General features: G+C 35.9%; 9 protein-coding genes across 16 annotated transcripts; 5 read left to right on the top strand and 4 right to left on the bottom strand.

The window, feature by feature from the left end:
* Positions 1-721: 721 nt before the first annotated feature.
* Positions 722-5,655, top strand: f3a (coagulation factor IIIa). Its single transcript, XM_067377869.1, has 6 exons — positions 722-944; positions 1,077-1,185; positions 2,028-2,221; positions 2,311-2,495; positions 4,036-4,207; positions 4,636-5,655. Exons 1-6 carry the CDS (start codon positions 866-868, stop codon positions 4,779-4,781), a joined length of 885 nt encoding a protein of 294 aa, XP_067233970.1. The 5' UTR covers positions 722-865; the 3' UTR covers positions 4,782-5,655.
* A 1,577-nt stretch (positions 5,656-7,232) lies between these two features.
* On the bottom strand, positions 7,233-14,623 carry acp5b (acid phosphatase 5b, tartrate resistant). Its single transcript, XM_067377972.1, has 6 exons — positions 14,403-14,623; positions 14,028-14,218; positions 12,021-12,148; positions 11,747-11,938; positions 8,567-8,714; positions 7,233-8,142 (listed from the first exon to the last, which is right to left on the bottom strand). The coding sequence occupies exons 1-6, from the start codon at positions 14,473-14,475 to the stop codon at positions 7,903-7,905; spliced, it is 972 nt and encodes a 323-aa protein (XP_067234073.1). The 5' UTR covers positions 14,476-14,623; the 3' UTR covers positions 7,233-7,902.
* A 2,711-nt stretch (positions 14,624-17,334) lies between these two features.
* Positions 17,335-33,518, bottom strand: abcd3a (ATP-binding cassette, sub-family D (ALD), member 3a). Of its 2 annotated transcripts, none has more exons than XM_067377342.1 (23): positions 33,317-33,518; positions 32,790-32,823; positions 32,426-32,527; positions 31,662-31,750; positions 31,458-31,527; positions 30,775-30,872; positions 28,784-28,907; positions 28,621-28,677; positions 28,396-28,538; positions 28,227-28,296; positions 27,226-27,295; positions 27,040-27,137; positions 26,862-26,953; positions 26,641-26,732; positions 26,483-26,549; positions 26,333-26,396; positions 25,335-25,412; positions 25,163-25,228; positions 24,958-25,047; positions 24,708-24,827; positions 24,113-24,217; positions 23,929-23,985; positions 17,335-18,166 (listed from the first exon to the last, which is right to left on the bottom strand). In XM_067377342.1, exons 1-23 carry the CDS (start codon positions 33,514-33,516, stop codon positions 18,089-18,091), a joined length of 2,064 nt encoding a protein of 687 aa, XP_067233443.1. In that variant the 5' UTR covers positions 33,517-33,518; the 3' UTR covers positions 17,335-18,088. The 2 variants fall into 2 exon arrangements, with proteins under 2 accessions (XP_067233443.1, XP_067233441.1); XM_067377340.1 differs by lacking the exon at positions 31,458-31,527 and adding an exon at positions 31,091-31,160 and having other exon boundaries at positions 33,317-33,514.
* Positions 33,519-35,397: 1,879 nt separating this feature from the next.
* fam168b (family with sequence similarity 168 member B) lies at positions 35,398-44,860 on the top strand. 5 transcript variants are annotated; one of them, XM_067377496.1, is made up of 7 exons: positions 35,398-35,526; positions 37,914-38,002; positions 38,160-38,243; positions 39,412-39,554; positions 39,943-40,123; positions 40,211-40,330; positions 43,676-44,860. In XM_067377496.1, the coding sequence occupies exons 2-6, from the start codon at positions 37,933-37,935 to the stop codon at positions 40,318-40,320; spliced, it is 588 nt and encodes a 195-aa protein (XP_067233597.1). In that variant the 5' UTR covers positions 35,398-35,526; positions 37,914-37,932; the 3' UTR covers positions 40,321-40,330; positions 43,676-44,860. The 5 variants fall into 5 exon arrangements, with proteins under 5 accessions (XP_067233597.1, XP_067233599.1, XP_067233600.1 ...); XM_067377498.1 differs by having other exon boundaries at positions 39,946-40,123; XM_067377499.1 differs by having other exon boundaries at positions 38,163-38,243.
* Positions 44,861-52,425: 7,565 nt separating this feature from the next.
* cremb (cAMP responsive element modulator b) lies at positions 52,426-56,699 on the top strand. 2 transcript variants are annotated; one of them, XM_067377383.1, is made up of 3 exons: positions 52,426-52,540; positions 54,524-54,674; positions 55,754-56,699. In XM_067377383.1, the coding sequence occupies exons 1-3, from the start codon at positions 52,465-52,467 to the stop codon at positions 55,902-55,904; spliced, it is 378 nt and encodes a 125-aa protein (XP_067233484.1). In that variant the 5' UTR covers positions 52,426-52,464; the 3' UTR covers positions 55,905-56,699. The 2 variants fall into 2 exon arrangements, with proteins under 2 accessions (XP_067233484.1, XP_067233485.1); XM_067377384.1 differs by having other exon boundaries at positions 55,361-56,675.
* A 354-nt stretch (positions 56,700-57,053) lies between these two features.
* Positions 57,054-77,619, top strand: cpne3 (copine III). Of its 2 annotated transcripts, XM_067378582.1 has the most exons (17): positions 57,054-57,723; positions 64,633-64,790; positions 64,874-65,053; positions 65,139-65,213; positions 65,694-65,765; positions 65,845-65,925; positions 66,306-66,395; positions 68,151-68,249; positions 68,339-68,425; positions 68,525-68,584; positions 69,875-70,008; positions 70,101-70,155; positions 70,234-70,285; positions 70,535-70,668; positions 70,748-70,984; positions 74,172-74,286; positions 76,455-76,594. In XM_067378582.1, the coding sequence occupies exons 2-16, from the start codon at positions 64,638-64,640 to the stop codon at positions 74,280-74,282; spliced, it is 1,620 nt and encodes a 539-aa protein (XP_067234683.1). In that variant the 5' UTR covers positions 57,054-57,723; positions 64,633-64,637; the 3' UTR covers positions 74,283-74,286; positions 76,455-76,594. The 2 variants fall into 2 exon arrangements, with proteins under 2 accessions (XP_067234683.1, XP_067234682.1); XM_067378581.1 differs by lacking the exon at positions 74,172-74,286 and having other exon boundaries at positions 57,239-57,723; positions 76,455-77,619.
* Positions 77,620-81,834: 4,215 nt separating this feature from the next.
* cngb3.1 (cyclic nucleotide gated channel subunit beta 3, tandem duplicate 1) lies at positions 81,835-92,965 on the bottom strand. The gene is made up of 18 exons (XM_067378772.1): positions 92,849-92,965; positions 91,904-91,973; positions 91,332-91,467; positions 88,581-88,744; positions 87,742-88,041; positions 87,446-87,654; positions 87,312-87,362; positions 87,140-87,226; positions 85,947-86,011; positions 85,034-85,156; positions 84,656-84,797; positions 83,242-83,401; positions 83,027-83,124; positions 82,743-82,826; positions 82,534-82,652; positions 82,288-82,440; positions 82,049-82,202; positions 81,835-81,858 (listed from the first exon to the last, which is right to left on the bottom strand). The coding sequence occupies exons 1-18, from the start codon at positions 92,963-92,965 to the stop codon at positions 81,835-81,837; spliced, it is 2,256 nt and encodes a 751-aa protein (XP_067234873.1).
* Positions 92,966-93,897: 932 nt separating this feature from the next.
* Positions 93,898-106,754, bottom strand: LOC137014452 (cyclic nucleotide-gated channel beta-3). Its single transcript, XM_067378774.1, has 18 exons — positions 106,637-106,754; positions 105,385-105,435; positions 104,971-105,130; positions 102,212-102,372; positions 101,717-102,055; positions 100,560-100,768; positions 100,121-100,171; positions 99,955-100,041; positions 99,751-99,815; positions 99,238-99,360; positions 98,322-98,463; positions 97,113-97,272; positions 96,927-97,024; positions 96,757-96,840; positions 96,565-96,683; positions 96,326-96,478; positions 94,517-94,676; positions 93,898-93,924 (listed from the first exon to the last, which is right to left on the bottom strand). Exons 1-18 carry the CDS (start codon positions 106,752-106,754, stop codon positions 93,898-93,900), a joined length of 2,307 nt encoding a protein of 768 aa, XP_067234875.1.
* A 4,401-nt stretch (positions 106,755-111,155) lies between these two features.
* cnbd1 (cyclic nucleotide binding domain containing 1) lies at positions 111,156-171,558 on the top strand. The gene is made up of 13 exons (XM_067377160.1): positions 111,156-111,177; positions 111,709-111,772; positions 111,911-112,015; positions 119,045-119,164; positions 139,778-139,923; positions 141,919-142,010; positions 144,576-144,707; positions 145,061-145,193; positions 159,056-159,162; positions 159,340-159,490; positions 160,269-160,336; positions 161,017-161,076; positions 171,445-171,558. The coding sequence occupies exons 1-13, from the start codon at positions 111,156-111,158 to the stop codon at positions 171,556-171,558; spliced, it is 1,314 nt and encodes a 437-aa protein (XP_067233261.1).
* Positions 171,559-208,136: the final 36,578 nt, after the last annotated feature.

The raw sequence follows: 208,136 nt of genomic DNA on the forward strand, positions 1-208,136 counted from the left end.
TAACACTTCAAACTGGGACAGAACTGGAGTCATACTTCCCGAAATACAAATCATGAGCATGGCATGAGTATTTTCTTGTGTTGTCATGGTGGTCACCGGAGGGTTTTATGCCCATAATGAGTTAAAAAGCCTGTTTACGTGACATAATGCATGATTACATCACCGGTGTCTGTGTCTCATCCCTTCAAATAATGCTTCAAATCACATTTGGAATTCAAATGCAATAATCTCATAACTGTTTATTTGCTGAATGTATTCCTGATCTCAGATCAGGAAGGTTGAAGCTCTCAGATGTAACATTTGAAATGATGCCACCTAATGATTGTCATTTTTACGTAATCTCTACTTTTTGACTATTTTAGATTGAGACATCTATTTTTACTTGCATATTTCAGTGCACATACATGTAAAGAGTGACTGAACATCAAATGATGTACTGGTCTATTCAAAATATCAACCTGCTGTGTTTGATGAAAATTGTGTCAGAAATGTTCAATATTTATTTATTTATTTACAAGACTTTATCTGTGTCTATATAGAAATTGACTTTCAAAAATAAACCAAATTCATTTCCTTTTAAACTGTTTTTGGTTGTGTAATGGGCTACTATGTTAAGGGGGAAATCCATAAATGGTAATATGCATAAGTAGAGACACCCACTTGTTCTAGAGGGCGGGGCTTAATTAGTCTCGCTAGAATCACAACTGGAGTCTGACTGGGTTTCTTCGATCATTCACACAGTGAGGAGGACTTTATAAACCACTTGGGAGGAGGATACACTACCTTATTTTTATCCTACCTGGTTAAAGGAGTTTTATTTGTTCTTCATATTGTAGTTGGATTAGTATTGTCGCCTTGGGACAACATGGAAAGCAACAGGCAAATGAAATTTCGCATTCTTGTATTGGTTCTGGTTTCATTTTTCATGAAGGATTGCGCCTCAGGTGAGTCTCGTACCTGTGACATATAATGGGTGTTATTGCAGCTTTCTATCGGTGTAAATCATTTCTATCGTTTAATTTAAAACATGCTATTCAAAACAATCTTATTGATTCACTTGCTTTGCTCTTTTATAGACACCTTTCCAAAAGCACAGAGAGTAGCCTGGTCCTCCATCAATTTTAAATCTATGTTAACATGGAGTCCAAAACCAACGAATTATTCCTACACTGTTGAATTTTCAGAGTAAGTCATTTTTTTGTTATTACATTTAGTAGTTGGTTGTTTATTATTACATCCATTGTTCTGAATGCAGTATGATAGCTATTAAAAATGTGCTATAATTAGCAAATACACCCATCCAGGATACATTTAAAAATTTAAACTATTAAATCACATCAAAAGGTTTGCACACAATATTGAAAATGGTCTAAATCTTTTACAGTTACCTCAAGTTCAATATAAATGTACACATATAGAGCTTTATATATTAGCATATAATGTTTATTTCAACACAGTAGTACTAATGTTATTGCAGTTATCTAATATTACTTAGATCATATTGATTCTGACCAATCAAGTCATAATTCATCGATTATCTCAAAAGGTTTCTCACTGTGTAATCTCAGCATGGCCATAAACTGATAAAAGTGTATGGTGTATAGGCAATAAAAGTGTATATTATGGATTTTCTTATTTGATACCATCTATTTAACATGTCAAAATGTCATTTATACTCAATTTTCGATCAATGTTCATCAGTAATTTAATTAAAAGTGGTAAAAAAAAAATGCATTGGATTTAACGCTTCAAGTTATAAGTTTGGAACCACCTTTTAAGGCAGCAATTAAACTTATGATTTCAATTTTAGATGCTTTTTTTATTAATGTGCAATGCATAAAAAACCTTTATGAATAAAAATGCTCTGTATTAAACTCTCACATGGTGTAGATTTGGAAATTCTAGCATAGTTCCACACCCATGACTTGTTACAGCAGGCACCAACCTGTCACTTATTCTCATGTAATGTAATTTATTATTTCCAAATGTTTTTTTTACAAACTAAATGTCTGTGTGAATGATTGTAGACTGGGCCAGGACAGACAACGGACACCGCACTGTATCAAGTCGATGGACACTGAATGCGACCTGACTGCAGAGCTAAAAAACCTGAAGGCCTATTACAGCGCCGACATCCTGTCTGAACCCATGCGGGGCGTCTCCTCGGATCTGGTCGAATTCCCTCATGTCAGATCTGAGAAATTCTCCCCTTATCATGACAGTCAGTATTCTTGACAACCAACTTTACATTCTGTTGAATGACATGATTTTGAGACATTCTAAAGATCTTCTGCTTTGATTCTCTTTCAGCTGTCATTGGCAGACCAGAGTTTACAATAGAAGTAAGCGATGACAAAAGGAAGATGACGCTGCGTGTAACAGATGTCCCCACGGCTCTCTTTAATGATCGTAATAAGAGACTGAATATTCGGGATGTTTTTGGGGATGACCTGCTTTATAAGGTTTACTACAGGAAAGCCAAGAGCACAGGAAAGGTTAGTGTTGACTGTAAAGCGGATTATCTTTCGTCATTCTTTCTTCTCTGAGCTCTTGCGCCACTTTGCAAATTACGATCATAAATTATACCATGTGAACTAAATAATAAGTCATTTAATCATTTTAGCTCCTTGCACTTAAATGAAAATGAACCATCCACATTTTCTTCAGGTAGAGACTAAAAGGTTTTTCTTCCATAAATATTTTTTTTAAACTTGGAGGGCAATAATATTCCTTATTAAAAAACTGACAATTATTAAAATATTTATTTTACTCACCATGATATCATAGGGCACAATAAAGATGACAGTTACAAAAATACACTATAGTTACTCTATATAACTATAGTTTATGCCAAATAATCTACACTACCATTCAAAATTTTGCAAGATTTTTAAAAAACAAATTTATATTTTTATTCCGCAAGGATGCATTAAATTGATCAAAAGTGAGAGTAAAGACATTTATAATGTTACAAATGATTTATATCTTAAATAAATGTTGTTCTTTTGAACTCTACACTGTAAAATGTTATTTTCATGATTTGTTATCACATTTTCTCTTTTGTCAAATCAACCTAAATAATTAATGTGGTTCAGATAACATAATATTTTGAGTTTCTGTTGATTAAATCAATCGTCTTCATTGTATTAACTCAAAAATTTAAATTCATTGAACTCAAAATTTTAAGGCAACCAGGTAACTTTAAGTTAAAGCAACACTTTTTTACAGTGTATATTAATCAAAGAATCCTGAAAAGATTTCAAAGTTTCCAAAAAAAAAAAATATATATATATATATATTAAGAAGCACAACCGTTTTCAACATGAATAATAATAAGAAACAACTGCTTTTTGACTAGCAAATGATTTCTGAAGGATCATGTGACACTGAAGATTGGAGTAATGATGCTGAAAATTCAGTTATGCATCACAGGAATAAATTACATTTTAAAATATGTTCAAATATATATGTATTCAGACATTTATGATATTTTTTATATATTTTTACTAGTGAGTGCAGGACACTATAGTTAATTTATGTAAGTGAGGATAGCAAAATAAAGTAAACTGTGACATATTATACCCAAAAATTCTTCGTACAGTGGAATAACAGTAAAATTTGGAACCAAAATTATTCAGAAACTTTGAGCCGACCATGTTTTGCTTAAGTGTTATCTGACATAATTAAGATTAATTTATTCTGACTAGGGCTGGGCGATATATCGCATGCAATTTCACGAAATGCGCGTGAAAATCGCATGCGATATATCGCCCAGCCCTAATTCTGACACAGTTTAACTTGTCATATTTTATTACCATTTTTAAACTATAGTGAATAAACTGTATTAATGAATGAAATGTTCAAGGTGTCTGAATTAATTTTGGTTTGACTAATATATATATCAAACTAATGGGACTTTACTGCAAACTGGGTTACACTTTATTTTAAGGTGACCACTGTAAAATAAAGTGTTACCATAAACCTATATGATACATTACACATATTATACATCATTTTATGTGTTGGCTTCATCAGAAAGAGATGACCAATAAAAGCAGCATCATTGAGCTGATGGATCTGGACAAAGGAGAGAGTTACTGTTTTAACATTCAGGCGTACCTACCCTTCCGCGCTCCGCAAGACAAACAACTCGGGGAGCTCAGCAACATCCAGTGCTCTCCAGAAGGAGAAACATCTTTCTTTGAAGGTAATTCTTTCACTCTTTAAAAAACAAGACTTAAACTTGATCTGTCAGGGATTTTCAGCACAACAGTCCCAGGAAAAGCAAACGTTGGGAATTTGGTCTTGATAGGAAGTGAATAATTTTCCCAAAATAGACTCACTCCCCTGATCTGGATTCTAGCTGTAACGCATCCATTTATGAAGTGTCGGATAGCTGATATAGTATCATATCAGAGGATAATATGGACTCTATGAATGTGTGATTCATAGCGCTGACTGAGACATTTAATGCAGCTCATAATTGATAAGAAATGTGTCTGTTGGGCGGATTGCGATTGTGATTGAATCATATCAGCGTCTAGGGACCAATAGGATTCCTGTGGCGTCCATCAAACTCATCGCTGAATCGAGTGTTTGTGTGACCATAATGATGATGATGTAATGTTTTTGCAGAGTACGGCATGGGTGTCATCGTTGGAGCCATTCTTATCATCATTTTGATAATAATAGCAATCATTATTGTCATCGTGATGTGCTGCAGACGAAGAAAGCAAGCGAAAAACACAGGAAAAGAGGGATTACCATTGAACGGTGTGTGAGGAGTGTGGACGTTTAATTTGGACTCTCCCTTATGAAGGGAGGATGGCATCCGGTTCCTCCATAAAACAGTGGAAAAATAGTGTTTCTGTGAAACCTCAAAACGTAGATATGTTAGACATATATTTTAGCAAGACCTTTGTACTGTCAGGTGGTGGGTTCTTTAGTCTGACACTGAAGTGTACTGTATAGACGTTTTTATAAGCACTACCTAATTTCATCTACTTGCTAACAAATGGAAATACTGTATGATTTAACATAGGGTTTTTTGTACACACTTGGGAGAATCAAAATCTGCTCATATTTTATTAAATGAAAGAAGTAATTTATTTTTTAAGCTTAATACTGTAAACTGTATTCGTTTTTTGTATATTTGTGTTGTAACAGTGAAACGCTCTTCTAATTTAATTTTTATTACATTGAAACTCTACATGGTTAAACATTAATCAAAAAAAAAAAAGTTAAATCTGGTGTTTTGTTCCATTTTGGTATACAAAATGAATCATTATACTACAGACCTGTGAATTCAGTGGGAATGGTACTTATGTGGATTTTAAACAAATATACAATAATGCACATGGACTAATCAGCATGCTGATCTTTGCCTTTTTTATTTCCTAACTTCAAAGAACATGTTATATATTATGCCTTATATGCATATTCAGTTAGAAAGATCAAACTCAGATACAGTATAAGGTTGTTTAACTTAACAATTAGTTAAATAGCTCAATGGCGCCCTCAGTTGTAAGTTAGTAGACTTCCATTAAATGTGACAACTGTCAAATATTTGGTCCAAGTTGTTTTACATTTAAAGAATATATATGTGTGTGTATATATATATATATATATATATATATATATATATATATATATATATATATATATATATATCTTTAAATGTAATATACACATTTAAAGAATTATGCGTACATATGTAATGTTTTATTAATATATATAAAACGACTTTATTTATTTGTTTTGTTTTTGTGCTTGTCTTCATAAAATTAAAGCTGCAGTCCGCGATTTTTCCTCTTTGTCGCCATCTCTTGTTTGAAACCTGCAATTGCAGTCGTATGCGGAACAGTTATCTGTACCTGCGTTGTGCATTGGCACAGCTCGTCAGCGCGGATGAATCTAATGTTTGCTGTCAGACACCGCACCGGTGTGGATACTGTACTTAAGAATCACAGATTCTACGTCTTGAAAGTATGACCAATATAAGAATTTTCACTGGAAAATATCATCTGAAAAAGTAAGTAACGTGTTATACTTTGCTCTCAAATTGTTATTGTTAACAACATCAGCATTGCATGACTATGTGTATTTAGTGTATATTAGCGTTACCTGTAGATTTCAATTTCTGTAGCCACTCCACAGTCCAAAGTCTTTTGCTTTTTGACTATGGGTAAATCTCCAGTTGTCACTGATGATTGTCATTTGGACCTTTCTGGATTACAATCCGCCATCAAAATGATAAGTTTAAAGGTGCCCTCGAATGAAAAATTGAATTTATATTGGCATAGTTGAATAACAAGAGTTCAGTACATGGAAAAGACATACAGTGAGTCTCAAACTCCATTGCTTCCTCCTTCTTATATAAATCTCATTTGTTTAAAAGACCTCCGAAGAACAGGCGAATCTCAACATAACACCGACGTAACAGTCGGGGTGTACGCCCCAATATTTGCATATGCCCATGATGTTCCCAACATTATGAAAGGCATTAGACAAGGGCAGCCAGTAACGTCTGGATGTGCACAGCTGAATCATCAGACAAGGTAAGCAAGCAAGAACAACAGCGAAAAATGGCAGATGGAGCAATAATAACTGACATGATCCATGATAACATGATATTTTTAGTGATATTTGTGAACTGTCTTTCTAAATGTTTCGTTAGCATGTTGCTAATGTACTGTTAAATGTGGTTAAAGTTACCATCGTTTCTTACTGTATTCACAGAGACAAGAGAGCCGTCGCTATTTTCATTTTAAAACACTTGCAGTCTGTATAATTCATAAACACAACTTCATTCTTTATAAATCTCTCCAACAGTGTAGCATTAGCCGTTAGCCACAGAGCACAGCCTCAAACTCATTCAGAATCAAATGTAAACAATATAACGGTATACAATACTCACATAATCCGACGCATGCATGCCGAACACTTTGTAAAGATCCATTTGAGGGTTATATTAGCTGTGTGAACTTTGTTTATGCACTGTTCAAGGCAAGCGCGAGCTCCGTGGGCGTGGAGCAGGAGAATTAAAGGGCCAGTAGCCCTGAATCGGCTCATTTATAATTATGCCCCAAAATAGGCTGTTAAAAAAATGAATTAAAAAAAATCTATGGGGTATTTTGAGCTGAAACTTCACAGACACATTCAGGGGACACCTTAGACTTATATTACATCTTTTTAAAAAAGTTCTAGGGCACCTTTAATTATTTCAGCTGCTGTGAGAAAAGGCTATAAATGATCCGCTACCAGCAGTGTCCTCAAGTGATAAAACTGACTAGCCTGGACGGGACTTCTTCCTTTCTGTTTACGGACGTGACGTGAAGTAACCCTTTAAAAGGTAACTATTAAAAGGATATACTTAGTCCTTTTGAATCATACTACACTGGACGTATGTTTTTGATTTACAAAAAGGAACCAGTTCATTAATCAGAGTCAATTAATTCAGAGTCATTAATCAGACTACACTGGTTGTGCTGCATGCTTTTGATTCACCAAACCAAACTGGCTTATGAGAGTTATTTGCTAGTGAATCAAATAACATTGGTTGCATTGTATGTACACCCTGATAGGACAACTCATTAAAAACTTTTTAGCCAAGACCTGGTAACTGGTCTTTTGCACAACATCCAATACACTGCAAACTCACATTCGCAGCTCAGATGAAATACGATTTTGCACATATAAGTAAGACTGTATTTTTGCAGTAATCAAATCACTACTTTTTATGAAATATAAATGTTTTATTTTGTTCATCGCAAACTAAACATGAATTTAACTACAAAAAAACTAAATTAAAATAAAATATACAACAGAATTATTAGTGCAATTAGAACTTTCGCCAAAGTGACTGTTGTGTTTATTAAAAGCAGACTAGGAGAAACGTCAAAGTCAGACTTTGCGTTTAGAGACGGATGTCTGGTACACACACTTCCCGTCTGGCTGCATGTAATTTATCAACATCTCATTTGTATTGACCTCAAAGTACACAAATGCTCCTGTCGTCTTATTGACCATGTTGGAGAACAGCTGCCAAGATGACGGGAAGCTGTTCTTGTGATCAGTGTGAATATCCTCTGCAATTCCTGTTCCGCTGACAACGTATGAACTTCCATCGTCTTCTCTGATAAACTGATGAAACAGAGAACATTTTTACATCATATTAAGTCATATTTATAGTTCCATTGCTTAAAGGGATAGTTCACCCAAAAATGAAAATTCTGCCATCATTTACAAACCATCATGTTGTTCCAAACCCGTATGAATTTTTTTTTTTCTGCTGAACACAAAAGGAGATATTTTGAAGAATTTGGGTAACCAAAGAGTTGATGGACCCCACTGACTTCCATAGTATAGAAAAAAAAAAAATACAGAGCAACTTGAGGGTGAGTAAATGTTGACAGAAGTTTAATTTTGGGGTGAACTATCCCTTTAATGCTGTTTGGTCACTTTAACACCCATAGAAATTACTTTAAAACATTTGCTCAAAACAATGTTATATTAAGAAGTTGCTTGATTTTCTGTTACACAATAATGTGATGTTCAAGATACTGACCTGTAGACTGTGGTCATGACCACACAGATATAAGGAGACATTGTACTTCTTCAGGAGGGGTCTGAGTTTTGATACCAGGCACTTGGTCGGACCATGATGGCCAATGGACCAGACTGGATAATGACCGGCCACAATGACAAAATCTGACCTGAGGATAAGTAACCACAAGATGCATTTATTATAAAAGCAGTTGATGAATTTCAACGTTGTTTCACTTCTGATGTGGAAAACAGCTGTCAGTGTTTTACTCTCAGTGGGATATTTACTGTACTTTCCCCTGCACATGTGAGGGCATGTGCTGTTTGAGTTTAGTTTTATCTGTCTGCTAATAGTTTGTACATTAAACACAGTCCTCTCAGGCGCTTAACCTTTCGCCCTTTTTTAAGATTAGTTAACAAACATTCACTTGCAAGAATTGACTGAAAAAACAACAACAACAAAAAAACCTTGGCATTTAAAAAAAGAAAAAAATTACCCAAAAATGCAAATTTATAACTTAAATTGAGGTCTGTTCCTCACACAAAGTTATTGCATGGCTTCAGAAGACTTGAAATGTAGCAGCAGAAATCAGTGTTGCCATGTCTACAGTTTTCCTGTGGAACTGGTGCCCTAGAACTTTTTTTACAAGATGTAATATAAGTCTAAGGTGTCCCCTGAATGTGTCTGTGAAGTTTCAGCTCAAAATACTCCATAGATTTTTTTTTAATTCATTTTTTTAACTGCCTATTTTGGGGCATAATTAGAAATGAGCCAATTCAGGGTGTGTGGCCCTTTAATTCTCGTGCTCCACGCCCCAAGAGCTCGTAAAAAAAGTTCACACAGCTAATATAACCCTCAAAATGGATCTTTACAAAGTGTTCGTCATGCAGCATGTCTAATCGCATAAGTATGGTATTTATTTGGATGTTTACATTGATTCTGAATGAGTTTGAGGCTGTGATCCATGGCTAACGGCTAATGCTACACTGTTGGAGAGATTTATAAAGAATGAAGTTGTGTTTATGAATTATACAGACTTCAAGTGTTTAAAAATGAAAATAGCGACGGCTCTCTTGTCTCCATGAATACAGTAAGAAACGATGGTAACTTTAACCACATTTAACAGTACATTAGCAACATGCTAACGAAACATTTAGAAAGACAATTTACAAATATCACTAAAAATATCATGTTATCATGGATCATGTCAGTTATTATTGCTCCATCTGCCATTTTTTGCTATTGTTCTTGCTTGCTTATCTAGTCTGATGATTCAGCTGTGCACAGATCCAGACGTTAATACTGCCTGCCCTTGTCTAATGCCTCGATCATGGGCTGGCATATGCAAATTTTGGGGGCGTACACCCCGACTGTTACGTAATGTTGAGATTCGCCTGTTCTTCTGAGGTCTTTTAAACAAATGAGATTTATATAAGAAGGAGGAAACGATGGAGACTCACTGTATGTCATTTCCATGTACTGAACTCTTGTTATTTAACTATGCCAAGATAAATTAAATTTTTGAATGTAGGGCACCTTTAACACTGTTGCCGTGGGTTGTTTTCATATACACGGGTTGAAGTGACCCCAAATACCATGATATTTAGCCCCTGGAATACAAATTTTACCCCTGAACCAGACTGGGCTAGTTTTGGGCTAGTTTTGAGTAGCAATTGGATGGGTTTTGTTGTGAAAACCTGGCAGCCCTGAAAGGAATTGATCCTTCACAGGGAGTTTGACTGACATGTTATCTAACCAATCATAACGCCGAAACCACCATTTTGTCCGACAAAGCAGTCAGGGGAGTTAGTAGATTAACGTTGGTGGATTTTGAACTTGAAAAATAAATTGGTGTGTATTGACGTCTTTCAGAGGTTGAAACAACATTCCTTATGATGTTCATTCATGTTTATTTGATGCTATAAATGAACTAGTAGGAAGAGATGATCGGTTCATGAGCCGCTTGAACTGAGGCGCTACAGCCACAAAACGTTTTTTATTGTTTAAATTTCTTTAAAACTTATCAAATTTGACATTTGAGACATTGTTTCATATTAAAGGTAACCTGCTCTGTCTTGTCTTTGCGAATGGTCTGTCATTTAATGGAAAAGAGCAAAGAAAATGAAAACGTTTGCATTTTTTATAACAGTATAAAAGACTACTTGCATAAAATGCATATACTGTAAACACCAGCTGTCAAACTGTATTTTCCAATAATATGTCTTAGTGAGATGATATTTAAATGTATCATTGTATTGTAAATATTGTAATATTTGTAAAAAAATTTATCAATTTTGTATCGAAATCTAGTAAACCTACTGCAAGTTGCTTCAGTCCAGTAAATGGTTGTCTTGAAATATTAATAACAATATAAAAGTTATTCTCACGTTTATTTTTTATATTAATATTACTTTAAATATGAAATATTTCACAGCAAAAACACGTGTAGCAAGGAATTTTTAGAAATTTAAAAAGGTCTTTTATTTGCAAAAAATGTAGATTGTGTACAGGAGTATTTTTTCTGTAAAGAAAATTATGATCATGTTGTTAATTTTGAGGCCTTAGAAATGAATGTATTAAATATGACACAGTAGGCTTTATAGGGTTAAACATTTCTTCTTTGGGTTCCACACAAAACATAACAGCATTTATGTTTGCAATAATGATAAAATTAATTGTTGGTCATATTTTTAGTAAGGAATGCCAGGGGTGTATTCCAGGTCCTATCTGAGATTTAAGAGAATGCGAGGGTGGATCTGAGGCGGTGAAGGAGTGAGAGACAATAAGTGAAGGAGGAGACAATGGAGGAGTGGAAGGAGTGTGGCAGGTCAAGGCCTTTAAAACATGCCCTAAAATTCCCATTACAGGACTAATGTTTGCTCAGTAAAAAGCAAAACATTGGATGTTGGATTTCATTGTTGTTTGTTCATCTATTATACACTGTGACTCAATTCCGATTTTTTCCTCCCATGTGGCAGAGATTGGATATGACCCATGAACATGTAAGCAGGAAAAAGATGCACGGATTCTGATATTCTCAGATCGGTTTCAGGCCTCATTCATATGTGGTAATAAATCTGATATGAATCAGATACGTGCATTTGCGCCTGCTGTGTAAGCAGACAGATTGTACGTCATTGAAAAAAATATTGGGCAGTATTTATGGGTTAACTAACTACTGTTGTTATACTAATATCTCACCTGGTATTTTGAAGTTTCTGCTCGATCCACTTCAGCTGTTTGTTAGCAGCAACGTAGTCCTCCGGACCAGCAGGGTAAAGCCCGTCATAGGTGTTGCCACACAAAACCACAGTGTCGATCATCAGAACCGTGATGGACGTGTTGCTGCGAGGAACCTTGAAGTTAAGCTCATAGTAGAGGTCGGGGTAGATCCTGCCAAACATTAACAGCAGCCATGAATGCTCTTGTTTACATTCTTTAATGCACAGATGTTGAACTTTGACCTCTGACTCACCATCTTTCAGATCTGTTTGAGTAGGCGATCTGGGCTGATATGTTTCCTCTGTGATCGTGATTTCCTGCTACCAGGTACCACGGCACGGGCATCAGCGCGGGATGAGAGAACACACTCTCATAGGTAGACTGAAGAATTTATTAGAGCTTCATTAGATTCATAATTTAAAAGAAAAAAAAATATTATACATTATATGCTGTATATATAATATATTATGTATATAATTGTATATATAAATATAAAGTATTATATTTTATTATACATATATTTATATATAATGTATTAGTAAAATAATAATGCATAATAATTAATAAAATTACATTATGTAATTGAAAAAAAATTTAATCACTTTTATTATTAATTATTATTAATAGAAGATAATTTTATTTATAAAAGTAGATTATGCTATTTAAGTAAATTTAAGTACTTTTTAATTTTTGTAAGAGATGTAAATGGTTTGTGCATATGGTATCATTCAGTACCATGATAGAGAATATATCAAAGCACCTCACTGTACCATGGTACTTTTATTTTATTTTATTTTATTTTATTTTATTTTATTTTATTTTATTTTATTTTATTTTATTTTATTTTATTTTATTTTATTATGTGCTGTCGAAACAATTAATCAAGATTAAAAACATCTAGCATAAAAGAATATATATATATATATATATATATATATATATATATATATATATATATATATATATATATATATATATATATATATATATATATATATACACATATATACATTTATATATACTATATACACTACATATACACGTTATGTTAGATGCGAATAATTGCGATTTATTTTATTTAGTGCTGTTGAAGTGATTAATCATTATTAATCACATCTACCATATATATATATATATATATATATATATATATATATATATATATATATTATTTAGTGCTGTCGAAACGATTAATCACGATTAATCACATCTAGCATATATATATATATATATATATATATATATATATATATATATATATATATATATATATATATATATATATATATATAAATATATCTACACACACAAACACATATATACATTTATATATACTATATGTTATGATAGTTGCAATTAATTGATTTGACAGCACTAATTTATTGTATAGTTTCTAAATTTGTTTTGGCTTCTAATAACAATTACTGTATTTAAACTGATGTAAATATGGTGATGAGGAACCATCAAGTTTTACGTGTGCTTACTGTGGTCTTACTACAAATACAAGTAAACCATATAAAATACCATAAAACAAAACACCATAATTCAGTACTATAGTACATATCAAAGCACTATGGCCATCTGAAATTTCTTACCATCCGAAACCTCACTGTACCCTAGTACTATTTTGCAATATTTTTATTTAATTTTATAGTTTTCTAAATGTGTTTAGGCAACTAATAACAATTTACCATAGTTACATCTATCTAAATATGGTGATGAGGCGCTAACCAGTTTTACTTGTGGTAAAATTATTATGACTATGCACAAACTATGGTAATTAAGGGAAAAGCTTGACTGCGTTCGGTTCCTCTACCACTAGAGGGACCTAATTGTCTTTCACACTAACTCTATCACATGTCCTGATGGTGTAAAGACAGTTCACTGCGCTAAAGTACCCTGGACACAGTCCCACCGTCTGCTCTTCAACCTGTCTGATGCAAGTTACATCAACACCAGAAATCAAACCTTGAAACTAGACTGCCCGTTGAACATGATAACCTGAGAAAACCTTATATTTTACATGGTGGATATCTCAAAAGGTTTGAGGTCATTTCACAAGCACTTAAAGTCACCATGAAATCAAAATTGAAAATTTGTGTTTTTTTAATGTTTAAAAAAAATGTTTAACTTCCCCTTCCTCTTGCAGCAACATCTCTTCTTATCTCTGATGATGTTTACTGCCGCAAGGGCAGGATAACCTGTCACTCACAAGAGATTGACCAATAGCAAACCATATCCATCCAATCAGTTTACCAACCTTAAAGCGGGTGTCATCTACGTCCCTGACCCCACTGTAGTAGAAATGATCTCCAAGACTGAGGACGAAATCCAGACCTGAGCTCATAGCAATTCTGCCCAGTTCATTTGCTGTATCATACTCATGTGGCGTGTAGTAGGGGTATAAAGGAAGTCCACCCCAATCTCCAATCCCAACAAACCTTAGAAAAGCTGGAGAGAAATATGACTTCATATCAATGCACATTCAACAGACCCACTTCATGTTCAATCACATGGAAAATTCTCACTGAACCGGTTTGTCTGCACTAATAATCATGTGGCCACATTTGATTACACTTCCTGACATTTTAAAGTTTGTAATCATACAGAAGAAAATACATCAGAAATACTCTACCTTGTTCATTTGCCTGACATGGTGGGCTGATTGTCTGAAGGCAGAAGATAAGAAGGAAGGCCAACCACGCCATATAATGCCTTCAGATGGCTGATCTAATCCTGGAAACGGTCACAGTGTAAGTGAAGTTACGTGTTTGAGAGTCACACAGACACTGACAAGCCACAAACAGCTTAACATTCTATTCTCTGCACCTAAAGGGAAACAAGATGTGGTTTATGACAAGCTTCCTGTATTGAGCTGAGAATGAGTGAAGCACATGATGCAGTGGCCAATGTTCACCAGTTTACACTGTAAACAAATGCATGCTATTATCAGCTATCAGAATAAAAGTGCTTAGAAATACAATAACAAAACTAGGACAACTATTAATAATATATTAACTGTTGCTGGTAATAAAAATAATTTTATAAGAATTGTTGGTAACACGTTAGTATAGGGAACACATATAAACTACGACTTTTCCCTCAATAAACTCCTAATTTACTTCTTATTAATAGTAAGTAAGGTAGTTTAGGTATTGGGTAGGATTAAGAATGTAGAATAAGGTCATGCAAAATAAGGCATTAATAAGTACTAATATATAGCTAATATTCTACAAACCAGAGTCCAGAAATGTTTTTTTTTTTTTTTATTTGAATAAAATGAAAACTAAAAGACTTTCAAATCACATGAGCCAATATTTCATTCACAATAGGACATAGATAACATAACAAATGTTTAAATGGAGAAATTTGACACTTTTATCCACTAAATGAGCTTATTTCATATTTGATGCCTGCTACAGGTCTCAAAAAAGTTGGCACGGGGGCAACAAATGGCCGAAAAAGCAAAAATATTTTAAAAGATTCAGCTGGGAGAACATCTAGCAACTAATAAGTTAATTAATACCAGGTCTGTAAGATGATTAGCTATAAAAGGGATGTCTTAGAGAGGCAGAGTCTCTCAGAAGTAAGATGTGCAGAGCTGTGAAAGAGTGCGAAAAAAATTGTGGAGTACTTTAAAAAACAATGTTTCTCAACGTTAAATTGCAAAGGCTTTGCACATCGCATCATCTACAGTGCATAACATCATTAAAAGATTCAGAAACTGGAGAAATCTCTGTGTGTAAGGGACAAGGCCGAAGACTTTTATTGGATGCCCGTGGTCTTCATCGGCATGATTGCATCAATGACATTATTAAATGGGCCCAGGAATACTTCCAGAAACCACTGTCGGTAAACATAATCCGCCGTGCCATCTGCAGATGCCAACTAAAGCTGTATCATGCAAAAAGGAAGCCATGTGTGAACATGGTTTAGAAGTGCCGTCGTGTCCTGTGGGCCAAGGCACATTTAAAATGGACTGTAATATGTTATTATAATATATATTATAATATATTTAAAAATAATTTAAAATATAAAAATTATTAAAATATAAAAATTATTTTATTTTATTTATTTTATATTAATTATTTATAACTGTAAAATGATATTATAATATAATAACTTAATATAATATATTTAAAAATAATTTAAAATATAAAAATTATTAAAATATAAAAAAAATATTTTATTTATTTTATATTAATTATTTATAACTGTAAAATTATATTAATTATATATAATAACTTAATTATATTATAATTTATAATTATTTTAATATTCTAATGAACTTTTTCTTTCTTTCCTTTCTTAATGCCATGCCAGCTTCTATGGTTATATTCATGGCGAGAGAGGTTTAGTAAAAAAAAAAAAATAAGAATACTGAATATTTAAGATTCTTTTTTTCTAAAAACTTTAAAATGAACTTTTTCAGTTACAACTGAAGTGCTTAATAATAATAATTACTACTGTTGGTATTACTATATATTAAATCATATCAAAATGTATTTGTCTTTATTGTTAATTATAATTATTGTATGTGTGTGTATATATATATATATATATATATATATATATATATATATATATATATATATATATATATATATAATTCTTAAAATAGAATGTTAACAGCATAAGTGTGCGTATAAAATAATAGTAATAGTAATGCGAAATAATATATTTTGCTTGTTAATAATTGTATATTTTGAACAGTTTAATTATATTTATAATATTCTTATTAACAGTTACAAACAAGAGTGCTTAATAAAAATACATTAAAAATATTTTCTACATTGAAATTATAATTTTAAAGAAATAATAATAAACAATATTAAACACATACATATTTTTACTTTTTTTCCCAAATAAAATTCTCTATGAAATAAAATGTTTTTCAGTGTGTTACTATGACAACCACAGTTGATCTTTAGAGTAACAGAATTTGAAATTCTGTGTAGTAATCCATTGGTAACATACCACACTTTTTTATCATATCAAGCAGATATGTGTTTTGTGAGGCTCTGGTTAAGAGTTTACAGTGGAAGCTATCCAGTAGATCTCATCAATCATTAACACACCCTGAATAGCAAGTCATGCACAGCCTACACTACAGAAACAATGCAGTCTTCCATGCGGTAACATGGTAAAGTGATGGTACCAGTTGGTAATACCATGATACTAAAAACATTATAATGCCATAGTACTTATTTGTTAAAAACAAAAACTTTAAAAACAATAAAATGAGATGGATTTTAGTTTAAAACATCAATCAGCACCATTTCTTAATATTACTTTTGGCCAACAGGATGTTTGAGTTTGTGTTTTACCACCTTTGGCCAAGAACAGGCGACTATATGTAAAAACACATGTGGAGGGTGAAAGGTCAAAGGAGTGTCTAATCTGAATGACCTTTCACTTACATTTGATGTGTGTTAAAAGTCAACATTCATCTTTTCAAAGATTTCCTAAAGTAACTAGCTTCGTAATGTGCAATCAACCAGTCCAACTGAATTGACACTCCCTCTCCAAATCATCAACACAATCTACAACAGTTTCTTCAAGACAAAAAAGTAGCAGACTTCATAGTATCAATCTCTTTTTTTAATGAAAACATACAGCAAAGGGGTTCATTGTGTGAAGTGCTACGACAATGACGTTTCTTACAGTTCTTACGTACAACAACCGTTCTGCAGAGAAAGATTCCTTCCACATCAAGACATCAATGCCAAAATACCTGGAGTAAACAAGTGCATAGGCAACCTTTCATCGAACAGTTGTACTTTACAAGGATCCCTGGTTTTTCTAATCACCATACCAGGTAAAGTGCAACAAAAAGCAACTCTCACACATCCAAACCACCCAACCATGCTGCAGTGAGCACTAAGGCCACTTAGTAGCTTAAAAGGATTCATAATGAAAGTTTAGCTGATGAGAAAAAGGCAACAATAGTTCATTATCGTGTGTCTGTCTAACATATTAAACGATCAGTTCAGTCCAGTGGCATCGATTTGTGTGAACCTATACAGACAAATTTCATTTATTAAACAATTTAGTGCACAGACACAAGATGTATTTCCTTGCTGTACGCTCCCACGCGTACTTAACGGATGTCCTATAAATTGGACTGCTTAAATTACAAAATTATATACAATCATTGAGGACAAAAGTAGTGTTAATACATTTCTAAACACATCTTCATCCCTAAAGGTTATTGATGATTAAAAACAAACTCCTAGATTAGTTTGGCAGGCGACTCCTTAAGAAGTGAATAGTTAGGGCCCCTAACAAGGGCCGCTGATAGCATAGTGCTGTCGTTCCTCTTTAAGAGCCGAACTCCACAGTTTCAGGGGTGATGATTTTGAATTCATAGTTTCCTCTGCCGTCCATGTGGAGGTAGTACTGTAAAGAAAAAAGAACAATTTGTACTTAAAAGTGTAAGCTTGGTGATTTTCAACTCGCTTTTTATTGTTACAATTAGGGGTGTGACGAGATCTCGTGTCACGAGATCTCCCGAGACTAAAGTGTGACGAGATTTCTCATCGAGGCGAAAAGTAGTCTCGTGATGTTGCCATGACAGAGTGGTTAGGGTGATTAGGAAAGAATATGCCACCGCTACGTTTACATTACGCCTCCACTGTCCTTTTGCTTTGTGTTTCAATAAAAAACATTTAATTAAGTTGGATAACGGACGCCGCCGCTCCATATTTACAGAGTTACGCGCGATCGCTGAAAGGGTAAAGTAAACGCACGCGCGCGCATTCAAACCATAGACTGTAAAAAAATATGGACGTAGCGTCCGTGACGTCACCCATAGAGTTCTGAACAGCAGTTTTGAAGCGAAAATGAGGACGCGGCCATCTTAGCTGCGCGTCACCGCACGTCACTCCCGGAAAACTGAAAATGGGCAAAGATACGGTGGCCGAGAGAGCTCAACGCGCTGCAAATAAAGAAAACATCTTCATCAGTTTGACAACACATGCGCTGCAAACTCCACAACACTTACAAATAGTGAAACGCGCTGCAAATAAAGAAAACATCTTCATCAGTTTGACAACACACGCGCTGCAAACTCCACAACACTTACAAAAAGAAAAACGCGCTGCAAATAAAGAAAACATCTTCATCAGTTTGACAACACACGCGCTGCAAACTCCACACGTTTTCTTTATTTGCAGCGCGTTTTTCTTTTTGTAAGTGTTGTGGAGTTTGCAGCGCGTGTGTTGTCAAACTGATGAAGATGTTTTCTTTATTTGCAGCGCGTTTCACTATTTGTAAGTGTTGTGGAGTTTGCAGCGCATGTGTTGTCAAACTGATGAAGATGTTTTCTCATTTGCAGCGCGTTTCACTATTTGTAAGTGTTGTGGAGTTTGCAGCGCATGTGTTGTCAAACTGATGAAGATGTTTTCTCATTTGCAGCGCGTTTCACTATTTGTAAGTGTTGTGGAGTTTGCAGCGCATGTGTTGTCAAACTGATCAAGATGTTTTCTTTATTTGCAGCGCGTTTTTCTTTTTGTAAGTGTTGTGGAGTTTGCAGCGCGTGTGTTGTCAAACTGATGAAGATGTTTTCTTTATTTGCAGCGCGTTTCACTATTTGTAAGTGTTGTGGAGTTTGCAGCGCATGTGTTGTCAAACTGATGAAGATGTTTTCTCATTTGCAGCGCGTTTCACTATTTGTAAGTGTTGTGGAGTTTGCAGCGCATGTGTTGTCAAACTGATCAAGATGTTTTCTCATTTGCAGCGCGTTTCACTATTTGTAAGTGTTGTGGAGTTTGCAGCGCATGTGTTGTCAAACTGATCAAGATGTTTTCTCATTTGCAGCGCGTTTCACTATTTGTAAGTGTTGTGGAGTTTGCAGCGCGTGTGTTGTCAAACTGATCAAGATGTTTTCTCATTTGCAGCGCGTTTCACTATTTGTAAGTGTTGTGGAGTTTGCAGCGCGTGTGTTGTCAAACTGATCAAGATGTTTTCTCATTTGCAGCGCGTTTCACTATTTGTAAGTGTTGTGGAGTTTGCAGCGCGTGTGTTGTCAAACTGATGAAAATGTTTTCTTTATTTGCAGCGCGTTTCACTATTTGTAAGTGTTGTGGAGTTTGCAGCGCATGTGTTGTCAAACTGATCAAGATGTTTTCTCATTTGCAGCGCGTTGAGCTCTCTCGGCCACCGTACAAAGAGGCGGGGAGGTGGTTTGAGCTGATGTGATTGGTTGCTGAAACCACGCCCGCCTAGCTCGACCTGACCACGTTAGCAAGCAAAGGAGCTATCTATCTAGATACTATCTAAATTATTAATAAAGATAAGTTTTAACATCAGAAAGTTATAAAGGTTTACTGTCAATTTACGGTGTTTTTTTTAAGATATAGATGCTCCAACACCAGTAATTTGTGTTGGGTGTGCAAATAACATGGAAAATCAAATGGGACTTCATACCTTTATAATAGAGATCGCGAGATGAATCCAATCTGTGGCACTTGGGTAAAATATAAATGTCCATTGCAAAACAAAAAAAATAAACATTTCACATTTCTTCTGAATGATCTGCTCTCTGTCATCGTTCTTCAAGAAAGGATGCAATCTGAACAGCGATCGTATCTAACAAACAAATGAGCCTGTGTCCAAAGTATATTTTTTTCAAAATAGTGCAGCAGTTTTAGTTATAATATCCAAGCAGTGCTGTCAGAGTTGTATATCCTCCTGGTTTTGTCATTGTAGTAACTTAAATCTCGCAATCAAAACTTTCAGCCAATGCCACGATCCAACAACGTGTGTTCTGTCTCTTCTTCATGCATGCACATCTACACAGACACACATCAGTCTCGAATATTATGCAGCAAGCCATATTTTATAATTGTATAAAATAATCGAGAAAAAAAAGCACAAAAACGGCTGAGATGCCAAATTCAGCGGCAGCTGAGGTAAAGTGACAGCTCACAGCCAGCAGCAATCTACCTGTCACTCAAGTGACCACGCCCTTAATTATGCAGAACTTTTAAGGCTTAATATAATTTAAACGGATAAGTTATAAAAAAATTCACCCCCCTCAGAGTTGTCATGAAGGGCAAAAATAGCAGTATAGACCAAAACCACAATTTGTACCAACTTGTTAACATGTTTTTTTCTGCTATAAACTTGGCCAATTTAACATGGGACTCTATGGGATTCTGCTCTTTTTTGGAGCCTGTCCCTAGCGGCCAGTCGATGAATCGCAGTTTAAGTTACTTCCGTATTGGCTTCACGAGAGAAAGGGGGAGGTTGCCGCTTGATTCAAACGCGATTTCAGTACCCCGCATTTTGAAAGCGGCTCCCTGATGAATGCAAATATCTCTCAATATGAAATTTAGGCTGGGCAGTGTAGTAACCATCTCTTAGCTCTGTATCAAAGAAAAAGTTGGTCTTATTTGCACTTTGAATATTGAGAGTGTGATTATGGTTTCAACTTGTAAAGTGTTACCATAAAAACGAATAACAGTTTTCTCTTAATAAGCACAAACAAAAAGATTTCATTTGTTAACATTAGTTAATGCACTGTGAACTATCATGAACTAACACTGAATGACTATTTTTATTAACAAGCCTAACATAAACAAAGATTAATAAATACTGTAGCATATTGCTCATTGTTAGTTGATGTTGGTTAATATGTTAATGTTAATAAATTAGACATTATTGTAAAGTGTTACCATTTTTATTTATACTGTTTTTATTTCTATGATCAGTTTGTGGAAAGGAGTTCAGTTAGGAGGTCAAAGGTTGTAGAAGCTCATAAATCATGTACAGTAAGGTCTGAAGAGACTGAAATCATACAGAAGAGAAGTCAGTCAGTTGAGTTAGTGGCAAAACCTTTTACAGTACTCGAGTATTGTTGTCTTTTACTGCATATGATAATTCATACTCAGAAAGTTGAACTGAAATGACATTCATTACAAGATTATTAGTTAAAACATTTCAAATACACCTGAGGAATATTTTTTCTAGTCATGTATTTTGCCATTGAGGATTTCTTAAAAATAGTGTAATAATCTTGTCTTGTCTCGTCTCGTGAGATACCCGTCTCGTCACACCCCTAGTTACAATGTCTGTATTATATGAAAATGAACAATGTTTACAAGAAATTCATGTTTATTTGTGAGCAAAAGTCCGCTGGATGACGTAAAACGCGCTCCAGGGCTTTCCTGAAAATTACAGATTATACTTCCACATTTTTGTATCCCTGCCCACAGTAGGTTTATCAATGAAAATTGTTTCATACTTTGTCTACTATTTAACAACAGCTTTCTTGTACGCGGCGGTGTTTTGATTTAGGGGGTTGGAAATTCCAACTCCCAACTTGGAATGAAGGTGCTTCCCATTCATCTTATTCCATCTTTGTCCCCCTTTGTTGGCCTGAAGCACTGTGTCATCCAATTTGAAATGAGACTACAACTACAGATAAAAATTGACTCTGAATTCTTGCACCCGTAACAATACAAGTCGACACCATTGTGACTAAAAGTTTGCTAAGAAGTATTTCCTACTCAAACAAGGTGCTATCTGACTCTGGGAGTGGCTTTGGTCGGCAACATGCCTAGTGCATTATGGGTGTTGAAGTTTTTCTTACTATTTTGGTGAAAGGGAAAACAACAGCCCTTTTTATCTGTTTTCCCTAGTCAGGAAGCACAAACTTAAGGGGGTCATGAATTGAGAAACCAAATTTTCCTTGAACTTTTGATATATAAGAGGTCAATATCCTATGAGTTTCAGAACTGAAAACTTCCTTGTTAGTCCAATAAAAGCTTTTATTGACACCAGGCCCGGCGACTCGTCCCAAAATGTGCCTATATAGGTGAAACCCTGCCTCTGCAGAAGAAATCACGCCTACTTCATAATTGCAACGTTAGCCCTGCCCACTGGCGTGTTAGTGAGATGACGAGGAGAGAAGAGCGATACAGGACAAAAATAACATTACATTTCAAAGGATCCTAATTCTAGGAAGATATTTATTTATTTTCAACAATGTGAATGTAAATTTTGTATTCGGTACATTTCACTGTGGATTCTTTGGTAAATCAATCGCATTTTGGTGCAGGCTTTGCGAACAGACTTTAATGATATGAACTTGACAGTAATGCAGCAACAAGTAAGTAACTGTTAATTCTAATGCCTGATATGTAAAGATTAATGTACAGTCAGATGTTCTTCATCTATGTTTCAGTAAATTAAACCAGTGACTAAATGGTCAACTTCACGTCGCTTCTCTTAGTAGGATGAAAATAATTAGAATTTATTTAAACTGTGATTAAATTATATATGAAGACTTCAGATGCAAAAGCCTCTAAGTGCCATCTGAAATTTTCTGATTTTTTTTTATCAAGTTCTTATGTTTAGGTCCAGTAATTTCACTTTATTGGCAATTAATAGGTCAGTTTCATAGCCATTAAAGTGAAATAACTGAACATAAACAAACAAGCTTAATAAAAATGCTCATTTTAGAAGAAAATTTCAGACGGCACTTAGAGGCTTTTGCATCTGAAGTCTTCATATAGAAAGCGATCAAAGAACGCTCCCTTTACAATCACTAGAGCTGTCAATCAATCATGCGTCAAGTTTACCAGTGACCGACTTCTGGACTAGTGCCAAAACTTGTTGCAATGACGAGATCACTGCTTTCATGTGCTCAACAACATGTCTGTGATCAGCTACAATGTTCATGCCACGATCTAAATATAATGCCACAGATCTGAATGTAATGCTAATCAACACTTTTCACAATTGGTTAACCTTGAGAGCTAATAGTAATAGTAATTAAAGTAGATAAAGAGTAATAGTAAAAATGTGCTAAAAGTTTGAGAGAGACTAATATTTAGCTGTTTCATAGGCAGCCAATCATAGCAGTGGGCGTTTACACTGAAGTCTCACAGCAGACACGCCCCTTAAAATGTCTTTTATTTCTAAATTATGAAAATTTTTGGTGTAAAAACGCATACTAACATTATAAGTGCACCCCAGGAAACATAAAATAATAAAACAACGCAGTTCATGACCCCTTTAAAATATTTTTTCACCCATCTACTGCACAGACAGCCAAGTTGAATTGAAAGCCCATTTTGCCAGCGGTGAAGTACCCCTTTTAAGCATACAGTGAACGTCAATAAATATTGATCATGGGGCAGCACCACTGATCTTACCTCATGATGCTTCCACAGGGACTTTCTGTGCGAGACTGTGAATAGGGTGATGCCAACCTGCCAAACGAAAAATAAATAAATAAACCATACATGCAGGGAAATTTCAGCAAAATGTACTGAGATATGATGGGAAAATTTCTTTAGGATAGAGAAATTTCTTCAGGGCACACGTGATCTTAGGTACCTTTCTGCAGTGACTGTAGATGTAATCCTCCACGTCTACACTAACGGCACTGGTGCACTCATCCAGGATTGCAAACTGGGGTTTATGGTAGAAGAGCCTGGCCATCTATGGAAAAACCATCATTTTAAAAACCTTAAAAACATCTCTAAATTCTCATTTATAAACATACAAATACTTTGGACCAACTAGATTTCAGTGTGGATGGGGCAACACATTGGAAAATTACAAGTTGATAACTCTATACATGTTATAAAAACTGCCTTTAATTTAAACATACTCATGTGAAATTAATTAAATAGATATTTTCTGAATCCATGGATGAGTACATCTTAGTGTATAATCTCTAATTCATTACCTCATATCTACAGCAATTCTGACATGATGTGCTGAGTCTAAGGGCGGTAGAGTAATAGTAATGTAAAAGATCTGGGCTTTAATGCAAATTCTTGTCAAGTGGTTCAAAAACAGGATGTTAATGAGGAGACAAAGTCAGGACACAATATCAGTATTGTTCCTTTGACTTCTGTCCTTGCAGTTGCTATAAGTCACTTTGCCTTACTGTTTGTCAGACTTTGTCGAAAATGTCTTTGTTTACCGCCATTCTCTGCTTCTCTCCTCCACTGAGTACATCCATCCAGTCCTGAACCATGTCCCACGATCCCTCTCTCTCCAAAATGTGTCCTAACTGGACATTATCCAGGTACTCTTTCAGCACCTGCCACAAAAAAAAAAAAAAACAGGATGATGGAATGAAAATGTTAAAAACTAGACATGGATCATTATAAACTGACCTGCATGTTAGAGTTTTTAGAGCATTTTGCATTGTAAAATCTAGTTTAGAGTACCAGGTCAGAGATGCCTTTCTTCTTTTGGTCCTCATGGGTGTCTGGGTAGATCACCTGATCCCTCAGAGAGCCGAGGGTCATGTAAGGCCTCTGAAAGCAGACAAAAAAGGGAAGTTATTCAGCTGTTGTGGGCCATTCAGATGTTCTACTATGGTAAAAAAAAAAAAGTAGGTTGTGTTCTGCAGAAATCTGTTTTAAGTTTCACCTGAGGGACGTAGAAGAGCTTCCCCCTCTCTGGTTTCGTCAAACTCCCACCAAACAGTGGCCACAACTAGAGAGACAGACAACCCAACATTTAGCAAACAAAATGGAAGAGTTTCCACAGAGAGCAAAGAACAAGAGCAGAATTCCAGTCTGACTATCACAGAAGTGCTCACCTCTCCAAGAACCCGGAAAAGTGAACTCTTTCCACAGCCATTGGGACCACACACCAAAACATTGGCTCCGGATTTCACCTTTAAAGAGCAATACGCAATAAGATTGACATTAACTCTACAAACATCACTCTGACAGGCATGGAAGCCTGTTTCCACCCAGACTAAAAAGTAAAAAAGGTAATTGTTAAACAAAAAGTTGACAAAAATGTTGCAACAAAGTCGCAATTGCAAGATATACAGTCACAATTAGAAGAAAAATTATGAAAATTATTCGCAATTATGAAAAAAACGTTGCAAATGAGAAAAACAATCACAATTGCGAGACAGTAATAATTAAAGTTGGAATTAAGAAAAAAAGTTGCAAATGCGAGATATGAAATCGCACAGCGAGAAAAAAAGTTGCAATAATGAAGTCACAATTACAAGGAAAAGTTGCAATAAGAAGAAAAGAAAAAAAATCGCAAATGTAAGTTGCAATAATGAAAAACAGGTCGCAATTACAAGAAACAATTGCAAGTGTAAGATGTGAAATCACACTGCAAGAAACAAAGTCAAAGTAATGAAAAAGTCACAATAACAAGAACAAATTGCAAATGTGAGATCAAGTCATACTGCGAGAAACAAACTTTCGATAGGGAAAACTGTCACAATGGCAAGAATCTAAGTAGTAATTACAAGAAACAGTCGCAATTGCGAGATGAAAAGAGATGTAAAATAAGACAAAGTTGCAACAGAAAGAAATACAGTTTCTATTCAGAAAAAAATTTAAAATATAAAGATATAAAATGTGAACATATATAAGGGTCAAAATTGAGAGAGAGAAAAGTCAAGAGCTGACAAAAATCAACTAAACTATAAAATCAAGCCATGTAATCAGTAAAGTAGAACTTTAGATACAAATACAATTTATGATTTTTTTTTATATGAATATATAAAAATGTATTACATTGATTGTCTCTGTACTGACAAAGGATTTGTAGAAATCATGTGGAACGCACCTCAAAAGTTAGATCTCTGATCAGAATGTCTCCATTAGGAGTAGCCAGGGGCGTGTGATCGAACCTGATGAGAAATCATATATATCACATAGCTGGTTCTCCAGACAGTGAAACACCGAAATTGAAAGGACTGAGGGAAGCTGCTCTTACTTGATGATATGGTCTACATTGATGATTCTTCCACTTCCAGGGATCAAGGTGAGCTTTTCAGAAGTGTCTGTTTATGAAAATCATGAACAAATAGTTAAAAATCAACTACGTATCTTTTTTAAAGTTCGTTTTGGAGCTTGAGAGTCTCAGAAGCTCACCTTTCTCTGACTGAGACACCATGGTGCGTTCGTATTTCCCAGAATTCAGCTCTTTCAGTACCCTCATGAGCTCAGTGATGCGAGCTGTGAAGCTGAAGGGAAAGACAAACTCATTTTATTGCATCAAATGTGTTGTACCACACAATGTCAACTTTTTAATTAAATGGCAAGCAATCAAATAACTTGATTAAATATGCTGATGGGGATGTGTGAACTTTTACCCTGACAGACGTGTCATTTCTCTGCCTGCAAGCACGATTCTGCCCAACGCTTGTGACATACGGAGCAGCATACGGCCGCTCTGGTAGTAGTCCTGCAAGAGAACACATCAAGATGGATATAATCAAGCCCCACCCCTTTTTGCCCGGAAATAAAAGATTGTCAGGAGTGAAGTTTTACCTCCAGCAGTTCAGCATGGGAGCTGTTCAGGTGTCGAGGGTGAGACAAATCAAGGAATGGACGACTCACCACTAAATACCCAACAACAGTAGCAAAATCTGGAACAGAAGAGAACAATTTATTCATCTTTTACTGTCATTGTTCATGTATATGTTAACTTGGCAAGATAATAAAACTTCCTCTTACACTTGGCGATAATGCTATCCACCATACCCATGGAGAAACGGAAGAAGATGAAATTGTGCAGATGATCGACCTGCAAACAAACTCAGTTCAGCTAACAAATTCAAATAATAAAAGATTAACCATGCCATGCAAACCTTAATTATAGGCTTTTATATCAGTACCATACAGGTTATCGGTCGATATTAGAGTATTATATTTTAATTGTGGATGCTCATTCTATTCTATTTTTACATTCAGATTACCTTTGCATGGTCACAAAGTGAATCTTTAAAAAAAAACGCTAATACTTTAATGTAAAAGGGACCTATTATGCCCCTTTTCACAAGATGTAATATAAGTCTCTGGTGTCCCCAGAATGTGTTTGTGAAGTTTCAGCTCAAAATACCCCACAGATCATTTATTTTAGCTTGTCAAATTTGCCCCTATTTGGGTGTGAGCAAAAACATGCCATTTTTATGTGTGTCCCTTTAAATGCAAATGAGCTGCTGCTCCTGGCCTGCTTTCCAGAAGAGCTTTAACAGCTTACGCTTTGCTCAACAACAACAAAGATGGAGAATCTCACGCAGCCTGTGCATCTGGACGTTTCTGAATGGTTAGTGGATAAATTTATGTAGTTGCTGTGGAGTTGATTCAACTCATCGACTAGCATGTGCCGTCATGTTAATCTTTTGTGCAAAACCCATATAGACGTCCACTATACATAGCGTACCTGTTTGCCAAACAAACCCATACACACCAGGCTAATGTTTATGATTGCAATCAAATGCTGTGAATGGTCTAATGTTTTTTTCCAAAATATCGCTCAGACAGAAACGCTCCTTTTTAGCAATTGAGCTTGCCAGGGTCAACTTGCAGGCTATCCAAGATAACGAGACAGAACAGTTAGCATGCTTTGCTCAAACTTTTGCGATGGCGTTAGGACTGGTACACCGTTTTCATTGCGAAAACAAAATGACAGCGCCGTGGGTGGAAACGTGCAGATTAAGTTACTTAATACTCACCAGTTTCTTGAAGGTTGAATAAATTGTCTGTTTCTCCCTTAAGTTTCCATTGTAGAAGGCAATCTCCTCACTGAGAGGGAAATAAAAGCATTTAAGTATGCATCAAAATTTGAGAAAAGCATTTGTAGTAGATAAAACTATACTGTTAGGTACAAGTAGGAAAGATCACCTGTTTGTGATGAGACGAGAGTTGACGTATCGGTATTCTCCTTCGTACTTCTGTTCGGTCACTGTCATCTTACCGATCGGCCTGCGCAGACGGGTCAGGAAGAGGCCGGAGATAAGCAGGTAAGTCATCATAGTCGCGGGACCCTGTGCAAAGAGACCAACAGATCATTAAAAATGTCCAGCGGCATTTATCCACAGAAGAATTTCACGTCTTTCCTAAACTCACCTGAGCTCCAATCGCTGTTGTCAATTTGAATATGTACAAGCCGATATCCAGCAGTGGCTGATAAAAAAATAAATAATACAGCAAATACAGTTCATCCAAAGAAAAGAAACATTGCTCTTATTGGGAAAGTAAAACTGGTATTTCAGACTAAAGTGTGTTGTACCTTGCTGAGGTTGGAGTAAAGATCCACAACACTGTTACAGAACTTTTCCACATCCTGCGTCAGCAGCTGATCAGCATTAGCAATGCGATTATCCAGGTTTCCCATTTTGTAGTACGTATATCCCCTATGAACCCAAAGATAGTGACATTAGTAATTAGATTTTACTTTTCTTCAGAGAATCATCAGTCCTGTCACTCAGAGATAAAAGTCAACTCTTTTCAACAATCTAATGTTCTTATATTGGCACAATATCGGTTTTTGGCAGATATTAGATTTGTTACTTATATTTTTTGTTTTAAAAAAAATACAAAATTACCTTTTTGCATAGATCTCAGTTAATATTTTTAAGACTAATTTAAAATTAATCTTCAGCAGATCTCAAAATGAAAGTTTTATAGCATTTAGAAATTATGCAAAAAATTTAAAATATATAATATATATATATATATATTTTTTTTTTTTAGGTAACAGTGTTTAGTTACCTAAAATTCTAAAGTATTTTGTGTAAAAAAAACAACAACTAATAAATATAAATATAAAAAAAAAAAAAAAAAAATTTATATTATTTATATAAATATAATTTTTTTTTTTTTTTTTTTATATTTATATTTATTAGTTGTTGTTTTTTTTACACAAAATACTTTAGAATTTTAGGTAACATTAGTTTAGGGTCCAATTCTCAATATCAACTAGTTGCGTATTAACTTTCATATTACTAGGATATTGGCTGTTTATTAGTACTTATAAAGCACATATTAATGCCTTACTCTGCACGACCATATTCTACATCCCATAATCCTACCTAAACATAACATAAACATACCTTACTAACTATTAATAAGCAGTAATTAGGAGTTTATTGAGACAAAAAGTCATAGTAGTTAGTTAATAGTGAGAATTGGACCCTAAACAAAAGCGTGACCGAATTTTAATATCAGTCATTTATTGGTTACTTTTATTGTTTATCGAAATTTTAATGTCAAGCATCCTGTTTAATAAATCACAATTTATTATAACAAACTCCTAATCCAGTATGAGCAAATATAATAGTAATGCATGCCTTGCGAAAATAGCATTATACATTTTTGCATTTTTGTAAAAAATATTTAAGTTGGAACGTTAGCCCCGTTCACACATACAGTCTTTACTGGTAAATTACTGTTAAGAGATCATGTGTGAACAACAGGACCTTTTCAAAAATACCGGTAAATCAGTTCTGCCAACTTCCCAGTGTGAAAAGTTGTAACAATACCAGTAAATTACTGGTATGAGGTCCGAACGTGCTGAAGTTTGCTTTGGGCAATCATAAAGCTCTGTCTGAGCTGTTTACAATAAGTTCCACTGCTTTTAATTGTTTTTCTATGTAGACATGCACTAGACAAACATCTGACTATTGCACCGTGTCTCGCGCTCGAGACCCTGCCTCCTTTTCCATTCATCAGTGCTACCAGTAATTTATTTCATTATTTTATCACCATTTACAAGTAAATACGTCACAATTACAGCCTTACTGAGCAATGTTACAAACCATCCCTTTGCGCCACCTGGTGGTGATTTCGCAATCGAGCTTCACATGTGACTGGTCTGTATTTAATGCCACGGTCTCACGGTGGTGGTACACATAGCAGTAATGGGCATTTTGGTTGAGTACCTACTGTAACTGCATTACTATAGTAGCTATTATGTATTTTGTCTTTTTAAGAGCAAAACCTCATTCTGTGTGATCATCCCCTTACGCCTTAACAAAAACTAAAATAATACTAAAGGGCTTCTCCTCATCCATGTGGATGAAGAAAACAGCTCAGAGTTTACTGGTATTTTTGGTACTGATGTGTGAATGATATCTTACTGGTAAAAACACAAAATGCTGTCGCATGTGTGAACAGCACGTTTGTGTATTTACAGAAAAAGTTGTTCTGGTAATTTTATGGTAATTTACCAGGATTACTGTGTGAAAGGGGCTAATGTCACGGCAGTGATGGCAGCCTTACTTCAGGTACTCATCGTAGAGATGCTTAGTAAGTCTCACACGAAAGCAGAGCTTCAGTTCATTCAAGCCCAACTTCAGGAAGTTGTTCACCAAGGCAATCTGAATGATTGAGATGCAACAATTTACAAGATGCAACCATTTACTCCATATTTCCATACCAACAAATTCTCCAACAAAATGTCAACAGGAAGTACATATTAAGGCTATTATGGGGAAGCGGTTTTAGTGTTAATTTCATAAATTAGACTGTTAAAATTCTCAGAACTCCTCTGACTATAAACAATTACTACCGACTTTGATAAAAAGCAGAAACTTACAATTGGCATGGCCGTGATAAAGTTGAATAAGTACTTCTTGAAACCTTTAGTGGATCGACCAATGATCGCACTGCAAACCACAACATGCACACAAACGCAAACATGGTTAGAGTTAATACAGAAGGGAATAAACACACATCCTGCAATTCTGTCCTTCATGTGCATGAAAAAAACAAGGATGCAAATTATCTTTGAGGAAGCAAACATTCATCATGACTACATTTAAATTGCAGACCAGAGGAGATCTGAGAGGTGAGCATGTGAGCGAACACAATGGACAGGTTCAGTGATGTAAATTACATGACTCCTCCACCACATCTGTAACAGTATATTAGTTTTCACAGCACATGAAGATTCTGTAAATTACCCCAGGAATGACAGTCAGGTAGGAATAAAAGTGCCTCTTGAATAATTTGATATCTCTGCTAATGATTCCACTGTCAAAGATTTAAAAAAATACAATCAAATCACATTAAATCAACATTTAACTGGGTGCCTGGCCTCTTTACAAAGTATAATAGTGTTATATTTCACAGCACTAACAAATTTGAAGTCTAGATCAACCCAGTACCTTTCAATCATAGTGCCGTTCTGAATCATCCAGACATCACAATAGGTCCGAGTCACAAGCATCACTGCGATCAGGAACAGGTACCATGTCTGTGACACACAAAAAATAAATACATACATAAAGTGAAAACCAATAATGAGCTGAAATCTTTGACTTCTATTTAGCAGATATACACACAATATTGTTCAAAAGTTTGGAGTTGGTAATTTATTTTAATTTTATTTGGGAAAGAAGTCTCTTATGCTCACCAAGTCTACATTTATTTGATTAAAAAAAATACAATAAGAACAGTAATATTATGAAATATTATTAATATTTAAAAAACTTGAATATTTCAGAATTTTTAGCATCATTACTGCAGTCTTCAGTGTCACATGATCCTTTAGAAATCATTCTGATATGCTGATTTGATGCTAAAAACATTTCTTATTATTTTTGATGATATAAATAGTTGTGTTGTTTAATATTTTGTGAAAACCATTTACTTTTGCATTCTTTGATCAATATAAAGTCATAAAGAACAGCATTTATTTGAAAAACTTTTTTTGTAACAATATAAAAATTATTTACTGTCACTTTTGATCAATTTAATGCATCCTTGCTAAATAAAAAATATTAATTGATTTTTAAAAATTATTTCCCCTTAAATCACTTGCCTGACTAGCAAAAAAAGAGAAAAAACTTCAATATTTGCCAACTTTCAGTTTTAGTAACAACTCTCATCAAGCCATTGCATGGGGACATTAAAAAGTTACAACTCTCACCTCTTTACACAAGAATCTTGGCACCATAATCCTGATGATCCGTGAGATCCGGATGAAAAACAGCTTGTCCACTGCGGCTCTCTCTTTCTTGCCATCTTTCAGCTGGTTTTAAAACACAACAAGTGTTGAAAGTCAAAGGAAACTCATGGAATATAGTCTCACACAGTCAGACCTTGAACTTAAGATACTGATTGCCACTTTTTAAGTTATAATAGATATTAATAGCAAAAATGTGTAGAGACTGCTGAAAAAAGTACAGAATATTTCACAGACAGTTCTGTTCAAGGACATTCAGTACCTCAATCAGAACTCTCATTAACAGATTTTATGTCATTACCCTCAAACAACATGATATTTCTCTTACCTCACTGTTCAGTTCATGTGAAGAACCCTTCTTCCTGTTGAGAATGATGAAATAGATTAAAAAGTAATAATATCAGCAGTAAACTATATTGTTTAATCACATATATTGCATTAATTTATTTTTTTGACAAAAGTACGCTTAATGTTTAAAAATCAAGCAAGTTCAAGGTGCAATTAACTATTTCAACCACTAAAACCTACTGTAGATTTTTTATTGTTCAAACTGTGGCAACATTTGTCCAACCAACACTGTCCTTAATGAAAGAGTCTTTTGTTGGACAGTGAGACTGCAACAAGCCTTTACATCTATATTCTAATGATTGTATTTCATGATATAGGATCCGTCTCAAATCCCAGTGAGGTGCCTACCTAGACAGCACATTTGGAGCATCGCAGCTCTTTAGGTTTTGACACATGGCCATAAAACTGGTCTCAATTTGCTGTAGTTAAACTGGGGTCACTCTGACACTAACCTCCGGTTCTTATCTGAATTCATGCATTAGACACTTTATGTGTGTTTTTACATACCTGTTCAGTCCCGCGGATCTTCGTCTCTGCTTTAGGAGGTATAAAACGAGTAGGACACCACCAGCTACAGCGGAGTTCTTCGCTGTCAAGTACTTACTGACGGCCGCCATGTTTCCTACTGAGACGGTGCGGAGAACAGCGGCGCACACAAGCCCGGAAGAGAGAGAAGATTCCGGCCCTCCACCGGCTGCCGTACTCATGATGACCTCATCATCACACCATCATCGTGAACCTGCTCTGTGTTTATTAACCCTTTAGAAACAGAACATACAGTTACATACACGGGAGATAAAGCCCAGTGAAGTGGTCTTATTCGGAAATGACAGATTCTCATTTACTTAGATTACCTTTTTTTCTTTCTTTTTTTTTTTACAGCATTTTTTCCCTTTTACAACTTTCCCCATTTTTTCCCCATTTTTAAATAGTAACCACGTATGATGGAGATATTTTTTATGCTAACAACATTACAACACTATATATATATATATATATATATATATATATATATATATATATATATATATATAAGTAAATAAAAAAAATATTTAAATTAGGCAATCCACAAATAAACATGACATTAAACAGAACACCTTAAAGGGTTAGTTCACGCAAAAATGAAAATTCTGTCATTTATTACTCACCCTTATGTCGTTCTACACCCGTAAGACCTTCGTTCATCTTCGGAACACAAATTAAGATATTTTTGTTGAAATCCGATGGTTCAGTGAGCCTTTATTGAGAACAAATTTGCAAATTAAGCCGTTCAAACTCTCAAGATCCATAAAGGTACTAAAAACATATTTAAATCAGTTCATGTTAGTACAGTGGTTCAATATTAGTATTATAAAGCGACAAGAATATTTTTGGTGTGCCAAAAAACAAAATAACGACTTATATAGTGATGGCTGATTTCAAAACACTGCTTCATGAAGCTTCGGAGCATAAATGAATCAGCGTGTCGAATCATGATTCGGATCGCGTGTCAAACTGCCACGGCTGAAATCACCTGACTTTGGCGCTCCGAACAGCTCATTCGACACAGATTCATTGTGCTCCGATGCTTCCTGAAGCAGTGTTTTGAAATCAGCCATCACTATATAAGTCGTTATTTTGTTTTTTGGCACACCAAAAATATTCTCGTCACTTTATAATATTAATATTGAACCACTGTACTAACATGAACTGATTTAAATATGTTTTAGTACCTTTATGGATCTTGAGAGTTTCATTGTTATTGCTGGCTATGCAGGCCTCACTGAGCCATCAGATTTTATCAAAAATATCTTAATTTGTGTTCCGAAGACGACTGAAAGTCTAACTGGTGTGGAACGACACGAGAGTGAGTAATAAATGACATTATTTTCATTTTGGGGGTGAATTAACCCTTTAAAAAGACTATTAACAAGATCTATATGGCATTCCTGCTAAATTATTTCCTACTATTAATTTGTACTAAATTGAAAAACTTAGCTTTACAATTTTCTGAAAGCTATGCAAAGGAAATTTTTATTTTGTTGGAAAATTTACATATGTGCCTAATTTTTAATACCATTATCATGCTTTAAAGAACTAAATATAACATTTTCAAAAAAAAAAAAAAAAAAAAACTTATGAAGATAATCAAACGTTTTTTTTTGCACACATAAATCAAATTCCTTTTTATTTTGACATTATCTTATTATATGCATTAACTTGAAAATATTATATATTTGTCAGCCTAATATAAATGCTGTTGTTACCTAAATATCATCAAAATAAAATTTTTTTTTTTTTAAATGGCAGTTGATTTATTGGTAGAATACGTTGATTTTAATATATTAAAAACAAAAAATCATGTATAGGACTGTTTTGTATGCAAAATAATTTGAGTGTGAATCAAAACCTATCCACTTTTATTTCAAATATCTTATACATATGACGTTACATGCATATACAACAAAGCAAATCTGGAGTAAATTCGACCAACAACACAAACCTAAATACACAATTACACATTTTAAACATACAGTGCCTGCTTTATGCGATTTTATTTAATAATAGCGATTTGAATACGTCCTTCCGCTTCTTACCAGAGGCGGAAGTGACGCACGGTGCTGCCAGGGCTCGCTGTGCGTAGCGTTCGCATCCGACGCAAGAGCGCGAGACAGACAACATCATCAGACCAGAGCGAATACTGGATTAATTCGCCAGCTTCAAAAACACCAGCGACCGTACGTACCCACAGTCACTCTCTCATTGAGATGCATCGCTTTAGCTGCCCACTTGAACGGGATTTTGTTTGGGAATAATAAGCGGATGGATGGAGGAGTGGGACATGTAACGTTAGTGAATTGGGATAAAGTGGGATGCGAGATGCTGCTGTTGGCCTGTAACACCGAGCCACTGCGCTGCATCCTGCGTGCACAATGTCACGGCTATTATTATGATGTGTTTGAGCATCAGAGCACGATCGTCGTATGCAGTTATGCTAACAGATGCTAACCTTTTATCCATGCATGTAAAATATTAATTGGTCGACCGGTAGAGTCAGTTTACAATCGGGACTTCAGGCGAATTGAAAACCACACTTGAGCAGATGCATTCAATGCAATGCGTTATGCGCATTTTCTAATTTTTATTTTTTTCATTGGCATTGCATTGTGCTTTGATGCGTGTTTTGAATCTCATATCTCGGATGCACTCAACCAATACGAGCAGAAACACGTTGCATCTGATCTGACATCAGCACGCGATTTAACACATTATTTATTTTTTTATAAACTCGACAGTTTCTTGATAGGTCTTTGAATAACACAGCATCTATCTTTTTACAAGTTACTGAACTCATGCAAAATCTGTAAAAATGTGCTATGTGATTCCAGACATCAAATTTGATTGACAGGTCCAGTAGAGTGTGAGGTGAGGTTATATAGAGGGACTGCGTTTATTATAAAGTACCTGTTACACGTGACTGATGAAACTGAACCTTGGCAACACTGTCTCTAAGTTTTCTTTGTCCTTACCGATACGGAAATGGATTATTTTGAGTGCCCAATAGCCAGAATGGAGAACACTATAAAAAATAACTAAAAAAACGAAATAAATGTACACAGTAAAATACCGTTTTCCACTGAAACAGTATTATACCATAAAAATAATGCATTCTGGGTAATATTATTAGTCGTTTTCGAGGAAGTAACCTATATTACCCAGAATGCACTGTTTTTACAGTATATTCTGTATATTCCAATGCATTCTGTATATTATGCATTCTGGGTAATATTACTTTCCTATAGGCCTCTTTTCATAAAATGACAAAATATTACCCAGAATGCATTGTTTTTATGGTATATGTTTCAATGGAAAATGGAAATTTTTAATTTTTTAGTGTCAAATATTGATTCTATTTACTTTCAGAATATTAATATATATATATATATATATATATATATATATATATATATATATATATATATATATATATATATATTATATACATACAGTACAGTACAGTCCAGTCCAAAAGTTTGGAACCACTAAGATTTTTAATGTTTTTAAAAGAAGTTTCATCTGCTCACCAAGGCTACATTTATTTAATTAAAAATACAGTAAAAAACAGTAATATTGTGAAATATTATTACAATTTAAAATAACTGTGTACTATTTAAATATATTTGACAAAGTAATCTATTCCTGTGATGCAAAGCTGAATTTTCAGCATTGTTACTCCAGTCTTCAGTGTCACATGATCCTTCAGAAATCATTTTAATATGATGATTTGCTGCTCAAGAAACATTTATGATTATTTTCAATGTTGAAAACAGTCGTGTACTTGTTTTTTTCAGGATTCCTTGATGAATAGAAAGTTCAAAAGAACAGCATTTATCTGAAATACAAAGCTTCTGTAGCATTATACACTACTGTTCAAAAGTTTGGGGTCAGTAAGAATTTTTATTTCTATGTTTTTGAAAAGAAATTAAAGAAATGAATACTTTTATTCAGCAAGGATGCATTAAAATCAATCAAAAGTGTCAGTAAAGACATTTATAATGTTACAAAAGATTAGATTTCAGATAAACACTGTTCTTTTGAACTTTCTATTCATCAAATAATCCTGAAAAAAAATATTGTACACAAATATTTTGTAAAATTGTACACATTAAATGTTTCTTGAGCAGCAGATCAGCATATTAGAATGATTTCTGAAGGATCATGTGACACTGAAGACTGGAGTAATGATGCTGAAAATTCAGCTTTGCGTCACAGGAATAAATTACTTTGTCAAATATATTTAAATAGTACACAGTTATTTTAAATTGTAATAATATTTCACAATATTACTGTTTTTACTGTATTTTTAATTAAATAAATGTAGCCTTGGTGAGCAGACGAAACGTCTTTTAAAAACATTAAAAATCTTAGTGGTTCCAAACTTTTGGACTAATATATATATATATATATATATAATTTGTATGTATGTATGTATGTGTGTGTGTAATATATACATATATATAAAATAACATGAATAACAACTGTAATTTTTTTAAGAAAAGTTGTCTAGTAATAGGTCATTGTTTAGTTGTGTATATAATGTCTTCTGCTGTCTTCCTCTTCCAAGGTGCTGAAAGATAAACATCATGAACCCTGTTTATAGCCCTGCGTCATCAGGGGTTCCTTATGCTAACCCTAAAGGAATAGGATACCCAGGTAACCAGAGATCAGCTCTGTCTCCCTTGCATGCAATGGATAGGAAGTGTCTGGAGTTTTCACACTATGTAATTAAGTTCTAGCAGTTTTTTGTTATTGTTTATTGCTGTGATTTTTTTTTTTACATTTTTTTAATTTTCTCCTGGACTTGTTGCAGCAGGATTTCCTGTGGGTTATGCAGCAGCAGCTCCAGCATACTCCCCCAGCATGTACCCTGGTGCAAATCCAGCCTTTCCAACAGGTAAGAGAAGTCCAAACTCCCTCTACCCAAAACCCAGTTGTTCACGGTGCAGTGAGTTGTCATGGGCTCTCATTTGCTCAGCCAAGAAATACTGAGGTTTTGAATTTTTGTTTTAAGAAGCTAGAAAGTGCAGTTCTTGGAGCTTATTTGTTTTTAATTTTATTTTTTTTCAGTATTTTTCATTAATGTTTTGTCTTACCTCAACAGTACAGCTTTAAGTCAGTCAACTTGAAATGACATTCACTAACCATTTTGATTTTGTAATCTTTAGTAGCACCAAAATGAATTTGTTTTACTGAAACACTGAAAATTAAATTAAAGTTTTCATTTAGACGACAACCCAAACCGAAAATAAAGTTTATTTAATAATCAATGAATTAATAACATTTATTTAATAAACAACAGTCAAATAAAAAGTAGGTTGTATTATATGTACACATTTAAATTGCATGTAAGGCAGTTTTACTTCAACTTTTTAATGATCCAATTCATTGTTGTAATATAGACATTTAAATGGTGGCTGTAATAAATTCTTGTTTTCATGACAAATTTGTCCAAACTTACATTAAATAATAAGGGCAACAGATTAAGTATGAAAAAAATGAATATGTAAGATTAATAAGTAGCATCAAAACAACATTTATTTTTTGAATTTCATTATAAAATTGACAGAATCAAGCTCAGACTTTATTAATTTCAAAAGTAACATCATATTATTGGATAGTAGGCATGCTAAAGTTTTGTTCACACATCAACTGAAAACAGCATATACTAAAAGATCCCAGTTCATCAAAATAAAGATTGATTAAAAACGACAAATCGATATTGTCAATCCAGCCCTAGTGTCCACACAGCTGGTTACTACCTGTTGTAGCTTATCCATAATTTTACCATTTCGGTCGCTGATTTTGGTTCTCTAAAACTGCTTTAGCCTAAACTGAAAATTATTTTTTGGAGGAATATTTTTGTTTGTGGCGCATCACTATTAAGTTTGCATATTTCCAGTTGAAACTGGATGTTCGAGAAGAAACAGTGGTACTTAATTTTTTAAAACTATTTTTATCCATAGGGTCAATTTTAATGTGATGCTTACTTTTTAAAAACAGTGTTGATGTTAGCAAATTGCTTTATTTTCTTTACCTCTACAAATGTATTGTCATCCCTACAGGTTATGCTCCCGGGACCCCTTTCAAAATGTCCTGCTCCCCAACAACAGGTGCCGTACCCCCCTATTCCTCATCACCCAACCCCTACCCTGCTGCCGTCTACCCCGTGAGAAGTCACTACCCTCAACAGAACCCCTATGCACAGGTAAGGCCATGAAAAAACAGAGCAGTTTTTATTGTTTATGGAATTTTGTACTATTAATTATAGATGATTTATCAATGCATATCAGTATTTAAAAAAAATTAAGAATTATAATCTCTAATCAGAATAACTTCCCCTCCCTCTTGCAACAATTTCTCTTCTCTGATTACTTGTTTACTGGTGTGAGAGCGGGACATGACATCACAGAATATCAAATAACAAGCATCCAATCAAGTCCCGCCCTACATTTTTTTTTCGTTCGAGAAGCCGTTTCACTCAGATATACGTCACAATAAGAAAGAAAAGACTATTGCAACGTATGCTTAATGTCAACTTTAAGCATAAGTAATGTCAAAACTGTATTTTAAGACATTGGATGTTTTTTCCACAGCAGCAAGGCACTTACTACACACAGCCCCTTTACGCAGCGCCGCCCCATGTCATTCATCATACAACGGTGGTCCAGCCAAACGGCATGCCGGCAGCTATGTATGCCCCTCCCATTCCCCCGCCCCGTCCTAATGGAGTCGCCATGGGAATGGTTGGAGGCACCACCATGGCGATGTCAGCTGGTGAGTCTTATGGAAATAAATAATCAATGGAAATTCATGCAATTGGACAAAAATGGTGAAAATGCATCTTATTTTTTTCCTCCTCAGGGACGTTATTAACTACTCACTCTCCAACCCCGGTTGCGCCCCACCCCTCAATGCCTACGTATCGCCCACCCGCCACTCCTACCTACAGTTACGTGCCCCCGCAGTGGTGAACACGACACTGTGAGTGCAAATCCCACATGTTTGGCAGCTCTTAAAGGGATAGTTCACCCAGAAATGAAAATTCTGTCATTAATTACTCGCCCTTATATCGTTCCAAACCAATAAGACTTTCGTTCATCTTCGGAACACAAAGATCTTTTTGATGAAATCTGAGAGCTTTCTGTCCCTCCATAGACAGCTACGCAACTACCACTTTGACACTTCTAAAAGTTCATAAAGAGATTGTAAAACTAATCCATATGAATTGATTTCATCAAAAAGATAATAATTTGTGTTCCAAAGGTGGACGAAAGTCTTACAGGTGTGGAATGACATGATGGTGAGTAATTAATGACAGAATTTTCATTTTTAGGTGAACTAACCCTTTAAGGTGCGGTCACTTTTACCGTTGTTATGCAAATTTTCACAGGTGAAATCCAGGATTCTACACAATTGGGAATTTCGTGAGGGGATGATTTCCCCATGCAGATTTCGCGTTGGGTTCAGTTGGTCACGTGAATTCACCACGTTGACTGACAGACAGCTGCTTAGCTTGAAAGTGATTTCTGTGTGAAGTGTGCTTCATACATTTCTACACTATTTATAATTTTGTCCATAAAATTTCGCCAAATTTTGCTAATGTGATCGCACCTTTACTGTGTATGTTCTTAACTCTGGCCCTTGAGATCCACTTGACTCCTGAGTTTATTTCCAACCTTGATTAAACTCACCTTCCTGTAACTTTCTAGTATCCTGAAGACCTTGATTAGCTTGTTCAGATATGTTTGTTTAGGATTGGAGCTAAACTCTGCAGGAAAAAGTTTGAGAATCCCTGGTGTTAGTGTTGTCAAAAGTACCGACTTCGATACCAAGTCGGTACTGAAATTTAAAAAATGTGAAGCTTTGAGCGCTGTTCAGCGGATTCGTAAACAACACCGATTGGCCATTGTGTTCACACGCTCATCAGATATGTCTGTGATCAGCTACAATGATCAATGCATGGAAGCGTTTGAAAGCACACGGAATTGTTTGAATTTGAAAGCGTTTTGAAAGCAGGCGTCTGTGTAAGGTAGACGTGCCAATATTTGGTAATGCTATATATCGCGATAATGAATATGCACGATATTGTTATCGTGGGCACTTTAAAATACGGTTGTTCCGATTCCGATACTAGTATCGGAAATACCACCGATACCACAAAAATTTCTGGCATCGGTATCGGCGAGTATTTAAACTCACGTACCGATCCGATACCATTTTCTTAAACAATACCTAGTTGTGCCCGCTATCTTTGCTTAACGCAGCAAATCGGAAATCAATTCTTCTTCGCGGCTCAGAATGCAAACACAGGAAGTTGTGCTGTGTTGCCACAAGCAACCACTGTTTAGAGCAGTGGAGAAGTGAAAACGCGCTAGCAGTATGTCTGCTGTTTGGCAGTATTTCAGACCAGTAAAACGGCGACATGTCTCATATGCAATGCTGCAATTTCGAGTGGCACAAGTAACTTAAACACAAATAACTTAATAAAGCATTTGAAGACGCGTCACCCCGCGCAACACGATGGTTACATAAAGGCTAATGCTGCGTTCACACCAGACGCGAATGAAGCGATAAGCGCGAGTGATTTACATGTTAAGTCAATGCAAAGACGCAAACTGACTCTCTGCGGCGCGATTCGCGTGAATGACGCGGTGCGAATTGAGCGATTCGGGCGTTTGGCGCGCTTACGATGGAGAAGGATGAGGCGTGCCAGCTTCATTCAAACAAAGAGAAACATTTTCAAAAGACAAATAAAGATAACCGACAAAATTGTCGGGTTTATTGTTCTGGATGACCAGCTGCTGTCAGTCGTCAAAAACGTGAGATTTTTATTTAACAAAATTGTTTCTGGACTTCAAGTTTTAAAGAGATTATTTTCTTATATAATTATATTCCTAGATTTATTTGTTGCACTGTTTTTATAGTTATATTGTAAAACTAATATACCTTTTTCAGTTTACAGTGTTAGATTTGTGGCTGCATTTGAAGTTCTTTTTCACTTAAAATAAATAAATAATATAACTGACAAATGTATGTCAGATAATAAAAATACTCTAGTTCACTACTCTAGTACTTGGTATCGGCCGATACCCTGAGCTCAGGTATCGGAATCGGAAATGGAAAAGGGGTATCGGAACATCTCTACTTTAAAATACCATAAATAATAATTTATTACCAATTATTAAAATTTTTATAATGCATTTAAGACTACTTTCCACATCGACCGTATAAAATGCACAACACCGCTGTATTCTGCGTAAAAGAGACACGTGCATGTACTGTAAACAAGCCCAACGTGCACGAGAAGCACATGGCGGAACGCTGAATTAAAGTTTTTAAAAGGCGTCAAACAGCAATCCATTGTTTTTTTGTAATATCAATGTTGTTCATCACAGTACCGAATACTTACTTAAAGGCTTAATAGGCTATTTATTTTCAAACTTACACATTTTTATATTTTAATCTGGATTACAACATGCCATAATGATTAGAAATGTTCTGATTGTTGTTGTTCAGTAAAACTTTGAGGCATACAGCTTCAATAGTTAACATGTTAATTCATTATTACCAAACTCACAATGAAAATACTTATAAAGCATTAATTATTCTTAGTTAATGTTAATTTCTTAGTTACTGTTTAATAACATTACTAAAATCAAAAGAACTTATTTAATGGACCTGAGATAAAACTAACAATGATCAGTTTTATTTTTTAAACTAACATTAACAAAAATTAATACTTTCTATGTAACTATTGCTCAGTCTTAGTTAATGCATTAAATAATGAGAGCTTATTGTAAAGTGTTACCTTTTGTTCTTTATAATTCTTTTGCACTTTAATATTTGAAAATGTTACTTTATATATTTTTGTGTATTGTATTATTGTATTTAAAGTTATTTTTGTTATAAGAAAGAGTTCTTAAACCTGTTATAGTATGACAACACTTTTTTTGCAAATTATTTCAATATTGTGATAATACCGTATACCATGATAAAAGCTTCAGCAATTAATCACAACATGAAAATTTGATACCGTCACATGTCTAGTGTAAGCGATTGGTGAAGAGCGTCATTGATGTCTATTTACAACATATTTTTGAAGTGTTGATCATTGTAACCAATCACGGACATATCTGATGAGTGCCTGAACACAATGGCCAATCAGAGGTGTTTACGAATCCGCTCAAAGTGTCACATTTTTATAATTTCAGTACCAACTTGATATCGAAGTCTGTACTTTTGGCAAAAATACCTATTGTATATACTATGTAAATAATATGCTTTTGTCATCCCTATTTGAAATAATTGTCTTTTTGTCATCTTTAGGTCAAAAGATGGTAGATATGCATTCTCACTGTCCAGTATTTTACAATTGGAGCTGACACTACAAGTGTTATCAGCCAGTTGCTCTTCCTTCCAAACATAATGTGAATCCGACTCCAGTTGGCAGACGAAAGGAAAGAGTATCTTCCCAGTCCGGCTCCATTACTCTACTTCCCATCCTTTACTCATCCTACGACATATCTCACGGCCGAAGACCAGACAAGCTCTTCATGCTGAATTGTGTTGTGTGGACTGTCTTGCAGTTTTTAGCTAACTCTTTAATTGGTGAAACCGGAAGGGAGTTGGAATTAGTTTTATTGGAATACCTATTGAATGCATGTATATATTTAAAAATAAACGAGACAAAAAAAAAAAGTCCCAACAGCGCTAGCTCATAATACCAGCTATGACTGATGCAGTTATCTCAAGCAAAAATCCAAAGGGATGGGGAGAAAAACAATTGTACATTAAATGCAATGTCTTAACTGTTATTTCATACAAGATATTAATAACGTTAGCATTTAAAAAAAACAAAACAAAAAAAACCACTTTTTGTTATTTTTCCTGGTTTTAATTTGGGTATTTGTAGCTGCAGGCATGGTTCGTCTTCTTGGGTGACGGTGTGTTTGTTGCTGCTCCTGCCCTGCTGGAAGACGAACCTTTAGGGTTTGTGCCTCTGCTTCATATGCCTGTTTTTAGTTGATACGTTTTATCACTCTACATGCTCTCGCTGCAGTTAATTGTTGCACTAATTGCCTGTGTGTGTACATAAATTGGTTGATTGAGCTGTATTGGTGCTGAGAGCATGCTTACTCATTTGTGTACCTTTGGCTTGGTTTTCTTAACTTTTAAAAGTCTGACCGAAAGATTAACATTGGAATCGCATTGAGTTGCGACATTTTAAATGGTAACTTGTTTATGTGCTTAATTAAAGAAAAAAGAAAACTCAATTAAGTTGATTTGATAACACTACTGGTTACCTTTTGAGGAGGTGAATTTGAGTTTAGTTATTATTGACCCAAAACTCTACATCGCTTGTTACCTCAAAATTACACAGTAACTGAAATTCATTGTCTTTTTACTTTATACATTGCCTATGTCACTTCGGTTAAAGAATGTTTTGTAATGTTTAATGTGTTTTTGTTTTGTATTTTCAAGAAAGACCAAAAAATAAATACAATAATAAATTATGAGTTTTCTAGTTTTATTTTTGATGTGTTAGATTAAAGAACAGAGTCTTACCTTAAGGTTCTAGTAATGGAAAACCATTTTCAAATGTCTTTTTTTGAATGGTGATTTATCAAATCTGTCTGAAATTGTATTAATTTTAAAAATCATCTAGTAATCATTAAACGTGAGATAAATTCTATTCCAACTTCAATCACTGGATGTCGCCATTAATCCAGGTCAATTTTTAGGAGTTCTAACTAACCAACCATAGATGAATTGTACAATTATAATACAAGAAAACGTTCATAAAGACGACATATAATTTTAAAAGTTTCCCAGATCTCTTCTAGTGGCTTATTCAGTTGGTTTTGGCATTAAATACCGGAGTTACTTGATTAAAATCCTATAATCTTAGTACTGCGCGCGAGTCCGTTTGCTTTGAAACACTAGAGCTCGTGTCTGTTAGTAAATTGACCGTTACAAACCTAACCGCTCGCCTCACACTGTACTCGACGACTGTACTCGGTCGCTTTACAATTTAAACTTTCTCTTAAAAAAAAGGTAAGAAATTACAATATTAGATGACATTCGACAAATAATTTGCTGTCCCTTGTCTTTTTAAAAGCATTTAGGACCTCTCGTACTTTTTTTTTGAAAAATGTCTTTAACAAAATTTATTGCGGAACCTAGTCAGTTTAAATATCGATACTCCTGACACCTTAAAATGTATTCATTATTTAATTATTTATAGCCTTACTGATTGATATCCGAATTTAGGCAAAATCTTGACTCAAACTTTTATTATATTATGTTTTATTGTTATTATTATTTGATTTGATTATTATTATTTTTAGCTGAGCCATGTCTTTTTTTTTAAATCTCTTTAGTTTAAAGCAGAATGGATGCAGGTGGTGCAAGTCAACCAATCACTCAATCTGCAGAAGATGCACAGGTAAAGTTGTTTACTGAATGCTACAACTTAAAAGTCACTTGCTGCATCCGAAATCAACGTACTGTCTCAGTAGGTAACGTTAGCCTACTAACTTACATTTGAAATTCATTATACTTCACGAACGTTAAAAATAAGTTCTATATAATATGAATATGTAAGGTTATAGTATAAATACAATCCGGTAGTACTACTTCGCCATGTTGTCCCATGACCTACCAGAGTCAGTTTAGCGGCTTCACCAAAGCCACTGGAAGGCAAGCCTGCAGCCTTTAGCCAAAAAGGCGTAAAGCCGCCTTTCCACTGCACACGACAAACGACAGCCGTTGGACCGGAAGTCATTCGTTTCCAATGGAGAGTAGTACGGGGGCTGCGTGGAGTTCCGATCATATGCGAATGCGGAAATTTCGGATCCGATTTGAGCTTCAGATGCGTTGAAATATTTGAACTTCTGCGGCTAGACCGTATGCGACCGGCCGACCGGATATGATGTACTCTAGTCAAAACGATGAGCACGAAGTTAGAATTACCAATATTTTAACACTTTAACGTTATTATATAAACACTATTTCTTTAAAATGGTGGTTATCAATAATTATGTAAAACAAAAAAATATATTTTATGATTATTAAATAAATTTTTACGTTGAAGCTCTATAAAATCTACTAGTATGTTTTTATTTCAAATGTATTGAGGGTCATTTGCTTTGTATGGATATATTCATACATGCATTAACGTTACATTCATTAAAATCGTTAACGGCTAAAGCTAACGCTCCGCCCCCCACGGTACGCTAGGAACGAGACCAGAGGCTGTTTTTTGAATGGAAGTCAATGGATCAGAGGCTTCACTATGCTGATTAAACAGCTTTTGTGGGGAAATATCTAATCATTTAATTAATCCACTGCCTGTTTACCAATCTTTATAATGTTTTACACTAAACAATACGTTCGTTGGGGACTATATGTAGATTTTAGCTTGATAAAAATGTATTTTTTTAAGAGAAGTCAGACGGGAATGTTGCGACTGACTTCACTGCCATTACAGGATAGGCTGAGAGGTGCCACACGTGATTAAGTCAGCCGTTATGCTTTCTTCAATAGTAAGAGATCTTATCTCCCCATTATATACAATATCTGGCTTCACCTCCATTCATAAATCCTCTCACGGGCCCTCATGGGATAGTAAAGTGTTCATCGACTGGGTACTTCAGAATGTCGGCGGAAGTAGTAGGTCATTCGGGGACTTTTCGTCTACTGTTCTACTGTTTTTTGAATAGCTGCGTCTCATTTCAAAGGCTACGTCCTCCAGTCCAGAGGCCGCGTTTAAAGGCTGCATAGTACGTCATCGAGGCCGTCTCATTTGAAAAAAGTAACCGTTAGATTACAAGGTAAAATGAAATTACAGTATTTTACACCTTACAATTTTATTACGGTTACTTTAAAAAAATAAATAAAAATAAGACGTCCTTGATTACATATGCAGCTTTCAAATGCGATTTTTGGGGACGCAACCTCCAAAATGAGACGCAGATTATGTTTTCGGTCATACTACTCTTTCGGCATACTACTTTTTTGCATACAATATAGTAGGGAAGTAACATTATTTGATTTCAGACGCAGCTACTGTTTACACTGCTGATATTTATGAGATTCCAGTTCAAATAAATAGGTAATTCGGCATCAGAAACATTTCGTCCTTATATTCCCCCTGAAATCAAAATTTACACTGCCCTCCAAAAGTTGACAAGTGGGGTTTTGGACAATATTGGCATGAATCCTTTTTAATTTGTGATAATTTTGCACTGATAAGGGACAACACAAACTTCAAAAACATATTTTATTACATAAACAGTTTATACATAGAAAAAAATTAAATTTTCGATTCATCAAAATATCCACCATTAGCAGCTATCTGACCTAAACTGGGTTCTAATTGGTTCATTGTATTCTAAACTTAATTGGCAATCAATTGTTGAATCTATTAAGGTGTGCTGACCCAAAAATCTTTTACAAACCTGGGCCAAGTTTAAACCAGTAACTAGGCATCACAGCTGGCAAAGGGGCATGTCTGACTTTGACATATATATATATTGGAATTATTATGTAATCAAAATGAAAATTATTATTGCTGGTCTTCAATGATAATGTCAAGTTACATTAATGTATTTTATTATACATTAACATTTTGTATGCACCAAAAATGATTAGGATTTATGCTGATATCGTCCAAAACCACACTTTGCCAGGGGCGTTTCCAAACTTTTGGAGAGCAGTGTAAGTTTTTTAGCTTTTAGTATGAATATGTTAGCCTTAATGTTATGAATAAGCTGGTGTGTTCCAAAACAATGAAAAAATTTGCATTTAGGAGCAGTGCTTCCCACACATAGACTTTACTTGGGCGGGCCGCCCAGATATAATAACGGCCACCCAAGTATATTTAGAGACACATTTTTGCTTTTATTATTTGTATCCTCTTATACTTTTATATCCGCGCAAGATAATGAAACCATTCGTGATCGATTAACTAATCGTTTTGTACCTGCTCTTTATGTGTGCGTCAGAACAGTTGACTCCCGCTAACATTCCCATGTGCACTGCATGTTGCAAAGTCACAAGGGGGTGCTGTTGCACGCTCTACAAGCTCGCGCAAAACTGCTGATTCTCAATCAATGATAAGCGCAGATTTATGCCAAGCGATTGATAATGAACTCAAGTTAATGAATTATTACAATGTCTTCTTTATGGCCTTTATATAAAATGTTTTATACGGTTGTAAGAATCTGAAGGATCAGCCTGCAATAGTACAGACATTTCAAAATAAGAGTCCCAGTATATTTCGGGCTTTTTTATAATTAAAAGTTATACGTTATATGTTTCTTTTTCTTTTGGGCATTATTGGTATTTTGGTTACACAATAAATTGTATTTAATTTGATTTCCATTTAATTCATAGTAAATTATTGTAGTCTCCCCCACAAGAAGAAAAGACTAAGAACATTATTTGACACATATATTATTCATTATATAAATTTTATTATTAAAATCTGTGTCCCATTCACTGCGAGAGACACTATATAACAGCAAGGAGAACATAGGAAAAGGTGAATCATTTAAATGCTGTAATTTTGCATAATTTACAATGCATAATAATGCATAATATTAGTATGTAATTAAATGTAATAGTATGCTATGTAATTAAGATTAATTTAAATAAATAAAAATACTGTTCAAAATCACACTTTATTTGTTTGTCACATGTAGTAGACCATTTTTGTGCCGTGGGTAATAGGAGAATTTTTACCCGGCTACTACCACAAGTATATTTCAAACCTGTGGGAAGCACTGAGGAGATATAAGCATTCAAAACTTACAGTCTCTCACTTCCGCTTTAATTTTTTCATGACATCACATCGCACTTCAGTATCTCATCAAATCTTCTGTCCAATCAAATGCTCTCTAGAATCTGAAGTCCCGCCCCCTCCTACACTATCAACAGACACTGAAGCTGCCTGAAATCGGTCATTTGTTCACACATTTACTAGTCTCTACATGGTGAATAGCACGTAGTGCACTATATAGAGAATAGGGAAAGAAGTCCTTCTTTGCGTTAGTGTCACATGAACCGCCGCAGCGCGAGCACAGTCTGCTCTGGCCCAGGGACACGAGAGCACAGAGCGGATCATATGCGTGAGTCGGCTCAGACCATGAAAGGTATCGGGCCCATTTAAATTCTGCACAGGATGCTATATTTTAAAGTGATATAGAGGAGATTAGGAGGAAAAACGGTTAGATATTAAAAAGAAACGGAGGTTTTACTGAGTTTATCGGCTCTGGCCGAGCTGTGATATAAACAAAACGCTATTGGCTATTTTTAAAAAGGGGCGGGGCTGTTCAATATATCGTCCTGTCTTCCTGTTTCAGTTGAAATTACGTCAACATAACGAATAATGCAGTGCGTTCCAAGACACTTCAGCGGGCCTTTAATGACACACTGTACAACAGGCTATGCATGCACTTATACACTATGTAGCCTACTTATGCACTACTTAACCGTGTTGTCAGTATATGAATGTTATAAGGTTATTTTGTCATTCGACATCTGATAACAATCTAGACATGTGTGAATTTATTGTGGAAAAATATAAATTCTCTCAACCCCAAGTGGATTTACACAAAATGAGAAAAAAGTGTTAGTTTGTGCCCCGCTCTTCCTCACAGAGGTTCCCATTAAAAATTTAATGTCTCCTCTGAACAGCTTCAGTGTTTCCAGCAATTATGTGGTTCTTCTGAGTGACTGAGTAAGACAGTGTGGGTTCAGACATGTGTGCCTGTGATCTGATCACACATGTAGGTGGCAGGTGGAAAAAAGCGTAGGAATGACCTTCTGAAAATCATATGTGTGTGTGATCTAAACCTCACAGATTACTGTAGGAAGTCATCACAAGATCACCATAAGGTCTTCCTTGTATATGTAACCCTACTGTATGTAGGTAGAAATCAGGGATTCAGAAAATAGGTTTTTAAGGAATAGTTAATCCAAAAATAAAGTAATTTGTAGTATGTTTTTTATCTTAGTAATCAAAATCTATTTCTACCCAGGCATTATCAGTAATTTGTAAAGAGGAAACCAATAGCAGGGATTTGCCAGACTCTTCTACCAGTGCACATCTGGGTGACTGTCCAAAAGATGAAGATGCAGAAAAGAAGTTTGACACTGAGGCATCCTCAAGAAATCTTTTCAGCAACACCAATGCAGGCCCTTTCAGTGAGGCATTTCAAAGACATATTTCACATGTACAGTGGCCTCAAAATCTAGTAATCCTCAAAAACACACTCTTGGTGTGTCCAAGTCACACTTCAAAACATATGAATGCCATTGCATTATATAATAAAATATCAAACCAAATGTGATCGCCAAACAGCTAACTTTACTTTTCTGAGCCGTTTTCCAGTAACGTTTGACAACCAGAAAGTATTCAAATGCTTTTTTGTTATTTAGAATATATTGTATCCCCCTTAGCAAATCTCTTTTGTGAAATGTTGTGAAAAATACTTTTTGAGGCCACTGTAGGTGATTTCTTAAACATTATTGTGCTTATACACAGACTTGTCCTCATGTGACTTTTGTTTTATTATTCTGAAGTCTCTGTCAGCCAGAGTGGCAGTGTCCAGTTTATCCCCTCCCAGCAGAGATATGAAACCTTCTCTTCCTGGCCTGGGTCTCCCATAATGCAGTATGCTATCCACTCCAGGAATGGCACTTACATTGTGTCTGACAATAAGGGCCAAGGTAATGATGTTGTCGTTTGATTCATTTATTTGGATTATACTCTCATTTGTTATTATACCATATAAATAAAACATTCGTAGGGCTCGTTCACACAGGTTTTTGCTTTGAAAAACGCATGACGCGGGCAGTGGAATGGGAAAATAAGGTCTCGAGACGCATTTTTAAAAGTTGAACTGATTTGAACTTAGAACGCCATGTCAAGCACAAGATGCTGCAAAAGACACAAGACACGAGCGCAATGGTTTTACACGTCCATCTAGTGCGTGTTTACATAGAAAAACAATGAAAAAGTAGCGCACTGGAATGGAAAAAAGCGTTCTGAACAAGCCCTTAGATGGTTTAGGTGGCTAAAGTATTATATAGTCCAAGTGTTAAATGAAGATTAAACACATAGATGTTAAGTAAACACATGGGTGATTCTTATGAGAACATGCTCTGATCACTTTTTACCCCAAAATAAGAAATTATATTCTGCATAATGACAATGATACCTCTTTTTAGGATCATTAAGATTATTTTTGTTTGCCTTTGACATTATTTCCATGACAAATAAGTAATGAGAATGTATTTTGTTCATTACAGAAATACAAAAATGGGTTTCATTATTTTTTATACACACTACAGTTCAAAAGATTGGAGTTTTTTAATGTTTTAGAAAGAAGCCTCTTGCTTCTCAAAAAATGTATCCTGAAATAAAATAATGTTTTCTATTGTTATATACAGTACTGTATTTTAAAATGTAATTTATTCCTTTGATGGCAAATTCCAGCAGCCATTACTTCAGTCTTCTGTCACATGATCCTTCAGAAATCATTCTAATATGATTTTTTGTCAGGATTCTTTGAATGATGAACTCTGATGAATATGGAGTTAAATGCATCCTTGCTGAATGAAAAAGTATTAATTTCTTTCAAAACATCTTAATGCCCCAACATTTTAAAATGGTACTATAATTACTTCTATTTATTTTTGGGTAAAATGTGATCTGTAAATGTTCCTAACTGGTTTTATGCAATTCACAGCCTCCCAAAGAACATTTGTGCATAAATTCATGTCAGCACTGCTTGCTTGAAATAAAAAGCAGGCTTTCCAAAACAATAGCAAATGTCATTGTACATAATGCATATTATTTTTGTTTAAACCGTAATAGAAAACAAAATCCAAAGACAGTCCTATACATAAAAAAACTGTCTTTGCTTCTATAGTCTGCTTTGGTCCGGTTCACTGTCAAATGTGTGAATGACGGCAGAGGGGGGTGGGGGAAGGAAGGGCTGGCTCCGCTAGCCACTGCGTTACTGACATCAGGAGGCTAATGATGTCATAGTGATGTCAATGGCCCTGACAGTGATTGCACACTTAGCTTGTGGTTTGGGCATCATTGCATGCTGACAGCAGAGAGAGACACACTAGCTTTCAGCTCACTATATATGGCTGTGACCGGAGATGAGACAGAATCAGGTACGTCTGCTGTTTTTTGTGGATATTATGTGCTCTTCACCTTGCTTAACATTGAAAATTGCTTTAAATACCTCTTTTAAATCTTCAAAAACCTCCTCTGTATTTGGTTGGGTAATTTTAAATTTGATTTGAATGTTCAGAGAATATGAACAGACAAACAACATTTCAAATGTCCAAACAAAACTTTAAAGTTTTGGTAGAGACACAGAGATGGTGCTGAGAATATAATGTACGATTTTCTTGGGTATTGAATCTGTTCTCTTATTATATTCTTGCCGTGAGTCATCTCTACAGCATGCAACAGGCTAAAAAATGAAATTTTCACATAAGTGAATTTTTAGCTTCCTGTTGAGTTTCTCTGTTACCCTCACTCGTTTCTTTCAGCACCTCTGTCGCTCTCTCTCTCTCTGAAATGCATGAATGCGCTGCCCACTCACAGTGCAGCTGACGTCATCTTGTTTCCTGGAATTGAACACCAGCAGGGAAATGTAAATGCTGAACAGCAAATAAGATGTACGTTGACGTCAGTTCAGAGTCATGCTGTGATTACAAGTAGCTCCTTTTGCGAGAACAAGGCTTCCAGATTAATCATCTTTTAGACTGTGGCACAGACTCCACGGAGACAACGAGAATCAGAGACATTTAAAGAAATGTTCTTATTTTGCTGTTTTTCATTGTTAATAAGCTTGGTAAAATGATTGTATTTCAGTGAATAAAGATCAAAAAGTATCATGCGAATCCTCCATGTGACCTGCTGCTTGGTGTAATATGTGACTGTGACCACGTAGTTTGCGGTTGTTTGTGGAAATTGAATCACTCCGCTTTGAAAAGAGCAGGATGGTTGCATGTTGCACGCTGCGCAAATATGTTGGAGCCTTTATTGGTGTGTAATCTTGTTTAAAACCACACCATGAGTAGATCTGTGTATAATCTACCACTGTGACACATCAGCAGCACAATGTGCTTGCTGATCTGTAGTGGGTATGAGTTCAACGCCTGTGGACCTTGCATACATTTGATTCTTTTGATCTTTAGGGCTGTTTAGTAACATGGTGATATTCATGGACTTCAGAATGAACTCTATGTCAGTATAATCTTATTTAAAAAAATAATTTATATCTTTTTATATTTAAAGTTATGCGTATAAGAATATGGAGATGTATTTGCATACATTCTATTTTAAAGACAAGTACCATGACAAATATGTCATTTCAGATTAACCACTGATTATGTGTTTGCTGATGGAAATTAGCAATCGCAACAATCAACCACACTGACGTCTAAATGTCACCACTGCTATGCTTGTAAAATTTGTAATTGAATTGATTTTAACAAACAGACCAGCTAATTTAAGTCTCAGATTTTAGGCAGCTGAAAACGACGGCGCAGTATTTTTATTTATTTTTTGTTATTTAAAGGGCACGTTAGTAATATGCGGCAACATGTGTTCACTCTTATTTGCTACACACACAGGGACACGCAGTGGCACATAAACATGCCAAATATTAAAAATAAAAGGATCACAATGTTTTGAAAAAAGCTTTTGATCATTTTTTTTTTTGTGAAATGTTTTGTTGGAAATCTTGCTTTAAAATAATTGCCACTTGGTTTAATATTTTGCCTTATAAGCAGTGTTCATAGTGTGAATAAACAAAGTACTGTTATTGCTTAAATATTGCTGGTGCAGGGCTCAACAATAAAGAAAGGGATTTGAGTCATTTGTAAATAGTTTTTTTTCCAATTGTAAAGAAAACTTAGTTTATTGAAAATTATAAATATATAAATTAAATATTATTTTGGTATTTTGTGGCCCATAAAATATTAGCAGGGCCAAACACTCAATTACTTGCCTGGCTGTGCAAGTAGTTGAGTGTTTGGCCCTGCTAATATTTTTATTGGCCACAAAATACAAAAATAATATTGTTGGGAACATAAAATGTCTGGTAAATGTTCTCCAATGGATGTATGTGTGTGTTTTTGCAGCCACCCCTGGAGGTATGTCTGCATATCAGATTTCCTCTCCTGCATCTGGCCTTTCCCAGGTGATGGATAGCTCACCCAGCTCTCTGCCCAGCCCTCAGAAGCTGGCTGAGGAGGCGTCACGGAAGAGGGAACTCCGACTCATGAAAAACAGGTAATGCCCAGACAGCCTTCCCCATTCCAGAACTACCACTGTACACTGTAGCCTAAAGGAGATGATACACAGAGCAACTTTTTGAGCAATGTTGCCATGCAGTGTTGCGGAGCGATGTTGCTTGGGCACTTTTCCATTGACAAATAGGCAATAAATTTCGATCTGGATTCTTTAGATCGAAATTTGTTACCCATTCTCAGTGGGAAAGTGCCCAAGCAACATTGCACAGCAACATTGCTCAAAGAGTTTCCCCGTGTATCATCACCCTAACAGCTCTATCTTTTTGCATGATATTATAAGCAGCTTGTCTGTCTTGGTTGGACTTTCCATCAGCTCTTTCCACACCTGAGGCCTTGCATGTTCTTCTGTTGCATCCATTGACCTGCTTTCAACTTTCATACTTGTTTCATTTTGAGTTTGAAAATGATGTCTTGTGTGTGGAGCATGCATGTGCTAAAAGCTTTCTTTGTTCATGACAATGCTAAGAATGGAAAAACACAGCTTGTGGAATGATTTGCGCTGTGCCTGCAACTAAACAAGTACTCACACCTCAAGCTTTTCCCGACTTGATTTTTGCCTTTTCATGCTTGCCACGAATGATGTTCTGCAGTTCTGACTTGCATGAAGTGGGACCTGTAAGATTTGCAGGACTCATGCTCACAGAGCCCCTCTGTTGTTACTTCCAGGGAAGCTGCCCGGGAATGCCGCCGGAAGAAGAAAGAATATGTCAAATGTCTCGAGAACCGAGTTGCCGTGCTTGAAAAACAAAACAAGATGCTCATTGAAGAACTCAAGGCTCTTAAAGACCTATACTGTCACAAAACCGAATAGCAATGCTCCATTACGAGCCAAACACTAAATAAAGACTATATCGTTTACAGAGCTGCCACAAATTGGCAAACGTGCTTTTCACGCAATGTCTAGCCACCGCTCGTAATATTCGATATGATGACAGCTGCATGGTTGTGTTGTCCCACGTGTGAAAGATGGTGACGTGTGCATGTGTGTTCGCTGGAGGCCCGAGTGCTCCAGAGCCAGTCAGTGTGGTGTGTTGCCCGTGTTGCTTGTGCTTTTTGCAGGACGGCGGCTAAAGAGTACAGACGCAGACAGAAGGACTACGTGCGGAGCTTAGAGACTCGCATCGCCATGATGGAGAACCAGAAGCGGAAGATGACAGAAGAGCTGGACAGTCTAAAGGAATTGTGCACTGGAAAATCCCATTCATTTTAGTGGTACAATAGACTGCTGCTATCTGATTGATTCTGTTCCTGTTTTACTGTCTAATACAGTTGCCATATGTGTGTTTTATATCTTTTGTGCAAATTGAACAGTAGACCAGCACTGCCTATGCTCATTAGGCATTTTTTTAAATTTTATACTCTCCTCTCTTGCTCTGGGACCCTGATAAAATATTTTTAAAAGTTGACAAAAAAATTGGATAAAATATATTTCAAAGGTATCTACTTTAAGATAAATTTTTAATGTCATTTTAAAGGACCTCTTAAATGAGTCATTCACAAATACACCAGCTCCAAAATGAATCTAGCAAGTGTATATACTTACTGTAATAAATATAAGCTGAACAGATATGTTGCTTAGATGAACTGATGAGTTTTTGTGTTTATGGCTGTTTATGGTATATTAATATAGTTCAGTCACTCTTAAAAAATGTAAATACATCAAAAACTTGTAATAAATATATTCTTGAATACTTCCTGGTGGCACAGTTCTTCAGAGTTTCCATGGAGACTGTCAGCATAGTTTTATCTGTTTACTGTCTGAAATATTTACATAGCTGTTTTTTAAAATATATCTAGTTCTCAATTTGATTAATTAAGTTGTTCCTTTTTTAAGTTAAGAGGTGTTTTGTGTTTAGAAATGTTTCACAGTACCGTGATTTGTCCCTGAATTTGTCCCTTCTTCTTTTTTTTTTTTTTTTTCCAATACTGAATTGCTTTTAAATGCTCTCTGTATTTCCTGCTCACTTTCAGGATATTTCAAGGTATCAAGATATATGGAATAGTTGTGATATTGTCTTAAAGGCATAGTTCACCCAAAAATGAAAATTCTGTCATCATTTACTCACCCTCAAGTTGTTCCAAACCTGTATGACTTTCTTTGTTCTGTTGAACACAAAGGAACATATTTGAAGAATGTGGTAAACTGAACAGTTCTGGGATACCATTGACTTCCATACTATGTCTTTCCCTATGGAAGTCAGTGGTGCCCCAAAGCGGCCTGGTTACAAACCTTTTTCAATATCTTCCTTTGTGTTCAGCAGAACAAAGACATTTATACAAGTTTGGAACTAATTGAGGGTGAGTAAATGATGACAGAATTTTCATTTTTTGGTGCACTATCCCTTTAAGTCACATAACCTACCTACTGCTCAGACATATACATTTGTCTGATTTGAAAAAGGTAGATCGGTCTAATTTGCATTGGAAAACCGATTAGGCCTTGGTTAAACTACTAGCTGGCCAAACCATTGCTGAATTCGCAATACTAGCATACTACTTTTGCTATTTTTTGCTATAGAAAGGGGCGTAGTATGCAAGTAGTATGCAACTGCCTGTGTGGCCAAGTCTGCGGTTTTCCCGCGGAATTAGGCTATTGCCACGGTTTGTTTTTCATGTCCGCGAGGTAAAGCAACCCAAAATAACATGATATTTAGATATTCAGGAATGCGAATTTTACCAGGGGAACCCCCCGAAACGCGATCGAGCTAGTTTTGAGTGGCAATTAGGCGGGTTTTGTTGTGAAAACCTGGCAACCCTGCGAGAGACACTCCCACTGACTGGCTGTCACAGTCACTCGTTTCTTAATCTACTGCGCATGCGTGGTGTTGCCAGCGGTGCGACGCAACGGTCCCACTCCCTAAAGTACGAATCAAAACAGTCGCTGTACATTAGGGTCTGGGGACTCGGTTGTTTTTATACTTAAAACAGCCAGCCTCACAACATCGAGGAGGTTGAGACACAACGAAAAAGAAACCAGACTAAACCGAAACTATTAACACAGCTACACAGTCAACTACTAGCAACTCAAGGTAAGTTACTCAGACTAATTTCATGGCTAAAAATCGAAATCTTCACGTTAAAGTATTGTAGTGAACGCAATTCTTTCCGTAGCTATACGAGTATTGCATAACAGACAGAGAGAGCCCCCGCCCTTTTTCACAATTAATCATTGCATATAAAGTCTATAGTAAGATTATGACGTCATTGTAAATAAAAATGTGGCACGCTGAAATTTAGGGGAAGTTTCATATACCATGTTTCATAAAAGCAAAACAGCGTTAATAATATATAACGTTACATGAATTGTGTTAGTATTGATCACTATAACGCTGAACCTTTTTTGTTTTGTTATCTTTTTTATTTATACATGCACTCATTTTATTGTGAATGTTTATGCATAACTTTTATTTTATTATTTTTTTCAAATGTCTAATAAGTTATTATTTTGTTTTAGTTATTTTAGTACATAACTAAATAAAAATAGGCAACTAGCTGAAATAAAATAAGTAAGTTTTTTTTATATTTTTACTTAAGTTAACGTTTGTTTTATTTCAAGTAACGATAATGTTTTTTTTTATTGTTTTGGTTTCATTTTCATTTTGGGGGAAGTATCTTGGAGTTCATGTACCATGGTACACAAACCATTTAGTAAGAAACATTGTGGTATATTGCCATCTGATACCCTAGTTTACTGTAACAACATTTATCACTTAATGAGTATCTATAAGACATCTATGATCTTGGCGAGATCTGACATGACTGCTCTAATATTAAGTCAAATTTTCCATTCAAGAGCTTCCATTGTTCCTCCCACACTCACAGTGACTCCTCACACACCTCTTCTCTTGCTCAAGGTTTCTGTATAAATTACTCTAGCCTAGAGTTCAGTCTGCTCAACCACACACACACCCTTCTGCATGGAAACAACACCTGGCAATCGCTGCAGAAGCCTAAATTACTCAAACTACTATATAATTCACACTTAAATAAGATGATACACTAAAATATTACTCTGATTATATACATTATACAATGTACAATTGCTTAACCAGATAAATAAACTTTGGTTTTATTATTATATAACTACATGTATTTACTTGAATTCATTCATGGGGATGTGAAATTGCAAAGTTAGCAGCAACAAATACTGTTAAAATTGTAATATATATGTAATATAGAGAAAGTAACAACATGAAAACAGTAAATAAATTTGGCATGAGCAACATGGTGTATTAGTACAACAAATCCAGTTCCTACAAGTTGAAGGGTGTGTGTGTATATGTATACACACACACAGTAGTGGCCCAAAGTGATGTTCGGTTAAGATATGTTTTTAACGAGCCTACACAATTGGTTAAACCATCAAAATATGAGGAAACTATTTTTTATTTTTAAATATTGTAAATATGAGAGAAGAAAAAAACACTAAACCTGGCTAATGTATTTATCTGGTATTTATGCACACAAAAAAAGAAGGTAAATTACATCTTCAGACATATATACTGTATAAGCGCTAATTTAAATGAATTGAAATGAAAGTAAACGCCAGTGTGGTTATGTCATGTGTGACTAGTAATGCTACTTTATAGTATAGACTAGAGTATAAATGAGATGTTATGACCTGAATCAGAGTCTGCTATAAATAATTAAGCAGGGTGAATGCTAACCAACATTATCAGTTCAAATTAGACAACTATTTACAATGAAACAGCAACACTGAGTAAATCCTTTATTGATTCTAAACTAAACTGTATATATACATTCATCTCATTCTTTAGCTACAGAACCGGTAGGAGTCAATCAGAATGTGTTCTGGCAAGTTAGGCCATTTAAACAAATAAGTAGCGTGGGAAACTAAAACTTACTCTGTCAAAAGTATTTTCAAATGCTAAAGGGGTTGAACAATGAAACTGAACCACCTGGTTTTAGACCACAATAATTTATTAGTATGATGTAGGGCCTCTTTTTGCTGCCAATATAGCATTAATTAGTCTTGGGAATATATGACAGATACAAGTATTTCACAGTGGCCAGATGGATTTTGAGCCATTCCTCTTCCAGAATAGTGACCAGGTGATCACTATGTGATGCTGGTGAAGGAAAACGTTTTCTGAATTGTTCCTCCAAAATATTTAGAGGTGGTGACTGTGCAGGTCATGGGAGATGTTCAGCTTCACTTTCATGTTCATCAAACCATTCTGTCACAAGTCTTGCTGTGCTTATCATTATCAGTGCATTATCATGCTGTTATATGACACCCCCTTCAGGGTACAATGTTTGGTCCATTAGGTGCACATGGTCCTCCAGAATGGTTCTTGGCAGTGATGCCCCATTAAGCACAGTATGGAATAGCATGATGCAGGATTAGTTCACTTCAGAATTCAAATTTCCTGATAATTTACTCACCACCATGCCATCCAAGATGTTCGTGTTTCTTCTTCAGTCGAAAAGAAATTAAGGTTTTTGTGGAAAACATTCCAGGATTTTTCTCCATATAGTGGACTTTACTGGGGTACAACAGGTTGAAGGTCTAAATTCTTTCAGTGCAGCTTCAAAGGGTTCTACATGATCCCAGTCGAGCAATAAGGTTCTTATCTAGCGAAACAATCCATAATTTTCTAAAAAAAAAAAAAAAAATGCGCCACGTATTATGTAATCATGTGATGTAGGTGGAAGTAACAAGCAAGTGTTTACAAAGAGAATGTACAAAGACTAAGTCAGACAGCTTTTACAAAAAAAGGTAAAACAACAATGTTGGACAATTTTGAAGTCGAAGGAGAGTTTTTTGCCTACCGCAGTACTTCTCCCTACGTCACGTGTGACCTTTCCAAAGTGATTACATAATGCGAGGCGCATTGCAGAGCTAGTGCAAGATTAGCATTTGTGGTTAAAAATACTTTAAAAATACTTCTTAAAGTATATTAAAAAGTATACTGACACTGATGAAGGCGAAGAGCCGAAACGTTTGTTGATTTATCTCCTGGGAGCTTCTATTAAAGTCTCTCTTAGAGTGCATACCTCCTTTGTATTCTTGGTTAAAAAGTATATAAATAATTTTTTTTAGAAAATGAACGATCGTTTCGCTAGATAAGACCCTTATTCCTCAGTTGGGATCATGTAGAGCCCTTTGAAGCTGCATTTAAAGGTGGGGTAAGCCATATTTCAAAAACACGGTTTGGAAGTTAGTCAGACTGACACCAACAACAAACGTGTAGCCAATCAGCATTAGGAGGTGTATGACAGTCAAGGAAAGAGAACGAGCAAGAGGGAGATTTGAAGAAAGACTGCAGAAAGAGAGATAAGACACAATACAAAAGAGCTCAAAAGAATATCACTGGAATAAAGGTTTGTGACTGGGCAAGCGCTTTAGGATAGAGGTCTGCAAAATTTAATCCCGCGCAGCAAGAAATCTTATCGAGTCCCGCGGTTCCCACGGGAGAGCCTCGGGACCCGATAAGATTTCTTGCTGCGCGGGATTAAATTTTGAATGAAAGGCGGATTGCGATCGGTAACTATTGTGTACTTTAGGCGGGAGCGGGCAGTCTGACAATAACCCGGTCGCTCCCGATATGCTTTGACATCAGCGCCATTCTGTTCTTGAACTTGAAGTGAACAAAACTTTCTGCAGTGGTGGCGTTCTTGACAGTCCCCAGTTCCTTGTCCTGTGAAACCTGGCAAGATATGTTCTTTGCATTAGAGGTTTAAGTGCACCTTCAGAGAACATTCAACATTTTTGAGGAGAGACGTTCTGAAACGTCGTCAGTCAGCGTCATTCTGTTCTTGCGTGGATGTTAAAAAAAGATTTCATTTTGGAGTATAGTATGCCAACAGTTTTCGTTTATAGCCTATGTATTTTTGGCCTAGCCTATAGTTTTGAGGGACATGTTGTAGGCTAGTTAATTTAGCCTATTCTTCTCTGCGATATTTAGCCTATTATTCTTTGTGACATTTTTTCTCTGACATTTTTTGAGGGAAAAAATGTTGACAGCATAACAAATAACAATCTATGCAACATTTTATATTTGTTATCCCCAATCACGCCCTTTCTTTAGGGGAATTTTAAATGCGAGATCTAAATTTAGCGGGACACGTCGGGTCGGGAAGAAAATCGCTATATGCGGTTAGCGGGTGTGATGGAAATATTTTACGTCAACATGAAATGTACAGAAACTGCAGACTAAAGCCAGGCACACATTTAACGACTAGCTAAAACATTCTAAGACTGAGCTCAACATACAAGCAATTGATTCTTGTGACTGAAGCAGATTTAAATACTTACACATGGAATTTGAACACCGACTGTAATCGCAGACTGAACGCAACTGGCTCTGACTGGACGCGTTTGAGCGCGATCAGTCATAAGTGTCAATTTACATTCATGATCGGCTTTACAATCGTTAAGTGTGTGCGCAGCTTAAGGATGCTCAGGTCAAAGACCAGTCACATGATTAGCTTGTATCATTACAAACCAATCACCAGAACAAATCACAGTGATGAAGACATTGATTTTTACTCAACTGTAAAGGTGATGATACACGGGGCAACTTTTTGAGCAATGTTGCTGGGCAATGTTGCCGTCAACGGGCAACCTGATGAGACACAGGGCAACTAATTAGGGCAACAGACAGTTGGCAGCAACTAATCAGAGAGGAGCAAATCTATTGCTAACTCAATAAATACTTTATTATAAACACTTGTTAGGCACTTTATTTCAACTTTTCAAATATTTTCTTCATTTTTATTAAAAATAAATGCCTTTCCGAATTGATTTGTGACAGGAAAAGGGAGAAGAGCGAGTTCGGCAAAAGGCGGATTCGAACCCGCGTCGATCGAATCAAAAACTATTCAAATGTCAAACGCCCTACAGCCTACGCTACTAGAGACTTTAGAAATACTTCCGTCTTTTTAGTATTATATCAATAGCTTCATTACAGCATACACACATTACTTTCGGACAGTTGTTGGTATTTTAAGCAATATATGAGGTAAATTCCCTGTTTTGGGTTGACGCATGACAACTTACTAGCGTAAAAAGATAAAGGTTCACACTCCTTTTCTCCGCTCCACTGCCGCTGAGAGGCCGCCATCTTGTTTGAATTTTTTTCTGAAATCTCCGAACCGGTCATGTGATCGGCTGCTAACATTCTGATTGGAGGATCTCAAAAAATTGCCCACGACCGATCTAACGTATCCAGATATACATTTGTTGCTCATTCTCAGTGGGAAAGTGCCCAAGCAACGTTGCTCGGCAACATTGCCTGGCAACATTGCTCAAAAAGTTGCCCCGTGTATCATCACCTTAAGACTTAAATGTGCATGTATCTTTCTATTCATGAAGACTCACTCTGTTGTTGTGACGAGTGACCTCCTGGCCGTAAATAAAACTTCATTTCTACAAAGAGCAACTTGGAAGTCGTGTCAGGTATATGCTGCACAGCTAAATAGAAGATCCTACGCTCAAAAGACAACAAAAGTAACAGTAAAGTGTGATTGAGGTGGTGAGGAATAGAAGTACTAAAGATTCTACACTCAAAAGACAACAAAAATAACAGCCAAGTGTGATTGAGGTAGTGATAGTAGCTTCTTGACGGGACGTCGTCACCATACTTCAGGGAAGTATTGGATTGTGTTGTAAGTATTCAGGAATTCAGGGAATTACCTAGAGATACTGTAGTATTATATTAACAACTAGGAGTTGTTTAAATTGAAGTGGTGAAGTCAGATTTGTATTGAGAATTTCCACGACACGGGTGAACACAGAGTGAATTTTAGGCGGGAGTGGTTGTGTGTGGAATATAACCTTGCGGGAGCAGGCAGGAGCAGGATGAAAAAAACAGTCCCGCACAGACCTCTACTTTAGGACTCGCGTTAATATTAGAAAAGCTTTCCAGCACTGGAGAGAGCTAAGCGGGAAAGCCTGAAAACAGGCTGGCTTTGATTCCGCTCCACACGTGAGTAACACTGGGTTTGAGTGTCATTGATTGTCTGGACCCTTTGGTTCCCGTTGAAGTCCAATATATGGAGAAAAATCCTGGAACGTTTTCCTCAAAAACCATAATTTCTTTTCGACTGAAGAAAGAAAGACATAAACATCTTGGATGACATGGAGGTGAGTAAATCAGGAAATTTGAATTCCGAAGTGAACTAATCCTTTAAGCCTCTTTGGGGCTACACCGTAGCTCCCACTAATGTGGGAAAGATAGTGAAGGTGGACTCATCAGACAACAATATATGTTTCACATTGTCCACAGCCCAAGATTTACACTGTTGGCACCGATGAACCCGACATTTGGCATTGGCACGAGTGACCAAAGGTTTGGCTATAGCAGCCCAACCATGAATTTTTACTCTTTTTGAATTTTGGTGGAAACAGGAGAGTCAAAGTGCGCATTTAATTCTGCAGTCGGGCAGCTGTGGTTTTATGTTTTTTTGGATACAATCCGGGCTAGTACTTGGACATCCCTTTCAGACAGCTTCCACTTGCATCGCCAGTTACTCCTTTTGGATGTGGTTCATCGTACATGGTGGGATGCTGACATTACCCTGGATACCATAGCTCTCGATACACCACAAAGACTGGCTGTTGTGTGAATTGAAATATTTTATGTGCAGATGGCTATTGCTCTGCTAATTCAACCTTCACACTCTACTCTACATATGAAATGTAAAATCAGTGAATATTGGCCACCAGGCATGAAACCTTTAACACTATATTGGCCAGTGTTTCAGTTTTATTGTCCAATCTCTGTTCATGTCTAGCTGCTAAACACTAGCCATAAGAAAATTATATATGAACATATTATATATACATACATATTGCTGTTTGGCCTATTTAAGTTGCTTATAGAGTCCACATCATGCAATGTTATTAAGCATGAAGGGAAATACAGAAACCACTGGATTGTTCCTAATATGACTATTTGCCTAAATGCTTTCAGTTCCCATGGCAAATTCAGCCAGTCCAGTGGCCACTCCGTGTGTGTCCAAAGTGGAGCTGACGGTCTCCTGTGAAAACCTGCTGGACATGGATGTGGGGTCCAAATCCGACCCGCTGTGTGTTCTGCTTATGAATACATCTGGAAACCAGTGGTTTGAAGTCAGTTGACTTTTTGTGCAAACTGTTCAAATGTCTATGTGAAAATGAATATTTGAAAATAGAACGTGTTTTTTTCTTTGTAGGTCGATCGAACTGAGAGGATTAAGAACTGCCTTAACCCAAAATTTGCCAAGAAATTTGTTGTTGATTACTACTTTGAGCTCGTTCAGAAGCTCAGATTTGGCGTTTATGATATTGACAATAAAACCGTCGATTTAAGCGATGACGACTTCCTGGGCGAGTTGGAGTGCTCGCTGGGACAGGTAAGACAGTTGGGCAAGTAACAAAACATCCATGTTTTGAAGTAATTTTTGACATTATCTGATGTGTTTTTTCAAATTTCTTTAGATTGTTTCCAGTTGCAAGCTGACAAGACCTTTGGTACTGAAGAACAAAAGACCTGCTGGAAAGGGAACAATTACGGTGAATATTCAACATCATATACACTCATATTGACATCATCTCATGGTGAATATATAAGGAATAATTGTTGATAGGCATGCATAAGCTGTTGTTAAAATTTTGAGGTTGGTATGATTGATTGGTAAGTCTCTTCTACTTGCCAAGTCTGCATTTATTTGATCAAAAATACAGCAAAAACTGTGAAATGTTATTACAATTTAAAATAATATTTTCTATTTTAATATATTTCAAAATTAACTGTTATTCCTGTGATGCAAAGCTGAATTTTCAGCATCTTCAGTGTCACATGATCCTTCAGAAATTATTGTAATATGATGATTTGGTGCTCAAGAAATTTTTTTTAACATTGACAAAGTCACTTTTGATAAATTGAAATTGAACAAAAGTATTCATTTCTTTTGAATGGCAGTGTGTATATTCAGTATTTGTCCATATGATCACCATTTCCATGTTATAACAGCAAATATTTCATCACATTAGATCAGTGCAGAGGAAATCAAGGACAACAGAGTTGTGAATTTTGAGGTGGAGGCCAGAAAATTGGACAAAAAGGTAATACGTGAGTTTGTTAATTTGCTTTACTTTTAAATGGTAAAATGCATTCAATGTCTAAATGTGGGATTTGTTGCAGGATTTCTTTGGAAAATCAGACCCCTACCTGGAATTTTACAGGCAGACGGAAACAGGCTGGCAGCTTGCTCACAGAACTGAGGTGCATTGTGTGTTGTGTGTAAACTTTTTATTTTAAAATTTTCACGAAATTTCAAAAAAATGTTGCTGTTTGTCGCTTAGTCTGCAAAGTTAAAGAGCAGTACTCCAAAGGGAGTTATTCTCTATATCAGCGTGCACTGTTTCTGAACTCCCTGAAACTGCTCTATTGTAGTCTTGAGTTTTCTTCCAGGAACATACACAGCATGTTACAATTTGAGTTGAGTTAGTAGTGTGAAAAATATGTTTTTGAACATTCAAGCATGAAAAACTATTCTAGAAGACCCCAAAAACATAATAGGTCACGTTTAAGGGCATAATAGGTCACTTTCTGAATTGTTGTTAATGTTTATTGTGAAAGTTAATGGTTATCTTTCATACCAGGTGGTGAAGAATAACTTGAATCCTTGCTGGAGGCCTTTTAAAATCCCTCTACGGTCTCTCTGTGCAGGGGACATGGACAAACCAATCAAGGTAGAGTCTGTTTATTGGTCGTTATGAAAGGTATTTTATAACGTTAAAAGGCTCCCTTTTGCTAACATATGAAATGCTGGCATCTTGAATTAATAATCTGTAATTGTTCTGGCTTAATTGTACAGGCTGTAAATTTCTGGCTTTGCTTTGGCTTGTCAGACAGAGGGCTTTTTGGTGGCTTACAATCAGTGTTCTTGACTTTGTGATTTTTCTTACAAAAGCATCTTAAAGGGAAAGTCACTGTCAGGAAACGATCAGGTATTTTTCATCAGAATGTCTGTTTCATAAATGTGTGCGTCACTGAATAGCTGCTGGTGTGTCCTTCTTAGATCAGTAGAAGGGGGCTATTCTGTCAAACTGTTGTTTCCTGAATGAGGTCATTATCAGCCGTTTCATTTGTGAACTCTTCAACAACTAAAGTCATTCTCTGGAAACAATTGCACTTGTAACTGCAAATTTGAAATCCTCAAATTTTTTAGTTGAAAGGTTAACTTCTGCTATGGAATAAAAAATGAAAAATGTAAAATAAATGTAAAATGTAATGAATAAATGTAAAATAATTGGGTTGAACAGAAATTGGAGGGACAAAGACAATTTGTTCTGGATTGTCAGTTAAACAGTAAAAGCATTTTAATATAATTTTGGTAAAATTCAATTATTTAAATTAAAATGTAATGGTGATGAATGGGATCTGCAAATATACTAATAGAAAAACAAAACTAATTAAATAGAATACATAAATATATAAAATAAATAAATTAAAAGTATACAATTATATTATTAAAATAATAAGTATAATACATTTTTAAATTGTATACAATTATACTTATTTAAATGTTTTATTTGACTTGTTTTTGAGTTACTGTAAATCAAATAATATAACTGCGTTTAGAATACTGTTAATTACTGTACAAATGATGCAGTTTCCTCAGAAAGACTCGCTGTCCTATGTAAAGGATTCAGAGAAAACTGCTGCTAGAATGTTTTTTGATTGAGAAAAAGTTTTTTCTTTTTTCTAATCTTGTGTGGACATTGGAGATGGCAGATCTAGAACATCTATTCATTCGCTTAAATTTACCCTGTTTGGTGGTGTCTATCTAACTACTTTTTGAATGAAGAGAGTGACCCATAGAGCTGTGCTTATCTATGGTTCTACCAGAAAGACTCAGAAGGCAGGTGAACATGGTATTTATTCGATTAACCTACGATAGACTGTGATATGTGAAGAAACCACAATAGGCCATGTAATGCGATGGCAACGATAACCCTATTATGTGAATTAAAATTATAAAAAGCCATGATAGGCCAATTATTTTTGAAGGGAAGTATTCAAAGATATTGTAAAAAAGCAAAACCACCATCAGTAGCTAGCGAAGGGAAACCTACCTTGATTATTTCTTGAAAGTGCCTGCTGAGCATTTGAGTTATTTCTTGAGTCAGATCTCTAATGCTGAGGATGACACACGTTCAAATGCATTCTATGTAGAGATGAGTTGAAAAAACTGCAGTTCTCTATATCTGCAGTTAGGAGAATTCGAGACCACTGCATTGTGATGGGAAAGCAGATAGGTTAGGTAAATAAAGAGCATGAATGACCTGGCATTAGAGTCTTCCTGATAGAACCTTTGCTGACGCTTTCATTTCTTCATTTAGCTGACTTTTTTTGCATGACCCCTCTCAGTTCCCTTCTCTTTCATTCTCCAATATCATTCACTTAAGATCACTTCATGCTGTATTTTTTCAACCCCTTTTTAGGTTGATTGTTACGATTATGACAACGATGGATCTCATGATTTGATTGGGATCTTTGAGACCACTATGAAGCGTCTTCAAGAGGCCTCCCGCAGCGCTCCAGTGAGATTATCCTTAACACACTTTTGATTTCAGTACCTGATGAATATGTGAAGGTTTCTGAACTAAGAAAGCTGATTTGTCTTCTGCAGGCCGAGTTTGACTGTGTAAACAGTAAGAAGAAACAGAAGAAAAAAAATTATAAGAACTCTGGAGTAGTGAGTGTGAAAGTTTGTCAGGTACTGTGACATAAATGTATTCGTTTGACTTCATTTTCAACATTCCTTATGTTAAACCCAATGCAAAACGCTTCTGGACATGGTTGTTTCCTGTTTCAGATTACCAGGGAATACACCTTTCTAGACTATATAATGGGAGGCTGCCAGATAAATTTCACTGTAAGTTCTACATTCAGCTTCAGTTCTACATAAAGTCTAACTTTAGCTATTAACATCTGTGTTGCTTTTTTACGTGAACTGTTTAATTTATTTTCACATGTGATAAATTTGTCTAATTCAAATTTGATTATAATATATAAATATATATATATATATATATATATATATATATATATATATATATATATATATATATAATATTTATATATATATGTATATATATATGTGTGTGTGTGTGTAAAATGTAAAATTGATACATTTATATATTTATGCAAATGCAAATTAACAATTGATTTTATATATATATATATATATATATATATATATATATATATATATATATATATATATATATATATATATATATATATATATATATATATATATATATATATATATATATATATATATATATATATATATATATATATATATATATATATATATATATATATATATAGGGCTGTCAAATGATTAATCGCGATTAATCGCATACAAAATAAAAGTTTGAGTTTGCCTAATATTTGTGGGTGTACTGTGTGTAATTGCTATGTATATATAAATCCAAACACGTTCAAGTATATATTTGAGAAATATTTACAAGAATATTTATTTTTTTTTTTATATAATTTATATCATATATAAATAAAAATATTTTGTACATAAATAACATATTTCTCTTAAATATATACATTAATTTGTGTGTATTTCTATATACATAATAATTACACACAGTACACCCACATATATTTGGCAAACTCAAACTTTTATTTTGTATGCGATTAATCATTTATGTGTATATATATATATATATATATATATATATATATATATATATATATATATATATATATATATAATATATATATATATATATAATATATATATATATATATTATATATTTATTTGTATTATTATCAATAAATTATTACTTAATTTGCACAGTTTATAAATATTATTAAATAATATTTATTTATGTAAATATTTATTTGTATTTTATTTTATTTGCATAAAATCTATTTGTATTTATTAAATCTCTGTGAATTGTATTCTTTCATGCTGGAGCTATATTTTATAATATAATAAAAACAATATAAATGTATTTATTATTTATTATAAAAAGAGTAATAATACTAAATTAAATGAAATAAATATTATATATTTTAATATAAATAGATTTTTATTTGTTATTTATTTTATTTATGATATATAAAAAAACAAACATGTTAGATGTACCTTCATGTTAGAGCGAGGTCACTCATGTCACACCCATCTTCCATTTCTTCCAGGTGGGCGTGGACTTCACAGGGTCAAATGGTGACCCCAGGTTACCTGAATCTTTACATTACATCAGTCCTCAAGGTGTGAATGAATATCTCTCAGCCATCTGGTCAGTTGGTCTTGTGGTCCAGGACTATGACAGGTACAAGGGCACCAGGAACATTTTTTAATTCAATTAAAATAAAAAAATAAATAAAAAACCGTGTGCATCATGCTTTTTTTCATATCCTGTAGTGACAAAATGTTTCCTGCTTTTGGATTTGGTGCCCAGATTCCTCCTACATGGCAGGTAAATGAAAGTACATCTGTTGTTGTTACTGTGACAAACTCCCAGAAGCCTCAGTTTAGTGTTGTTGTTTTTTTCTAGGTGTCCCACGAGTTTCCTCTCAACTTCAATCCTGCAAATCCATTCTGTGCAGGTAGGTTACAGTAACAATATTAGTTTTCCAGGTCCCACTTTATATAAAGTGGCCTTAACTACTATGCACTTACATATAAATTAATAATTTGATACAATGCACTTATTGTGTACATACATGTTTTTACATTGTACTTATATTTTAAATGTACGTACATAGTAGTTAAGACCACTTAATATAAAGTGGGACCGTTTTCCACACTCTGCAGCACCAAGAAAGTGATGTGTAGCTGTATTTCTGTTCCCGTAGGCGTGGAGGGAGTGGTGGAGGCCTACCGGATGTGCCTACCTCAGGTCAAACTTTACGGCCCTACGAATTTCGCTCCTATTATTAACCACGTGGCTCAATTCGCACAGCAGGCTTTACAGCAGAAGACAGCGTCGGTGAGGTTCAACCCAAACTCAAACATGTTATCCACTGGTGCTTTGATGTCTCTCTGACTCAGCCCCCTATCTGTTTCAGCAATACTACGTCCTGCTAATCATCACAGATGGAGTGATCACGGACATGGATCAGACACGTGGGGCCATAGTCGCCGCCTCACGCTTGCCCATGTCGATCATCATCGTGGGCGTAGGCAGAGCCGACTTCACTGACATGGAGATTCTGGACGGAGATGATGGACGTCTGACGACTATCACGGGAGAACCGGCTGTACGTGACATCGTGCAGTTTGTGCCTTACAGGAAGTTCCACAATGTGAGTCTAAAGAGTTTTATACTCAAACTATTTTGGGCTAGCGCTTGCTTTGGCTTTTTCTCTTTTTGGGTCAATCTCCTGCAGCTTTTGATGTTATTCTTTTTTAGATCTACACTACTGTTCAAAGGTTTGGGGTTGGTAAAATGTTTTTTATATTTTTAAAAGAAGTCGCTTATGCTTATTAAGACTGCATTTATTTGAAGTAAAATAAAACAGTAATATTGTGAAATTTAAAATAACATTTCTATTTGATTATATTTTAAAATTTAATTTATTCTTGTGATGCAAAGTTGAATTTTCAGAATCATTACTTCAGTCTTCTGTGTCACATGATCCTTCAGAAATAATTTTAATGTGCTGATTTGATGCTCAGTAAACATTATCAGTGTTGAAACAGTTGTGTTTTTTGTAACATAAATGTCTTTTTTTTTTTTACATTTGATTTAATTAATTTATGCATCAGTGCTGAAAAAAAGTATTATTATTATTATTATTATTTTTTTTTTTAATCGTTCTGGCTCCAAACTTTTGAATGGTAGTGTACATTATTGTGTTTTGGCTGCATAGGCATTTTTGAGGGAAATTAAGAATTAATTGGAGTATAGTTTCATTTTTAGCAGTGAAACTCCAGTTGTAAACATGCTTACTTATATGTTCATTTTTATATGATATAAACATATGCTAGGGATATGTTTATTTTGAACATTTTATTTGCCAATTCATGGTGGTCATAATCAGTGTTGGGGAAAGTTACTTTTAAAAGTAATGCATTACAATATTGCGTTACTCCCTAAAAAAGTAACTAATTGTGTTAGTTACTTTTTATGGAAAGTAATCAGTTATATTACTTTTGGATTACTTTTTCTCACCTGGGCTGGGCTTGTTTGTTTGTTTTTTAATAACAACAAAAAAAGTTCTATTTTTGGTAGAGTTGTCAAAAGTACTGACTTCAGTACCAAGTGGGTACTAACATTTTTAAAATGTGATGCTTTGAGCACTGTTACGCAGATTCATAAACACCTCTGATTGGCCATTGTGTTGACTTGCTCCTCAATGTCAGTACTGAAGTCAGTACTTTTGACAACTCTAATTTTTGGCAAATTCACCAAAAGTGAAATTAAGCCTGATTTATATTTTCACCTGGCTGTTCTATTGTTCTATTCTTTGAAATGTCGGGGGCAACTCTAAGAAATTGTTCTCTAAATCAGCAGGAAGCAGCGGTGAGAAGTAAGGTACACGTGACGATGTTTATTCTAGTAACTTAAACTTCACCAAAACCACACTGCAAAAAGAATCGTGTAAAACCTTGAGATTATTACTTGTATCCAAAATATATGGATATGAGAATATGTATACAACTAAATTAACGATCTCTTAAATAGTTTCATGAACATTTTTATTAAACAAGGACCTTTATTTTCATTAAAAGGGATTATTTCTGGTATTGTTGCCACATTTTGTAAATGTAAGCAACTAATTTAGACGCGCAAACTGGGTGCCGATGTGGTGAGACGTACATGCTCAGCCAGATTCGACTCACATTCATGCATCTTTGGAAGTGGAGCTGCGCAGAAAGTTATAAAGTTTACCGTACGCACCGCCACACTAAATGAGTTTGCTCCCACTCGATGCGCACTTCCGTCAACGCCTCTATGACATCATTTTTGTTGTGTGCACTTGCGGCAAACTTGCGGACACGTCAAGTATAAATCAGGCTGCCATAGTAGGGAAAAAATACTATGGAAGTCAATGGTGCCAACTGTTCAGTTTTCCACATTCTTCAAAATATCTTTCTTTGTGCTCAACAGAACAAATCAATTTATACAGGTTTGGAACAACCTGAGGGCGAATAAATGATGACAGAATTTTCATTTTTGGGTGAACTAAGCAAAATTAGCCTCAGGCTGAAGGAAATGCATATTTATGCTTCTGTACAGTAGAGGGCACAGCTCAAACAAACCTTTCAGCTGTGCTGCCATTCTGGATTAAAGAAGAATAGGATCCAGGAGAAGGAAGTTCAAACTCTTTATTTCTAAATCTAATTTAAAATATTTTTTGCTTATTAGTATTGTTGAATTAGATCATTGAAAGTCAGCAGCCAAGACATTGGTTAATAAAGTGAGATTAAATACATAAAGTATATTTGTGTCATTTTAATATAGTTCTGAATATAAAATTCTGAGATTGCATTTCACAGTTTTTATTTTATTTTTTTATTCCGTTTGAGGAATACTGAATGTTGTTGTGCAAGTGAGATGAGTAAATCTGTCTTCACATTCAGTCTAGAACTACAATTAGCATCATGTACACAATGTTTCTAAACTGTATTTCTCTCAACATGGGGACAGGAGAGATATCAGTCAATAAATGTCAAAAAGTACCTTGCCGATATTTATTTGAAAAAGTAACTCAGATATTTTGTTGTAAATTGAAAAAGTAATGCGTTACTTTACTAGTTACTTGAGAAAGTAAACTCAAGTTACTTGTAATGCATTACCCCCAACACTGATCTTAATTAGGGATGGGAATCGCAAGGAATGCATCAATTCAGGTTCTAGCTCAATTCCTTAATTCAACAATTATGGGTTCTTAACGATTGATTTAATCTTTCAGTACTTTTGAGGAAGCAATATTTGGGGAAAAAAATTGCAATTCAATTGCCAATTGCCATGATTTGATAATGTCAACAAAATAATTATAAAACTGTTCTTACAAAAGGTATGTAGTTTAGAGGTAGCATAAATGCATTGTATATTAAATAACAGCAGAAGCAAACAAAACATATCGTAACATTTCATGTATTTATTTATATTTATTTTTATAAAATACTACTGTATTTTTTATATAAAAGATATGAACAAGCACTCAGAACAAGCAAAAGTGTTGCGCTGCATGTCTTCGATTCATTAACAATAAATCTTTAATTGAAGAATTGGAATGCATTAATTGGCGTTCTGTCCGAATCGGCAGATCATGCATGTGCAAAAACCATTAATGGAACCAACCGTCTTTCAACCGCCATTCCGGAAATGGTTCCCAACCCTATTCATAATTCTTTATGCCAGTAGACACTGAGCAGAGCAGAACACAACATTAACTTTATTTATAGTGTTTTAGTCCCTTAATACCTATAGCATGTCATGGCTTGTAGCATCTCACCTGTAACTTTGTGTCCATTTCATTTCAGGCCCCAAGGGAAATGCTTGCCCAATGTGTACTGGCAGAATTACCACAACAAGTCACATCCTACTTCAGCTATATTAACCTGCCGCCACCACACGAGCCAAAAAACCCATAGACATGTAGGGCTCTCTTCTTTATCTGCACCTGTTTAATGTTTTTAGTGCACATTAGCACTTCTCAAAGTACGCGGCTGTCAGAAGCCCCTTTCACACAGCGCGTTGATCCCAGAAAATTGCCATAAAAAGTGCCTTCTGTGTGTGAAGGCAAACACATCCTGGGGATGGGGATTATATTAAATAATGTCCTGGCTCTTCCAAGCTTTATAATGGCAGTGAAAAGAAGGATTGAGATTTTGAAGCCCAAAAAGTACATCCATCCATCATAAAAGATCTTCAGTCAGTTTCGGTGGGTTGATAAAGGCCTTCTGAAGTGAAGCGATGTGTTTGAGTAAGAAAAATATCAATATTCAAAACTTTAAAAACTAAAATAACTAGCTTCTGGCAGATGGCTGTACACACATTGACTTACGCCAAAAGAGTAACTCCTGACACAATGTAGGAGTAGCATAAGCTTTGACTCCTCTCGCGGTTCAAACAAATAGGGCTGGCCAACAAACTCAAGCTGTTCTTCTCGAAATCCTCCAACATTTCTCTTTAAAAATTCTTGCTTTAGACTTCTAGTTTGTGACCGGTGTTTTGTTTAGCTCTATCCTCTGCATCAGAGGTTACTCTTTCACCATAAATCAATGTGTATGGCTGTCTGTCGGTTATTTTATGTTAAGTTATTGTCACGATCACCATCAGTTCCTGTCAGTTCCCGGACTACATTTCCCACAATCCTCCCTGCCAGTCACATGTTCACTCTACACCAATCACCTGTTGCCACATACAGCTTAGCACACTACCTGGACTATAAAAGACTCACACACACTACCTAGGCGCGAAGTCTTGATTACCTTGCCGTTGCCGGTAGCAACGTACTGAAGTTCGCCGGTAGCAACGTACTCAAGTAATGCCGGTTGCAACGCACTCAAGCTCTCGGGATGCGTTGGACAAGATGGCCGTTTCACCAGTGCCCATGGGCAAGATGGCCGCCACCTTCAGTATCAGTGAACAAAGGGGTTGTTCTAGCCGTTGAGTCCACTCCAGAGCCCACCCAAGCGTCTTGCCCTGCCAACGCCACCCAAGCGCCATGCCCTGCCAACGCCACCCGAGCTCCTTGCTTACGAACCCGCCATGGACTCCGTTGAATTCCCAAATAACTTTTTTTGGGGGGGGGTCAACAAGTATGAGCTGAAGAAAGTGCATTCATCCACATCCATCCATCATAAACGTACTCCACACGGCTCCGGGGGGTTAATAAAAGCGATGCGTTTGTGTAAAAAAAAATTCCATATTTTACAAGTTATAAAGTAAAATATCTAGCTTCCACCAGAGTGCCTACTGTATTCATCTTACGAAAAAAGTGAAATACTCTCACATTTCAAAAAGCTTACACTACTACGTCATGCGAATTCCCTATTGAACTTTTTAAAAAAGCTTAACTGACGCGACCTAAGTTCCGTTTTCTTTGTAAGTTCAATACGGAAGGTGGCCTGGTGGAAGCTAGATATTTTACTTCATAACTTAAATATGGATTTTTTTTTTTACAAACGCATCACTTCACTTCAGAAGCCCTTTATTAACCCTCCGGATCCGTGTGGAGTACGTTTATGATGGATGGATGTGGATGGAGGCACTTGGTTCACTGCCATTATAGAGCTTGGATGTGTCAGGATATTTATGAATATAACTCAGATTGTGTTCATCAGAAAGAAGAAAGTCATATACACCTTGGATGGCTTGAGAGTGAGTAAAGCTTGGGGGAAATTTCAAATGAAAGTGAACTAATCCTTTAACCCTTTAAACTCAATCATTCTCTAAAGGGCACAGCTGATTGGTTCCTGCTGTATCAGTAGCCAATGAGCTCGCTGCTCAACCTTCCAATACTTGGTCAGCGTTTGCTGTAGCAGTTTGCAGTGCGCTTTCAGAACCCTCCACCTTCCCCAGCTCCACCTGTGTAGATCTGGTATTGATAATTCATGTATGCTATATTGTACAGCAGCAGCATGTTTGTGCATGTAGTGGCAGTAACAGCAGCAGCATAGTAGATAAATTCCACCAAGACCATACATATCAACATTGTAATATGCATTACCATGCCAAACACTCCGAGAGTTATGACAGAAATGTATAGTTGCTCATAGTGAAAAATACGATGTCTAACGTTTTCTCCTCTCTCTCTGTAGTCTCCCAAAGAAGAGCTCGCTAAGTGTGTTCTGGCGGAGGTTCCTGGTCAGGTCGTCACCTTCTTTAACATGATGAAGCTTACACCTCCGAAGTCAAACACTCCAGTGGACGCTTCAAATGGGCCGACACAGAACTGAAGGACCTGTTTCCTTCCTTCTCACTGCATACAATTCAACAACTGAACATCACCAACCCGCTAACCTAACTCTAGGCTTTCTTAAAGAGGCGTTTTGTTTTAAATTAGGTTACTTGTAAATAAATATAATTTTATTTTTTATGTTTTCATGTGCCAAATGATCTTGAAATGGTCTATTATGGATCTTGTTTACAAGTCTAATCTAAGTATCTTAGTGTAAATGAAGATAAACTCTGTTATTGGAAAACAAACTTTTTTTTTTGTCATTCCCGCTTACTCCATACAAAATTGTTTACAGTCTTTATATTTTCATCTCATTATCATAACACTTTTCTGTACATGATGTTTTTTTTAATCTGTATATGATTTTTTAATCAGTGTTTTGCAAAGCCATTTTGTCATATATCTTCTGCATAATGTTATATTGATCATGTTAATGTGCCTGAATGATTAAGTTACAGTTCCTATACAAAACAAAATGTGCCTTTATGTTTGATTTCATTTTATTGAGATCATGTAGCAAGTTTGACCAGAATGCACTTAAAGCTATACACACTGAGAAATGGTGCTCAGATCTCAATCTGCATGTATAGAAGAAAGTCATATATGGGTCTCAGTGGTCTAGTCATGTGCCTGAATTCACCATGCATGAATACAATAATAATAATAACAACAACATGAAAAGATAATCAGCTTTTCGGATCAGTATAAGATGCATGTTCATTTTACATTTAATCAAAATGTCTGTACCAGCCCATTGTGTGCAATTAGTGCAGAAAGAAATATATTACATAATAATAATATTTTAATTAAAGCTATTGCCACACATGTTTTTGTGTCTGTATTCATTGCTTTGTTTTCCATGACTTAGTTTCTGTCTGTCAGTTAATTAGTTGTTTCCAGCTGTGTTCCATTAATTTACTTATTAGTTCCCTCGTTTAGTTCTAGTACAAGTATTTCCTGTTTTGTTCAGTTCCTTGTCCTGTCTCGTCTGTTACTTCATGTAAAGTGGTTGGTTCCCTGTGTTTGTTTTGCTTTATAATAAAGTGTTTCTTTGGACTATCGTGCGCTTTATATATCGCAACCAACAGTGATAAAAGGCAGGACCCTCAGATTGAATATTTTTTAAATAAAAAGGCACAATGGATTTACCAGCTTTGCACCTTCTACTCCCTGAACAATGGCCGTTGCTGGAATATTTGGGCTGGCCAGCACGGAGTTTCACTTGCAGCCCGTGACCCAGAGTTCAGCCATCCACCACCAGCGGGTGAACCAACAGGGGATTTTGCTAGAGCCCACCGCAGAGCAAGGATGAGGTCGGACGGACCCATCACCCCGGAGCCCATCCCACAGAGGGCTTGGAGGAGAGCCCCAACCACAACCCCACTTCTGTGGATAAGATTATGTTGGACTCTGGCAAATAATATAATGAACTATATATAAGGACATTTTTGAGGGAGGATTTAAAAGACTTTTGGTGAAATTACTCCCAGTTCCCCTGTATCTCCAGAGTTCCTGGAGATACAGGGGAGATCACGTAAATTGTTTTGACAACTTCGAAAAATAAAGAATTGGATTTCTAGTTCCCAGCATGCTTTGCATAGGACTGCATAAGGAGAATAAATGATGAAATTAAGTGTTATTTTGTGTTTAAGTGAAGGGAAAGACCTGTAAGTGTTTAATGTTATAACTTATGTTTGACATTTAAAAGAGTTTCTGTAATGTTGAATTTTTTTGTGGTTACCATTGTGCTGAAGAATAGATTCATGAAGGTAAGCACTACATTGACTCTATAAGCAATGACTGCGCTAATGCCAGTGACGAGTAATATCTCACTTGTTCATTAAATGTATGTTAAATAAGTTATGATAGCATTTGCTGTGATAGCTGTGGGATTGAAATAGATCAAATTAATTGGTTCCAGGTCTACAACTCTGGTAATTGGAGTGACTTAATTTTTTGGAGTAATCAACTTAAAAATTTGTGTTTATGCTACAAATTATTAAGTTCCACCAACTCAATGTAGCTTATTGGTTGAATGTAAATTTGCTCAAAGTTGTCATAACTCAAATAAATTGATTCAAACTGTTGCGTTAATTTATTTATTTTTTTGAGCCAACAATTTTAGGGAGTAAATAAAACTCTGAAAAGCAACAATTTTTTGCACGGAATAAAGATGACAGAATGAAATGGTATATATTAAATATTTTGATAAAACTTTACATTAAGGTTCCCTTTGTAAAGGGTTTATAAAGGTGTTTGTTAATGACTTATAAATTATTTACAAATACGTCATTAATAAGCAGTTATAACTGCATGAATAAAAAGAGTGACTTTAATGTAATATATGTGCCAAATAGTGAGCCATTTTAACTCACATGTTATAAATGCTTAATAAATGTATTCACACCTATTTTACTCAGAACCAGACTCCAGGTAATTTCATGATGCAGCAAAAATATACTGTTATGGTGAGACTGAAGGGTGATTTAAAGAAATGTTTCATTTATAAAGCTCTCAAAATGTTACTGACTGGTGTTTTAGTACATTTCCTGCAAATATGGAAACAATTTAATATGTGCAGTTTCACATGGTTAGTGCAAATTGGCACATGACCAGAGCAGGGAACCTTAATTACCAATATTTTAATTTTTTTATGAAAAACATTATGTATTTACAGTATATAAAGGCCCATCTAACATGACACGGCTTAAAGTGTTGATCTGGTTTAGTAATATGTCCAAAATTACAGTTGAAAAGAGTCTGTCACTAAAACCAACTTTCAAAATCAAAACATACAGTGATTTTATCATATTTATGTATTTCTGAATCCAATCACAACCAACAGTGAAACAACAGAGGAAGGAGATAAGTGAGAGATGGATGGATGATTGATAAAGTAAAGAATGAATGGATGAATGAATGATGAAATTGTCAGATGAATTGATGGATGTTATAGATAGATTAAGTAATGAATGGATTGATGCATTGAAGAAATGAACAAATGGATGGCATGGATGATGAAATGGAAGAATGAATGATGAAATGCCGTTGATGTAATGGATGGATGGATGATGAAATGGATTGATGGATGTTATAGATGGATGATGTAATGGATGGATGGATGATGTAAGGGATGGATTGATGGATGGATGAAATGGATTGATGGATAGATAGATTGATGGATGTTATAGATGGATGATTTATATAATGGGTGGATAGATGGATGAATGATGGATGGATGGATGGATGATGGATGGATGGATGATGAAATTGTGGATGCACTGATGATGTTATAGATGGATGATGTAATGGATGGATAGATAGATGGATGGATGGATGAATGATGTAAGGGATGGATGGATAGATGGATGGATGGATGGATGATGAAATGGTGGATGGATTGACGGATGTTATAGATGGATGATGTAATGGATGGATACATGGATGGATGAATGATGAAATGGATGGATGGATGAATGATGAAATGGATGGATGGATGGATAGATGGATGGACGGATGAATTATATTCATTCATTCAACTTTATTTCCGAAGTCAAGGACCATTAGAAAAGAAACATACAACATACAAAAAAAAAAAAAATGGATGGATGATGTAAGGGATGGATGATTAATTACATAATGGATGGATGGATGAATTATATAATGATGGATGGATGGATGAATTATGAAATGGAAGAATGAATGATGAAATGCCGATGATGTAATGGATGGATGGATGATGAAATGGTGGATGGATTGATGGATGTTATAGATGGATGATGTAATGGATGGATAGATAGATGGATGAATGATGTAAGGGATGGATGGATGGATGGATGGATGAATGATGAAATGGCGATGATTTGATGGATGGATGTATGATGAAATAATGGATGGATTGATGAATGTTATAGATGGATGATGTAATGGATGGATAGATGGATGGATGGATGATGTAAGGGATGGATTGATGGATGGATGAAATGGATTGATGGATAGATAGATTGGATTGATGGATGATTTATATAATGGGTGGATAGATGGATGAATGATGGATGGATGGATGGATGATGGATGGATGGATGATGAAATTGTGGATGCACTGATGATGTTATAGATGGATGATGTAATGGATGGATAGATGGATGAATGATGAAATGTATGGATGGATGGATGGATGATGAAATGGTGGATGGATTGACGGATGTTATAGATGGATGATGTAATGGATGGATACATGGATGGATGAATGATGTAAGGGATGGATGGATGGATGGATGAAATGGATGGATGGATGGATAGATAGATGGATGGACGGATGAATTATATTAATTCATTCACCTTTATTTCAGGACTCAAAGTCCATTAGAAAAGAAACATACAACATACAAAAAAAAAATGGATGGATGGATGGATGATGTAAGGGATGGATGATTAATTACATAATGGATGGATGGATGAATTATATAATAATGGATGGATGGATGAATTATATTATGATGGATGGATGGATGAATGATGTAATTGACAAATGGATGGATTAATTATGAAATGGAAGAATGAATGATGAAATGCCGATGATGTAATGGATGGATGGATGATGAAATGGTGGATGGATTGATGGATGTTATAGATGGATGATGTAATGGATAGATAGATAGATGGATGAATGATGTAAGGGATGGATTGATTGATGGATGAAATGGACTGATGGATAGATGGATAAATAGATGGATTGATGGATGTTATAGATGGATGATTTATATAATGGGTGGATAGATGGATGGATGGATGGATGCATGGATGGATTAATGATGGATGGATGGATGGATGGATGGATGATGAAATTGTGGATGCACTGATGATGTTATAGATGGATGATGTAATGGATGGATAGATAGATGGATGGATGAATGATGTAAGGGATGGATAGATAGATGGATGGATGAATGATGTAAGGGATGGATAGATAGATGGATGGATGAATGATGTAAGGGATGGATAGATAGATGGATGGATGGATGATGAAATGGATAGATGGATGGATGGACAAATTATATTCATTCAACTTTATTTCAGGACTCAAGGTCCATTAGAAAAGAAACATACAACATACAAAAAAAAAAAAAAATTGGATGGATGGATGGATGAATGATGTAAGGAATGGATGATTTATATAATGGATGGATGGATGGATGGATGGATGGAGAGATGGAGAGATGGATAGATGAATTTCCTAATTATGTTTTTTCTGCTGCTTGAGCCTGCAGGAAAGAGAAATGTTATTATATCAGATCTCTTAATTATTAGCATGAAAACTGAGAATTTGTTGCTTTTATAATCTTTACAATTTCATATGCTAAATCCAAACCTGTAGCCAATCCTCTGACAAACACATACTGCGTTATCTATGTGTGTTTGCACCATTATAACACTGATCAGATCCTCACACACCCTGAGTTTCTCCAGTAAACCTCCTTTCCCAAAGCCTCCAAAAGCACGCAACATTTTCGGAGTGGGAGGTCTTTGTCCGAACATAGCCAATCCTTTCTTCTTCTCTCCTTCATCTTTGACAGGAGCAGCTTTACCTTTGGCCTTCATCAGTTTCCTGAGCAAAGAATGAATCAGCCCCTATTATATCTATAGCATTTCAAATCTGTTCTTGAAGAAAAGGCTCATGCAGCTTCACTCACCGTCCCTTCTTGGCCAGCACTTTCTGAGATTCGGGGTAGTGGACCAGGATGTCATTGAGATCCTTCTTATCCAGTACAAAGAGGTTAGCAAATCCATGAGCCGCTACATTTGCTGTTCTTCTGTTGCCTCCATCTTTTGCTGACTGTAAGAGACTGAAAAAAATGAATTTCCGTTTCAGACACTTGTTTTTAGACAAGTGTATCATCATTGTATCACTTAATCATTGTACACTAGCATAGAAGCACCTGATCTCCCCGAACACACAGCCTGCTTTCAACGTCACGAACACAATCTTATTGTCCGGCCCACCGATGACCTGCACCTCTCCGGCCTTAATAATGTACATTTCTCTCCCAATGTCACCCTGCATGAAGCAATGGAGGACATTTGCCTATGATAACATAATTTCAGATACATGAATGATAAATGATTACAGTTTATCTGATGTTCTCACCTTCTTGCAAACAAAGTCTCCTGGCAGGTACACAATGGATTTCAGACGTAATAACATGTCCACCAGCATCTGGTTGTCACAGCCCTAGAAAAATATGTTTAAAACAGCAAAAACATGAAACAAAACCAATCCCCCACTTGTTTTCTCTTTCTTTCATACTTTTTAATCCTTCTAATATGGATTTACTTCATCAAAATGCAGCAGTAGGAAGCAAATTTTCACAAATCTTCAGTATAGAACCTCAAAAGATGATTGCAGTCATTACTGACAATGATGAGTCTTACCTTGAAGAGGTCGATCTTCTGGAAGGTGGCGAGGTTGACATCCACAGCGATGGCTGTTCTCATCACCAGAGGCATCTGTTCCAGTAGCTCAGACTCATCTGTGGAAATATTTGAGATTTTTGCAGCTGATCCAGAAACATTAGTATCTATTTAGATGAATGGTAATTGTATGAACTATCAGTCCTCTGCTATTAAGATGTACAGTAAGCTCTTACCCAGCATGCCCTGGGAGTCCCAGGTGTAGTTGTACCAGGTGCGCACTCTGTTCTGCACCAGCTTTGGAATGGTGTAGGTGTTCATATACGCCACACAGGAATCCATCGAGGCGCGGAAGTAGGTCTGACCCGCTGTAGCTGCTCCAATGACATCTCTCATCTGAGCTTAAACACATTTAGAGCAATGTAACCAACTTCTAATAGAGTGAAGATATTAATCCGGGTCATCTCCGCTAACAAAAATAAGTTCTAAGAACGTTTGGTTTCCCTTTGGAACGTAAAGGTTCCCATTAACGTCTTTAAAATGTTTTAAAAACTTTTTTTCTTGGTTATGTGAACGTTAAGGAAATATTGCATTTTATAATTTTGCAAACATTATGAGAATGTTACTTTTCAATGTAATCTGAACATTTTAAAACAATTAGACAAACTTCTATGTTTTGAGAACATTATTGAAGACCAGGTAACTTTGAACGAATGTTCTATTAACGTTCCTGGAAGATTGGTTAGTTCACCCAAAAATGCAAATTCTGTCATTAATTACTCACCCTCATGTCGTTTCACACCTGTAAGACCTTCATTCATCTTCAGAACACAAATTAAGATGTTTTTGATAAAATCCAATGGCTCAGTGAGGCCTGCATTGACAGCAAGATAATTAACACTTTCAGATGTCCAAAAAGCTACTGAAAAACATATTTAAAACAGTTCATGTGACTACAGTGGTTCAACCTTAATGTTATGAAGCAACGAGAATATAATATCTAGTGATGAACCATTTCAAAACACTGCTTCATGAAGCTTCGAAGCTTTACAAATCTTTTGTTTTGAATCAGTGGTTCGGATCGCGTATCAAACTGCCAAAGTCACATGATTTCAGTAAACGAGGCTTCATTACATCATAAGTGTTTCAAAATTTCAGTGGTTCACCACTGGGGGCGTGACTTTAGCAGTTTGATACAAGCTCCGAACCACTGATTCAAAACAAAAGATAGTAAACCTTTGAAGCTTCATGAAGCAGTGTTTTGAAATCACCCATCACTAGATATTGTTGAATAAAGTCTTTATTTTGTTTTGTTTTTTGGCGCAAAAAAAGTATTCTTGTCACTTTATAACATTAAGCTTGAACCACTGTAGTCACATGAACTGTTTTAAATATGTCTTTAGTACCTTTCAGGGCATCTGAAAGTGTTAATTATCTTGCTGTCAATGGAGGCCTCACTGAGCCATCAGATTTTATCAAAAATATCTTAATTTGTGTTCTGAAGATGAATGAGGTCTTACAGGTTTGGAATGACATGAGGGTGAGTAATTAATGACAGAATTTGCATTTTTGGGTGAACTAACCCTTTAAGGGAAGTTCTAAGAATGTTCCCTGTTAACTGAAATGTTCTATGCAATATTTTTTGTTCACCTGTCCAATCAAGCTAGAGAAGACAAAGACTCCTGTGAAGAAGTTCACCAGCTGGAAGACGATCTCGAAGAGTGTATGAGGCTCAGGGAGACCTCCAATAGTGATGAGCGTACGGGTAGCAAAATAATAACAGCGGAGATACCTTGGCATAGAAAAATGACAAAATGATCAGAACAATATATATATATATATATATATATATATATATATATATATATATATATATATATATATATATATGAATTAATTTCAATTGTAATTATATATTATAATAATATATCAAAATGAATATAAATCTATTTTAATTGTAAATAACTTATAAATACTTATAATATTTATAAATACTTATTTTAAAACAATGAAAAAGAGAGGACATACGCATTTCCCTTTCCATTATATGTCCATCTAGTGCTGCCCAGCCCCTCATATGTTGATGCTACATAGTAAAGGCAGGAGTTGATATGGAGACAGAAGAGCAGATATCCAGTAGTGCGTCCAACTCTGAAAAAAAGGCCAGCTATTATTATTGTTCATACATACAGATATGGATTTGATTTTGAACACATTAACCCTTGGCATTTGCTCAATACTGTTTTGGTCAACAATGATGCTTCAAATCGTCCAGCTTGTTGACACGTGAGACTATTACCTTTCTTGGTCAGACTTTTCACCTGGTGGGTGACAAAACTGGGGAGAAAATCCCTTGAACATATTGAAGGCGGGATCTGACCTGACCCGTATCTACCAATGTAAGGTGGCGTTCTCATGACCTTGCGTAATGTTCCCTAAGAGTTCCCTAAATATGAAAATTCCTAACCTTTACAGAACATTAGGGACGTTCCAAAAAGGTAGTTCCTTTTGGTAATGAAAGTGCTGCAGTTCAAGGTTCCTTGTATGACTTTAGGGGGACGTTCTAATTTGGTTATTTTATGGTCGCGTGAGAACGTTACAAAGAGGACATTTGGGAAGTTAACAGAACGTCCTATAGTAATAGTCCCCTAAACATTCCCAGAACATCCTGAATGTTCCCTGAAGGTCCACCAAAATACGTCCCACAACCCTTAAAAGAACTCCAGACCATGACCGTCTCTGAGCATTCTTGGAATGTTACTAGGCAACGTCCTTAACACCAGCGGGGACGTTCTGAGTACGTTCTGGGAGCGTAAAATTTCTAGTGGGGTATACCCGAATATCACGGACACATGGGACAGGCTAGTAAGCAACAACATCGCAACACAAACACTAAAAAAAATCTGAATTGCATATAGAAATCACACATTTTCAAACATACCTCCAGATATACGCCTTATTCATGATGCTTTCCAGACGATCACTGAACTCAAAAAATGATTGATACTGAAAAAAGAGGGAATACACACATGAAACAGAGATCATTACACACCACACCAGAAACAACTCCACAGCTGATCGGAAAAATTAGCTGTACAAAATTATTGTTAACTAAAACTTAAACTATTAAAAATCTCATTCATTAATTGAAATAAAGCTGAAATAAAAGAAAAAATATGCAGTTTATATCAAAAACTTATAAAATTAGAAATGAAAATAAGAACAGAAAATATGAAATTAAAAGTATATAATAGTATATAAGTAATACTAAAATAACAACCCATATTACAATGTAAACCCAAATAAGTTGGCAAAACTCAAAAAAATTCAAAGTGTACGTAAACAGAACTGGCAGATTTTAATTTTGTACTCAGACATTTTAATTACTCTTAACTTGAAATTTCTGAGTATTTTAAATATTAACACTTAATTTTAGTACTTATTCTCTTAAAATCTAGTGTCATGGCAAAGCATGCTGGGAAATAGAAATCCCAGCCCAGTTTCGGGTAAATTTAAGTTTGTCTAAATTAAAAGAAACAAGTTCATAAAACTCAAAACAATGAAACAATTCAGATGACTTAAAAAGTGTCAGTTTCGTGAATTCATGAGGAATTTATCGAGGCACATTCGTGAGGAATGTGCAACGATAAATCGTGATTAATTGTTTGCAAAATAAAAGTCTGTGTTTACGTAATATATGTGTGTGTTCTGTTTTTAATAGTTATGTATATATAAATACAGGCACATACATGTATATATTTAAGAAAAATTTTAATTTATATATAAAATATTTATATTTACATGTACTATTAAATATATATAAATATATATATGTATTTAAACATGCATATATTTCCAACATTTATACATGTATGTGTGTGTATTTATATATACATAACTATTATAAACAGAACACACACATATATTACGTAAACACAGACTTTTATTTTGCTAACGATTAATCGCGATTAATCGTTGCACATCCCTACTCTAAATAAAAAGAAAGTTCTAAATACTCAAAGTTAATTTGATTGAACTAATTTGTTTAATTTGAGTTTGCCCTACTCAAACCAATTAATTATTTTGAGCGTTAGGTTTTAAAACAGTTTTGGCTGGAGAAGTTGAGTAACTGACCCGTATAAACCGGTTTATCCTAAAGACTGATGTGAACCCAAAGTGGAAACACAGCAAGTCAAACGGTATGATGCTTATCAGGTCTGTCTGTTGAGAGAAAATAAAATAAAATCATTTTTAATTATAATAATATAATTATATTTATTTTATTACAGATTTCATTTTTACTCACCTGAAATTTGGCAGATTCTCTGTAATTCTGTTTTGTCATGATTCTGTCTTTCTGAGGAAACAAATTTGTAGGTTTTTGAGTTGAAATCCTAATGTCACAATTTCATAGGTGCAAGTGTCGATAAAAAGACTTACTATGATGTCTCCTCCTTTCACAAACTGTAAGCGTGGCTGAAACATGGTGATGTCTATGATGTTCACCAGGTCTGCCAGGATATCAAAAAAGATCCAGAAGGGGATGGCTGCAGGCGTGTGGTACGGGAAACATAACCGTGCCGTGGCGAGCCAAACATTATAGTTAAATGCGACTGTGACGACACTTAACCATTTAATATACCGCCGATCTGATGAGAGAAAATGAGGGAAAACCAACATGTCTAGACCAATGTTTTATACTTTAGAAGGCATCTTCAGTTCTCATAGTGTCCTACCTGTGAAAGGGTCGATGGTTGTCCCCAAATATGTGTCCATCTTGTTTTCTAAAGGTTTGAGAAGTGTGTCTATGCATGTGCATTTGATTTTAGGGCAGATGGCTTCGGCCGCCTCCTTATCGGCCTTCTCCTTCTCGGCCTTCAGCTTTTCCTCTTTCTCCTTCTTTTCTTTCTCCTCTTTTTCTTTCTTTGCAGCTGCTTTCTTAGCATCATCCTCTTTTTTCTTCTGCTCTGCCTCTTCTCGTTTTATTCTCTCTGTTTCTTGCTTTCTGTTCCAGTCTTCCTTTCGATAAACCGGTGCTGGGAATCAACAGTAGACCAGAGTTCAGAACTGGATAGATTCCCTGCTGGAAAATCCAGCTAAAACCAGATAGGAGCTAGTTTTTCATGTTTTTGCTGGACAAAATTGGTCATTTATGGTTATTTAGCTGGTCTAGATGGTTGATCAGAGGAATACCATTTACTAGGTAGACAATTTTGTTCCAAAAACCAGCTTGACCACCTTAAGCTAGAATGACCTGGTTTTTCCAGCAGGCTGAATAAGTGACTGGCGTGAGGGCGGGGCAACCCATCAATAACATGAGATTGACCAATAGCAAACCACAACCATCCAACCAATTTCCGATGCACAAAATCAAGTCCCGCCCTACATTTTTTCTCATTTCATTTGAATATATGTCACAATTGGGAAGAAAAGACTATCGTAACTTCTGTTTCATGCTGACTTTAAAAACTACAAGCCCTTGAGAAACAGAGAAACACCTGCTAGATCATTCATTAATTTATCTTGCATTATTAATTGTCCGTCAAACAGCAGGATTCAGAGACTCTGTACTCACTGACGGGTGGGCTGTGCTCTGGGGACGAGGCATAGGGGTCTACAACTTTCTCTTTATAAAGCTCTGTCCTCTCCCGTAGTTTCTTCACGATGTCTCGCAGCTGGTCATCAGAGTATCTGTTGATGACGATGGGTGGAGAAGGTGGTGGTGGAGCTCCATCCTCACTACATGAAAAAAGAGACATAGGAATGTAGGCTTTATTAGGTAAAAAAATTATATATATATATATATATATATATATATATATATATATATATATATATATATATATATATATATATATATATATATATATATATACACTGAATGTTACTTTTGGTTCCCAGAATGTTATTTTTTATGGTTTGTTTTTGGTTAGCCAGGAAAGTTTTCTTCACGTTCCCAGAAAGATAGTTTTTTTGTTCCTATAATATAATTCTAACGTTAATCTAATGTCCCCAAAATGTTATTTTTTTTGGTTTGTATTATGTTATTATAACATTAATCTAACATTCTCATAACGTTACAATAACGTTTCCATAGTGTTCGTTTTTGGCTCCCAGAACGTTATACTAACATTACTATAACGTTTCCAGAACGTTATTCTAACATTCCCAGAACATAAATTTTGGGTTTCTATAACGTTATTCTAATGTTCTCATAATGTTCTCATAATGTTACTATAACATTTCCAGAACGTTACTTTTTGGTTTGTATAACGTTATTATAATGGTAATCTAATGTTCTCATAATGTTACTATAATGTTTCTAGAACAGTATTCTAATATTCCCAGAACGTTAGTTTTTTGTTTGTATAACGTTATCATAACGTTAATATAATGTTCTCATAACGTTACTATAATATTTCTAGAATGTTAGTTTTTGGTTCCCAGAAGGTTATCATGTTAAGGTTTGTTTTTGGTTAGCCAACTAAGTTTTTTTCACGCTTTCAGAACATTAGTCTTTTGGTTACCAGAACATTATTATAACGTTAATCTAACGTTCCTAGAACATTAGTTTTATGTTATATTATGTATTAGTTTTATGTATAACTTTATTATAACATTTACAGAATGTTTTTTTAACGTTCCGAGAACATTAGTTTTTGGTTTGTATTCTTACATTAATCTAATATTCTCATAAGTTTACTTTATAAGTTATAAGTTTAACTTCATAAGTTTAAATAGTTTTTGGTTCCCAGAAGGTTATTTTGTCAAGGTTTGTTTTTAGTTAGCCAGGAAAGTTTTCTTCACGTCCCCAGAACATTAGTTTTTTGGTTTGTATAACATTATTCTAACGTTAATCTAACGTTCTCAGAATGTTAGTTTTTGGTTTGTATAACATTATTCTAACGTTAATCTAACGTTCTCATAACTTTACCATCAAGTTTCCAGAACATTAGTTTTTTGGTTCCCAGAACGTTATTCTACCGTTAATGTAACGTTTCAAGAAGGAACCAAAAACATTAGGGAAATATTATGTATTTGCTGGGTGTAAGCAGGTAAAGTAGGATGTACTAAATATACACTGTATATCCAGGTTAAGTTAGATATACTTACTGTACAGTAATTGTACCTGCAATTTGTTATTAATTATTCATTTGTTAATTAAGTTTAGTTAATTAAAAAATTATGAAACTTTATGAGATTTTGGTTCATTTATAATAATATTGACAATAATTATGTCAAGGTTTGTGGAAGATATTTGAACGTAAAGAACTTAAATGTTTGCAGATATTACACAGCCACAGCCACCAACAAATCTTTTCTGAGCAGTTCCACTATTCACAGCCTAGCAGCTGAACTTCGACGACACATCATACATTCATTATATGCTCAGGAATAGACAGTGTACACCTGCACCTCGTCTATTTATATTCATTTTAATCAGTGCAACTCCTTTGCATTTGTCAAATCATGGGCTTAAATGGCTATATGACTGCTGAGTTAAGATTAGGAATGTCCAGATACACTCACATTTGTTCACTTTTCCAATTGCACGCCATTAATTCTGAAGACATGTCAGTTCTGATTGTTCCCGATGAGCTGATGCTGTCCTGTTTATTGCAGTCAGCTAAAATGGGCCCATGTGGTAAATTTAGTACTATATTTAGTCTTACACCAGACGTAAGCAGCATCATTACATACAGCATTGTGACTGGAAAATGATGACTGCTTAGAATGGTTTTGCTGAAATCAATAAACCATCAGCTATGTACTGATTCAAAGAACAATATAATAGTAGAAAACAGAATCTCCTGTTTACACACGAGGACATTCCCATGATCTTCTTAAGTAAAATCCCCTAATCTTCTTTCAGCTACTTTTGGAGTCACACGCTGCACATCACTGAGATAGCAGCAAAGATCTGCTCCATATAAGTCAACAATAACATGATAAAGGGGCAAAAGTCGCATGTTTTAATTGACCTATTCAAACCCTATGCTCTAAAGTCTCAAAGTAATACACTACATATAATGAGATCATAGTCATTTTGTTGACCCTGGAACAACATTTCTGTCTGAAAATTTAGTCCAAACCCTATCCCTATCCCTAAACCTAACCCTACCTTAATCCCTAAAATCAGAGGGAAATGATAGGTGAATAACACTGATGTAGAAGCACCTAACCTTGGTTGTAAGCCTAAACTTGACATAAACTGTAAACTTTTCCCTCAAATCTGATTGGTTAATTGGAATGTTGTTCCAGGATCAACAAAGATGTTGATCCAGGAGCATGTTGTACTTGATTTACAGGTTGTTTAAACTCTTACCCCTCTGCAGCTTTTGCTTCAGGATTGGATGGATCTGCTGATTTGACCTCTGGTTTAGGGGCCTCTGGAGCAGGAGCTGGAGCCGGAGCAGAAGCTGGCGCAGGAGCCGGAGCAGTAGCCGGAGCAGGAGCTGGTTCTTTAAAAGCACAGGGCAGAATTAGATATTTTGAGATACTGTATATTTGATATTCCTAATGTCGAATAGCTGCTCATTTCTGTATATGCAAATAATTAAAGACACAAAAAAATCTGTGATTATTAACAGTACATGTGCATGTGTTTGCTCATTCATTGCCACTGCACATTAATTCATAGTGTCCAAAGTGCTTTAAAAATATGTTTTCATGGGTTAAGCCTCAGCTTTTCCTGATATGCTAGTTAATTAATAAAGTATTTGAACACTTTTTTTATGATGTGATACATTATGCATTTTCATTCAGACCTCCGGGGTTTAAGAGGAAAACATCAATCATACCTATAAAACAGTCACTCTTAAACAAAAATTTACACAGTGAATTATGTTTCCCTTAATGGAACATCATCTCATGAAGTGAAGATGGATGAAGACTCACCAGCAGGCTTTTCCTCCTCCTTTTTCTCATCTTTTCTTTCTTCATCTTTCTTTGCTTCTGACTTTTCCTCCTATGAACATTTTTTTCCCCCCACAACACATTTTCAGTTTATAGAAATTATATAGATATGAAACTTCAGTAGCCTGATGTTCACATAGAGTAGCGGTTTTATTTATTAATTAATTATATGATAGTTGACAAATATTAAATATAAGTAAATATCCATTAGTTTTAGTTTTTATTTTAGATAAAAAAAAATTTTTTTTTCACAGTTCACTTCAAATAGTTTTCTGGTATGGCAAATAATTGAAGAAATGTAATATTCTAAAAATTATTGTGAGGTCAAAATCACTAGATGCATAATAATTAGAGAAAAAAAATTATATTAAGTATAGCATATCAACTATCATTATTTGTGTATATGTATGAAAATATACATGTATCCGAGTCCACTATATCATTTACCTCATATTCTCCATCAACTGATGTCCTAAATAAATATGAAATATATTATAGTATATGGCATTTGAGTAATGAAACTTATACTGTGTTATACATGTATTTATGCTCTAAATATTTTTGATTTGTCTGTCAGACTAGTTGTTTGTCCTCGGTTGTGTAAAAATGAAACACAGAACTGTCGAGACAACATCACAAAACAAGCACCGGCAACGATTTCGCTTTTAAAGTGTAATTATGCCACAATTTCCAAAAGATTTCTTGCTCTTTTACATACAATAAATGGCTTTGGATCCTCCCATTCACATGAATGTAAAAAAAAAACATTGATAAGTAAATATTAGCTATTTAAATCCACATGTATTCACTTCACAACTATACAGTAAAGTCAAGCTGAGATGTATAATTTTTAGCATATTAGTAAAATTGAGTTGAGCGTGAAGGATGATGTTGGTGCTGTGTTGTGCTAAAGTCAGGTGGTCATACCTTTGTCGGAGGGGCAGATGTTGGGGTTGAAGCTGAAGCTGGAGCCGGTGGTCCAGGGCTCTGAGTTGCTGCTACCGCAGTTCTGGGCCAAAAAAGCCTTTTCAAAGTGCTGAACATGGCTGCACTGGCTACAGCGGGCACGCAATCCCGTCCAGATTTATCTCTTGACTCTCCTTATCCAACTGTTGCTGATTTGTGAACTCCAACCTGCTTCAATTAATTCTTAGAGCCCTATTAATTCCTTCTTAGGAACAGCCTTTTTCCCATGGTTCACCACAATTTGACTAACCTATCACAGCCCTTCTCAGGCCTTTTAGTCAACCAGTCACAATCCTTCTCTTAAAAATACACTGTAGAGGGTGCTGCAAAGGGGCATTTCTTTTTGTAAAGCCAACAAATATGCAATGATTTTGATTGATATGGGAGATATTTGCCATTTTCTTGGCTCACACTGGATAGTAAGATGCGGTAGGAGATATTTATTGGCTATTATGGAACTGCGAGCTATTCCTGGTCTGTTTGTACTGTATATTTGGCCTGGTTTCACATTTAGAAAGATCACTTGGTTAATTAAAACTCTTAATGTCCCTGCCAGACTAAAGAGATTAACTGTGAGATCCTACGGCTGACTGACTCAACCAATCCTTGGTTAAATGAAAGCATATGTGAACTCAACTATAAATACTTGATATATTTATACTTAGTGTTATATTAATTTTTGTGCATTGAATTATCTCAATATGTTTCAGAGATTAGGTCCACTGCACTATGCGTTTAAAAAATCTGTTTTTTATTCAGGTTTCAGTACAAAATAGATATACAAACATACTGTTTTGGAAGGACGGTAACAAACTGTAATCACATGATGCAGGTATCGCTATTAATACAACTTGATGACTGGCAAGTACTTCAGTTGGCAGGGAAAGGAGCTCATTTTCAAAATGTTTAGATCCATACTGTATAAAGATTTATTTTTTATATACATGACAGTAGATGATTACAAAATGAACTAAATATTCGAAGAGAAATATTGGATGTATTTCATGTGATTATTGATGTTCTGATGAAGCCGCAGCCTAGAAAAGAAAAAAGATAAAGAAATTTACTGTTAAACTGTCTTTTTTTTTGTATCATATTGTTTTATATATCAAATATTTTTACAATTTATTCAATATACACCACTCAAAATATACCACTCAAAAGTTTGGGGTCAGTAAGATGTTACTGAAAAAATCTCATAGTAAAAGCAATATATTATTACAGTTTAAAATAACTGTTTTTTCTATTATTTTAATACAATTTTAAATGTAATTTATTTCCATGATGGCAAAGCTGAATTTTCAGCATCATTACTCCTGTCTTCAGTGTCACATGATCCTTCAAAATCATTCTAATATGCTGATTTGCTGCTCTCATTTCTTATTATTATCATCAGTGTTGAATACAGTTGTACTGTCTAATATTTTTTTGTGAAAACGATGATAAATTTTCTCAGAAACAACATTTATTTTAAATATATTTTGTAACATTATAAATGTCTTTACTATTTCTTTTGATCAGTTTAATAAATCCAAGCAGAATAAAAGCATTCAATACCTAAAAAAAAAAAAAAAAAAAAAAATTACCAACTCCAATTTTTTACTTAATATATATCTAAGAATTTCATACCTTAATTCTGTCCATAAAGCCTTTTTTGGTGAATGGTCCTCCTGCAAAGGCACGCAAAAGTTTGGGAGTGGGAGGTTTTTGTCCGTAATTAGACAGACCTTTCTTCTTTTCCTCATCTGCTTTAGCAGCAGGAGGTGGACCCTTCGCTTTCAGCAGTTTCCTGTGAACAGTGTTAACCAATATTTTAGATTTCATTGTTGGAAGCACATGTAGGCCATCAATGTACAACAGAACCCTCTCTAGTCTTGCCTAGATCCTAACAACAAGACATCTGCTGGATGGAATGGCCCTCAAATAGAGAAATTTCAACCAAACTGAGAGAGAAGAGAGGATTAAGTTGAGGTCTCAGGGCAAAGTTCTACAATGCGCAAATTAAAGAACACAGACGCAGTCAGATCATATCCATAATGACCAATGCAATCTACCAAGAGCTGTGCAAATTTGCATCTGGTTTCATCTGCCGTTAAATAATGGTGCAAATACCAGTAAATTGACTAGCGCAAACCTTAGTAAATCACCTTGCGAGATTCATTTAAATACTCTCCTCCCATAAATTTTGCTTCTGAAAGGAAAACTCCTACAAATGCATATGCAATAAGGTCAGTCGCAAAAATAACCCTGTCCATGCCTTTTCTGCGCTATTTTTTCACTGCGTGTCTTTAGTAAATACTGACAGTATTTTTTTAACAGCAAAAGAGGGTTTGCGCTGGTGCAAACTGTTATCTAAAATCTGGCCTTTAATGTCTTGAGGAACTACATTTAAAATGTATGTTTTAAAAAGTTTATTTTTCCTGTTTTAAGGATCTTCAGACAACATTGATTAAAGGTGCCATCGAATGTTTTTTTTACAAGATGTAATATAAGTCTAAGGTGTCCCCTGAATGTGTCTGTGAAGTTTCAGCTCAAAATACCCCATAGATTTTTTTAATTCATATTTTTAACTGCCTATTTTGAGGCATAATTAGAAATGCGCCGATTCAGGCTGCGGTCCCTTTAAATTGCGCGCTCTCCGGCCGCTCCCGAGCTCTCGACTGCATAAACAAAGTTCACACAGCTAATATAACCCTCAAAATGGATCTTTACAAAGTGTTCATCATGCATGCTGCATGCATACATTGGATTATGTGAGTATTGTATTTATTTGGATGTATATATTTGATGCTGAATGAGTTTGATGGTGCTCTGTGGCTAACAGCTAATGCTACACTGTTGGAGAGATTTATAAAAAATGAAGTTGTGTGAATTATACAGACTGCAAGTGTTTAAAAATGAAAATAGCGACGGCTCTTGTCTCCGTGAATACAGTAATAAATGATGGTAACTTTAACATCATTTAACAGTACATTAGCAACATGCTAACGAAACATGATCATGTCAGTTATTATTGCTCCATCTGCCATTTTTCGCTATTGTTCTTGCTTGCTTACCTAGTCTGATGATTCAGCTGTGCACAGATCCAGACGTTAATACTGGCTGCCCTTGTGTAATGCCTTGAACATAAGCTGGCATATGCAAATATTGGGGTCATACATATTAATGATCCCGACTGTTACATAACAGTCTGTGTTATGCTGAGATTCGCCTGTGCTTCTGAGGTCTTTTAAACAAATGAGATTTATATAAGAAGAAGGAAACAATGAAGTTTGACACTCACTGTATGTCATTTACATGTACTGAACTCTTGTTGTTCAACTGCAGAGGTAAATTCAATTTTCAATTCGATTGCACCTTTAAGAAAAGTATTCAGTTTCTCACTGCAGCTACATCTACATAAACATCTGGTTGAAAGAATAATGTGACATGACTCACCGTCCTTTCCTAGCCAGCACTTTCTGAGACTCAGGGTAGTGAATCAAGATGTCATTGAGATCTTTCTTGTCCAGTACAAAGAGGTTGGCAAATCCATGTGCCGCTACGTTAGCGGTTCTTCTGTTTCCTCCATTGGCTGAAGACTGTAGCAGACTGGGGAAAATTATAATACGTGACTGTGCTTATGTCACATTCATGATTTGTAGCTGTAAAGGCAGATTCTCATTTCAATACCTCACCTGATCTCCCCGAACACACAGCCTGCCTTTAGAGTCACAAACACAATCTTATTGTCCGGCCCACCGATGACCTGTACCTCTCCGGCCTTAATAATGTACATTTCCTTTCCAATGTCACCCTGTGGAGAAGCAGGTGTGTGAAGACTTCATGTGTTTGGTGTCAATGCATAAATAAAGGGCAATATAACCAACCTTCTTGCACACAAAGTCTCCAGGCAAGTACACAATGGACTTCAGCCTCAATAACATGTCCACCAGCATCTGGTTGTCACAGCCCTAGGAGAAAAAAACCTGCAGAAACATCAACCAACTGACCATGTGCAGCAGATCACTGTCTGTTTCCTTCTTTAAATCAAGCCCACCTTGAAGAGGTCAATCTTTTGGAAAGTAGCAAGGTTGATGTCCACAGCGATGGCTGTTCTCATCACCAGAGGCATCTGTTCCAGTAGCTCAGACTCATCTGAGGAAAAGACAAACCTCAATCAGAAGGAACCTGCTGATATTGCTGCTCATTTCAGATCATTTTTACACGTAAACTTAGATTTTACCCAGCATGCCCTGGGAGTCCCAGGTGTAGTTGTACCAGGTGCGCACTCTGGTTTGAACCAGCTTGGGGATGCGGTTTGTCACCATGTACGCCACACAAGCATCCATAGATGCACGGAAATAGGTCTGGCCGGCAGTAGCTGCTCCAATGACATCTCTCATCTGCAATATCACAGATTAAAGGGATAGTTCACCCAAAAATGAACATTTTGTCATCAATTACTCAACCTAAAGTTGTTCCAAACCTGCACGAATTTCTTTCTTCTGCTGAACTCAAAAGAAGATATTTTGAAGGATATTCACAACTTCCATAGTGTGTTCAGCAGAAGAAAGAAATTTAAGGATGAGCAATTGACCCTTCGCGGGAGTTTGATTGACAAGCGATCAAACCAGTTATAACGCCAAATCCACATTTTGTCCGACAAAGCAGTCAGGAGTTAGAAGATTAATCTCGGTGGACTTGAACTTGAAAAATAGTGTGTACTGATGTCTTTCCGCATTTAAAACGACATTCCTTCTGATGTTCATTCATGTTTATTTGATGCAATAAATTAACTAGTAAAGAGATGATCGGTTCACGAGCCGCTTGAGCTGAGGCGCTACAACAATCTGTCAATACACATTAAAGAGCCACAAAACGGTTTTTATTGTTCAAATTTCTTTAAAAAAAATACACAATTTGAAAGCTAGGACTTTGTTTAATATCATAAGTAACCTGCTCTGTCATGTCTGTCAACGTGTTGTCAGTGTCCTCTTTGCTTCGCGATGTATTTTTCACTCTGTGTGGCATGACAGAGCCATAGCTTGTCGGACAAAGCAGCAGTAACTTTTGCGAAGGGTCAATTGATGACAGAATTTTCATTTTTGGGTGAACTATCCTTTTAACGTCTATACATCTGATAGGGATGCACTAAAGTTAACATTTTGACTGATACCGATAAAGAAAAGACTATCACACTATTTCATGCTGATAAACAATTAAATATCCAATATTGGCTGATATATAAACAAACAAACAAACAATATTGTGTGCATCCCTAACATATGTTAAAGATGTGGCACAGCCTATTTACTTAAACAACAGGAACACTATAACGATAAATCAACATGGTTTCTGACAGAGGAACTGGCAGAGCTGAATACTATGATATGATTGGCTGCCTGGGATTAAGGGGAGGAGCTCATGATGTTTACATCATCACATCATGTACCTGTCCAATCAAACTTGAGAAGACAAAGACACCAATGAAAAAGTTTGTTAACTGAAAGGAAATCTCAAAGACTGTGTGAGGCTCAGGCAAGCCGCCAATGTTGATCAGAGTCCGCACTGCAAAATAGTAACTGCGCAAGTACCTGTGAAAGAGAAAAGGAGATATACATTTAGAATTCAGTCTGTAAAGTATAAAAACATCTTGCATTCGTATCTGAATCCTTATTGAAATTCAAACATATTGCAACGTCAAAACACCACACATCAAACATTGAGCAAAGCCAATGCCAAGCAAGAAAGCCAAGCGCAAAAAAAAAAAAGCCTCAAAATTGAGCAAAAAATGACGAAGCACTTCAGGAGCATAAGCTTTAGAGACAAAAGCTTTGGAGACAAAATGTCTACCTGGCCAAGAATGATGGACAAAAATAGGGCACCAAAAAAATAGTTGGTCATCTGAAAGATCTGACCGAACATGGTCTCAGGGAAAGGAAGTTCTGCGATCATCAGGAGGGATTTCTCCGCATAGAAGAAACAGCTCAGGTAGCTACGAGAATATGAAAAAACCCCAAAACCGGCAATTACTGCAAACTACTTTTGGACTTTTATTGCTTAAACTTGAACTGTGAATGAAATACAGGTCCAAAAAATACATTAAATTGTCATTTCAAGTTCAATTAAAGGTAATGCATGTATCTGTCCCAGTTTAATATGCTGAAACTATAAAAAAGGAATTCATAGGCTGATTTGTAGGAGGGTGTTATCAACCAATGGCAGATGGAGAGAGTATTTGGGAAACTTTTTTGAATTGATCAAATGTTTGGTGCTGCCAGTGGTGCAAAAATTACACACTTTACTTTTAAAAAATAGACAAATCTGCATATTCTGACTGAATCTGAAGGGTATATGGAATTACATACGCGCTGCCATTTCCACTGTAGACCCATTTGGTCTTGCCGATCCCCTGGTAGTCAGATGCCACGTAGTAAAGACAAGCGTTGAGGTGGAGAATAAACATCAGGTATCCAATAGTGCGGATTACTCTTAAAAAAGAGCACAAGAGAATTATTGTTACAATGATTTATAACAATATGTTTGTAGCAACCAAGGTTCTGTAGAATTCAGGGTTGAATTAAGAATATCTTTTAAATTTCACTTCAGTTCCTGAATTTGAATTGAGGTAGCAAACAGGATGTAGACTTCTAATTAGAATTTGAGGAGGTAGAATTGTAATTGAATCAAGATAAAAACTTACAAAATTAACTTTTTTGGACAATGGTGAAATAAAATTCAATGCTCTAATTTTCCCCAAAGTCTTCAAAAAGGAGCAAAACAACATTCCAGTTTTCTTTTGAAATGTAGTCATTTTGCAAATGTACATTTTTCCCCATCCCTGGGATCAACTCTTAACTAGTAAAGACTTGGTTACGCACCTCCAGATGTACGCTTTGGTCATTATACCTTCAAGACGGTCACTGAACTCAAAAAATGCTTCAGACTTAAGAAGAAAACATAAACAAAACAAGGTTAGTGCATATTAAAAACTATAATCAACTCAAGAATAAATATGCATCTCATAGCCAATCACGGCTCCTGCCAAAAACACAGGCATTTATAGAAAGTGCAGTGTTCATTACCTTAATCAAACGATTGATCCTGAAGACGGACTTGTATCCAAATGGGAAACATAACATGTCCGAAGGCAGGACGGATAGTACATCATTCTGAAATGATGGGAAATAAAGAATAAGTACTTCATAGCTTTCTATTGGGGGATAAAATATTATGAAATATCTGCAATACCTGAAATCTTGCCGATTCCCGATATTTCTTTTTAATCACAACTCGGTCATACTGAATATTATGAAATAAAAAAGTTAGTGCACTTATAGTCTATTGGGGCAAGACATACTGTATTAAAGGGATCGTTCACCCAAAAATGAAACTTCTGTCAGAATTGACCAGACAGTTGATGGTTGCCATTGACTTCCATAGTAGGAAAAAACACCTACTATGAAAACAATATTGGTTACCAACATTCTTCAAAAGATCTTTCTATTGTGAGAAACTCATACAGGTTTGGAACAACTTGATGGTGAGTAAAAATTTAATTTTTAAATTTTTGGGTGAACTATCCCTTTAAATATTGCTTATTTAAAATAATTACTTTAGCATACATAGATATTTTCCAGATAAGACTGCAAACATCAATAAATTGTGTTAAAAATAAATGTTTTCTTACAATGATGTCTCCGCCCTTACAGAACTGCAGGCGTGGCTGGAAAACGATTATGTCGATGATATAGATGATGTCAGCAATGATGTCCAAGGTGAACCACAATGGAATGACCTCCGGGTCATGATATGGGAAGGCCATACGGACTGGTATGAACCACAGGTTATAGTTAAAGGCAATGGTCACCACGCTTAGCCAAGCGATATACCTGCGGTCTAATGAAAATCACAGGAAAAGAGCAGAAGAAAAACATGATGGTTGTTTTGTATGGCTCTTTCTCTGTCCAAGTTGATTTGAAAAATGTAGACTAAGTTTGACCATTAGAAATGGTCCCAATACTTTGGTATTAAAGGGATAGTTTACCCAAAAATGAAAATTTGATGTTTATCTGCTTACCCCCAGCGCATCCAAGATGTAGGTGACTTTTTTTCTTCAGTCGAACACAAATGATGATTTTTAACTGCAACCGCTGCCGTCTGTCAGTGGTATAATGCAAATCAGCGGGAACTTGGACTATAAGAGTAAATAAAACACGACAGACAAATCCAAATGAAACCCTGCGGCTCGTGACGACACATTGATGTCTTAAGACACGAAACGATCGGTTTGTGTGAGAAACCGAACAGTATTTATATCATTTTTTACCTCTAATACACCACTATGTCCAACGGCATTCATCACACGATTCGTTTGGTCTGAGCGCACTCTGACAACAGCAGTGATGTCTCGCGCATATCAGACCAAACGAATCGAGTGATGAATGCTGTTGGACATAGTGGTGTATTAGAGGTAAAAAATGATATAAATACTGTTTGGTTTCTCGCACAAACCGATCGTTTCGTGTCTTAAGACATCAATGTGTCGTCATGAGCTGCAGGGTTTAATTTGGACTTGTCTAAGCAAGTTTTATTTACTGTTATTGTAGAAGTTCCCATCCACTAGCATTATTTGACTGACAGACAGCAACAGTTGGAGTTAAAAATCATAATTTGTGTTCTACTGAAGAAAGAAAGACACCTACATCTTGGATGCGCTGGGGGTAAGCAGATAAACATCAAAATTTCATTTTTAGGTGAACTATCCCTTTAATTTTAGTCAGTACTTAAAATATAAACAGCATTTTCTATTCATATTCAGATGTTGGCATATTTGTGAGGTTTAACCTGTGAAAGGATCGATGGAGTTGCCCAGTCTTTTGTCGAGTCTGTTCTCGATGGGGTTCAGAAAGAAATCTATACAGGTGTAGTTCATTTTAGGGCAGATGGACTTGGCCTCTTTTGCTGCCTCCTCTTTCTTCTCCTCCTTTTCCACAGGCTTCTCCGCTTTCTCTTTTTTCTTTTCCTCCTCCTCTTTCTTCTTCTTTTCCTCCGCCTCTTTCTTTTTTCTCTCCTCCTCCTCTTTCTTTTTCTTCTCCTCCTCCTCTTTTCTTTTCTTGTCCTCCTCCTCTTTTCGTTTCCTCTCCTCCACTATCCTCAGGTAGTCGTCTTTTCTCAGGACGGGTGCTAGAACAAAATAACTTGTGTTACTTATTCACTTGGTGAATCTCATATCATGTTATGTGGTGTTATGTGGTGATTATTTAATATATGTAACATTTGTGCATCATTTCAGCTGTAGTAGTCATTAAATGAAGAGGCATAGGATTGATTTGTACTCACTGACAGGTGGACTGCGCTCTGGGGAGGATGCATAGGGGTCAATGACCTTTTCTTTATACTCTACAGTCCGTTGCCGGTACCGGTGAACTATCTCGATGAGTTGAGCATCAAAATGCTTGTTTATTACAATGGGCCGGGATTCAGGGGGAGGGGCCTCCTCACTATAACAATTACACAGAGAATGACAATTAAAATTTGTCAAAATGACTTGTTACTTTTTAAAAAATGCATACCTACACTTATTTAAAAATAATCAATACTTTTAAAAATGAATCACTACATTTATTTAAAACGAATCGCTACTTATAAAAATCACTGGCTTCATTTTTCAGAATGAATCGCTACTTTTAAAAATGAATCACTACATTTATTTAAAACGAATCGCTATTTCTAAAAATCACTGTCTACATTTTTCTAAATGAATCGCTACTTTTAAAAATTAATCAATACATTTATTCAAAATGACTCACTTCATTTATTTAAAATGAATGGCTACTTTAAATATCACTCGCTACATTTTTCAAAAAGAATCGCTACTTTTAAAAATTAATCGATACATTTAATCAAAATGACTCACTACATTTATTTAAAACAAATCGCTACTTCTAAAAATCACTGTCTACATTTTCAAAATGAATCGCTACTTTTAAAAGTGAATCAATATTTATTCAAAATGACTCACTTCATTTATTTAAAACGAATGGCTGCTTCTAAAAATCACTTGCTACATTTATTCAAACTGAATCACTACATTTATTTCAAATGAAATGCTACTTTTAAAAGTAAAACACTATATTTACTAAAAATGAATTGCTACATTTAACCAAAACGAATTAATACTTTCATTAAAACGGAATTGTTACTTTTAAAAACGAACCATTGCATTTATTAAAATGAATCATTACATTTATGTAAAACGAACCGATACTTTAATTTAAAACAAATTGCTTTATTAACAAAATGAATCACATTGTGTTTAGCAATGTGCAAAAACATGATAGCAGCATGCTAATTCATGCTAAATCATGTTAGTAACATGTTAAATCATGCTAACAACATGCTAAACATGTTAACAACATGCTAAATCACACTAACAACATGCTAAAACATAAATGGTAATCAACATGCTAACAATTTGATAAATCATGCCAGAAACATGTGTTCAATTCAAACTTTTAAAAAAACTAACTTTAAGATTTTTAAAGTTGTTTCACTGATTCGATTCGTAAAGCTCCAAAGAAGTGTTTTGAAATCGGCCCATCAATATATTGTTGAAAAGTCGTTATTTCGTTTTTTGGTGTACAAAAAGTATTCGCTTTATAATATTAAGGTAGAACTACTGAACTCGCATGAACTGTTTTAAATATGTTTTTAGCACCTTTATGGATCTTTAGACAGGAAATGTCATTGACCTCACTGAGCCATCAGATTTAATCAACAATATCTTAATTTGTGTTCTGAAGATGAATAAAGGTCTTACGGGTGTAGAACGACATGAGGGTGAGTAATTAATTATATTATTTTCATTTTTGGGTGAACTAACGTTAACCCCTTTAAACAGGGTTGTTCTGCATCACAAAACTAGCCTAATGGCCAATCCAAAATAAATAACCCACAAGTATCCAAGTGACCACATTCCCAAATATCAAAAATCAAAATATGCCATTTCCATAACTAATATAGGCTACATAATTTGCGGTCAATGATATATAAAATGAAAAACACTATCGTAGTGATCATAAACCAGTGGCCCTCCTTCACAAACCTTAGCACAGTTTTATCACTACTTGGTAGAATATAAAATATTTCAATACAAGCATTTCAGTCAAATATAATTTATGCAATATGTCAAACCTTTAAACCCCGCAACAACTGTTTAGATGTAACCCTGCTGCTAAACACTGAACAACACGATTATTACAGCAGCTGCATTTTGATTGTATATGCTGACCTCTACTGGTCACGAAGGAGCATTACAATATGCGAGGTGAAGAGCCAGTGCCTTGTATTAATTATTAGTGCACAATACAACTTCACTTCATACATTAATGTCTTTCAAAGAACAGATTTGTCTTGTCAAAATAAATAAATAAATAAATAAATAATAATAATAATAATATAAAACCAGTCTCATTAAATTCAGCTCCAGTGAATTTGAATATTTTTTGAGGATCATATCCATCATAAAATCACTGTGGCATTTTCCTACTTTGGTGTTGGCATTATTTTTGTACTCAAACTTAAGTAGCTCCAGAGATCTTCTTATATCACACATGCAGTAGCCTAAATCTTGTAATCTCCTCTCAGCTCATGGTCTCATAATCTTCCGTTGGACAGTCTTGGATCTTATGTACAGTGTTTGCACTGATGACTTACTCTCATACTGTTTTGTCACTTACTTTTGGTCCTTTCCAAAAGAATGAGAGCCTAGTTAATTAGCCTTGATTGTTTAAAACTTATCAATGGCACTCAGGACATCAACACTGTCTCTTGGCACTTGCGAAGCAAAAACAATGATTTAAGGTCAACATGAAATCAAAATCTACCCTTGTAACTCTTGCTTTTAATTTGCTCTTGTTACAGTGTAATTATACATTTAAATACTGAGTAATAAAAATTAACAACATGTACTTTGTATATAATTAGGGTTTGGTTTGGTTTAGGGTTAGTTGCATGTAATCATATATCATGTTATTAATACATGTAAGATGTAACAAGGACACAGTAAAATAAAGTGTTACTAAATGTATTTATTTTACCCTTCAGCAGGTGGCTGGACGTTGGCTGGGTCTGCAGGTGTCTCCTCTGGTTTGGGGGCTGGTTGTGGTGCTGCAGTCGGGGCCGTCGGTTCTGTAGCTGAGGCTGGGGCTGCTGGTTTTTGTTCTGTGGCCGGTGCTGGTGCCGGTGCTGGTGCTGGGCCTATAAGTTATTTAGAAGCAATTTTTTTCTGCATGATTCCCGACTGGAGGAAGACTTGGGGCACAGGTGGAGGAGTGACCCCTGAAGAAGCTTACTCACTATCATATATGCTTCTGAATTACAAACTTTACTGCAAAGCAACCTGTGACATTTATTTCAAATACCTCTCATCTGGAACATATCTTCTGCAGGTGCTCACACAATGAATGAAGAGCTAATTTAGAGGATAATTACAATGATAACAGATGACTTACCAGTGCCGTCATCATCTTTCTTGTCTTCATTTTCCTTGTCTGCAGGTTTTCCTTCCTGCTGGGCACAGAGATTGATCATTATCCCAGAGCGGTTTTGCAGTTATAAAAACATTCTCCTAAATGACATATGATGGCTACCATTATTTATAGATTGTTGAGCAAAATTGTCAAGCACCTTCAGCTATAACTTTTACATTTTTAAATTATGTTAGATCACTGTTGGTCCTTTACATGGTGTTTGACATAATAGCAAAACACTATCAAAATGTTTAGCAAAGTATATAAAAATATACATTAATTGTATATAATATTCAAATATTGTAAATATATATATATATATATATATATATATATATATATATATATATATATATATATATATATATATATATATTCATTTTTCATAATAACAGTTGTTTTAAAAACTACAATTTTTTACACACACAGAGAAAAAATATTTCTATTTTCATATGATATATTTATATATATATATATATTACACATATATATGTATACATAAATATATAATATAAAAATATATAATACTTGTAAATTATATATTGTAATTCATGTATAGACTATATATATATATATATATATATATATATATATATATATATATATATATATGTAATATTCAGATATTGTAAAATTTTATTATGTATAATCATATTTCATAATAAAGGTTCACACACACACATTTATATACAGTATATATATATATATATATATATATATATATATATATATATATATATATGTATATATACAGTTTTGAAAAGAAAAATAATTCATTAAAATAATTCACAAAAATAATACATTATATATACATTACACATATACATGTATGCATAAATTAAAATATAATCTAATTAAAATAAAATAGAATAAAACAATACTTGTAAATTCCATATTTGTGTGTGTGTGTGTGCCTGTACACACATATATATATAAAACAATTATTATACATCTATTCAATATAAAATATAATGTACTATATGTTATGCATGATTACATATAATACTTAATATATATTAAATGCTTAATAAAACTATAAGCATTACACAGTAATGTGCTATATTGCATTTAATAATGTAAGCATTTATCATTATCTGTGAGCAAAATTGTCAAACACATTTTAATTAATAGGACGTTTACTACATTTTTGTAGTACTACAATGTCAGCAAGTTGATTGGTATGTGATTGAGATAAAAAGCAACAAAAATGTCAATAAAGTCAATTACGAGCCACTTGTATTTACCTTGGAGGGGGCCGGGGCAGGAGCCGGTGCAGGGTCCGACTTAGAGGCTGAGGCCGGGGTGGGACCCACAGTTGGACCCCCGAAGATTTTCTTCAGCTTGCTGAACATGGCAGGCAGCGTCTGAGGAGATCTCTGTTGTGTTTATCCTTCTTGTGACCACGGCTCCAGTCCTCCTTGCTGCCTGATTCAATTAGCACTTTTAGACCACTAATACCCATCAGCAAACAGACCTCAGAAGTGAGTTAAGGCCACAATTCATCAGAGTGTCTGTCATCTGCAGACCACGTTCCAAACCATGCTTACAGCCACAAATTTGATACACATTTTAATATTTCATTGTTTTAAGGTGTACAACTATTATACTGTTTTATAACAAGACATAAAAAAGAAGTAAAAGTGCTTGTTTCTGGTCAATATAAACCATTTTTGAGTTTGAGTCACAGTATGTTTCTATAGTGTTAGCAGCCTTTCTAAATCTCCGAACATTTCAGAGAATATCAGCAAATTGTCACAGAGCTTTGAGCAGATTTGACTGGTGGACCTGTGAGCTGTTCTGCTGGATTAGTTCGGCTCATATGGAGCGGTGGACCACTTACTTAATTAAACCTTATAAGCTTTTAGTTCAGCTGAGGGGATTTACTGTTGTGGTTTCACAGGGAACAGACAAGGCTAACAAGAAGTAGAAAATACGTCTTTGATCTTACAGGCCTTCCATCTCTTTATTCTTTCCCTTTTTAAAATTCAGAATAGAGACATGTTAATTTTATATTTCTGTCTCAGCTGGCATACAGAAGAATAGAACAGTTCCTCGTCTTCTATTATTTACAGATATGTTCATGAGTTGTTGGTCATCCTTATTTGTAATCTAGTTTAAAATGCAAATGTGTGTCAGTGTTGTTTCAGTATTATTTATATAGCCTACTATTATAGTCTTTATTAATATTTAGGACTAACTTTTATTTTCATATTCTCAGTTTTTGTTTTAATTTTAGTTTAATCAATTGGTTAGTAATTTTGAAATATGCTTTTGTCATTTTTATTAGTTTTTGTTTCTTTTAAATATTACAATTTGTGTTTTATCGTTATTTGCTTCTACTTAAACATAATTGTCAAAGCAACATTTTCATTTAGTTTAATATTTGTATCTAATATTTTTATTTTATTTTAGCATTCTTTCAATTAACAAAAATGTTTTTAATAGTTTTAGTTTTAATTAAAGCTGCTTCTGCTGTCTGCTGATTTTTTTGTGTTCAAAATTGACAAAAATTATATAATGAGTGAGTACATCATGAATCCATTTTCCAAACCGCGTTTTTGTCTTATCCAGAATCACTACAGTACACCTATAATAAGTGCTTATATTCGGACTATTTTAGACAGGTTCGGGTCGTACCACTGCGGAGTATCACAGTACCTCCGTGACTCGTCATAGACATAAACAGAGAGAAGTAGATCCGGCTACAATGTTCTTCCGCAAGACGCATGCAGTTTTGTTTATTAAAGGATTAGTTTAGCCAAAAATGAAAATTCTGTCATTAATCAGGCTACTCACCCTCATGCCATTCCACACCTGTAAGACCTTCATTCATATTCAGAACACAAATTAAGATATTTTAGTTGAAATCCGATGGCTCGGTGAGGCCTGCATAGGGAGCAATGACATTTCCTCTCTCAAGATCCATCTACTAAAAACATATTTAAATCGGTTCATGTGAGTACAGTGGTTCAATATTAATATTATAAAGCAACGAGAATATTTTTGCTGCACCAAAAAAAACAAAAAACAAAAACGAATTATTTAGTGATGGCCGATTTCAAAACACTGTTTCATGAAGCTTTGGAGCATAAATGAATCAGTGTATCGAATCAATATTCGACTCTCGCGTGTCAAACCGCCAAACTGCTGAAATCACGTGACTTTGGCGCTCCGAACAGCTGATTCGACACGCTGATTCATAACGCTCCTAAGCTTTCTGAAGAAGTGTTTTGAAATCGGCCATCATCACTATGAGTACTCATTTAGTTTTTTTGGCACACCAAAAATATTCTCGTCACTGTATAATAATAATATTGAACCACTGTACTCACATCAACTGATTTTAGATGTGTTTTTAGTAGCCTAACGTTACATTAAAGGTACAATATGTAAAATTTGTGCAGTAAAATATCCAAAAACCACTAGGCTAGTGTTATATATTTTGTCCAGCTGATTACAAACAATATCTCTAATGTTTTCAACTACTTGTAAATCATGAGAAAATTCCCATTCTAAACAGTGACACGGGGCAGTGCAGTCGCCTGTCAATGACGTCAGTTACCTTTGTTACCGCCTTTACTGACGTACAAACCACATGACAACAGTGCCATGGACAAATGCGGAAGTAGTGTCTAGCGTCCAGCAAACCACTAGCTTGCTTCAAGCAGTTCCTTATTTACTTCTTGCATGTTTTATGGTGGATTGTGTTACTTATTTATTGGAACATAATTACTGTTTACCATCTGCCGCTGGTTCTGTCAACAAGGACAGCTCCTGTAAACTCATGACCGGAAAAGCGGAAGCGGCGCCGGTGACTGTGTCATAATAAAAGTCCCGCTGCTCGTGAGGCGTGTGTTGATCAATCGCTCCAGCTCCTCGTTCAGCTCCCGCAACACTCGTTCCTGCTCTGCTTCATACTACAGTAAAGTTAATAATCGTATCCACGAACATGAGTTCTTCCAGACTCCAATCCCTATTCTTTTGCACCGTCCATTGAGATGGAGACCACATGTCCCAAGTTTCCGCTCTAAAACTTGGCGTTATCAAACTACGCCTTTGTTTTGAATAGGCTTCTAGCGACCTCTAGCGGAAAAAAATATCACAAATTGTACCTTTAATGGATGAGGAAATGTCATTGCTCCCTATGCAGGCCTCACTGAGCCATCAGATTTCAACTAAAATATCTTAATTTGTGTTCTGAAGATTAACGAAGGTCTTATGGGTGTGGAACGGCATGAGGGTGAGTGAAAGAATTTTCATTTTTGGCTGAACTAACCCATAACTGCCAGAGCGGCAGAATAACCCTGATGTGTATTTGAAGAGTTTATTTGCAAAAACAGATAACTCCATTTTTATGAATTCTCACAAATCATGTTTTTTTTATTGTGCATTCCAAGTAATAACAATCAAACTGCAGTTGGGCTGTTTTGATTAAGTAAAGATAACTCTAAAAAATACAGGTAAATTAAAAAATTAAAATTCAGTGAAAGTATGTTTTATATATATATTAAAAGTTTGTTTTTTAGCAAAAGCAGATAACTCCAACAGTCGTTTTTTGGCAAAAGCAGATAACTCCACATTTCATGTTACATAGTTAAACAAAACCCAAGTAATTGCATTTAAAACACTCTCAAACACACATGTGCACACAAACGCACACACACACCCACCCACCCACGCGCGCGCGCGCACACACACACACACACACACACACACACAGATCGGCACACACACACGCACGCCCTCTCTCTCGCTCTCTCGCTCTCTCTCTCTCTCTCTCTCTCTCTCAAACACACACACACAGATCGGCACACAAGTACACACACACGCACTCATCCACACACGCATGTGCGCGCGCACACACACACACACACACACACACACACACACACACACACACACACACACACACACACACACACACACACACACACACAAAAGGACAACCAATTTTTCAGCATGTAAGTCGTGTATGGTGTACAAGGACTTACAGGAGTCGAAATCATAAATCCTCGATCACTTTTAGTGAGCTTTGATAAAACTTCCCTCAGCTAGCACGTCTTTTTGAAGTGACTAGAAGCCTTGTCACCTGACCTGAATACTGCGCGCTGATTCGCTAAAACGGACTTATCGGTTTCTGTACACAAACAACAAGGGCGCTTGTCGGCTTCTGCTGTAAAACGTGAACTTGCGATGCCTGAAAGTGGACAAAACCGGCTCTTCTGACAAAATGGATTTAGGGTACAGAACGTGCTATATATGGAGAATAATGCACAACACTTAGTTCATTTTTTTAAAAAATGGCGTTTATCGGTTTTTGCAAATGAACTCTTCATTTATTTATGTGTTTGAATTTAATTTTCTTCATTGACTGTTTCCCACGTCGTGGTTGGCGACAAATGACCGCCTTTATGAGTGCGTCGATGAATTTATGAATGAGTGAATTCAACCGAATTGTTCAAAAAACACCGATTCATTTGGGAGTCAAATCAACTGATTTGTTCAAAAACATTTGATTCGGAGACACTCGACGCTTGGCTTCGGTTGGAAGTAGTTTTATGGCCAAACAAATATAAAGCGTGCCATCTCAACAAGAGACTAATATCACACGTTTTATTAATGATTTAACGCGATACCCTTGTTCTGTAATATGAGTATGTGGTTGTTGCCATGACGCACAGCAACAGGCCAAACATTTCTCACTGTTTACATGAGTCTTGTTATCATTTGCTGCAATGACACTTCAAACAGTCATGCGCCGAAACCGACATTCAGGTACAGAGAAATTTCGAATCAACATGTTTAATAATGTAAGAAGTCAGTTATATTGTACATATCATCGACTACTTCATATTATGGTCTTGGATTGGGATCCAATCCCTTTTGTAAATGACAACAAGGCTATTCTGCATAGTCCAGACAGAGGGGATCGACTGGAGCTGGTTGTCACACAGTCTACTGAATCTTTTAATTCGGTAAAATAAGCTTTAGATTTGATCTTTGAAGTCTTATATACATAACACTACGCCATAAAGTCTTGCCTGTGAATCTCTATTGAGCATTTCAGCCTTTAGAAGAGGGAAGTTGGACATTTGGGAGTCCTTCTCCCTTTGATGGAATAGAAAGTCCAAAAGAACAGCGTTTATTTTAATTTTTTTTGTCTTTAGAGATTTTCACACATTTGTGTAATTGTAACAATTAGATATAACCCTTGTGACAGCTAGCCCTAATCCTCCCAAAAATTGTACAAAGATTTTTGTTGCTTGTTACTGATCTGCCAAATGTGGCTTCCTACTTTTATTACAGCTGAGCAAAGACTTGCAGACATTGACTACACACAGCTGACACAACTAACCCAGCTAAATGAAAGGTAGAAATGGTCATTAATGTGGTAAATTAATTTTTGTCATTTTGTCTGAATGTTTTACTTGCTTTTGAACTTGTTAAACTAGTTTCAATATTCCATTAAAAAAATAAAAATGTGTAACATTCTCACTTTTCTTCACAGTATTAGTTCTTCTGAAGAGGCCCATAAAAAATTCATGAAACTTTATCAAGGAATATTCCTGCGCCCTCAGACATCTTTACCCACAATACAGCCCGAAAGTAAGATGTGAGTAACTATTTCTTTAATATTTAAAAAATTATACAAATTAGTAATCACAGTACGTATCATGAGATCATACTACTAAAACTAGTTGAAACTTTCACTAAGTAAGGAAAAAGTAAGTTTTGCATAAAAGTCTATGGGGCAGACATTATGAAGTCAGTTATTTACAATGCAAGAACACCATATTCCTAGAGAAAGTGCAGCTCATGTCTGCTTAGTTTCAGCAAGCTGTTCAAGATCAGTTTCAGGTAATGCTGTAATCTTCTTACCTGGAGAAGTAGTTTATTCAGCTGCAAAACTTAGAACTTAGTAAACACCATAGCAAAGTAAAGCTCAGAATTAGATTAGATTACCTTATAAATCAAACAAGGTGATCCAAATGTAATCAAATTAGAATATACTTTACAAACACATTAAAGTAAGCTTCGATTAGAGACCTGTTTTGTTTGTAATGTCCCTTAAGCTATTAAAATTTTTTTATTGAGTATACTAGAATAGGTTAACATGCTTTAAAGGTGCCCTAGAACCTATTTTCAAAAGATGTAATATAAGTCTAAGGTGTCCCCTGAACGTGTCTGTGAAGTTTCAGCTCAAAATACACCATAGATTTTTTTTAATTCATTTTTTTAACTGCCTATTTTGAGCCATAATTACATATGCAACGATTAAGCGCGCGGCCCCTTTAAATCTCCCGCTCCCCGCCCCCGGGTGCTCTCGACATGTTAAACAGCAAACACAAAGTTCACACAGCTAATATAACTCTCAAAATGGATCTTTACAAAGTGTTCATCATGCATACAATACATCGTTTCCTGTGAGTATAGTATTTATTTGGATGTTTACATTTGATTCTGAATGAGTTTGAGGTTTTGCTCCGTGGCTAAAGCTAACATTACACACTGTTGGAGAGATTTATAAAGAATGAAGTTGTGTTTATGCATTTTACAGACTGCAAGTGTTTAAAAATGAAAATAGCGACGGCTCTTGTCTCTGTGAATACAGTAAGAAACTATGGTAACTTTAACCACATTTAACAGTACATTAGCAACATGTTAATGAAACATTTAGAAAGACAATTTACAAATATCACAAAAAATATCATGATATCATGGATCATGTCAGTTATTATTGCTCCATCTGCCATTTTCCGCTATTATCCTTGCTTGATTACCTAGTCTGATGATACAGCTGTGCACAGATCCAGATGTCCTGCCCTTGTCTAATGCCTTGAACATGAGCTGGCATATGCAAATATTGGGGGCGTACATATTAATGATCCCGACTGTTACGTAACAGTCTGTGTTATGTTGAGATTCGCCTGTTCTTCTGAGGTCTTTTAAACAAATGAGATTTATATAAGAAGGAGGAAACAATGGAGTTTGAGACTCACTGTATGTCTTTTCCATGTACTGAACTCTTGTTATTCAACTATGCCGAGATAAAGTAAATTTTTCATTCGATGGCACCTTTAAGGGATAGTTCACCCAAAAATGAAAATTATCCCATGATTTACTCACCCTCAAGCTATCCAAGACTATCTTCTTTCAGACAAACACAATCAAAGATATATTTAAAAATATCCTGGCTCCTCCCAGCTTTATAATGGGATTTTGAAGCAAAAAATGGGTCTTTGTATAAAAAATATGACGAACACGGAAGCACAGATGATTAAGCAAAACAAAACACAGGTCACGAATTAGAAGTCTAAAATGAAAAATTTTAAATAGAAATGGTGGAGGAGAAGAGGAGCTTGAATTTGTTGCCCAGCCCTGTTTGTTTAAACCACGAGAGATCTAAGGCTTACGCTACTCCTACATCCCTACAGACGTGTGGATTACTTTATTGATGGATGGATTCACTTTTTTTTGGCTTCAAAATCGGGCCCCCCATTCACTGCCAGCTTGGAAGAGCCAGGATATTTTTAAATATATCTCTGATTGTGTTTGTCTGAAAGAAGAAAGTCATGTACAACTTGGATGGCTTGAGTGTGAGTAAATTATGGGAAAAATTTTCATTTTTGGGTGAACTAACCCTTTAATGTTCAAAAAACACATTATTTTTCACATACTGTACATTATTGCTGCACCTCTATTCCCAGTCTGTCTGAAACGCTGAAACGTGTGTTTCCAAAAGCCAACTATGGTCTTAATTTCCATCATTACCAATAGAGTTTAATGAAACTTGGGACCATAGTTGGCTAACGATGCTTTTGGGAAACGCACCCCTGGTTTCTACAAAGCCTGTTCTTCTTAAAAGCCCAGAGTGCTATGATTGGCCAGCTGACCCAGTGCATTGTGATTGGCCAAACACCTCAAGCATGTATCAGAAATGTAACACCTATTACCATAGTCATGAGTTTTAGCTTTCAAGGCTTCTAAAGCAACTGTAAACACACAGTTAATAATTGTTGTTAGTTTTACTGCATCAGTTCGAGCCTGAGTCGAATTTTGAAAATACGGATGATCAAGCAGATCAATCTGAACCAACTTTGCAAGCGCAACACATTTTCACAGTGGTAAATAGCCTTTGTGTATAGTTGGCACTAGGGCTGTCAAACGATTAATTGCGATTAATCGCATCCAAAATAAAAGTTTGTGTTTACATAATATATGTGTGTATACTATGTTTAATTATTATGTGCATGTAAATGCACACACATACATGTATATATTTAAGAAGTATTTGCTTGTATATACTGTATATATATTTATGTAATTTATATTATATATAAAAATAAAAATATTACATGTATAAATATAACAAATTTTCTGTAAATATATACATGCATGTGTGTGTATTTATATATACATAATAATTATACATAGTATTCACACACATATTATGTAAACACAGACTTTTATTATGAATGCATTTAATTGCGATTAATCGTTTGACAGCCCTAGTTGGCACAAACGGATACATTACACACTAAAGAAAAAGGAAAACATTAAAAAAGCAACAAATGACCCCTTTAACCCTAAATCAGGCAACGTGACTCACAAGTCACATTTTTTTATTAAATCCTTTTATCATTTATCAATGCCTGGTCTGTCTCAAGTATGCTGGTCACATGATTTGCTTCAAGTTTTCAGTGATCTATTAATAAGCCTGATCTAAATCCAACATGGCTGCCAGTGGTGGAAAACATTTAGATTTTGAAGTAGATAATTATATATTAAACTTACTAATTATATTACTGCTAACATTAATTCTGAACATTGTCTTTGGGTGCTGTAGAAAAAAAATTTGTCATATGTTGTTTATGTTGTTATTTAGCACGTTTTGAAATGTATGTGACTCCTGAGTCACGTTGCCTGTTTAGGGTATAAAAAAGGGATTAACCCTAAGAGTGGAAAAGTCTAAGGTAACCATATTAAAAAAACTGTTGCTCCCTTTTTTGAGAATATACGTAACACTACACTAAATTTAAATGGTTGTAATTTAAGAATGTTTTAGACATAAGTTTGGTCTTGTTTTTTTTTTTTTTAAAGAAAAAGTAACTTCAAAAAATGATTATATTTACTGTAAATCAAATGTACTCTACAGTCCAGTCCAAAAGTTTGGAACCACTAAGATTTTTAATGTTTTTAAAAGAAGTTTCGTCTGCTCACCAAGGCTACATTTATTTAATTAAAAATACAGTAAAAAACAGTAATATTGTGAAATATTATCACAATTTAAAATAACTGTTTTCTATTTGAATATATTTGACAAAGTAATTTATTCCTGTGATGCAAAGCTGAATTTTCAGCATCATTACTCCAGTCTTCAGTGTCACATGATCCTTCAAAAAACATTCTAATATGCTGATTTGCTGCTCAAGAAACATTTAATGTGTACAATTGTACAAAATATTTGTGTACAATATTTTTTTTCAGGATTATTTGATGAATAGAAAGTTGAAAAGAACAGTGTTTATCTGAAATCTAATCTTTTGTAACATTATAAATGTCTTTACTGCCACTTTTGATTGATTTTAATGCATCCTTGCTGAATAAAAGTATTCATTTCTTTAATTTCTTTTCAAAAAATAAAAATAAAAATTCTTACTGACCCCAAACTTTTGAACAGTAGTGTATAAGGCTACAGAAGCTTTGTATTTCAGATAAATGCTGTTCTTTTGAACTTTCTATTCATCAAGGAATCCTGAAAAAAAAAAGTACACAACTGTTTTCAACATTGAAAATAATCATAAATGTTTATTGAGCAGCAGATCAGCATATTAGAATGATTTCTGAAGGATCATGTGACACTGAAGACTGGAGTAATGATGCTGAAAATTCAGCTTTGCATCACAGGAATAAATTACTTTGTCAAATATATTTAAATAGTACACAGTTATTTTAAATTGTAATAATATTTCACAATATTACTGTTTTTACTGTATTTTTAATTAAATAAATGTAGCCTTGGTGAGCAGATGAAACTTCTTTTAAAAACATAGTGGTTCCAAACTTTTGGACTGTACTGTAAATGTTTTATATAAAATGTATATTTTACAAAATAAGTTTTACTCTAAAATTACTATCAAATCAAAGTCATATGTCTAACCAATTTGTGTTCTAAATTTTAATTTAATATCACAAAATGTAACTTCCCATGAGATTTTTAGGTGTTGTACCAAAAATAGCCACTGGGTGTTTTTTTAATGCATTCTCCTGTATCAAATTTATACATTTCAGTCTCAATATCAAAAAACAGTTGGCAGATGGGACCGTGAGACTCAGAACTTTCCAATGATATGTGTTTTGTCAAGATTAGAATTTTTTTTATTTTTATAAAGTAGTTCAAATAAATTGTGTAATGATATATAATTTGTCAACATTACATCAGGTAAAGCATAGGATATAATTGTTTTAAGCATGCAGTGGCAAGTAGGCCAGTAACAGTTAACAGATTAATGACTTGGTCCTTTTTTTATACCCTAATCAGGCAACGTGACCTGGGAGTCACAACTCCAAAATATATCAAATATTTCAAAAATTCTTTTGGATATGTTTTACTTAAGCTCAGATGATATAAAAAATATCATGAAAATATTTTTTGCTTATCATTTTCCACTCTTGCCTGTTTAAGGGTTAAACAATGTCCCATTTAAATTTAGTGCACTTAAAGTATTAGTTCTCACTTCAAGGCTGAATGAACAGCATTTATTTGAAATAGAAATCTTTTGAAACATTATAAATGTCTTTACTGTCACTTTTGATCAGTGTAATGCATCCTTGCTGAATAAAAGGAATATGTTGAGCACTACTGTTCAAACCTTTGAACAGAAGTGTTTTTGTTTTATTTATTTTTCAGCACTCCTCTGCATTCAGTTGTAATATTACTATTTTTTGCATCTTGCTGATAAGAGTGCGCAGGAGCAGTTTTAGGCCTTACGTCAAACTTGCGTCAATATTCTAAATATCGCCCTTGTGTTTTTTTGGAAAGTCGCATCTTGTAGAGTGAAAGTCACAAACAGGAAGTGTTTATAAAAGACAAGTGGGCCGCGCCCCTGCAGAGGCGTGACGCAGAAACTGAGGACCTGTCTGTCATTTCAGTCCCACTGTAGTCCCACTCAGAGATGTTCTGAGTAATGTTTACAGTCTTCTCAACAGCCTGCTGGAGCAGCAAAAATGAATGTTCTTGTGGGTAGTGACATATGAGTCATGGCTCTAATTGGCTGGAATATAGATCTGCTCCCAGTTGGAATCGACGTCTTGAATAGCGTTCACAAAAAAAGGTTATTTAAGGATTGGCATAAATGAAAAATGGCAAGTGATTATCTTGTAAATCAACTTTAGGACTGTGGTTAAGGTAATTCTGATTGAATGCACTGCTTAATGTGGCTGCGCTTTTTAGTTATGCTGTTGAGCAAAAGTTTGGGCACACCTACGATTCTTTATTATTTCTTTTACCAAAATATAGAATAATATAAAGTCGTCATTAAAACTATAAAATCAGTAATATAAAGGGACCATTTTGGATCAAGTCATGCGGTCAATATCATGTGACAGGGTGTGATATCATTCAGACACCTGCAAAGGACCACATGAAGCATGAAGCAAAGTACCCGAAACATCAGGTCATTTGGTACAACTGCTATTAAACTTTGAAAATGTTGTAATATTTAAAAAAAACTTGTACTAAATATAAAGTAAAAAAAAAATTAAAAAAATTATTTTTCTTTTGCTAGCTAACTAGCTAGCTAGATATCAGCTTGTTAGCATTGTTTGAAAATATCATCATTCGGTATAACCAAAAGTGTCATTCGGTAAAACTGAAATTTTGGTTAAACCGAATGACTTTTTGGTGACAAATTTTGTCCATCTTGGAAAAAAAAAAGAAAAAACAGTCTTAATTAATTATACAAACCACATAATCTCATTGTTAACACTTAATACAATTTCAAAATTAATTATATCTCCATTATGTTTTTTTACACTTTTAAAAACCTTATTCGTCAATGACCCAACTATTCATCGAACACACCATTAGAAAGTATAATGCATTAAAACATGACAAACAACCGATTTCAGATGTAACAAGGAATCTGCTAATATTATAATGCATTTTGACTTTTGTAACAATTCTTTATGAAAAGACATAATGCATTGTAACATAATTGTGAAATACTTTTATAATGCATTATACATAATAAAGGCTTTAAGTTGAGTGTTTACTGTAATATATTTGCGCTTTTCAGGTTATATTTAACCGAAATAAAATAAAAATAATGAATAAAATTTATTCATCGGCACAATTTATAAGCATTTAGGCAGAACATTTTAAAAAACACAGAATGTTTTTATGATCAGTAAAAGTCACTTGACTAAATTCAGTTCAGATATGAAGTCTGAAGTCATTTGAAGTCTTGTCATGCAATCACTTAAAGTATAACTCTTTTTTATTTCTTGCAGCCCAAACTGCACTTCATCATAAATATCCTCATTTATTATATTCCGATTCAAAAGCACAAACTGTGGAATTGGCAAATGATGGATATAAACTTTATGAGAATCATCTGATCTTCTCTATTGCTCTTGGCAGCAAACCTCCAGTGAAGCTGAGACTATACGAGTCCATCCAGGAGGTCAGCAGACATCAGCCACATGGAAAACTGGCTCAGGATTCATTCATGAATCATGTGATTAAAGCCCTTAAGAAATTGTGAGTATGACTAATGGTTCTTTGTTGGTAGTTTAAAGGCCCTCTGGACATGTTGATGATCCTAATGACTGATATAAAATACAAGTTTATATGGTTTGTTAGGCCTGATTTGAAGCTGCTGGGGTGAATCTCATGAAGTCTAAGTCAAAAGTCACAGTTAACCCAAAAAATAAAAAGCGCAGTTAAATAAGCACATATTCTCTTGCAGTTCTCATTACTCTACTGCAAATTTTCAAAATGCAAAACAAAATAATAATTGTTTTATTATAATATATTGTTAAATATATCTTAAGTAGTATAGTATCATGCTAGTATTTGTAGTACTGCATTTAATTTATGCTGATTTTAATAATAAAAACAATATTGTGTCCAAACAGGACAACTCTCATTACTGCATTACAGTAATGAGAAGAATCAACAGATGAGAATTAGAAACATCCATATGCATTACGCTTATGAGAATTTCACAACCAGTTTATTATTATTAGACCGACACTGTTTTATCTGTTTATATTTTATAACAATGGTGATAAAATTGACATCTGACTGTCCAACATCCAGTGCTTCCATCTACCAACAGAGGGCAGTGTAGCACCTTTTCAACATGCCAAACCATCATGGCTTAATTCTGCTCAGGGCCACATGTATCCTAGCATTTCTTTGGTTAATATTTAAGCGACAGTTTTAATTAGTTTTATCCATATGAAAACTTTGGCAAATTAAAATCGTAGCTTTCATAAAAAATGAGGAAGACATTTTGAGAATTCACTGTTGAATGACATCTGGTAACACTTCATTAAGAGCATAATAGAGGATGGGACTAATCTCCTGCCCTCTCTGCCATTATCTTACAGCGTTATCTTAATTCATATTGATAGGCCCTGTTTTACTTTCCTGCTTACACAGTTCATTTCTGAGAATATCTCAGAGAGGGAGAAAAAAATATAGCTTTCTTTTGTTGAGCAGTGCAGGACTGTGGGATTGGGGTCTCCAAATAGTATTTCGTCCTCTTTTTATATGTTGCTTTTGGGTGTTTGGATATCGTTCCTTGCGATATAATCTCCCTCATTCATCCACTGAACTTCCCAGCGATAATGGATCTGTTTTTTTATAGGTTGTTCTTGAGCTTTGTAGGACAGTTAGACAACAGAGACACAGGAAAGAGGAAATGGAGATCTTTCAGTGGAAGATCAGAGCATGGTTGGTGTGAAAAATTAATATGAACTAGATTTTTATATGTTCTGTAGAGAAAGCCCACCCCCAGGTATCTATGATAATTTGCTCCCCATATATAGGGCCCTATGAATTTTATTCATAGTACATAGTAAGCATAGTAAGTGTATGCTTACAGTAAGCTATATTCTTAACTATCTTTGGAAAGTGATGGACTGTTGAATCAACCTTTAAAATAAAATAAAATAAAATATTTTTTTTTTTCCAAAATCTGTTTTTTTTTTTTTTTTTTTTTTTTTCCTGGATTCCGTTACTTTTCTGTTTTTACTTTTTTGGACACCATTTTACTGGTTAAATTAAATTTTTGTAAACAAAAAGCATGACTAATTAAATAAAATCATAAAAATTATACAATTTAACATCAATTTATTATAGTTTAACAAAAATTAAATTTTAGGGCCCTATGAAAATGTTTTTTATTCCCTCAGTTTTTATTTTTAATTATATTTTTATTTTATTTTATTTTATTTTATTTTATTTTATTTTATTTTATTTTATTTTATTTTATTTTATTTTATTTTATATCATTTAAATGTTATGTATTTTTTCAGAAATTCTGTTGTGTATTTAAATTTTTCTGCCAATCAAATAAATGCATAATTTATCTTTAAATCTTATGAAATTAAACAAACTTTTTTGTCAATCAAAGCGCTGCACAACCGATCTTAAATGTTAAAATTAAAACATGGAAGAAAAATGTATTATTCCTTAAAAAATAAAGTTATTATTATTAGAGTTATTATTACATCTAGACGTAGCTAAATTCTACTGTACAACAGTAATATATTTCTGTCACTATTTCATCAAGTTAAACTGAACTTTTATTTTGACAGGTTGCCGTGAGTGTTTATGATATGATGGTAGTTTTTCTGAAAACAGTAAAATGCTCATGAAGTGATTCTCAGAGCAGCTCTGTAGATGAAGTTTATGCATTCATGTCCTCATATAGTGAGGCGGCAGAGTGCTTCAGTGTGTGTGTGTGTGTGTGTGGTAAATGAACCCGTGCATCTATGCAAAGTCCCTTTAAGACAAGTCATTTCACTCGGCGGCCATCTTTGAAACGCCTCTCGGGCATCCTAGGCATCATGCAATCTCTTTGAATGGGGAAACATCAAATTCTCCAAAACTGTTCGCCAACCTTACGATTAAATTTCATATTTGAAATCACCAATGAAATCTAACAACAACCGGCTCATAAATTTAGTTTCTAAATGCTCGAATCATTACAAAAAAAAAAAAAAAAAATTCAGGCTGGATCAAGCTAATGCGCAGACCTAAATGCAAAGAGTCTGACTGTTTCTATAGGAACCGGTGATTCTAACGGCCGCTGAAGTGACGCGATAACTTTACCAGTCGGCGATTGGCTTTTATTTAGAAGGCGGGACTTATTCCGCCATATTGCGCGTTACACTTTCTCCCATTCAAAACAATACGAGTGACACATCTTGTGCTATTCTATAGTCTTTGGTCTGTTCCATTCATTCACACACTTTTTTTGCTGTTTAATATTCACAGACACAAAAATTTGACAAATTCCGTGATAAACAGTAAATTCAGTTTTTATGACTGGATTCCGTGATTCCGTCTGCATTTCTACGTCACGGAAATCATAGGGCCCTACATATGTGGTAACACATTACAAGTAACGTGAGTTATGTAATCAGATTCCTTTTTTTTAAGTAACTAAAGCAACCCTTTCCTTATTTACAAAATATCTGAGTTAATTTTTCAAATAAGTAATGCAAATTACTTTGCTTTCCCATTTATCAACTGACAGCTCTCTTCACCCCATGTTGAGAGAAATAAAATGCAGAGCTGTTATGTGCGCTCTGTGAACATGATGGTTATTGTAGTTCTAGACTAAATGTAAGTAGGCATTTACTCATCTCACTTGCACAAAATAGATTCAGTATTCCTCAAAATAATTAAAAACAGTGAAATGCAAACCTGCAATTAATTATGTTAAATTACACAAATATACTTTATGTATTTAATCTCACTTTATTAGCCAATGTCTTTGCTGCTGACCTTCGATGCTGAAAGCTTTGAGCTGCGCCCTCTACTGTACAGGCATGAATTTGCATTGTCTTCGGCCTGAGCCTTATTCATTTCACTTTTGGTGTGAAAGGGCCTTTACATTTGCCAAAAATAGAACTTTTTTTGTTATTTAAAAAAACAAGCAAGCCCAGCCCAGATGAGAAAAAGTAATGCAAAAGTAACACAATACATTACTTTCCATAAAAAGTAACTTAAAGCAATTAGTTACTTTTTTAAGGGAGTAATGCAATATTGCAATGCATTAATTTTGAAGGTAACTTTCCCCAACACTGGTTATTATTATCAGTGTTGAAAACAGTTGTTTGGCTTTATATTGTTGTGGAAATAATTTTTTAAGTTCAAAAGAACAGCATTTATTTGAAGTAGAAATCTTTTGTAATATTATAAATGACTTTTCTGTTACTTTTTATCAATATAATGCACCAAAACTTAATACATAACATACAGGTTTTTTTTTTTTTTTTTTTTTATAGAACTAAGCATTAGCTAGCACCACCATCTCATAGGAGAAGCTTGTTCCAGTGCACCATGGTAAAACATAATCAGCGTGCATACTGAGCACTCAGAATGTGATAGATGGACTGTGCCTTAGGCGGAGTTAATGGAGGCAGATGGCAAAGCATTTCTCCTGGATTGCTTCACTACTTTGATGTGCTTTGCATGCTTAGTTATAACAAGGGAACATTTGTGCTTTAATGTGCCACATTACAACTGAGTATCTTGTATCACATACAGAGAGCTTCATGCATGAGCAGCTGGAGGCAGAACTTCCTGTGATGCCCGTTATGCATTTGTAGTGACATTACCTATGGGGTTTTGAGATGCCCTTGTAGACGGTTCCTAATGCTTTTTCATGTCTTCACGTTTTTTTCCCCTTCCAGCTCAGTGTCTAGATATCTGGGTCGTGTATGCCAATTGCCACCGGGGGAATATGTTTGAAAGATGTGAGCTGGATAAGAGAAATAGGTCACGATTTTATTCGATTTGGGAGACGGAATCGTCTCATCCCTGTGAGGTTCCGTCTTGTGACATTCAGCGAAACTGTATTGTGAAAGAATCTCAGCCATGTGGAAATGAGATTAGAAAGGGTAAAAAATCACAAGCCCACAGCGATAGACACTCAACGGTGCCACAGGAATCACTATCAAATGACGAATGAGGGCTCAAGGGTTTGTTTTAAAGGTAAACAAAATAACTGATTTGGTTTAGAGCAAACAAGACTTTTTAAAAGCACATTGCTGGTCTCACTGTTTCTAAAAAGAAAAAAGCTTGTATTTCTACCAAAATACAATAACTTGCTTTGATTTTGAATGATGTACTCTTACATTTCAACACTCCCATTTCCTAACGACATCCCAATCCATTCCAGATAGATAAAATTAAAGACCCAGCCTATGGTATTCTCATTGAGTTTTGGTAAATGTGTTTCCAATGTAGTTTATGCGCATGCCTTCTTATTGGATAAAAAATTATCTGCCTCAAATTTATGCGCATCTTGGCGTTTCCCTCCAGCGTTTTTTTTTTAATGCAATATCCCAAAATGCGCATAAAAAAAGGTGGATGGAAACATAGTTATTGTTAGTCCATGCTGTTAGATTTCATAACTACACTTTTTGTCCCAAACAGCCATTTTTTCCCCAAGAAAGCAACATATAAATTGCAAATAATTTATTAAATGTGTTTTGCAAATATTACATTATGATATTTTGTTTTGTTGGTGGCTTTTATTTTATTTTATTTTATTTTTAGGACTTGTCTTAGTCTGCAGCATAACAATTCATCTAATCATACATTACAAACATTTGATCTTAGTACATGTTTAGCCAGTGGCAGCTTTATTTACTTAGTTTTGATTAATGTTTTGTAATTAATGATAATAATAATAATAATCATTAATATATATATATATATATATATATATATATATATATATATATATATATATATATATATATATATATATATATATATATATATATATATTATTCACAATAGAATATAGATAACATATCAAATGTTGAAAGTGAGACATTTTGAAATGTCATGCCAAATATTGGCTCATTTTGGATTTCATGAGAGCTACACTTTTCAAAAAAGTTGGGACAGGTAGCAATAAGAAGCTGGAAAAGTTAAATGTACATATAAGGAACAGCTGGAGGACCAATTTGCAACTTATTAGGTCAATTGACAACATGATTGGGTATAAAAAGAGCCTCTCAGAGTGGCAGTGTCTCTCAGAAGTCAAGATGGGCAGAGGATCACCAATTCCCCCAATGCTGCGGCCAAAAATAGTATCGCAATATCAGAAAGGAGTTTCTCAGAGAAAAATTGCAAAGAGTTTGAAGTTATCATCATCTACAGTGCATAATATCATCCAAAGATTCAGAGAATCTGGAACAATCTCTGTGCGTAAGGGTCAAGGCCAGAAAACCATACATAACCATGCATCACATTCAGAAATGCTACTGTAATGGAAATCACAACCTGGGATCAGGAATACTTCCAGAAAACATTGTCGGTGAACACAATCCACCGTGCCATTCGCCGTTGCCGGCTAAAACTCTATTGGTCAAAAAAGAAGCCATATCTAAACATGATCCAGAAGCGCAGGCGTTTTCTCTGGGCCAAAGCTCATTTAAAATGGACTGTGGCAAAGTGGAAAACTGTTCTGTAGTCAGACGAATCAAAATTTGAAGTTCTTTTTGGAAAACTGGGACGCCATGTCATCCGGACTAAAGAGGACAAGGACAACCCAAGTTGTTATCAGCGCTCAGTTCAGAAGCCTGCATCTCTGATGGTATGGGGTTGCATGAGTGCGTGTGGCATGATCAGCTTACACATCTGGAAAGGCACCATCAATGCTGAAAGGTATATCCAAGTTCTAGAACAACATATGCTCCCATCCAGATGTCGTCTCTTTCAGGGAAGACCTTGCATTTTCCAACATGACAATGCCAGACCACATACTGCATCAATTACAACATCATGGCTGCGTAGAAGAAGGATCCGGGTACTGAAATGGCCAGCCTGCAGTCCAGATCTTTCACCCCTAGAAAACATTTGGCGCATCATAAAGAGGAAGATGCGACAAAGAAGACCTAAGACAGTTGAGCAACTAGAAGCCTGTATTAGACAAGAATAGGACAACATTCCTATTCCTAAACTTGAGCAACTTGTCTCCTCAGTCCCCAGGCGTTTGCAGACTGTTATAAAAAGAAGAGGGGATGCCACACAGTGGTAAACATGGCCTTGTCCCAACTTTATTGAGATGTGTTGATGTCATGAAATTTAAAATCAACTTATTTTTCCCTTAAAATGATAAATTTTCTCAGTTTAAACATTTGATATGTCATCTATGTTGTATTTTGAATAAAATATTGAAATTTGAAACTTCCACATCATTGCATTCTCTTTTTATTCACAATTTGTACAGTGTCCCAACTTTTTTGGAATCGGGTTTGTATAATATACATAAAAGCTTGAAAATGTGCATATTTTTCCTTGTTTGCTGCCGTTGTCACATCTTGGGATAGTGAAGGGTTTGGGACTGTACTTATTCATTGTGGTGCCATGAGCCAATCAAGCCTTGCTATGATGTAATTTTCTGGAGGTCCTAGAGTGATTAATCACTTGACATTTGTGGCTCTAAAAAGCTTGGATGTGGAACTGAGCGCCCGTGAGAAAAGATGGCAGATTTTAGATTGCATCATTTCATGGTGTGAATGTAAATACTAATGGTAGTTTTATTATAAAGTTTCTTTAATGTTGAATATCCTCTTTGACTCAGAAATTTGTCATATTACAGAAGTAAAATGGGTTGCGAACTGTGCTTTGTTTTGACTTTAATGTTTACAATGTAATGGACTTGAATTTGTAAGAATCATTTGCACCACACTGTAAATGCTCAGCTCTTTTAAGAACATTTAAACACATCCAAAGGTCAGTTGGTGATCTGAAGGTCATCCGGTGACCTGGTGTGTGTGCATACACTATCTTATATGGGTTTGTTGACTAGTATGTCTTTACATCTGCTCTTGTCATAGAGCCAGTTTTCCCCATCCAGGTCTCATGGGGAGCTGGACCAACTGTGCTGGCAACATACACACACATACACACACACACACTTCCTGCTCTTGCACACTGTTCCCGTGAGAGCTTGTCTCTCTGCCAGCTCTGGAGGCAGGAAGTGCTTGGCTTCCCCCCATGCTGGCTTTGCCCATGTAGCTCCACGTCCAGGAGGCCATTGTAACAGTCAGAGCAGGGCAGTGATGGGGGGAGGGCTGCTCCAGGAACCAGCGGAAGACGTTCAGCTTATTTAATGAAGGAAGCCAGCCAGCATAACCTGCTTTGTGTGCACTTTCTGACTGTATTTTTTTTTATAGTTCGTGTATTTATTTTGCTCTGTGTTTCAGGGCTCTGACCCCTCCTCAAGACTTCACCCTTTCCCACAATCCTCCTCCTGTGTTTCCTGGGGATGTGTGCTGGACAGAGAAACACACTTTGACCCAGAAAAGTTTTCTGCGTAACCTGAAACTCTAATCAGTGCAAATATGAGGCATATATATATATATATATATATATATATATATATATATATATATATATATATATATATATATATATATATATATATATATATATATATATATTAGTACAGTCCAGTCCAAAAGTTTGGAACCACTATGTTTTTAAAAGAAGTTTCGTCTGCTCACCAAGGCTACATTTATTTAATTAAAAATACAGTAAAAAACAGTAATATTGTCAAATATTATTAAAATTTAAAATAACTGTGTGCTATTTAAATATATTTGACAAAGTAATTTATTCCTGTGATGCAAAGCTGAATTTTCAGCATCGTTACTCCAGTCTTCAGTGTCACATGATCCTTCAGAAATCATTCTAATATGCTGATTTGCTGCTCAAGAAACATTTATGATTATTTTGAATGTTGAAAACAGTTGTGTACTTTTTTTTCAGGATTCCTTGATAAATAGAAAGTTCAAAAGAACTGCATTTATCTGAAATACAAAGCTTCTGTAGCATTATACACTACTGTTCAAAAGTTTGGGGTCAGTAAGAATTTTTATTTTTATTTTTTTGAAAAGAAATGAAAGAAATGAATACTTTTATTCAGCAAGGATGCATTAAATCAATCAAAAGTGGCAGTAAAGACATTTATAATGTTACAAAAGATTAGATTTCAGATAAACACTGTTCTTTTCAACTTTCTATTCATCAAATAATCCTGAAAAAAAAAAAAAATATTGTACACAAATATTTTGTACAATTGTACACATTAAATGTTTCTTGAGCAGCAAATCAGCATATTAGAATGATTTCTGAAGGATCATGTGACACTGAAGACTGGAGTAATGATGCTGAAAATTCAGCTTTGCCATCGCAGGAATAAATTACTTTGTGAAATATATTCAAATAGAAAACAGTTATTTAAAATTGTAATAATATTTCACAATATTACTGTTTTTACTGTATTTTTAATTAAATAAATAGCCTTGGTGAGCAGACGAAACTTCTTTTAAAAACATAAAAAATCTTAGTGGTTCCAAACTTTTGGACTGTACTGATATATATATATATATATATATATATATATATATATATATATATATATATATATATATATATATATATATATATATATATATATATAAAGAGAAGACTAAGTCAAACTGCCTTTAAAAAAAAGGTAAAACAATGATGTCGGATGATTTTGAAGTTGGAGGAGAAAATTAGATTAAGTTTTTCGCTCTACCGCGGTACTTCCACCTACGTGACGTAGGACCTTTCCAACGTGATTGCGTAATGTGTAGCGCATCGCAGAGCTAGTGCAAGATGAGCATTTGTGGTTAAAAAGTACTTAATTAATTAATTTTTAGAAAATGACTGATCGTTTCTCTAGATAAGACCCTTATTCCTCGTCTGGTATCATTTAAAGCCCTTTGAAGCTGCACTGAAACTGCAACTTGGACCTTCAACCTGTTGGTAACTGTTGCACTGTCCACTATATAAAGAAAAATCCTGGAATGTTTTTCTCAAAAACCTCAATTTCTTTTCGATTGAAGAAAAAAATACATAAACATCTTGGATGACATGGGGGTGAGTAAAATATCAGGAAATTTTAATCCTGAAGTGAACTAATCCTTTAATGTCTGTCATCATCTATATATTCAGCCAACAGGCATGATTATCATCTAGTGCAGTTCAGATGTGTATATCATGTGAAATGTTTAGTTTCTTAAATTTTAGATCATTTGGAAAGCTCTGGGGCTTATGTGTGTGGAGAACGATTGGCCGGGTTCCCTATCAGCCTACAGTTCTAAACCACCATTGTATTTGCTGTTTAAGATGTTGTTATGGAAACGGCTGATGAGGGCTGTTGTGTATGTGAGGATGCCAAAGGAAAGCAGGGAAAGAATCCTCCTAAACTTTTGTACCTCTTTTGTATCTAATTCTCAGTCGATGGTGATATTTGAATGTACTTCTTTCTTGATAATTGGTGGTCATTTGTGGTCTGTATATTAAATGGCAAGTTCAAGGCTTAAGTGCTCAATGGACATTCACAGATATTTGGGATTTATTCAACATGACTTATTTCAGCCCAGTAGTGCCCGGTGCAGCCTAGAGGTGGTAAAACTGATGTGTGCAACATGGTAGATGGTTTGCTGCTGGTCCAAACTGGTCTAACCTGCCTCTACCAGGTCAAAACCAAGTCTGATGTATTGTAGTACTGCCAATAAACCATCTCTCCTGGTGCTCTGGAGGTTGGAAGTTGCATAGTTTCTCTTTGTTTGCCAGAAAATCCTTTCTTCTCACTTTGCTGTGGATCAGTTTGTTTTTTCAGAAGACATTCATGATCAGATATTTAATATTTTGGCATATTAAGAAACTCAGAAACACCCAGGATTACATTACTCTTCACAGTGGGAAAGGAGAACCAGAGAGAAATTAACCAGACTGTATTTTAATGGTATCGCTGACGGTTCTGAGTGATGGAGTCAGGGGATAAGTGCACTGGTAAATCTCTTTACTGGAGGAGTGAGGTTTCTTACAAGAGAAACTCTGAGTATAACAACAGCTGCAGTGGAAACATCATCATCTTTGGAGAGGTCGAAAGGGATTGGGAAGAAGGGAAAGTCCGGTTCTGGGCAGGTCAATCAAGGCTTGGTGCTTTGGACCAGATTCCCTTGTCAGATTTTAGAGCAACACTAACACCTAAAGGATTTATTTGTCCCAAAGCCGAATAAATGAACTCATTGACTTAACTAGCTTTAATATAAACTGAGTATTCAAAATGTCTTTTTCCAGACTGTAACTTAGTAGTCTGGCCTGATTCTGTTGTTTTCATGTCAACTCTACAGCTTGCAGGAAAGAAAAATCACATAAAACAATGTCTTTTGCTTCTCATGTTTTTCTACTGAGAAACAGATGATTATGGCTTTTGTTTCCTCTAGAGTTTTAGAAAAGATCTCAGCAATGTCTCTCACTGTCCTCACATTTGAGCCCAAGATACCAAAGTCTGCAATTAAAGGTCAGAGATTTAAATATGATCTCAGACCTTTTCTTATGTTTTCATATTCAAAATCAAATTATGTGGGCTTACTATTTACGTCTTTATACACTGTAAAAATGTTTGGTTAAAAACAACCCAAGTTGGGTTGAAAATGGACAAACCCTGCAATTGGGTTGTTTTAACCCAGTGGTTGGGTTAAATGTTTGCCCAACCTGCTGGGTAGTTTTTATTTAACCCAACTACTGATTAAAAATGACTATATGGCTGGCTTAAAATGAATCCAAAATAGGTGAGAAATTAAAAATCAGACACATAATTACTAGAGGCAACAATAATAATCAAAAGGTGTACATTTATTAATAAGCAATTTAATAAATGTTTATTGTTTATTATTCATTATCTTATTAATGAATGCTTATTTATTAAACATATTAATAAATGTTAATTTCCAGCATATTTTGGGTTCATTTTAAGCAAGCAATACAGTAATTTTTATACAACGGTTGAGTTAAATAAAAACAACCAAGCACGTTGGACAAACATTTAACCCAACCACTGGGTTAAAATAACCCAATTGCTGGGTTTGTCCATTTTCAACCCAACTTGGGTTGTTTTTAACCCAGCATTTTTTAGAGTGTAGCTCAAAATTTGTTTAATTTGTTTCCATTTTTATTAAAACATTTTTTATATAAATCTTCCGAGGGAAAGTTTACCCCTTTTGTGGGTCAGAGCCTTAACCTTTTTTGGAGTAACCTTATGTGTTCAGATTTTTTCAATCATATTAAATTATGTTTGACTTGGAACAGTGTAGTTAATGTTAACAAATTAAAACTATAAAAAATGTTTTTTGGTAAAAGGAGCAATAATTGATGGAAAACATTAATTAAAAATATTTCCTTGACAACAAACGGGAAAAGATACTTTTATGTTTAACTAACCACAACAAATTAAAATATAACTGCAAGCAGCCTTTAAGGGGCCAAGCATGAAGCAAGAAGTAAAATCATCAGAAAAATATAGCATTTTATTTCATATACTTTATTGTAGGTAGTGGCAATTTCATATTTTGTTCAGTTATAGTGTCACCAACAGGTGCAATATCACAAATTTTTTTATGTGTCCTTAGAGTGTGCCCATAAAAAAGTGTGTCAAAATTCGTTTAGGAGTTATCGACATGAATATGTATAAAAATGACCCATGCATGACTTTGATTGCTTTTTTTTTGCCAACTTGCTATTAAAATTTTGGCATTTGGGCTTAAACGTATAGCCAACAACCTATGTTACCGAATTTCCTATGGTGGTTTTGTCTCGATCGGACTAACAGTTTCAAAGATATTCACAGACGTTGTTTTAAACCTACCATGTTAGGTATCGTTGGACTCGGCAAGGATTCAGGAATCTAAGGAGATGACTCCCATGAAAACCACACCAAAAGTTATGAGCATATGAATAATTGATTTCACCACTAGGTGGTGCTGTCTCAAAACTTCTAAGGCTCTTTCAGGGCATCGTGCTGATGACCCATACCAAGTTTCGTAATGATACGCTAATGTGGGCAAAACGTACAGCATTTTGCTAAAAAATACAAAATGTCCGATGCCCAAAATGGCCGATATGGTAAAATTGAATATCATTCATATCATTCAAATAGCATGCTGCCTTGAATCTAACAAGTTCTATCCTTTTTGGCCAAACTGTTCAGAAGGTATAAGCAAAAATAGCCATTTTTGCAATCTCTGAACCAGTAGGTGGCGCTGTGCCGAAATGCACGGAAAAGTTTCATGACAGAAAATGACGTAAAAGGCAATCAAATCATACTGAGCCATGGAATCAGAGGAACAAAAAAATTTGTTTCTAACTTTTTATGGTTAAAAAGTTATTAGCGTAAACTTGAGTGAAAGTTTGGACAAGTGGTGACACTAGAGAGTTTGATCTAGAGACACCAAATTTGCTGTAGTTAATGTTGGGACTGTCCTCTATCAGTGTGCCAAATTTCATAACTTTCCCGCAAGCGGTTCTGCCATAGACTCCCAGAGCGGAAGAACGGCAACAAATACAATAGGTGCCATCGCACCTTTGGTGCTTGGCCCCTAAATGTGTGTGTGTGTTTAATAAATATGGCAAAAGTACACAACAATGAATAACAAAATGAGTAAAAGTTAATTCAAAATATTAATAAATGCTATAATAGTATGTAAATAATACTAAAATAACACTGCACCTGAACCAAACAGTTAATTTAGGAGCATGATAAATGATACATGATAAATGTTTTTTTTTTTTTTTGGTTATCTGACAAAAGTTTTTTTCTTTTTTTTACAGGGCAAGTGAAGTCGATTAAGTCTTCTGAGCTATGAAATAGCAACTTTTAAGCAATAAATTTAAGTGTTTGGCCCAAACAAATGCAAAGCAGAAAGCTGTGCACTGATCTCAATGTCTTTGCTTTATAATAGGATTTTATGGCAGAAATTTTGAAGAATGATTGATCCCTACAGGGTGCTGCTGACAAACCTCCTCACTGTGCCCAAAATGTTTATGAGATGCAATATCAAGTTTGAAAATGTGTTTTGTGTGTTGTTGTTTTTTTTTTAAACAATGACTTTAGTTTTTCCATTTAACAGAATCTCCTGCTAGGCGTGTGAAAGGGTTTTGTTTTCACAGAGTTGTGTTTTGGTCCAAAAAAACGTTCCCAGTTTTGATGACATACACACATGTTGGCTGCGGAGTCTTATTTAACAGTTCTGACAGTTATAATTTGTGCTTGAGCTTTGTTTTGTCAGGATTCTGGACTCTTTGGCTGTTAGCAGGAGAACCTTAGAACCAGCTGTGAAACTGAGACTTCTGACAGCTGCTACATGTGAGGAAACACATCACTTCTTCTCTGTCTCTCTCACACATCCATAGCAGCCAAGCTCTGGTTGGTGGATTTCAATTAAGCAGAATCACAGAAGACCAACTAACTGTTATAAATGCTTGTTTAGTTCTCTCAAACTTAAAGTGAGCCTTTAATGGTGCTCCTGTTTTGTTTAACTAGGATTTAACTAACCAGTAAGGGTGCAAGGGTCAATCAATGATGCTCTCTTTTTTTGTCCATACAATTAAAGTCAATGGGATCCAATGTTGTTACCAATATCTCCGTTTAAGACTAGCACTACATTGGCACTAACCAGAATAAACCAACCGGGACCTCCACGGGACTTTTTCAGCAGGGATATTAGACTGTAATAATATATCTAATACTGATATTAGACATGGTGGATACAGTAATGGATGTTTCCACTAAGGCAGCTATGGTCTTGTCTGTTCTGTCTTTCTTGGTGGTATAAAAGGGATGAAAAGAAATACGAAACCTCTTTCTTTTTCTTTTTTTGAAGACTGCCTTGACTTTTTTCCCTTCTATTTTACTTGAGCTCTAGAAAAGTGCTGCAGACAATTTAAGGAAAGACAGTGGAGGTTATCAGCGATGAGATTTGCACGTTCAGATTGAATTGATTACCCGGAGAAGGTTTCCTTTTTATCTTCAAAGTAAAGTGGCACTTAGAATTTGAATTAAGTTTGCTGGCCATTCTGACCCCAAAACAGCTTTGTGGCTTTAACTTTGAGATAGCTCTTATCGATGTACCTCTTTCTCGGTGATTTATGTCAGTGGCTGCTCTCGGTTTAGTGGCAATTTTCCCGGTGCATTCTCTGGAGATTGTTCGCAGGAAAGTATTTGGTGGCTGATAAGATAGTGTTGTAAAGGCGGCCTGCTCCTCAGATAAGGACTATTACAGTTGTTTGTTGAAAGACAAAGCCTCTCGCTGTCCGACAGACCTGTGAAAGCTGCTCAGAGAAAGCGGCTGGCCACTGAAACCCCTCTGATGCTGCTGTAATTGTCTCCTGAGTTGAGCAGCACAAACATGGAGAACTGTCCTTAACCATTCTCATGGGAGGTGAAATGAGATTGTCTTTGCTTTAGACTCTTCATGACACTACTTTTCTCTTTGTTTTGTTGAGGTTATTGTTTTTCACTCTTTGCTTTTATAAAAAAAGGTAATTTTATGAAACTCATGCTGTTTACAGTTTGATAAGGCTATTTTAAAGTGCTTTTTGTAAGATTTTGAAACACTGTTTTAAATAATAATCAAAAGGGATAGGTCACCCAAAAATGAAACTTCTTTCATCATTTACTGTTGTTCCAAACCTGTAAGACTTTCGTTCATCTTCGGATCGCAACTGAAAATATTTTAAATGAAATCTGAAAGATTTCCGTCCCTCCACTGACAACTACGCAACTACCATTTGATGCTTCAAAAAGTTCATAAAGAGATTGTAAAACAAATGTATATATGAATTGAGTGTTTTAGTCCGAATTTTCTGAAGAGACATGATTGCATTATATGATGAACAGATTGAATTTAAGCTTTTATTTAGGCTTTTTCATCATTTTACTAACTTTAGAAAGTGACTTTACATTGTAAAAGTTAGCATCAACTACTATTTGTGTAGGTCATTTTTTATGCATATATGAAGAATACAAATGGCACTTGCTTTGTAGAATGGGACTCTACTGGGAATTCAGAAGTTGTTCTTCATTATCTCAGCCACCTCCTCTTGCCTCATTTTTTCATTCCCTCTCTCTCCTTCACTTCTGCTGTTTTTATTCAGCACCACAGGCTTTGTATGTACTGCAATCAGCAGATATTCTCACAAAAAAAAGTTATAATTCAGTTTTTTCTCTATTCATTCAGTGATAAGTTCCCTCCAGTTAATTAGAATCTTATGGAGGGATTAAAGCTTGCAATTATTATTATTATTATCTACAGAGAATTCATAATTAATGGAAGTATATGGAAATGTCAACGAGAATCCTGGAATTAAGCCAGAGATCATTTCCTAGTCAGCTTCTGTTATTCATCGGCCAGCAAAATCTCAACACAAAAAAAGAGTTTTCAGGTTTAATTTGGGCTTTGACGTGAAATGCTGTTGTTTCGTAACAATGCACTTTTGTTAAAGTAGCATTTTAGTCAGGTTTTAAGAAAAGAGGATGAATGAAAAGCTGGTAAGATGCATATCTGATTGGTTGGACTTCAATGCCGTTTTCTTAGACTCCGAATCAAAGAGATATCTGATCTAACTTACAAAGGCTATGGCTTTAGTTTCATACATAAGGAAGTTCACCTTATGAAGCCATTCTCTATATCTAAACTGCTTTTATTGCTGCTGTTGCTATTGGTTATTGTTGCTGCTGCAGAGCAAGTATGGGACTTGCTACAGCCAATACATACACAACACACTGCTGTGAAGTAAAGTTATAAAGCTTATAAAGTTCATATTTGTCAACCAAACAAACCTGATTGTTTTGAGCTAAAAATGCAAAAAAAAAAAGAGCTTTACTTCCATGAATTATCTGCATTACCAATATGGCCTGTAATTAGAAAAAAAAAAAGTATAAATAATTAATTTTCTAAAAAATGTACCACTGTACATTGAAGCGGTTTGTTCATAGACATTTCTTTGTAATTCTCATTAAATAAAAATTAATTTAGTACAGTCTTTTGAATCGACTTGTTCTGTAGAAACCAGGAATATCTAAACTTTCCATAATGTCTCTTAATGACCTTAAATGTTAAACTCAGGGCTTGATCAGGTGACCTGACATGAACATTGCCTCATTCCCATCCATGGATAGATGATGTTACTGCTAATTGTATCTTTTAAAAGCCAGTTCTGCTCTCACTCCAGAAATGACCCACAGTGTAAAGATGATATCCCATTATCTTAACTGCATAATGTGTTTCTTTTTATCCACGTAGCGCTTTGGCAGGAGGATGGGGAATTTCAAACTTGGTGCACAGAGGATGTTTTGTGAACCCTGAAATTAAGACTGCCAAACTATATGCGAGACGTTCTTGTAAATTGTAAACTCATGCTTGTACATCTCTGCTAACGCTATTAGGACTAAGCTCTGCCATCTGTGTAGTGTTTTTAGCGAATGCATTTGTATTTATTGATTTGTAGTCTGGAGTGAATCAAAGATTAACAAAATGTAGGTGTATAATGCATTTGAGATGTTTGAAGACTCTTTGGTGAGTCATTTCTGTTGTATAGTACCGTTTGAACTCAAATCAATATGCTTTTGTAATAATTTAAGGAAGGTAAACAGAGTTTCAGAAATAGGGTATATATAGTGTACATATAGTTTAATATTTTGTACAATATTTCAAGATTATAAATGATGGGGACATGAATGTGCAATAACAGGAACTTTTCTTGTTTTTGGCATGGAAATGCTGGTGGATGTCAATCATACTTTAGAAATATTCCAATACAACACAGAATAGTTTGAGAGCTTTTATTCTTTTTCCCTGTCCAAAGCTAGCTCTATTGAGACTGACACTGATTTACCGAACACACAAGCACACGCAGAAGCTCACAAAGGATTGATTGATGGATGTGACCTTCATCCAGCATAAGCAAACTCGTGCACACACAGCCTGTCGGCATTGTGATTACTCACTCATGCTGGCAGCGGTGTGGTCTTGATGGCTAAACTCCTCCCCGGCTATTGCGGTTGAGATTTTATCTGTTGGATGCCCATGGAACTAGACACCATGCTAATACCATCATCATCATCACACTCTGAGACGCTAGTTTTCCCTTAAGAATTAGCTTTAAACATAATAACATGATGCAGAGAGTTTTCTTAATAGCAAGTGTTCAGGTTTCATTAAGATGAGATGGTGCCTGTAGGACAGAAAGGGTGTAAAAAGATCAAGGATTTTTTTGTTTGGGCTGCAGGGGGTTTGTCTAGGACACACACTTACTTTAATGCAGATGAGACTAGATTTTGAGTCAGTTTATCCCACAGTCTTTTAAAGATTGTCTTTAATGGACTCTGAAGGCGTGATGATAGCTGCAGGTCTCCAATTCGCTGTTCTTTTGGTCACTAGTAGCTTTTGCTAGTTGACTGCAGTACTCAACTGTATCAGGAGATAAATCATTTGACCATAATGACTGTAGACATTGGCCCTGTCCCAAATGGCACACTTCATAGCACTTTCGGTCTTGTGGACTTAAAATAGCTGCCGCGTGCACATGTCCGTTAAGTCCACGAGGCCGTATGGTGTTCCATTTGTCAATTTTAGATTTCAGAAGGGTGCCCGTGAGCGCCACCTTTGTGGTCGATATCCGCCCTCGATGTGCACATTTGCAGAGCCCGCAACTTGTGCGAGCTCCACAGCAGACCTCCACCCGACAGTCAAAGTGGTGAGAGGACAAGATGTGCTTTTTTACACCCATTATAAAGATGGTAGTTCAATCTGATAGGGGTTTAGATGGTAGCTCATTCTGAGAGCTGTTTAGATGGTAGCTCATTTTGAGAGGTGTTTAGATGGTAGCTCATTCTGAGAGGTGTTCAGATGGTAGCTCAGTCTGAGAGGTGTTTAGATGGTAGCTCATTCTGAGAGGTGTTCAGATGGTAGCTCATTCTGAGAGGTGTTCAGATGGTAGCTCAGTCTGAGAGGTGTTTAGATGGTAGCTCATTCTGAGAGGTGTTCAGATGGTAGCTCAGTCTGAGAGGTGTTCAGATGGTAGCTCATTCTGAGAGGTGTTTAGATGGTAGCTCATTCTGAGAGGTGTTCAGATGGTAGCTCATTCTGAGAGGTGTTTAGATGGTAGCTCATTCTGAGAGGTGTTTAGATGGTAGCTCATTCTGAGAGGTGTTCAGATGGTAGCTCATTCTGAGAGGTGTTCAGATGGTAGCTCATTCTGAGAGGTGTTCAGATGGTAGCTCATTCTGAGAGGTGTTTAGATGGTAGCTCATTCTGAGAGGTGTTCAGATGGTAGCTCAGTCTGAGAGGTGTTCAGATGGTAGCTCATTCTGAGAGGTGTTTAGATGGTAGCTCATTCTGAGAGGTGTTCAGATGGTAGCTCATTCTGAGAGGTGTTTAGATGGTAGCTCATTCTGAGAGGTGTTCAGATGGTAGCTCATTCTGAGAGGTGTTCAGATGGTAGCTCATTCTGAGAGGTGTTCAGATGGTAGCTCATTCTGAGAGGTGTTCAGATGGTAGCTCATTCTGAGAGGTGTTTAGATGGTAGCTCATTCTGAGAGGTGTTCAGATGGTAGCTCATTCTGAGAGGTGTTCAGATGGTAGCTCATTCTGAGAGGTGTTCAGATGGTAGCTCATTCTGAGAGGTGTTCAGATGGTAGCTCATTCTGAGAGGTGTTCAGATGGTAGCTCATTCTGAGAGGTGTTCAGATGGTAGCTCATTCTGAGAGGTGTTCAGATGGTAGCTCATTCTGAGAGGTGTTCAGATGGTAGCTCATTCTGAGAGGTGTTCAGATGGTAGCTCATTCTGAGAGGTGTTCAGATGGTAGCTCATTCTGAGAGGTGTTCAGATGGTAGCTCATTCTGAGAGGTGTTCAGATGGTAGCTCATTCTGAGAGGTGTTCAGATGGTAGCTCATTCTGAGAGGTGTTCAGATGGTAGCTCATTCTGAGAGGTGTTCAGATGGTAGCTCATTCTGAGAGGTGTTCAGATGGTAGCTCATTCTGAGAGGTGTTCAGATGGTAGCTCATTCTGAGAGGTGTTAAGATGGTAGCTCATTCTGAGAGGTGTTCAGATGGTAGCTCATTCTGAGAGGTGTTCAGATGGTAGCTCATTCTGAGAGGTGTTCAGATGGTAGCTCATTCTGAGAGGTGTTCAGATGGTAGCTCATTCTGAGAGGTGTTCAGATGGTAGCTCATTCTGAGAGGTGTTTAGATGGTAGCTCATTCTGAGAGGTGTTCAGATGGTAGCTCATTCTGAGAGGTGTTCAGATGGTAGCTCATTCTGAGAGGTGTTCAGATGGTAGCTCATTCTGAGAGGTGTTCAGATGGTAGCTCATTCTGAGAGGTGTTCAGATGGTAGCTCATTCTGAGAGGTGTTCAGATGGTAGCTCATTCTGAGAGGTGTTCAGATGGTAGCTCATTCTGAGAGGTGTTCAGATGGTAGCTCATTCTGAGAGGTGTTCAGATGGTAGCTCATTCTGAGAGGTGTTCAGATGGTAGCTCATTCTGAGAGGTGTTCAGATGGTAGCTCATTCTGAGAGGTGTTCAGATGGTAGCTCATTCTGAGAGGTGTTTAGATGGTAGCTCATTCTGAGAGGTGTTCAGATGGTAGCTCATTCTGAGAGGTGTTTAGATGGTAGCTCATTCTGAGAGGTGTTCAGATGGTAGCTCATTCTGAGAGGTGTTCAGATGGTAGCTCATTCTGAGAGGTGTTCAGATGGTAGCTCAGTCTGAGAGGTGTTTAGATGGTAGCTCATTCTGAGAGGTGTTCAGATGGTAGCTCATTCTGAGAGGTGTTTAGATGGTAGCTCATTCTGAGAGGTGTTCAGATGGTAGCTCATTTTGAGAGGTGTTCAGATGGTAGCTCATTCTGAGAGGTGTTTAGATGGTAGCTCATTCTGAGAGGTGTTCAGATGGTAGCTCATTCTGAGAGGTGTTCAGATGGTAGCTCATTCTGAGAGGTGTTTAGATGGTTCATTCTGAGAGGTGTTTAGATGGTAGCTCATTCTGAGAGGTGTTCAGATGGTAGCTCATTTTGAGAGGTGTTTAGATGGTAGCTCAGTCTGAGAGGTGTTCAGATGGTAGTTCATTCTGAGAGTTGTTTAGATGGTAGCTCATTCTGAGAGGTGTTTAGATGGTAGCTCATTCTGAGAGGTCAAGAGGACAAGATGAGAGGTTTTGAGAGGACAAGATGTACTTTTTTAGATGTCACTTTCTGTTAAGAAAAATGAATTTGTTATTTTTTGTGTGTTTTACAGCCCTATTGAGAGATCCCAGTCAGAGCATCATGTCATTTATAAACTGCTGAAGGGAGTCCACAGTCTGACCTCTCAGCTGGGCTCGCAGGAGCTGAAACAGATTAGTACCGTCACCAGAGTCGAGACCTGGGACCGAGGACAGATCAGTAAGTTTTATATATATATATATATATATATATATATATATATATATATATATATATATATATATATATATATATATATATATATATATATATACACACACACAGTCACACATAAACAGTCAGGAATAGAGTGCATACACTCTTAAAGTGATAGTACACCTAAAAATGATAATTCATCATCACTTACCCACCAACATGACATTCAAAATTCAAATAACTTCATTTTTTATGTAGAAACACAAAGATTTGTATGATTATTTTTTTTAAAGAATATCCTGGCCATTATTTTCAAATACAATAGGACAAAAAAAAAAAAACATCAAAAAATTATCATAAAAGTGGTTCATATGATCCGTGCACTATATTCAGAGTCTTCTGGACTCACACAATAACTTTGTCATAAACCATTTGAAATGTAAGTAGTTATTGCTTAGTATGCATTGTAAAGTAATAACCCATAAGACCTGGTATAACAGAAAATCATAGAAAAGTGTAGAAAATCACTTTTCTTTTTGACAGGCATTGACTTTTTGTCTCACTTGGAGATTATTTCTTCTATCATTTTTTATCCACCATTTGTGTTTTTGTACAGTGGCAGATGGGAAATCATCCACACTTATTTTATAAATGAATTGTGCATAGTTTTCCAATTTATAGCAGGTTTATCAGCTTCAGAACATTTTATCTATGAATGAAGATTATCAGATTATTAGATTATTTTATAAAGAAAAAACATTTAGCTTTGAAATCACTCTCCAAAGAAGATTCTCTCATTCGAAACTGTTAGTTTATATATTATATATCAGTGGCCTCATGCAACACAATCTGTTAAGACAAATCGAACACCTCTTTCATTGACTTCATCTTTCAGTCTTGCCTTTAAATATTGTCAGGTGTTTGGATATGTTTCTAAAAGGTTGAGAACCCAACCCTGCATGCTTGATTTTCTATCGATGTGTTCATTCGTCTGCTAATCTGTGCTCAATAACAGCCACATATTCTTTCAGGGCCACTAAGCAAAAACATAAAGGAAAGACAATTTGATGAAAGTATGAATTCGTGCCTTTACTGCGATGGTTACCGTTTTGCAAACGTCTGGTGTTTTGGAGATGGAGATTTCTTTATTGATTCGTCTGGAGCGGCGGTAATGGCTGTGGCGTGTTGTATGTCACAGATGGAGCGGGGAAGGGCTTCGTTATGGATGCAAGTTTTAGCTGCAGATGATTACAGAGCATAAACACTGTGATTTGCTGTTGATAGCCGTCTGCGCCAGGCTGAAAAGTTTGCGTGTGAGGAGTGAGAGATGTTGTGGAGTCTGTTTTTCTTAGCATATATTGAGGGTTTGCTTTCAGAGAGCAGTTTTCATCTCATTCAGATCTTTGAGGTGATTTATTTGTCTTAAAACATAGATATATGACTGAAGGATATAAAAAGTGCACATTTCATAGTGTCTGTGTATATATTCCTCAAAGAATATATACTATATACTGTTTTCACAGATTCGTGTTCTTGTAGTTTACATGGAGACGATGTATATTGTTTTCAAAAACTTGCCCTTTAAAACCTGTTTTCAGAAGTTTGTGTTTTCTGGCCCCCAAAATGCTGTTGTCTTGAAAATTAAAGGCCAAAACGCATAAAAAGTTTATTTTACAAAGTTGAATGCAAGAGAACCTTTAGAACCCATCAGCATGCATCCATTTATACATCATTTTTGGTCTTTTTTAGGATGAGACAGGCTCCAAATGACTGTATGACACATCTCTAGTGTTGTTTTCCTTTTTGAATCATTGTAGTTTGTGGAATTTTATTTTTTTCTGCACATAACAGATACTGTGATAAGATTCAGTCAGCCTCTTGTCCACCTGCATAAAAGCGCAAAGTGTTTTGACCCAAAACAGCTGAACAGTAACTGTTGAGTGGAGAGTTTTCTAATTGAGTATGTTGTCTTCTGCCTTATTTATCTCTTCTTCTTATCTTCTTTCTTTCTGATTACAGTTTTCGGACATAATGGGTTTTACCTCGTTCTGAAGGGCTCAGTGAAACCCTTCAGCCATGAAACCATTAAAGAGGATCAGGCAGCCTCTACGGTAGACAATTACACTACTTGGCTATCAGTTGTTAACTTTAAATTGGCCCTTTGCTTAACCTAACCTTAAAAACATTACCATGCCTACCTTGGCAATTGTTGCTGACTACCATATTCTCTGACATTCTTTTGCTCTTTTCTAATCTACATCCGTGGCCAAAAGCATTGGCAGTGACATCAGTTTTGTTTCACAAAGTTTGCTGCTTCAGTATTTGTAGATTGTTTTTCACGTTTCTAATGTATACTGGAAAACAATGATAAGCATGTCATAAGTTTTAAAGGCTTTTATTGGCAAAAACATTCAGCATATGCTAAGAGTCAATATTTACAGTGTTGACACTTCTTCTTCATAACCTCTGCAATTCACTCTGGAATACTGGATATCAGATTCTGGGCCAAATCCTGACTGATGGCGATCCGTTTTTTCCTTATTAGTGCTTGGAGTTGATCACAATTTTGGACTTCTGGTTGTCAACTTGCCTTTTGTTGATTGACCACAGGTTCTCTATGGAATTGCCTGGCCATTGATCCAAAATTTTAAAGGATTAGTTCACTTTCAATTGAAATTTCCCCCAAGCTTTACTCACTCTCAAGCCATCCAAGGTGTATATGACTTTCTTCTTTCTGATGAACACAATCAGAGATATTTTAATAAAAATTCTGATGTATCCAAGCTTTATAATGGCAGTGAACAGGTGTCACGAGTATGAGCTGAAGAAAGTGCATCCGTCCACATCCATCCATCATAAACATTCTCCATACGGCTTAAGTTAAATATGGAAGGCGTAGGACGTAGCAGAAACTTTTTGAACTCTGAGTGTATTACACTTTCTTCATATGTTGAATACGGAAGGCGGTCTGGCGGAAGCTAGATATTTTACTTCAAAACTTGTTAAATATAGATATTTTTTTCATACTCTTAACCCCTGTTCACTGCAATTATAAAGCTTGAATGTGTCAGGATATTTATTAATATATCTCTGATTGTGTTCATCAGAAAGAGGAAAGTCATTTACACCTAGGATGGCTTGAGGGTGAGTAAAGCTAATTTTCACTTGAAAGTGAACTAATCTTTTAATATAATGATCTCTGAGCCAGTTCATTATCACTCTTGCCTTGTGACATGGTGCTCCATCATGTTGGAAAATGCATGGATCATCTCCAAATTGCTACTGGATCGATGTTGCTCTTGCAGGACGTTTTAATACCATTCTTTATTCCTGGCAGTGGAAACCCCATACATGGATGGTCTCAGGATGCTTCACTTTTGGCACGACACACGACTCAAGGTGGCGTCCATCTTTTCTGCTCCGGACAATCGATTTTCCAGATGTCCCAAACAGTTGGAAGGGGCCTTCATCTGAGAAAATAACTTTGCACCAGTCTTCTGCAGTCCAATCCTTGTATTTCCTAAAGAATTTCAGTCTGTTCTTGATATTTTTCTTGGAGAGAAGTGGCTTGCTTCTTTTCTGCCCTTCTTGACTCCAGGCCATTGTCCAAAAGTCTTGGCCTCACTGTGCGTGCAGATGTGTCACACCCACCTGCTGCCAATATTGAACAAGTTTTGCACTTGTGGTGACATGACTCCTTAGCCAACTCCTCAGGAGAACATAGTCCTGGCTATTGCTGGACACTCTTGGATGTCCTGAAGCCTTCTTCACTGCAGCTGAACCTCTCTCCTTGAAGTTCTTGATGATCCGGTAAATGGTTCTTTCAGGTGCAATATTCTTTGCTCTTATAATCCAATCGTGACTAGTACTTGTTCACATTTTCCCATGTGCTGATGATATGGTTAATGCAATGATGTTAGCTGGTCATTTTGTGCCAGGGCCAAAAAAACAGTCAAATTTGGGTTTTTGTGATAAAGTTCGCTCTGATCACTCTGCACAATAATCTAGAAACAATGTGAATTAACACCACAGCAACTGAAGCAGCAAACTTTGCAAAACACAACATTTATGGCCATGTCCATACAGTTAAGGTCTGCTTCCATCAAGAATGAAAACTATAATGATAACTGTATTAGCATCAACACCAAATGACAATATTGTTGTGTTTATTCGAAGTGTGCTGCTGTGGTTATGATTTGCAGTGCACGCTTTCAAATTGGATAAATTTTAATTGGCTGTCAATGCTTTTTCTTTTATCTTTCATCAGCTGGACAAAACATCCCTTTACTAGAAAAGTGTGATTCTTTTGGATTGACTTGGTAAATTTATGTAATTTCATTTGAAGTTCATTTTTAATGTTGTGGTCACAGTTGTTCACAATAGGCCTACTTTAATTAAGTAATATATTGTAGAATATTTATGTATAGTTAAGTGCTTAATTCAACCATTTCTTTAAAGAAAACTAGTAGAAATAATTCATTGTAATGTGGCAGTTTGTTCCATCACACAACAGTATTGAATCCAATAGTGAAGCTTGTCAAAATTAGAAACGATAACCAACCTGTTGCGGGGCCAATTAAGTAAATACAGTAAATAAGTAAATAATGTCCCTGAGTTCTGTCCTCTTGAACAACATTTTGAAAAGGTTTTCATACAGTGTACTGAATTTGTTCTAGATTGCAGCCGGAGGATCTTTTGGATCTTGTGAACTTGTAGATGGAGATGCCAACAACATCCAGTGTGTCCTGACACTGGAGACCTGCGAGATTCTCAAAATATCTCGCTCTGGCTACGAGAAAGTAAAAAAGGTGTGGCAGCGTGTTACCTCATATAACACAAAAGACAAATGTCCTTTGCAAACCAAAAACTAGGGATGCACATATATTTTACATGATAGATTTTTGATATGTTATTGCTGATAGATAAAGATAACATCTCACATTGTTTTTAAATTTATTGATGTTTTTAACTTTGAGCGTTAGATGATGACAAAGATAATCTACATGTAAAAATACAATTAAATATCCAATTATAGGTATTATCCAATATCTAATACCAGCCAATAACCGATATGGTACCGATATATTGTGCATCCCTAGCTACTGTATGTGTCCTAAAATTATACCACCACTGAGACAATGTCCTCTATTGTTATTTGTAGGATATCCTGGCACAGGACCATCAAGTTAAAGTGTCTTTGATCCAGGGTTGCCAGCTGTACCTTCACTGGCCAAAGCTCTCCATCAACCACCTGGTCGACAGCATTCAGCTAAAAACATTCCCTGCTAATCAAGGTAAGTGGGAGTCTTGATTGAATATATTGTCACAATGAATCACTGTGACTTCTAACACGCTTTAGTTTAGTTTTGTTCTGTTGACTGATGCTTAGCACCTGGATGCCATAATGGTTTTCCTCACTTAGTTCAATACTCGACACGTTTGCCCCTAAATAAATGTGTTCATGGATGGAGAGCACTCGAATATGATTAGAGAAAAATACAAGCTGCTCCATTACCCCACACAGCTGACTTTAATTACCAGGATGGCTGCTTTTACACCTCATTTGGGAAATATCGAAACCCAGATATTCATTTAGGTGCATATGTTTATGTGTGTGTCATTGCAGGAGAGCTCAAATTGTGTTTGCATGTCTGATTTCACTAAACTTGAGCTGTGGTATGCATCGAAAGACTTTGTATATGTACGTGAATGAATCTGAACACAAAATCTGGTAGGCTGTTCAATCTCAGTTCCTGTCCTGGAGCTGACAAGCAGGCATATGGTGTGCTGTGGCTGCACTGAGATATTGGGCGGAGATCAGCTATCATGGCTGAAATCTTTATTTAGGAATCTCTCCTCTTCTGTGGCTGCATCCCATTATCCCTATCCTCCCTCCAATTATACGTCTTCATTCGGATCTTCCTTTTTAATGAAAGGCTTCAGCTTTTAAGTACAAAGTTAGTCTGTTTTCTTTCAAGACACTTCTAAGTGAGATCATTCCATGCTGGACCACATCTTCGAATGGGTTTTTGTGTAAAATGTGCAAACACTTAAACGCAAAATCATGGTTCATATTCAAACATTAATATCTAACTCCTATAATTGTGTGTGTATGTGTGTATATATAAATTTCAGATATTATATATTTTTTTTAAATAAATAGCCATTTAATTAGCCATAACTGGTTTAACATGTTAAGTTGACACCACTAAAATATTTATTTATTTATTTCAAGTATTTAATATAATATATATTTTAATATTTAATACATACACATATATATATATATATATATATATATATATATATATATATATATATATATATATATATATATATATATATATATATATATATATTATAATATAGATATTATATTTTAAATAATTAGCCATTTAATTAGCAGTTTATCATGTTGACACCACTAAAATATATATTTATATATATATACCCCTGTTAAATTGAGACCCCTAAAATATCTAATACAATAATGTTATGTATTTATAGTGTAATATAAAATAATATAGAATAATATAAGTAAGCAATAAGGTATAAGAGGCTGTGCTGTATCGTGAATACGTTACGGCTGAAGGGCGTTATTAGGCACAACACGATGTGGAGTTCCTGCAACCCACTTCAGCCGTGACTTATTCACGATAAAGCACTATCCTCGAGTACCTTATTGCTTTTATAAAACGGTTACCACACAATACGAATATTTAAGCCAAAAATATGTATCAATGCAACTTTCATGAAGTAAACTTTACTAAAAGCTATCCTTCCGCTGGAAAAAATAGTCCCTGACCGTGAACAGCAACAGAAGATACATTATTACGCCATTAGATGGCGGCAAAGGCTGTCTTTATGAGTGTGTCAGTCAAGACTTTTATATTGAAAAGACTGAATTGTTGTGAACACGGAACAAGACGCAACTGACAAATGCTTTAACTAGTGCTGTCAGTCACGGGAAAACCCCTTAACTTTTAAAAGGACAAGATGATACATCGGACATTTTTTTATTATGAACATAGGACTGATCTGAAGGAAAATGTTAAATCTGAATGCAGGTAGTAAACTCCCTCAATCGAGATCTTTCTCACAATACTCTTCTAGTTCTACATAATACAGTAAGCTTCAATTCAGTTTACGTTGCTAAGAGTGGTTGCTAAGGGTGTTGTGTAGTGATACACAGAACCGTTGAGTGAAGCGGTCATAGCCGTGTTTTATCGTGAATAATGTGACCAATCAGAATCAATATTATATATTATATATATAATATAATATAACAAGAAACCTGAAATATGTTAAGGTGAAATTATTAAATTTGAACAACTACAAACAAATTGCTTGCATAACTATTCATTAGAGGCCCAAATTCCAATGTGACTGCGCTGGGGTTTTGTCCTTATGTTTGTATGTATCAGCGCTCACAGTTTATCTGGCTCGGCTGAGGGTTGGGCTATCATATCATGGCTGTTCTTTATCAAATGGAGAGAGAGAGACCTATGGAACGAGATGTGATTAGAGAGGAAGACAGGTGTGTGGGAGAGGAGATTGATTGGCTCTTATCTGAGTGAGCAGCCGACAGCTGATGGATGGGCGAGAACACTGATCATTTCAGATGGCAGAGAGGTGGCTATTCTTGAACCAACTTCATCAGGAAATGCTGTATTTCATCCAACAGGCATCATCAACATGGTCACTTGGCATAACACAAGTTTTTTGTGAATAAATACACTAGGCCTGTCAATTGATTACAGATCAAACAGAAGTAAATAAAATAAAATAATGGTCATAGATAACAGCTTGTCAGTATTTGCCAAATGAAGATAATTCAAATGTTGTGGCAGATGAGTAATTAATTGATCAGACATTGAAAATGTGGCTCTAGACGTCATTAAATTGACATTTTTGGCCGTTTGCTTAATGCTTTGTTCTTTTTCATTGTCTCACGTTAAAAAGTTTTTTAAACATGAGCATCTGTACTCCTTTCCAGCTCTGATGGGCTGGAAAATTTCTAATTAGAAAGGGTGTGATTTCATATATTTTTTTAAAGGTGCCTTAGAATTAAAAATTGAATTTATCTTGGCATAGTTAAATAACAAGAGTTCAGTACATGGAGATGTCATATAGTGAGCCTTAAACACTGTTGTTTCTTCCTTCTTATGTAAATCTAATTTGTTTAAAAGACCTCAGAAGAACAGGCAAATCTCAACATAACATCATGATCATTAATATATACGCCCCCTATATTTGCATATGCCAGCTCATGTTCAAGGCATTACACAAGGGCAGCCAGTATTAACGTCTGGATCTGTGCACAGCTGAATCATCAGACTAGGTAATCAAGCAAGGACAATAGTGAAAAATGGCAGATGGAGCAATAATAACTGACATGATCCATGATATCATGATATTTTTAGTGATATTTGTAAATGGCCTTTCTAAATGTTTAGTTAGCATGTTGCTAATGTACTGTTAAATGTGGTTAAAGTTACCATCGTTTATTACTGTATTCACGGAGACAAGACTGTCGTTATTTTAATTTTTTAAACACTTGCAGTCTGTATAATTCATAATTCATTCTTTATAAATCTCTCTAACAGTGTGTAATGTTAGCTTTAGCCACGGAGCACTATCAAACTCATTCAGAATCTAATATAAACATCCAAATAAATACCATACTTACACGATTAGACATGCTGCATGATGAACACTGTAAAGATCCATTTTGAGGGTTATATTAGCTGTGTGAACTTTGTTTATGCTAGTTAAGGCAAGCGCGGGCTCCGGGGGAGGGGAGCATGAAGGGAAGGGGCCGCACAGCCTGAATCGGCGCATATTTAATGATGCCCCAAAATAGGCAATTAAAAAAATGAATTAAAAAAAATCTATGGTGTATTTTGAGCTGAAACTTCACAGACACATTCAGGGGACACCTTAGACTTATATTACATCTTTTAAAAAGACTACGGGACCTTTAAACACTTAATTTTATTCTTCTTATTATTATATTTTGTATTTTATATAATAATTGATACGGTAAAACCAATACTATCGTTAATGTTCATATCACTGTGTATCAAGTGCTAAGTAAGCCTCCAGAGTTAAAATTCAGATATGGTAATAGTCGTTTAGTTTCCAACATGTGCTGTAAGCGGTAGACCAATCACAACAGACTGGGGCAACTGACCAATCAGAGCAGAGAAGGCTCTTGGAAAGAAGGCGTTTGGAGAGACTGAATCTTTATCGAACCTTTTCAGACACTGTGAGAAAAGAGGTGATGCTGCAATGTATAATATGAGAAAATATAAGTGTTTTTGACCTTGGATGCATGAAAACCTATTGTAAGAGACTTCCAAAACAGAATTAGGAACCTTTCAAAAATCCTAATAGGTATCAGTGGAGTGTGTGTTTGGAGGTGATGGTGCGGTGTGAACTCATGCACTTTTACACTTACATTGCACACTGTTCAGCACCTTGGATAGCAGCACTACATGTGAACACGGCTAACAGGTGTGAGAATGGCGATAACTCACACGTGAACATGATGTACTCATTGAGTGCTAGCGTCCCAGATCGGGAAGCATGCAGAGGAGGAAACCACTAATGGGTTTTCCCTTTGGATGACTCCTTGTGGACCAAACTTGACCGCCTAACAACCCGTGACCACCCTGCCTCAGCAAAGCCACTGTCCTCATTTGAACTTCCTCCTGACTATGATGTATAACCTAACAGCCTTGATCCAGAGGCCACTGCACTTCCCTGTTTAGCTGTCTGACAGGTCAGCTAAACCACAAACTTCAAACCATTAACACTTTCCTTTCCATTACAGTCTTGCCTTCTTAGTGGCACCCAACTGCACTTATTTCTGTACTTGTTTCTGTAGTAAATATCTCGTTTTAAAGATATTTTATTGGAAAGTAGAGAATAAAACTTAAGAAAATAGTGAAAATCATTTGTTGTTTTTGTGTAGAGAGATTGTTAAAGGTGATCCAGAGAGATGGACAGTTACTGGGCTTGATGGGCACAGTTTGGACACATGTATATTGATTAATCTCCATGCTAATTATAGTTTGTGTCATCTGATTTAGGCCCACTGTAAGAATAGTCTCATGTCTCTTTCTCCCCAGTCTTTTTCTATTTCTCCCCTTAAACAAACATGTCATTGAAGATCAGAAGTGAAATCACTGCTCCATTAGTTCATCAGTCTGTGGGCTACTCATGACATCTCAGTTTGCCCCTCCAGAGACATGAGCTGTAAACCGTAATATATTTTATTCTACAGCAGGATCATGCCAAACAAAAGCCTGTTGTCTCCAGCGCTGGACTGCGTCACCCTGCGTCCACAGCTGTCCTGTTCTCATTCACTCTGGCCTGGACTGCCACCCCTAGGCTATGAATCCAGTCAGGTCCAGGTTTTTCAAGCCATCTTTCTTTACATCATGTTCCATGGCAAGGCTTGCAGTCCAAACAGCAAGTCCAGCATGACTGTTTTTGATTATCTGAGCAGAAGTTTACTGATCTGTTTGGCCCACCCAGTCAGAGAGAGTATCTACTGATGGCGTCAATGTTTATGGTAACATTTAATCACCCAGAACTATTTTTTTTTTCTTTAAAGAGATTTTCTACCCTTGACTTCTGATTTTATCATATGTACATCAGTTCACAGTTTTATCACTTTCACTTTCAAGTTACAGTCTATAAGAAAACTTCTACTCAAAGGTTTGGGGTCAATAATGTTTTTGAAAGAATCTCTTATCACTCAAAAAATGAACTTTCACTGTTGTTAGTTTCACTCAAACCACCCTTGTTACTTAAAAAACTCATGTAACTACATGAACGTAATTTAACTGTGTTGTTTCTACTAAAATTGAGTATTGTCAGCTTTACTTAGTAAGTATTTGTTCAGTCAACTTAACATTGCTGTGTGAAACGCAAACATTATTGTTGACATAACTAACTGTGCAGTGAATCCGTAGTTCCCAGCATGCTTTGCAAGGGACTGCATTAGGAGAGTAAATTTAGGGATTAAAGTGTTATTTTATGTGTTTTTCAGTAAAGGGAAAGATGTTGTTAGTTTATGTTAGTGTTTAATGTTCAGTTATGTTGGACATTTAGAGTAGTTTCTGTAATGTTTTTGAATTTTGTGGTTACCATCATGCAGAAGAGTGTCGCCTGTGTTTAGGCTGTGCACACTCATATACGCATGTTTATAGGATGAAATTCCTGCTCTCATTTCAATTGAGTTTGTTCAGTAAATTTATTTTTGGAGTGTATTTTGGGGTGAGGGGCTGCATTCTGATATGTTGTATCCTTTTTATTTAAATGATTACGTAATCAACATAACAAAATCACCATAACATTATTAAGTAAACTGCACATATAAATATTATGTAACAGTTGTTACAGATCCCTTGTTCTCCTAGACTCCATTTCCCAAGATCCTCCTGTTCTCCACACCTGCACTCACTTCCCTCGTCATCTCCCCATCATCACGGATCACCTGCACCTGGACTCTATTATCAGCACTCCCCATATATTGCACTCACTCCCTTCACTCCTCGTCCGTTCTCTGTTGTGTTACCGTGTATGTTTGGTGTTCCTGCCCAGTATCTATTAAAGAAGTATCTATATTGTGGAAATCCGTATCTGCCTCATCTCTCTACACCAGCAACCGTAACAGAAGAACGGACCAAAAACTTTGGATTTCCACAGAATGGAGACTTTCACCAGCTCCCTGGCTCCTGCTCCTCCAAGGCCTCTCTCCCATCTGGCAACTGGCGATCGGCTCATCGGGCTTCTTCAGGTGGGTCGTTCGCTGGAAAGGTATGTGGAGGAGTTCGTTGAGCTTGCTTTCTTGTCTGACTGGCCTGAAGCATGTTTAATCTCCCTGTTTCTGGATGGACTGGACGACAACACTATCCGTTTTGATGAACCTGTTTTTCGTTTCTCCTTAAGCGAAACAATCAATTTTATTTTGTGGTTAAATGGCTCCAAATTCTTCGTGGATGAGGTTCAGGATAAGTGTATGTCTCCAGTCCATCCAGAAACACGGCTGGCCGGGCCAGTCAGTCAACCTCCGGCTTCCTCCGCATACCGCTCCAGCGAACTCCCTGCCTGCCCCAGGCTGGACCCATATTCCGCTACTGGGCCCAGTAAGCGGAGGAGGAGGAAGAAAGCGGCCCCAAGGTCTCCAGAGCCCGCTCCAGTATCTCCAGAGCCCGCTCCAGTATCTCCAGAGCCCGCTCCAGTATCTCCAGAGCCCGCTCCAGTATCTCCAGAGCCCGCTCCAGTATCTCCAGAGCCCGCTCCAGTATCTCCAGAGCCCGCTCCAGTATCTCCAGAGCCCGCCTCCAGTATCTCCAGAGCCCGCTCCAGTATCTCCAGAGCCCGCTCCAGTATCTCCAGAGCCCGCTCCAGTATCTCCAGAGCCAGCTCCAGTATCTCCAGAGCCAGCTCCAGTCCCCACAGAGCCAGCTCCAGTGCCTGTGGGGATTTTAATTGTATTTGAGGGGATGAAATGGCCCTCAACCCCAGTCTCCTCCGAGCAAAGTTCTCCAGTCTCCGCCGCCGAGCAAAGTTCTCCAGTCTCCGCCGCCGAGCAAAGTTCTCCAGTCTCCGCCGCCGAGCAAAGTTCTCCAGTCTCCGCCGCCGAGCAAAGTTCTCCAGTCTCCGCCGCCGAGCAAAGTTCTCCAGTCTCCGCCGCCGAGCAAAGTTCTCCAGTCTCCGCCGCCGAGCAAAGTTCTCCAGTCTCCGCCGCCGAGCAAAGTTCTCCAGTCTCCGCCGCCGAGCAAGTTCTCCAGTCTCCGCCGCCGAGCAAAGTTCTCCAGTCTCCGCCGCCGAGCAAGTTCTCCAGTCTCCGCCGCCGAGCAAAGTTCTCCAGTCTCCGCCGCCGAGCAAAGTTCTCCAGTCTCCGCCGCCGAGCAAAGTTCTCCAGCCGCCGCCGCCGAGCCAGCCGCTCCAGCCGCCGCCGCCGAGCCAGCCGCTCCAGCCGCCGCCGCCGAGCCAGCCGCTCCAGCCGCCGCCGAACCAACTGCTCCTATGAACTGTGTTTTTGAACCCTCCAGCCCAAAGACTGTTTCCCCTCCCTGCCTCCCTCTCCCGCCTCCGTCCATATGTCTCAGCACTGTACCTCCACCTCAAGCCCCTTCGCCCAGATCTCCACCTCGGACCTCTGGGCGATTACCTACACCCTGGCTCCAACCTCCCTCGTCTCCACCATGGCCCATCAGTCCACTAGTCTCACCAGTCTCCATCCTGCCCCCGTTCACACCTTGTTCCTTCGTCGGCCTGCCCTCACTTCTGGACTGCACTCCTCCGTCTCTGCTCCGTCCCTCCGTCCCTCAGTTCCAGTTGGCCTCCTCACTCTCCCCGGTGTTCACTTTGTTGTATGTCGTCTGCCTTCTACTGCGGCTTTCTGGAGCCCCGGCTGCGCTTCGGTCGGCGGAGCCGTGGATTCCGCCATCTCCCGCCGGTCCTTCAGCGCCGCCTGGGCTCGACGGCTTCAAGGCTTCGGCTCCTGACCCTCCATGGCCGCCTTCGGCTCCTGACCCTCCATGGCCGCCTTCGGCCCCTGACCCTCCATGGCTGCCCACGGCTCCTGACCCGCCATGGCTGCCCACGGCTCCTGACCCGCCATGGCTGCCCACGGCTCCTGACCCGCCATGGCTGCCCACGGCTCCTGACCCGCCATGGCTGCCCACGGCTCCTGACCCGCCATGGCTGCCCACGGCTCCTGACCCGCCATGGCTGCCCACGGCTCCTGACCCGCCATGGCTGCCCACGGCTCCTGACCCGCCATGGCTGCCCACGGCTCCTGACCCGCCATGGTTTTTGAGCCTGCCCTGGAGACCTCCACTCCAGTCTACTCCTCCCCCTGCTCCGGTTTGAGGTCTCCAGGGCGCCCACCCCCCTCCCGGTTGTTACATCTACGGCGCGAGGACGCGCCTACCGGGAGGGGGAGGTACTGTTACAGATCCCTTGTTCTCCTAGACTCCATTTCCCAAGATCCTCCTGTTCTCCACACCTGCACTCACTTCCCTCGTCATCTCCCCATCATCACGGATCACCTGCACCTGGACTCTATTATCAGTACTCCCCATATATTGCACTCACTCCCTTCACTCCTCGTCCGTTCTCTGTTGTGTTACCGTGTATGTTTGGTGTTCCTGCCCAGTATCTATTAAAGAAGTATCTATATTGTGGAAATCCGTATCTGCCTCATCTCTCTACACCAGCAACCGTAACAACAGTGACATTCAAATGATTTGTATTTACTTTATTTGAATTTCTTTTGTTCATTCAACTAAATAGTTTTTTGTACAAATTACTCAATATTGTTGCGTGGAACCACTTGACACTTATTTTTTAAGTACATTTTTTTGAGTGATTCTCACCAAAGCTGCATTTATTTGATCAAGTAAAAACAGTAATATTGTAAAATATTATTGCAATTTAAAATAACAGTTTTCTATTTGAATATATTTTAAAATGTAATTTATTCCTGAGATGCAAAGCTGAATTTTCAGCATCATTACTCCAGCCTTCAGTGTCACATGATCCTTCAGAAATCATTCTAATATGCTGATTTGATGCTCAAGAAACATTTCTTATTATTATCAACTGTTCTGCTGCTCTATTTTTATGGAAACCATGATAGTTTTCAGGATTATTTGATGAACAGAAAATTCAAAAGATTTATTTGAAAAAAATAATTTTTTTTTGTTATGTAAAAGTAACATCTTTACTGTCACTTTTGATCAATTGAATACATCCTTGCTAAATAATAAAAAAAAATCGTATAAAAACATGACGTTTGAATGGCTTGTGCATGTGTGTGTGTGTGTATATATATATATATATATATATATGTATTTGTTCTTATGATTAGGGCTGCAACGATTAATCGCGATTAATCATTTGCAAAATAAAAGTCTGTGTTTACGTAATATATGTGTGTGTTCTGTGTATAATAATTATGTATATATATAAATACACACACATTCATGTATATATTTAAGAAAAATTTTATATTTATATATAAAATATTTATGTTTATATGTAATATAAAATATATATATATATACATTTCTAAACTTTATACCTGTATGTGTGTGTATTTATATATACATAATTATTATACACTGAACACACACATATATATTACGTAAACACAGACTTTTATTTTGCAAACGATTAATCGCAATTAATCATTGCAGCCCTAATTGGGATTACTTTTATTGTTTATTTATGTTTGTTTTTGGGCTGTTTAAAAAAAAAAAAGAAATAATGCAAAAAACATAAACGTCAACGTAAATGGTATATGGGCCATAATTAACTTTGCCACTCCTGCCAGTGATGGTGAATTGAGAAAATATACCACCATAAAAATTTCTTATAGGCCATGAATCGGTATCGGGATTTTGCATCATTTTTTATTAAAATTCCATATTTTGGTTCTTCTCACTATGGGATTTTTAAAGTAATACTGCCAAAGTATGGAGAGAACATTTGCTGTTGGAAGAGTATAGTTACGTAACAGATTAATAGTTTTATGGTGTTCCACAGGACTAATTGTGTTGTGCAGTACAGAAATGCAGAACTCTGGATGTTAATGCCCTGCGGGAGGAGGCGTGACTGTGGTGTGTTCATCTAAGAAGACAAATGGCGTGTACCAGAGCCTGCTGTGATTTCCCAAGTGATCCAGACATTTGCTTTTTAATGGCTTGCGAAGACATGCGGAGTGGGCGAATAATATAGTAACGGCAGTTTTGCTTTGAAAAGAGGGAGAGTGTGAAGGATGAGATTAAAAACTCAGTGTTGAAACACCACTTCCTCCTGCCTCAAACACTTCTGAAGTGGAGGCCTGGGTTCTGTCACCGGCCAGACAAATGGACTCTGCTTGTCCCGCTCCCTGCTTCACAGAGATGGGATTTACCTGTCAAAGCTGATATACAGTGTTTCCCCCTGATGTTAAAGGCTCACTGTAAATCAATTTAATCCTCACCTCCACAAACCAACCTCAGGTTTGTCACAATAAGAAATAATCCACCGCTTTTGGGGCTGCTGCCAAAACATAGATTACTTCTGTCGTAAATAGTCTTTATCTTTTTTACTTATTCTTTCCTGCCTGGGTCTCTTCTGGTTTACATTGAGATGCATTTATTACAGTGGGGAATGCTTTTGCATGGCACCTGATGCATTGTGCGACAGACAATTAAGGGTGCTTTCCCACTGAATTGAAGTATATTGCTGTGTTTAGAAGAAAATACTAGTGTACCATTTGCTACATACTGCACAATATGTTAAAAATAGTATCTAAAACAGTATTGAGTTGTTGTCAATGGAAGCTTGTTTCCACCACTAAATGAAAAAAAGATAATTGTGACCTTTTATCTCACAATTCAGACTTTTTTCTCTCAGAATTGTGAGTTATAAAGTCAGAATTGTGTGATATAAAGTCAGAATTTCGAGATATAAAGTCACAATTCTGACTTTTTTTCTCAGAATTGCAAGATATAAACTCACAATTTTATTTTATTTACATAATTTCGCAATAATGTTCAATTGTGAGGGGAAAAAATTTTATAACTTGCAATTCTGACTTTATAAGACGCAATGGACTATATGCACGGGTTACTTCCTGGTTGTCGTTAAGCCAGCTCGAGCACTTCCGGTGAACTGTTAGCTGTTCATTCTGTAGTCGTTGTACATCGACACAAAACCATCTATGGTTGACTTTTTAATGTTGTATTTATATTTTAATGTAGTTATCACATTTACCTAATTTGCCAATAAACCAGTTTTATTGATTGCAATAAAGACGAAGCTATTGGGACTGTTTAAAAATGCTGTGTCTGTAATTAGGCACGCACACACATTATTCTCCAGCACTTCAAATGTTATTTTTAATGTGATGACCACAAACATTATTTGTTCATCCTTCTGAGATTGTCCCCATTGTAAAACCGAACGTTTAAAAAAAATAGGAAATTTAACATTTGATAGAAAACACTTATCTAAAAATAAAAAGACAGTAATTAGCATTTTAACCACCAGATGGCGACAAAGTAGCATTTATTTGCGCACATATCAGCCATTTCCTCTAAACGTTTTTCACTTCGTTTTTGACTAAATATTAAACATTATAAAATAACTAGGTTTAAAATACATTTTGTCAATGTGAAGTATGAAATACTCACAAAATCTTATGAAAAACAATAACTTTTATTGTGAATTACACAGAAAGCGAGCACCGGGCTCTCCCTTTGTAATCACAGCAGCTGTCAGTCAGTGCAGTGCAAGATCAATGATTTCAGCACACTTGTGAAAACACACATTTATTCAATTAATCTAACTAAAGTGCACAATAAATATTTAATTTTTGAAGCTTTTTTTTCACATAAAAGTGTGAAAACTAATGGTCGAATTGAATTTAGCCGAGGAGGAACATTGAGGTACGTCTTTATTTATTTATTTTTTATGCTGTCTTGCGTTTGAATAACTAAATTAATGCTATGCCACACTATTTAAGTGACTATATTCTGATTATAAACTAAGTATTACACTACCGATGCTCAACACACCAGCAAATGAAATCTCACCGGAAGTTTTCGAGCTGGCTTAATATTAATGCGGAAGTTCTAAAGAACGCTCCGTGCATATAGTCCATTGTGAGTTTATATCACGCAATTCTGACTACAACTCGCAACTGTGAGTTTATATCACTTCATTACGTTTTGTTTAATTCAGCAAATAGTGTCTAGTTATCATTGCTCAATATATATATTTTTTCTGCTTTTTAAATAACATTTTAACATTTTTTGGAAGTTCAGTACAATAATAAATTAAGAAAAATATATTAAAATTTGAGGTTAATATTGCGTTTGGTCCATTTATCACTGTGGAAATGGAAAGTAAAGTTGAGCGCATTGTGTTGTGGGATACAGTATTCCATGCAGTGTACTCTGGTTACATACGACACATTTCAGCAAATATACAGTAGTAGGTCATTCAGGTGTTCCATACATTCCAAAAGTGTGCGACTGTGTGCCACATGCATTCTGGATGTTGTAATATATAATGTGCAGCATGCTTATGTAATATGTTTGTTGAAATTGTTTATTGATTACAATTTTATTTAAAGCTGTTTCCTGCCTAAGCAAATTCTTAAAGGTGCCATCGAACGTTTTTTTTTTAAAAGATGTAATATAAGTCTAAGGTGTCCCCTGAATGTGTCTGTGAAGTTTCAGCTCAAAATACCCCATAGATTTTTTTAAATTAATTTTTTAAATTTAATTTTTTAACTGCCTATTTTGGGGCATAATTAGAAATGCACCGATTCAGGTTGCGGCCCCTTTAAATGCTCACGCTCCCCGCCCACGGAGCTCGCGCTTGCCTTAAACAGCATAAACAAAGTTCACACAGCTAATATAACCCTCAAAATGGATCTTTACAAAGTGTTCATCATGCATGCTGCATGTATGCGTCGGATTATGTGAGTATAGTATTTATTTGGATGTTTACATTTGATTCTGAATGAGTTTGAGGTTTTGCTCCGTGGCTAAAGCTAACATTACACACTGTTGGAGAGATTTATAAAGAATGAAGTTGTGTTTATGAATTATACAGACTGCAAGTGTTTAAAAATGAAAATAGCGACGGCTCTCTTGTCTCCGTGAATACAATAAGAAACGATGGTAACTTTAACCACATTTAACAGTACATTAGCAACATGCTAACAAAACATTTAGAAAGACAATTTACAAATATCACTAAAAATATCATGGATCATGTCAGTTATTATTGCTCCATCTGCCATTTTCCGCTATTATCCTTGCTTGCTTACCTAGTCAGATGATTCAGCTGTGGACAGATCCAGACGTTCTACCCTTGTCTAATGCTTTGAACATGGGCTGGTATATGCAAATATTGGGGGCGTACACCCCGACTGTCACGTAACAGTCGGTGTTATGTTGAGATTCGCCTGTTCTTCGAAGGTCTTTTAAACAAATGAGATTTATATAAGAAGGAGGAAACAATGGAGTTTGAGACTCACTGTATGTCATTTCCATGTACTGAACTCTTGTTATTTAACTATGCCAATATAAATTCAATTTTTAATTCTAGGGCACCTTTAAATCTGTATTTACAGTGCTGGTGAAGGAGGGAAAGATCTGTCCATTTGTGGCCTTCATTGGACGTGGAGAATGTAACATCCTTCAGGACATGGCATCGTTGATAAAACCTGTTGACAAAAAGGTATCAAAATGAGCTTGAGGATTCTATATGCACAACATCCATACAGTCATACTTTGAAAAGAAACATCAGTTTATGCATTTTCTTATTTTAATTCTGTTTCTGTCACAAATGATAGTGTAGATAGTGTTTAACGTACTTTTGTTCAGTGTAAAAGAGTGAAACTGTGTGAATTGCAGGGCTGCAGGATCAGATTCGTGTTAGTTGGTAAACTAGGTCCAAAGCAGTCATTTGGAGAGGTCAGCATCCTATTGAACCAGCCCTCCCCGTGTACTGTTATCACTGCCACTGAAGTTCATGGTGGAATCATTCAACCGGAATGTCTTAAAGGTCAGTCGCTACACTTTACTGCTTACTACCTGCACAGAGTAGGATAACCATGACATTACACCTCAGAGTTAATAGCTTTAAACTGACAAACTCGCAGTAACACACATTGGCCTGGTTTCACAGACAGGGCTCAGATTAAGCCAGGATTATGCCTTAGTTCAGTTAGAACATTTAAGTTCCTTTTATAAAAGAAAAAAACATTACTGGTGTGTATCTTGAGACAAAACAATGCAGAGATTCCATGTTTACGTCCGAACGCCGGCTCAGCATTGACCAACGCTGTTCACATGAGCACCACAGCGTATGCGTGTGATGCTGACGCAGGAGCCGGCCAATAATTCACTGAGTAGAAGACTGACAGGGAAAAGGAAAAATAGTTGAATAAATTCATTATTTTTGTTTTGTTTTTGCACACAAAAAGAATTCTCGTCGCTTCATAACATTAAGGTTGAACCACTGTAGTCACGTGGACTATTTTAACGATGTCTTTACTATTTCTCTGGACCTTGAATGTGGTAATTACATTGCTTTTTATGGGAGATAAAAAAAAGTCTTGGATTTTATCAAAAATATCTTAATTTGTGTTCCAAAGATGATCAAAGTTCTAGCAGGTTTAGAACAACATGAGGGTGAATAATTAATGACAGAAATTTCATTTTTGGGTGAACTAACCCTTTAAGCCTAGTCTGTGAAACCGGAGGATTGAGTCTTCAGATCATTTAAGACATGTTTTGTATTCGGTTATTTATCTAAATGAGGTTTATTTACTCTCATACAGGACTGGACTCAGTGACCACCTCTCTTATACTGCACACTGCACAACCAATGTGTGGAAAGCTCAGTGAGGTAAGAAAAAAGGAGAACTTGGAGAACAGTGTTAAAAAGACTCTTATGAAATGCATTGTGCAAATAATTTAGGAATAAGCTCTCTTGTAGTAAATGAGTGTGAATTATTAACATTATTATTATTATTATTATATATGTTTATTATAATATATTTATTATTATTTATATTAATAATAATAGTAATAATTATTTATATTTTAGTTATATTATTATTATTATTATAGATAATTCAATTCAAATAAAATAGAATATTATTAATAAATATCAAAAATAAATATTATAATATAATAAAATCATTAATAAATACAAAAAATAAATGTTTAAAAATATGAAAATAATTATCAATTTATTTGTATATTATTCATTTAATACATATTTAATATTACAACTTTTTTTTCATTGAATTTTCATAAAAAATAACACTATTTTGGATATATTATTTTCTGGCCAGCCAGAACTTTAATATCGGTGCATCCCTAAAAGATTCTGAACATAGTCTCACAACAGAGTAATTTAATTGTATTGTATTGTATTGTACCATATCCAAAAAATGCATTATTAGAGCATTCTGGGAAATTAAATGTTCTTCCAGCATAGTCCATAAAATGCAGACATAAGGTTGTTTCACCTTGAGGGCTGTTTGCTGCTTTTGTTTCTCATGTATGTTTTTCTTAGTGTAGGAGGAAGTCATGAAAGAGTTCCTGACACAGGAGAGGATGAAGAAATGGGAACATGAGAAGGTTGTTCTCTTATTCTTTTTTTCTTTTTGACCCTTTAACCCATAATACGATGTGTGTCCTCCTTTAGGGTGTGTTGTTCATGGAGAATGCCCAGAAGAGGGAATTATAGTGCCAAACCCTTCTGGAACACTCTCCAAAAAAACAACAACAACAAAAAAACCAAAATCAAGCAGTGAGTTTGTGAGATGTATAAGCTGTACTTACTCCCAGACACCCGTTCAACTTTGACTTTGTTCTCATGTGAGACTCCAGACTTTGCCGTCTCTGTGTTCGCATGCCAATTTGCCAAACATGAGAGAACCACACGCTCGGATATTTCTCAGCAGGGTCCGGTCCTCTCTGGTAAATGCAAAATGCTTTTGAAACACTTTCCATTTTGGCTCTGTCCTCACATATATGGCTGGACATTTTGAAGGTGTATACCATGAATCAAACGGTAGAGTTTTTGCTGTATTGCTTATACCTTGCTAGGCATTTTCACACTGCGAAAATGAGCAGGACTGCTTTACAATATTTACACATGAGAATGACAAAAAAACAAGACAAGGAAAAGCTAATTATTAAGGGGTATAATGTGAAGCAGAGTTGCTGCATTAAAGGGTTAGTTCACCCAAAAATGAAAATTCTGTCATTTATTACTTACCCTCATGTCGTTTCACACCCGTAAGACCTTCGTTAATCTTCGGAACACAAATTAAGATATTTTAGTTGAAATCCGATGGCTCCGTGAGGCCTACATAGGGAGCAATGTTACTTCCTCTGTCAAGATCCATAAAGGTACTAAAAAAATTTTTAAATCAGTTCATGTGAGTACAGTGGCTCAGTATTAATATTATAAAGTGACGAGAATACTTTTGGTGCGGCAAAAAAACAAAATAACGACTTATTTAGTGATGGCCGATTTCAAAACACTGCTTCAGGAAGCATCGGAGCACAGATGAATCAGCGTGTCGAATCTGCTGTTCGGAGCGCCAAAGTCACGTGATTTCAGCAGTTTGGTGGTTTGACACGCGATTCGATTCGTGATTTGACACACTGATTCATTGTGCTCCGATTCCTTCTGAAGCAGTGTTTTGAGATTGGTCATCGCTAAATAAGTCGTTATTTTGTTTTTTTGCTGCACCAAAAATATTCTCGTCGCTTTATAATATTTATATTGAACCACTGTACTCACATGAACTGATTTAAATATGTTTTTAGTGCCTTTATGGATCTTGAGAGAGGAAATGTCATTGCTCCCTATGGAGGCCTCACGGAGCCATCGGATTGCAACTAAAATATCTTCATTTGTGTCTTCATGTAAGGTCTTACGGGTGTGAAACGACATGATGGTAAGTAATAAACGACAGAATTTTCATTTTTGGGTGAACTAACCCTTTAATAAATTTAGAGTCAAAACTATCTATTTTATATGTGAGTTTGCCTCTTTTAAAAAGTTTTTAATTGAAGTATTACATAATATGAAGCTGTTTTTGCACTAATGCCAAACCTATCGTTCATTTGTTATGAATAATTGTGTTTTTTGTTTGCATCCATTTTAAAAATGGAGTGTAATCGGATGAGATGAAATACATGTCAGTTCTATTTAATTCGCTAGATTATCCCAAAATATGGCCTACAACATGGTTATTTATTATAGAAATATTTTTTCATTTAATTTCCTGTGGAAATATCCTATATCATTAACCGTGACAATCAAATATTCCTCTCTGGCAAGCAGGTTTCCTAGATTGCACGGTCTAGTGGAGATCTTCTAAGTGTGTGTGTGGTCCGTGGAGCTGTGTGGAGCTCCCAGCGCTTATAAACAGAAGAGAATGGCGCTTTGTGCCTGTGTGTAAACATTTCCCAGTGAAGTGCTCTGATCCTCAGAAGCGCTCGCTATGAATGTTTTTCAGATGTGCCTATATCGCTCACAGTATGTAACTGTGCCATCGGGAGCTCGTGTTCAGGTGTAGCTTTAAAGTTACGCTTACTTGCTTGACACACTGCAGTGTCAAATAATAATCTGTTTATATTCTACCTCTATATAATATCACTCCCTTTATATTACATATGGAAAATATTCCTTGGCTGGTTCTGCATGAGATCCATGCTGCATCCCAATTCACATAACATTAAGTCAGAGACTGGATGGTTAGTATAGGCCAGTTAGACCCATAACTACGTCATTCTGAGGATAAAAAGCATTTGCAAATATTTAATTTATATTTATAATAATGTTGTATTTTTATGTAGTTTTTTTTATAACAATGTCAAATAAAATATAACTAAATTTTGATTCTATTAATATAATAGAAACAAAATGGTAATATTTTATTATATTACACTTTATTTTTGTATTTTAAATAAGTGACGTAATTACATTTTACTGACTCAAGTAAGTACTGAGTAATATTAATTAACAACATGTACTTACTATAGAGTTACGGTCAGGGTTAGGGTTTGGTTTATGGTTAGTTACTTGTAATTATGCATAATTTACTGTCATTGCTATAGTAAGTACATGTAGTAATGTGTAACTACATCACCTTAAAATAAAGTGTTATATTATATTATATTATATTATATTATATTATATTATATTATATTATATTATATTATATTATATTATATTATATTATATTATATTAAACTTCATTATCTTAATCCAAATTGGATTAAACTGGATTTTTTATCTTTTATTGTATTTATCATTTAATTTTAAGCAATTATTATTTTGTGACATTTATTTGTATGTTTTTTTATTTATTTATTTATTTAAAGTATTTAAAGTAGTTTTATTCATGAATGTTAAGCAGCTTGATAATTATAATAATAATGTCTAATGACTATAATTACCCATCAGATTTTTTTTTTTTTTTGCATCAGTATCAGCAGTGCTGGCCTTGGTAAGTACTTGGTATCAGAGAAAGTATCAGACAAAGTAAGTGGTGCTGTAGTGCAAGGAGTTGTGGGCAATATTAGACCAATAAGGATGCCCACTTAAAAATGCCACCACAAGAGTAAGTCATCCAGGCAAATTCCTATGATTACTAATCCTAATCTCATGTTTTTGGAAACAGATGCATTCATTCTTTGTATCTTCCATATAGTACTGTACATACTCCTTGACTGACTTTGTATGAGATCCAGCCTTTCTAAACTCCCTGGAGTCATGTGACCTCACCCCAGTCTTCTCCCCGTGCGCATTCACACCTGTTTCTCATTCTCTCATCATTACACTCAACGAACAGCATATACTAGGCCAACAGAAACACACCCTTTATTAAAACACACATACACATTTTTCAAACTGTTTTTGCGGTGTGATTTGGAGCTCGTATCATCTGTTCCTGGAGTAGTTTGCTTCCATCAAGGGTACCAGGCAGGAAAAATAGGTTAATGTAAATAGTCGCTGTTCTTCGGCAGCCAGCGATTATTCAGTTTAATGGTTAATCTGACAGATAAGCTATTAAGAGTGAGGTTTCCCATTAGTTTTCTTGAATATGGATGATTATAGAAATATTCTGTTCATATCTGAAGACAAGAAAGGAAAGCATGCATCAAGTAGTTTAGTTAGTGTGTATGTGACAAAAGATTTTATTAAGTGGGGTGTCTTCAGTAATATAAATAAATTTGAAATGTCCTATATGCATTAATTTGATTACATTTATTCCAAATATTACTGATACCATACGATAGCTTTGTGTCTGGAAAAGACAATTTAAATCATACAGTTTTGATTTTAGTTTTATATATATACAGCTATGGAAAAAATTAAGAGACCACTTAACATTGATTTCTGAACTTGGAGTGGTCTCTTAATTTTTTCCATAGCTGTATATATATATATATATATATATATATATATATATATATATATATATATATATATATATATATATATATATATATATATCAGGGGCGTTTCCTCAGAGTAGGCAAGGGAGGCAGTGCCTCCTCCTCAAAAAAAAAAAAAAAAAAAATAGGATGAGAAAATAATCCATATTACATATAAAACAACACAAATATTACAAATTATGACATTAAAAAGAGCGCAAGTCACGCATATTTCTTAAAGGGATAGTTCACCCAAAAATGAAAATTTGATGTTTATCTGCTTACCCCCAGTGCATCCAAGATGTAGGTGACATTTTTCTTCAGTCGATCACAAATGATGATTTTTAACTGCAACCGCTGCCCTCTGTCATTCAAATCATTGCAGTAGATGGGAACTTCATATATAAGAGTGAATAAACCTTGCTTAGACAAATCCAAATGAAACCCTGCGGCTCGTGACGACACATTAATGTCCTAAGACACGAAACGATCGGTTTGTGTGAGAAACCGAACAGTATTTATATCATTTTTTACCTCTAATACACCACTATATCCAACTTCGTTCAGCTTCCGGCTAGTGAGGTCGGATCGCGCTCTGACAACGGAAGTGATGTCTCGCGCTCATTGAAGTATATGGGCGAGACATCACTTCCGTCTTAAGAACGCGTTTTTTGACCTCACTCACCGGAAGCTGAACGGAGTTGGACATAGTGGTGTATTAGAGGTAAAAAATGATATAAATAATGTTCGGTTTCTCTCACAAACCGATCGTTTCGTGTCTTAGGACATTAATGTGTCGTCACGAGCCGCAGGTTTTAATTTTGATTTGTCTAAGCAAGTTTTATTCACTCTTATAGATGAAGTTCCCATCTACTGCAATGATTTGAATGACAGAGGGCAGCGGTTGCAGTTAAAAATCATCATTTGTGATCGACTGAAGAAAAAATGTCACCTACATCTTGGATGCACTGGGGGTAAGCTGATAAACATCAAATTTTCATTTTTGGGTGAACTATCCCTTTAAGGAACACTGCCCAACAGCGACACCCACAGGTAAAGTTACACAGAGGAGTCATGCTTTACAGTCTATGGAGTCATGCCTCCCTTTCGTCTCATAGAAAACCATTTAAAATCATCAGACCCCTGGCGTGCGGTGGGTTTTGTGGGGGGTAATTGAGAATGAATGGGGGAAAGTCACATGAGAGGAGGCAATTTCTCCATCGCGCTATGATTGAATGTAATTGGTTGTGATTGGATATGATTGGCTTGTGCGATAAATCCCGCCTCTTGTTGACATGCGCGTTCCGCGCGTCAGTGAACAAAGACTAATTGAAAAGTAAACAGATCACCCAGTTAGATATCACCGCTTTATGTCACGCCAAAATCAAACTTGAAATGGACTGAAAGCATAATGACTGCAGGTTTTTTTTTTTTTTTTGTGCAATCAGTTTGTTGAAATTAAAAATACAATTTGTGTCTGTGACAGGCGGTGTTTACGGAGCATGACTGATGATCCAAAATAGCCTAGGTTGACAATTAAAAAGAAAAAACGCAATACACAAATAAAATATATTGTTTAAATTATTATTGCCTCTAGTTATTATTTTGGAATGAATGTAGAAATGATTAAAACACTAACTTGATGAGGCTGACTTGGTTCTGGTAAATAGAATATTACATTGTTAATATAAAATTGCAAAATAGAATTGTATTTTGTTTCTTTTTTTTCTTTTTTGATGTACTGTAATGTTCATTTAACAAGGAAGATGTGTCAACTTTAAGAGTAATGCACATGAATTTACAGTGATTCATAAAAAAAAAAATATGCCTCTTCATTTCAGAATACCACTGCACGCTACTATATATATATATATAAGTATAATATTTCTATTTTAAAGGTGCCCTAGAACCAGTTTTTACAAGATGTAATATAAGTCTAAGGTGTCCCCTGAATGTGTCTGTGAAGTTTCAGCTCAAAATACCCCATAGATTTTTTTTAATAAATTTTTTTACTGCCTATTTTGGGGCATCATTAACTATGCACCGATTCAGGCTGTGGCCCCTTTAAATCACGCACTTGAGATTCGCCTGTTCTTCTGAGATCTTTTAAACAAATGAGATTTACATAAGAAGGAGGAAGCAATGGAGTTTGAAACTCAGTGTATGTCTTTTCCATGTACTGAACTCTTGTTATTTAACTATGCCAAGGTAAGTTCAATTTTTGATTCTAGGGCACCTTTAATATATTTTAAAATGTAATTTATTCCTGTGATGCAAAGCTGAATTTTCAGCATCATTACTCCAGTGTTCAGTCACATGTTCCTTCAGAAATCATTCTAATATGCTGATTTGATGCTCAAGTAACACTTCTTATTATTATCAATGTTAAAACCAGTTGTGCTTCTTAATATTTTGTGGAAATTGTGACCTTTTCCGTGTTTAAGTGCTATAATCGGTCCCCGGTACATCTATCAACCCAGAAAACGTGAAAAAGGACAACCCAGCAACTTTGTTTTGCAAAACTTTCTCTGCACGCATATGAAAAACGAGCCGCTCAGATTTTGCTCTCCTAGTGAAGTAAGAAGGGGATCTTATTATAATATTACCGCCCCTTAATCTGCATATTTCCACCCATGGTGCAGCCATTTGGTTTTCGCAAGCAATAACGGTGTATCAGTTCTAAGGCCATGGCAAAAGTTTGATCAATCCATGCTAAATGTTCTGTCGTTGGCTGCACAGGCGAGCACAGAACACTATTTATCTTGTTAGCTTGGATAGCCTGCAAGTTGACCATGATTGCTAAAAAAGGAGCGTTTCTGTCCGAGTGATATTTTGGAAAAAAAATATTAGACTATTCACAGCTTTTGATAGCAATCATAAACGTTAGTCTGGTGTGAATGGCTCTGTTTGGCAAATAGGTACACCATGTATAGTGGGCGTCCATACGGGTTTTGCACAAAAGATTAACATGACGGCACATGCTAGTCAATGAGTTGAATCAACTCCACAGCAGCTACATAAATTTATCCACTAACGTCCAGTTGCATTCTAAAAGTTGTAACTTCTTCCTGAGTCTCTCCATCAGTGTCTGACTCCGGTTTGAACAATGTAAGGCTGAACACCGTTACTGACAATCCTCATTTTGGCTGCATGAGATTCTCCAGCTTTGTTGTTGTTGAGCTGTTAAAGCTCCGCCCTTTTCTGGAAAGCAGGCCAGGAGCAGCAGCTCATTTGCATTTAAAGGGACACACAAAAACAGCATGTTTTTGCTCACACCCAAACATGGGCAAATTTGACAAGCTATAATAAATGATCTGTGGGGTATTTTGAGCTGAAACTTCACAGACACATTCTGGGGACACCAGAGACTTATATTACATCTTTTGAAAAGGGGCATAATAGGTCCCCTTTAATGAATAAATTTAAATGTAAAAATTGTTGCATTGCAGTTGGTTCTGTGAGAACCAATTGTGTTTGACATCATTGACATCAAACCTACAGTAACACAAAGTGTCAAGCAGTGAGTTTAAATATACATGAGCAACATGAGGGTTAGTAAATGACAAAATTTACATTGTTAAATGAGTTATTGTTTAAGCAAGACACTTAACCTCAGTTAATTCTAGGTGGACTTAAACTGCAATGAGTGTACTGTAAGTCACTTTGATGGTTTCTCATTATATACTTTATTGGATTATGCTCTTAAAGTACCTCTAGAGTCTCTGATAATAATTATGAGTATGAAACAGATCTGAATAAACTCAAACATGGCAGTGAGCTATGAGGTGTAGGAAAACAAAAGGCATAAATTAATGAACATAAATCATGCAAACTCCTTAGAGCGAGTTGAGTGTGTGTTTACCGTCTATGTAAGATGATCATGTTTTTGTTTAACCTTTTTTGGCCATGTAGCATAAAGAAAACAATACTATTATAGTCAGATAATGTACAAAATATGTATAAACACCAGCGGCTTGTAAACAGTCTGTCTCTGGACGGACTCATTTATCTTCAAGCAGACACAGTAAATCTCTGCAATCTGTGTCGTGTATTTAGGGGTGTCAGACGAGAGGTTTTTAAAATGACTTATGGGCTTGATACTAAACACATGGCACTGTGCAAATTATGCTGATGGAAAATAGAAACACTCCTGTTGTTGGACTTGATTCAGATTTTATTGCTGAAATAACAATAAGGAAAAGAGAATAATGGGGAAAAAAATAGCACAATAAAATGATCAGAAAAGCAATGATGACTGTAAAGACATCACTTGCCCAAAACACACCTAGTTGTTACCATCTGATGCATATTGCACAAAAAAAAAATCTTGAGTGCTCATTGAAATCAACCGTTTCATTCTGATGAACTGCAATTCCCATAACCCTTTTCCTGGACTATATGCTTTATTACATTTAGCTGTGTCACTTGTTAACCTTGCCTATAAGCCCTGTATTTTCTATCAGTCTTTGCAAAGTCTTGTATGTTGTTACTCCGCATATCTGAGCATTATTATGTTTCCTTTTTTTTTTTTTTTTTTAATTATCTGCCTGCTTTCTGGATTACCCTTTTGCCTATATTTTCTGCCCAGTTGCTTTTCTGCATTTGGATTGTCCCGTATTTGGATTGTATGTTTGACCCTTTGCTTGTTATATGGATTACGATTCTGGATTGTCCCAATAAAGCTGCTTTTCGATCTTCAAATCAAGTCTTGGAGCTGTTCGTAATAGACTGTCCTGCTCCAAAAAATGACCCTATAGGTCGTTTTTTCAAGCACCTTATTACAACCTATATTTACGTTTTAAAGTAATGCGCCTGTTAGCTGGCGTAAAAAAAAATGACAGTGTCGTGTGACCGTCATTACCAATCAAAATGCATGTTCGTTTAAATGCAACATGTGGACTTTTTACACTGTCCCTTACCCGCCAATTGTCCTGTTTCCATTTAGCAAAACTCTTTTTTTTATTAACGACTACACCATCCTAAACCCTAAACCTACCCTTAGGGATTTATAGTGCATTTACACTTTATGAGCACATTCGTTCCCTGGGATCGAACCCACGATTGCATGATCACATGATTGCATACTCTTGTATATTGCAAAGCTCTACCAATTGAGCTACTTGAAACCCGAAAAATGACACAGATAAAAGGGTACAACGCATTGAAATGAAAGTGTCCTGTTGTCGATAGGGGCACAACTTTATTAAATGCTCCTATGGGTCGTATTTTATGGAAGTGACAAACTACCTATATAGGCGTATTTGTTGGAGGACAAGTTGGTTTGTAACAGTACGGGGTTGATTTGAGTTCTTTTGAGGATTAAATATTCACTTGATTATGAATATGTTCATATGAAATAAGTTCGGTAACACTTTATTTGAGGGTCTTTAACTAGTTGATTATTAGCATGCCTATTACTAGAATATTGGCTATTTATTAGTACTTTTTAAGCACATATTAATGCCTTATTCTGCATGACTTTATTCTACATTCTTAATCCTACCCAATACCTAAACTTAAGAACTACCTTACTATTAATAAGCAGTAAATTAGGAGTTTATTGAGGGAAAAGTTGTAGTTAATAGTTTATATGTGTTCCCTATACTAAAGTGTTATAAGCTCATATGAATAATTAATCACAGGTTATTTGCGTCAAATCTATGAAAGATACTAGAGCACTTTGTAGCATGTCAACTCGATATTCACAAATAGAAATATATAGATTAGTTGTTGTTTTTTTTATGTCTCTGAAATAATCTGCACTTAGACAGAAATCTCACAAACGTGTTGTTTTTATAATGTTTCCTGGAGGCTGTCATTCTATTTGCTAGTATTCTGAAGTCCTCAATGGATTTCTTAACTAGCCACTAGCTTGTAGACTTGGTTGACCAGCAATTTTGTAAGTAAATCACATGACTATGTATGTCGGTCCAAGAGCTAGACCACCACCATGCTAGTATAAATCAATTTTGACCAGCATGGAAATTCATTTGGAAGTCTGTCTTTCCTACATTATTTTTGATTATGCATCTGGTTACATTACACTGTCTACACCGGACACAAAACAACAAATTGTAAACTGATACGCCGCTCTGTTTCTGATGTAATCCAAGCGCCTGCACTACTTTCCACATGAAGAACAAATTTGCAATGGTCACTTTGTCCCGTCCTGTGTAAACAGCATCAAGCTGTTGCGGCGGAACATGTGGTGTTAGAAGCATTCTCAAAAAATGTGGCCTTTTTCTTTCATTTACCAAACTGATTGGTACTGGAACACTTTTTGCGTTTGAAATGTCTGGAAAAATGTCTCAATTATCCTAAATTAACCCTAATTACAGCCCTTTTTGAGCTGATTAGACATTGTTCTGCAACTCATTCATTAGAAGTACTTCTAACTAGTGTAGACATGATTGACAAGCCTCATTGCACAAACTGTATGTCTTATGGTTTAAAATGTACAACCTTTTGTGAAAATACAATACAAAATCTATAGTATTATGATGCCATCAAAATTTATATTCTCTCTTTCTGTCTTTGTCTCTCCCTCAGAGGAAGATACTTTCCGATGCTCTGTTTTACAATGGTGTTCACCCAGGAAGAGGCAAATGGACTTTTAACAGAGGACGAAGAGGAGTAACTGGGAAATCCAAGAAGTCCATATGAACTTTAGCAGATAAACATACACACAAATACAAACACAATCATATTATGGCTTGAAAATACTACACTACTAGTTCTGCCATCTGTGGCTGGTTGCATAAACTGCTTAGAGTCTTACAAGTTAGTCATCTAATTTTTTTCTTCAAGACTGGTCATAATTTTCAGTCAGTTACATATAAATGAAGATTGGTCTAATTTGAATCTGAAAAGTAAGACTGATTAGCCCTAACTAATTGCTAGTTGGTCAGACTAGTTCTTAACTTAACTTGGCAGCTTTGTTTATGCAACTGGCCTATGGTGAGAGAAGGGTGAGAATTTCTTTACCCAAAAACTTAAATATAAATATTTGTGGACACAAAACCCTCAATTTTTATTTTATTTTTATTATAACCCCAAATAACATGATATTTAGCCCCTGGAATCCGAATTTTACGAGGGGAACCCTGCCAAAAACGCAGATTTTACCCCCCAGAACATGATTTGGCTAGTTTTGAGTGGGATTTTGTTGTGAAAACCTAGCAACACTGTTACAGGTCAACAAAGCAGGTTATAAGCAAACCGCTTTTATGCTTTAGACATCTCAGATGGTTTATTGGTTAATATGATGTTCATATTACAAGCATAAATGCTTGCCCTGAAATGAATCGGGTCACACGCTATGTGCATTTGTGTTTTTTTTATATATTTTTTTTAAGATTATGACAGTTAAAGCTGCATGAAAACTGTCATTCTCTCCACTCTCTCCGTCATTGCTGCGAATAACAGTACTTTTACGGATGCCTAGTCAACTAGTAAACATGAGTAGTCATGCAAGCCAAAATGATGTACTTCTGAACATATCTGATGCCTTCATGAAGAAAACCAGGCTCCTGAGCACATTCAGAGACCTGTCCAAATTGTTATCTTCTGTTTTTGCTGGAAGTTATTTTCTGGATCCTACAGCTGACACCCGCTCCAGAGACACAGATACTGAGAAACAGTATAATCCTTCAACTTCTTCTTCTCAAAAGCATTTTGATTCTGACAATATGCAGGGATTTTCTGCGTACAGCTGCCTTGAGGGATTGAAAATATGGACACACAAGGATGCAATTAAACCCACTTGGATCGACAAAATGGGATGATCCCCAGGTGCGTTTACTTAGCCCAGTCAAGGGTGATTCAAACCTGTGGGTGGCTGCAAAGATCCAGCCACGTCATTGACTTCTGCTGCCATTTCTATACCTTTCATATGAAGTATTGTGCTTTTCCTGTCACAGCTTCTCATGTCAGTGATAAATACGCAAAAAAGCTCTTCATTTGCCATTCAAACAATTGCAGTTTACTCCAAGCATGTGTGAATGCATTTAATATTATGCTCTCATGTCAGCCCTGAAGTCATCTGAGTGAATATTTGGAGACAAGCTTTGAAATCATAATGCAAGCAAGTGAAAAAGTATTTCAAACATCAACATATATAGTAAAGATTACAAAATGATCTTAAAATATTGTGTCGTATCAACCAGACTGCCATGTCTCGCATGCATGCTATAAACTTTATTTAGCGATTTAGTTCTTAAGTTGAATACTTTTTGCAACTGCCTTGTGTCAACTCTTGTCTGACAGGCCTTAAATTAATAAATCTGTATGGAAACTCCAAGCCTAGAATACTTTAAGTTTGTTTAGGTTCAAGGAACTTTAACTGCCCCCATTGGGGATGGCTAATCTCAGTTTCCTGAAGGAAAACAGCTATTCTAATTCTTTTTATAACCTTAAACTGTTATTTAGTCTACGTCTGTCCTTAGATGATTGTCTCCGACCTTAGAAGACTGACCCTGCAGGGTTTCTGTGATTTGGTGACTGAATGTAAACTAATGTTTGTGGTTGATTGATTGGTTTTGATCATCCTGACGGCTTAATTTTATTAAGTAACTCCAGATAAAACAAACACTAAAACAGGTCATATTCAACGTCTCAGCAGGATGCTAGATGTTTTGGGATTTTGTTTTTTTAAGTTTGTTTTCTAAGTCTTCTGTCATGGTTTTGACTTGCTAATGTAATAATACTCTTGCAGGTGAACGTTCACAGCAATATTTTGGCAGCCGGAGCATGCATATTTTTCCATTTAGTGCATTTGTTTGGAAAAGGTCACATGACTACCACAGAGAACAGATGTTAGAGATGATGTGAGGAATGTTTGCAGACACGCTTCAAATGACCTCTGAACTCTCCTTTGCACCTGCTACCAAGGTATTTGCATGGTACTCCAAGATACTTCCAAGAAAACCTTGGTAGTACTTTGGAGCTATTTATAAGTGAATGGTATATATCCAAAACAAAATCTGGTTGCAGTTTATTTTACAATCCTGTTCTGCATGTAGATACTATGTACTTATAGTAATTGCAATAACTGGGTAAGAACTAGGTAACAACCTTGGACCTAAACCTAACTTTAACCCATGTAGTTACTTTATATTACCCTATACTTTCTTAGGTAAGCACACTGTAAGTACACATACTGTAAAATAAAGTGCAACCCAAAATCAAGGTATTACAATGCCACTATGTTCAAAACTATGGTGTTTACATGGTACTCTTAGGTATGTCAAAGAATACCATGGTTTTGTGGACATTTTCAGTAGTAGTACAATGTTATTTTTGAAGGTCCTTGTGATACCATTTAAATACATACTGTACATGAGTTTCAGTAGTATACTATGAACATTATAGTATTACTGTCACAGTATTTTTTATAAGGAATGGTACTGTCATGGTAAAGTCCCAAAAAACAATGTGTTGCCATCCAAGGGACATGTCCAAAAACCAGGGTATCATGTCCAAAACTATGATATTTACATAATACTCCATTTGAACGTCAATGAATACTATGGTAAATTTCCAGAAACATGGGATTGCCATACTGTATATCCAAAAATCCATGGTAGGATCATGGTAAATCTACACAAATGTGGTATTGACATAATATTTATCCAGACAAATGTGATAGTACTATGTCTAAAGCATGGTATTGTCATCATAGATATCCAAAAAGCCATGGTAGTACCATGGTAAATCTCCAAAACATGGTATTTCCATAGTAAGGTATGTATCCAAAATGTGGTAGTAATATAGTAAATCTCATAAAACTAGTATACATTCAAAAAGCCATGGTACTACAATTGTACATAACCAAAAACATAGTATTTCCATAGTATACTGTATATCCAAAAAGCCATGGTAGCATCATGGCAAATCCCCACAAATGTAGTATTGCCTTAATATTTATCCAAAAATCTGTGATAGTACCATGGTAAATGAATAAAGCATGGTATTGTCATCATATATATCCAAAAAGCCATGGTAGTACCATGATAAATCCTCAAAACGGTATTTCCATAATAAGGTGTGCATCCAAAACTTGGTAGTAATATAGTAAATCTCATAAAACATTGTGTTTCCATAGTATACATTCAAAAAGACATGGTACTACAATTGTACATAACCCAAAACAGTATTTCCATAGTATACTGTGTATCCAAAAAGCCATGGTTATATCTTGGCAAATCTCCACAATTGTGGTATTGCCATAATATTTATTCAAAAATATATGATAGTATGTCTAAAGCATGGTATTGTCATCATATATATATAAAAAAAGCCATAGGAGTACCATGGTAAATCTCCAAACATGTTTTTTCCATAGTAAGGTGTGAATCTGAAACATGGTAGTAATATAGTAAATCTCATAAAACATTGTTTCCATAGTATACATTCATGGTACAAAAGGCATGGTACTACAATTGTACATATCCAAAAGTATAGTATTTCCATAGTATATTGTATATCCAAAAAGCCATGGTGGTATCATGGTGAATCTCCAAAGACATGGTATTGCCATAGTATATATTCAAAAAGTCATGGTACTGTAAATCTCCAAAGACATAGTATTTCTAAAGAATATATCCAAAAAGCTATGGTAGTACTTTGGCCTGTCTTTGTCTGGGAACAGTTGCGAATGCGAAATTCCTTTAAAAAAGTGAAAAGGAATTCTCCTCACAGTAACTGGTAAATGTGCTGGAGGTGTTTTACAATGTTCAGCTTCATTTACCACAGGTCTCATGACCTCATAATTAATGTTTGCTAAACAACAGGAAGCCGATATTTCGCAGACACACAAACACACATGAACGCACCCGGTGACATCCACCATTGTTTTCCCTCTGCCTGACATGAACGGAAATAGTAATGGATAAACAATGCAATTATCCTGCCGCTGTGCCCGTCTCCCTCCAGACCAAAACCTCTGTAGCCTGCAGAACATCCATCATGCTGCCTCCACCATCACCACAAATACCTCACATTCAAATTCAGCAAAGACCCAGAGAATCCATCTGCCCCTCCCCGTCCTCCTCAGACCATTAGATGCTTATCATCTATGTCTATAAGTCTCACGCCATTTATTATATTTGAATACATGTCGTCAACCGTTGTTTAGCATCTCTTTTCTCTTGAAACGCAAATCAGTGGTATTTTCTTTCTGTAACAGTGCAGATTAAAGACAATACAAGGCTTTCTTTTTTGTTCCTTTGGAAAGATGATGAATGACCGTAAATTAATAATTTTGGGCACTTTGTGATGCTGATTTCACTTGTCTTGATTACTGTTCTTCATATGACTCAGTCCCATCTGTTCTGGTCATATCAAGTTCCGTTATGCGTCATATCAGGGAAGGTTGAGACTTCCTGTAATTTTAGATTCTGTCACCGTTTGATGTGCTACTCCTCTGATGTGCTGTCATCCAGCTCTACCATCCTTCAAAAAAGAAAAAATGAGTCATGTGTTTACATTGATTTAACTTTATTGTGCTTAAGCTCAGTGTTAGCTAGCATTTACATGAACAGGTGTGAAGGCATTGTGTGAAACTTGAATGATGTCATAATGTACTTTTATTTAAAATTAATAAAATACTGTATTCTACCATTCAAAGTTTTTTTTTTTTTTTTAGATTTTTTGTGCACTCATTCAAAAACAGCATATGAGAATGACACAGAAGAGAAAATATTGTTGAATAAAGTTGTTATTTTTGTTCTTGCACACAAAAAGTATTCTCGTCGCTTCATACAATTAAGGTTAAACCACTGCAGTCACGTAATCTATTTTATTATTACAATGTCTTTAGTACCTTTCTGGACCTTGAAAATGGTGGTTAAATTGCTGTCTTTGGAGGAGTCAGAGACCTCTCGGATTTCATCAAAAATATCTTTGTTTGTGTTCTGAAGATGAATGAAGGTCTTACAGGTGTGGAACGACATGAGGGTGAGTAATAAATGACAGAATTTTCATTTTTGGGTGAACTATCCCTTTAAAATTGTCTTTGTGGTCCATGTCTGTTAGCTTTGATGTCATCTGCTAGTATACTCCTAAATGTTGATTAAAAAAAAAAAAATATATATATATATATATATATATATATATATATTTTTTTTTTTTTTTTGCAAATATACAGATTGAAAATGTACACTCTTTCTCTTTCAGGAATATACTGATGACTCAACCTGTACTACACAGATTTCTATCCAATCACATGCTAGAATGCGAATGCCCCTCCCCCTCATACCACCTGCAAGTAGCAAATCATGGTTTATGGCTGATATTAAACCACAAGCAAACTAAATTTGAAAACCTGACATTTCAACATTTCTTTAGACATAAGTCTAATTTTTTTGTCATTAGTATTCACCAAGTTCATTTTCTGAGAACTATCAGATTGGACTTTATTTTACAAAAAGCACAACATTTTGTTTTTACTCTGAGTGTAGACAAATAAAGGAAGACATTCTATAGTTTCAATACTTATGTCTCTATGACAAAAAATGACGGAGTATTTTATGTCTGTTTTGCTGCAATGAGAAAAAAAATGCAAAAAACGCACCGGCACGTTACCCGATTCCAGAGAGTTAACTGAAGAAAAGGGACAGTCTATTAGATATGTTCTATATTAACAGGAAAGAAAACTACATTTGGTAAGTTATTTCATTTTAAACACAGTGCAATATTTCGTAGCAATCATTGAGCTCTGATTTCTCTAAATTTCTATTTTTGTACTTTGAAGGGAAAATCCGCCACATTTTATGAGCAACTTATGATTGTGCCGCAGACAAAAGTTCCTAATTCAATATTTTCTTTGTTCATTAAGTCTGGAAATGCAAAGTCAGGCAGTCATTTAGGAGCTTGGATGAGGAGCAGTGGGTAATGCACCAGGGCCTATAAATGAGAAAAGAAGGACAGAGAGAGATTGATTTACCAGCAGCCCCACAGTTCAACTCCATTGAAGGATTTAAAAATAATTAAAAAGTTAGAGAAACAAAGGAAGACGAATCTTAATAACCCACCTTTGTGCTAATTTTCTCCATACACATTTATTGTTGTCCCTCTAAGTCAATAATAGCAAGAGAAGGGGGAAAATAATGTAGAATTAGCTAAAGATAAAGAAGTGTTCGCTTTCACTCTTGGCTCCTTTCCTACATTTATATACTCAATGCTGATTCTTCATTAGAAATATACTTTAATCTCAAACTTAATTTTGTTCCCGTTGCAGGTGCAGTCAGATTAAAATGCCCAGCTGGAAGCAAAAAAGCTATCAGATTTGATTCAATTTATTTACTCTTTCTTGTTTAACTTTATTAGTGGTACTTTTTAATTAAAGGTAGGGATTTAAACAAGCCTTTATTCTCAGCTATTAAACTTCAGTGCGTAACCCACACTGTTTGTGCTACAGTCACAAATGGGACTTCATATTATGCAGTAATAAATACTGTTATAATACTGTACTGTAATAATACTGCTTGACGGCCCAGGATATCCTAGGCTAGCAACACCTTGGCAGCCACCCACACAGGCAAGCACCTTTTTTTAAGAAATTTGAAACTTTTTTTTTTTTTGCCATTGTCCTGATTAGTCTTATTATAAGTTGTGCTTGTAACATGGAATAGATCTTCATAAGAACAATATGGGAAACAATGTGGGAGCAGTTCATGTGCTTTTATCCGAGCTCTGATATAGAGCTGTTCTGTGTCTATAACTGCATCTCTCTCCAGCCTGACAGATGCAGGGCTTGACTCTCTGGAGAGCTTGTTGTCGGCAGGACAGTTTGTCACTCTGCACTTCTTCATGGATCAGGTGCTCCTTCCTGAAGGAAGATGTCTGGTCCTCATTAATACCTTGCTGTTGCTTCCATTAAAGGCATGTGTCCAGCAGTAACTCAGGTAAGAGTGCCAACAAAGCCTGAAAGGCCTCCATGATTTACACAGCAGATATTTGCTTATGTGCACTTGAAATAAGCAAGTTGTTCTCCAAGGAACAAGCTGCTTGGGAATTTAGTATGTATGCATATGATGAAAGAAATGATTATATCCATAATGTTTAAGAAAGTGAGTATAAAAAGTCCAAATTATGGGATGTATAGGATGTATCATATGTATCATTTCCGTATGGAATTGTGTTAGTGGTTTTCCAAAGTTACTAGCCAGTCAGCTTTTCACTAGCCACAATTTTGACATCGATGCCATGGTGAAAAACTGCCATATAGATATTTTTAAAGCCCCCCTGTGGTGAAAATCAAGTTTTTAATGTTCATTTCTCTGTGTGGTGTTTTTAACATGCCAAACCATGTGCAAATTCATAAGTCAACACCATTGCTGAGTATTTTCTCTTTAAAACTGCAGTAAATCAAAGACAGCCTCAAACCCGTGGTTTGAAATCACTGGTGTTTCTGACTAAACTACCTAGTAACCAATCACCTCAACGTGCTGGCAGGCTTTAGCATATCATTACTGACCACGCAAGGGAGTCTCAAAAGAAGGTTATCCCGATATATTTTTCTGTTGATATGAAAAATCGTGTAGATTTAACAATATGGCGGGTATATGATGCATATTATGATGTTATGATGAACTATATGCCTTTCTCCACAGACGTTCTGAGTTGTTCAAAATGTTTCTGTCTGACTCGAGAATGGGAACATGGTTTGTGTAACATTAGCAACACATTATTAGCTGTGTGATAACATCAAGCAAAACGCTAATCATATTAATTACCGTTATGTGTCTGATGTTGTAAAAAGCGATACCATTGTGCAGCATTTACCTCAGTAAGTTTACCGAGTGGATCTTGTCTGAGCTTGTGCGAGTGAGTGGAGGTGGGGCTAATTATCATATTCATAGATCTGTGTATATTAAATGAGGCAAGGGTGTAGAGTAACATTCAAGCTATTTTAAGGCATTAAGATTTTTTTTTTTTCACAGGAAAAAATTTTTAAATATGTAATTTTGGTGATCAAAGATGAGTTTTAAGGGATAAAATTATTGACAACAGGGGACTTTAATATTATCTCATAATTTAGCAGCAGGTAATTAGGATATTAAGCTGCTGTCACTTTAAGGGCCCTATAATACACCCGGCGCAATGCGACGCAAGGCGCAGCGCAAGTGTGTTTGCTAGTTTGCGTCCGGCGCCGCTTGCGTTTTCCTGTTCAGCGCCACGTCCTTAAATTAGTAAATGCATTTGTGCCAGTTAGTGCCCCCATGGGCGCGCTGGTCTAAAAAAGAGGTGTGTTCAGGCGCATTGCCGGCGCATTGCTATTTTAAGGAGCTGAAAATAGACTGCGCCATAGACCAACTCAAACCTGGTCTAAAGTCTAAAGTCAATGGCTCAATATTTTTTTGTTATAGCGCGTTGGTAGAAACTGCGCCTCTGGGTGCGTCCACAGTGCGCGTTGACTTTGCTTATTACACACAGGGATGCGCATCACACAAACATGCCAAATATTAAAAACAAAAGGATTACAGTGTAAAAGAATATTATTGTGTAGGCTACATAAATATAAAAATATAATGATGAATAGTCATTGCGTGTATTAGAATTAGGCTACCTATTTTCAGTTCAGCCTATTACTACTTATAATGATGAACGAAATTGGCTAATTAATTGAACAATCGTGCCAATACACACACATATATATTAACTGACTCATCGCGCGGAGCTATTTGAAAGCCTGTGTTTGCAAGCCCGCTTTAACTTTGCGCACGAGCAGAGCGGTTTCTTCGCTTGAAAAGCGTTCAGCTTTTCCGCCAGCAAATTCCGCCATGTAAATAGCAATCCACCATGGCGCGAGCGCATCTCGCTCTTAAAGGGAATGGGAGATGACACTCTGATTGGTTTATTGAACGTTATGCCCATTACTCATTAAGAGAATAGGGACAACCCATTTTTCCCAGTTTTTCCGTCGTTAAAATAGCAATAGTGGTTTTGGACACGCCCTGAGTGCACCTACGCCATGCGCTTTACACTTTGCGTTTAGATCGTTAAAGGTCCCGTTTTTTGTCTTTTTTTGAAGCTTTGATTGTGTTTATAGTGTGCAATATAACATGTGTTCATGTTTCGCGTGTAAAAAAACACAGTATTTTTCACATAATTTACTTATCTGTATACCGCTGTTTCCACTGTCATAAAAACGGGCTGATGACTTCCTTGTTCTATGAAGTCCCTCCTTCAGAAATATGTGACGAGTTCTGATTGTGCCAGCGGTTCCTGTGTTGTGATTCGACAGCAGCTTAGCGCTCCTTGACCGGAAAGGTCACGCCTCTTACCATAACGTGTGCTGCACATAGTTTTACATGTGGATTATTGTGGTGTTGTGCCGAATGAACACAAAAGACAATAATTCCCAAGAGACTGAATTCTTTAATCTCCACAAGCAGCGACAGAAAATGTACAACGTTAGCACTCACTCAGAAGAGTACCTCATACGGAAAACAGCCATACACATAAACATAGTCCCCTCTTGTGGCCATTATGTGCACTGCAGTCCAACATTAACTATTGCAGTAAGGATACCACAATTACAATTTTCGGGAACTGAGTTAAACATAAATTGTAACCATTGATCTCTAAGTACAGCGTCCCTGGGAAGGCCAAACAAAGGTGATTGGACTGCGGGATGAAAATAACAGCGTTTCGACGACATGGCGACAAACATACTCTACAAACGCAACTCTTGCTCTTCCCCGTGGGAGCTCAACAAGACCACGCCCCCTTTTTTGTGTATTCCTGTGGGCGGAGGTTAGTCAAAAAACTGTTTTAGTGACGTCATTAAAGAAGGAAGTAGAGGGATGTAGTCCAAACTGGCCGTTCGATGTAGGCGACTTCTGTTAAATAAAATATCTCGCTTGGATTTTATTTATACTCTAACAACAACATTACACACTAACTAAAGTTTGAAACATGGGATCACGAAGAACGGGACCTTTAAAATAGGGCCCTAAGACTGATGCACGGATCATTATACTGTTACACATGCGTTTTCTTTCTCAACTATTTACGTTCACTTAAAACATAACAGACTGTGATTATTCGAATACTCACCAAGACCGGCATTTTGCTTTATTTTATGTGTATTTGACTGTTTAAGCGCAATAAGCAGCAAAAAAGAACTAAATTTAATACTGAGAGGCGGATTTATGTGCGCGTACTTGGGGTGTGAGCAAAAAATCTGTGGGACTGAGTAAAATTATGCACAATTCAGATGCCTTTTTACAAGACTTCAATTGAAAGATGTATATTATATACAAAAAAATTCAACCCGCCAAAGTGGCTAGAGTGACTGCGTATATATATAATTTTCAATAGTTTCTATCCCAGCTTAATAAGACAACAGCTAAGACATTCATTTTTGCAGTTCCGTTAGGTGGCACTAGTTGAGCCCATTGCATTGTGGGATTTTGTATATTGTACTGTTCTTTGCAGTAAATGCAGTTTGCACATTATTCTTTCTGGTGGCTTACTACCATTGCAAATAGTTTTCTATACTAAAATCTTCATTCTGTGCGCAGTGTTCACACTGCAATAATAGTATGTGAGGAATGGTAGTATGTCATTCCAAATGTTCCCTCAGCGTACATAATGTTTAGCAACTTTGGTGATGATGATGATGATGATGATTATCATCATCTGCTCCAAAACCTCAAGTACACCTCATGCATGCACTCATAGCGGTATAGTTTCACTGGAGGAGAGTCTCAATAGTGAATTTATGGCAACAGTGGTGAGGCTCAATGGGCACCAGGTGCAGCTCATCACGAGTTGCCAGCAATGTTCCATTTACGCGCGTCTACCCTTAGCCACTGTTGTGAGCCTGGACACTGGCCAACATCAGGAGGGCCGCGGGATGATTATTGGAGACATGGAGATTCCACCGTCGCAGGTGTTAGAAGCAGGAGGAGTGGTGTGATAAAGGATTATTTTCCAAGAACGAAAATGAAAGGAGAGGAACACACGCTCCCCTCCATTCAAAACCTGTCTTTTTCGTACATTACCTCTTAAAATGTTTCTAGTATTCCATTTTTCTAGTGTGCAGTTTGTTCTTTTGTGGACTGATGAGGTTTAGATTAAGGCAAGACACCCCAGGTAGGATAAAAAAAATAAAAAAATAAAAAAAAATAATAAATAACACCTAACACCCCAAGTTGATTGATTACATTAATTACAAAATCTTGTTTAAATATGCAAAATGATCAATATGATCATGATGGTTTTTTGTATGCATTTCCAAAACAGAAATCTGAAAATAGGTTAATGCCAGGTTCAAAAGGCAAAGATGAACTCTTGCCAGTGAAATCAACCCATTTTGATGCAAGTGCATTTAATATAGTAAAAAAATACAGATTTTTAAAATGTCGTCAATGTTGCTTTTTGCCCACTAAATTGTGTAGTTACTGCATTTAAAAAGAGCTGACACGAGTCCTTGACAAACTAAAGCTCCTGTAGCTCCAAATCACTCAGCAGCCATTTTTTAGTCTTTTTTTTTTCATCTCTTGGGTTTTTTCTTACAGTATGTAGACCTTCATAAATGATAACTAGAATGGTGTTCTGTCCAGTAATTATTTATAATTAGCTGGAAGGATGCCGTACTGAAGCACTTGTTGGAGTCCCAAGCCAATTTTAAGCACTCTGTCAGGAGACCAGAGCATGTGCTAATAATTCTGACCTAATTCTGCCGTTCACTGCATTGCATGAGGTCATCCACGACAAACAGGGATCTGCTGTCCCTATGGCAACCAAGGACAAATTGCTCTGTAATGCAAACATACAGTATTTGTTTGCAATTGGCCCACGAGAGAGAGCGCGAGAGAGGTAAAGACCTTGAAGCACTTTGAATGTTTTCTGTGATTGGCTGGAGGCTGGCAGCCATTTAGGTGCTAGTTTTTCTATCAGAGAAGGTAGAAACTTATACCAGGTACAACATTTTGAGACATGCACTGTTTCATCTTCTACATCCCAACTCTGAGAAACTCATTTTAAATAATAAAAAAAAATGCTTTATACACTTCAATTCAAACATTTTGGGTCGTTAAGATTTTCTTTTATGCTCACCAAGGCTGAATTTATTTGATCAAAAATACATTAAAAACAGTAATATTGTGAAATATTATTACAATTTAAAATAACAGTTTTCTATTTGAATATATTTTAAAATGTAATTTATCTCTGTGATCAAAGCTGAATTTTCAGCATCATTACTCCAGTCTTCAGTGTCACATGATCCTTCAGAAATCATTCTAATATGCTGATTTGCTGCTCAAGAAACATTTCTTATTATTAACAATGTTAAATTGTTAAGTTGTGAAAACCGTGATAATTTTATTTCAGGACCTCATTTGTTCGAAATAAAAATCTTTTGTAATATTATAAACAGTGTTGAGGGTAATGCATTACCTTGAGTTACGTAATCAGATTCAAGTAACTATTAAAGTAACACAGTACTTTTTCAATTTACAGCAAAATATCTAAAAATAACAAAAATAAAAAAACAAGCAAGCCCAGCGCAGGTGAGAAAAAGTAATGCAACACATTGCTTTTCATAAAAAGTAACTAATTAACGCAATTAGTTACTTTTTTAGGGACGAACACAATATTGTAATCATTACTTTTAAAAGTAATTTTCCCCAACACTGATTATAAATGTCTTCACTGTCACTGCCACACAATAAAAGTACTAGTAAAAGCAAAAAAAGAATAAAATTAATTTCTTTTAATCTTACTGACCCCAATAATTATAATTTGTATTTACTGTTTACACTGTAAATAAGTTTAAACCAGATTTAAACCAGTTTAAACCAGAGAAATAAAATGACCAACAATAATTGTTGTGTTGTAGTTAGGGGTGAAACGGGGTGAAATGTTTGGGAAACTCTGTGCTGGTTCTTTACTCTCTCTAAGCACAGTTGAAGATTAGCCACCTGTTAGAGATCCAACTCTCTGTCTCTCTCCCTACGGGCCGAACCGGGCCAGAACTCTACCCTGCCTCTCTATAACATCCAGATCTGTCAGTGAGCTCATCTTTGGCTTTCATCTGTGTGTTCAGCACCACTCGCTTCTAAAACAACCACGCACATCTGGCGAGATATAAAATCCCATCTATAAATCTCACAGGAAAAAGAATGGACTTTATAAGATACTGTACCAGTTTATATGAGACGCTGTAAAGCTTATTCTCCTCACTCTTCTGCCAGAACCTTTAAACCTCCTGTTATGCAGCCATCTGCACTGCACACTGTACTAACCCACTAACCACTAGCTTCACACACTGTACACCACTATCATGCATAACAGACTACCCTCAGATACTACACCTCACCCTTAAACCTTACAATCACAAATAGCATGCTATCATACTATTTTAGAAGTATGCATTTTGTGCACAGTTTGACAATTTTCTGTATGCATAGAAAAACTGAAAGCTGTACTACATTTACCAAAATGTGCAGTATGTAACCAGACACCGCATGGAATGTTTGTATCCCACAATACAATTCAGCCTACTTAAATTTTACATTTCTAATGTGATACAAGTTGCGTCCCAATTCAGAGGCTGCATCCTTTGAAGGCTGCATTCGAAGGCTGAATGCGTCACAGTGGCGTGACGAAGGCATCCTTCATTTCCTGGGCCACAAAGGTTAGAACGGATAAATCCTTCGCTGCCTAGCCTAAGATTCATTGTGTGACAGGATTTTTTGAGTGAAAACTTTTAAATGTTGGTTTGCAACTTTCTCGAATATCTAAAGATACAAATGTAAAAGAAAAAATAAAACTTTAAAGCTTCAAATTAATGGTTCAAATGTTGATTTAAATCTTAATTTAGTTTATACTTTTTATTATGTACAGAAATGGACCAAGGTGAACATATTTAGACAGGTTGTGAACCCTGCTTTGTTTTAATACAAATTAAATTAATTCTGAATTGGGACACAGCTACAGTAAATGAACTGGAAGCAATATCAACTACAGCCTGTTATGATTTGAAACATTTATTGTTGCATTTAGCTTGTAATTTAACAAATTATTAAAAAATAAATGCTTGGTATCCAGTAAATAGTAGCAATGTCCAGTGAAGCCATTATACATGTATCTAAATTCGAATAGAACCGAATGTGGGTGTGGCTTAAACCGGAAGTGTGTCAAAACTAAACGAAAAGTCTATTTTTAGAAGCAACTCTATTCCATTTATAATTTCTATATAGTAAATATGCCCTGTAAAATTCATAATAATATTTATTTTGTCAACATTTATGTAAAATAAGGCTAAAATAGAAAAAGATATTTCAGTAAGAAATCGCTCTTATTGGTTTGCAACTTAAATTAATACTTTTATTCAGTAAGCATGCATTAGATTAATCAAAAGTGACATTCATAATGTGACCAATGATTTCTATTTCAAATATATGCTGTTTTTTCTAACTTTCTATTCAATAAAAGAATCCTAAAAAATGTGTCACAGTTTCTACAAAAAATATGGAGCAGCACAACTGTTTTCAACATTGATAATAATAATAATAATAATAATAATAATACATGTTTCTTGAGCAGCAAATTAGCATATTAATGATTTCTGAAGGATCATGTGACACTGAAGACTGGAGTAACGATGCTGAAAATTAAAATAGAAAACCATTCTTTTAAATTGTAATAATATTTCACAATATTACTGTATTTTTGATCAAATAAAGGCAGCCTTCGTGAACATAAAACACTTAAAAAATGTTAAAATATATTAACTGACCTTAAACTTTTGAACAGTAGTTTGTATTGCTCATAATGTTTAAAAGCTTAACATAAACATTTAAAAAGTGGAAAATATCTATGATTATACAGTAGTATATTAGTTTAATGTTGCTTGACAGTTTTGGATTTCACAATAAATGAATAGTTAAGCCATTAAACTCTATTTGTGCTCGGATTGGTTCATCAAACGTAATGTTCCCAGCCAATCTATTTCAAGTATTCATTATCATGTACCTATTCAACCTCGATGCATCAAACTATCGCGCTGCGCTATGCACATTTTCTTTCTAGCCCTCCACCTCCCCAGCACCACCTGCCTAGAACTGCTTCGGGGGTTTCCCTATCTCTAGCAGCAACATCATGTTTCCTTTCTTTTATTTTCTGAGTATTTAGCATAAACCAATTCATACTTGCTCTGCAGCAGCAGCAGCAACATTATCTCCAGCACAAGCAGTTTAACAGATCTAGTTTGCCAAGACCAAACCTATATACATTCCATTTTATTAAAAAAAGTTTCCCAAATTATCCTGAGAGTTGTCATGACTGAAATAGAGACAGCAATGTCAAATTTCAAGTTTACATTTTAGTTGTATTGACTTTAAAAATGTTCATTGAAAATATAATAATCAATGAAATGAACATTTTTTAAAGGTGCCGTAGAACGTCTTTTTAAAAGATGTAATATAAGTCTAAGGTGTCCTCTGAATGTGTCTGTGAAGTTTCAGCTCAAAATACCCCATAGATTTTTTTTATTCATTTTTTAACTGCCTATTTTGGGGCATCATTAAATATGCTTCGATTCAGGCTGCACGGCCCCTTTAAATCTCCTGCTCCCTGCCCCCGGAGCTCGCGCTTGCCTTAAACAGCATAAACAAAGTTCATACAGCTAATATAACCCTCAAAATGGATCTTTACAAATTGTTCATCATGCAACATGTCTAATCGCGTAAGTACAGTGTTATTTGGATGTTTACATTTGATTCTGTATGAGTTTGATGGTGCTCCGTGGCTAACGGCTAATGCTACACTGTTGGAGAGATTTATAAAGAATGAAGTTGTGTTTATGAATTATACAGACTGCAAGTGTTGAAAAAATTAAAATAACAACAGTCTCGTCTCCGTGAATACAGTAATAAACGATGGTAACTTTAACCACACTTAACAGTACATTAGCAACATGCTAACAAAACATTTAGAAAGACATAAAATATCATGTAATCATGGATCATGTCAGTTATTATTGCTCCATCTGCCATTTTTCGCTATTGTTCTTGTTTTCTTACCTAGTCTGATGATTCAGCTGTGCACAGATCCAGATGTTAATACTGGCTGCCCTTGTCTAATGCCTTGAACATGGGCTGGCATATGCAAATATTGGAGGCGTACATATTAATGATCCCGACTGTTACGTAACAGTCGGTGTTATGTTGAGATTCGCCTGTTCTTCAGAGGTCTCTTAAACAAATGAGATTTATATAAGAAGGAGGAAACAATGGAGTTTGAGACTCACTGTATGTCTTTTCCATGTACTGAACTCTTGTTATTTAACTATGCCAAGATAAATTAAATTTTTAATTCTAGGGCACCTTTAATTAACTGTACTCTTCTCATTCACACTCCAGATCTCCCAAGCTGACCTAACCTGAACGCATTCATAGGCAGAAGCGAGGATCTTTACAGCTCCGTGGATGATTTTGAGCTTCAAACATGAGGGCATCAAGTTGATTTAAAGTGCCTGGTGTCTGTGAGCAGCTGGCCAGTTGTATTCAGACAATCAATCCATCTGCCACCCTGCCCCAGCAGATCTAGCTGAAAGCGCGCCGGGCATTTTGTGCCGCCCGTGAAGGTTTGTTCCACAACATTACACTTTTCTTTAAGAGACGAATGCATGCGAGAGACATTTATCAAGAAAGGAAGATGTGAAATGAAATGCACAATGTTGTGTACTCTGCACCATACGGAGTTTCATCCATATCTGTCTTTACTTCGCCTCTTTTTCTTACTTACTTCTCTCTCTCTCACTTGCTTAACAAACAAAGGAAAGTTAATGAAGGAAGTCTACAGGCTAAAACTTTTCACGTGTGCTCGATTTAGTCATGCATTTTCAACCTGTCATGATCTAACTATGATACAAACACAGCACCTGTCCCGACTCATATAACCTGCGAACCTCACATCAGGCTGTGGAAATTCTGAAGTGCCCAATCAAAATTTGACATTAAAACAGCTTACAGTCACATTACATATAAGGCTTTTCACAAATGTCAGAGCTGCAATAACCCAAAGCTCTAATTTCTCCTTCTTAAGGTCAGCAGGTGTGCATGAATATCTTACACTTGTTCAGAATGATCGATACCTCCATTGTTTTGAGTAAGGAGTTCAGTTGTCCACCTCACATATGTGCTGTGCCATCGTAGCATCCGCCGGCCTGAGAGATAGAAAACCCTCAGGGTTCACTGAGGTTTTAAATATGCATCAGTTGGCATTTGTATCACAAGGTGACACATTCTGATGGTTATCAGAACATCTGTTATGTTGCATTTTCCTTCACCAATCACATTTCTGCTCCATAATTTTTATACCAAGCTCTTTTTAGAAACTTTTCAAAACACGGATGCAAATGTGGACTAAATACTCTCTTTTCTTTTCAGGAATGTTTTAAACTTGGGATATCATTAGTTCATAATATATATGATTTTTTTTGGAATCTAGTGGAATTAAAAAAAACAAAACAAGGATTATTGACAGGTTGTGCAAAATGTATTGATGATAAAAAATAATAAATGTATAAAATTATAAATATTTTGTGTGTAATTAATGTATTGTAAAAATATACTATAAATAAATATATATATATTTTTTAACTTGCACTAAGTGAGCAATGCAATACTGTAAAAACATACATCCAATTTTAAAAAATACTTATTTAAAATTATTTGTAAAATAAAATATTTTTTCTACAATAACATTATTTAATTATTAATATATATGGTCCATATTAAAAAAATAGAATGCAGTTATTTTTTATTGTAATAATATATCACAATATTACTGTATCTTTAATCAAATAAATGCTGCCTTGTTGAGCGTAAGTCTCTTCTTTAAAAACATAACTTTTTAATGTGTATATATTAGGGGTGTAATGGTACACAAAAATGACATTTTGGTATGTACCTCGATATTGAAGTCACGGTTCGGTACGGATTCGGTACAGGAGAAAACTAAACATAAAAATGCTTTCTTTTTTATTAAGGTTTACTAAACAAATTGTGTCTCTGTCTTTAAATAAATTCAATTATAATTAAAATTTTCTTAAGGAAAATATCTCTCTGCAAATGCTGTAAACTATATACAGGGAGCACTTTCTTACACATTATCATAATAGGCTATTAAAGTTTACAATTAACAACAGACAGATTATTAAATTACTATATTAAGTTGCTATTAATTTTTAGATATAATAATCAACACTCAGATAAAAATTGTATGTAAGCTGCATATAAGGCAGTTTTTGCATCCAATTCGATGTTAAAATATTTACACAGCAGCTGTCTTGTTAACTAGGCAACTTATTTTCATGACAGATTTATTTAAACATACATTAACCCTCAGGGGTCTGAGGTTTTTTGGGGCCCTGGAGAAGGTTTGACATGCCCTGACATTTGTGATTTTTTCAGTTGTTCATAAACATATAAATGACAAAAGTTTAATTACACTGTTTTCAGCAAAAACTAGGCTACAATAATATGTGAGGAACATGTATGTACATGTTTGTGTTTTTGAAGGAATAACGTTTATGCGTGGTTATTGAAAAATCAAAAAACTTAAGTCACTGAAATAAAGCCAAAAAATATATATTAAATCTGTGTTCACAAGACTTCTGGGTATTGGAGGTTGTAGACTAGAGTTTTTGCTTCAAAATGAGGTAAAAATTATGCTGCCTGCTTGTTCATATAAAACAATAGAGAGATTTAAATTTTCTAAAACATCTTTGGTCAAGAAACACAGTATGCGTGGAGGCGTGAATCATCATGAATAATGGGTGATTCTCACCTGAGAAGACAAAAGAATCGCATAAAGAGCTCTAATGACCTGCATAAATAATTAGCTCTTTCAGTCAGGTAGGCTGTGAAAAAAATATGTCTCAGCTCATCATGGTGTAAATCAAACATACAGAAAATGCTGCAATACTGTGAAATATTATTACAATTTAAAATAATGGTATTCTATTATATTCTTTAAAATGCAATGCATTTCTGTGATGCAAAGTGTCTGAACAGTTATGTTACCTCTATGGCATTTCATGTAGGCTTTTAGCTTAAAAGCATGCACATTTGGAGAAATAACGATGGATTCTCATATGTTTGTCAATTTTCTATACAGAGGAGTAATATTTATTCAATATTTATTGTCTTCACTATGAACGCTGGATAATGTGTTTTCAATTCATATTTGCAGCTGGAAGGCGCTCTGTACACCTTTAGTCCACACATGCATATAAAGAAGTAGAAGAACCAGGAACTAACTGCATGTCTTCTAGAGCTCGCTAACCATGGCTTTAAACATATACATTAATCAAGTCAGGTGATGTAAAATATGAATATATAAGCTAATATAGTGCTTATATCAAGAATTCATTTCTCTTGCGAACTAACAAGTTGCGTACACTGAATGCCAGGTAAATGCTACGTGACATAGTCTATTGTTTACAAGCTGTTTGACTGATGTTGCTGTTGAAACACTGATTGAGCGATTACAGAGATACGTTTCAGTAAGTTGTATTGTATCTTTCAACATACCTTCAGATGTTCATTCATGTTTATTCTGTAACTATTATTAAAGAGGAAGAGATGATTACGTTCACTCGCACCGCTTGAACTGAGGCGCCTACAGTGGTCAGTCACACCATTTCACAGAGCGACAAACAGCATTTATTGTTTGAATTTCTTGATAAAATGGACAGAATTTGAGGGATGAGACTGTATCTTATCCAAAGTAGCAAAACATAGAGCTTATTGCGGTTATTGGTGGTTAAAAGTGGTTAATGGGCTTCAACTCTGTATTCGTCAGTACAGAATAGATATAGGCCTATTAGAACAATGAATTGTGAGTCAAGACTTCTGTGTCAGTGGTGTTTTTTTTTTATGTGGTGTACATATGTAGAACGTTCAGTCAGTTGCTATGTGTCATGATGGTCAGGATTCTGTCTTAGAAGGCAGCTACTCGTGTCATATACTGTACTGTACTGTACCTTCCCTTCATCAGAAGCCCCTCCACCACCCTCTATGTTCTGTCTGAGTAGGACATGCGATCTCACCCTGGAGGGAAGGGTTGGTTATGTCTTTGAATGATTTATTTGTTGCTAATGACATCTAAAACCATCCTCTGACAGGGTTACCATCTGTACATCATTAAACAGAGCTGTCTCTTATTACGCATTGATTGATAGCGTATTGCTGCTTATTTTGCCTATGTTGTGGCCGTAGTGATGAGTCAAAACACACCGCATGAAAAGAATTTTGTACAGTGGCTGCATGGCAGTGAATTACTGATATAACATTTTCTCTTGAATTATTTAGCATGAGCTAAACTCAACTGGTCAGCATGTGGTTATATTATGAGGACATTTGATATCAGTGTAATATTAAGGTACGAAAATCTCATATATTAAAGGACTGATGAAATTTAATTCTGTGGAATCACAGATCAATATAACCTACATCTGTGTGAGAGAACTATCCAAGAACTGTCCATGTGTTTCCTGTTCACTGTGTGAGACTGACTAAGTGAATGTCAGTCCGGAGTTCCCTTGTTTCATTTACAGGAACATTTGACCTGTTTCCCAGCTTGACTCATCATTTCCAGTCTGGCATCAGCACACCGCCTTTGTTTCTTTGTTCCTCTTCCTCCTCATTTCCACAGCACACCTTCCAAACTGGGCCTAACCTTTAAAGCCAGCGGCCACCGTGTCTATCCTCCCATTCTGTTGCCTCAGCAAAATGGTTCAGAGGCCACAAAACGAAAACAAAATCATCTCCTTTGGAAAATATTGTTGGGCCTTGGCCGGTGTGTTCTTTCTGTCTGCTTCAGTAGTGCACACAAACACAGATGACTGTTTGCCGTCTCTTTGGCCCGCCAACAGCGCACGACTGGGAACGTCCTGCTTCCATGAGCTGAGTTATCTTTCCTTCTGTAGCCGGAAAGGAAGTGAAAGGGGAGGTGAGGGGAGTGTCAGAGGGATTTTAGAGGAAATTTGGAAACACAAAAGGCTTGTAAGTGGGGGATGATAATGAACTCAAAGGTGTGGAAAACAGGCGTACGGGAAAATGGGTCATGTGGGAGTTTCTTGTAAAGCTGATGAAGATTGAGTTATTGAGGAATTATCATTGTGATTCTCCTGGGGAACATCAGCGCTGATGTGACCGCCTGCAGAGACCACAGCAAACGTAGTTACAGCCTGTAGTCTGTCTGTTTATCAGGACTGTCTGTGATTATTTCCATCAGTATCTTTGTCGAGCTCTGGTATTTCTCTTAACTTATCAGTAATTTTCTGCACTGTTGTTCAGTCACTTTCAAAGAGATAAAAGGGTGAATATCACAAAAAAACATTTCCAGGTCATATTTCACCCAAAATATGAAAAAAACAAAAAAACAAACAAAACAGAATTAAATAAAATTGATTTTGTTTTGTTAAATTAATAATATTTACATCTGGATATATAGTACATAATATAATATATATAATACAGTAATTAAATATAAGTAATTATATAATTATAGTAGTATCTAAATAAGTAATATATCCCTTGTGCAACCTTATGGACATTTTTGTCCATTTCAGTTTTGTTTTTTGTTATAAGTGTGCCTTTTGTTAATGCCAACTACATGAATTTTAGCTCAGGTGTTTATTTTTATTGGAATTGTAATATTTTACCCTCATTTCCTTCAAAAAATCAATTTTACCCTCTGTACAAAAAATACTCACACTCAGCAACTTATGGACAAAAATGTCCACATTAAAACTCGTTTTTCAACCCAGGGCCATTTGACTATAAAATGATACAATATTTGCAAATAGGCATTCATTCTATCGGCAAGGCTTCAAATTTTACATTTTTACCATTTTTTACTAGATTGTGCCATATTTTCAAATTTGGCATATAAAAGAAATACTCGCTTTATTTGTGTTTTCTGCTTATGCATATTATAGTCTATTATAGAGTCAATTTGAAAAATAATGCAGCTATAATTGTGTGGGTATATTGGTAAGGATGTCAGTTTGCATGTGTTTACTGAAAATTTAATATGTATAATTAGTTTGAAAGAAATTATATCGTACTGGCAATCAAAAATCCCACTCCATGTATGAGTCACACCCTTGGCAGGGTCATAGGGCCATGTGAAAACTATGAAAAAGGTCAAAGAAGGCTTTGAGGTTTTTCTTTTTCGACCAAACACGCATCTTAACCCTTGATTGCACTTTTTCACTTGTTATTGTTTTTGTACGGAGATAAAAGGTGCGCTTGAATTTGAAGTAGAAGTTCAGAAGCCCCTAAAGACATTGTTTTAGTTTTCACTACAAGAAATTGCTGATTGTTTAGTCTGGTAGATTTTATACACAGTTTGAGTTCACACAGGTGTCCTCACAGCCAAACCTATAAATATGTGGTGTTGAGGGGTCAATCATTTCAATGTCTGAAGAGACGTTACTCAGCAGAGGAAGCTCTGAAGCTATTGCTGCCCACTGACACTGAGCACACAGGTGCATTAGAAGCCGAGGATGTAAAGAAACCGATTTGTAAAGCGTTAAAATTCAGAAAATGAATGAATGTTTGGTATCTATGGATAGAACAGATGCTGGTTAAAAAATTGACATCAGTGAAAGTGGAAAAAAATATTAATAAATCATATTTTGGCATGGACATTTTTGTCCATTTTGCACCTATGTGTAATTTTTTTTTTTTTTTTTTTTGAATGCACAAGGGATATATATCACATAATGGAGATATAATTAATTTTGAAGTTTTATTAAGTGTTAACAATGAGATTGTGTTTTTTATAATCAATTAACAAAGGCTGATTTCTAGCTAGCTAGCAAAAGGACAATCAAACATTTTATATTTAGTACAACATTTTTCATATTTCATAGCAGTTGTACCGAAGGACCTGATGTTTCGGGACAAGCGTATGAGCAAGTGAAAACATTACTTTTTCAAATAGTTAAAAGAGATTTAGTTACTTTGCTTCACAACCTTGTGGCCCTTTGCAGGTGTCTGAATGATGTCACATCCTGGCACATGATATTGACCATATGACTTGATCCAAAATGGTTCCTTTATATTGGTTACTCCGAATTACATCAATGAAATTAATTTTTCCGGACATTCTTTCTCATTTTAAAGGATTAGTTCACTTTCAAATAACACTTTCCTGATAATTTACTCACCCCCATGCCATCCACGATGATCGTGTCTTTCTTTCTTCAGTTGAAATGTCATTCTACGTACAGAACGAACAGGGCGCCAGTTCCGTTTTTTTCCGTAAGTAGAATAGGGAAGGCGTAGGACATACAGCATAAGCTTTTTGAAGAATGTGGAAAGTGGAAGCACATGCAAGATGATAATTTGTGTTTACAAAGCATATACAGTTGTATTTTTTTTTTTCAAAAATTACCGATCGTTTTGCTAGATAAGACCCTTATTCCTTGTCTGGTATCGTTTAAAGCCCTTTGAAGCTGCACTGAAACTGACAAACTTACTAGTAACAATCACATTCATGATATCAGAAACTAACATTGTCACTAGTGAAAATCAAATTATTGATATCAAAAATTAACATTTTTACTAGTACCAATTCAATTTTTGATATGAAGAACTGACATTTCAACTAGTGACAAATGAATTATTGATATCAAAAATTATGATTTTTAATAGTAAGAATTGTATTTCTGATATGTGAAATTGGAATTTCAACTAGTAAGAAATCAGTTCTTGATATCAACAATTAAATTTGAATGGCAACCTATGGTGACATTTCACTAGTGAAAATACAATTACAGATATCAAGAATTCTAGTTTTACTAGTAGAAATATAATTGTTGATATCAAAAATTAGCATTTTAACTAGTGAAAATTTAATTGTTGATATCAAAAATTAACTTTGTTACTAGTGGAAATGTAATTCCTGATATCAAGAATTAGCATTTTAACTAGTGAAAATTGAATTGTTGATATCAAGAATTCATATCCTGAGAATGAATAAAAGTCAAAACGGCTTGCCATACTACTAACTCGAACCTTAACACCTAACCTAACAGTCTACTACTCTAATGAGAGTTAGTTGACATATAGTTGCAAAGTTACTTAGAATGTCTAAAATGGAACATTGAAATAAAGTGTATCTTATTAATGGTACTAATAAATACAAGAAAATAGATATTTTGCAAATAGAATGTGGTATAAAGTATATAGAGAGTTATTAAATGATTTTGATACTGCATATGGCCTGTTTGTGGCCTCAATCTCTCTTATCATTGTGGCTCAGTCTTTTATGACCTGCTGTCTCATAGTGGTTGATCTCTGAAGCTCTCACTGATGTGGCAAATTCACTGTGAAATGAGAAACTTTCTCCTGCGCGCTTGTGGTGGTGAGTCAGATGGTCTATGCAAAGTGTCCTGCATGTAGAAACAGACAGCTGCCCCATTTGCAACTGATTTTTTTATTTTTATTTTTTTTTTTAACTGATTTGCACTTTCTCTCAACAGGACTAATTACTTACAAGCTGACTGATGGGGAAAAGCAGCGAATGAAATTAATAATGCTAAGAGTGATATCATCCATCTTTTGCAGCATCTCAGGGGAAGCAATTTAGACCTTTTTATACACGCAACAAGTGTCAATTAAAATGACTGACTGTGACGCCTGTAGCTACAGATGTTTGCAAGAGGATTTGAACATGAAGTAATGATTGCAGTGTTTGTGAATGTATTGTTGATACATATCCACTGCTGAATATGCACTGCATATAAGTTTATTTATTTCTTCCATTAAGCAATTTCATTTTTAGTGATATTGAATATTTTGGATACTTCTAAGAAATTATATTTTATGCTTAAAGTCAATGACTTCAAGTCAACACTTTTATATAATATTCCTGCTGATTCTGATATGTCATTTGCAATGCTTTTTGGGATAAATTCATTTTTTCTCCCTCTTTTTTCTCCTAATTTTACAGTACCTCTGCTTCGAATCAAATGTTGTAATAATTCATCTTGTATTCTTTGGTTCATGAAATAATTTTTCAAAATGCCTAGGGAGAAAATAAATGGAAAATGTACTTCCGGATCCCAGGCTGATGAAAATGTGGCAGTTACATTTTATTGAAAAATAAATTTTTAATGCTTTAAAAAAAATAATATCTAATAGGGTCCATTTGATGACTGTGATCTCAAAATAAGGATATAATTTGAGAATAAAAAGCTAAAATAATAATAATTAAAAAAGCATTATTAAAATATAATTAATAATAATAACATTTATTTTAATTATATTAAGTATATTTTAAAGTATATTTTATTATTAAAATAAAATAATACTTTATTAATAAAATAAAGTCAGCAATCAGAAACACATGAAATGTAACACACCACCTGAAATGATAAATACAAAACATTCATTACTCTCATTCCCATAAGCCCCTGCATTCATTTTCTTGTTAACTTGAGTTTTGCTTTCACGAGCAGGTAAATCAATAATGATTGAACTTCCGAAAACAAGAAAGCAGCAAACTGTCTGTGTGATAAACAGGCTCGTCAACTCTATTAATATATTTAATCAATGACTAATGAGGCGATGAGTCAATTCTTATTTATCGGACATGCTGTCTTCACACAAACTGACAAATATGTCAGGACAATCCCACACAGTTTACAAATATTTATCAGAACCGACAGGAGCCATAAAGTCGAGGACAATGTGCTGACGTGTCACATCTGCTGGTAAGCAAACAGTTATTTAATCAAGTGTTTCCTGTGATCATCATTACGTTTCTCCTCTTGCCAGGTGTCTAATGTGTATCAAACACTTTCCTGATTCATTCTCCTTCCTCTCAGAACTTGTAATTGGTGTGTTTCCGATTAACAAGACAACCAGGAGTCAACTCAGCTGATGAAGAAGCCTTCAGAGACGGCAGCCAATCAGAGCTCAGCTCCTCAGCGCCTCTTAAGAGTTACTGAGTGTGGTTCATTATCTGCTCTGATTTGCATGAGGTAACTGGCGAAGTCTGTCATATGTGATGCAAAATTACTCATGACTGTTTTGAAGAATTAGAGATCATCGAGTGGAAAAATGAGAAAATGTTAGAATAATAGAAGAATAGTCATGCTATATTTTCCAAATATATTGGCTATATTGTGAAACATTCAGAATTGAATTGAGAATGCAGAATGAGGATGCAGAATTGCTATTTGATTTTGAAAACAAGGAAGTAGAATTGAAATTAAAAAAAAAAAAAAAAATTAGAAAGGCAAAGTTTAAGACAAACTCTGAATGTTGGCTCGACAAAAACAACTTTTTTTCTCTCACAAATGCGAGTTTATATCTCACAATTCTGACTTTTTTTCTCAGAATTGTCCAATAAATCCAATTCTGAGCAAAAAAGTTTTTTAACACTCGCAATTGCGACTTTATATCATGCAATTCTTATGTTAGAACTTGCAATTGCGACTTTATATCATGCAGTTATGACTATAACTCGCAATTCTGACTTTATAACTTTCAATTGACTTTATATCACATAATTCTGACTATAACTCACAATTGTGACTTTATATCACACACTTGATTTTATAACTCGCAATTGCGACTTTATATCACACAATTATGATTTTATAACTCGCAATTGCGACTATCACAATTCTGACTTTATAACTCGCAATTGCGACTTTATATGACACAATTCTGACTTTATAACTCGCAATTGCGACTTTATATCACGCAATTCTGACTTTATAACTCGCAATTGCGACTTTATATCACACAATTATGATTTTATAACTCGCAATTGCGACTATCACAATTCTGACTTTATAACTCGCAATTGCGACTTTATATGACACAATTCTGACTTTATAACTCGCAATTGCGACTATATCACGCAATTCTGACTTTATAACTCGCAATTGCGACTTTATATCACACAATTATGATTTTATAACTCGCATTTGCGACTTTATATGACACAATTCTGACTTTATAACTTGCAATTGCGACTTTATATCACGCAATTCTGACTTTATAACTCGCAATTGCGACTTTATAACTCGCAATTGCGACTATATCACGCAATTCTGACTTTATAACTCGCAATTGCGACTTTATATCACACAATTATGATTTTATAACTCGCATTTGCGACTTTATATGACACAATTCTGACTTTATAACTTGCAATTGCGACTTTATATCACGCAATTCTGACTTTATAACTCGCAATTGCGACTTTATATCACACAATTATGATTTTATAACTCGCAATTGCGACTTTATATCGCGTAATTCTCACTATAACTCGAAACTGCGACTATATCACACAATTCTGACTTTATAACTCGCAATTGCGACTTTATATCACACAATTCTGACTTTATAATTCGCAATTGCAACTTTATATCACGCAATTATGACTTTATAACTCGCAATTGTGACTTTATATCACGCAGTTATGACTTTATAACTCGCAATTGTGACTTTATATCACGCAATTCTGACTTTATATCACGCAATTCTGACTTTATAACTCATGATTGCGACTTTATATCATGCAATTGTGAGAATTGCAAGATAAAATGTCACAATTGCCTTATTTATTCTTTATTCAATGGCGGAAACAAGCTTCCACAGATTTCACTATTTCACAATCAATTGCAAAGAAACTGCAAGTAACATTGAATTAAACATGAAATTTTGAAATAGAAAAACTGATATAGTATTTCTTGTCAAACATACTCTAATCTGTTTTATTTACAACTTCGAAAAAATAATAAATTTCAGTGTAGATAGCTAGAGATAGAGTTAATTTTTCTGTTTTGAATTAATATATAACTTATATAATTAATGTATAACCCTGATGTACAACAGTTCATTTCCATCTTGAGAGCGAGTTTTGGAGGCTCGTTTACCAAAGTGAACACCAGGAATCAGGTATACAAAAAATTTAATTTGACAGTAGTAATATTTCCATATTTCTACTAAATACAAAGATGTTTTTGTTTCATTAGTGATCAGAATTATGTTAATATAAAATCAACAGTAGGATTTTGCAACCTTCACAGCATGAAAATCAAACGACGACATAATTTTCCCCTCATTTTACCCTCTGACCAGCTCTCATTTATTCCCCATCAGCAGCCCCTGTGCTCCAATCAACATAATCTGTTCAGTTTGACCCACATCTACAGCCAAACAATAAGTCTTGACTGAAATTTAGCATTTTTCTCCTATTGTGAAACAAATTAGAAATAAATCAACCCGCTCATCTGAACGTCAGGCGGCCCGGGTAGACATATTAACGTAATTTACATGAGCACCACAGGAGATTCAAGTCGACCGCTGGCCAGGTCTCATTAAATTAACGTGAAAATGTCCTATTCTAATTTACAATTACTCCCTGCCATCAAAATGATGCTATTGAGCCCCGGATCCACCCTGCTGTCATTGAAAATCAATGATGTAACGTTTGCTTGAGTTCACAAGAGGTACAATTAACTGATCACATTATCCTAAAGAAAACTCATTCCAGCTAATACAGTGTTTATCTTGGTCCTCTGAATGATTCACAGTGAACCTAAGGGGCAAATGGTACATGATCCGTGCACTATTGGGATAATCACTATTATGGTTACTCATACTTGGGGTTAAGGGTTTGAACAAACCCCTGGGATGATCTGGGATATGTTTAAACAGTATCTGAATATAGCGCAGATTGTGCAACTTGTTATCATTACCCACATTGAACTATGTAATATACATAGTATATTTTTTTAAACAAATGAATACTTTTATTAAGCAAGGATGCATTAAATTGATCAAAAGTTACATTAAAGACATATAAATGATATATAAATGTGTCTTTTTGCATTTTTGCAAAGCAGGTGTACTGTAAATACAATTCTGCTCAGGATTGGCTCAGTACAAAACCTTAGAGAACACCCTTGCAACCACATAGCAACTCTCCGACAAACACCTTGGCATCATGGCAGTGGCTTTTACATGAGTAGACATCACATTTTTTCAGAAAATATAGTTCATTTATTCACAGTTGATTATGTACCATAATTAGCACTGCGCCCTGTAAAGATTCCCATTAAAGATTGTTTCAGGAAAATGATAAAAAAAAGAAGGATAGAACACAGTCTTTCAAAAGCATTCCATCCATCTGTTCGCTCTCCTCTTTTATGTCGTGATATATTTTATCCTTGCCTATTTACTTTATGTCCATACATTCCAAGAATAAAGAGTTCACATGACTGTAAAATGAGATTTGCTCATTACGAGTTACAGCAGACTAGTGCCCCACAGGTCTAAAACTGCTCATTTAGTTTCATCTCTATCATTTCTCTCTCTCTCCATCCTTTAATTGCCATCTCTTCCAAAGTTTTCCTCTGTATCTGCTCCCTTGACTGTATAACTGTACGAATATTTGTGGCTATGGATTACATCGAGTATGTGTTTGACTGGTATAGATTTCAGATGAATAAATAATTAATTCAAAAATTAATAATTTTTCCATTGAATAAAGTGTTGAACCGGCATCTTTTGTCATTTTAATTAATGCTAGATGATTTCTGAGGTGCGTGTCAGTCTGTTGATGCAGATCTAGAGCTTGGATCTATTTTATATCCACTTATCTGAGAGTGTTTTGGTTTGTGTACGTTTATTGTAACTTATGTAACTGTTTTGCAGGATAGGTCAGTGTCGTTTTCTATATTCATGTTTTGTTTTGTTTTTTTTAATTATTATTTATTCACTAAATAAAAGCCGCATTTACATTCACATCATGGTTCAAGTGACCCAATTCTGATTTTTTCCTCCCACGTGGCATAGATCGGATATGACCCACGAACGTGTAAGCAGGAAAAAAGCATATGGATTCTGATTTTCTCAGATCAGTTTCAGGCCTCATTCATATGTGGAAATAAATCTGATATGAATTGGATACATGCATGTGCATCTGCCACGTAAGTGGACAGATTGGATATCCCCGTCAATGCGAGTCATACGTCATTGAAAAAGCAACGGTGGCGAATGACGTCAACTCGTGACTCTTTTCAATGGTGCAATGGAGGACCCAATGTTTTGCTGACCTGGTGCAGAAAGCAAAAGCTTGTATTTTCATTTCATCTGTGTCCATTGCAAATTGCGCCATTTTCACTTCCTTTTAAGGGGGCAGTTGGGGCCTAATGGTTAGAGACTCAGACCTGAAGTAAACCGAAGGTTGCAGGTTCGAGTCTCAATACTTGCAGGAAATGTAGGTGGGGAGAGTGAATGAACAGCGCTGTCTTACACCCTCAATACCCACGACTGAGATGCCCTTGAACAAGGCACCTAACCTCCAATCACTTCCCAGGTGCCGCAGTGAATGGCTGCACGCTGCTCCGGGTGTGTGTCCACGGTTTGCAGTGTGTGTGTGTTTACTGCTCATAATGTGTGTGCACTAACTTGGATGGGTTAAATGCATAGGACAAATTTTGAGTATGGTTTACCATACTTGGCTTTCACGTCTCTTTGATTTTTCAGCCTAAGCTTTTCCGGGTCAGTACATCTAGCTTTGGTTGTTTCGCCAAGTAAGCTTTTTTTTTTTTTTTTTTTTTTTTAAATGGATATAGTCAACAAATTGGAATTGGGCTTCAAGACCTGCAGTGTAAATGCAGCCAAAGTCATCATCCTCACAGAATGGCAGTACTGTTTGTTCCCTGCAGGTCATTGAAGTCATCTGTACACTCCTTGAACTAATATGCTTGAAAGTATCACCACAGCCACTTTTGAAGTGATGGTTCCTTCACAGACCATTGCGCATCAAGAGTGCCAGGTCAGCTTCAATAAATCCCTCATAGAGGAAATACATTATTTATCCTTTTTTCTTTTCTTTTTTACCCTTCTAATGCAGAATATATCAATGACTCCAAATATTTGAACACATGAAACACTTGAAAATATCTGAATGTAATTGCATTAGAAAACACATATCTGCAAACAAATGATGCTAGAAATTTTGGAGGCATTTATGCAACGATGTCATTTTTGTCAAATGCTTCCATTTAAAAAATCCTAAATACAGGCAGGGGTTTTCATTCTGTGATCTGGAGGTGCAAAAATGGGACACAGTTATTATTATTATTCTGTTGTATTATTTTATCTTATAAAATGTATTTTCAGATCTATCAAAGTAAGCATGTTACCTTGAGATATACATTAAATATGCAGTTTTACACACATTTAATGAATTTTATATTGTTGATGTCTGATATCGAAATGTTTTATTCTGGGGCCAGTTGCATAAACTTAGTCACTATATTAAGACTGTGTCTTAAGAACTAGTTTGACCAACTTGCAGTTAACCAAGGGGTAATCAATGTTAATTTTCCAATTCAAATTACACCAATCTACCTTTTTATGTAACAGACTTTAAAAAATTAGGACCACTCTTCAAGAAAAACATTAGTGTCTTAACTTTTTAGACTAGTCTAAGTGGTTTATGCAACCGGCCCCAGGTTTGTACATCTATTCCAAATAGATGATAGAATACTGTAGTGCAAGGAAAATATAAATACAAACTATTTCATTTTGGAAAGATGTTTTAATATTTAACACCACAATATTTTATGTAGCACAATGCTTAATATTGTTCCACACATTGACACATAGATGGGAGACCCTGGTATAAAAAACTGTGAAAACCCTACTAATATAACTTGATAATAGCTAATAAAGTGTTTTTTTTTTTAAGCTTTGGATAGCTATTTTTTTTCATTACAGTGTATGTTTTAAGGAAGTTATTTGTAAACTTTTTATATATATATATATATATCTACTTATTTTCAGAAGAGATTTGGTTTACAATAGCTTTCTAAATTGCTTCTCTGTTCTAAAAGTGAAAATACTCAGAAATTTTATTCTACCCCGCCACAAACAAAAGGAAATGCTGACTCCATTGAGTGCTATTAATTGCTTTCCCATTCGTTCTGCTGATCTCCTGAAGATTAGATTGTAGCGCTTTGTCAGACGGACTCATGTTATTAATTATCATTCCACTGCAGTTTCGGTCAAGGAAATTATATTTCTGAGAGAATCATCTGAAATACAATAAGAGCTCTGGGGCATATCGTGCATTAGAAATGAAGTGTATTAACCTGTTTAGGACCTCTTGTAGACACTCTACGGCATTACAGTTTGATTGTCATGTTTTTTTACCTGTAATTTTGAAAGATGAATGTGATATTGATGTTTTTCCACAGTGCAGCCTCAGACATTAAACAGCTGTCTTGTTGCATTTTTCTTCAGGTTGGAAACCACAAAAGATCAGTCAGCCCAGATATTTCCAAAACATCTCTGACATGTTTGGAAAGTGTTTAGAGATCATGAACTTACAAGTGTATGAACAATTCATGTGTTTTTTCCCCAGTTGGTTCAGAACCACCAGGGAAATAGTGAGGAACACACCAGCTGTGAACATCAGTCGATCATGAAACTGACTCAGATATCTGTATCTAAGGTAAGTTTTTCCACTGAGTTTCTTAAATGTCAGTTAAAGTTGATCTGTTCCTCTCGCAAAACTTTATGGCTTCAAATGACTTGGAATATAGTGGCCACACCCTTAAAAATAAATGTTATTTATTGGTATCTATGGTTCCATGAAGAACCGTTAGCATTCATGAACTATGATGGAAATAAGCTTTGTGAAGATTCTTCAAAATTCCCATTTTGTGAGGAAGAAATAGTAATACAGGTTTGGAAAACTTAAAGGGGCTTGAGTTTTGCAGTATTGGTCAGAATGTTTTATTCACCTCATTGCTGAAAATCTCAATACTTTGTTTTGTATTCTGTCCTTTCATTCATCCCTAATTCTTACTATTTTACACCATCATAATTTTCCCCCTCTCTATTCTAAGTAAGCTAAATGTTTCAGCAGCTACCGTCTCTGTGGCAGGTTAAATTAGGCAGAAATGATCACTCCTGGCAGCTGAGAGGATGCGGCAGGATGTGTAAAACAGACAGAGGAAGAATCCCAGTACCTGGAAACACATACTCTGTTCTCTAGAAAGACAGCTGACCTAGGTATTAAATGTAGAATGGAAAACTCCTCCATTATATAGTATTTGTGTTTGGATGTTTGCCACTGATTAATGTCTCACACTCAAGTGAACCATGCCTTGTATTGATTAGTTCCCAGAGAACATGTTTCCAGCCTGCAGGCCTCCAGTTAAATGCTGATCATTAAAGCAACAACAAAGGTTAGAACCATTAGCAGGGCCACATGCAATATTGCACAAGTCCCTGAGTGGACTAATCAGTTACTGGTTTAATCAGGTTTTCTTTTCTAATGCATTGAGTAAGTCACTAGATATTTAGGATGTTTGTAGAAGGTGTCGGTGAGTGCAGAATGCATGATATGTCTGGAGGTGGAAAAATTGAGCGGAGTCTGTAGTTTATTAGGGAATCATGATTAATGACTGCAGAACGAATTACGAATTATGCACAAAAAAATATGCATTATACTGATATACAACAAGCACATGGAGTAGCCCCTACCCCTAGTTTAGTTTAATGAATATATTTAAAATAAAAACCCAAAGGTGGGTCTGTGAAGCCGATGTTATATTGAATTTTGTGACCATTCCCATAATGTAGCGATGGTAAGATTGGGATTGGGTTTAGGATTAGCTCAATACAGCACCTACGTGTAATGGAGGCCAGCCAGTAAGAGCTGTGCGAGTAAGCCTCACTCCCCTGGCCTCAAGAGGCGTATTAGCGACAAGGCTGTGGACTTTATAGCTTCCTTGTTAGTGCACCCACCTCCCATGCTGGAAACGGCGGTTCAAATCCTGCTCGGAGCAATGCGAATAGAACCGGAGTGGTTACATTGGTGCCGTGACCTGGGTGGGAGTGAGGTTTTGGGGGTGAGTGTAACGGAGGCCAGCTAGTAAGAACTGTGCAAGTAAGCCTCGCTCCCCTGGACCCAAGAGGCATATTACCAACAAGGCTGCAGACTTTAGCTTCCTTGTAAGTGCGCCCACTTCCCATGCCGGAAACGGCGGTTCAAATCCTGCTCGAAGCAGTGCGAGTAGAACTGGAGGGGTTACATTGGTTCCGTTACCCGGATGGGGGTTAGTGTAACTGAGGCCAGCTAGTAAGAGCTGTGTGAGTAAACCTCACTCCCCTGGCCTCAGGAGACGCGTTAGCGACTGACGCTGGAGGCTGCGGACTTTAGCTTCCTTGTTAGCGTGTCCTCCTCCCATGCCAGAACTGGTGGTTCAAATCTTGCTCTTGGTGCAAGTAGAACTGGAAGGGTTACATTGGTGCCGTGACCCGGATGGGAGTGAGGTTTAGAGGGTGATTTTAACGGAGGCCAGTTAGAAAGCTGTGCGTGTAAACCTCACTCCCCTGGCCTCAAGAGGCGCACTAGCGGCTGACGCTATAGGCTGCAGTCTTTAGAATCCTTGTTAGCGCGGCCACCTCCCATGTCAGAAATGGCGGTTCGGAGTGGTGCGAGTAGAACCAGAGGGGGTATATTGGTGCCGTGACCTGAATGGGAGTGAGGTTTAGGCAGTGAGTGTAACGGAGGCTAGCTATTAAGACCTATGCGTATAAACTAGGGCTGACCGATATATCGCATGCGATTGTCACGCGCATTTCATCAGTAAAGCCGGTTCCCTGATTACCGCTAAATTGCCATCACCTGCTTTCAAATGGAGCAGCATTTAATAGACAGAGCCGTAGGTCACTGACAAGCTACGCAATATCGCGTTCATTATCGAAGGCGATTCATCTGCGAAATGAACGCGATATTGCGTGGCTTGTCAGTGATCTACAGCTCTGTCTATTAAATGCCGCTCCATTTGAAAGCAGGTCATGGCGATTTAGCGGTAATCAGGGAACCGGCTTTACTGACGAAATGCTCGTGACAATCGCATGCGATATATCGGTCAGCCCTAGTATAAACCTCACTCCCCTGGCCTCAAGAGGCACATTAGAGACAGATGCTAGAGACTGCAGACTTTAGCGTCCTTAGCATGCCCACCTCCCATGGCGAAAAACGGCAGTTGGAAACTCGCTTGGAGCTGTGCGAGAAGAACCGGAGGGGTTATATTGGTGCCATGACCTGAATGGGAGTGAGGTTTAGCGGGTGAGTGTAACGGAGGCCAGCTAGTAAGAGCTATGTGAAGAAACCTCACTCCCCTGGCCTCAAGAGGTGCATTAGCAACTGATACTAAAGGCTGTGGTCTTTAGCTTCCTTGTTAGCGCACCCACCTCCCATGCTGAAAACAGCAGTTAGAATCCTGCTCTGAGTGATGTAAGTAGAACCGGAGGGGTTACATCGGTGCCTTGACCCAGATAGGAATGAAGTCTAGGGGGTGAGTGTAACAGAGGCCAGCTAGAAGAAGCTGTGCAAGTTAACCTCACTCCCCTGGCCTTAAGAGGCTCATTAGCGACTGATGCTAGAGACTGCTGACTTTAGCTTCCTTGTTAGCGCACCCATCTCCCATGCCCATGGTTCAATTCCTGCTTGGAGAGTAGAACCGGAGGGGTTACATTGGTGCCGTGACCTGGGTTAAACGAGGATCGCTTTTACAAATCATTTGCACAAATGATTCAATGACTCATTTGAAGAGAATTGTGGCATAAAAAAAAAAATCTGTCACTTTTCGCCACCTACTGGTGTAACTAATGAAGTAACCTGCTAAAAAGGGTCAGTGAACAAATCTGAACAGATTTAAGATTGCATTTTTTTTATCCAATTTTTTTGTCTGAATATGTGGCAGTCTGATCAAATAATGAGTACAGAAATCTACATTAGGCCTACTTGTCGGGAAATTAAAGTGATTGAATGCATTGTATTGTTGGTTACAGTATTCCACACAGCAATCTCTTTATTGTACTGCACATTTTGCAAAAATTAGTAGGTCATGTTATTATTCGATTCATACAAATGTAGTTTTTAGTAAGCATAGTATATAAATATGCCGTCTATTGGTAGCTTATGTGGGTGTTTGCTGTTTCTGTCTGAGCGACTCTTGTGATATTTCAGAAAAGTCAGTAAGGCGTGGAGAGTAGAATGAACCCCACGAGCAAGTCAATATTCTGAGAAATGGAGCTAATTTCTTCCTGCCGTTTGAATCACTTTAGCACAGTCCGACTAATGAGGATAATGAGCTCTCACTGCAGTTGTGGCTCCTAGCTGGGCTGCATCGATGCACATCTGCCTGGAGA

The sequence above is a fragment of the Chanodichthys erythropterus genome, chromosome 23 (assembly GCF_024489055.1).
Source record: "Chanodichthys erythropterus isolate Z2021 chromosome 23, ASM2448905v1, whole genome shotgun sequence".
In the NCBI taxonomy this organism is placed as follows: Eukaryota; Metazoa; Chordata; class Actinopteri; order Cypriniformes; family Xenocyprididae; genus Chanodichthys; species Chanodichthys erythropterus.

What these genes read in the sequence shown, in the direction of transcription:
- cnbd1 (XM_067377160.1), top strand. Translation starts at nt 111,156, where the DNA reads ATGCGCCGAAACCGACATTCAG. An exon ending in CTAACCCAGCTAAATGAAAG is followed by an intron (nt 111,773 to 111,910) that starts GTAGAAATGGTC and finishes TTTTCTTCACAG; the next exon opens with TATTAGTTCTTCTGAAGAGG. An exon ending in TAAAACCTGTTGACAAAAAG is followed by an intron (nt 159,163 to 159,339) that starts GTATCAAAATGA and finishes TGTGAATTGCAG; the next exon opens with GGCTGCAGGATCAGATTCGT.
- f3a (XM_067377869.1), top strand. Translation starts at nt 866, where the DNA reads ATGGAAAGCAACAGGCAAATGAAATTTCGCATTCTTGTATTGGTTCTG. An exon ending in TACACTGTTGAATTTTCAGA is followed by an intron (nt 1,186 to 2,027) that starts GTAAGTCATTTT and finishes GAATGATTGTAG; the next exon opens with ACTGGGCCAGGACAGACAAC. An exon ending in AAGCCAAGAGCACAGGAAAG is followed by an intron (nt 2,496 to 4,035) that starts GTTAGTGTTGAC and finishes TGGCTTCATCAG; the next exon opens with AAAGAGATGACCAATAAAAG.
- cngb3.1 (XM_067378772.1), bottom strand. Translation starts at nt 92,965, where the DNA reads ATGTTCAGCACTTTGAAAAGGCTTTTTTGGCCCAGAACTGCGGTAGCA. An exon ending in GGAGGAGGAAAAGCCTGCTG is followed by an intron (nt 91,468 to 91,903) that starts GTGAGTCTTCAT and finishes GTGCTTTTAAAG; the next exon opens with AACCAGCTCCTGCTCCGGCT. An exon ending in GGATAAACCGGTTTATACGG is followed by an intron (nt 86,012 to 87,139) that starts GTCAGTTACTCA and finishes CTCTTTTTTCAG; the next exon opens with TATCAATCATTTTTTGAGTT.
- fam168b (XM_067377496.1), top strand. Translation starts at nt 37,933, where the DNA reads ATGAACCCTGTTTATAGCCCTGCGTCATCAGGGGTTCCTTATGCTAAC. An exon ending in AACAGAACCCCTATGCACAG is followed by an intron (nt 39,555 to 39,942) that starts GTAAGGCCATGA and finishes TTTTTTCCACAG; the next exon opens with CAGCAAGGCACTTACTACAC. An exon ending in CACCATGGCGATGTCAGCTG is followed by an intron (nt 40,124 to 40,210) that starts GTGAGTCTTATG and finishes TTTCCTCCTCAG; the next exon opens with GGACGTTATTAACTACTCAC.
- LOC137014452 (XM_067378774.1), bottom strand. Translation starts at nt 106,754, where the DNA reads ATGTTCAGCAAGCTGAAGAAAATCTTCGGGGGTCCAACTGTGGGTCCC. An exon ending in GGATCAATCGTTTGATTAAG is followed by an intron (nt 99,816 to 99,954) that starts GTAATGAACACT and finishes TTTCTTCTTAAG; the next exon opens with TCTGAAGCATTTTTTGAGTT. An exon ending in ACCAAAGCGTACATCTGGAG is followed by an intron (nt 99,361 to 99,750) that starts GTGCGTAACCAA and finishes CTCTTTTTTAAG; the next exon opens with AGTAATCCGCACTATTGGAT.
- cremb (XM_067377383.1), top strand. Translation starts at nt 52,465, where the DNA reads ATGCTGACAGCAGAGAGAGACACACTAGCTTTCAGCTCACTATATATG. An exon ending in CGGAGATGAGACAGAATCAG is followed by an intron (nt 52,541 to 54,523) that starts GTACGTCTGCTG and finishes GTGTTTTTGCAG; the next exon opens with CCACCCCTGGAGGTATGTCT. An exon ending in CTCCGACTCATGAAAAACAG is followed by an intron (nt 54,675 to 55,753) that starts GTAATGCCCAGA and finishes TGCTTTTTGCAG; the next exon opens with GACGGCGGCTAAAGAGTACA.
- cpne3 (XM_067378581.1), top strand. Translation starts at nt 64,638, where the DNA reads ATGGCAAATTCAGCCAGTCCAGTGGCCACTCCGTGTGTGTCCAAAGTG. An exon ending in CTGGAAAGGGAACAATTACG is followed by an intron (nt 65,214 to 65,693) that starts GTGAATATTCAA and finishes TCATCACATTAG; the next exon opens with ATCAGTGCAGAGGAAATCAA. An exon ending in TGAGTGTGAAAGTTTGTCAG is followed by an intron (nt 68,426 to 68,524) that starts GTACTGTGACAT and finishes TTCCTGTTTCAG; the next exon opens with ATTACCAGGGAATACACCTT.
- acp5b (XM_067377972.1), bottom strand. Translation starts at nt 14,475, where the DNA reads ATGGCGTGGTTGGCCTTCCTTCTTATCTTCTGCCTTCAGACAATCAGC. An exon ending in CAGAAACTTCAAAATACCAG is followed by an intron (nt 8,715 to 11,746) that starts GTGAGATATTAG and finishes ACTTATCCTCAG; the next exon opens with GTCAGATTTTGTCATTGTGG. An exon ending in GTCATGACCACAGTCTACAG is followed by an intron (nt 8,143 to 8,566) that starts GTCAGTATCTTG and finishes CTGTTTCATCAG; the next exon opens with TTTATCAGAGAAGACGATGG.
- abcd3a (XM_067377342.1), bottom strand. Translation starts at nt 33,516, where the DNA reads ATGAGTACGGCAGCCGGTGGAGGGCCGGAATCTTCTCTCTCTTCCGGG. An exon ending in AATGTAGACCATATCATCAA is followed by an intron (nt 26,397 to 26,482) that starts GTAAGAGCAGCT and finishes ATTTCTCATCAG; the next exon opens with GTTCGATCACACGCCCCTGG. An exon ending in AGCTCTTCTACGTCCCTCAG is followed by an intron (nt 25,048 to 25,162) that starts GTGAAACTTAAA and finishes GTCTGCTTTCAG; the next exon opens with AGGCCTTACATGACCCTCGG.